The sequence below is a fragment of the Copadichromis virginalis genome, linkage group LG3, assembly GCF_057382275.1.
Source record: "Copadichromis virginalis isolate Kocher_CV1m ecotype Utaka linkage group LG3, C_Virginalis_male_GT1.1, whole genome shotgun sequence".
In the NCBI taxonomy this organism is placed as follows: Eukaryota; Metazoa; Chordata; class Actinopteri; order Cichliformes; family Cichlidae; genus Copadichromis; species Copadichromis virginalis.
Window position 1 is genome coordinate 25,841,196 of NC_140620.1, and position 288,358 is coordinate 26,129,553.

The following is a 288,358-nucleotide window of genomic DNA, read 5'->3' on the forward strand; positions in this document are numbered from 1 at the left end:
CCCTGCACCGTCATTCCTGGTTTGTGTTGTTAGTTTACCCAGTTTAGGTTTCGGTTTCATGTTCACACCCCGTTGCTGTTTGTACCCACTGCTGTAAATAAACACTCACCTGCACCAGAGCTGCCGCCTTTTGGGTCCTTACTACAAATCCACACGGCTTGCCCCGCAAACCGTGACAGAACGAACCAGCCACCATGGACCCAGCGGCAGTCAATCCGTCCGAGGAGCTCCAGGATGACATCGGCTACAATGTGGAGATCCTCCTCGGGCTGTGGCTGGAGAATCCTCCGTACGAGCTTCGCCGCGCCGTGGAAGGTCGGCTACAACGTCTCTTTTCCGGCCTGCCATGGCTACTGAATTCACTTCCTCCGACCATACAGGCTTTTCTCCGGCACACACCTCACCTTCTCTCAGCCACTCCTGCCTCGCTGCCCGACTCGCCGGATGTGATCTTGCCCGGCCCGTCGGAGCCGTCTGCGGGGAGGAAACGCCGATCGCGCCGCAAGCGCGCCACCCCACAGCCGGACGTTCGGGCTTCTAAATCGCCGGCTGTGGTGAGTGAGGACTCTTTTTCATTTTCAGACTGCATGACTGTTCATTCAGGGGCTGCGTTTTGTGTGGCGGATGTCAACGCGAGCTGCTTATCGCCTGTGCAGCCACTCTCAGCTCGGTTAGCTCCCCCGCAGCCACTCTCAGCTCAGTTAGCTCCCCCGCAGCCAGTGCTCCTCTCAGCTCAGTCTCCAGTGTCCCCTTCAGCTCAGTCTCCAGTGTCCCCTTCAGCTCAGTCTCCAGTGTCCCCTTCAGCTCAGTCTCCAGTGCCGCCTGTAGCGCCTGTAGCGCAGGCCCCAGTAGCTCCAGTGCCACCTGTAGCGCAGGCCCCAGTAGCTCCAGTGCCACCTGTAGCGCAGGCCCCAGTAGCTCCAGTGCCCCCGCTACCCGTAGCTCTGGCTCCAGCAGTACCGGTTCCACTCATTCACTCCATGCAGGGAGAATATTTAAGGTCCAGTCAGGGAGTTTCTCGCGCTTTAGCTGCTTCAGGCACCGTTCTGCACTCCAGGGCTTCCCCAGAGGCTAGGTCTCAGTCCCCAGCTGATTCTGGACCCCTGAAGATTAAGCAGCCCTCAGAGAACAACTCCGTGTCAGTGCTGTCTGAGCAGGGCCAGTGCTCAGCACAGCACCCATTGCCTTCATGTCTGCCAGAGGACTCCATGCCTGCTGGCTTTGTGATGGCTTCTGCTGGAGGGTCCAAGGGGCCCGTCCAGCCTTCGTCTCGTGTCTCCGCTGGAGGGTCCGAGGGACCGCTCCGGCCTTCGTCCCGTGTCTCTGCTGGAGGGTCCGAGGGACCGCTCCGGCCTTTGTTTCCTGTGTCCGCTGGAGGGTCCGAGGGACCGCTCCGGCCTTTGTTTCCTGTTTCCGCTGGAGGGTCCGAGGGACCGCTCCGGCCGTTGTCTCCAGTCTCCGCTGGGGGGCCCGAGGAGCCCGTTCAGCCACCTGTCTCAGCTGGAGGGCCCGAGGAGCCCGTCCAGCCACCTGCTGCAGCAGCATCATCATCCTCGCCGGCTGCAGCAGCATCATCATCCTCGCCGGCTGCAGCAGCATCATCATCCTCGCCGGCTGCAGCATCATCATCAGCCTCGTCTGGTCCAGCCTCAGAGCCTTCAGCCTCGCCTGGTCCAGCCTCAGAGCCTTCATCCTCGCCTGGTCCAGCCTCATCTGAGTCTTCATCCTCGCCTGGTCCAGCCTCATCCGAGTCTGCAGCCTCGCCTGGTCCGGATCACCATCGCCTGAGTGGCCGCCGTTGCCTTCCGCACGGCCGGCCCCCGGACCGCCATCGCCTGAGTGGCCGCCGTTGCCTTCCGCACGGTCGGCCCCCCGAACTGTGTCCACGTCGCCGCCGTTGCCGTCCGCACGGTCGGCCCCCCGAACTGTTTGGACTCCTGTGCTGTCGGCCCCCTTAACTGTTTTGGACTCCTGTGCTGTCGGCCCCCTGAACTCTTCTGTTTTTTCCTGTGTTCTGGTGTGCTTCGTTTCTTTTGGTTTTGGGCTCGTTTTTTGTTTTTGTCTTTTGGCCTTCTGGTGCTCCGGTTTTGTTTTGCTTCGTGCCCTCCTTCCTGGGCCCCCGCCGCCCGCCCTGGTCGGGTTGTTTTCTGTTTTTTCTGGCTGTTTTGTTTCTTTTTGGGCTGTCTGGAGCCAGCCTTTGAGGGGGGGGGGGGGTACTGTCATGATCCTGGGTCCTTTTGACCCAGCGTTTTGTGTTTTCTCTTCGCGATTTTGGTTCTGTTCTTCCTCTGGTTAGTGTTTACTCTGTTCTGCCCGTGTGTTCCTGTATCTAGTCCGCGTTTCTTAGTTTGTGTCCTTTCATGTGTAAGTTCCTGTTTTATTGTGAAGGTCTGTGTCTTATGTGAGTGTTTTCAGTTTGCCTCCCTAGTCTCGTCATGTTAATTACTCCCAGCTGTGTTCCCACCTGTATGTAATCCCCCTGTGTTCTCTGAGTGTATTTAAGTTGTGTCTTCTGTCATAGTAGTTGCTGGTTCGTCTGTGTTGTTTCCCCTCGGTCTCCCTGTATGTATTTCCCCGGACCTCCCTGCACCGTCATTCCTGGTTTGTGTTGTTAGTTTACCCAGTTTAGGTTTCGGTTTCATGTTCACACCCCGTTGCTGTTTGTACCCACTGCTGTAAATAAACACTCACCTGCACCAGAGCTGCCGCCTTTTGGGTCCTTACTACAAATCCACACGGCTTGCCCCGCAAACCGTGACAAGAAGTTAATGAAACTGAGTAGCATTTATGTTGTGGTTTTCTACAATTAGTGGACACTGCTGTGTGGTTACTTACAAGCAACATTCACACAGATCCACACATACATACAGCACTTTCAGACAATCACTCTTGAAGAGATTTTCCTTGAATTTTCATGACATTTTCCGTGAAATACTCCATGAACCGCGATCATGTCACACGTTCAAATATGAGAGCAGCAGCAGATACTTGGCCAGGCAAAACTTCAGCAAGCTGTCGGGTCTGTTGAGTCTAAATATATAGTAAGTAAGTAAGTAAAACTTTATTTATATAGCACCTTTCAAGATAAAAATCACAAAGTGCTTCACAGAAGCTAAAACCTAAAAATAAAAATCAACTAAAAGCAAGTTTAAAAAGATGGGTTTTTAGCTGTTTTTTAAAAGCGACCACTGAGTCCACAGATCTCAGGCTCAAAGGGAGAGAGTTCCACAATCTGGGGGCCACAGTTCCAAAAGCTTTGTCGCCTTTTGTTTTCAGCCTCGTGTGCTGGACAGCAAGCAAGCCCTGGTCACATGACCTCAGGGACCTGCTGGGAATGTATGGATGCAAAAGTTCACTTATATATGTTGGTGCTTGTCCATGCAGGGCCCTGAAAGTCAAGGTCAAAACCTTAAACTGGATCCTGAATTTAACGGGGAGCCAGTGCAGCTGAATCAGCAGGGGTGTGACATGGGAAAACTTGGAGGACTTGGTCAGAAGCTTTGCAGCAGCATTCTGAACAACTTGCAGACGATCCAAAGAGGCTTTACATAAACAAGTAAACAAAGAATTACAGTAGTCCAGACGAGATGAAACAAATGCATGAATGACAATTTCTAATTCGGAGCGCGATACAATGGGACTCAGCTTAGCAATGTTTCTCAAATGATAAAAACAGGAGCGAACCAAAGATTTTACATGGGCATCCAAAGTCAGAGCTGAGTCAATACTAACACCAAGGCTCCTGATAGACGGTTTTGCAAATGTAGCAAGTGGACCCAAGTTTTCCATAACACTAGGTACAAAAGTTTTAGGAGCACAAACAAGAACTTCAGTCTTCTCCTCATTTAGTTGAAGAAAGTTTCCAGCCATCCAACATCTAATGGAGTCTATGCACTTGTGCAAAATCTGTAGCTTGGAAACATCATGGGGCTTAAAGGAGATATATACCTGAATATCATCTGCATAGCAGTGATACGAAATGTCCTTAAAAGTGCTCAATAAGTGTTGAAGAGGAAGTAAATACAGTAAGAACAATAAAGGCCCCAAAACTGAACCTTGTGGCACACCATAGGCAAGAAAAGTAGAAGAGGAACTGTACTTAGAGGTAGCCACAGAAAAGGATCGTTCATGCAAATAGGATTCAAACCAGTCCAAAGCAGCCCCTGATATACCCACCCAGTCTCTCAGCCTATCTAGCAGAATATGATGGTCCACAGTATCAAAGGCGGAGGTCAGGTCCAACATCAACAGAACGGAGCATTCTCCTGCATCACATCTCATTAAAATGTCGTTGGAGACTCTAAGAAGTGTAGTTTCAGTAGAGTGAGCTCTACGAAAGCCAGATTGGAATTTATCCAGAATGCTGTATTCATCTAGAACAGCTATAAGCTGCTTAGCCACAACCTTTTCTAAAATCTTAGAAATGAACGGTAATTTTGAAATCAGTCTGTAGCTACTGAGAAGAGAAGCATCAAGCTTAGGTTTTTTTAACAGTGGGTGAATAACAGCATTCTTACAATAAACAGGGACCTGACCAGAAACCAGTGAGGTATTAATAATTGTGAGCACACAGGGACCAATAGACTGAAAGACATTTTTAAACAAAGATCCAGGTAAAATATCAAGAGAGCAGGAGGATGCTTTCATTGAATTAACCAACTTGACCAGCTCAGGTAAGGACACAGGTAAAAATCTTTCTAAAATTACAGGCCTAGCTTGAGTTGGAGCAGACAAGAGAGACACAGAAGGAGAGATACTGTTCCTCACGTTACTGACTTTTTCAACGAAGAAAGAAAGACATTTTTCACAATCTTCATTTGATGAAATTGGGACAGCAGGTGGAGCAGGAGCAACAATATCACTAATGGTGTCGAATAGTACCTTAGGGTTACCTCTGCTCTTAGACACTAAGTCTGAGAAATAGGCCGTCCTCGCATCTCGAACTGAAGTGTTAAAAGAGACTAAAAGGTCCTTTAGATAAAGGAGATGGACATGCAAACGCGTTTTCCTCCATAAACGCTCAACCTTACGGCAGCAACGCTTTAAGAAGCGAATGCTGTCATTTAACCAGGGAGACGACTTTGAAACCGGAGCTAGTCTGACTTTGACAGGACAAACATTGTCTAAAATACAAAGACAATGATTATTAAAAAGGTTTGTTAAAAAATGAACATCATTATAAGGAGATAAAACTAAATTAAAAGCATCGGAAAATTTAACAGCACTAGAGGAGGTTAAGATGCGAGAGCTAACCACGTGTCGAATAGGAGAGAAGGACAAATGAAAAGACAGATTAAAAAGAATACAATGATGATCCGAAATAAAAATGTCCTCAGTACAAATAAAATCAATGTTTAAACCTAAAGTAAAAACAAGGTCCAGTGTGTGTCCTTTGGAAACCTCTGGCAAAGAGGTCAGAGTCATCATCAACGTGTATATTAAAATCCCCGACTATAACCAGTCTGGACAGCTTCAAAGTCGAGGATAAAAAGTCACTGAACTCCTTTAAAAACATAGTGTTTAGGCCAGGTGGACGATACACTACAGCGCAGTAAAATGGATCTTTATTTCCAATTCTAACCAGCTGTAGTTCAAAGGATGAAAAATGTCCGACCAACACTGCGCGACAGTAAAACCGGCTTCCAAACACCGCAGCGACACCTCCTCCTCGACCCGACGTCCGAGGCTGGCTGATGAATGAGTACCCACTCGGACAGAGTTCAATGAAGGATGAAAAGTCACCATTGCGCTGCCAGGTTTCGGTTAGAAACAAGAAGTCCAGTTTCTTGGAAAGAATAAAATCGTTCAGCAGGAACGTTTTATTAGTCATTGATCGAGCGTTGAAAAGCGCCACTCTCAGCGAAGTAGAAGACATATTATTAACAGAAGCGGCCCGATTTAGGGGACGAAGAAACAGAGAGTTTGATCCGCGACGTTCATAAATTCCACTCACCGCGGGGATGGAAGGCCAAACAACAGGAGAGTCTGGATGAACACTCCTGAGGTAGCGCCGTCTCATAGATCCAGGCACAGTTAGTCCCCGCTTCCAGAACAGTCTGAGTTTTACCTGGACACCTGCTCTTTTTCCTCTCCTTCTCCGTGACTTGCGCGGACACAGAAAGGCGCCACTGATGACACCTAACGAAGATCCAGACACCGGTGTCGGCAGCGGAGGATGGAAAATACCGCAGGAGGATAAGATATCGGATGGATAATAGCGTCAGGCGATCATAGACAAGGGCAGCCAACACATTAGTGACAAAAAGCGAAAGCAAAAAGGCCGAAAAAAACAGCACAGAGAAACCACGGCCGGCAGCGGCAAAGCCAAACACAGGCGCCATCATACCGGAAGTGAGACACTAATGTGACTTCTCACATAGCCTTCTCACCTCCACAGGGCCATGCAGAGACGTTTAAAGGGGCAGGTGCTCAAAGTTAAAAAGGAGCACATTGAACCAGGCTGAATAACAACAATACATTTACCAAGATTCTAATATGGGATTGCATCATACTATATCAAGAAAGTTATGCCAGGGAGTCAAGTTGTTCTGATTTGAGGCTTTCTACATTATCAAAAGTTGTACACAGTGAAGAAGTAAAAATATTAACAAGATGATCAACTTTTGTGTGAGTTGGTTTCAGGTAGTTGCGCTGCAATGTGTTGGCACGAGGCATTAAGGAAGATAAGAGTGGATGTAATATATCCTTAACTTTCTTAACTTAACTTTCAGAAAGACATCTACTGTGATGAGATCTATTTAACACTGATCTCACAAAGGAAGGTTTTCAGGAAATACTGTTAAATGTTTCATTTGTATGCCATCAATCAGATCAAGTTCTTGAGTGTAATTAAAGTGGTTGATGGGTTCTTTTACCCACCAGTTTATTTGATATCTGATAACAGCAATCAAATTGTAAAATTACTTGTCTTCATGTATACGTGTATTTGATATTCATATATCAAATGTCATCATCAGTAAACTGTAAACCTCAACTACAGAAAACATTTATATAGTAACTCCATTAGATTTAGATTTACAAGGGATGGTACGGGATCTCAATCAGGTCCAGGTTCCTGTTCTGCAAACATTTTAAATGTATATATATATACATTATATATATATAAAAACACCCAGCACGCCCCTGCGGGCGGTTTATCCTTCAAGCTCGGGTCCTCTACCAGAGGCCTGGGAGCTTGAGGGTCCTGCGCAGTATCTTAGCTGTTCCCAGGACTGCGCTCTTCTGGACAGAGATCTCCGATGTTGTTCCCGGGATCTGCTGGAGCCACTCGCCTTGCTTGGGAGTCACTGCACCTAGTGCTCCGATTACCACGGGGACCACCGTTACCTTCACCCTCCACATCCTCTCGAGCTCTTCTCTGAGCCCTTGGTATTTCTCCAGCTTCTCGTGTTCCTTCTTCCTGATATTGCTGTCATTTGGAACCGCTACATCGATCACTACGGCCGTCTTCTTCTGTTTGTCTACCACCACTATGTCCGGTTGGTTAGCCACCACCATTTTGTCCGTCTGTATCTGGAAGTCCCACAGGATAGCTCGGTCATTCTCCACCACCCTTGGGGGCATCTCCCATTTTGACCTCGGGACTTCCAGGTTATACTCGGCACAGATGTTCCTGTACACTATGCCGGCCACTTGGTTATGGCGTTCCATGTATGCCTTGCCTGCTAGCATCTTGCACCCTGCTGTTATGTGCTGGATTGTCTCTGGGGCATCTTTACACAGCCTACACCTGGGGTCTTGCCTGGTGTGATAGACCCCAGCCTCTATGGATCTTGTGCTCAGAGCTTGTTCTTGTGCTGCCATGATTAGTGCCTCTGTGCTGTCTTTCAGTCCAGCTTTGTCCAGCCACTGGTAGGATTTCTGGATATCAGCCACCTCCTCTATCTGCCGGTGGTACATACCGTGCAGGGGCCTGTCCTTCCATGATGGTTTCTCGTCTCCCTCCTCTTTCTTGGGTTTCTGCTGCCTGAGGTATTCACTGAGCACTCGGTCAGTTGGGGCCATCTTCCCAATGTATTCTTGGATGTTCCTTGTCTCATCCTGGACTGTGGTGCTGACACTCACCAGTCCCCGGCCCCCTTCCTTCCGCTTAGCGTACAGCCTCAGGGTGCTGGACTTGGGGTGAAACCCTCCATGCATGGTAAGGAGCTTTCTTGTCTTTATGTCAGTGGCTTCTATCTCCTCCTTTGGCCAGCCTATTACCCCAGCAGGGTACCTGATCACGGGTAGGGCGTACGTGTTGATGGCCCGGATCTTGTTCTTACCAGGCGAGAAATTTGGGTGTAGTGATGGATGCAGACCTAAACTTAGAAAAACACATTAAGACAATAACAAAGTCAGCTTACTATCACCTCAAGAATATATCAAGGATAAAAGATCTGATGTCTCAACAGGACCTGGAAAAACTAGTCCATGCATTCATCTTTAGTAGGCTTGATTACTGTAACAGCATCTTTACAGGTCTACCTAAAAAATCAGTCAGACAACTACAGCTCATTCAGAACTCTGCTGCTCGAGTCCTCACTAAGACCAAAAAAGTGGACCACATCAGTCCAGCTCTGAGGTCCTTACACTGGCTGCCTGTCCGTCAGAGGATAGACTTTAAAGTTCTGATGCTGGCCTATAAAGCTCTGAATGGTTTAGGACCAAAATACATCAATGACCTCCTGACCCATTATGAACCATCCAGATCCCTCAGGTCATCTGGATCCGGTCTTTTATCAGTTCCCAGAGTCAGAACCAGACACGGAGAAGCTGCATTCAGCTTTTATGCTCCTTATATCTGGAACAAACTCCCAGAAAGCCTCAGATCAGCTGAAACACTCAGTTTATTTAAATCCAGGTTGAAGACTCACCTGTTCTCAGCTGCATTTGAATAAAGCACCAAATCCACACTTTAAGCTTAAATTTCAAAACTTACATTTAACTACTGATTTTATCTACTGTTCTGATTTTATCTGTTTTGATTTTATATACTGTTTTGTTTGTTTGTTTGTTTGTTTGTTTGTTTGTTTGTTTGTTTGTTTGTTAATTAGTTAGTTAGTTTATTTGCTTGTTTTAATCAATTTTAAATCATGCTTTTTATTTGTTCTTGTTTCTAATGTCTCTGTAAAGCACTTTGAATCACCTTGTTGTTGAATTGTGCTATACAAATAAACTTGCCTTGCCTTGCCTTGCCTTACCATTCAGCTGACTCCTCAGGACTTGCCTGACCCTCTGCAGGTACTTGGTGGTTGCAGCTTTTGTAGCGGCCTCTTCATGGTTCCCATTCGCCTGCGGGATCCCCAAGTACTTGTAACTGTCCTCTATGTCTGCAATGTTGCCTTCTGGTAGTTCAATCCCCTCAGTTCTGACTACCTTCCCTCTCTTTGTTACCATCCGACTACACTTCTCCAGTCCGAACGACATTCCAATGTCATTGCTGTATAGCCTGGTAGTGTGGATCAGTGAATCGATGTCTCGTTCACTCTTGGCATACAGCTTGATGTCATCCATGTACAGGAGGTGGCTGACAACTGCTCCGTTCCGTAGTCGGTATCCGTAGCCAGTCTTGTTAATGATCTCACTGAGGGGGTTCAGGCCTATGCAGAACAGCAGTGGGGACAGAGCATCTCCTTGGTAGATCCCGCACTTGATGGTGACTTGTGCTATGGGCTTGGAGTTGGCCTCTAGTGTTGTACGCCACATCCCCATTGAGTTCCTGATGAAGGCTCTTAGTGTCCCATTGATCTTGTACAATTCTAGGCATTCCAGTATCCAGCTGTGGGGCATTGAGTCATAGGCCTTCTTGTAATCAATCCAGGCAGTGCACAGGTTGGTCAGTCTGGTCTTGCAGTCTCGGCTGATTGTTCTGTCTACCAGTAGCTGGTGTTTTGCGCCTCTGGTATTCTTGCCAATTCCTTTCTGTGTCCCGCTCATGTATTGACCCATGTGCCTGTTCATCTTAGCCGATATGATGCCTGACAGGAGCTTCCATGTAGTACTGAGGCAGGTTATTGGTCGGTAGTTGGAGGGGACCGGTCCCTTCTTGGGGTCCTTGGGGATCAGGACCGTCCGGCCTTCAGTTAGCCATTCCGGGTGTCTCTCGTTAACTAGCAGCTGGTTCATTTGTGCTGCCAGACGCTCGTGGAGTGCAGTCAGGTTCTTCAGCCAGTAGGCGTGAACCATGTCGGGCCCTGGTGCTGTCCAACTCTTCATACTGGAGACCCTTTCTTGGATATCTGCCACTGTGATGGTTACTGGACCCTGTTCAGGGAGGTCGCTGTGGTCTGCCCTCAGATCCTCTAGCCACTGAGCATTGCCGTTATGGGTTGCATCCTTCTCCCATATGCTCTTCCAGTATTGCTCCGTCTCCAGCCTTGGTGGTGCTGTTCTCTTATTGTTCCCTTGCCACTGAGAGTACACCTTTGCTGGTTCTGTGGAGAACAGCTGGTTTATTCTCCTGACTCTCTGGTGTACCTCCTCAAGCGGCTGGCCAAGGCTATGAGTCTTTGCTTGGCAGTTTCCAAGGCCTCAGGTATGGACAGCTTGCTGTATTTCTTAGGCACCTTATTTGTCGCACCTTTCTGCAACTCCGTTAGTTGGCTAACCTCCCTCCGTGCTACTTTGATCTTGCCCTCTAGCCTCCTTCTCCATGGAGGGTACTGCCCCTTGTCGCTGTTCAACTTGTAGCCAAGCATCTCACTGATCACTGCTGCCGTATTGTAGATCAGCTTGTTAGTGTCGGTAATCGTGGTTGTAGGTATTGCCCGTAGTGCTGCATTAACATCATCTAGCAGACCTTCTGAGGGTACTTCACGTAATCTTGGTAACCGGCTACGGGGGATCCAGGTTTCAAGCTTGGCCATGATCCTATTTTTCAGGTCAGTTCCTCTCGCACTCAACGATCCTTCTCCTATCGCACTTGGGGCTATGTACCCAATCTCGGGTGGGGGTGATGATATCTCCCCCCTGACCTGGCGTCCTGACTCCTCCTTGCCGTAGCATTTGTGTTGTACCTCGTCAATCTCTAGCTGTGAGAGCAGTCCCTTCTTTCGAATGTTGGAACACTGAACTACTAGTTGTTTCGCCGTCATTGTGGATGTTGGGTATCGAAGAATCCATAGGTCCCTCATCCTATTCATGTAGCCCCTTCCCATCTGTGCCGAGTATAACCTGGAAGTCCCGAGGTCAAAATGGGAGATGCCCCCAAGGGTGGTGGAGAATGACCGAGCTAAGATCCTGTGGGACTTCCAGATACAGACGGACAAAATGGTGGTGGCTAACCAACCGGACATAGTGGTGGTAGACAAACAGAAGAAGACGGCCGTAGTGATCGATGTAGCGGTTCCGAATGACAGCAATATCAGGAAGAAGGAACACGAGAATCTGGAGAAATACCAAGGGCTCAGAGAAGAGCTCGAGAGGATGTGGAGGGTGAAGGTAACGGTGGTCCCCGTGGTAATCGGAGCACTAGGTGCGGTGACTCCCAAGCTAGGCGAGTGGCTCCAGCAGATCCCGGGAACAACATCGGAGATCTCTGTCCAGAAGAGCGCAGTCCTGGGAACAGCTAAGATACTGCGCAGGACCCTCAAGCTCCCAGGCCTCTGGTAGAGGACCCGAGCTTGAAGGATAAACCGCCCGCAGGGGCGTGCTGGGTGTTTTTATATATATATATATATATATATATAACAACAACAAAAAACACCCAGCACGCCCCTGCGGGCGGTTTATCCTTCCTTGGGGATATATATATATATATATATATATATATATATATATATATATATATATATATATTGGCTGACTGCTAATCAGCCAATAATGTGGATTTATGCATTTATGCATGTAGACATGGCCATGATTTTCTCAGAAACTGCTGGTTTGATGGGATTTTCCTACAGTAACATCTCTAGGCTTTCCAGAGTCTGGTGTGAATAAGTGAAGATTTTGAATCACTGAATAGTTTGTGCTGAGTTTATGATCAATTGTCCCTATGGTGGAAAAATTGGGCCCAGGTGTTTCCAGTCATTAATAATCCTAGCACACCTGCTGGGTACTTGGAACACAAAATAAACAATCATAAATAACCTGCCAGTCTGGCAGCAAGTAGAGTTCATCACATTGTTCAATGTGGGATCATGCAAAGTCCATCATTTGTTTGATTGACGCCCATCATATCACCACATTCAGTAATACACTTACATATAGACTTACACACTGCAGGCTGAATAGCAGTGAAGAGCAGCGTGTGAATTTGGATCAAAAGGAAAAGCAAATTAAAACGAGAGACATAAATGGTACAGTGGAGACTATCATTATTATCATTATTATTGTTATTAGTGTTGGTATGTTAATTTTCACTGGTCACTAACAGAGGTTGGTCACACCTCTACATTTCATGTAAACTTTACTTCAGTTCACATCTCACACAGGTCACCATACAAAGTAAAGACAGTCTTTTTTATGTATTTATCTGAGATATTGCTTACTCTGGTAAATAGCTTAATGAGTCATCTTTGCAGTTCATAACATTTTTGGCATTGTTGAATTGTTAAAATGTAATGATATTTTAAATATATTTAAAATGTATTTGCTAGTTCATTTAGTAGTTATTTTTTCAGTAATTTCACTACAACACTTTAGCCCACCAAAGAAAAAGAAAATTTTAGTAAATATAATGAAATAATTTTACTTATTTATTGTTTTATTTATTTTAAGACTTGACATGTCAAAACATAATCAATTAACACATTAAATTAGTTGTTATCTGATAACAGCAATCAAATTGTAAAATGACTATTCTTCATGCATCATATCTATTTGCTATTCATATATCAAATTTCATAGAAATTGGTGCTGCAAATGTAAACATGGGGGGGGGGGGGGGGGGGGATTTTAATTAACTGTTAACTAACTAGCTTTTTTCCCATCTCATTTCTCCACACAAGCCCCAAACGCCACATTAAGAAGCATGTCAGATAACTCGTCTTCCTCTGCCTTTGACTGCTTTACCTCAAGCATTGGGATTTCGATGATCATTTCTTTTTTCATCACCAAGATATTTGTTGTTCTTTGTCTCTCCATCTTCATCCTCTACGTGGCTTACCAACGATGGCAGCGGCAGTCCTTCTTGGCAGCAACAAGTCACTCTGACATTTTTACCTATCATGTGACTGTCTTTGAACTGATATATGTATTGGCGATCAGTACTTACTTACTTGGGAGATACATTAATAGCTCAGTGTTGCTTCTAATGGGCTCATATTCAGCTTCTTTTGTCTACCCTGCAGAGATATTATTTAACACTGTGACATGTGTGGAGCACTACCTGGCTGTTGTTCACCCCATCACCTATATGGGGCTGAGACAGTCGGGTGGGGTCAGGATCAGAAACATCTGCATTGGGTGTGTGTGGTTGATGTGCTTTGGTTGGCTTGGAGTAACAGCTCTGTATCAGCCTGATGTTCCCTATGTTCCATATGTCTGTATGATGGTGTCCTCATTAATCATCATCTCTTTTTGTAGCCTCTCTGTTCTCTGTGTTCTGATTCGTCCAGGTCCAGGAGAAATGGGAGCAAAAAGATCGAAGATTGATCATTCAAAACAGAAAGCTTTCTACACCATCACAGCAATAATGATAGTGCTGTTGGTGTGTTTTCTAGGAATGCTTGTTACAGTTGGTCTGAATAACTCAAATCTGTTACGTAACACAGACAGATGTGTCCTGTTCTTATCTGGAACCTGGTTTACTCTGCCCATCAGTCTGATCTTACCTGTATTGTTTCTCCACAGAGCAGCAAAAGTGTCCTGCACCAGTTTTACCAAAAAGTAAAAATAAAGCAATTAAACAAAAAAGAAAATAATAATAAAAAGATTAATAATGTATGTACGTGTGTTATATTGAGCAACAAGTCTGTATTCCAAAATATTTCCGTAGGGACTTAAATAAAGTAGGGACAAAAGTATGGAAAATCAAATTAAATAAAAGCAGGTATAGACAAAATGATTTGGGAAACAGCAGGTACTGAAGTCGGTGGAAAAGATACATGAAAAAGTACTAGTGACAAATCTGGTGCAACTCAGCTCTATTGATTTACTTTCATTTAAAGTATCCCATCATATGTCCACACATGAGATCATAAATATGTTTTTTAAACTACTGATCTTTTTACATTGCATAAATATTGTAGTAAACATTTTTTCAACATAAAAATGTCGGTTTGTCCCAGAAACTTTACCAGCAGCACACATCGTTATGTGCCTCAACTTTCAGTCTTTTACGCATGCTAATCTGCCATTTTTTCTTCTTTGTTTATGTTTAGGGATTAGAGAGCTGATCTAGTTTATCATATTAAAATTTGGAAAGCGTCATCAGTAGTGGATCTTGGATTCATTGGTTGTTTCGGCCATTTATCGCTAGACACCCTCTTCCAAGGAGGTCCTGCCAGGGTTGATCAGGCCCCAAAGTGTGTCACTGGTTTATGTTTATTTGTTATTTATCCTCTTCTTTCTGCTGTTTAGTTTTCTACAGTTTTTTTTTCTATCTATTCACTGCAACTGAGAAATAATACGTACCTCGTTAACATTTATGGAGCCTCACTTCTTCAAAGACATAGAAAAGGTGATGGAGAGTAAGACAAAAGGGACAAGATAGGAGAGAGCAGAGAGGAGAGCCAGAAGGGGGGTGCCCAATCTGGCTTCACACACCTCCCCCCCCGGATTGGGCTGTATGAGTTTTAAATTGTATCATTTTTGCTTTTTGGGGGGATGTATCAGCATGTGTCTGATTTGATACACAGGCTTTTAGGTAAAAATAATAAAAAATCACTGATGATCTGGGATAATGGTAAATGGTAAATGGCCTGTATTTATATAGCGCTTTACTAGTCCCTAAGGACCCCAAGGACTTTACATATCCAGTCATCCACCCATTCACACACACACACATTCACACACTGGTGATGGCAAGCTACATTGTAGCCACAGCCACCCTGGGGCGCACTGACAGAGGCGAGGCTGCCGGACACTGGCGCCACCGGGCCCTCTGACCACCACCAGTAGGCAACGGGTGAAGTGTCTTGCCCAAGGACACAACGACGGGATGTCTCAAAAAGTTTGCTCCATTCACTGGATGAAAAAAAACAAAGAAAAAGTTCTTGAATTTACTTATTTAAAATTTGAATTTTTTATTTAAAAGGGACAGTGCAGTTTAACAGTGCAAGACATGAAACTGATACAACGCACATAAGTTTATAGCTACTGCTAATTTTCAACAATTATCCCTTGTTGGGCTTACAAGCTAAATAGGTACATTTTACAATAAAACATACATTTTCATGAAACCAAATTACATCATAAAAACAATTAATAGACAATAATTTAAAATAGTGTACAATCCCTTCCTTTAAGACACTACCCCAACTTCTGTTGGGTTTATTGACCATATTCTGACCATAAGGCGCACCAGATTATAATGCACACTGTCAATGAACAGGTAAAACGCACTGGATTATAAGGCGCATTAAGCAAAGCAAAACAGTCAGAAAAGTCAAACTTTTCTCAACTGTGTTTAAATGAAATAAAATTAAATACAGATAAGAGGCAAACCCTGGTTATAGTGGGAATCGGTTGAAAAAATAGTGCAAGATACAGCACTGATATAAACATCTATGATTGTTGGGAGCAGTTCTGATTGTACAGTCTGACAGCTGCAGGGAGGAAGGACCTGCGGAAACGCTCCTTCATGCATCTAGGATGCAGCAGTCGGTCACTGAAGGAACTCTGCAGTTCAGCAACATTTACATGCATGGGGTGGGAGACTCTGTCCATCAGAGATGTTATTTTAGCCAGTGTCCTTCTGTCTCCCACCACCTGCACTGGGTCCAGGGTGCATCCCAGAACAGAGCTGGCCTCATAGCTGGACTGGCCATCGGGCATACCGGGCATTTGCCCGGTGGGCCGATAGTCATTTTTCGTTTTTATGGGCCGATGGGTTTTGGTTTTTTCTTTGGTTTTTTCCTGTAACGGTATAAACACTGGAAGGTGGTGGATTGGCCAGATGCTGGGAGATGTGTAAAGATAACTCAATTGTTTGGTGGTGGCTATTGCAGAGCTTCCACAGATTCAGTAACATTAGCAAGTGGTGGAGGCCAGCAGATGCAACACGCTGGCAGGTGGATGACGTAAAGGCAGGAGGAGCAGAGACCTGAGGTGGTGAACTGAACTTCAGGTAAGAAGTTATGACCTGCAGTCTATCTGGGTCAGATATAAACCAAGTTTAGGTGTATTTTATTTTCGTTATGCTGACTTTTTACAGTCAGTTACAATAACTCATACTGCGTACTAGCTAGCATGACGGAGTTTATATACTGCTGGGCGGGTGCTATGATATTATTGATGTTGAACTTGTTTTATCTTATTTTATTTATAAGGTTAGTTAAAATTAAAAGCGTAATCGAAAAGAAAATATTGCGCGTTTGGTATTGAGGTGAAAACGAATACAGTTTGTCCCGGACTTCAGCTACAATGAAAAAGACACAAAGCTGGAGTTATTCTGTGTCTTTGCTGCACAGCTGCCTCTTCTTCTCTCATTCGCTCCCCCCCTCTCCTGTTTCTACTTCAATTATGAAACTGATCAATGATCAGCTGATCGGCTTTTCTCTCTTGTTTGTTTATCGCCCACTAAACAACAGCAGCACATTTAAGCTTGATCAGCTGTTGTTAGAATTTATTTAATATTAATTTCTAGTATCAGCTGATGTTTGCTGGAGCCACAGCTGTAAAAGCTGCTGGTCATGATATCGTTTGGTTATCTGGTGAGAGGGAAACATGAAGATGAAACCAGGAGACGTCCTTACTGAATCATCAGAGCTGAACAGGTGATGGAGAAACAGGTTTACCTTTTAGGTGACATGAATGAGATGAAGGGAATTTATGAACTGTTTCTGAGAGACAAATAACACCAGGATCCTTTTCTAAGTAGCTGACAGCTGGTAACTGTGCAGGGGCGGGTCTAGCAAAGTTTTGCCAGGGGGGCAGGTAGGGCATTAACAGGGAAAGGGGGCACAAAGAAATACTTTCTTATTCTCATTTAAAATGTCTTGCTTTTAACAAATAATTATCTGAATCTTACAACAAACGTTTTCATCTGATGTAAAATGTATAGAAATCCATTATTGTACATAGTCATTTTTTTAGGGTCCCATCATAATTTCTTCAGAAGTAGTTAAGTACTGTATATGATGCCAGTATTTTCCCACATTTTCTAGATTCTGTACCAGTACTGTGTGTAAAATGCCATCAAAAGGTCAATTAAGTTTTATTCTTTCTCACCTGTCTTTCTGTCTCCTTTCACTTTTTAAAGGTCGCCATGTTAGAAAAATATTTTGCCCTGCCATGCTGTTTATTGATGTGGCAAATGAATGGTTTATGAAAATATATCTAAATCTGTCATCAGTAATCAGTAATGATCATGTCTCACCTCTAGTCTTCTCTGTCTTAATTTCAGGTTTTCACCATGTGTTGTAGATAGTTCAGGAGGTTAACTTGACCAAGCAGTCTACTTTCGGGCACTGTTTAGAATATCAGAATAGGGAGGATGATGTAGGTTTAAGTTTATTAGACTGATACATACTGTATATACCAACAAGACAGTGCACATCACTGTGACAACAGCGTTTGTTTTCATTCAAAGGATTTATGGTTTTTCCTATAATACCTGGTGGCCCGGTCTCTAGTCAAAATGCCCGGGCCAATTTTTTGTCCCACTTCAGCCCTGGCTGGCCTTCCTAATGAGTTACTTGCCTATAGATTAAATGGTAAATGGCCTGCATTTGTATAGCGCTTTTCTGGTCCATAGGACCCCAAAGCACTTTACACTACATTCAGTCATTAACCCATTCACACACACACTGGCGATAGCCACATTGTAGCCACAGCTGCCCTGGGGCGCACTGACAGAGGCGAGGCTGCCGGACACAGGCGCCACCGGGCCCTCTGACCACCACCAGTAGGCAAACATGGGGTTAGTATCTTGCCCAAGGATATTTGGCATGCAGCCAGGATGCAGTCAGGATGCAGCCTGGGATCGAACCACCGACCTTCTGAGTGGCTGACCTGCTCTACCACCTGAGCTACAGCCACCCCTCAATACTCATAGCATCACTTATCAAACAGAGAGCTAATCCAGACTTCCTCTATTTGGGTGCTGGTTCCACAGATGGACAGCGCAAAAGTGATAACTTTCCAACTCTCCAACAACTAGTTTATTTTGCGTAGTTTCGTTCTTCATCATGTCTGTCTTGCTGAACTATGCAACTATGCAAGGACTTCACAGAAAAAAATCATGACCAGAGTTTATAATTAGTGTTCCCTTTGCTGGGAAGACTGAGTCCAGGTACTTTGAGGTTTTTACAGTCAGTGACCAAACCTGCTGGGCACCTGAAACACAAAACACACAATCAAAAGCAGCCTGCCAGGACAGCTGCCAAACGAAGTAATCACATTTTAGCTCGTGAGATCATGTAAAGACCATCATTAGTTTGACTGATTCCCATCACTTAACCACAGTAATACACTTGCAAATAGACTTATACACTCCTGGCTGGATACCAGTGAAGAGCAGTGTGTGACTGTGGTCATGCAAGTTATAGACTATTTAGTATTGAAATATTTTGAGATATTGGTTGCTTTGTTATATATCTTAATGAGTCATTTTTGCAGTTTGTACAGTGTTTTGTAATGCTGCATCATTTCAAGATTAGATATTTATGACATATTCAAACATTATTTGAAAAAAAAAATTATTTGGCAACACATAGCATTTGATTGGGTGGTTATTTTTTTACTCTGATTTTATGTCTTATGTTTGATTTTAAAACAAATCTGTTAATGAAAAATGTCAAAATGAAAAGGAAAACTACAACATATGAGGTTGTGCTGAAAAGAATTAATATAAAATGAATTAGAATTAAGAAATACAGAGTTAAAATCAAAAGTAGTAAAAAGGGGGTTATGATCAAAACAGGCTGTATATAGTAAAGTAAGTAAAGTTTATTTATATTGAGCTTTTCACAGACATAACAATCACAAAGCACTGAACAACAATTACATGACCGTGTTTTCTGTTCTTCCCTGTTTATTTCCTACATGTTTCCTTTCCTGTTTCATTATCTTCAGCCGCGTACTCACCTGTTTCCAATTTCGTCATAATTCAGTCTGTGTATTTAAGTTCCTCAGTTTTACCAGTTCACTGTTGTGTCATTGTCGCTGTTAGGTTGTCATATGTTCAGTTCCATCAGTCAGCCAGTCAGCCATTTCCTGCTTCAGTTCTGTTCGCTCATTTCGTTCTGCTATAAACACCAGCCTTCACCGATCTGTGAGTCCAGCGTTTAGGTCCTCCTTCCCTCACCCACACTTCAACCCCTGACAAATGCACAGGGATATGTATAAAATGTACAGAGCTATGTATAAAATTTGCAAGGCTATGTACAAAATGTACAGTGAACAAACAAGCTGATGAGTAAGAAAACCAAAAGGATGTTAAACTGTGTTATGGAGTCAGACAGCTGCTGGTAGGAATGACTTGCTGTAGCGCTCCTTCCTAAAATGTGGGTGTAAAAGTCTACTGCTGAATGAGCTGCTCAGGGCTCGTACAGTCTCATGCAGAGTGGGAGGTGTTGTTCATGATGGATGTTAGCTTAGACAAGATCCTCTCCTCCCCAACTTGCCCGATGGACTTCAGCGGACAGTCCAGGAAAGAGCTGGCCCTCTTGACCAGTTTGTTGAGTTTCTCAAGAGTCCCTCTCTGCCATTCCACCACTCCAGCAGACCACAGCATAATAAATAGAAGATGCCACCACAGTGTCGTAAAACATCCTTAGGAGTGTCTGGTGAACACCCAGTTATTTGTACTCCTCCACCGTTTCAATGTTTAAACCATGGATGTTCACTGGTGTGGCTTCTTGCTGAAGTTAATCACCAGCTCCTTCGTCTTGCTGGCATTAATGCGAAGATGGTTCTGTTCACACCAGCTGACAAAGTCATCGATGACCCCTCTGTATTCCAGTTCATTTCCCTCTGAGACCCGACCCACAATGGTGGTGTGGTGTGAGAACTTCTGGAGATGGCAAGTGACTGTGTCATAACTGAAGTCTGCAGTGTACAGGGTGAAGAGGAAAAGGGTGAGTACTGTTCCTTCTGGGGCCTCGTGCTACAGACTACCACCTCAGACACACAGTTCTGCAGCCTCACATACTGGGGTCTCCTGGTGAGGTAGTCAGTAATCCACAAGGACATCTGATAGTCCACTCGTGCTCCCTGCATCTTCTCCCGTAGCAGCGAGGGTTGTATTGTGTTGAAGGCACTGGAGAAATAAAAAAACATGACTCTCACAGTGCACCTGGCGCTCTCCAGATGAGAGAAGGCCCGATGCAGCAGGTAGATGACAGCGTGATCCACCCCAATGTTCGGCTGGTAGGAAAACTGCAGCGGGTCTAGGTCTCTCCTGACTAGTGGGTGAAGGTGGTGAAGTATGATTCTCTCCATAGTCTTCATCAGGTGTGAAGTCGGGGCAATAGGTCTGAAGTGGTTCTGCTCCTTGGGGTGCATTGTCTTTGGGACTGGGACGACGCAGGAGTTCTTCCGCAGAATGGGGACTCTCTCCAGGCTGAGACTGAGGTTAAAGATGTATGTGATAACCTCACAGAGTTGATCTGCTCAGTCCCTCAAAATTCTGGAGCTGATTCCATCCGGACCCGTGGCCTTCCTGATTTTCATCTTCCTCAGCTGACTTCACACCTGGTCAGTTGTGATGGAGAGGCTGCTGTGTAGGGTGTGGGTGGGTGGCTCCTGATGACTGCCATGGGGGTAGGAGGCAGTAGAGTCGTTGAAGGAAAAAGGGGGCAGGTGTGGTGAATCTAATGTCCCCGTTGCTATGGGGGGTTGCAGAGAGGTGTGAAGAGCTCTGGTGGATGGGGCTTCTGAATCGAACCTGTTAAGAAACTGGCTCAGTCTATTAGGCCAAACCTGGTCGCCAGACTCTGGACCCCCTCTGCTCGTTGTGCTTCGCCAGGTGATTGTGTTCAGTCCTCTCCACACATCTCTGGTGTTGCTCTGCTGGAGCTGCTCCTCCAGCGTCCTCCTGTAGTTGTCCTGACTTCATGCCTTTCCCCTCCTTATCTCTCTCCTTAGCTCATTCTTGACTCTAGTCATTTCCTCTCTGTTTCCAGATCTGAAAGCCCTCCTTTTCTTCTCCAGCAGGGTCCTCAGATCTGGAGTCAGCGATAGCTTGTTGTTGGAGTAACACCGTACTCTCCTTGTCAGTACAGTACATTCACATCTTCTATTTTTAAAGTTTACGACAGCAGATCACTTCTCAACATCGGTAATAAGTTTGCACATGTAACCTTGGACACTGTTAAACCCGACCCATCCTTGCTGACTGAGATACTACGCAGTGCGGACAGCAACAATGGACAGGATGCACACCTGAGGCGAAGAACAAAGAAGCGCCAGGGTAAACATGCTCGTGTTTGGAACAGACTGAGGCAGCAGGCGCACTGCAGGCCAGAAGCATTTCTACTCTCTCCAGCAACTGCTCGCCACATCTGGAATACCTGAGCATTACGTTCCGCCTTTTATTTACCTTCCCTGCGAGTTCACCACGGTAATCGCCAAGGTAGTCTACATCCCACCCCTAAACTACATGATGTTGCTGAATAGCAACGGGGACATTAGGACTCTGGCTCAGCCCTCATTGTAGCAGGAGATTTGAATAAAGCAAAAAAAGTCATGGCAAACTTTATCAACATGTCACATGTCCGACGAGCTGAACGAGTTCTACGCCCACTTTGAGGTTAGCCAGGCAGCTAATGCTAACAACCGCCTGACAACTGAGGATGGTGACATCATCAGAGAGCACGACATCTGGGCAGCGCTGAGTGAGCACAAGGAAAGCAGCAGGACCAGACGGCATCACCGGCCATCTGCTGCGTTGCTGTACTGACCAGCTAGCAGGTGTGTTCATGAACTTTCAACGAGTCCCTGGCTAAGTCTGTGGTCCCCACAAAAGATCCACCATCATCCCTGTGCCCAAGAACAACAAGCCCTCATGCCTGAATGACTACCGGCCAGTTGCACTGACTTTGGTGCTAATGAAGGTGTCCGAGAGGCTGTTGAAAAACATCATCTCCTCCTCCATCCCAAACACCAAAGATCCACTCCAGTTCACCTACTTACCCAACAGATCCACTGAGGATCTCTTGTCCATGTGGCTAAGAGTGCCCAGCACTCTTAGCCACATGGACAAGAAACAGAGTAACTATGTGAGACAGCTGTTTGCTTATTACAGTTCAGCGTTTAACACATTAGTGCCTAGTAGACTGTTCACAAAGCTGAGGGATCTAGGACTCAACAGCTGTATGTGTGCACGGGTATTGGACTGAACAGACTGTGTGGCCACCCATGGCTCCAATACCATTGTGAAGTTTGCTGACGACACAGTGGTGTTGGACGCCATCTCCAACAATGATGAGGTGGCCTACTTGGATGAAGTGAAGAATCTGACATTGTGCTGCCAGGATAACCACCTCCAGCTGAACATCGGCAAGACAAAGGAGCTGGTGGTGGACTTCAGCAGGAGTAAGCACAGGCACTACAAGCCCATTATCATAAATGGAACTCCAGTGGAGAGGGTGCAGTCCTTCAAGTACATGACGCTGGCTTGGCTTAGTTAACCCTTAGCTTTTGTTTTGTGGCGCTAGTTTGCATTAGTTAACCCTTAGCTTTTGCTCCTGACTTTTTTTTCTTCATGTATTAATTGGTTGCCCATTGGTCTGTTGAACAGCCCTGTCAGTTTTCTGTTTAAAGCATGCAATAAAAACTTTTATTTTACTCAGTTTTCTTGTGGGGGCTTGTGCATGTTACTCCCCTCCTGTCGCCTAGCAGATGGGGTCGTAACACAATCACAACCAGGGAAATTTTGTTGTTGCTGCTAGCTCGGTTGCTATATTAGGTGCTGATTTTCTTTGTGCCCATGGACTCCTAGTCGATGTTGCTAACTTCTTCAAAACTTTTTTCAATACCCTGTTTTACTCGGGCCACCGAGGTCCTGGTATGGGCTAATGTAGTGACTTCCGGTGATGCTTTTCAGCGTTTGCTTTTGGAGTTCCCATCACTGTCTGTCCCTTCTCTAATAGGTCAGTAAAGCATGAGTTTGAACATTATGTGCCTGCGGTCAGGCCCAAAGTGTTCATGCGGGTGCGCCTCCTCGACCCTGCAAAACTCTCCATCGCTTGGGAGGAGTGTGCCGCCATGGAGCGCCTTGGCGTTGTAAGGCACTCGAATAGTGCCTGGCCTTCTCCACTACACACAATGCTCAAATTGGATGGCATGTTTAAATGTCACTGAGAATGATCGTTACCCTATTCCTCACATCAACCTATCTTGCCAGGACCTCAATTTTTTCTAGAATTGACTTGGTGCACTTGGTGCTTCAAGTTAGCTGAAAGAGCATGTACATGTCTTAAATCTAAACTGAGGAGGAGTTTCCTGCAGCTGTTCCTAGATGAACTTATTGAGTCTGCCAGGGCCTATGTGAGTTGCTTAGGCATTGGCTACCAACTAATTATTCATTTACCCATTCTAGGTCAGGATTGGTTCTTCAGGTATAACAAATTTAACTTTGTTTAAAGTATTGTCATCTATACCTGGTAGATGGGATAAAAGGAGAGAATGGCTTGGGAGACATTTCCACTTACAGGAGAAACATTTGGTACACCAACTTGTACAGTAGAAATAAACTCATCTCCACTACAGATAGCAGAGTTTTACATACAAAAACAAATATGAATCAAATAGTCATGTACCTGTGACAAATCTTGTCCCTTCTTTCTGTGCAGCAACCAGAGGTGCAGGGGTTAATGGTTGTTTGCTGTTCTGAGTCCATGCTGATTCCATGCTTCCTGGAATGACTGAAGATGATGTTGAATGTGATGCAAAAAGCATCTGTGCAATGCAAACAAATGAATTTCTTCACCAGGGTTGAGCAGTCCTTGAATCTCCAGCTGGGTGAAGATTGTGTAGAAAGGTTCAAGGACGTTTTTATACACATCCCTCCACATGCGCTCAATGCTGATTTCCATCTATTTGCCAAAGGTGATTTGCTGCTGGTACACTCTACTGAAGACTACTTGCAGTCTTAATAGATAACCGTTGTATCTTGACCCCTTCTGGATTGGCTCGTCTCATTTTTCAATTTCAAATATTTCAAATAACATGTAAGTCAGAAAACACTGTAACACTATTAGTGATGTCTATAAAAAGATGTATGGATCTTGTACTTAGAGCTTTTTCCTGTGCTGCCATGATTAGTGCGCATCTGTGCTCTTTCAGTTCAGCTTTGTCCAGCCACTTGTAGGATTTCTGGGCACTTCCTCTAACTGCCAGTGGTGCTCCCATGATGGCTCCTCCTCGTGCTCCTCTTCTTTCTTGGATTTCTGCTGCCTGTGGTACTCCCTAAGCACACAGTCAGTTGTGGGTATCTTCCTGATGTACCAATGGATATTCGTTGTCTCACTCTAGACCATGGTTCTGACACTTACTATTCTCTGGCCTGCTTCCTTCCGCTTAGTGTACAGCCTCAAGGTGCTGGACTTGGGGTCCTCCATGCATAGTTCAGAAGCGACTGACATCAAGACAAATTGGTAAATGGTAAATAGCCTGTATTTATATAGCACTTTACTAGTCCCTAAGGATCCCAAAGCGCTTTACACAGTCAGTCATCCACCCATTAACACACACATTCACACACTGGTGATGGCAAGCTACATTGTAGCCACAGCCACCCTGGGGCGCACTGACAGACAAGGACGCTCCTGTCTCCTACTTTGGTCAGTTTATTATCTGATTACCAGCAGAGCGTAGGTGTTGATTGCCCGGATCTTGTTCTTCCCATTCAGCTGACTCCTCAGGACTTGCCTTACTCTCTGCAAGTGGGTGCAGCTTTGCTAGTGCCCTTTTTGTGGTTCTTATTTGCCTGTGGGATTCCCAGGTCCTTGTAACTGTCGTCTCTGTCTGCAATGTTGCCTTCTGGCAGTGTGATCTATTCCCTTAGTCAGTCTTGACAATGATGTCACTGAGGGTGATCAGGCCTATGCAGAGCAGCAGTGGGGACAGAGCATCTCCTTGGTAGTGTTAAGGTTCACAATTGAGGAGGGAGAGTACAAACCACCCTTGGTCCAGAAGCTCTTGGTCAAACAATGATTTTAATGAATACACACGTGTGGGAAGAACACTCTGTACGCCGACAGCAAGTGATCTCCGACTTACTAAAGCACAAACAATTATTTTATAACATCAGGGTTTGTTTACTGACGCCCCTTCATGCGTCACAGGTACATTTTATACATAGATCAGATCAACACCACAATGACTTTTCACCCAGAAGATCATCTTCTATTTTCATGGCTGGTACTTTCCGTTCTTATCTTAAAGTGAATTGTTCCTCTTTCTTGTCGAGACATAACTAATCTCTCCTCTAAATAAATCTAACTAATGTGTGTGTATGTGTTGACCTCACATGCTCTTTGTGTCACCTCTTCACCTCCAACCTGCTGTGTCTCATCCTCAAATGCTCTTTCTCAATTCACCTGTTGCACTTCTGACCTTTCACTAGACCAGAGGCTCACTGAGACTATGTGTATGTCTTCTACTAAATAAATGTTTTAACCAAGAACCTCTACTAAAACCTTAATATAAAATGACCTGATATAAGTGTTTTGTAAGCATGTATTGCAATTCCTTCTATGTTATAGTTTTCCCTCAGCATGTATCACCTGAACAGTCACGTCAGTGAAGCTTAAGACCTTTAAAGAACCTGAACATCAACTCAAATAAGCACAGATATGCAATATGTATAAAATAGTTATAACTGCACCTGGAATACAAAATTAATATAATAACTTGTATGCATAAACATCTTAAGGCCATCTTAAAGCTATCTGTTACATTGTTAAAGCAATGATCATACTGCAGATTATATTATGCTGGTCAAATACTTTTCTATTCATCCCCACAGTAGGTAACTTGATGGTGACTTTTGCTACAGGCTTGAAGTTGGCCTCTAGTTTTGTTCACCACAACATTAGAGTGCAGTCAGCTCCTACAGCCAGTAGGCATGAATCATATTAGGGCCTGGTGCTGAAAACTCTTCATACTAGAGACCTTTTCCTGGATGCCACTGTGATGGTTACTGGATCTTGTTCAGGGATGTCTGCTCTTAGACCCACTAGTCACGGTGCTGTTCTCATATTGTTCCCTGGCCAAGGCTGTGAATCTTAGCTTGGCAGTTTCCAAGGCCTCAGGTATGGACAGGATACCTCTTGGGCACCTTTTTCATCAAACCTTCTTGCAACTCCACTAGTTGGTTAACTTTCCTCCGTGCTACCTTGACCATGGGCTCGAGTCTCTGTTTTTGTAGCTAAGATTCTCAACATCTAGTAGACCTTCACAGGATACTTCACATAATCTCAGTAAGTGGCTGTGGAGAGACCAGATTTCAAGCCTTCAGTATGATCCTATCTTTCAGTCCGTTCCTGTTTCTTTCAGGTCAGTTCCTCTTGCACTCAACACTCCTTCTTCTTCCATAATACAATCTTGGGTAAGGGTGATGATGATATCTCCAGCCTGACCTGCTTTGTTGTACCTCGTCAATCTCTAGGCATACGAGCATTTCCTTCTTAAAAATGCTGGAACACTAAGCTACTAGTTCCAAGATTCCATTCCACATCCTATTTGTGTAACCTCTTCTGCTGTGGTTATTTGTGTAGTAGCATACAACAGTGGCCTGCTCTCATCTCTTGTTCCAGTAGCCCACTTCTCATCATGGTTCCCTGGTTCCTCAAAACCTGATGTGGACCATGTTAACCCAGGCGACATGTTTGACACCATTCTTTTATTTGCTTTCAAAGCTCTCCATGGCCTAGCCCCATCTTATCTCTCTGAGCTGCTACAGCCTTATACACCCACCCGCTTTCTCAGGTCAGCTGATCAGCTGCTCCTGAATGTACCCAGGACTGGGCGTAAACTTAGAGGAGGCCACTTCTTTACCTGCTTTTAAGTCACTCTTGAAAACCCACCTCTTTACCCTGGCCTTTGACACCATGTGAGATGTTGGTTTTTATTTTTATTTTAGTTGTTCTTATTTGATTCGATGATGTTTTATAATGTTTTTGTTTTTGTTTAGGGCTGTTTTAATTTTATGCATTATGTGTTTTATTTATTTATTTTTGCTGTTTTCTGTTATTCTATTGTTTTTAACTTATTTTTCTGTACAGCACTTTGTTCCTGTGCTGGGTATTTTCTCTACACCAACTAATACTAGTAAGAAACAAGTCGCCTTCACACTTAGTCAAATGAAGCTGAATTCACTCTTACTTGTAAATGCCTGTTTTTCTTCACTGTATTTTCCTTTTTTAGAAATCAAAGAGCAGTTTTGAGAATATCATAAGTCCTTTTTTGTAATAAATCTAATTATACTTTAGGTGCGATGTCTGAGATTAAACTGAGATTAAACAGAATTCATTTAAACAAGTTGACAGCAATCCATAACACACAGAAAGTTTACATGTTGGGAAACCACATTAAACTTATTTTGTAAGTATTTTTAATCAATGTGTATTAATAAAAATGTAATGCTTGTAATGTAATGTTTAGAGGGGAAAACACAGTTCATCAACAGATAATTAAGTGACTGTTATACTAAAAGATGTTCATCCACAGCAAATTAAGAATATTTGACCCAAATGTGATTAAGACAATTCTAACATTTGTCACATATTCCAGTAGCTCTGATGGAAACTGCTCGGACACAAACAAGTGGCATCAGTCTGCAAGACACAAAGCTGGCCAGAGCAAGTCTTGCAGATGCGAAGACCACAACAGAGCAGGCCACTGGGGAGATGAAGGCTGCCGCTGAGGGGTGGCCATCACCCACGCCCCAATAATGGGGCAGGCTGCCACATTCAGGTGGTAGAACCTAGTAAAGGCCGAATTGGATGACCACGTTGCCTCTGCACAAATGGCAAAGAGAGGCGCCCCTCAACAAGACACATAAAGTGGCCACCCTGCGGATCAAGTGGGCCTGCACTCCAGAGTGGAGGGGAACCTCTGCCGTCAGCCGGAGCCTTGCAGGGCAGGGGTGGAACAGTAATCCTCTTGCCTGGGACAGGAGGTTCAAACCAGAAGCTCCTAGGATATCCTGTCCAGAAGTTGAAGGATTGCTGAAAACCAAGACATGTGGGCCCAGAGAGTGCCCGCCAGGATCAGCATCAACTCCTTGGTCTGAACCCAGTGGAGGCTCAGTGTGAATGGATGCTTATGTATACTGTGGGAGTCCAAGAGTGAAACTCAAGACGTGAAAACAGGCCAGCCTCACTTTAGAGGCCAGCAAGCGTTAGCTCACAGAGCTACTTATTAGCCACCACCAGGTCTTGCTGGCCCTGTAAACCTGCATGAGCATGGGCCATACACCAGATGGGAACCGAGCACTTCAGGCTGGAGAACTCTATGTATTATACATAAGCTGTGGGTAGTGACCGGGCTGGCGGGAATGTCTTTAAAAAGTATCAAGATGTCATGACCAAGGGGGGTCAAAATATTACTCACAGACCCATTAATGGGTGAGAAGTCAGACTGACTGCTTCTGGGGAAAGGATGTCCAAAAGACTGAGAAGTATTTCTTCCACTTGTTGAATATTTTCCCAGTTGAGGCCAGACATATCTTCACTGTCTTTAATGTTGACAGAGATACAAACTATATATTTTTTTAACTAAAAATAGAAACCAAAGAAACATTTCACAAAGACTGAATAGAACAATCTGAGTATATCAGAGAATATAGACACAAAACCTTCATTTTGCGAATGTTGTTTTCTGTATTTGGATTTTACCTCTGAACTTAATTTCTCTTTTTGATTTGATTTTAAAATCCATCTTGTATTGTGTTGACTTTTTATGACTTTGGTGTGAAAAAACTTTTTTTCTTTTATTATCAGGAGCCCATACCAGCTGTCCCTGAATATGGAGTTTATCTGTGTATTACCAGGGGGGACAGTCTTATTTATCATCTACAAAAAATCTATTTAACAATTCCTCTGACTTTGAACTGAGGGAACACTTAAATGATAACTGATGCCAAATGATTTCTAGATTTTAAGACTCATTCTGCATCACTCTCCTCTATCATTTATAATGTGCCACGTTTTTCTACTGAGCCTTCTGCAGATGTGCTCATACAATCAATGCAATTGACTTATCTTGAAAACAACTATCTTCAACTGTCTACTGGCAGCAGTCAGACAGTGTCTCTTTTATGCTGAGCAGCAGGCAGCAGAACAGTGTGATGTGTGGCTCCCTCAAGTGGTCAGCTCTGGTTTGAGGCCCAGGTTTGTTAGGCCTGGAGTTTGACACCCCTGCTTTAGCAGTTTGCGCTGTTCTTCTTAAATGCTGTGTCATGTACCAGGGTTTGAATTGATTCAAACTCTGAATTCTGTTTTACATTATTTACAAAAATTGTTACCAACTGATTTCAGTTAAAGTAAGGACACTATGGAAAATGAATAAAAGCAGGTATAGACAAAAAGATTTGGAAACAGCAGGTACTGAAATCGGTGGAAAAGAACAATGAAAAAGCTGGTGCTACTTAGCTCTGTGGATTTCTTCTGATCCCATTTCATATCCACACATAAAATGCAAGATATATTTTTTACACTATTGATCTTTTTACATTACATAAATTCTAATTATTGTAACTGTATCATTAAATAAAAACATATCCTGTGATGTGTCAGAAACATGTCACTTTGATAGATTGAATAAGTCAGCTCTCTAACTCTGTGATACATGAACTGTGAAATAATTGCAATACACTGAAGTGGTCATTGAACTTTTTTTTTTTGCTTGTTTTCTCTTTTTTTTTCTTTCAACAGGTGATCCAGGTGATCCTTTAGTGTCTTCACTCCCTGTCCCTCTTCCCTCTCTTTTTTCTTTCTCCCTTTCCTATCCCCCAGTCATGTCTGTCCTGTATGTAATAACTTAAAATAAATAAATAATAATAACAAAGGTCAATCAAATGGACCAACAACGGCCAGCCACAGCCACCCTGGGGCGCACTGACAGAGGCGAGGCTGCCAGACAAACTCCCAGCTCTTGAGCCACGATCGCCCCGATGGGAGTAGAATGGGAGGGAGAGCCTTCAGTTTTCAGGCCAATCTTCTGTGAAACCAGCTTCTAGTTTGGATTCGGGAGACAGACTCTCTACTTTTAAGATTAGTCTTAAAACTTTCCTATTTGCTAAAGCAAATAGGGCTGGACCAGGTGACCCTGAATCCTCCCTTAGTTGTGCTGCAATAGATGTAGGCTGCTGGGGGATTCCCATGATGCATTGAGTTTTTCCTTTCCAGTCCCCTTTCTCACTCACTATGTGTTTATACACCTCTCTGCATTTCACCATTAGTTATTATTAATTTCTGGCTCTCTTCCACATCATGTCTTTGTCCCCACACCCCAGCTGGTTCTAGCAGATGGCCGCCCCTCCCTGAACCTGGTTCTGCTGGAAGTTTCTTCCCATCAAACAGAAAGTTTTCATATGGTCATATGATTGCTGAGGTTTTCTTTGTGCAATCTATCTTCAAAAAACCGTGTGGCAATCTGTGTGTTCTGTGGCAAACAGATTCCTGTAAGCAGCATGGATTGCAAAAGCTCCTTCCTCATAATAAAATACTGTTTACTTCTTCAAGAACTTAATAAGTGTAATTTGATCAAAAGTAACTGAATATAAAACGAAACACAACAATGGGAAGGACTGAAGAAATGCTGCCATGGTTAGATTTTTTTATCTGGAAGAATCAAAGTACAGACATCAAGACATTTAACAAATGAAAGCATCTGTGTATCACCACTTCTCATTTTGTAATTTCCTGACCTTTTTTTTTTTTATCTTTCAGTTTCACCTCTGATCTCTGATCTTTACCTCACTCACTGTAGTTCTTCTCACACAGTACTGTACATTGCATATTTTATACAGTAGACAAGGTTAAACAAGCCTGTTTTGATTGGGAGAAGATTTATTTTTAATAATGTTATATTAATAATCCACAACATCACTGCTGAATAAAGCTTAACCTTTATCATTTTTGTTATGTTACAGTTACAGATTTTTAAATAAATCACAACTCTGTAGTTTAGGACACATTTGCCTAACAAGTGAATGGTTGATTACAATGAGGAGACACAAATCCCTTTGGGTGTGTGTCAGGAAGTCAATCTAGTGAGAACTGGAAGCACTTTGACTCAATAAGCTGCCATCATCCATTCACAGGCACTTACAAATTCATAAAGGGCTTGTTGCATTTTCATATATGTTTGCATATTTGATGTAATAAATGCACCTATTTTCCACAGATACACATATAAAATGAGGAAGAAGATACAAAGCATTATGAAAGCTATGCAACAGTTGGACAAGTAAAAGAGAAAATAAACATGTCTACTTTCATTTACAGTTCATAACCCAAACAGCAGCTCATTTAAAACTTCACTGAATCTAGCATTTAAACATTTGTGAGTATCCTGATTTTACTCAGCACAATGACGTCTTCAGTGGGATTATTGCTTTTGCTTCTCACTTATGCAGCCTCAGCAGGTATGTATGTTTACTAGCCAACAATTATGACAGCTGCAACACTTCAAATATCTGAATGATGTAGGTTAATTCTAGTGTATTGCATTTCCAATATATTTAATTCATATTCATCGATTATAGATCTTTAAAATATGTGCCAAATGTGCACATGCAATATTTATTGAATAGAAAGCCTTTGACACAAATCCCTTTTTCAAAGTTAAAGTTAGTGTTTAAATGGATGTAGGTCTGTAACCGCAAATATAGTGGATATTTAATCAAAACATTTAGGGCTGTGGATCAACACTTTCATATTTCTCAAAATATTCCAACAGCTCCAGCTGTCAGCACTCCAGCAACAACAAGAAATACAAGTAAGGAAATGTCAATGATGAAAATCTATCTTTTCATTTTTATTGTATTTTGTGTTGTTAGACAAAAGAAAGCAATTAAATGTAACATCCACTTTTTTTTAAATGAATAGACTTAAAATAACATTCTGATAACATCCATCCATGTTTTGCCACTTATCTGTACCAAAGTCACAGGGGCAGCAGTCCAATCAGGGTTCATCAGGGATAGCCTGTAGTCCACCTGCAGAGAGCTCTGATGTAAAACAATATGTGGTCCAGCTGGTCTGTGATAAACTTATGCTGTTGTTGGTCTGTCAGCCAGCCATGGAGAAGAACGAAGTTCTAACATGCAAAGAACTGAAGTGAAACTAAGTTTTTAAAAACAACGAAGTGTTCAGCCAATGTCTTTCATTCTCATGCTGAACTTTTTGATCTTTGATTTTTTTTCATTGTTCTCCTGTTGCTGTGGATTCTGGTTCCCTATTCCCATCCTATCAGCAGACATATATTTGGGATTTTGGAGTGCACAGGAACCCATCTGCGGTGGATGAAAAGCTCTCTCTGCTTGCTGTTCTAACAAGAACATGCAGGCAGAGACATATCTCACGCTCCCTCGCCACAGCCTTCAGGTCTTTCAGGGGAGCATCAAGGCTTTCCCAAGCTGGCCAAGAGAAGTAATTTCTCCAGTTATCCCACACCTAGGCACCCAGAAGACATACTTGTCAGATGCCTGAATTACCTTAAATGGCTGGTATTTGATGCTTTTGCTTCTATTCTGAGCACATCACAAATTACTGAGCTCCACAGCCTTTAAAGCTTAATTATAGATAGATCCAATCCAGAAACCCTTAATCTTTTCATGGCTAAAAATTCTGCCCATCCATTCTTTCCATTCAGAGGTTATGATCAGAATTCAGTAAACATAATGTGATTTGATATGCTTGGGGTTTATGGCACTAGCTGAAACAAAATGGCAAAAATTTGTAAAAATGCAATCAGGAAATGCTAAGGCAGTGCTTCAAAACCAACATAAAATATAAGAAAATAACATCAAACTGAATTTACCCTTACTTTAATATTTAATGTTTTCATTTTCTGCAATAAATAATACAATTTTAAAAAGCAGCAAATACATCTAACCAAATTGTTATTTCGGATTAGTAGAAGTTCAACAACAGAGAAGATTGTAAAAAGTGTTTGAGTATTAACATTTGTCACAATTTCCCAACAGCCCCAGTGGACACTGATTGGACACCAACAAGTAAGAAACGAGTCAGAGTCAAATGAAAATGAATTTACTCTTACTTGTAAATGTTCAATTTTAATTTATGAACTTACAGTTGTTGTAATTTTATTTTTAGAAAATCAAAGAAGAGCTTTGAGAAGATAAAAAAAATATTTCGTTTTGTGTGATAAATAATTATGCTTTAAGTGTAGTGCCAGCTGAGATTAAAAAGAATTCATTTCTAAAGATAGCAATCCAAAACCCACAGAAAGTTTAAGTAAATATGTCATGAAACCACATTAAAACTTATTTCATGAGTAATTTTATTTAACGTACTCCTGCTTTAATGTTTAGAGGGGAGAAAATGATAAATGAAATGAAAATGAAAAATAATAATTGCATCTAGTCCAGCCAAATCAGATAATTAGGTGAATGTTACACTAAATGTTGTTCAACAACAGCAAATGAAGAATATTTGACCCAAATGTGATTAAGACCATCCTAACCTTTGTCACAATATTCCAACAGCTCTGATGGAAACTACTCGGACACAAACAAGTGCACGTGAGAAAAAATGTCAAATGTGTCAAATTAATTTACTTGAAAATGATTTTGTTCTTTATCTTTAGACAAAAATCAATTAACAGTTTTTAAAGTTTGGGATTTCTTTACTTTTAAAAAATGACTATTATATAATGTTGTATATATTGTATAATGTTGTCTTGAAATGAAATATCCATTTCACAAAAGGGCACATAGACCTGCATTATACAAAGTTTGCTGTGAAACTCGGTTTAAAATATGCTCAGTATACATTGAATTGAACATTTAAACAGAAACTGACCGGAAAGTTTGTGTTTAATTTGATCTGACACAATGAAATATAATGTTTGACATTGTACTTCTGTTACAAAAAAACAAAAACAGAAATAATATACAAATTTATTTGTAATAAGATTACTAAAGTCAGCATTTTGGGCATTTTTTTTTTTTTTATCTGAGTGCATTAATTTCATTAAGTAACCTAAGTAAGACCTAAGTAAAAAGTTGGGGGGGTTTTTTTGTTTGTTTTTTGAACCCGTTCTTGTGTATATTTTAGGTCCTCAACCTGGCATACAGCTTAATGGTGGCATCATCGCTGCCATTGCAATTGGCATTTCTGCTGTTATTGCAACAGTCGTAATAGCCTTTTATGTAATAGCCCGGAAGTGTGGTAAGTTTATTTTTTGCATTTGGGAGTTTGTTTGTTTTTTATTATAGCTCATCTTGTGTACATATCAACTACGTTGTTATTTATGGAAGCCCATTTCGGCCACTAAAAAAAGACAGGATCCATAACTCGAAATTTCAAGTTATTTTCTCAAAATTTCGACTTACTTTTCTCAAAATTTCAGGTTAATAAGTCGAAACTTCAAGTTATGGATCCTTTTTTTTTTTCTTTTTTTTAGTGGCAGGAACGGGCTTCCATACTTATTAAACAAACCAAAAAGAAAAAAAAGAAAAGGGAAAAGAGGGAATATACATCAAAGAGACACTTAAGTTTTTTATGATTATTATAAGCAGGTAAATTATTTTTTTTAAATTGTCAACTTGTGCTACTTTTATTGCAGTGTGTTCAAAAGAAAATGTATCATTATCTCTGAGTTTGTTTTAAACTAATATTCATCTTTTGGCTTAATTTGATGTTTTTACTCTTTCTGCTATATCTTTCATGTTTACTGTGCTATAAATGATTGTGTTTAAGCTTTCTATTTATCCAAAATAACAAGTGCATATGCTCGCACAGTCACTCGTAAATTCTGTTTGAGGTCACTAACACTGACTGTGTTTGTGTGTGTTTTTATAGGTGCAACAGACAGCGAAATCACAACATTTTGCGACATACTTTGCTCTTGTTTGCGCTGTTGTCTGGCGTGCTTTGAGTTTGTGGTTGTCATAATGGAAGATACTGAGTAAAAGAGTTTGCTCTTTGCTCTTTTAGATATTGAAGATTTTTCCATCATACTGTTTTTATTGAATCTTTCTTTTACATCTGTTGTGCTACACGTGTTTATTCTTGCATGTTCTAATCCAACATCATTTCTATTTCTGTCAAAGAAAAGACCTCAAAAGTTGAAGAACTGCCATTTCTTCTTATGTTTCACCTACAGATGTTTAAGAAGTTAATGAAACTAAGTGGCATTTATGTTGTGGTTTTCTACAATTAGTGGACACTGCTGTGTGGTTACTACAAGCAACATTCACACAGATCCACACATGCATACAGCACTTTTGAACAATCACTCTTGAAGAGAGTTTCCTTGAATTTTCATGACATTTTCCGTGAAATACTCCATGAACCGCAATCATGTCACACATTCAAATATGAGAGCAGCAGCAGATACTTGGCCAAGCAAAACCTCAGCAAGCTTTCGGGTCTGTTGAGTCTAAATATATCCTTGTCACCCTCATGTGTTTCTATTTCTGTCCTTATTTTTTTCCATGTCTTGTATTGAAATATTCCTCCACTGTAATCAGTTATTATATTTTTGATGTTGCATTTTACATTAATGCTGCATTTTGATTGCAAAACTACATTCATATTCAAAACAACTTTACTTTTGGCTCCCTTTGTTGGCTAGAGCTGAACAACTAAACAGCAGGTGGTGCAGTTGTACATTTTATATTTATTATTATTATTATTATTCATTTATATTCACTGTTGACTGTAACTATGATCAAACTGTTAATGCTATCTTATTTTAATAAACAACACTGTAACATGCAAAACTGGGGTGGCACTTGGGATGGCAATGGATCATTTTAGGGTGGCACTTGCCACCCCATGCCACCCTTCTAGATCCGCCCCTGGTTTAGTTTCTGTTTTCCTTCCTAACCACTCTCATCTAATCAAACTCCTGTATCCTTCAAAAGATATTTTGGTAAGAGTATACTCTTTTTGTATCTGCATTAACAGCAGACATTTTTTTTGGGGGGGGGGGGGGGGGACCTCTTGTGCTCCTCACATCTCCGCACACCAGGTCCTGTCTTCATTCATCCACTTTTTCCTTCCTCAGCTAAAAATACACACTTGTAAAACTAGATAAATACAAATAAACCTACAATAAAACACCAAAGAAGCTTTAGGTGAGTTACATATATCTCACTCATTATTTTCATACGCATTAATAATCACGAGTTTAGAAAAGCAAAAAGAATTTGTGGTTTTTGTGGATCCCGTGGATTCCTGTTCACCTTCTAACTCTTATTTGCATTAGTTAGTTAGTTAATTATTAGTTGGAGGAGCAAAATTGTTATGAAATTCTCAATTTTCAAGTCAGTTCTTTGAAGAGGGCAAAGCTTTGTGTTGCAATCAAAACTGACAAAAAGTGTGACTTACAAAAGAGCTTCCCACATGCGTTTTTCGAAGATGCTTCAACTCTCATCCAAGAAGTTCATTAGTGAGCCCTGAAAGTGCTTTTACACAATAACCTGCATTCATCCATTCATACACACACTCACAGACTAATGAAGGACTTCCTGTACTGCACTTTCATTTATGTTTGCACATATAATTTGATAAATGGATTTATTTTCCATCCATCCATCCATCCATTCACTTCCGCTTATCCTTTTCAGGGTCGCGGGGGGCGCTGGAGCCTATCCCAGCAGTCATAGGGCGAGAGGTGGGGTACACCCTGGACAGGTCGCCAGTCTGTTGCAGGGCCAACAGACAGGGACAGACAACCATTCGCACTCACATTCACTCGCACATTCACACCTAGTGGCAATTTGGATTATCCAATTAACCTATCCCCACAAGTTGCATGTCTTTGGACGGTGGGAGGAAGCCGGAGTACCCGGAGAGAACCCACGCAAACACGGGGAGAACATGCAAACTCCACACAGAAAGACCCCGGCCTGATGGTGGAATTGAACTCAGGACCTTCTTGCTGTGCGGCAACAGTGCTAACCACCGTGCCACCGTGCTGCCTAGGATTTATTTTCCATTCTGCTATTAAAAAAATTAGGAAAAAGAGGTTTCTAAAAAAAAAAATCCACACCATTGAATTCTGTTTCCACAGACACACTATAAAGGAGGAAGAAAGTATGGAGCATTGTGAAAGAGAGACACTAGTTTTCACAACCAAAGGAGAACATAGGCACACACAGCACTAAATCTAGTCATTAACCATTTGTCAGCTCCCTGATTTCACTCAGCACAATGAAGACTTCAGTGGTTTTACTCATTTTCTTTCTTACTTACGCAGCCTCACCAGGTATGTTCACTGGGAAACTGTTTTAATAACAGCAACGTTTAAAATAAGTCAGTCAATCAGAGATGTTACAAAGGGGTCAAATTCATATTCGGCCAATAAAGATCTTTTAAAAGATGTGCCACACACACATCTCAAGTGGATGTAGGATGGAACAGCAAATAGTAAATATTTAATCAAAGTATTTACAATTGTAAGTCGGTACCTTTATATTTCTCTCAATATTCCAACAGCTCCAGCTGTCAGTGTGCGAACGCCGATAAGAAACACTGATAAGAAAGGACAAAGATGTGTATTTTCATTTGTTAGACTTTTTTATTGTTAAACAAAAGCAAGTTAGTGAATTTAACATTTTTTAATAATTAACTAATGATTAATCCCATTCTTTTTTACTTGGCTATAAACTGTACCAACAGTAGGGTTCGCCATTTCATTAAGACAGGAGTAAAAAAACATGTCAAGTCAAATGAAGCTGATATTACTGTTGAGTTAATTATCTGTTCTCACTTGTTGTATATTTTAAGACAATCAAAGGACAGTTTTGAGAATAAAACTAATCGTTCTTTTGTGTATTAAAATATGAAAAATAATTCATTTACATGAGTTGTAAATGTTTGATACAGAGATCCAAAACACACAGAAACTTTAAGTAAATATTTGGAAAAACACATTTAACTCAGTGTAATCTAACCTCCATAGTTGTCATTGTTCTTGGCACATCTCGTTTAGATCACGACAGTTCTCTACTCTGTGGTCTGCCTCTTAAATTATTTGTATTACGTGTTAATTACTTTGTTATTTGCAGTGTTGGGTAAGTTACTTTAAAATAGTAACTTAGTTACATTACTAGTTACTTCTCTCAAAAGTAACTCCATTACTTCAAGTTACTCGTTACTTTCAAAGTACCTAGTTACTAGGGAAAGTAACTTTGGTTTTACTCAGAATTCTCTTGTTAATGTGTTGCTTCCATAACTTTGCCAGTCTTCTAGCTTGCTTACTTGCCACAAGTGCACTGTGCCACCTACCAATAGAAAGGAAAAGATAATGTGCATATTTCCACAAGAGAAATCCCACACCTGGACCGTCATTGACTACTGCCATGATTCTAGCCTACGTCACAGCGTCATGTGCGCCTTTTACATCCAACACAAAAACTGCAGTCGTGGTGCTTTCGATTGTACTCAGAACTCAGAAATTCTGCCTTCTGAATAGGAAGATGTAGGTAACACGAAACTGCAGATGAGCTGCATACAGAGCTGGACTGGGACAAAAAAATCGTCTCGGGCATTTTGACTAGAGACCAGCCCACCATTATAGGAAAAATCATAAAGCCTTTGAATGAAAATAAACACAGTGATGTACACTGTTTTGATGGTATATATGCATCAATCTATCAATCGTTCGTTGTAAGATTCAGATAATTATTTTTTAAAAGCGAGACATTTTAAATGAGAATAAGAAAGAAAAGTATTTCCTTGTGCCCCCCTCTCCCTGTTAATGCCCTACCTGCCCCCCTGGCAAAACTTTGCTAGACCCGCCCCTGCCCAGTTACCAGCTGTCAGCTATGTAAAAAAGGATCCTGGTGTTATTTGTCTCTCAGAAACAGTTCATAACTTCCCTTCAACTAATTCATGTCACCTAAAAGGTAAACCTGTTTCTCCATCACCTGTTCAGCTCTGATTCAGTAAGGACATCTCCTGATTTCATCCTCATGTTTCCCTCTCACCAGATAACCAAACCATATCATGACCAGCAGGTTTACAGCTGTGGCTCCAGCAAACATCAGCTGATACTAGAAATTAATATTAAATAAATTCTAACAACAGCTGATCAAGCTTTAACGTGCTGCTGTTGTTTAGGTTTCCTCTTTCGGCACAAAGTGGGCGATAAACAAACAAGAGAGCCGATCAGCTGATCATTGATCAGTTTTCATGATTGAAGTAGAAATGGGAGAGGGAGGGTGAGAGGATGAGAGAAGAAGAGGCAGCTGTGCAGCAAAGACACAGAATAACTCCAGCTTTGTGCCTTTTCCATTGTAGCTGAATTACGGGACAAACTGTTCCTTTTCACCTCAATAAGAAACGCGTAATATTTTCTCTGAATACCAGGCGGGACGGTTGGCAACTCTAATAACTTATAAACAAAATAAAGTTCAACATCAGTAACATCATAGCACCCACCCAGCTGTATAGAAACTCCGTCAAGCTAGCACGCAGTATGGAAAAAGTCAGAATAACGAAAATAAACTCCACCTAAACTTGGTTCATATCTGACCCAGAGAGACTGCAGGTCATAACTTCTTACCTGAAGTTCAGTTCACACTTGGACCGGTGGCCGCCTCGGGTCTCTTTTCCTCCCTTTCCCTCATCCACCTGCTGGCCTCCACCACTTGCTAATGTTACTGAATCTGTGGAACCTCCGCGATAGCCACCACACGAAGTAACGAGTAACGACCCTATCTAAATCCCAGTAACGACTAACGCGTTCCTGATTTTGGCATAATAACTAGTTACCGTGCTCGTTACCACAATAATAACGTAGTTACTGTAACGCGTTACTTAATAACGCGTTAGTCCCAACACTGGTTATTTGTATAATTAAAGGAAAAAAACAGAAGGAAAAATGGAATGGTCAAAAAAAATTACAGTATTATATGTACCATGATTTCAAATGCACAATATAATACATTTTCACTTTTTATAAGTGTTGCTAATTTGACAAAGTGCATCAAAATAGCTACTAAATTATTTTATGATTGTTTTAAGAAGGTAAATTATGATAGGTATTTGTCAAATCTGCTAACCTGTAACACACTGAATTTGTTACTTTTATTCATCTCCAGGTGTAGCTGCATCATCTCTCAGCTTTTTCTTGACTAATATTTACATTTTGGGTACATTTCATGTTTTTAGTCTTTCAGACTAATCTTATCTTTAATCATGCTTGTAAAAGATGATTTTTAAGCTCTTTAACATTTTATACAATGTTACTACATACCTATAAATTATCCATGCATGACTTTTTACACAGTGCGTGTGGGTGTGCGTGTGTGCGCATGTGCACGTGCGTGCACGTTTTAGGGGGTGGGGGGATAAAAGTCCAGCTGACTCTTTTTCCTACCTGGTGATAACACTGTCATAAAACCATGTCAATAATTAATGTGGCCTTTTGTGTGTTTTCCTTACACACACACACAAACACACACACACATCTGGTGTTACTAGACAGAAAGTGTGTGTGCGTATTGGTGAGAGGGAGCAGAGCTGTTCAGACTTCGCCCTACCTGCAGGAAACTGTCGCTCAGTCACTACATTGCCAACACTGCAACCAGCCGAGGAGCTTCGCACCAGCCCCTGAGTACAAACTGGGGAAACTGTGAGGAAGGTTCACAGCTGGTGTGGGTGGGAGGCACACAACAGCCTAATAGTCTTCACTAATCCCAGCTCTGTTCAATACAACATTTCCTTACAAGAGCAACAAGACAGGAGTGACTGTGGTGAGTGTGCTGGTTTACCTGAGGCTGAGAATGGTTTTTGTATTGCTTTCTGTGTTTTGGCCAGTGTTCACTTTGACAGACACACACCCACTGAGTCTTTCCAGTTTCCAAGGATCACCACACTGGGAGTAATTCTGCTGGGACAGTTACTGCCTCTCCTGTGGGATTAACCCTCTTCTGTTTAAAGGTCAATCTTTGTCTTGTCTGGTTAGTTTCACCCTGCAATCTTAAACTTTTTACTTATATCACATTAATAGTAATGGGTGGAATATTCAGTTCCAATTTGCTGTTAGCCAATGCATTTTCTTGCTGATGCTCCATCCAGGGACATGACACTGGCATTGTGATGCTAACCACTGGTTTTGGCCCATCTCACCAATCTGGCCAGATATTTTGAGTTCTCTGCTCGATGGTAATGACAGAACAGCCGGGGTGTTTCTTTGGTACTGTTCTCCTTCTGACCACGGTTAACTCTTTTAGTTTTATCACTCTCTTCTGCATTACATCAGTTTTAAAGCAACCTTTTTTAACCTTTATCTAATCCCATATTTCAAATGAATAGATTCACTTGTGACCACTTTGTCCTATATTTTGACTACTAATCAATCCATCACAATGATAGTTTGACGTCTGAGTATTGGAATGCAAGATGGCCTGAATGAGTCAAGCTACAGGAGAGAAAAGTGAAAAACCCCAACACTGCTGCTTCAAGCTGCTGACGCTCCACACACTGAATGTGAGTTTGAGCAAAAACACGCCTCAAAGGAAGTATCAGCCACCTTTAAACCGAGCTTTAAAGAACCCGTGTGAGTCATTCTTACAGGAGCGAGATCAGAGAGCTTCAGAGGTTCTCTGCAGTCTGCACTCGGAGAAAACTCAAACTATTCTGTCTGGATCATCAGCAGCCAGTGTGTGTCATTTGCAGAGACTCAGAAAAACACACCAACCACAGTTTCAGACCCATTGATGAAGCTGCACAACAACACAAGAAGGAACTTCAGGAAATTTCGGAGATATTAAAGAAGAAGTTGAAGGTTTGTGAAGAAGTCCAAGTGAAGTTTGATCAAACAGCAGAACACATTAAGGTCCAGGCCCGACACACAGAGAGGCAGATTAAGGAGCAGTTTACGGTGCTTCACCAGTTTCTAGCAGAGGAAGAGGAGCCCAGGCTGGCTGAACTGAGGGAGGAAGAGGAGCAGAAGAGTGGGATGATGATGGAGAAGATGGAGGCTCTGAGCAGAGAGATAGCAACTCTTTCAGACACAGTCAGAGCCACAGAGGAGGAGCTGAGAGCTGAAGACGTCTCATTTCTGCACAACTACAAGAATGCATTGGAAAGAGTACAATACTGCCCCCTGCTGGATGATCCACAGCTGCCCTCAGGAGCTCTGATAGACCAGGCCAAACACCTGGGCAATCTGACCTTCAACATCTGGAACAATATGAAGGACATGCACTGAAAAAAAAGTTCTTTCAATTTACTTGATTTTATTGTGTACATCGGTCCCACATAATATGAATAAGTATGACTGACTTAATTTTCCACTTTCCCTCAAGTAATTAATGCTTGTCACATCAAAGTATTTTATTTACATCGGATTACTTTAAAAAAATCATGTTTGATGTACTAATATTAATCTATTATCATAATATCAATGTATTGCATAATGTCAATATATTTTAATATTTAACACCAACTTATTTTTATTTGCCAGTGGTACGCAATGATATTATGTAATGTAAACACATTGCAATTATGTTCTTGCAAGACAAATTATGGCTTTAAATCCTACTTAATTTTTTCAATTGAAATATTAACTGATCATTATTGACAAAAAAGGCAAAGACTGAGTGCTACTGAACAATACACCTTTATTAAACTGTAACAGCAGTGAAAGCAGCAATTCTGCCATGAACAAGTCCAAAATCGCATCCATATAAACTTGTTAACACATTTTTAAAGATAGCCCGCAGAACTAACTAAAAGAAAAAGTTAGTTTGAGAATATATTTGCAAATGTTTCACAAAAAACTGACCTTAGCAGCAAATAAAAGAAAGTGCTTATAGATGATCCTGTCATCTCTTACATATAACATTTGTATTAATTACACAATTGAAAATGTAAACTAAATTAAGACTACCTGAAAAAAAGCAACACGCTTTTATGAATAAACAGATTTACACAAATATAACTTGTGTGTTATTTGACAACAGTTTCAGCTTCTGTACAAGTATTTACCTGTACAAGATTTCAACTAAGTTGAGCCTTAAATGACATTGTTACATAACTAATACCAAACACCTACATGAATTTTAATATTCATTTTAAACATGTAAGCAGGACATTAAGGTTGATTTAGAACATATTGCTAAAAATCGTCAGTAAAAATTTCTTACAACACGATACCAAAAGGAAAAATCATCCTGCATTGCAGTCACATGAGGGGAAAGCAATAAAAACATAAGCAGTATAACGTTACTGAACACAAAATGAAAAACTGCAAAGAATTGCAGAAGTGCAGTCTTTGACTTCTCAATGAAACAGATGGTTTTTTTAAAGCAAGAACTTTAGAGAGTTTAGCTCCATCCAGTTCCATGAAAACCTTCTGGAAAACATCAAAGTTGTAGCGAAGGTCCGCAGGGTAGGCAAGGTTTAATGTATACATGAGTCCAAATAGCATTATCACAGCAAATGCTACATTATCCAAATTCTTCGCCACCCTGATGCCTGCAAGGACAACTCTTGTTCATCTGCTGAAGCTTGCTCTTTAAGAAGATAAATTCAAACAGTGGTGTCTTCAACAGTCTCACTGATGGCACGTTCTTCCATGCCCTGTAAAAAAGAAGCCATGTTAGTCATTTCATGCCAAGTAAGTAATATGACACACTGTGGAAAGTCCGAAAAAAAAGAAAAAAAAAAGACAAGTACATACCACATACTCCTGGATAAGCATGCCAGGGTCTTCACCCATGTAGATACACACTCAGCATCAACATCTTCACACTGAAATGAAATGTATGTAATTAGCATCTTCATTCAGCCCTTGTCCTTCATTTAAGTTTTACTAGTGTACTTTACATGAATGTTTTTAAAGTAAAGGCACACAAATTAATAATAGGTTTACTGGCAATTAATAATAAGTTGACAAAGTGAAGGTTAAAAAAAACAAGCAGATGTAAAAATACAAAATGAGAGAATTTATCATAGGAAAACATTTGAAATCTTCCACAATTGTAAAGTTTCATCCAAAGAGGATCATGTTAAGTGAATGTTGAGGCTTTATCACTTACATTATCCATTTATGCCACAATTCTTTTCAGTATTAGTCCAAGCTCTCCTCTTCTGTTGACCAACTTCACCAGGTTGTCCAAGTGGAGAGCCAGCTGAGCCAGGAACTTTGTCTGAGGGGGGATGGTGGCAATTCTCTTAAACTCAGCGTTGATCTGAAAAAAATGAGCACAGAGGAATGAGCTTCAAAGGTTTAATACCTGGAAGAAGGCCGCAATCACTCATGCTGAAGAAATGGGCTGTCAAATAACAACTGTGCCTTAACCATTTTAGGCTAATACCACAAGAACACCGTGTATGAGGCAAACCTTACCTCATGGAAATCAATTAGAGCAGGCCATCTTGCCATGAAAGCCTCCACCATTGGTGCATCACGAACAACTTCATGTCTTCTGTATGAAAAAGTCTTTTCCATCTTGAGTTTCACCAACTCTGTTACTCTTTTTTTATGTCCATGTGGTGGGCTTTGACATGTCAATAGCTTTAAGAGTCCCTTTGTCTGCTACTTCTGAAACTGAGGTGAGGTTAAGAAACTCATTCCCAAGCAAGGAATCCATAAACTGAAGTCTGAAACTGCCCTGAAGACAACACTGTCTCTTGACTTCAACGATGAGATCCTCAGTTGATTCAGGCGCTCCATTAGAGAGTGAGCCTTCGACAGGTTCCGTCAGCCAAAACAGTCTTTAGGACCATAGGACTCCCCATAGGACTCTGTAGGAAAAAAAGAATTACATATCAGACATTCAGAAAGAATCCTTTCAGTTTAGTTTTCATAAAGCTATCCATACCCAATACTCAAAGTTATAAAGATCAGACATAAAAAAAGAAGAATTTATTTAATGAAATACATGCTACTGAAGCTATTACACTTATATGAACACCTTTTATTTCTATATGCCTTTTTAAAGTCACAATGTGGACTGATCCAATCTCATAGTCAACCAATGGATAAGTATCAAGGAGTTCACAGAGTGTATATTCTTGTGGATACTGGGCTGAGCTCAAAAGCTCTGTGGTGCTCTCTGTACCAGCCACCAAGCTCTCTGACAATGTAGAATATGCTGTGGTACAATGCAGATATGGTTTTTCAGTATTCTGGCAATCCACCTGCTGCCCTTTGGGCCAGTACCATTCCATTTCTATACGTTATGCCCTTTAATGTCACACACTGTGCAAGGTTGACCTCTAGAATGTCAGGGAATATGTACCTAATAATAATAAGCTATCTCCTCTTTAAGCAAATCCACTAGAAAGGCCGATACAGCTGAGACCTCTACTTCAGACTTGCCAAGAGATGGGGAGTTTAGATGGTAAGCTATCATCATCTGATGTTTTGACTTCTGTAATCATAAAGGTAAAAATTCCACCATCACAAAAAACATTAATTTTAATTGAAAAAAGATATTCCAGTCCAGAAGAGCATCAATGGTTTCTTTAAAGTACCAATCTTTCTCTCATTTATACATAATGTTTTGAGAAGCAGCTCACATATGTTCTACACAAAGTAGAAAAAAAGTGGGGGAAAGGGTCCTAATTTTTGTTAGGACAATGTTGGAAAATTCACAATACATCACTTAATAAGACATACTCTGTTGAACAAACTTATCTCCTTGTAGATATCTGCTGTATTATTTGGGCTTAACCAATAGAATAGTCAAGTAAGTGACACTTCACCTAAAACAATGACTAAATGGAAAAATGATTTGGCATTTATGGGCACAGGTTCTTAAACCCACGTCTAAGGTGGCAGGATCCTTATTATAACTTGAGTGTGTGTCCTCAGCAAGAATTAAGGTATGGCACTGTGCTCCCAGCTTCTTAAACTCTGACGGTTACAGCCAGACTAATTACCCACTGTAGCCATAACTAGCACGAGTAACACAAACACTATTGCGCTCTCTCAGTGACGTTTTAACTTGCTAAGCCATCAAAAACGTCAGTGCTCTCTGTCACATGCATAAATTCCATATCTGACCGACAACAGCTGCTTTCTCCCGACTATGTGCAATTTGTTAATATTTTTCAGCTTTAGCCACAAAGCTAATACCAACTTTAGCTAGCACTGTAAAAACAACATGTAGATGCATTACAGACTACTATTTATATAGCATGCACTACAACAATTCTGTGAAAACGTACCCAACTAAAACAAATGTATTTAAATTACTTACCTTCTCAGTATGCCTGACTCAGTGCCAAAGGTTGCATGTGGCTGAACAGTCTTCCAGAATCTTGCGCTCTCCTTAAATTATGTTGTTGTCTTATTGGATAAGACTCTAGGTCTTATTATCCAATCATATTTAGTTGTTGTCTTTGAATATATTGCATCATTTCCGGTTGTGGTCAAACATGATTACAATGGTTTTAGTATTCTAATTTAGTAACTTTAAATCAATGCAAGAAAAATGAGTAGTCTCAGTATTGTTTATAATCAAGTAAATAGTACTTTATTTAATCATGTAAATAAGAGAAACATGAAAGGCTTGTGTAGCATTAACTAAATTCATTTGTGCAAATTCAAAAGCCTCCCAATTCCCATTTTTTCAGTGTGGTCTCCTACACTCCTCTCATTCTGGATCCCAAACACTGCTCATCCAAACCTCATCATGTCTGAAAATCTGACCAGTGTGATAGGAGGAGAAAGACAACAGCTTCCTGATAATCCAGAGAGGTTTAATGATTCCTGCTCTGTCGTGGGCTCTGAGGGCTTTAACTCAGGGAATCACAGCTGGGATGTCGAGGTTGGAGACAGTATACGGTGGGGACTGGGTGTGTTTGCAGAGTCTGTGCAGAGGAAGGGAATCATACTGTCTGGATTATCGAGAATAAGGTTCTATGAAAGTAAATACTATGCACGCTCACCATCAGCTCCTCTCACTGCTCCAGAGGATCAGAGTGAACAGAGGACAGCTGTCGTTCTCTGATCCTGATACTAACACACACATACACACCTTCACACACACTTTCACTCACAATATGTTTCCATATATTAACACTTAACAATAAAGCCAATGTGCTGTTGTTGAAAGTACAGTGTTAGTGGAGCAGATGACTTGAGGATGATTATATTTCTAATGTTGTTTCCTGTCAGTGAATTGAAGCTGTGAAGCTGAAGCAATGATTCATGTTTAACTCCATATATGAAATGTTTCTGATATTTGATTAAAGACTTTCTTCATGACAGAAATTAGATTTCAGTACATTAATAAAACTAAATAAGATCAGAGTTGAAAGGTTGAATTATTATGTATGTGCTTCATTGTCAGTATCTTTGGGGGGATTCAAAGTTATGAGATAAACTAGTGTAGAGGCATGTAGAGAAAAATATCCGAGCTTTATTTTGTTTCAAATCGGAGGAACGGCTAAGACGGCTTCACATGGAAACGTCAGCAGGAAGTTTATAATGACGGAGCTTGTTTCATCAGCTCATTTTTCCTTCATTTACAACAGAAGAAGAACTAAAATTGTGTGTGGATTCAGAGCGCTCGCTGTCAGAACAAATAAAGGAGGGGAACGGCTTTAAAGCAGCAAAGCGCTGTTTTTAGAACCGTATTTGTTATATGCATCTTATGTCCCACAGAAGTCAAGATTTGAAGATGAAATTGTTTTATAGCTGTAAATTCAGTGTGCACAGTGAAAAGCAGAGGGGAAAAACTATGATTACAAGAAAACACATATGCAGGAAGTAGCCACTTCATTAGGTACACGTGTTAAACCCGCAATAGAGCAAATATCTATTCAGATAATCACATGACAGCAACTCGGTGCATTTGGGGATGTAAAGATTGATCAAGATGACCTGCTGAAGTTCAAACTGAGTATCAGAATGGAGACAAAAGGTGATGTAAGTGACTTTGAACATGTCATGGTTGTTGGTGCCATGCAAACCAAAATCTTTAAGGAATAAAGTGGCTGGTGAGTGTATGTAGACATATATTTAGTATAGAACATTTTAATTACACACATTTTATTCTTACATATAAACAAATGCTCAGATTCTCTCACTGCTGTTTATATAGGTTTGCTGCTGTTTTTATTAAAAACTGGAGACTAAATTTGAGATAATTAAAGAATGGTCAGTCGAGGGGATTCACTTTAATGTGATCCTGTTCGGTTAGTTTCACACTGCACATTAAAAGGTGTTAAAATAGTATCCATTAATGTAACATTTGTTTTGTATAATTTTAAGTGAACCTGTTGGGGGGTTTTTTTGGTTTTGTTTTGTTTTTTTTTATTTACCATTGCTGGTGGAACAACACTTTCTTCAAGTGAATCACTTTTCAAGAAGAACTTAGACATCAGTGTAACATTTTGGAAAAACTGAATCTTTTGAGCTTTAAATGAATTTATTAACTGATGGGCTGGCTGTGATGTATATGCCACGGCCACCACTAGAGGGCACCATGAGTGTCTCATTTAGACAAACTGTGCGGTCACCACAGGCAGGTACATACCGGAATTTTGAAAGCACACCTCAAACAAACCAACACTGTGATCATTTTAGTCTGGTGTATTATATTTTTTATTTTTCTCTTTTATATCTGAAAGTATTTTATATATTTTATGGTTTAATGTAACTCTCTGACGGACTGTGGCTTTATATTAGCTGTATGTGTGCTAAATTTTGGAAGTTACATCTTACATGTTTACATGGATGTGTTAATGCTGCGTTGTTCAACCTGCTTCCCTCAGGGAAGTGCTACAGGTGCATCAGCACAAAGACTGACAAACTCAGGAACAGTTTCTTCCCAAAAGCCATAACCACCCTGAACTCACACAAGCACCAATAACACGGTTCCACCCCCATTCCAAAGACTTCCCTCTATATACCACCACCACTGTGAAATAACCCAAACTGTAAATACACAACATTATTTATCCATCACATATTTATTTCCTCTTTTTTTTTCTAGATTTGTATATCTGTACACAAACACACACACATAGAGGTGCGAGCCCCTTCTTCTCCAACATGCTCTGTATCTCATCGTACATCTGCATAGTGACAATAAATGCCTTCTATTCTAATGTGCACTGTCGCTTCAGAAATTAAAAAGAAAAGATGTGTGAGACATCACCGTTTTTTTCACACGAAAAGTTTTCATATTGCTGTCCTTAATCTGCGTTTATCTGCTAAAAGCTCATTTAACACAAGCTTTCAGCTTTCAAATCATTTTTCCCTCCTGTTTTGATGAAATCTGATATTTCCCAGTAGTGTTTGAACGCGCCATTGGACCCCCTAAAGCGCTGTCCTTGGTGCTGAAACGCAAACACCCCAAACTCTCCTCCTCCTCTTCTCTATTCTCATCCAGATGTAGTTTCGTATCCTGCCAGCGCACTGAGGTCGCGCGAGCATCGTGACATCATTATTATTCGTCTCCAACAAGCAGCACGAGCCCGCGCGGGTGTCTCGTGCTCAGGGGGGCGTCGCGGGGATCGCTCGTAGGTGGCGAGGGCCGACGTGCTGACGTCACTCAAATAACGTGAGGCTCCCCTCCCCGCCGAAGATCGTTTTCGTATGAAAGATGGAGGCTCCGAGGACAGAAATCAAAACAATGAACGCGAAATTAACTTGTGCAGGGATTCCAGAAACTTCATCAAATATCTGCAAAAGCTCTTTTTGATCACAGCAACATTTTCTGAGTTCTTACAACTGCTTCTTTTTGGTTTTCCCCTGAGTTCAGTAAGTCTCCATGGTGTTTTGTTTTGTTTTGTTTTGTTGCTCAGATATTAGTGTTGTTTGTCAGGAGAGATAATTAAAACTTCAGAGCAAATATTACTTCTGTGGTTTTGTTTCCTGTCTGATATTTGAGTTCTGGTCACTGTTTGATGGTATTTCTTCTTTCTTGTATTGCTAGGTCTTTATGTCTTCCCCATGTGTTCTGTGTTTCTTTGTTTCTGGCTGCAGTCAAACACTCATTTCTTCTTAGAAAGGTTCCTAACCCATTAAACTGTCCCCAAAGCACCTCTGTGGCAGTATATTCTCTAAATACTCAGGAGACAAACTCCCTTTGTTACCTCCTTTGGTAGAGGACACACTGGACCTTAAATCGTCAGTGCTAATGCTCAAATATAGTAGAGAGGCTGCATTAATTACCCACCATGCCCACAGCCAAGTCAGGTTAATTTATAAGAAATTGATAGGGCTGTCAGACAGTGTAAACATTTGGGTGAACTGGCCCTTTAAATAATCCAGAGGAGAAAAAACAAAACAAAACAGAGTAAAACACCTCAGATCATCTTAAAATCTGCTGCCTGTGGGGCTCAGAAAAAATGTTTATTAGTTGCTGAATAAGATAGATAGATAGATAGATAGATAGATAGATAGATAGATAGATAGATAGATAGATAGATAGATAGATAGATAGATAGATAGATAGATAGATAGATAGATAGATAGATAGATAGATAGATAGATAGATAGATAGAGAGATAGATAGATAGATAGATAGATAGATAGATAGATAGAAGGGATAGGGAAATAATTTCTTTAAGGATTAATAAAATATTCCGATTTTGACGATTTTAATTATTCCTGATGTTCTTGTGGGAGATCTTGAGAAGCATCCCCATATCTTCTTGGAGGTTTGGTGTGCCCAGAAAAAGCTCTAAAAGTTGAAGGTTTCACATAAATACCACAAAATTTAAGTGACTAGAGAGGTCACAATATTTAAGATCCACACAATATTAATAATAACCACTACTGTGAATGCTAAAAAAAACCCCCCAAAACAAAACAAAAAACTGTTAAAATAAAAAAACATCAAGTCAGTTGATGTGTAAGAAATAATTTCTTATTCAAACTGTGACTGTGAGTGACAGCTCACCTGTCTTAGGTGTAGAGAAACAGATATACTGACTTACAGTGATCCTCTCTGAATAATGCAGTAGTAACTGTAGCTGCAGCTGCTGCGCCACAGTGTGAACTTATGTAAATGTCTCACTTTGGAGAGGCACCTCTGGGTCCTGTGAAGCTGCGGGGATTTAATGAACATAAAACTCCAGCTTCCGTTAGTCTGCTTCACTGCTAAACCTCTTCATGATGTCACACTGACACATCTGTGCACATCTGCCAAATCAAACACATGAGCTGTATGCTGGGCTCTGGCTGAACTTTATGTTGAGACTAAACAAGCTTGTTTTCCCATTGAAGTCCAGCTTTTAGTTTTGGTCTCATCAAGCATGTGATTGAATAGAGAAAGTTTTCCATGAGCCATAAACTGAGAGCTGGACATCCTGGTTTATAAGCACATCACATCACTGGTGGACAAAAGGGCAAAAGAATAAGATCATAAATATGAAATGAGTTTTTAGTGCCAGCATGAAGAGGCTGGTGTGATCCATTTTCTCATTAGAGGATCTTTGCCCTTCCTCTTCCTCCTCTCCTCCTCTCTCTCTCTCTCTGACTGAAAATAGATCCAGCTGGGTTTGGTTTGGCGATCAGCGGCTCGCGTTTCCACCACATTTTCCTCCACAATAAGCGGACAGTACCGACTTTAAAGCGAACCGGAGGATTTACCGCCGTCTCTTCGGGCTCCACCTCGCTCCCGTCCCAGGCTCCGTGCTGTCCGTGCAGCTTTCACATAAATATTTCACACACCGTTTCTCTGTGGTTGCTGCCTCCGCCGCTGAAGTGATGTCTGTCGCGGGGTTGAAGAAGCAGTTCCATAAAGCCACCCAGGTAAGAAGAAGCGAGAGACCCGCTTCCTGTTTCCCTTTCCCTTCCTGTTTCCCTTCATTTCTCTGCGGAAAAAAACAAACAAACCTGTGGACGCACATAAATCCACTCATATCAACAAAAACACTTTTAGTCTTTAATGAAATCACGTTTATTCCGTTAAAAGCAGCGAGTTAGTATTAAAAATCTACATTTTACCTCATTCAGATGTTTTTAAATTTGTTTTTGTGTAAAGAACTGTCTGATTATTTTCCTCAGACAAAAACGAGATTTGTGTGTAAACTATTCAGATTTCTCGCGATGTTTTGTGTGAATTAAAAGCGGGGTATGCCCCCCTCAAACACACACACACACACTGAGAGGTTTGCATGTAATGTTATGTAACACTGTGTGAGCTGAAAGTGTGTGTGTGCAGCTGATTGGCTGTTGATCCACGCAACAGGGAATTCCCTCCTTCCTCCTTCACATCCCTCCATCTTCTTCTTCTTCCGCCATCTCTCCATCCTCTTCATCTTCCTTCATCCTTTTTAAAAAATCTACATACCTCTAAAATACAAACTTCCTTCATCATCCTCTTCCTTCTCCTTCATCCTTCCATTCTTCCTCCACACTTTCTTCGCCTCTTCGTGTTATTGTTATTCATCCCTCCTCTATAACGCTGCTTCATCTTTCTCCTTCTTGTCCTCCTTCTATCATCTTTTCCATCTTTCACCCATCCCTCCTTTTCTCTCTGTGCCTCTTGCATCACCTCCTTCTCCTGATCTCTCCTCTGTTTACTTCCATCCTCTGCTTCTTTCTTATCCATCCCTCCATCCACATTCTGTTTTCCTTCCTATCCCTCCATCTTTTTCTTCTTGCTCCAATCCCTCTATCACTCCATCTTTCCCATCCTGTCTCCTTCTCCACACGCTTCTTTTTCTTTTTATCCATCCATTACCAACCCAACATCTTTTAGCTTTAGACACCTGAACATCCCCTCTGCTTCTTTTTCTTCTTTCTCTTTTTACTTTTAAATCTGTTTTTCAGTCCTCCCTTCATCTTTTCCTCCACTCTTCCTCATCCTCCTGTTCTTTGAGACGTTCCTCCACCTCTTCTCACTTCTCCCCCTCCTTGTGCTATTTTTCTGTCTTTTAACATCCCCTCATCCACCCTCTGATCATCATTTTAATCCATGTTTCCTTTATTCTTTCTTCCTCCTACACTCATCCTCTGCTCCTAGATTTCTTCGCCATCGATCCTTCTGTTTAATCTTTTTTTCTTTTTTTCTGATCATCATGCCTCCATTTTTCATTTTCCACTTCACATCCACCTCCTACCGCCCTCCATCATCTGTCCATCATTACAGCATAATCATAACTCGGGCTCAGATTTCAGTTTCATTAATGATTAGGATTTATTTTTAACACTTGCTGACATGTTTTTGTTTGGAGGCTTTTGGGGGAACCGCTTTAACCTTTCAGCCTGTTTTCTGGTGGTTGAATCTGAATGTGAGATGAATACAAAGAGTGAAGCACAAACAGACAGACAGACAGAACCTGTATGACCCGGCGTCTGTCCGTCCGGCCTCCTCCCCACAGGGTTCCTCGCTCATCATGTCGGCTGTGGAGTGATGTCGGTCGTGCTGGCAGCTCTGTGAGGCTGCAGATGGAAAAGTGGCAGGACTTTGAGCTGAATGGTCATGTGTGTGAAAAATAGTAAGGGACAGGAGGAGGGGGGGACTCGGGTTCCTTATATTGAAGTTTGTTAGGGCTGCAATTATTCATCAAGTAATTTGATTAAATAAATTCTTGACCCAAATTCTTTGCTTCAGTGCTTAGTTTAACGCATGGCTCTGTTGCACCCTGATGTAATAAACTATGTAAACTAGAGTGTTTCACCTACATTTGAGACTAAAAACAGACCTGCAATAGATATGTATTTAGGAGTAGCGTATGATTAAAAAGTTGAACAACATCAAGGCCACAGTGCCCCAAATTTCAGGCCGAGTGAAGGAAAACATCCAAAACATCAGCGGTGTTCCTGCACTCACCTTTTACATTTTCAGTCCTTCGTTAAATCACCTGATCAACAAACTCCAACATGAAGAAAAGCAAACTTTTTACTCCTCCATCCACCACCGTTTGTTTTATGCTGAGAAAAATCAGCAGTAAGCCTCCAGAAGTTGTATTAAAATATACAAAACTGTTAACTTAGTCACACTGGTTTAATTAGACAGCTTCCTGAAGGCTGACAGCAGCTGTCCTGTTTTACATGGAAGCGAACAGAGCTGAGTCTAAGAAGGGCATAGGGTGTATTGCAAAGCTTTCGTAACATTTTTCAGATTGAAAGTGAAACAATATCAAATTGGACACTGTCTGTTGGACACTGAATTATTATTAATTATTAACATCTACACCATTTTTTCAGCAGCACAAAAAAGTTGCCTCCCATTAAAAGGGAGTTTTACCTTCCCACTTTCGCCAAAGTGCTTGCTAATATGATTGTTGTTGTTTTTTCTGTATGTATTATTGTAGGGTCTACCTTACAATATAAGTCGCCTTAAGGTGACTGTTGTTGTGATTTGCCGCTAAATAAAACTGAAATAAAATTCAATTAATGTCAGAAAACCTTAAAAATAGACAGTAAAGGTAAATATTTATGCCTTAGTTCAGATTGTTTATTTATCTTATTATATTTGATTTGACCTTTGACTGTACTTGAGATTTTTTTTATATATTTTTCCATTTAAGAAAATGTTTTCTTTAAAAAAAAAAAAATTTAATATGGTGCGTTTATACAGTCAAAGGGTTTAGTTATTTTGTTTTTTGAGATGTTGGTTGCAGTTAAACGTTTAAAAATTGCAATTTCTAAAATGGAAACCAATAAGCAGTTCATTTTGAAAGACTAGTTTTTTCTCTCTTGAATATTTACTATTGCTCATTAATAAGACAAAAAATAGTTTTCATCTGATTACTTGATTAATTGGTGGAATAATCAATAGATTACTCGATTGCTAAAATAAACGATAGCTGCAGCCCTAGAGCCCAAGCAACAAGCCTCCACTTGAGGCTGTGTCTATGTTTAGAGCCTGGTTACAAAAACCGTGTTAGCCCCTGTGGATGGTTTCACTTTCATAATAACTGTGCTTCCATAGCTCCTACATTTGGAAACTGAAGAACAGGGCGGGGCTCTTAATTGACAGCTAGCTCACCTGAACTAATTAAATCGTGGAAGTGGACCTCTCCACTACATCTGTGGTGCCATTTTAATGGAATTACATAACAAATTTCCTCCACTGTGTGGTTCACACCATCAGTTCTAGTATTTTATTAATCTGTAGTTATTATTAGTGTTCATTTATTGGTGGGGCTTGCTCATAAGCTCACCAAGCTTGCTGATAACTACACCATGCTTTAAGGTTGGGGCCCAATCTTCTTCCCTTCACCTCCAACTAGTCACCGCTGTTCCTCCCTGCACCTGGTTCAGCTGGAGGGTTCTTCCTGTTAAAAGGGAGTTTTTCTTCCCTACTGTCACCACATCATTTGGTCAAAGGGGCCGATGTGATTGTTTGGGTTTTTCTCTGTTTTCTCGGTATTATTGTAGAATCCTTGCAATAAAGTGTTTGACCCTGTGAAAGTAAAGCAAATTATAAGGTTGTGTTGCGGGATAAAGATCTTGGGGAGCAAAGATGGTCAGATTGATTTGCCATTAGCTCTCAAGTAACTGTGGGGGTTTGTTTCAGCTTGTTATTATGAATGCATTCATTTCCTGTTCTCAGAATTGTTAGATTAATTATTTTAGTTCAAGATTCCAGATTCAATGTGCCTTGATACCATTCATGTCAACACCTGTCCATTTAAACAATCCCTGCAGACCTGGGCTCGTACTGTTTCCTCTTTGACATTAATGAATCTGTGTAGAGTGTCTTCATTGATCCAGAGTTAGAGAAAACAGAAGGAAGTGTGGTTTGTTTTTTAATCTGGTTTGACTTTAAATTACAGTTTAATTAACAAGTACACTTAACCCTTCTCCACAGCCCTCCTCAGGGACAGTGGTTGGTTATTGATTATTGGCGATCTCGCAGCAGGATGACGGCAGGAGCAGGTCAACAAACCCGAGTATCCAGTTGTACCTTCAGTTGTACGGGTCGATTGAGGCTCAGGAGGTGAAGCTGGAAGGTCGGAGTTATAATAACCCAGCTCCTCTAGTCAAAGTGTCATCGGGAAACAAGCTGAACAACAAATTGCTTAGCGTGTGCTTGTCACTGGAGCGCTTCCCCTTTTCATTGAATGCTTGTGGTTTGTATCTTTCAGAGGCCAGTCTTTAACCTCCACTGACAGTGTTGCACACTACAAAAATGGACTTTGTGAAAAATGTTGCAGAATTTCTATGCATAGTACCAATTAGTATTTTTTTTTATATGTGACTGGGGAAAGACCACAGTTGCACAGTGCATTTCTAGTCTTACTCAAAGTGGTCAAACAACTTCTAACTTGTCTATAAATTAAAAGGACTTCCTCTCTTACTGCTGCTTTTACTGCTCTTACTAATGCAGCTGATGCCCCTGCTGCTCCTATACTTATTAAAACAGCTCTTATTCCGATTATTTTGCAAGAAATATTAACAGCTAAGTGTCTGCAGAGAGTCACTGTAAGACACTTTTACTGCTGTAGCTGGTAGTGGTGCTATAAACACTTGGATAGTCACGCGCTGTTAAGGTTCATAAATTGGAGACATCACAGACGATTACCAGAGAGGAAAGAAGAGGAAATAAAATTGTGACACACAAATTACTCTTATCTTTGCTCTTCTTTGGTAAATTAATGTGTCTGTGCTTGTCTGGGCCTCCCACTGTTCTTAAAGAGAGTCGAAATCAATGAAAATGTTATTAATATGACATTTTCATGCAGTAATCTGACCCCGAGGGCTTCACTAATGTCATTAAAAAGTGTAAAAAATAAAATAGGAGGAAGAGAGAGAGGAACAAAAACAGCCGATCGATGTTGTCCATGTTTGCTTTCCGTCTCGTCTGTCATCGGGACAAATTCCTACACATTCGTTGCGTTTGCGGGTGCTGATAAAGAGAGAAGATGATGTTTATTGATCCCTGAGGGGGAAACTGGGTCACTGCAGCAGAGCAGAGCAAAAAGCAAAAATAAAAAGTACAGCAACAGAGACGGAGGGCGTCCTGCATGTTCAGACAGCTCCAGAGGACAGCGTTAACTCTGAAACTGGTGCACCAAAGGCAGTCTCTGTTTCTTTGTAGCACAGTCTATCCAAAAGAGACGACCAGCTGGCTTGGCTGGTTCTGGATTGGTACTCGTGTCATACTCATTTATCGAAGGCTGTTTTTCACCTTTCAGATATCTAAGCAGGCTGTAAAGATGTGTGCAAAGTAAAAAGTGATCTTCTTATACATGATTCTCTGATCATCCACCATATATCCCTCATCATATATGAGGGTATAAATACACTGTATGGACAAAACCTTTCTACCCATTACACTTACAGTAGCTCTTATGGCATCCCATCAAGCTTTCCACAATATTTTGGAGTGTGCCCACTTATCCAGAAGAGCATTTGTAAGGTCAGACACTGATGTTGGATACGAGCGCCTGGATCTCAATCTCCCAAAGCATTCATTGTTCGTTCTAGTTCATCCAAAACTGAAAGGGCTGGTTCTGGCATAGTTCTTTTCTACTCTACTTGAGCATTCAACATACTTTATTCTTCAATTCACATACACATTCATACAAGCACTTTTTTCTATGTCAAAGTGCTTACTATCTAACATTCACAGTCCAATGAACACAGCAGAAGTGAGTCTGGGTTCAGTATCTTGCCCAAGGATGCTCTGGCCAGCAGAATGGTGCAGCCAGCAAACCATCAACCTTCCAATTACTAAATGAGCTGCTCTACCTCCTGAGCCACAGCCCCCCCGAGGTGTTCAATGGGGTTAAGGTCAGGACTCTGTGAGGGCCATTTAAGTTCTTCCACGTCAAACTCATCCAACCATGCTTTTATGGACCTTGCTGTGTCACTTGGTCACAGTCACTCTGAAACAGAAAAGGGGTTTTCCCCAAACTGTTCCCACAAAGTTGGAAGCTTAGAATTGGCCATCTTATCTTGGTACGCTAAAGAATTAAGATTTCCTTTGACTGGAACTAAACCTTAAGGCACGTTCTCCTGGCATTCGCCAAACACATTCATCAGACTCGTCAGATGATTGCTCTATAAAGAAACATGACTCCTCATTTCCACTGCTGCAGAGAACAGCAGTGGCATGCTTTCCACAACTCCATCCGGGGCTTGGCATTGTATGTGGCGATGTCAGGCTTCCAGCCATAGAAACCAGCACAGTGAAGCTCCCAGAGCACAGCTTCTGTGCTGATTTTAATGCCAAAGAAAGTTTGGAAGTCCAGAGTCACTGACTCAGCAGAGTGTTGTTGACTTTTATACATAATGCTCCTCAGCACTCAGCAACTGTGCTCTATAACTTTACATGACCTGCCACTTTGTGAATGAGCTGCTGTGGCTCCTAAACACTTCTGTTTTGCAGTTCAGTTGTCCCTCGTTTATCACTGGAGTTACGTTCTATAACCCGCGATGGGTAAAATCCGCGAAGTAGCCAACTTTATTTTTTACAATTATTATAGATGTTTCAAGGCTGTAAAACCCCTCACTACACACTTTATACACTTTTCTCCGACAGGCACGAACATTTTCACACTTTTCACTCTTGTTTAAACACTCTCAAAGTTCAAACCTTCGTAGAAAAATAAGTCCAGAGATAGAATGAACCCAAAGGCACCGGCGGTTGTCTTTGATGGTGCAAAATGTTTCATCGACATTGTTGTGTCTTTTTGAGAAAACTTACAAACATACAGTACAGCACTTCAAAGTCACACTGATAGTGATCAAAGATTTTGTAATTTAGCTTGTCAAATTTGTAAATTTGACAAGCTAAATGCATTCTGTCCTGTACAGGAGACAAGGCACGAGATGGATTAACAGTGGTCTACAACCAATTAGGATGCAGAACACAGTGGGCTATAAACACACACACACACACACACACACACACACACACACACACACACACACACACACACACAAGAACTTCCAAAAATGCGAAACAGCAAGGCTGCGAAATGTGAATTGTATTATAGCGAAGGACCACTGTAACACCATTTAGAGTTGAGTGTGGTATATCTAAGGGAAGAAATTTCACAGACTGACTGGTTGCAACTGTGGCATCCTGTTACAGTACCAGAGTTGAATTCGGTGAGCGCTTAAGAACAACCTGTTCTTTCATAAATGTTGAAAGGCATCTGGCATTTGTGGCAGTGGGACTGGAAAATACCTAAATTCAAGATTAAGAGACTGTGTAAGCTAGTACTTTAATATTAGTGTAGTGTACAGATGTTACAACTCAGAGATAGTAACTGCTAAATAAGAACAATGCTGATGAAACTCTGGATGGAGAACAATTCTATGAACCTAAAACATTTTAAAGGAGGCAAACAATTAAAAATGGAAGCAGAGGATTAAAGGGAAACTTAAAAGATAAATCTGGTGTTGCTACATAGAAAAAGAGCAGAAGCATCAGTATGTGTTGAGTTTAGCCCCCAGTAATTTCAGATTGGACTCTCTGTTCTATTCAACATGGAAATCTTTTAAAATGACTTGTAAATATACAGTTTTATTTCTGGAATAAAGCTGAGTATTATCCTTGTTCGGGACTATTTCAGTGGCAGATTATTGACATTTGGTGCCGTAGTGACTATTTTCAGAAGCAGGCTGAGTCAAAATAAACTAAAATCATGAATGAACTTGTCATGTTGTGTTGCTGTGTATGGTGGATCACAAGCTAAGTGTATGAATGAGGTATTGTCTCAGTTATAAATCTAGGTTCTACAGGTGTTTCTTTAAAAACACCTTTGACTTGTCACATATGAATTTCCCATTTGATTGGAGGTGGTGACGGATCTTTGAGGTGAGATGTCGACGGCTAGCAGGCAGGTAGCGAGGCCTGAAATAGATCTGTGAATCACCAGTAGGCGTTATTGGAAAGTGAGGGGGCAGCAGGCAGCACGAGACGTCAGAGACCCGTAACTCTGGAAACCAGAAAAGAGGGACTGTCTGTCTGCCTGTATCTATGAGTTTCTCTCTGTGTGTAAACTGAAATATAAACCCGATTTGTCATCTCTCTGGTGCTGATTAACCATCGACACTCTGACTGCTGTGATGTCGTTCACGGCCATGGTTTATTCATGGCTGTACCAGGCAGAGTGCAAACACACAAGCACAAAGCAGAGAGAACCGAGTCTGAGCGACAGGGTAGATGCTGAGCTGCAGAGGTGAGAGATAATAACCCGTGATTACATGCAGCAGCGCGGCAATACAGTGTGCTGCTTTACTAAGTAATAGCAGGTTGGAAAAATCTAATTCAATAGGAGAAATAACACATTGAGGAAAGTCTGAACTCAGAAAATTAAAAGACATAGCACATTATTATGAAATTAGGACTTATGTGTTTGTTTATTTTCAGCTTCTGTCTCATTTCAGGAATGTCAAGTTAATGTGTAAGAAAAATAAAGGACAAAATTCATCCACTGGCCACTAGAGGCACACCCAGAAATATTAGTTATTCGCCATAGACACAGATATCTAAAAAAAAAAAAATACTAATAAAATGCCAGAATTTAACTCACTGAAACTGATTAGCATAATTAACTGCAGGGGTTGATATAGTGGTGAAAATCCTTCGAAAAAAAACCACGTCCTCCATTCATTTGTTATTAACCATGATCTAGTTCACAGCCATGGTTTATGTCAGACAGAGAGCAAAACTAGCTTAAGAGAGTAAAACTGTATGAGGTTGTAAACACATTTATTTCTGCTCTAACAGGAGTCAACTGGTATTGACTCACTTTTGGAGCCATTGTCAAGAAGCTGTTAGAAGAAACTGCAGGTTTTGGTACTCCAGCGTTGGTGTTGTGGATCTTGTTGCCTCACAACAAGTAGGTCAAGGGTTCAAATCCAGGATGGAGTTTTTAGGTTCTCCCTGTGCCTGCATGGATTCTTGTCTGATACTCCAGCTTCCAACCACAGTCCATGCACGTGAGGCTAGCTTGTGATTTTAAATCTGTGTATAGCAGATTACAATGGATGGGATAGGCTCCAGGCAAAAATTAGATTAAAAGGTTAACATATAAATTTTAGCTATAATTGAGGTGAGATTGTAGAGCAAAATGAATTAGGCAGAGCTCAACAGATGAGTCATATGTTGCGACAGCTTTAACAACAATCTGTTCACCTCATTTGACCAGGCTCATCTTATCTGTGACAGAAACCTTGCAAGCAGAAAATTTTTCAAATGGAGAGCATAAAAAAAAACCTTCGTGTTTTCCACTTCTTGCTCATGGGGTGTGTGAGCCAATCACACGCGAGAATTGGGAACATTAAAACTTGATTTGAACTTTTTGCCTGCTGAGACGTGAATCTGGGACACATCCCAGCATGTGTGTGTGTGTGTGTGCTTTAACAGATGGGAAAAGAACAATCAGAGCTGAGCTAAGCAAGCAGTGGCAGTGTGAAGCCAACTGCCAAGTCGCAGTGCCACCAACCAAGATGGCCGCCAAGCAGGAAATGGGACACCTCGGTCTAAACGGTTGAATAAAACATGAGAGAGGGAGAGAAGACAGAGATCGATATCCAACTGTACAAACGTCAAAGAAAGAGGAAGAACAATAAACAAAAGATCAAAGAGGAAGTAGATCATAAACAGGCCTTTCATTTAATAATTTCATACGTTTTAAATCTTCATCCCTGATTTTTAACTTATCCTTCACTGAATTTGCCTTCATTCATTTAGTATTCCCAATTGTTTGAAATGTGGCATTTTAAAGTAATATTTTGTTGTTTTATTTAACAGGTGTCTCCAGTTATTTCTACTTTTCAGATTTTGATGGTTATAGCCATTATAAGCCACTCAGTGATGCACAAATTCCCATTTTAGTTGTAATTTTGCATGTTTTAGATACAAGCATACTTAATTGTTATTCAAATTTACCCATTACAGTACACATAAGATTGAGATTTCATTGCATTAGCTCCAATTGTAGAAAAATTTTGCACTTATCTTCATTTGTTTATCTTTGCTAGTTACAATGATTCGCAAAACAAGTGGCCTCCTGATAGCCAAACTACAATCTTATCAAAGGGAGAGCCCAGCCACTCTTCAGAGGAAACTCATTTCTGCCTCTTGCATCTGCACTCTCACCCTTTCAGTGATTAGCCAGAGCTCGTGACCATAAGTGATGGAACATAGATCAACCTGTGAATCGACAGCTTTATTTCCCTTTAATCTTGCCGAGATGTCATTTCTGGAAGACTTTTTAATGGGAAGGGACACGGGGATTGATAGTTGATGATTAATGAAAATTACAACAGGTAAACCTTCGATATGAAACATGACCACAGAATGTTATAGGCTTTGTTGACTTTAATTTGGCAGGAATTTATATAAATGAAAATACGAAGGTAATCAAAGGTAATGAAAGGCTCCCTCACTCTTTTGTGGCAGTAGACTCATTTGCAATGAATCCACCTGCTTCTTCAAAGGTAATCTTTTCATCTCCCCTTTTTGTTTTCTGCCATGTTTCTTTGGTTTAGCCACTGTTTCTTTCCTTGAGCTCTTCAGTTGAAACATGTTCCGCATAGGCTTGATAATAAACTACTATCATATTACATCCTTATTAGCAGCAGTATTGCTACATACAGGTAATTCAGAATGCAGTCGTCCTTACGCATACATGGAAATTTGACCTTCAGTTTGACCTTCAGTTCAGTACTACCTTTAAATCCATTTAGTATTTCATAATAGATTCTCTGCCTCATCTTCACTGATCTCACCTGGACCCACAACACCAATGTCCTGGTAAAGAAGGTCCAGCAGCAGCGCTTCCTTCATGTCCTGAGGAAGAATAACCTGGACTGGAAGCTGCTGCTGGCCTTCTACCACTCCATAGTGGAGAGCATGCTCTCCTACTGCCTTGTGTTTGGTACGCAGGGGCCACAGCTGAGAAAAGGAAGGCTGTGCAGAGGGTAATAAACACCAAAGAATCACTGGCTGCCCTATACCAACCCTGGAGGCCATCACCAGATCCTCCTGTCTCAGGAAAACCAGCACCATCACAGGTGACCCCTGCCCTCTGCCCACTGCATATTTGACTCACTGCCCTCCGGACAGTGCCTCAGGTCAGTCAGGTCCCACACCTCCAGACTCACAAACAGCTTCTTCCTCTGGGCCATTTGGACTGTAAACAAACACTATCCCCCCACACCCCACTCCTGCCCACCCACAGTCACTCAGACCACTACCACACAGACTCTATACTTGGACCAAGTCCTTTGCACTACATTTAGGCACTTTGTAACTTGTCCTTTTAATGTGTGTCTTCCTCTTATTTTGTATATATTCCTCTTTTTTGTTATTCATTCCTGTTGTCTAACTATTTATGTGAAGTTATTCTTTTATATGCTATTGTATTCTAAAGCTCTGTGGTTTGGTCCCTCAGTACATTTCTGACTTCTTCAGTTTCTATAACCTGATTAGATTTTGCAGGTCATCAGGTGCAGGTCTGTGAACTGTTTTATTAGAGTTGGATCTAAGTGTGTTCAAAGTGCTTTCAATTACTGTGGTCCTGTTCTTGGGAACAAGCTGCCCACTGACAGACTCAGAACATTTTTTATTCTCACAGTTGCACACTTAATAACAGTGTGTGTGCACATGTGCTTTTCATTGATTTGTGGATTTTTTTTTTTTTTTTTTTACTGTTATAAGCTATGTGGGGGTAGAGCAGGTCCCCTACTTATCGGAAGGTTAGTGGTTTGATTCCTGGCTCCTCCAGTCTGCATGTCAAGTATCCTTGGAAATACTAACGCCAAGTTGCTCTCCGAGTATGAATGTGTGTATGAGTATGAATGTGTGTATGAGTATGAATGTGTGTATGAGTATGAATGTGTGTATGTAGTTAGGAAGCACTAACTAGAAAGAAAGTGCTTGTGTGATAAGGTGAATGTGGCATGTTGTATAGACCTCTTTGAGTACTCCAAGAGAGTAGAAAAGCACTATACAAGAATCAGTCAATTTACTTGTTGTAGACCCACATCAGTTGTTTTTATCTTTCATGTTCAGCACACTGAGTTTACATGAAATTAAATGGGCTACATAAATAAAATTCTGTTTTCTGATCATTTTAAGTGGCTAACATTAACATGTGATCATGGGTCAGGTTAATGTCGATGATAGCTGTGTAAAATGAAAATGTTGAATGTGTTCAGCTGCTAGTGAGGTGAGGGGCTGTGCACCTGCCAGTTGTGCATCAGCTGAATGAGGTGAATACGGCACTCCTAGTATCAATACTGCTGAGTATCCAACTAAGTGTTACGGTTTAGAGTCATTATGTCTATATGCTGCCCTCAGTGTTGTTTTCCAAATTTTCATATCAAAAGATATCAGGTGTAGTAAATGTTATCAGTCCTGCCCATCTGTAACAGTAATAGACAGTGTTAAATGAACAAGATAACACAGTTTAATGTGCCTACAAAGTGTCAAGTTTGTCTGTCTGGTTGTACCAGAGAAAGTATCTCAGCAGTTGGAAACAGTGGCTGCCTTCCTTAGCAACCGTATTTGATCAGCACCAGAAGCAAAGCATTTCCTCAAAGAGCCTAAAAATAGTCATCTTTCATAGTTTGCTCTACCTAAGGAAGTATTGAAATATTTCTTGTGTGTGTGCCTGCGTGTACCTTGCAGTTATGTTACTATATTATTATTGTTAGTAGTAGTAATACTAAAGATTGAGTAAGTTCTGCGTTTTCCTTGTTCTACATAAATCTAAATGCAATATTTGAGAGATTTGAACTGTTAATGTGGCAAAGTAAGTCTTTTGTGAGATTGTTATGAATGAAACACTCAATGAGCTAATTCAGAAATAATGGTCCTGAGATTATGTTTGCAGGCTATTACACTTATATTCACTATATTCTGAACCCACAGCCCTGCTCTGCATCAAGAGTAAAGGAAATGAATGGGTGCTTCAAGTTTCTTTGAGGATTTTCGGTTTCCTTAAAGGCTGAGGCTCAGAATGATCTCTGATCGTCCCGGTTATGTTGATAAAAGTTCACAATGAGGTATTTATTTTCTGTGGAAACATAGTGAATTCATCTTGTATTTCACTGCGTGGTAGTTCTCTTTCCACATTTTTCTTTCAGCTTGCAGTCTCTGTTTGTGTTGACCCTAGACTTGTATTTGACGATGAATGATAGAAGAAGAGAAAGACACAGGAAGCACCCTGAAGATAATTAGAGAGAAAGAGGTGAAGAGGATTGATGGAGCAGATTGAAGAAGCTGCTATTAAGTGGGAGCAGATGGGAGCACAGTTTGTCTCTCTTAAATTCAAATTATGGTGACAGGACACTCAAAAAAATGAGGAAATAGAAAATAATGTGTCAATAATCAGATTTAATAAGACATAAAGATGTGAATTTGAACAAAGATTGAGGATAAAAAGGATGTTAATCAGTCTGTCTCTGCTTCTCTGTTGCTTCCTGATCAAACATGCTTCTCTCTCCCTTCGAGGGACGTGTTGTCCTGGCAACCACACACGTGTGAAGTGAAGGCAGGCTTGATGCAAATACACATACACACACAGGCCAGGCTGAGCTCTGGTTGGCTCGCTCAATAATTGATTGTCCCTGAGGGCTTCACACGTGAGCAGAGGACCCGCGTGTCTCCGTGTCCTTTCCTTTTGTTTTCAAGTCACTTCATCAATTTGACCTTTGACCTCCTCACTGCGTGCTGATGATGTGGCTGCAGCCATCAGCCACTGTAAGGGAATTCAGCCTAAAATCAATGAAAGCTGGACGAAGACAGAAGCTCTGCTGCCCGAGGCAAAGCTCCAGCTGGGGGCAGAATGAATCCCATTGGCTGAGATGAACCTTAGGCTGTGTGGGTGTAATCAATATGCTGTATATTACAGTGTGGAAAACAGACGAGTGCTGTCATTTTGACCTCCATGATTTTAAATTGCTCATTTGTATTTAATTTTTTAAAATTACTCATCAGATTTGACAAAAAAAAACAATTTAAGATCCAGATTAAGAGTCTTACAGATTAAACATCTGTTTAACAAATGATGACAAACTTCTAAACTGAAACGTGAAAATCTTCCAGAATCCACAAAAAATCAGCACGTCCTTGTTTTTGTATCCGTTTTTGTATCTAATCGTGAGGTTTTCTTTGTTTATTATTTTTATTGTTACCAGCTGACAGCAATCACACCACTTTTTCTCACCAACACATTTACTTGATCTGATGCCTGCAATTTAACCATCAGGTCAAGTATAGGTTAAATGAATTAAAAATAACAGTTCATTTGAAATACCATCACTCTGATTTATCTATTTCATAGTTGTTGTTTTTTTCCACCTAGCATACATTTTAAGAATAGCATTGACCATTTAATTACAGATTGGGAAAGTAAGACATATTTTTAAAAAGCACAAATAGGACAAAAACTAACACATCTGAATAATCTAATTACTAGAAGTAGAACTAACATGTTGCTTTAGCTACACTAAAATAAGGAAATAAAAGAGCAGGCTGAACAGGTCACAGTCCACATTTTAAATATGCACCTCACAGTTATCTACAACAGCTTAAGGAACGCACTTTTAACTCTTTCTTCAGAAACTGGTGAGATCATTGCTGGCCTGCTATCCGGTTGTTCAGTCTGACGTCACTAGCCGTGTCTGGGTCTAAACTCCGCTGCAGGTCCATATATCAAACGATCACTATGGCATTACTGAGAGTTGAAAAACTATCTAAAGTCTTTCATCTTTAATAAAATGATCAGCGTTCTGCTCTACCAGGTGTAACAATTGAGTTTCCAGGCATCCATGAAAACAGAATTTATGACATTTAACGGAGTTAGAAGTTAGCAGGGAGTTAGCTCGCTAGCTTCTATCTAAATGCAATATAGCATGTCCTGACTGCGGGGTTTTGGAAACAAATTAAAACGTACAGCTCTGCTATCACTTCCAGCATAAATGAAGACAGAAAACTAAACAGCAGTGACGTTTGTAGGGTTACTTTAGTTTGGCTAGCTGGTATATAATGATGTGCTACGTGATTGCTAGCGACACAGCTATGTTAGCATAATATAAACAAGCTAACTTTTTTTCCACTCGATAAAAGTTAACGTGAGTGTTCTCGGTGGTCAGGAACAAATGTAATCGCATGGCAGGATGCTGTAAAAGGACCAAACTTCAGCCAGGAGAACAACTGAGATAATCCATCCATAATACAAGGTTAGTCATTCATATACTGCTGCATGGGCTGGGCTGCAGTTACATCCTAAGGTTTTAAAAACTGAGCTTAAATAAATGATTAGTGGTAATAAAAGCCGAGGGAGGTCAATAGTGATCACTGACTGTTTTAGGAGCTTTTTGAGATCAAATAGAAGAAAATACATAACATTAAACATGTTAACAACACAAAAGCCATATTAAACGCAGACTACTTTAGACCCGGAAGTAGGATTCGTCACGTCATCACTGAACAACCGGATAGAGATTGAAAATGTGACGTCACTCAGGGGTAAAACCGCAAAGAATTCTGGGAACTCGTGGCAAGAGGTACTAGCGCACGCAGGTTTTCAATTGAAATCAGTCACACAGCGATAAAAAGAAACACAAAAAATGGCAAGAAGCTGTTGTATTATTAACTGCAATAGCCGGTCGCATGACAGCCATGGAAAGCCGACGGGTAAAGAGATCGGTTGTTATCGGATTACGTCGTTGAAGAGAAATTGTTCGAGCCATGTTTCCGAAGCAACAAAGAGGCAACGGGTGGCCTGGATTGCAGCCATTCAAAGACAAAATATAACGTCCCAGAACCCTCCAGCTCACAGGTTAGTCTGCTCCAAGCATTTCCACAGAGGTCAGTCTGCTGTTGTAGTTAATGCGTCATTTTTCATAACATAATTGGTGATATAGGTTACAAGCAAGTCTGGCGCTGAACAGAAATTGTCGCGCTATGCTCCTTTATTTATTGTGCATAAATAGTAAATTGTCCTGACACAATATTGCGTTTCGCTTCTGTTATTACCATGGTACATTGACAAAAACATATACTTTTATTCACAGGGTAAAACAGTTTTTTTGTATCACTAATTGTCCAGTGCGATTACAGCATACAATATTATTGTCACTGCTACATTTCTGTAATGCGTACCAGAAATTATTTCCACTACTAATTAATTACCGTTGAGCTCAAAGGTCCTATTAATAAACGGTTAAAGAATGTGTATTTATGACGACAATTTGTGAGGTAAACTTATGATACGTACAATAGTCTTTCGTTCTACACGGTGCATTTCAAGGTCCTGCACCCATCTGTCGGTAAACTGTACCTGGGCTTGTTGCAGTGACCTGAAGTTACTAAACTTCACGAGTGTGTGCACTCACTCCAAGAAACGTATGATTATAAATATGAGCGTGGTGAAAGTTGGGCAGCACGCTAACGTATTTTGTCCCTCTGTGTGCTCGTAAGGGTCTGACCCTTTCACTCCTTTGATTTTTTTCCTCGTATCTTTTCTTTGACTTTTCATCAAGTCTGTCTTTGTACGGACCGGCATTGTTCTCCTTCGTTTTGTACATACCTTTTTTGGGGGAAAAGAAAAAGCAAGAATTTATTGGAACCGAAGAATGAACGTTTTGCGGTGCTGCAAATGCTTGCATTTGATGCGGTACTTGGATTGTTTTGCCACGAGTTCACCGCATGCAATGCGCGAAAGTCACGTGGTCTGTCAATCTCTATATATGTATCAATATAAATGCTGTATATGTAGTATATTTATTAATTTAAACATATGTAGCCAGTTGGCTAAGGTAGATAGCCGATAACAGTTGCAGAGTAACTTAAAATGGACCAACTTGGTTTGGGGCATCTTATTTTGAAAATCTAATCACTTTACAGAATCTTAAAACATCCAAAGATGAACTGGAGGGTTTTATTTTGAAAAAGTATCACTATAAAGTCCATTATCTACAATAGGAGTGGGCAATCTGGCCTTGAAATTATATCACAATATTTCTAGGAAACACTGATATTGATGTGGAAGAAAACAATGAACAATGCTCGCAGCTGCGACTGAGATGAATTTATTAGTGCAAATAAAATGGACAGTTTCCATTCTCCTCTTTTAGTGAGCCACTGCTATTAACGACAAGGGATGGGTATCCGGTGCCATGATGGCAACCAGACCGGAAAGCAGCGCACATTTCGGTGCTTTATTTCTGTGCTTTTTTTTTTTCCTGAGATGTCATACACTTTGGATTCCAGCCAATCATTTTACCTTTGCAAGCGTAGTAGGCGGGCCCAGGTACGTACGTTCTTTTAGAGCAGAGCTACAGATTAAAAATGCCCAAGGTGAAGCGGTCAAAGTCTGGCTGTACTTCACAGCAAAAGATGCAAACTCAGCAGCCTGCAACAAGTGCTTTAAGGTGATACTGTGCAAAGGAGGTAACTCCTCGAATCTGATGAAACACCTGGCGACGCATAGCGTTTTTTTTAAAAGCCGAGAAATGCGCCGTATTTGATAGCTTGCTGTGAGACCTCACACTGAGCACATCTACTCCGGGTGTGGTGCCTGTTATCGGACCAGGAGTTTGCAACATCCCCCAAGAACCCGAAGAGTAGAGTCCTGGCCCCTAGCCCTGCCAGTGTAGCAGAAATGATGACGGATGATGATGGCAGCAGCAGCCGTTCTTCTCTGCGTGAGTAGCTTAATGTTGTTCGTGTGTAATTTACGTTGAGTAGGCTAACCACGTTATTACATTAATGCATGTAAGGTGAACTAGCAAACACAGTCGTAGTTACATGCGGCTGTCTTCTTGTTTGATGGCAGATACTCCCATCACCCTGGCCAAAAAGGCTAAAAAGACCAAAGAAAAAGTGGAAAACAGTTAAACATGAGAAGTTTTTGGACAAAGTTAGTGTTTTTTTTTTCACAAAATTGTGAATCAATTGAAACAAGGCGCCGGCTGCAGCGCCATTACAGTGCAATAGTAGTGACACAGCATAAGTCTAACCTAAGCATAAAAGTCACCTCACTGGTGCTTTTCTCTGGAAATGTTAAAGTATAAAATTACTGAGTAATATTTTAACAATAGCTGAAGTAACTTAACCTTTGAACTGATGAGGTGCTGCACAAAAGTGGTACAGTGTTGTTTTATGTATTTCCAGCTGCTTATAGTTCCATTATGTATCAATTCAATTCAATTTTATTTATACACGCCAAATCGCAACAACGATCATCTCAAGGCACTTTATATTGTAATGTAGACTGTACAACACACAGAGAAAAACCCAAGCAAGCACTTTGGCGACAGTGGGAAGGAAAAACTCCCTTTTAACAGGAAAAAACCTTCGGCAGAACCAGACTCAGGGAGGGGCGGCAGATCATAGTTTCCATCCACCCTTTGTGCTCCAGCGATGCTTATTTGAGCCATTTGTTTTTGTTTGGGTGACACATTACCAGCTGCTAGCATCACCTCCTCACGTGCCCTAGTCACCTCATCATTGTTGGAGGTTAGCTATGTGCTGTATGATATGCAGACTCCTCTTCATCAGGACCATGAAAAGGGGTGGATTTGTGAATTAACTTTTTAAAGTAATGGCCACCGATATTATGTTTTTATAAACAATCAAATGCCCCTTTGCAACCAGAGAAGTTGCTTCCTGCTGACTGTTAGGAAGAATGCAGGTTTGATGCTAAAGTCGTGTCCACCTTTTTTATACAGTCTTTTTTTGTGCCCAGTGGGTTACAGGGGAATACTGGCATTGTGGTATGGCCACCACATTGTACAAGTAGCAATTACTTAGCTATGATGAAGCAAAAAACTTGTGTTTCTATTTTAAGCACTGAGGTGAAGTCTGGTAATTAGGGCCAGGATTAGCCTAATAACTGAGAGTAGGAGGACCATTAGAGCCTGCTCAATTGCTCATTTAAACATAATACAAATGGAGTGTGAATGTATTTTCTTAAAAACTGTCATTTAATGTAAAATATAATGTAAAAATCATTGATTTGTTATAAATTATAGCCTTAAACTGTCCGTTTAATCTAATGTGCAAACACTACCAGTCTCACCAAGCATGACTGAAGATGGTTCAGTCCCATAATCCAGTGTTAAATTTCCACTGAGTAGCATCAGTTACATGACTGACTAAGTGGATGGGTGGATTTTGTTCAAGCTGCCGTGTTTACTCAAATTAAAAGCCTTTAAATTCATGTCATAGATATTTATTTTTTGTGCTGCATTTTGAAATGTTTACCAACTTTTGTTCAAGGTCAGCCTTCTGCCACCAAACTAATTAAAAAAAAAACAAAAAACAAGAAGTTAGGTGTGCATGTTGATTTTTTTTATTTTTTTATTTTTCTCCCGGTGCTCTGACCCAAGGTTCCCTCTTTCAAAATAAACGCCCTACTTGCCAGCCCCGCTGACATGATGACACACTAGCAATTCTGACAGGGACGGCGCGCTCGGCTCTAAATATATCAGAGTGATCGAAGCGTGCATCTGTGCTTCTGTGTGTGCGTTTGTGTGCAGCTGCAAAAACAACTGGTCGCAGTGATTGCAGACTATTCATCCTCTCAAGCAGGAAAATCGATGCTCAGCAGAAGAGTTACAACCTTGCCAGTTTATTTTTTTCCCACTTATATAAGGCTGCTTCAGCTTTTAACCTCTTCAGAGAGCAGCACTAACATTAACAATCATTTAGAGGGGTTGGAAATTTTCCTGAGTAACACATTTCAGGAAACTGCTGCTAAAAAGTTCAGTCCCCGGTAATCAATAACCACAGTCCTGTGATTGTGGTTATTGCACAATACTCCACTGCTCTGCTCGTTACAGTCCAGTGTGATAAATAATAAATACATGAGGCCAGTTGTCCTTTTGGAAGCTGTGACACAGTTGCTGATTTTCCAGAACGGATTTATCAGATCTTTCTGCTTTAGTGCTTGAAAACTGCACTTGTGCTTACAGCAAAAGGTCCAGGTTCACGTTTCTGCAAAGTCTTTCTGCTATAAAAATGAGAGAAAGGGCAGAGATGGGAAGGGAAGCCTTCAGAGTCCTTGTAACAAACCATTTGCACCCCCCTGTTGTACAGGCACGACATCATTCCTGGCATCATTATATTTTATATAAAACTGGAATAATTCACTGACTTCACTGCGGTTTTTCACGCATTGCAAACCCTCTGCTGGGCCTAACCCTTCAGGCCACATGTTTGACACCTTAAAAAAGGTAAAAATTCTGACGTGTTTCTGTAGATTAATCATTTTGAACTGAGTGCACTCGATCTCTGTGGGTCTCGCAGTTGCTTCTAGCTGTGTCCAGCTGACAGGTTAGTTGGCTTTGAAGAGGTACAGATGTACAGGTGAAGTTAGCTCTCTGTCTTCATTCTTGTCTTTGCCGGCTTGTGTGTTTTACTTCTGTGGTTTTTGCTTTTGGCCTACAAATGCTCATTTTTGTAGCATACCCCACCCGTCTCTCTCCTGCTGTATAAAGCTGGTTTGCTGAGGGGGACAGGTCCACTTATCAAAGAAAATGCTGCACTTCACTAAACCTTTTGCCCAGGTGCTTCGCCGCCATATTGCTGTGACAGTTCGACACGTTTCTTTATCACTGTGTTTGAGTTTTAGCACTGTGACATAGATAACACTGCCATCATCAGAAAAAGGTTAAAGTTACTGCCAACTGTCATTATCATCCATCATCTTATAAAAAGTTTGATTGGTCAAACTCAAAATTGGACAAAGACCATTTTATATACATCAAAGGTTTGAAGACACCGTTTTGCAGTTAAGTGCAGTGGATGAACCGATTATATCCGATCGCACATTCTTTTTCCTTTGGATGCTTCTTGTTCATCCCTATTGTTTGCTGTCACATTACAAAGTCATACTCCGCGTCCTCCTGAGCGCTCATGCATACTAATGTCTCACCATCAATCTCTGCTTTACTTCCCTCTCTTTCTTTTGAAAGCTTTCTCTCTCTCATATTTCCAACTCCCAAAAACCCAGTTCAGAGTAATGCTCTGTTGCAGTATGGGTCCTTTTGCTTGGCTTTGTTATTGCCCCATCAATCCTGAGCAGCTCTCTGAAGAGCAACAACAGGGCAGCCCTGCAGGGCTCGAGCACAAAAAGCCCTCTCATATTCTGAATAAAGTCGAGTCAGAGCCGTGTACTGGACGGCTGGCTGGTCAAATGCAGGCTGAGCCGTGCAGATATTTCCTGAAATATAATTTCTGGTAAACACAAAACGTCAGAGGGGAAATACATGGAAATGGATAGAATGGCAGAGAATCAACAACAGTGATATATACATACATATAAATATATTAGGGGTGCAACAATACTCGTATCGATATTGAACTGTTCGATACAGTGCTTTCGGTTCGGTACGCATATGTATCAAACAATGCAAAATTTTTAATTTATTATATCAACTTTTCTTCTGACGGTGCTGTCTGTCTTGAGAGCTCAGTGGATCTGCGTTCGACTACTCCGCACTGTCGAGCGCAGATCCACTGAGCACAGCACAAGCTAGCAAGACAGAAGCTAAGCTCGTTGCAACATGGCAAATTGAACCTCCCCCACCCTCATTCAGATCTGGCCTTTGGAATATATGTATATGTATGTATATATCACCACTCCACTCCAGCGTCTCCTTTCATGCCATTTTCAACTTAAATATAAATTAGTGCATATAGAAATAACAGCCTTCTTTTCGCTATAGCGTTCCTGACTTCAGTGTATTTCCCAAAAAATTAAATAATTTCTTTAATTCCAAGGATTTAAAATTTTGAATAAACCAGCCATTTTATACACGTTTCATTTTTTTAATCAGACGATAAACTGAAAGCAGTTTCACGGTCAGGTGAGGCTCGCTCCTTTGTTGTTTAATGACAAATGAAGCAGACATAACATCCAAAGTTGGTTCACTGTTGAATTTTTGTGTTTAACAGCTTTTCACTGTAATTTTAATGTCATTTTTAAATATGAGGCCCAAAGAGGCATCAGTGGAAGAGAAGCAGGACGTCATCGGGCTGAAAAAACATCTTATTAAATTCAACAAAAAACAACTCAAGTGCATGATGACGAAATTGTTTCCATGGTTTTATCTGTTCCAACATTATGGAGGGCATTTTGTCTTAGTCATCCTTTTAATTTAAAAGGGATGGGGCTTGGAACTACTGCCGAGCTCCTCGCCATATCTGTAAGGCTGAGTCCAGGCACGCCTCAGAGGAAGCTCGTTTCTGCTGCTGGTTTCCACACTCTCATTCTTTCTGTCACTGCCCACAGTTTGTTGACACAGGTGAGGGTCAGAAAGTAGATCGACCTGTAAATGGACAGCTTCCCTTTCACACTCAACCATCTCTTTGCCACAGGATCAATACAGAATCCGCAGCACTGCCACTGTTACATCAATCCATCTGTCAATCTCCGTTTCCACTCTGTCCTCATAATTTAGGAGTAATTATTTTGGAAAATATGACAGCTTTTGAACAATTACATAACGTTTAGGATTTGCCGTGTGGTGCAAGCTGCTTCGCAAGCCATCCCTTTCCCTTACTCCCGACTGATCTGTTGCCACTGATGAAGGCTTTCTCAATCGGAGGTCCCCAGAAATTTGCACAGAATTTGGTTGGTGGCTTATTGAAAGTTTCATGGAAGGTTTTACTGTGTGCGTCTACCTGTCTGACCTAAATATTTGTACAACAGTGGCATTAAAGTAGCTGTAGATTTGGAAGAAAATATAAAATTGTGTAAAAGAAGTACTTTAGGATCATGAAATACTTTGCTTTGAAACACCACAGATGACCAAAACCTGCTGTATTTATTTAGCCCAGGGCTGTGTTGCTCATTGGAAGACATCTGTTAGTGTGATTGGTGTGAAAGGATTTAGTATTCATTGTACAGCCTGTGAATCGTGACTCGTGCATGCTGACAGGATGAAGAAGCCGCTGTCTGGTGTTAGTATAAATGAATGTGGTATTGGGTTCAGTAGGTCTAAGATACTTGTCTTTCCTTGAAGTTTATCTCTGGTTGTTCTTTCAAATTCGATTTCTTTTAATAAGTCTGGCGGATCTTTGATGTCTCTTTGTCCGCCTGAATGTCTCAGTTCTCGCTGTTTCATCTGGTTTCTCACCTTTTTTCTTTCGCACTTTCCACCACAACTGAGGCTGTGGGTGTAATGTGACATCATTTTTATGAGCTCTATAGTAGCTATGAATGATCCCTTGTTTTAATATTTCTATATGACTAAAGTCATAACGTTAGAGTGAATGTAGGGGAAATATATTTTTAACCGCATTCATTTTATGTGCTCTTCAGCTGTCAAGCAGCCTTTGTAATCACTGGAAAAGTCTAAAATAAAAACACTGAATAAAATGCTTGTTTGCAGTTGTTTCATATGTTTACAACCAGATTGCAGAACAATTCTTCTTTCCTAGTGGTTCATGTCCGCTTAATAGAGGGTCCACTGTTTTGCATGCCTTCCTCCACTTCTTCCTATCCAGAGCATCTTACAGTGTCACAGTCATATCATCTTTGATTTGGTCCATCCAGCACTTTTTGTGGTCTTCCTCATGGCCTTTTGCCACCTGGGTCTAATCGTCGGGCTGTGTCCGAGACAGAGTTCTCATCACAACGGCCAACATGGCTGTACCATCAGACACGCGACTCTTGTATCTTGTCAGTGATCTGCACCACTCTTCATCATTTCCTGAGAAATCGGTCGAGAGGTAACAGAGTGATGATCGAAGATGTCAAGCTGAGGTGGCCCCGAGACCCAGGCGCCACCTCAACATCTTCATCTCCATGGTGTGGACTTTATCCAAACATTTTATTTTATGCACTTTATGAAACAGTTTTCTGGAATCCATTTTTTGTGCTTTATATACCCACCATCCACCCCAACCTCCTCCTAGAAGTTGATATCTGCATTTCATTATTTAACAGTTAATAAAAGGTTGCTTCTACTGTAAATATAATCAAGTCCCGACTGCAGGCTTTATATAAAAAAATGAATACAGCCACCATCACATCAAACGTTGGCTAACACGTCAGAGCTTCGGCATTTGTATTTTGGCTGGTCGATTGTGTTTGTTTTTGGAGCCAGTAGTGACCATACATGTATGCAGTGCTGCATTATCAGCTGCATTTATAAAGTGCACACGAGCAACACACACAGGAAAAAAGCAAATAAACAAAACGAGGACAGATTAATGGTGCCACTTTTATAGCCTACTCGACAAATTCAAACATAAACAACCTATCTGGAACCACAGTATGCATAATAACCATAAACACTCGGTACACTCAGAATAATTTATTTTGGAAATTAAAGGTGAGATCATTCTTTTAAAATAAAATGCCTCATGAGCTGATGATGACCTTTTTGTAGTCCCAAAGAGACCTATTGTAGCCTATAAGGAGTAGCTGATGACCCAAGAGCACAGACCCATGGTCTCTAAAATCAGTGTCCTTATTTGTAACACCTCTACTATTAGCTAAAAAATTTACATGGGCTTGATTGTTACTACGATAGCTTTTTAAAAAAAACAATAACAAAAAAACAAATGTATAAATCATATTTGGTTTATAGTGATATGTAAGTAGAACTCAGCTTAGGGGTCACCGACCCCCGGAGCTCATCCATAATGCCGATGCCACACCTGCTACCTGGGCTCATAATTCAGACGCCCTCTACAGAAAAGGACAGAGCAGGCTGTACCTGCTGCGGAGACTCAGGTCTTTTGGAGTGAAAGGCCCACTCCTGAAACCTTCTATGACTCTGTGGTGGCCTCAGCCATTGTTTACAGTGTGGTCTACTGGGGTGGCAGCATCTCTGCTGGGGACAGGAAGAAACTAAACAGGCTGATCCGGAGGGCCAGCATTGTTCTAGGATGCCATTTGGACCCAGTGGAGGTGGTGAGTGAGAGGAGAATGGTGGCTAAGCTGTCGTCCCTGTTGGACAACATCTCCCACCCCATGCAGGAGACTCTGACAGCACTGAGCAGCTATTTCAGTGGCTGTGGCACCCATGATGTGGGACGGAGAGATTTCGCAGGTCTTTCCTCCCCACTGCTGTCAGACTCCACAACAAAGACTTCAACTGACCAAACACACACAAATCCACACATGTGTAGCAGCAATAACACTAAGCAATAACACTAAGTGCAATACTCTTTTCTGACATTGTTGTATTATACTCAGTTGTATATAGCATTTGTATTTTATTTTATTCTATTCTATTGTGTACAATTTTGTACAGTATCTTATTCTTATCCTATTCCAGTGTTTTTTCTCATTTTTGCTATGTAACTTTGCACTGTCCGCTTTCTGCTGTGACAAAACAAATTTCTCATGTGTGAGACTAATATTGGTTATCTTATCTTATCTTACTTGATGCTCTGCAGCAGATTAATAAAACAGGCTGTAACTCAAACCAAGGCATATTATTACTCTGATAACGCCATTCAAAATGGTTCACAAAGCACCAACAGCACAAACACAGAGGTCCACGTACATTAGAGTAAATGAAGCCACCCAACAGCACTTGGACACGTCAACTAGAGCAGCAGAGTCCCTAATGTTAATTTTAAGCAGGAGCTCACATCACTTAGACTCACTTCACAAATTACAGCTATATTTGGTTTTAAAAACTCAAAACCTAAAAGCAAAACACAATCCTCCTGGAACTGCAGCTTTTAATACTTGAGCGTTGGCTTCACCTTTCAGCCCTGACTGCTGCTGCTCTCTTTATGGCTGCAAATATCTCACAATAGCGGCCCTACTGATTAAAAAAAAAAAAAGGGCTTCCAAACTCTTAAATGAAGTGTTGCATTTAGAATCAGAATCAGAAAGGGTTTTATTGCCAAATGTTGAGCAGGTTTACAACATTAGGAAATTGCTGCGGTGCTTCAGTGCAAACATACTGTCATAAAAATATAAAAATAAGAATAAGAATTAAAAGTGCTAAGTGGATAGATATATACATGATATATACATGAGTGCAGGTGGTGATCAGTGCCAAACATGGAATGATGCAGTGAACACAGCGTAGGGTCATGTGTTAGTGGTGGGAACAGTCATACGGTTATTGTTCATGTGTCCGACAGCAGAGGGGAAGAAACTGTTCTTATGGCGAGAGGTTCTGGTGCGAATGGACCGGAGCCTCCTGCCTGAGGGGAGCAGGTCAAACAGACTGTGTCCAGGGTGAGAAGGGTCAGCTGAGATCCGAGCTGCACGCCGCAGTGTCCTGGAGGTGTACAGGTCCTGCAGAGATGGGAGTCTGCAGCCAATCACCTTCTCAGCAGAGCGCACAACACGCTGCAGTCTCTGTTTGTCCCTTATATGAAGAGCTTGCAGTAACTTAACAGGGCAAACAGCATGTTTTCTTCTGTGTTAATAAATTAGGTTGTGTTTGACATCATCAAATCTTTATTAATGAAAGGATTGAGTTTATGAGGTGATTTGTGGCCCTGCTGCATTTCCTTGCTCTTCTCCTTTTCCCTCTACCACTGCTGTTAATAATGCATGAGTGTTGGTTGGTGAGGTGCTTGTGTTGTCTGTGAGCTGCTGCAGTGCAGCTGGTCAAGGGCTTTCTGCTGGAATCTGAATGTCGCCTCTTGAGAATTAAATATGTGTCTGCAGAGCAGTGCAACCTGCAAGAATTATAATGCAACACGTGAGGCAATGATCCTCTGCTCCTGCTTTGTTTTTCTTTGCCCCTTCATGTCCTCCAGTCTTCAATTTTTTCATCTCCCTATTCTTTCTATCTCTTCTAATTCACCATGAGGCCCCTGATCCGATCTTTTCCTGTCCTGTCTAGATTACAATCTCTTTAGAATCATTTAGAGAGGTTCTGAGGAAGAGTTTAGATTCAGATAACAGGAATAAACAGTCCTCCAAAGACCTTGCAGGGTGTGTGATCTCCGTCTTTCCGAGGGTTTTCCTGCCCTTGAGTTGAATTTTTTTTAGGGGGTATTCATCCAAAACACACACTTCTTCAAAGCTTTGTGGTTTTCAAAGCGGAGTGATTCATGCTTCTGGTGTTTTTTCCAACATCCTTTTCATGCATTCTATGTGTGTCTCATTCTGCCTTCCTGTTTGGGGTCTGTAGAGAGGGTGGGGTCAGTAGTACAGAATAATAAAAAATAAAAATCAGCCATAATGTTCATTTTCTTGAAGTCGAAGGCCTATCAGAAGAGATAAAATACAGCTATAAAGGAAATATGATTCTTAAAAAGTGTTATTCCTCTGAGAGGAACCAAATAAATTAATAAGCTTCATATCCTGAGAACTGCAGTGTCTTAGTTAATATTATCAGGTTAAAGAACTTATTTAAAATCAGTTTAAAACACCTGGATGAAAAATATGATCTTTCCTGCAAAATATAAATATTAATTTCACCCCATGAATACTGTTTTTCACACATAAAGCTACTTTTGGCTCATTCACTAGGGGTAGCCACCAGGGGTTGCCTTTCATGACACAACTATAGTGGGATTTTCGTCTCCTCCTGGACACGTGTAAGAAGCTAAATTGATCCAAAAAAAGTGCTAAAGTCAATATTTTTAATGAACAGGAGCTCAGAGGCCAAAAATAAAAGTTTTTGAAGAGCAAACCCATAGATAATTATGACACTGTGTTTTAGCTTCTTTCAGCACTTTTCTTTAGTTTTACAGCCAAAATATTTGTTGAAATTTACTGTAAATGTTATTATTTATTGATTAAGATGATAAATTATGGTCATTTACTTCCACTCAGACTCACTTGTCAGTTTTCAAATCCTCGTTCAAAGCATAAAGCCAAAATACTCCATTTATTAATGAACGGCTGGCAGTGGATGTCTTTTTATTGTATTCCTGATGCTCAGGGACGTGTTAAATTTGTGTGCAGTGATTGGTGGTTTGCTGGACTATTTCTTCTTGGTTTGTCCCAAATGTAACATATTCATCAAGAAGGACAATGTTGTTCTGCTCCCAAGAAGCCAAAAATGTAATTTTTCAAAGGCTTAACGTTTGGTTTAAAGAGACAACTGGCTCTGGTGGGTTTACTTTAGCATCAAAGTTTTAGTTTAGGCTGGCAATATATGTAATTAAGCTAAAGAAATAAAGAAACATAATGTTTACATTGTAACGTGTTACATCTGCAGCTCTCCAAACTGCACAAAAGGAACTGCCTGCGATTTCCACCTGCTCAGCAGAAACTTACAGACTTTTTTGGATTTAAAAAAAACTATTAAATACAGCACATAACCCATAACTGACAATGGCTTTTACTGTCCTAGAATTAATATTTTTCATTGGATAACTGAGAAATCCCATGCTGATGAAACTGTTATATAGATTTCTTACACAGAAGGGTAAATCACATCTTTTCTTGGTTTGTTTTCCGAGATTGTGTAATTTCTCTTTATTTCTCTAGCCTTCTTACTTCTCTGACCTCTTCCCTTCTCACTCATTGCCCCTCTGTCTCTGTAGATGTACTTTTATCCCCTCACACTGATTTTCAGCCCTGCGTGTCATAAAATATCAAAAAGCTATCACTCCCCTCTCTCAGTCTTTCATCCTGATTTACTGCAGGTCTAGTAACTACACCTCCCTCTCCCTCAGTGTGGTAATTGAAAGCCTGCTGCGCCTCACATTTTCTCTCTGAGGAGTAAATTGCGAGGAGACGACTCATAATTCCTCAGCTAAATAAAGCTGCAAGGAGCGGTTGGTGTTTAGGTTTCTCATTGTGAAGCTGATGGCGAAAGCTTGCGTAATTTTCCTGAACATTCACCAGCTTTCTACATCAGATGATATAACCATGGCTGCTGCTGGTAAAATAAATGGACCGTGTGTAGGAACCTGGCTCCGAGACAAAAGGCTCTCGGCACTTTGTGTAATAAAATCACCTCTGCCTGGCAGCAGTGCACAGAACAGGAGATTATACCGTAACACCTAATGAATCATATAAAAGCAGCACTGGACATTGTTTTAAGTGAAACTGTAGCTGACTAATGATCATGTTTGTCCAAACTGGATTCAACATGACACCAGGAGGTAATTAAAGTGACACCTGAGCTGTTTCACCATCGTGAATATTGAATATGAGGGATTTCCAAAGTTTTTTTAAGTTTCCTTAAAAATTCCCCAAAATATACAAACTTTCCAATCTCAGACCTACAAATAAGTTAACATAACTCTTTATTGTCATTGCACAGTCATACTTAGCACAATAGTACAACCAAATTGGAAAACTGTCCCACGTTGACACTAAACGCACACACACATAAAATCGGTTCGAGGTCAGTAAGCACAACCAGAATTCATACATAAGGTGCACCGGATTATAAGGCACATTGTCGATTTTTGAGAAAATTAAAGGAGTTTAAGTGCGCCTTATAGCCCGAAAAATACGGTAATGGTTAATGTAGATTTATTAGCTATTTTTGGCTTTGTTTCAGATTCCTGTCTGTCCTAGAAACTAGGGCTGAACGATTATGGAAAATAATCTAATTGCGATTTTTTTGCCCCAATATTGCGATTGCGATACGATATGCGATTATTTTTTAAGGTATTTGTCTTCTGTATTATTAAACAAAGACAAGCAATACATCATATAGTATGGCCAATACTATATTACATTAATTTTAAACTGTTCTTTCCTGGAAGACAGACCTCTGTTATGATGACATGAGGTGATGCATGAATTGATGACTGACATTTTTATTTAACTTCTTCAATCACAACAGTATATTTGAACATACACAATAGTTTATTTTTAGCTTACAAACATCTGAGCATAAAGTGCTGACAAGGAACCCTGGTGTAAACATTAAAATGAAAGTCAGTACAATGTGCAGATTGCAGAAATATACATAAACAAAATCAGTGGCTTTACCACACTCAGTTTTTCAACATCTGTGAACTACTAGACAGTCATTCAATTAAAAAATAATATTAAATAAATAAAACTAATAAATAAAAAATACACACATCTTACTGATCTCTGCAGTCAGTAACATTACACATAAAGTGCAAACATAATAGCAATTGTATAAACACACACACAAACACGCCTTTAAAGTTTAAAGGCGTGAAATTGGACGGTCTAGCCTTCTGATTAGCTAATCAGAAGGCTAGTTCTGATTAGCGTCACCGCTGTCTCGGTGGAGTTTAATAAACTCGGCCGTCTGCTTCTTGCTATCTAAAATATAACCAGACACTGGTGTAAATTCTCGACTGTCTCATACTTCTGTTTAATAAGTTTTCTGTTTGACGTTTAGTCAGCTGTGTGAAAACCAAGGAGGAACCCACCCGGGGGATTAATAAAGTTTTATTTTATCTAATCTAATAACTTTAATCTCAGCCAAACCGATTTACTCACGAACAAACAAAACACTGAAAAAAGCCCAACAATATCATTTTTAGGTTGTCTAAGTGACTTATATATTACGTTTAACCCGAGCAGCGAAACTCCGCGGTGATCTGAAAATGATGTGCCGGGAGTTGTGCCGTTCTCGGCCGCATCAGTAACCCTCGAGCTCCCGGCTAGCTGTCGAGCTGGTGGGTAGCAGACGCCTCTGAAAACGTCGAAGCACTTTTGCAAATATGGGATATCTTGATAAACCGAGCAGATATTTGATGTTTACACAACTACTTTCTCGCCTGAAAATATGTTAAAAGTTTATTTTGTGACCCAGAAAGATTAGTATGAGTAATTTTAAAACTTAGTAGCGGCCGCCATTGCTGGAAACTGGAGTTTGGCTGGGCCGCGCTATGAATTCTGGGATATGGTAGTAATTTGGACAGCCTTCGGCGCGTCGCTGTGACGTAATCGGTCTACAAATGCGGCCTCAGGAGGATGCAGCCCATGAATTGTATAATATAATCGCAGTATAATCGCAGCCTTTGCGGTTAGAAAATTGCACTTGATCATGTCGCGATATTATCGCAAATGCGATATATCGTTCAGCCCTACTAGAAACCAATGATTCATCTGAAACTGGATAGGTTTGAATTGATATTTCTGCGTGCTGAAGGGGTCTTTCTCATCAGATGTCCTTTCATAAGCCTCCTGAAACTGCAGTGGCTCCACACTCATTTGAATCTGTACATTTGTGTCGCAGCATCAGCTTCCTGCCAGATTCACACTTAAATTGTAAACGTACTGAATGAAAGGGCCAACTGCAGCTGATGAATCAAACAAAGATGAACCTCGTATGCAGATGGCTGAGGATGGCGTGCTTACTCTGAAGCATTATTACTTCATTTAAATGAAACGCCCTACAGTGAAATACTCCTGACCCCCCCGATGAAAAAAACATTAACTTGTGAGTGCAGAGCTCCTTCACAGTGGCAGTAAATGAAGCAGCTTTAATGGTTTAAAGTGGTGCTTTGTCCTTGTGTACTTGAATGTATCACACTAATAATTATGGTAAATTATTTTTCCATAATAATTATGGACTACAAGTAGGGCTGGGTGATATGGCCTAAAATTCATATCGCGATATAATTTGAAGCACGTGCGGTAACGATATATATCACAATATATTCTTTTCTTCTGTATAACGTATTTTCCACACTATAAGGCACACTTAAAATCCTTTAATTTTCTCAAAAATCGAGATTGTGCCTTATGTATGAATTCTGGTTGTGCTTACTGACCTCGAACCGATTTTTGGCGTGCAGAAATCTGTTAAAAAATATGTTTTAGTACAACTTTGGTAAGCCGCACTGCGTGATGGATTGTCAGAGCATTACGGCTGCCGTAGTGAGGAGCTTTGTGGAGTAATCTGGGTCCAAAACTCCGTCCACTCTAGGTCCCACAGTCAAACGAACACTGAGAGTTAAAAACGGTCTAAATTCTTTCATCTTTAATAAAATCATCAGCGTTGCTGCTTTAGCAGGTGTAACAATTAAGTTTTACATCCATGCATCCATGAAAACAGAAGTTATTAAATTTAACGGAGTTAGAAGTTAACAGGAAGTTAGCTTGCTAGTTTCCACCTAAACATGACATACCATGTTCTGACTGAGAGATTTTTGAAACTAATTAAAACATACAGCTCTGCTACCACTTCCAACATAAATGAAGACAGAAAACTAAACAGCAGTGGCGTTTGCAGGGTTACTGAAGTTGGACTACCTGGTATATAATGATGATGATGCTAGCGACACAGATATGTTAGCATAACATTAGCACAGTGAAGCTGGAGGATGAACGCCAACTTTTTTTCCACTCGATAAAAGTTAACGTGAGGGATTCTGGTGGTCAGGGACAAATGCAATCGCATAGCAGGATACTATACACGGGCCAAACTTCAGTCAGGAGAACAACTGAGATTATTCATCCACAATACGAGGTTAGTTATTAATATACTGCAACAACATGGGAATAGAACAGCTGCGAGAGAATTCAACATTAATGAATCAATGTTACGGAAGTGGAGGAAGCACAGTTTTTGGCTTTCCCCATATTTCAAAAGTGCATCTCTTTGCTATGACTGTTGCCCGCCATAATTTGCAGATGATAATTGTTGTAGCCGCTGCGATGCTTTCGACCAATACAGGCGCAGCTTGATGACATCATCAACATGCGCTATCGCGATAGAGCGGTATAGTCAAAATCTCTATCGTTGGCCAAATTTATATAGTTTCTGTCGTATATCGTTTATATAAAATTTAAAAAAACATCAAGATGGCGCTGGAGTGACGGCAGCCTTTCCAAGTAGCTCTGCAACACCGCACCTTTTTTGTTAACTTTAACTTTTTAGACTAGGCTTTTCAAACTTTTTTTTCACCTTCCTCTACTTATACCTCTTAGATATAGCAATACAAGATGGATAATGCACTTTTTAAAACTTCTGGAACCAGTTCCTTCATCTATTCGAGAGCGGAGCTGCTGGCACTAAAAACAAAGGGACAGACCGACATGCGACACAACATCCCGGCCGAGCTAAAGAGGAGCTACAGAGGCTGCAAAGCTGGAGCGAGGAGAGCGGATCACCGGAGGCGATTCACTGTCAATCCCGACAGTGATCATGGGCAACGTGAACTCGTTACAGAATAAGATTGATGAACTGTGCGCTCTGAACAACCACAGACTATACCGTGAGTGCAGCTTGTTTATCTTCACGGAGACGTGGCTAACCGAGCTAACGCCGCAGGCTAACGTAGACCTATGCGGTTTCACATCCGTGAGAGCCGATAGGGACACGCAGGCCAGCGGAAAAAGCAGAGGTGGGGGACTCATTGTCTACGTTAACAACAGATACTGTAACCCTGGACACGTCTCCGTTAAAGTTTCGGTATGCCGTCCGGACCTGGAGCTGCTAGCTGTTAGCTTGCGGCCATATTATCTACCTCGGGAGTTCAGTCATGTGATCTGTGTGTGTGTTTACATCCCTCCGAGGGCCGACGCAACAGCTGCCTGTGAGAAAATACACACAGTCACAGCAAGACTTCAGACACAAAACCCCGAGGCTTTCATTATTATATCTGGAGACTTTAACCATGCCACACTGGACTCTACTCTGGCTGCTTTTCACCAGTTTGTGAATTGTCCCACAAGGAGCAACAGGACAATTGACCTACTGTATGCTAATGTGAGAGATGCATACAGAGCCACCCCCCTCCCCCCACTAGGGAAGTCAGACCACAACCTGGTTTACCTACAGCCACAATACACACCCCTCGTCCAAAGGCAGCTGGTCACAACGCGCTCCATCCGGAGATGGACCCCAGAAAAGGAGGATGCTCTGAGGGACTGTTATGACACCACAGACTGGGATGTGCTCCTGAGCCCACATGGTGAGGACATAGAGGGGGCGACACACTGTCTTACAGACTACCTCAACTTTTGTGTGGACACGGTCGCCCCTGCTAAGACGGTACGGTGTTATCCTAATAACAAACCGTGGGTAACACAGGAAGTCAAAGCTGTCCTCAACATGAAGAAGAAGGCTTTCAGGAGCAAAGTGAAGGAGGAGATGAAGGCAGCACAGCGGGAGGTGAAACGCTGCCTGAGGGAAGCAAAGGACACCTACAGGAGGAAGGTGGAGCAGAAGTTGGAGAGGAACAATATGAGGGAGGTCTGGAATGGTGTGAAAACCATCACAGGCCACAACACCAAGAAAAGCACAGTGGGGGGGACTGTGGAGAAGGCAAACGAACTTAACAACTTCTTCAACAGGTTTGACCAGCCCACAACCCCCCCACCCTCACCCTCACCTTCACTACAGAGTCCAATCCCCACTCTCCTACCTCCCTCGCTTCCCCCCCTTCCTGACACCATGACACCCCCCTCCTCCAATCCCTCTCTCAGCAGCAAGACATCTCCCCCCCTCCCCTCTTCCCAAACATCTCCCAGTGTCACAGTGGATCAGGTCAGGAGACAACTGAGGAAGCTTCGCCCCAGAAAGGCAGCAGGCCCAGACAAGGTGTGTCCTAGGATGCTAAAGGCGTGTGCTGCTGAACTTGGGGAGCCGCTACAACGAGTCTTCAACCTTAGTCTGCGACTGGGGAGAGTGCCCGCACTATGGAAGACATCCTGCATCGTCCCGGTCCCCAAAAAGAACCGGCCCAATGAGCTGAATGACTTCCGACCGGTGGCACTGACATCACATCTTATGAAGACTCTAGAGCGGCTCTTCCTCAACCTCCTCCGACCACAGGTACAACATGCCCAGGACCCACTACAGTTTGCATACAAGGCGGGTGTCGGAGTGGAGGATGCCATCCTGTACCTCCTACACAGAGCCCACTCACACCTGGATGGGGGAAAAGGCACGGTCAGGATCCTGTTTCTTGACTTTTCCAGTGCCTTTAATACCATCCGGCCCTGTATGCTTCAAGAAAAACTGAACAGGATGGAGGTGGACCCCTGCCTGGTGGCTTGGATCTCCGACTACCTCACCGACAGACCACAGTACGTCAGGCTGAAGGACATCACGTCTGACACAGTGGTCAGCAGCACAGGAGCACCACAGGGAACTGTGCTGTCCCCTCTTCTCTTCACCCTGTACACCTCTGACTTCTGCTACAACTCTGAATTATGCCACATTCAGAAGTTTGCAGACGACACAGCCATCATGGGGTGTATCTGGGATGATCAGGAAGAGGAGTACAGAAGTCTGGTGAGGAACTTTGTCGCATGGAGTCACACAAACCACCTGCAACTCAACACCTCAAAGACTAAGGAACTGGTTGTGGACTTCGGGAGGTCTAGAGTAGGTCCACTGCCGGTTCAGATAGAGGGGGAGGAGGTGGAGGTGGTCAACAAGTACAAGTACCTCGGGCTGTGGGTGGACAATAAACTGGACTGGTCATGCAACACAGAGCACCTGTATAAAAAAGCCCAAAGCCGACTGTACTTCCTCAGGAGGCTGAGGTCTTTTAACATCTGCAGGAAGCTCCTGAGGATGTTTTACCAGTCGGTGGTTGCTGGAGTACTTTTCTATGCTGTGGTGTGCTGGGGGAGCAGCACAGCAAAGAAGGACTCATCCAGGCTGGAGAAACTGATCAGGAGGGCTAGCTCTGTGGTCGGCATGAAGCTGGACACTCTGGTGACAGTGGCAGAGAAAAGGACATTAAAGAAACTGATGGACATTATGGACAATGCCAGGCATCCTCTGCACACGGCCATTAACAACCAGAAGAGTCTGTTCAGTGACAGGTTGCTTCTCCCAAAGACAAGAACTAACAGACTTAAAAACTCCTTTGTCCCACACGCCATCAGACTGTTTAACTCCTCTCTGGAGGGGAGAGGGAGGGGAGACAGGAGGACAAAGGAGGGGGGAACAACTAAGCTGTAGTGCCTCTTCACCTCACTGTGCAATACCTTTTGTGCAATACTTTTGTAAATAGTCAACGGTGCAATAGACTCAATACTTGAAATGTGCAATTCACTTGTATTTTTATTTTTATTCCTATTTATCCCCTTCGTATATTTTATTTATATTGTCTCTGTATTTATATATATATATTATATATATGTGTGTGTGTATATATATGTGTGTGTGTATATATATGTGTGTGTGTGTGTGTATATATATATATATATATATATATATATATATATATATATATATATATATATATATATATATATATATATATTTATTTATTAGGGGTGCAACGATATTCGTATCGATATTGAACCGTTCGATACAGTGCTTTTGGTTCGGTACGCATATGTATCGAACAATAAAATTTTTTTCAATTTTTTTTTTTTTTTTTTTTTGTGTCCCGTTTGGATCTATAGCCATCAGAATTGTTGTCTTGAGGCCAAGAAAGATGCCAAGAGGATTTATTTTAAGTGGATCATCATATTGGTCCATTTGATTGACCTTTATTATAATTATGAATTTATTTTATTTTCAGTTGCAAACGGGACAGACATGACTGTGGGATAGGACAGGGGGAAAGAATGAAAGAAAACCAAAGGGGAGAAAAAAAAAAGAACAATACAAAATTTGTATTTTATTTTATCAACTTTCCTTCTGACGATGCTGTCTGTGTTGAGCGCTCAGTGAATCTGCATTTGACTACTCCGCCTAGGCTCGAGAGTGCAGCCTAGGCGGAGTAGTCGAACGCAGATTCACTGAGCACTCAACACAGACAGCATGGTCAGAAGGAAGAGCGCAGGGCAAGCTAGTGAGACAGAAGTGGACCTCCCCACCCTCATTCAGATCTGGCGTTTGGAATTATTTTGGTTTTCATGTGACGTATGACCCTGAAGGTAAGCGAGTCATGGACTAAAGTAAAACAGTATGTTGGATGTGCCATGCAATGCTCAATTACATGGGTGGGAGCTAGTGTGTTAGCGCAGTTAGCTCGTTAACGTGTTGGCCGTCTAGCCCCTCTGTATAGGGTAGCTCGTTAACGGAGATTTGCCGTGTTGTGGCGTTAAGGTTATTTCAACGAGATTAACCTGAAAGCACTAGTGGGAACACAACGAATATGACTGCACATTTACGCCGACATCATCCTAGTGCAAAGACAAAAACAACAAGCATGCATGCTACAAACTTTAGCCGAGTCATTTAGACAGCTGTTAGCACAGGATTCTCCTTATGGAGACCTGATATGTTTAATATGCTGCTGAGAATATAGCCCAGAAGAAGCGGATAGTATAGCTTTTATTTTGGAAAGAGACATTTCTCTGTAATAAACTCTCTTTTCCAAAGATGAGTGATTCCTCAATCAGATACAGGGCTCGCAATATCGCTAGCCCGACGTCCCGGGGCTATCTCTGCCCTGCCTGTCGGGCTATTGTAGGAAGGAAAAATATATGTCAATGCTTTTGCATTCTTTCAGAAATGTAGCTGGGTAATTATGTCATTGGCATCGGTGAGCCACTGTGAATATGTGACATATTGAAATCGTGTTTGAATTTGCGCTTGTTTTTTTGCTTTCACTTTGCAATCGCGCGAACTGTGTATAGAGAGCGACAGCACTGATCTGTGAGTGATGATAATTTGTGCACCAATTCCTCTGACATCGTCTTATTAATTGTTAGCTTACTATGCAAACATGACAAGTGAAATCTCCTGCAGCTTAAACATGTGAGGTTGATCGCGCAGAGAATCGCTGAGCTTATGTGAGTGCGGCAGGATATATATTTCACTACGATGACCTGGATGACTGAGAACCTTCACAGACAGATATATATTTTAGTTCTGCTGAGCCAAATAAGACAGGTCAGGGTGAAGAAGTGACAGCCAAAGAAAAGCTTACCACAAAACGGAGAAGTTATGACAAATCAGACTATAAGGCAAAAAGAAAGTGCAGCTTTATGGTTTCATGGACAAAAGAATTTCTGTGGCTGCAATATGACGAGCTAAATAACCAGGGCTGCACATAAGTGGTCCGCAGGTGCGCATTCGCTGTCAAAATAAAAAACACGCACAAGGGTTAGGGTTAAATTTAAAAACTGTACTTTTGTGTTAAAATATATATTTATAATTTTAATAAATGACAAATTAAAAAGGCATGAACATTTTTTTTTGTATCGAAAAAATATCGAACCGTGACACCAAAGTATCGAACCGAACCGAACCGTGAATTTTGTGTATCGTTGCACCCCTAATATATATATATATATATATATATATATATATATATGCCACATGCATGGAGGGTTTCACCCCAAGTCCAGCACCCTGAGGCTGTACGCTAAGCGGAAGGAAGGGGGCCGGGGACTGGTGAGTGTCAGCACCACAGTCCAGGTTGAGACAACGAACATCCAAGAATACATTGGGAAGATGGCCCCAACTGACCGAGTGCTCAGTGAATACCTCAGGCAGCAGAAACCCAAGAAAGAGGAGGGAGACGAGGAACCATCATGGAAGCACAGGCCCCTGCACGGTATGTACCACCGGCAGATAGAGGAGGTGGCTGATATCCAGAAATCCTACCAGTGGCTGGACAAAGCTGGACTGAAAGACAGCACAGAGGCACTAATCGTGGCAGCACAAGAACAAGCTCTGAGTACAAGATCCATAGAGGCTGGGGTCTATCACACCAGGCAAGACCCCAGGTGCAGGCTGTGTAAAGATGCCCCAGAGAATCCAGCACATAACAGCAGGGTGCAAGATGCTAGCAGGCAAGGCATACATGGAACGCCATAACCAAGTGGCCGGCATAGTGTACAGGAACATCTGTGCCGAGTATAACCTGGAAGTCCCGAGGTCAAAATGGGAGATGCCCCCAAGGGTGGTGGAGAATGACCGAGCTAAGATCCTGTGGGACTTCCAGATACAGACGGACAAAATGGTGGTGGCTAACCAACCGGACATAGTGGTGGTAGACAAACAGAAGAAGACGGCCGTAGTGATCGATGTAGCGGTTCCGAATGACAGCAATATCAGGAAGAAGGAACACGAGAAGCTGGAGAAATACCAAGGGCTCAGAGAAGAGCTCGAGAGGATGTGGAGGGTGAAGGTAACGGTGGTCCCCGTGGTAATCGGAGCACTAGGTGCGGTGACTCCCAAGCTAGGCGAGTGGCTCCAGCAGATCCCGGGAATAACATCGGAGATCTCTGTCCAGAAGAGCGCAGTCCTGGGAACAGCTAAGATACTGCGCAGGACCCTCAAGCTCCCAGGCCTCTGGTAGAGGACCCGAGCTTGAAGAATAAACCGCCCGCAGGGGCGTGCTGGGTGTTTTTATATATATATATATATATATATATAATATTCTGTAACTCTGTAACTTCTGTCGGTGCTGTGCTTTTTTGGAAATCGAATTTCCCACAGGAACCCACCCGAGGGATTAATAAAGTTCTATCTAATCTAATCTAATCTAATCTAATCTAATATCGTCCACCCCTAACTACAAGTTCAGCTGTTCTTTCCTAAATGCAGTAAAATGAAAACTAGTGATACAGCGTGCTGGGTTGAGGGTCATTAAAAATGCTTAATTATCTTTTATTACCAAATAAAAAATTTCAAAGGCCAGAATCACCAGAAATTTCAAAATATTGATGGAGATATAAATGTTTGTTTTTCTATAAATCAACCTTATTACATTTTGGCATAACAGCCTGCCATCAATCCAGCCTTTTATCCATCTACAGTTCAAGATGGCGTTTGAGTGTTTTGGCAGCCGTTCAGACTGATAGATGAGCTGACTCCGGCTGCCAACCTTTACTCTCCCTGATTGCCCAATTCCCTTCCAAACAAGATTTATGTCAGCTGGAGGAAAAGCTATCTTCTCTCTCTGCTGGCAAGGTGCCACAACCTTTGACCTTTGACCTCTTCGCTGTCGTTCCTGTTATGGCAGTCTTGTAATTAGGTTTATTTTTTTGTGGCATCAGTTGGAGTGAGTCAGCAAAAAAAAGAGAGGGGTGAGGGGGAAATCAAGGACAGAGAGAGGATGGAAAGGAGAGAAAATGATAACGAGCAACTGTGGAGGTGGAGAGATGTAGAACAGATGGGGTTTGTTAATGCCTCAGTGGTCTAAAAGGTGGTTAGCTTTTACTGTCTGTGTTTCTGTTTGTGTGTGGGAGGTTGTGGGTGTGAAATGACTTTCTCTAGAAGCACCCACTGGGTCCATTTTTGAGTTTTTATGTGTTTAAAGCCAAAAAAGTAACTTTTTCTGTGATTTGTCGAGTAAAAAAAATCCAAATCCACTAATCCTCCAAGGGTAAATAAGGGATAGACACAACTACCAGGATGGCACCTTTTCTAACTTTTTTGGAGTCTAAATTTTGAAGCCTTAACATTAGCAAATGGTTGCTGCCACTTTGACTTTCTTGAAGTCAAAAGTGGACATATTCACATGAGAAGGTAGAGTCCTAAGTTGTCAGCTACTGCTAGCAAACATGGTTAGCAAGCTGTATCCGTACAGTAATTAGAATATCACTCACCAAAACTACAGCTGGAGGATTTGTTGGATGGTATTTTAGTACAAGTACAAATAATATCATGGAAAATAGTCATAAAGGCACCAACAACATAAACAAGAGGTCCTTTAAAAAAGAAAAATCACCTAGTGGGGAAAGTGTATCCATAAGGACTAAACCATTATTTACTTGGAAGGAGCTTGGAAGGAAAAGGACTCTCCGCCATTGTTCTTAGAACTGGAGAAGATTCTCGGATGAGAGGTTCAGTCCAGTTGCTTTTCTTTCCAAGCTCCTTAGATTACCAAGACCTGGATGACTGAAAACCTCCCCAACCTTGCACCATTAACATGTTTATTTTTTATTTGAAGTTGGCCTTGAACCTCTATGGCAGCAGTGTCCAACTCCAGGCCTCAAGTGTCAGTGTCAGCGGCAGTTTATGACACTTTCTGCAATGGCTTCATTTTTCAGCTCTGAAGCCTTGGAGGCTAAGCAGTAACCTCCTGGGCTGAAAACTGAGAAGCAGTTTCAGTTCAGCAGTTTAGCTCCTGCTTCTTTAAGACAACTTTCCTATGATGCCTGCTCCTTGTAAAGTTCATTGGAGGAAGCAAGCTACCCTAGTGGTGACCCCTTGTAAATAAGGGAGCGGCATTATTAAACCTTGTTAAACGAAACCTAGCTCAGTAGATTTGTCTACCAATTAGACGATCAGTGGTTCAATCCCCAGTCTCTTTAGGTAAAGCCCCCAGAATTCCCCTGTATGCATTCATCAGAGTGCAAGTCTGTATGTGTGAAATACAGAAAGTGCGTAAATGTTAAAATAAAGAGGGTGTAGCCTGTAATTAAAAGCATTATAAGTACTCAGAAAGCAATACATGAGTAACAGTGCAGTCAGTTTACCATAAACACTCATGTTTATGCAACAGGAAATAAGAAAAAGCAGTATCGGTCCTCTTGAAGGCATGTGTTTTTGTTTTTCAAAATCTGACGCCTAAAGCATAGAGCTGCTCATGTGTTCATGATCGTCGGTAGTGCGTATGCTTTTTGTGACCTGACAAAGACTGAATGGCACAGAAATATTGTTCGTGTTAATCAGATTGTATTTCTGCTGTAATCTGTCATGTTTACACTGTGCTCGAGGTTAAATGTGTTGTCATCACTTTATCAGGGTTTTGTTTAGTATCTGTTATCTCCGTGAAGGCAGCTTTGACTCAAAAACAGACTAATGTCATGTTTTTAAAATTAGATGTGACAGCCTGGAATCGGTGAAGGAGTGATAATTTGATTAGCGCCTGTTGCTCCGGTGTTCCCGGTAGAGTAAATCAGCTCATCAGTTATATGTAATTGTGGTGTTAAGCAAATCTCTCTTCTATCTGTGCTGTGATTCACTCTTTGCATTATCAAGTACAAAAATAAACTGTATCTAAACAAAATCATGCTGTTATTGAGATGTACACGGTGCTGTTTTCCACAGTTGGTTGAGGTATTTTACAGTAAAACACTGTGTGTTTGTGAAAGTCGCCACTCCTCAACAACTGCAGCTGCACACTGTTATTACCATGCTGTAATGAAGGAGTGTAGGAAGGTGCTTTAAATGTGTGCTGTCAAATCAACGAAACACTCCCCCAAAAAATTATTTTTCTAGTGCCAGTAGCACTTGTAGGTGTAGGTTGTTTTCTGTGTTTAAAAACAGCCTAATCGTCTGGTGATGAAGTTTAATTGGTGTGTTTACTGCTGTGGAAATTATAGTGAGATGCCTTGTAAATTGCAGAGGCATCCACACACAAAGGTATAATTCTTTTATAATAGATTGTGACAAAAGCCATATTTGTTTATGTTTTTTTCCTTTTATATGCTTGGCCTTTCTGGGTTAAACAAAAATGTAGTGATTTGGTTTTCGCTTCATACAAGTCTAACAAAGGGTCGGTCAGATCTGTGTTCAGTATACCAAAGGGGTCGGTAACAGCAGCGGTCCCCAACCCCTGTGCCATGGACCGGAGTCGTTTGGTACCGGGCTGCGAGAGTTGAGGCTTGGGTGTGAAATCTTTTGGTTTTCAGGGTTTTTATCAATTTTTGCATTATTTTTTTAATTGTTTTTATCGTTAACTTGGTTTCCCTGGATCTTTTCAATCAATCAATCAAAGCTTTATTCGTCACATGCAGGTTGCCCTGCAGTGAAATGGGAATCCCCCCGACCTTACACATATAGCACAAACATTACATGTGTGTTATGAATAAATCTTCTTTTTTTTTGGTACTGGTACTGGTTTTATTTTGTTGTATTTATCCACGACACCTTAAAGGCCGGTCCCTGAAAATATTGTCGGACATAAACCGGTCCTTGGCACAAAAAAAGGTTGGGCTGCTGGGTAACAGGAAAAGCTAGCATTGCGTGCATGGATGGCGAAAGCTAACAGTGTCAACAGGTTGGAGATCTAAGAACCCTAATCCCTAGAATCATGTGATCTTGGACTTTTGAAGGATGTTCACTGAAGTTAGGCCCTGAGCTGGCAACACTGTTGCCTCACAGCAAGATGGTTCGAGGCTGTAAGCTAGCTGGGGTGTTTGCATGTTTCCCCTGTGCCTGTGTGGGTTCCCTCCTCCAGTTTCCTCGCACAGTCCATACACCTGAATGTTGGGTTATCTAGTGATTCTTTATTGGCTAAAGGTTAGGTAGAATGGTGACCTGTCCACCTAGTAGCAACTGAGATTGACCTAGAGCTCCTGCGACACTGGAGTGGATAAGCTGTGGTGAATTGATGGAAGTTTCTCAGAGTGTTGAAGACTTTGAGTTTTCACATTTTGCAAAGCCAACCAATGGGACAGCCAGTCATCGAGCTGTAGGTTTAAAGCGCTGAAGTTTAGCCTCATGTTACCTTATTAGCCTCTTCCTCAGGCTGAGGGATACAGCTTATTAAATTAACACTGGTGTCAGATCAGTAACCAGTATCAGCAGATGCCTAAAGCCCTGTATTGAAATAGGAAAAAGGTTAAAAACATTATGGAGGTACAGTGAGACCTCGAGAGCTCCAGAAATGTGAATTTTCCCTCAAACCAAACTTACATCTTTTGCTAACATGGTGTGAAACTCTGTGAAGAAAACCTGACTTTGCACCTTTCTAGATGATGTACAGCTTGCAGTGTTTCCACTCTAAAAGATGGAAAAATAAACATCAGCGAGGTGTAAACGTGGGTCGTCACATACAGCATGGAAGGACAGTAAGAGGGAAATATTACAAGAAAGCAACACTGCTGAGAGAGAAGCAGTTACGTAACAGCGTGTCAGCGCGCCGCTCCGCAGCCGCCTTGCAGACGACAGGAGGGCTGCCAATGTGTGTGTTTGGTTCTCAGAAATATGAAAGGATGCAGTCAGCTCCCTGTCTCCATGGTAACTGCATCTTCCTCCTCATCTGTCTGTACTGCTCACTTTCTTTCCCCGCTATTGTTTTTCATTATTTTTACATTTTCATCATTTCTATTTTTTCATTATTATGTCGCCTCGCTCTCTCTGCCTGTCTGAGAGACCCACTCAGCCTTGTGTCATAACAAGCACACACAGGTGCTCAGGTGCACAAGCCGTTACATAAACAAGCACATATTTATCTTTATGCTTGCATGGCTTGTTGCTTTGATGAAGATGTGTGACATCTGCTGTACCAGACACATATTTAGCTGCTCATTCCACGAATTGCATGTTTTCATAATTTGCCTCCATGTGTGCAGAAATGGAGAAACAAGTCTTACCAGAAAAGTCCACTTTAATTTTTACCTTTGGTATGACTACATATGTTACTGTTGCTGCTAAAGTGGAGTTACTTTTGACTACTGCATATCCAGTTCATTGGCTCCTATCCAAGTGATCATTTTTAGAGGTTATGAAATTCAATCAGTCAATCAAATGTTTATTTCGAACATATAAGCAACAGGTCTTAGTAACCATAAAACCAAACCAAAAACAAAAAATAAATAAACATAAATCACTGAAAGCATATTTACACGAACAAAAAAACAAATGTTGATGATTTCCTGTTGGAAAAGGAGTCAGAAGAACCAAATGTTTATTCATTCTTGCCTCCCGATCTTCACTGTGGGTTGCAGTGGGTAGGGATATCTGGGTTCTGTCACATCTATGTGTTGGTGTTTGGGCTCTAATTTGGGTGGTTGATGGGTGTAGGAGTTTCCTCACTGAGTGAACCACTATACTGCCTGTTTGTATTTGTTGTTGGGTTTTTGTTTTTTTTCTTCTCTGGCCTTGCTCGAGTGTTTTGTTTCTGGATGTCTTTTGCCTTTTTAGGTAGAAGAGATGGTAGTCGGGGTTGCTCGTGCCATAATGCTAAACAACATTCACACAGGATTCATGTTAGCTGAATTTGGTAGCTAGAGCAATGGGGTATGTTGCTTAGTTTTCTTAATTAGTCTTATTTGTATTACATAAACAATGAAATTACATTATTCTGTTTTGTAAAAAAAAAAACAAAAATCCAAATTGCAGACTGTTAATGTTTACAATATGTATATTTAATTAGTTTTTACTTTATTTGATGGAACTTTATTTTTTGTCATTCTAACATCATACTTTAAACATGCAGCACATTTGAATCGGTTGAATCGTGTATGAAACTTAAGAGAAATGTTTGGCAACTGTTTCGGATGATCATTTCACGGTTTCTTATAGTACTGCAATAGTGGCAACAGCAGTTCAGATATTCATTTTCACCCGTCACGCATGAGCATACATAAGTGCAGCTGTCTGCTGTTGTTGCCATATGTTGTTTTTATGCATTTGTTTACTGGTATCTACTGCATAGATAAGTGGAAAGGTGCACATGGGTTCACTAAGCTGTGGGTGTCTGATATGAGTCACGATTGTGGAAAATCCCTCTCTCCTCCTTCCCTGCAACCTGAGGCGATTAGCAAGCAAGCAGTGTCACTCTGCAGCAAGTCCCTCTCCTACAGTGACAAGCAGAGCAGAACAAAGATCTATATATAAGCAAGGCAATATCTATAACTCACTGAGCGTCAGTGTGATTGCAGTCAGATGGAGGTCACAGCATTTGTGATGAGTCTGCTGTATTTGCTGTGCAGACTTCATTCGCTCCACTATGTCTTTGTTATTACAGACAGGGCTGTAGTTGTGTAACGTTAAGTCCTGCTTTTTTTGTTCAGTCTGAACTCTACAAGAGGAGATTTTTAGAGGAAATAATCACATTTTGGTTAAGTGAAGAAAAACTGGTACTGCTTGTTTTGAAAGAGATGAATTACTTGAGGTTACTTTGTGTCGTTTGTTGGTGGTCTGTGGACTCTTTGTGGTTAATTATGCTTGTCTTTAGGATCATTTCAGTAATTAAGTGTGTCTTTGTGTTTGTTTTGTCTCTTAAGTGTTTAATTTCCTTACTTCACAGGGGTGTCTGATATATGGATATTTCCCTTTCCTTGTTACTCATTTCTTTTTTCTTCTGTGTCTCTTCAGGGTTGTTCTGCTTGTGGTGGGGATTATTTTGGTAATTTCAGTCGTCTTTGTGGCCATTTACTGGTGGCTTTTGATCCTTTTTGATTGTTTTGAGTGGTTTGCGTTGTCTTTGAATGGTTGGTTTCTGGTTGTTTGTATCTCTTGTCTCTGATTATTTTGCTTGTCTTTAGGGCCGTTCTGGTAACTTTGTGTTTCTATGAGGCTGTTTCCCCCCCCCCCCTATTTTTTTTAAGTTTGTGTCTCTTTGTGGCTGTTTTCCTTCTCGTTTGGTTTATTTCTGTAATTTTGTGTCTTTGTGGTCACTTTGTGGCTGCTTTGGGTCTCTGTAAGCTTTTGTCTTTTTGTGGCCTGTTGTTCTTTTTTGTCTCTTTATGATTGTTTCCTCATCATTTTGGTGTCATTTAGATTACTAAGGGTGTTTTTCTCGCTCATTTTTTGGGTCTCTTTGTAGTTAATTTTTGGGTGTTTGTGGGTCTTTTGTGTATCTTTAAGGTCATTCTGTGGGTGTTTATTGTTATGTTAGATTGGAGCTATTTGGTAATTTGGGGTCTCTTTGGTGAGTTTGTGGTGATTTGGGTTCTTTGTTATTATTTTACACTGTTTAACTGAGCTCTGGTTCTCATTTTGAAGATCACATACTGAAGTGACTTCATAGAGAAGCCAGGAGGCTTTTTGGTGTTCAAACTCCCAGAACTGTGATGGTGGGATTGTAAATGAATCCATTATCATCCATCACATTCGTGAAGAGTACCACTCATAATTGAGCAATCTTTTTTTTTCTTTTTTTTTTTTTTGCCTGTCCCATTTGGTTCTTTAGTCGTCAGAATTGTTGTCTGAAGACCAACAAGGATACCCAGTGGATTTACTTTGCCAAATGGATCATCGTGGCATTGCCGTATTGGTCCATTTGATCGATCTTAGTTTTTATTATTTATTATATTTTATTTTCAGATGTTACAGACGGGACAGACATGAGTGAGGGATAGGAAAGGGAGAAAGAAAGAGGAAGGAAAAGAAAAACAGAAGGGGAGAGGGACAGTGAGAAAGGGTGGGAGAAAAAAAATCTCCTGGATCACCTGTTGAGAGAGAAGAAGAATAGAAAACAAGCAAAAAAAAACCCAAAGCAACATACTAAACACAACACCATCGCATTAATCTAGCTAAGTGTAAACAGCAGTAAATACTAAATATTCAATGTTGTTGTGCAGCACGCAGGACAGACAGCGCACAATGTGCTTTGAAGTAGCAGCCAAGAAAGGTGTAATTTAAGTCTACAAACAGTGAACACCCGTGTGCACACCTGTGTGGATCAGCGCGCTTGTATTCAAATGGTTTCCACATGTAATGGTCTGCAAGAGGATGTAGCGAGCCATAGCCCCGTCCCCCAGGGCATAATTGAGCAATCTTCTGTTGTCCTAACCCGTATTTTAACATTTTAAATGTCCACATTTTGATAATATCCACACCAAGACTGCAGTAACAAAAGAAAAAAATCAAGCAAAAAAGTGATTTATTCTCAGAACAAGTGATTACAAGTTTTAACCTTTTATTATTTTATTGAATAATGTAATATAGTCAGCTGAATATTCCCAGCTGGAGTTCCTTTGGTATCTGACAGGGCTCTTACAAAGAAATGAATTCAGCTGCAATAATAGCGAGAAAGCTGCAGGTTTCAAAACAATTGTAAAAACATCTGAATTGCTTTCTTGTGGTGCGCTGCAGCTGACTTACAGGAAATATCCATGTCTGTCTAAAAAGAAGACCGCGGGAAAGAAAAATCACATTATTATGTTTTCTTGATACATTCATCAGTTAATAAGCCTTAATAAAATACATTTTAGCGCTGGAGGTTCAGTGTTACGGTTCATTGAGACATCTAATGAGGGTGAACATAATACCAGGTGAACGCAGATTCAGATTGTCTGCTGTCTATGAACTCAGTGGTGCCACTGGCTTGAACGTGTTTCTGAGAAAAATATTGAAGCATTGCAGTGAAAGCAGAAAGCCGGCTCATCAGTCGAGAGATGCTTGGCCATCTGAAAGAGGTTTTATTTAGAATGAAGAGACTGTCTGAGAATTTAAACTGCTCAATTTCTGCCTGCACAGGCCAAGGACACAGATGAAAATAAACTGTTATTGACTCACTCTGAAACACTGTATTCTAATGGTATTAAAGTAGAAGACAAAAAAATCGAGGAATCAAAGGTTGAGTGAAAGCTGTTGTCACTGCACCGACTTTCCTTCTCGTCTCTTTTTTCCTGCATAAATTATTTTGTACAACACTTTTTTTTCTGCCTTTGCTCTTATCACACAGCCAGACTTTCTAACTTTCTTCATTACCACTTTAAACGCAATTTGGTGTTTCTTCCTCTGAGGGTGGGTTTGAGTAATCAAAGCTACTCAAATATGAAAGTATTAACCATATTTCTTCCCCTTTCTGTCTCTTTCCTCTGATTTCTTATTACAGAAAGTCAGCGAGAAGGTTGGAGGGGCGGAAGGAACCAAGCTAGATGATGACTTTAAAGAAATGGAGAAGGTAATTACCTGTTTGTCTGTGATCTGATACCAGATTTAATCTTAGCTTAGTGTTAAGCGTAGAAGCAGAGAGAAACTGGATCTCTCTTACCTCTGCTGGTAGAGGTTAGCTAATTTAAAAGTTATACTTGTTATAATCACTAAAACAACCTGGAAGCTTCAATGACAATTTTCTGAGAGAAGGTTTGGTGCCAGAATACTTCTTGGATCTAATCCACAAAGTAAGTGGGCACAGCAGAGATAGACTAGCATACTTTTGTTTGTTTTGTTTTTTGTTTTTTTTAATTAAACAAGACATACGTAAAGGTAAAGTTTGGTGCTCTAACTACAGCCTAACTGGCTGCTATGTGTTGCTTCACTTTGACCACATATGACTAACTTGTAAACCTGTATTACACCAGCAGATTTTTTAATGTATATCTAAATATATCTAGAAAATATTGCAAAGCTGTATTCATTGTAGTATTTAGAGTAACTTTATTACTTGATTAATAACTGATGAGCTGTTGGCCTTCATCGTGGTCATTAACAGAAACAGAGCGTTCACCTTCAAAGTAAAAGTGCACTTTTTAAAATGCATTAAGCTTCCAATTTGAAGGTGAACATTCTAAGTTTCTAGTTTGTAGGGTTGGCGAATACACATTTTTCCCCTAGTAATATTTGGTAGAGGGGATGGCAGACCTATCTATAGGCCTATGTCACTGAGGGTGAAGTTGCACCTTTCCAGGTTATGGCTATATAAGGTACCACCCAAGTTTTCTATTGCCAGAGATAATCACTCTGTATGAGTGTTGGTCCCATGTTGTTGTTTTGATTTATTTTTTCTGCTTTATGAAATATCCTTCCAAACATGTTATATGTTTCATAATTACTTTAATGAAGGCCACAAGCCTAAATACACAGGAAGAAAAATAGTTATACTGCATACTGAAAACGTTGCTGGAGCTGCTCTATGCAGTTTGGAAGTAGTTGAAGTTGTTCCTGGACTTTCTACTCTGTTTATACGAGTGAGTATCAGTTGACATGCTGATAATCTGGTGTTTCCCCTGCAGAAGGTGGACGTCACCAGCAGAGCAGTGTTGGACATCATGACCAAAACTACAGAGTACCTTCAGCCTAACCCAGGTATTAAATATACAAAGGTTGCAGAATGCTAAAAAAAATTGCAAAACTATTATATTGTAATTCAAATTGTGACTCCTGATGTTACTGATGTTATTTCTGCTTTTTAAAGCATCAAGAGCCAAGCTGAGTATGATCAACACCATGTCAAAGATCCGTGGGCAGGAAAAAGGACCTGGTTATCCGCAGGCTGAGACCGTCCTAGGAGACGCCATGTTGAAGTTTGGACGGGAGTTAGGAGAGGAGTCCAGCTTTGGTAAATGTATACCTGTTAAATGACGTAAGATGTATCAGAAAGTTAACCATTTTTAATTATTTTTTCCAATTCAAGATTAGATAATAGAGGAAAATAGGTCATAAGCAGGTAGCAACCTTGGCGGCTCAGAAAAATTGGCTTTTTGCTAATTTCTCACTTTACTTCCAGGCTTGGCCCTCATGGATGCTGGTGAGGCGATGAAGGAACTCGGGGAGGTGAAAGATGCTCTGGACATGGAGGTTAAACAGAACTTTATTGATCCACTGCAGAATCTTCATGATAAAGACCTCAAAGAGATACAGGTCGGTAAACAAGTAACATTAGATATGTGGGAAATTGAATTTATAATGGTGACATGTTGTTGAATTCTTCTTCAACATGAATCTTAAATTGTTTATATCACATGTTCCTTTCTCATCTATTCCAGCATCATTTGAAGAAGATGGAAGGCCGACGTCTGGACTTCGACTACAAGAAGAAGCGTCAGGGGAAAGTCCAGGATGACGAAATCAAACAGGCACTGGAGAAGTTTGATGAGAGCAAAGAGATCGCAGAGCAGAGCATGTTTAACCTACTGGAGAGCGACGTAAGGATAATGTAATATACGTATTCCAATTCCACCATAACTTATTATTATCAGAGTTGAAGGTAAATATGTTCCTTAGCTCTACAGAGAAAAGCGTTAAATAATCTCAGATCATTAATACCAAAACAGAGTTTTGAAGACCAATCAGAAGAAGAAAATCTAATCATATTGTGCCCTCAGCAAATTAAAAGAAGATTTTATATTACAGCCACAAAAACATGTTCAATGTTTGTTTGTTTTTTAAAAAAAAGGGGGGAACATATGAAATCAAATATTAAGGTCTATTCTTGTTACTGACATGTTCCAAGTAAAAAATTTTATGCTATATACAAACATGGAAAAGACAAGCAATCTTGTGCCTTGCTGTGCCAAACCAGTGCCAGCCCAGCGTGGGTATGGAGGATGGGTTTGGAAGAATAAAAACAACAAAAAACACGTTTATGTGTGTGTTGCAGATAGAGCAGGTGAGCCAGCTCTCAGCACTGGTCCAAGCTCAGTTTGAATACCACAGTCGTGCCTCTGAAATCCTCCAACAGCTCTCCAGGAAGATGGAGGACAGGTATCGATCCAGCCTCCTACTCAGGATAGAAATAAAGCTATAAAAATAGACTGTGTGGTTAGATAGAACTTAACTGTGTGGCTTCCTTCCAGGATAAAAGAAGTGTCCAGTAAACCGAGGAAGGAGTACACTCCAAAACCCAGAATGACACTGGAGCTGCTGCCACCCAGCGAAAGCCACAATGGAGGGATACACTCTGCCAAATCCCCAGGAAGATCACCAGGTAGAGAGAGGATGTCAATCTTCGATGTGCAGTTAGATGACTACCAGTATCCAGCTCAGTGGTATCTGTCAAATAATGTCCAGTAGAGATGAGGTATCTGCAGTAGTGTCTTGGTAAGTCAGGATCTGGGATGCCTCATGTAGTCTGAGCAAAAAGACGAGCACATCTACCAGATAGAAGAAGCCGTGGGAGTTCAGATGAGATTTAGAAGAACGGTTTGGCCTACTAACTGCAGGGTTGGCAGTTCAATTCCTAGCCCTTCCTGCCCATGTTGCCAAGTGCAAGGCACTGAACCTTAACATACGATGCATCCTGTAAAAGCGGTAGATACTACAGACTCTACATAAAAGCCTTGAGGAGTGAAATCAGTCCAGCAGTGCATTAACCCTATTTTAAGCAATCAGCAGGGAATAACTCCACCGGTTAAAATAAGTCTGGTTGTATTTAAGCGTATAAGAAAATTGCCCCAGTTCTCAATTGCTTGATGTTTTTAATCTTAGTCGCTATTTCAAAGTCATCTTTAAGAGAGTTTTGTGTTTATTTTTTAATATATATTCCTGATCTGGGTCAAAATTGTCAAAAATTATTTCTGAAAGGCCTATAAACAGACTTATTGGCCACATACCCACTGGTTTGTGAAGTCCTGTTGTGAAGCCTTGTAAATTCATAACTGTGAGGCAAATCGGACTGATTGGCATTGCAAACTTGTGATTGATAAGTCGTTATCTATCTGTCTATCTGTATGTCTAATTTTCAGTCAGACTCCATGTTCAACACCTCAATTGGAAAAACACAGGAACGACATCAGAAATGCTTATCTCAAGGTTTCACAATGAGTCTTCACCATCAAAAAAAGGCCATCACAGTGGCTCATTGCTCTATCTGCCTGCCAGCCCCCCCCCCCCCCCCCCCCCCCCCCCAAAAAAAAAGATTAATTAATTAAAGCATGTCAGAAAGGAGACACAAACCAAGCCTCGGGGGTCGCAAGCTAGTGTACTCCCAGTGCTCGGCATCTGGTGCAAAGATGAGTTCCAAATTAGCATGCGCATCCATCCACTGTGGCATCCCCTTGGGAAATTATTTAGCAGCTGAAAGTTTCTTTCTACCTTCCAGAGTAGTATTAGAGTCTGTTAAACTTGTTTCATATTCGAGACAATTTACTTGTATGGACTTGCATGATTTTATTTTAAGTTTAATTATGAAATATACAAAGTTATTTAAAAGATTCCTGACTTTCTCTGGATTTTAGTTGTGCAGGATTTCAAAGTTAGTTAAAATGGTTTTCAGTTAACAGGTGAGCCTTGTCAAACCATTATGTTGATATCCAGCAAATTAGCCCCGTTCAATGCACAGCAAGAAATTCTTAAGTAAAACAAAATAGGCCCCGTATGTAACAGTGTCATTAAGCTAAACCAAAACAAACCAGATAACCAAAAATGCCGCATAGAGAGTGAAACTGACTCACTATGTTTTGCTTCTGTCCATTCACAGCCCCTATGGACCAGCCATGTTGTCGAGCGCTCTACGACTTTGAACCAGAGAATGAAGGTGAGCTGGGCTTCAAAGAGGGGGATGTCATCACCCTGACCAATCAGATCGATGACAACTGGTACGAGGGTATGATCAACGGCCAGTCGGGCTTCTTCCCCATCAATTATGTGGATATTCTGGTGCCGCTCCCTCATTAGGTCCTGTTACCAACCTTCCGCTTCCCCTCGACCAATCCAGACACCCAGAAAACAGCCTGTATTTGCATAAACAACAAACCACGCCCTCCTTCTACTTCTTCTTCTTCTTCTTCTGTGCTTCTGTGCGATTCTGCTTTCACAAAATGGACTGAAACGAGAGAGAAGCCCGAGATGGGATACATAAGATGCGGCAGTAGAACAGCGATTAGAGTAGAAGAAGAAAGGGAGAGGAGGATTATAGCGTGAGAGCTGCATAAGCAAGGGACTGAAAGAGATGAAAAGACAAAGAGATGATGTTCTTTTATAGCGCAGTGCTTGGCCGGGCAGCACAGAATACTGTGAGGTTATGGAGACTTGCGAATAAGGCACGGTGTATATGTACGTGCATGTATGTGTCTGTATGTGCGTTTTGACCTGTTCTTACTGTATTTATGATCAAGCCAGCACAAATTCCTGCTTGTCGGTTTAGCTGCCTGACAGCTTTTTTGTGAGACTGTCTTCTTTCTTCTTTTCTTGCTGTATTTCTCTAAAAGTAACTGTTCTTTCTACCTTAACTTGCCTTCTTGTGCTCTTTTTCATACCTAAATTTTTCAGAAACTGTCACAGTTTTACCAGCTGTCTATCTTTGTTACTTTCTCTTGTCTTGTTATTTTCTTTCATTGGGTAGCACTACCTTTTAGAAAGGCTCCATAGTCCAGATTGTAGACCATCAAAATAACAACCCAGAGCCACAGATCCATAGAGTTTACGATTTAGGTATATTTCAACCTCTTTCTAGCTCTTTTTGTAACACCCTCTGCCTTTGCTGACACTGCATAGCATTTCAATTCAGTGGCTGAATGCATGATCCAGCCAAAAAAAGATTGACTGTGTTGAAGTAAGCTTGGTCTTGCTAGAATGGAAAAGAGAACATTTATCCACTTGTTTTTAAACCCATTTATCTTGTAAAATGGAACTTTTAGGTGGGTTTTGAGGCTTGAGGATCAAGAAACTCATTCAACACATCACTAAGCAGAAGTTCAAGTGATGAAAAGGAGAAGTTTGGGTTACTCTTTTTACCAAGCAGCACTGATTTGCCATCACAGCCACAGATGAATGTTATTGAACAGAGCCTTGTTTGTTTTTGTTTTTTATTTGATACACATTTGAACATTCCAGTATGCATAGTGAGAAAGAAGTTTGTTTGTTTTTTCCTTTCTATATACTGTGGTTTCCTTGTACTCTGTGGAGTAGGAGCTTGCTGATTTGTCTAAATATGTGGCTTTTGCATGCATGACTGTGTGTGGCTAGATGGCTTAAAAAACAGCAATTTTAGATTTCTTCAGATTTTCAATAACTCATGCTCAGAAACATAATTAAGTTTGGGAGGTGATACTCCCTTGCCAAAAGGCACGTCAGTAGGACATGTAGTAGCTGATGAACAGTTACAACTAGTGCTCCCAGCGTTAATCTCATTAAAATGACATTAATGCCATTTTAACGAGATTAACGCTGGGAGCACTAGTTACAACAATTAATATCTACCCAACAATCTGTCTGAGAAGTATCAGTAAAGTCTACTGTGAATGACCATGGCAGACCCGATGACATGAACGTGCTTTGCATCCTTTATTTACACACAAACACATAGAGATTTAGCTCTCCTGCTGCCAGCTCAACAATATCACAACAACTAACCATCACAGGACCCGTCAGCGGGGCATGATTGCAGATGCTGTGCAGGTGCATCTGCCTTCCTTGCATGGCACCGCAGGCCCCACCCCGCCACATACCCCCATCGCCCGACTGAGGCCGGGCAGACATCCGGCCGAACCTACTCCACCACCACGAGTGGGAGAGGGGATCAGCCCGGATCGTCGGTGCCCCTGGCCCCTGGCCAAGGGGTGTCAGTTCAGGTGGCCGCCCACGAACCCAGCGGCGCCGGCGAAGCTGGTCCGGAGGTCAGCCGCGTGGCAGGTGGACGCGGCGCGGCTGGCACGGTCGTGAGCCCCAGCTAACAGGCGGCTGGGCAGATGTTCGGTGTACACCGGCCACTGGTTGGGGTGAGGCCGGTCTGGCGTGCACGTCCAATTGAGCATGCTCCCCTGGCACAGGGACCTCCATCTCCTCGCGCGGCCCCTCCGTCACCACCCCCGCTTCCGGCTGGCGGGGACCCTCGCATGCCTCCTCCACCACCAGCGATGGTGTAGCAAGTTCCTCCCACGCTGACCTCCAGCTCGGGCTGGGCAGGTGGGTGAGCTAGTGGTGGGCTCAGCAGTTGCTCCTTGTCCCTCCTCCGGAGAGCAGGAATGGGAGCTGGCCCCTGCCGGGCACAAGCTACTCCCACCCGAGGAGTGGGGAAGGGTGCGGTGACAGGCTGCGGACCGGCCACCCCAGAGGTGTCGGGGAGCACCTGTGGGGGTGGCGGCGGTGTCGGGCAGCTCTTTCTGCTGCCGGCGACACACCGCCGCCTGCTCCCTCTGCATGGCTGCCAGCTCAGCCACCATTTGCACCATCTCCTCTCTCTGCTTGCCCAGTCCTGAGTCTGCCGAGCCTCCCGTCCTGGGTTTCGGCACCACTGTGAATGACCACAGCAGACCAGGTAACATGAACATGCTTTGCACCCTTTATTTACACACAAACACACAGAGCTGCAGCTCTCCCGCTGCCAGCTCAAAATTACCACAGCAACCAACCATCGCATGATCCAGCGCTATGCTTAAGTCGGCGGGTGTATCCGCCTTCCGTGCACGGCACCGCAGGCAACGCCACATCTACGCTTTAATCTTTAGAGTGCTGTTAGGGGCCCGACTATTTTACATGATCATAGTTCCCACTAAACAAAGTATCTGAAATTCCGTGGTGAATATTTCAGAATCTTTCCAACTTTATTGTTATTTGGCAGTGAAAAACTTCTAGTATTTTGGTCTCAAACACTAAAACTCTCTAACACTAGTTGCTAAGCTTTATGTTGAAACAGTAAAGCAAGATCAAAACATTTTGCTGTCATGAAACCTGTTGTAATGCTAATACTAAATTCCAGATTCACATTGTTTATGTCAAAATCCCGATAGCTTACCAGGGAGAATATACTATATTTTTGCCTGGTCATGATACCAGTTGCCTGTTATAGCTGTGTTTAATGGCAACTAACTGGGCCGACAAAGGTCAGTGCAGCTCAGATGTGCCATATTCACAATGGAAGTCATTCGCTAAACCATCTGCATTGAATAATATCTATAATGTAAAGTTGCACACAATGGAATTGATTCATAGCAATGTGGCAACCAGAGGCCATAAGAAGTCCGTGACATTCAGTGACTTCAAGCGACTATGGCCAAAGTAACCACTGGCAAAGGGAAAAGGATGGGATCCAAGATAAACTTTTCTCATCTTCCAGGTGAGCAACTGAAGTATATAACAATGAAGAGTGAAGTCTATTGAGTTTGGAAAGAAAAGCTTCTGGACTTTCATCTAAGAAGCTTCTTCAACTCTAAGAACTGAAGGAGCTTCTTGGATGAGAGGTGAAACATCATCAACAAACTTAAAGAAGTCCAGACGCTTTTCTTTACAAGCTCCTTAGACTGCAGTGACCTGGATGACTGAGAGCCAACAGACAATGAATAGTGAAGAATATCTGTATTGTCATATGACCTGATAGTGAATAACAATAGAAGGTAACCTAGGCAACCAGTGGCTGGAACACTCACCAGCAACCAGCTGTCAGCTTCAAAGTAATGCGTGATGACCAAAATTGCTGTTTGATGACCAAACTTTTTTTTAGGTTGCACTCAAGTTTTAGAATTTTGTCTGCCTTCTTGTTCATAGAATGATACATTTTGTTATATCAGAATGTTGTTAATGCCCTTAAACATCTCACTAAATTCAAGATTTACTCATTTATTTATTTTAACCCTACGATCGTGACATCTTTTTTGCTTCTGAACCTGTTGTCATAATCTCAGGCATAATTATACCATTCTTTAGCCAAATGCTTCAGATATCTCATTCTAGTTTTCTCTTAAACAGTTGCTGGAATAGTTAAATGTTAGTAAGAACTCTGTGTTGGTGGTAGCTCCCTGCTGCAAACGCGATGTGTAGCATCTAGCAGGATGGCTACAATGCCAAAATGCTTCTCATTATTCTCAGTTTCTGGACAGATCTGCAGTATTGTTAAAAGCAGTGTAAAGGAGTCTACTTTGACAACGACCATATGAAAAAGGTTGATATTATTTACTGTTAAAGGTTCTCTGATAAAGCAACTTTTAAAGATCTGGACTCACAATTAGAGAGATGACTCAGTTTAAATAACTGAAACATTCCAGTAATATTAAGAGCTCTCTTCGAAATAGAGGACAGAACTACAAACCTATAATTACATGTGTTACTTGTTGAAATAGGCATCTAAGTATAGTTCTGGATTTATGTCAAATCAACTGATAAAGGAAAACGACAACACCTTGGTCATCTCTGCTTTGAATTCTAGTTGTAATTTACCAGTCACACATTTTTTAAAATGGACTGTTTGATACTTATTGTACAGAGTTTAAGAATAATTTAAAAAAAAAAATCTTAGGGTTCTAGGGTTTTCTATCTGAGCATTATTTATGAACCAGCAGGAATCTGTGTTAGCATGGCTGATGCTAATGTGCCAGAAGTGGCTAACCAGCTAGCCTTTAGCTTAACATTCCTGTACTCTTGCTTTGTTGATGCAGTGTTGAGCAGAATACGTTAGAGTATTTAGTGCCTGATTACTGAATACCTCATCTTAAATGTAACATATAGGCTATTGAAAACAACAGAGAAATATAACATATTCCGAATTTTTCTAGAATACTCCGCCAGAAGAGCGGCTTTCATGTTAAACAGGTTATACTACAATCTTTTTTCCTATTACTTACAGACCATTAACATATATGATCATTTTATACTACTAAAATCAACATACTAAGATCTATTAGCAGGTTAATGGTTTACATGTATAACGTGGACCATATTAAAATATATAAAATCTTTACGGTTTCTACCAAACTTTAGGCAAAATGACGGGTTTGATTGTCTGCTTGTTAAGTAATCAGGTATTAAACCCTGTTTCCAGGTATCAAAGCTCAAGACATTGAACTTAGGACCACAGTTTTTCATACTAAGCAATCCAAAACATGCAGTAACACACTGATTATTATTCATGTGTAGTGGATGGTGTCATCTCTGACTTCTAGGCTGATGTTTTATCTGTGTCCAGTGTTTTCTGTCTTCCATATGAAGTTTATATCTGCCAGCAGCGCATCCTCTTACATTTTTATTGAGAACAATTTAAGCCACATCCTACATCCTCATCCCTGTGCTGATGTGTTGATATTAGCCTACCTATTGCTCTGTAGCCAGCTACAAAGGAGTAGATCATTATGTCAACTAACCCAACTTCAGTGACCCTCTATATGTTACTGCTAGTTTCCATAGCAGTCTTCATTTGCATCTAGAAGTGCTGTATGTTTATAGTTTTTCAGAAAGACATCAGTAAGAACATGGTATACAGTCTTTAAATGACAACTATCTCAGTGACTAAAGTCAGCTTACTGCTAACTCTGCCAAACCCCATAGATCACTGTTTTAATGGGTGCCTGGATAATAAATTATAACACCTGGAAAACACCACACTGATAATTTTATCGGAATCTGGACCTTAAAAAAACAAAAACAAAAATGAATAGTGTTCAGAAAGGACATTTGGACCTGGAGATGGCTGATGAGGTTAGGCTTAAAAAGCAGATATAAAAAATCATGACCATTATAATTATATTTACAATCTTATTGCCTTCTCTTGCTAAAGTCTAATGATTAATCAGTGCATAACACATACCAGAGAAAGTCTATGCCACCTAAAATGGCACAGATACTTAAGAAGTGTGACAGAGGCAAGACAGAAAACAACAAAAACAAAATGCTTTAGTTGAGATATTTGTCAAGATAAAATATTTGATAGAAGTTTGATTGAAGGACGGGAAAACCTAAAGCTACTATACAATCCTTTTGAATAGTAATAATAATAATAAAAAAGGAAAAGTACTGGTTCAGACTAAACAGTATCTTCTATAAACTGTCAATAATACTGAATATAAAGGCAATAAGTTCTGATGGAACAATAAAATTTAAGGTTTCATCAAAGGAAGAGGTATCTACCCATCTGTCTGTCTATCTATCTATCTGTGAAAGAGCTAAGACATCTCTTCCATTGCCAAAGCACATGCGTGAAAACAACAATACAATCATCAAATAAAACTTTATAATAATCTCTTTCCAGTCTTCAATTTTTTTTCTGCCATATACCTGCTTTTGCATAAATGTTACAGGTTTTTGTAAAAGACGGAGGTTTGGTTGGTGCAAACATATGTTCAGTGTTTTCTTTTTACTTTATTCTGTCGGTAAGTTCTGTGTCTGAAAACCTGATTTTTCTGAGTCTGCCTGTCGAATGTGTGTGAGCTGCATGCAACTGGACCGCTTCACGTCTGCTTTTTGAGATGGATTTTTTAAAAGTCAAAACATTCAAAAAGGGAAAAAGAGAAGGGGGAGATGTTCGTCCTGCTGGCTTTTGTCTTGCAGTGCAGTGAACCTAGGTTAACTCTGCTACTCTTCTGTTTTTTGTTGTTCAGTTATTGTACTCTTTGACCTGTTGAAAATTCATATGGCACTCTTCTTCAACTTACAAAGTGCTTTAAGACTTTTTGTATTTCTTTGAATGATGTTTTTATTTTTGCTTTTTTTGTTTCACTTCCACTGCGATTTGCCCTCTATGGCGACATGTATTCTAACCTCAATGAGGGACTTGTACAGTGTTACCCTCCATTTCCCCTGTTCACCTTGGTAAGAGTCAGACCTAGGCCACATTACCTACCTAAAGTCAGTTTCACCTCTCCAGTTGAGAGATCAGTCATGACACTCCAAACAAAAGCTGCAGGTCTCCAGTCTTTCCTCAGAGGTACAGCTGTTCTGAAAGGAGAAACACCGTCATTGTCTGGGGCTAAACTTGAGAAGCACCAGCTGGCAGATTCTAATATACTTTACATTTGGACTTCTGCTAAAAAAAAGTCATTTTACATTAATTATGTATTAATAAGCAGGTTAATAACTTAAAAGAAAGCATTTGCGAAATTGTATAAGTATTATTGGTGTCTTGTGATAACTGGTTGGAGAAATTACAGGCTTAATTATTTTCTTGCTAACAGTAGCTTTAGAAGATTTAGGGGCTTCTCATAGCTGATGGTTTCCACCAGTGTACAGCAACAATGAACTAAAAAAATATGTTGTATAATTTAACAGTAAGATACAATAGTTAATATCACCTCCCACTTCATTATGGACATCTGTTTAACCTCTTGTTACCCATATATAAAATCAACCAATCACATGACAGCAAATCAGTGCCTTTATGCACTATGACTATGAATACTTAGATAATGCTGAGGGAAGAAACAATATTCACATGGCTTTGAATGTGGCATTGTTGCCACACAGGGATCTCCAGGGTTTTTAAAAATGGTCCAAAAAAAGACAAAATATCCAGTCAGTGGCAGTTCCCTGAGTGAAAATGTCTCGTTAAGGTCAAAGGTTGGAGCTGATAGGAACGCAACAGTAACAGTAACACTGTGCCATTCCTTTCAGCTAAGAGCGGGAGACCGAGATAGCAATTCACATAAGCTCACCAAAATTGGACAATAGAAGAGGGGAAAAACATTTCCTGATCTGATCAGTCTCAATATCCGCTGTGATATTTAGACAATAGGATCAGAATTTGACATAAACAAAGCATCTTGCCTTGTATTAACAGTTTAGGCTGGTGATAGAGTGATATAGTGTGGGATATTTTTTTGGCAAAGTTTGAGCTCTTTCTACTAGGTGAGCATCATTTAATGTGACTGCTTACCTGAGTATTGATGCTGACTGTCTTCTGATGGGTGATCAGAGTTCATTGTATTCAAATGGTTCCCCACAGTTACCAGATCTCAATTTAATAGAGCATCTTGGGTGGAAGACGAGAGTCACATCATGGGGGCGTAACTGACAAATCTGCAGCAACTGTGCAATGCTTTCTTTTTATATGCACCCAAATAAATGAGGAATGTTCACAGAACCTCGTTGAATCTATGCCATGAAGAATTAATGCAGCTCTCAAGGCAAAGGTGGGTCCAACCCAGTACGGTAGTAGCAAAGTGTACTTAATAAAGTGACCAGTGAGCAAATATACTCTCTGTGCTTCAGAATTAGTGTTGGAGTGATGTGAAACCCTTGAAGCTACAGCCAGTTATCTCGGAGAAATAAAGAATTGATTGTCTTGCTTGGCTCAAAGACGGCAGCATACACCAATAAACTGGGCTTGATTGATCTATACTTGATTGATCAACAGATTAGGATTTGAGGTGTAGAGTGTCCACTTGCAAAAAAAATAAAATAATGTAAGCTACTTTCCTTTGTGCACCAAGGATGACAGTATATTTAAATAAAAATTGGTGTTTTATTTTTAACTCAAGCTGTTTTTTGCTTTTTTGAGGCTCCACCTGTGAGGTTTAACTCAAGCAGAAGGATTTCTCCCAAGGGAGCGGGTCTGCCTCTGAGAGCTGACCTGCTTCAAAGAAACATTTGCAAAACTAAATCTAATCTCTGCACCATGATTTTTGGGGTGTAATAATGTGGCCGGGGTCTGAACTGTGGCTGTGTTACATAATCATACTTTATGCCTTGTGGCTGTATGAAATGGCCCTATGACTTTGGAACCTGCTGTCCTCTGGTGAGCTACTTGTGTGTATGTTAATATATACACACCTTGTTGGTATTTATTTATTTATATATGTATTGTATGTATTGATTTGGTTATTTATTAATTTATTTATTCCTGTGTCCTATTTAATGGTTAGGCACCTGTGACATATTTGACGGTCGTCAATACATTGGTGTATGGTGTAGAGTATGGGAGGGGTAGTGATTGGGGGGAGGATGAAGGGGTATTTTGGGGGGGTTGGGGGTGGGGTTGGTCAATGGAAAAAATCTAGCTGTGATACTAACTCTAACTGTTGCTCTCCTTGTATTGGACAATGATATAATCTAAGACCACTGTATGTATAACTGCTTGTCGTGAAGATGAACTACAATGTAATGACAATAAAGATTAACACTATGATGACACGGCGCAAACAAGGCTCCAATCTGTTCTTCACAATGAGTCGATAAACGGAGGGATCAGACAAAGAGCTACAGCACCACTGACTGCACAAAAGTGGAACTGCATCAACAACCAGCAATGATTGCTAGTTTTAAAATCCTTCCTGTAATTTCATATTGGAAATGTTTCGGTTTGAGTCTATAGCACATAATTTGCAGGTCAAAGAAAAAAATGAATTCATGAGCAAACAGTTTTAATCTGCATTTTAATCACATTTTCTCAAAATTACTGTTAATATATTATGTTGTAAGTTAAAAATGATAACCACAATGATACATTAAGCTACAACAACGATAATAATAATAATAATAATAACAATAATAACAATAAATATAAATAAGTGAAGGCTATAGTGTGTAGTGAAAATGTCATGAAGTCATAGTGAAAGTGAATTATCTCACATGCCAGACATTTTTTGCTAGTGATAAGCAATTCTTCATTATCGTTTATATTAATGTGGAAATAAATGAGATATGATTTTTCTTTTAGAGTTAAGTTACTGCACGTGGTCGACTTTTTATATCTGTGTAATGATTCCAAATGACAGTATAGTGGCGCTGTAGAGTATTGTTTCCCTACTGCTGCCGTTTCCCTCCATTTACAAATCAATATCTGATATGTTCAAGATCACCTCAGAAACTCGAAATTTATATACTCAAGCTGAAAAAACTCAAACTGTCTATATCACAGGAAAATTGGTGAATTTATATAGCATCTAGTAAGGTTTAAGGAATCCAGCAGTCTTGAATCAGTTTTATTATCACTGTTTAAAAATACTGTCCGCAATTAAATGTTTTGGCCTATTTGTATTAATTTTTAGTCATTTTCTGTGCGAAGGCTAAATATCTGATTTATAACTCAGGCATTCAATGCACCATACGGCTTGACCCACTTTTCCACATGCGCCACTGGAGCGTTCCGAGCATGCGTCAAGCTAAAGCGAGTACACTAGAACCTAAAGGAGGTTTCGTGTGTTCCCGCTAAAATGAGATGAAACGTAGAACTCTCACACGCGCTGGATAATCTCAAGACGAAATAAGTGCATATACGTGGATGAATTATAGAGTGCATGGCCTGAAGGTAAAGTGTGCGAACCTCTGGGCGGAATAAGCCATGTTTCTACTTCCGCTATACCACGTAACCACAACTTTATTTTGAAAGCCGTTCCCGGAAATGACGAGTATCTATTGTGGCTAGCTTCACTCCGGTTCCGCGTGTTGATGCTGAACAGAGGACGAGAGAGAAAACAAGCTTTCCATAACGTAAAGAACCAAAGCCAGGAAAAACCGGAGGAAAATGGACATGAAGAAGAGGGTCTCCTTAGAGTTGAGGCACCGGTCGCCCTCGGAGGTGAGTCTCTCGGGTTGTGTGCTTCTTTATTGGAATTGATCTGCTGTAGACCGGCAGGAGGAGGGGTGGCGAGCACATGGCAGCGTGTCTGCAGCTTGAGGGGGAAAAAGTGATTAAAAAACAGCATATCTTAAAAAAGCAAGTTTAGATCTAAGCTAACACAAAGTCTGCGAAATTCTTGAATTAGCTGCTTCCCTTCAACTAAGTAGCTGTTATCGCCGCTCGCAAACAGCGCAGTCACGCAGTTGTTTACCACGTTGTTTTCATTTTATGCCCACGCATTTCTCGTTTTATTCATATTACTGATGCTCTTGAAAGTTATTAAAATTTAAATGAAAATCCCCACGCATGAAAATTAACTTAAAACCGCCTGCTTATCGGGAAATAAAAATATAATCGACGTCTTTCGGGCCTGGCTAATTCTAGAATTTCATTTATTTCGAAGTCGATAGATGGCATTTTAATTCTAAAACCCCCCATTGCGTATTAACATTTTATTTACTTGTTAATATTTTGTTAAAAATATTTTTCTGCAACTCACCGAGTCACTTTTTAAAAATAACTGTTTACGAAAACGCGTTTCCAGAGATTAGTCGGATCCAGCGAGCATAAACGCGCTAAGGGCGCGTAGCCAGCGGCGTGCTAGCGCTACTTTTATAAAGTGGCTGAGTCGTTGTGGCCCGAATTTACGACACTCGTTTACTCATATCATTTCTCATAGAACCACCGTAATGGGAGACATTTTCCGCCGCAGTACCTTATCATTTTGGGTCGATAAGTGAGGGCTCCGCAGAGCGGAGGGGCTGGTAATAACACGCAGCTAGCAACAGAGCTAACTAGCAGCGTCACGTGTTGCTACGAGTTTACAAACAGAGCCTCGGTTGGGCCCCGTTCCAACATGAAACCGCACAGGCGTCCTCTGTAGGATCCTAGTTTGTTTTTCTTTTGAAAACAACTGAAAATGACGAGATTTACAACAAATAAACTGATATACACCTAAAGTGTTTTGGTGGTTTTTGAAAATAACATATTGTATGTAATGCTGTTGTATTTCAAACATTACAAAAGGTTTAAATACTGAGGGCAATGTATGTACAGGTAATCTCTGAGCTCAATGCTCAGGTATTAGGCAGTGTCTCTCTCTCTTTCTTACTTTTTTCTCTCCTTTTGGCTGTCCCCAATCTCCCTACTGTGGCCATTTCAGAAGTTTTTGAACCAATAAAAATCATGGAAAGCTACTCTTGGAGTTGGTGTAATGTTTAATTGGGCTAATGTGGTTGGAGTGATAGGTTCAAGAGTGAAAGGGAATGTTTACTAGATTGTCGTGAGAACTGCTGCAATGTATGGTTTAAAGATGGTGGCACGGTCAAAAAGACAGTAGGCAGAGCTGAAGATGTTACGGTTTCTGTTTTGAGTGAGCAGGTTAGGACAAAATTAGAAATGAGAACACAAGAGGGACAGTTCGGTTTGGAAGACAAAGTTGGAAAGCCAGTTGGAGGCTGAGATGGTTTGGTCATGTGAGGAGGAGCAATGGTGGATATACTGGACAAAGGGTGATAAACATGGAGCTGGCAGGCAGGAGGAAAGGAGGAAGACCACAGAGGAGGATGCAAAGTATAGGGTGATCAGTTATCAAGTTATTCCGGATTTCCAGCTGAAGCAAAATTCAGGTATGAGGTGGACACTTTAAGGTTTTGCTGTGGTGCCCACTAAAGGCAGCACTCAGAGAAAGGAAAACATTTTTTGAAGTTTTGTCCACATTATTCAAATGAGTGAAAATTATTAACTGATTATGCTTTTTGTACATTTTAAATCTGGCTGAAAATAAATGTCACTACTACGACCGGAATACTAGCACATTAATTAATTAAGCCATTGCATATTTTTAATACAGACCACTATTTAATAGTAAAAAGCTGCCGTATGTTATTGCCCTCTGGTGGTGACTAAAAATACTGCATCTTATAGACCGGAACTTCATCCATCTTTTATGGTGTCTGTGGGTATGCAGTGTTTTTCTAACTCTGTTTTAGGTGCATATAGACTGAAAAACTGATTGAATGAATCATCAGTTTGAGGTGAAGGGACGTCTTTTTTTTTTTTTTTGCTTGTTTTCCACATGACCCCAAGTACTGCAAGCCAGTAAATGGGTAACTTGTGTCAGCTTAACATTCTGCAAAAGTCCTCCTGTTTATACGTAGGGGATGATTGGGTTTTATTACAAGGGAGGCGCTGTGATCATACAATGAAACACTGACATGTTTCAACGAAAACGCCGTGGAAACTCCCGTGTTCTCGCGCTGCTTCTGTGGGTAACCACGCTTTCTATTTGAAGTCACCTTACCCGTTAGGCAGTGCTCAGTACAAGGAAAATGAATTAGTCACATTGACCTCGCTATTTAATCAAACCATCAAGTGAGTCATTTGAGGTTGCAGATTTGTTTCATGTCACCAGCTGACAACGAGATTACAGCGGCAGCTCGACTGATTTTGCAGATTCTTCATCCACATGTAAACGCAGAAGTGGAGTTTCTGAAGAACTTAAACTTGGGAGAGTTTCGGTGATCTAAAAAGTTGTTTACATGTGAACGAAGGATCAAAACACACAGGGGAAAAAAACAAAACATAAACTAGGGCTGGGCAATATGGCCTAAAATCCATATCAAGATATAATTTAAAGCAGCGGTCTCCAACCCCCGGGCCTCGGACCGGTCCGTGAGTCGTTTGGTACCGGGCCGCAAGAGTTGAGGCTCGGTGTGAAATGTATGGTTTTCAGGGTTTTTATCGGTTTTCAGCGTTATTTTGTTATTGTTTTTATCGTTAACTCTGTATTCCTGGGTCTTTTCACGTGTGTTATGAATAAATTTTCTTTTTTTTCGGTAACGGTGCTAGTTTTATTTTGTTGTATTTATCCGCGACACCTTAAAGGCCGGTCCGTGAAAATATTGTCGGGCATAAACCGCTCCAGTTGGAGACAGCTGATTTAAAGCATGTGCGGTAACGATATATATCGCAATACGTTCTTTTCTTCAGTATAACGTATTTTACACACTATAAGGCACGCTTAAAATCCTTTCATTTTCTCAAAAATCAACAGTGTGGATTGTGTATGAATTCTGGTTGTGCTCACTGACCTCGAACTGATTTTATGTGGTACATGGCACTCAGAAATCTGTCAAAAATGTTTTAGTACGACTTTGGTAAGCTACGAAGCTGCACCGCTTGATGGATTGTTGGAGCATTACGGCTGCTGTAGTGAGGAGCCTCGCGGAGTAATCTGGGTCCTAAACTCCATCTGGTTCAGGTCCCAAAATCAAACGATCACTGCAGCATCACTGAGAGTTGAAAAACTCTAAATTCTTTCATCTGTAATAAAATGATCAGCGTTCTGCTCTACCAGGTGTAACAATTAAGTTTAACATCCAGGCATCCAGAAGTTAGCTCGCTAGTTTTCCACCTAAACACGATATAGCATGTTCTGACTGAGAGATTTCTAAACAAATTAAAAAGTACAGCTCTGTTATCACTTCCAACATAAATGAAGACAGAAAACTAAACAGCAGTCACTTTTGTAGGGTTACTGAAGTTGGGCTAGCTGGTATATAATGATGTGCTACGTGATCACTAGCAAAACAGCCACGTTAGTTTAAGATTAGCACAGTAAAGCTGAAGGATGAACGCCAACTTCTTTTCCACTCGATAAAAGTTAACATGAGGGTTTCTAGTGGTTGGGGACAAATGCAGTCGCATGGCAGGATGCTGTAAACAGACCAAACTTCAGTCAGGAGAACAACTGAGATTATTCATCAACAATACGAGGTTAGTCATTAATATACTGCAACAACATGAGAATAGAGCAGCTGTGATGGAATGCAGCATTAATGAATAGATGGTAGGGAAGTGGAGGAAGCACAGTTTTTGCCCATATTCCAAAAGTGCTTCGTCTCTTTGATTTTACTGTCGCCCGCCATAATTTGCAGATGATGTTGTTTGCAGCCACTGCCATGCTTTCGACCAAAACAGGCGCAGTTTGATGACACCATCAACATGCACGGTAGAGCGGAATAGTCAAAATCTCTAACACTGGCCAAATTTATATAGTTTCTACCGTATACCGTTTATACCGCCCACCCCTAACATAAACCCTATGAATACCTGCGTATGTGTGGAAGCACAACTGCAGATTATTATAAGGAAGTTTTTATTTTTGCATAAACAAAGTAAGCAGAGAGGAAAAGCTCAACTAGATTAAACATACAAGAGCACACAGTGTATTCAAAAAAACGTTGATGTTTTATTATTTTTTTATTACAACATGCTGTTACTGTATCAACCATCACGCAAAAATCGAAAATGATATGTTGAAATCTGGAGGCTAAACATGAAACATTCAGGGTTAAAAGTGGCGAAGAGTCACAGAGTCAAACTGTAACCAGTTTAATGTGTCACTCTTCTCACATGCTGCTTAAAATAGAAATAGTGTTTACAGTTATCCACTCTTTCACCCGGTTGGCGACTTTGAGCCATGCTGGATTAACGGCGCGCTGTCCCTTCTCTCCCCTCAGGTCCAGGAGCTGGTCCTGGATAACTGTCGCTCGAGCGAAGGAAAGATCGAGGGAATCACAGAAGAGTTCTCGAATCTGGAACTGCTCAGCCTCATCAACGTCGGCCTGACCAGCGTCGCAGACATCCCAAAGCTGGCCAAACTCAAAAAGGTGAGAGGGCCTGCAGAGCGTCAGGAAACCAGATGTTCATGTAAATGTTTGAAGAAGGTGCAGATGTTCAGCTTTGCAGAGCTTTCAGTTCCTTTTCCAGCATGTTTTCTCTTTGTAGTTTCTGAAAGGTGATTCAAATTTGATTGTTTGGTTTGTTATTGGTGAATTTCTCAGTTACGTAGCCTGTGGACAGCTGCCTCTGGTATACTTTGCTTGCTTTTTGGTGCAGCAGAGGGTTGAGAAGCTTTGTGTTTGGCTTCAACTGTCACACAGTTTGATGGCTTTTTGTGTCTTTCTTTTTGTCCTGTCAGCGCTCTAAAAGTAAAAGACACTAATGATGTGATAATATAAAGCTGCAATATCACCAGGTTTTTAAAAAATATATATATATATATTTCTGTTTGATTTTTTTGATTCACAGCTTTTCTTTGTGTCTCTGCAGTTGGAGCTCAGTGACAACAGGATATCAGGTGGTCTGGAGGTCCTGGCAGAGCGGCTGGTGAACCTAACGCACCTTAACCTCAGTGGGAACAAGTTCAAAGACATCAGCACCCTGGAGCCGCTGGTGGGTGGAGTCTACATCGTTATTTAAAAAAGAAGTGACAGATCACTGCTGTGTGCTTTTGTATGTGAATAGGTTGTAACCATCAGTAAATCATATAACAGCATGAAACACAAACACATTTATATATGTATATATAAACAAACAGTTTCTATAGTAACAGCCAACATGGACGACAGTCAGCAGCTCTGTTATCCTTATACTGACATGTAGGTATACAATATATGTGCTGGTCTCAGGTGTCCATAATGCAGTTTCAGCTTGTAGTGACATAATAGTGCACGAGCTGTTGGTCGTCAGTATTATGTCCAAAGCAAACTTGCACACAGTGTGCTGTAGCCAAACGAGGGCAGCACTTTGTACTTCTTCATTAGTTCTTTGAAAATGTTTTCAGAAAACTGATCGGATGTCCGTCTTTGTCCCTCCAGAAAAAGCTGCCCCAGCTGAAGAGTCTCGACCTGTTTAACTGCGAGGTGACAAACCTGGCCGACTACAGGGAGTCCATCTTCAAGCTGCTCCCCCAGCTCACCTACCTGGACGGCTACGACATCGACGACTGCGAGGCCTCCGACTCCGAGGGCGAGGGAGACGGCGTCGACGATGAGGACGAAGAAGGTGAAGGTTTGATTTCTAGAAAACTGAGAGAAAATTAAAGCGACAGTAATATTAAGATAGTTTTTTTTTATTTTGCAGAGGGCGAGTCAGAGGACTTTGAGGAAGAGGAAGAGGAGGATGAAGAAGACGTAGTGGCTGAGGAGGACGACGAAGACGACGACAGCGGTGATGAGGTGAGTTTGGAGTTAAATCAGTAACATTTACATAGAAATGCTGAAGAACGATGAAAGGAGGGGAAATGAGATGCGAAGTGTCTTCTGTTTATCTGTGACGTATTTGCTCGTCTGTCCTCCACATGCTGTCTAAAACCACTTTCATCACAGCATCACAGTCAAATGCCCTCTGTCCTGTGAATTTGGTGCATTAAGACTACAATAAGATGGAGTCAGTCTGCAATTTAATGAGGTTAAGTTGGCGTTTACATGTTACAGTTCGTGATGAATCTCTGAAAAGTCCAGGCAGAACCTCAGAAATGTAACCAGAATGCAACCAGTTAAGTGCCATACTGCACAGAGACGTGTTGCAGACAGGTTGCATTCAGGGACACAAGAGTTGCTCAGTATTTGCAGCATGTTGGGAATCTGTCTGCATATATAAATAATTAATTCTAAACTCCTCGACAAAGTGACTGCAGGCACGCTGGGATTGGTTGGAGGCAGGTTGGCTCCCACCAGGAGACCCGTGCAGTTAAACACCCATATGGATAATTTATAATACAACAGCTCTGTTTGTTTATAGGTACACACATGTGCTTTCATGTAGTCCTCCAAAACCCGACAGGTGTCTGTAGGTTAAACACAGATTGCTTGGAAAGGAACAGGGAAGCTTGTGGTGCGCTTGATGAGTCGGGAGAGGGTCTCCTTAATTCTTGTTCACGAAAATTAAAAATCGTCATGTTTGATAACAAGAAAGGAAACTGGCTACACTTAAAAACAATACGGTGAGAAAACACGTACACAAAGTCTGACGAAAAGCTGTATGCCAAGCACAGTTTGCTATAACAACCCCACACACTATAGGTGGTTCCAGTAAAAGCAACGAAAGGCAGGATTTGTTTGGTTCTTAGCAAAGTAAAACCATTCAGGCGTCACTAGTAAAACATCATCATGCTTTTTCTCATGTTCATGAGTAGAGGCTGGTCAGTGTTCTGCGCGTGGCTGAGTCGGTCAAAAATACACAGCTTTTGCAGCACAGTTTAAATGTTCACAGTTTACGTTCAGTAAACAGTAGTAAAACTCTGATTGTAGCTTGTGGTACATTAGTCTGCTCTGACTTTCCGAGCGGGGTAATCCCGAGTTGAGGGAGCGTTCCACAACACATTTCCAACTGGGATCTCGGACTTTCCGACTGATTCGGAAGAGGCACTGTGAGTTTGCATCAGCAGTCTTTGTCCCTGCAGGATGGAGAGGTGAACGGAGATGTGGACAGCGAGGAAGAAGACGATGATGAAGATGAGGAGGAGGATGGTGAGTAAACCTGTATTTTTCCTCACTATTACTTCTCTTTGTTTTGAGGAACACTCGAACACTCATTTATATCTGATGGTGCCTGTTGAGTTGGTTCAGTCAGGTGTAGCCAAGTAGTAACTAATCAGCCAAATAAAAGACTCCCATTGTTCTTCCTGCAGATGAGGACTCGTCTCCAGCCAAAGGAGAAAAGAGGAAGAGGGACCCCGAGGACGAGGATGATGATGACGATGATGAATGAGGGCCTGCAGAGACCCCTCCCTGACCCCCGCAAACCCTGCTGACCTCTTATCCACTCAGTCTAAATGTCTCATCCCTGCTGCCAATTCTTCCCCCTCTGCCTCCTCCCACTTTCACTCTGGGCCACGTCCCATTTCTGACTCTGGTCTCCTCGCTTGTCGCCTGCCAAATTGACATCCGTTATTGTCTAAAACGCCTCATTAATTATTATTATTATTATTTTTTTTTTTTTTTTTTTTTTTTTAAATACTTTCATTTCCACAAGTTGAGCCAAATTTTTTTTCCCATTGTCATCAACAACTTACAGCCTCCATTTAGTCCTCTGTTTTTGCCGCAGTGTTATTCTTTTGGTTTAATGGCAGCACGTTTATTTTTTGTGAACTCAGGAAAGAAGAAAACACTTTAACAGAAAAGTATCTGTTTTCTCGTCCCACCATCAACTGTATAAAAGAGTTTGTTTAGCTATTAAAATAAGAAGCTGCAGAGAGATTCTCACATTTTTAGAAGCTGGAACCAGAGGATGTTTCGCCTTCTTTGGAAACCTGCAAATCTTCCATCAGAATATACAGCTAGACAGTTTTTTATTTGTTTATTTGTTTGTTTCATCACAGTTTACATTTAAAATGGGGGGGGAAACAACCTAAACTTGTGCTAACAGGAAAGAAACCATCTGAACTCTAAATTCCAACTCTTGTTTGTGGGCAGTAAATGCATCACCAGTCTGGAAAAGCTCAAAAAAACAAAACGTTGCAGACTTTACGTCAGTTTTCCTCTTCCTCCTGAGAATAAATGTCTCTCCTTAACTTTTTTTTCCATTGTATGTGGGCGTGGTTTCTTTTATTTTTTTACAAGACAATAAAAACATGAGGAGTTAATAAATGAATTAATGAAATCTGAACCCAACTCCATTTCCTTATTCTTCCCCTGATGTCATCGGTCTGTGATGTAGCTCGTCGCTCTGATGACATCATTGTGTTAAAGCCAATCTTAAAAAAACAAAAAAAGCTACCCACCCTCCTCCCTCTTCCTGTTGCCAAGGCCAAACCTGCTCAGGGCAAACCGTGTTGTCTTTTTTTGCCAACAGAGCTTTTTAAAAGAAATATTTTTTCAGAGGAATTTGTTTTTGTTTAATTTTTGTATGGTTGTCTGGGGAAACGCTCTGCCTCTTTCCTCCCCCCTCTCCCTCTTTCTGCCTCCTTTAGTTTCTGTCTCCTCAGTAGAGAGCTCCAGATGTTCCTTCAAGCTTACACTGACTAGTCGAGGTTGTTTTCTTTTTGATTTGGTTTTTTTGTGTTTTACTTTCTGTAAGTTAAATGAAAGCAAACAAAAAATACATACAAAAAGGACTTTGTAAATAAAATCTTAACATTTTGCTCCTGGCTCTCTTGTGTCCTCGTCTCCCCCCGTCTCGTTTAGTCTTTTAAAGCCAGCGCTGCTCACAGTCAGTAGCGGTTTTTGACATGGGTGACATGGGCAGTTGCCCAGGGCGGCATCACGGGCATCGGCAAAAAAAGTTGCTCGTTCTCATGCTGCCCCGACATCATGAGCGCATATTGGGAATGGCATAGACACCGCTCTATTTTCTATCGGCCACTTACTGGAAGGGCACCCTCTGTATGCGAGGTGCACCTGCTGCTTGGGGCACAGGGAGGAGAGGGCGGGGCAGCGGGTTATTCACTGGCTGGTTGGAGCAGCATCTAATAACCAACCCGCACTAATATATACAGATCACTCAATTATACATATCAAGGATTAACAGAGGTTAGGTGCTTGTTGGGAATCTCAGTCTCACTGAACGTGCTCCTGTGACTAGCCAGCATGTCATGGAGTGGGTGGGAGGTATTATCCATAATTGTCCTTATCTTGGACAACATCTGCCTCTCAGACACCACCCTAACGGAGTCCAGCTCCATCCCCACAACATTACTGGCCTTGTGGGTCAGTTTAGTCTGTTGGCATCTGTGACCCTCAACCTGCTGCCAGCATGCAACAGTATAGAGGATAGCACTGACCTGATACAACAAGATAACATTAATTAGTACGGATAGTGAAAACTTCTGTTTATGTTTGTTAGCCACTTGGCTATGATAGTAAACAGTAGACACTGATGTAGCTGACTGAATTTTTTGGCCAATTTTTTAGCACAATTGCAGTTGTGCGGACATATACACAGTGGACCAAATGGTTCTGTGACAAGAACCCCACAGGCTGAAATGCAGAGCAAAACCATAACAGAGCCGCCCCATGTTCTTCTATAGATCAGATTCATGACTCCATCAGATCTGTTTTCACTGATTGTTCAGTCCAGTTCTGATTTTTGTCCCTCAGCCTTTTCTCATCTTTGACGTTCTGTGTCAGGTCTGTGCTGGATTTTAAAACATTTATTTCCGCAAGCTGATGTGACGTCACAGATCAATCAACTTTAAATATGAAACACGATTAAGTCAGAAAACTGCAGTTCCTCTAATGGCCACTGGAGTGAGTCACTCATCACAAACTTTAAAGCAGAAACAAGAACATTTACAGCCTGGTGCGAAACACATTTTTGGTCTTCATAGCTAAATTTCCGGCACACGGGAGCTGTGTGTGTGCTGATCTGGAACATAATATTACATAATGTAATTACCTGACTAATGATATGGCTCTATGTGTGTTGCAGACCACCCAAAACAAATAGTGCTTCAGTTTTGTTGAGGGAAACACTCATATTTTATTGGTCTTACATTCATTTTAATGAGTATTCAATGAAACCACAGGACTGAGGCTTCAAAGAGTCCAGAAACCCTGGGTGACTACATCAAACATTTTCATGCAGTCCAGTTCCAAACTTCATTCAACATTTTTTGCACACTCACACTGTGTTTTTCATGAGTTTTGCGATTTATGCATTTTAGCTCTTTTGGCCTACCAAAACAGCAAGGTCATGTATCTTACCCTTGAAATTAGTTTGCAAACTGCTAACAAGAAGATCTGTGTCCTTCTGCCCCTTCCATTGTTTCCAACCTGCTTGCACCAGTAAAAGTCACTAGAGCAGGTGGTGTGTGTCTGCTGCCTGACATCACTGCACCTTGCATGTGGTCATAATTACACTTAGCTCCATAAGTATTTGGACAGCTTTAATTCAAGAGTTTTAAGAAATTAGCATTTTTGCATCCCATCATCCCAGACGCAGGGTTTCTTATATTCGATGGTGACCATTGTGTTTCAGGTAGTTTGTGAAGTATGAAGGAAAATAGTCTCTGCTCCCAAATAAACCATTTTCAGGAATTTTAGGAAAACAAGAGTTGTGGCTTCAACTACAAAGTCCAGTCTGTGGAGGATAACTCCGCTGTCTGTGGGTCGCGCTGTCTCTGTAAGCCCCTCCTACACAGCAGGGTCTGAATCAGAAGGTCGCTCTCATGTTCTTTCTGGTGTTTTTGATATCCTGCTCCAGCTGAGCAATTTTCATCTGCAGAACGTAAAAACACAAAAATATAAAAAAGTATCTGACAAGAAATTCTGATAGCGTACTGTTTGTGAACTCACGTCTTTCTGATGGAGCGCCTCCTTCATGCCTCTGATCTCATCCTGCTGCTTGTAAAATGCCTGGAGTAGCTGAAACAGAAAAAACTAGGACTGAGTTTGTGTGCAAGAGAAGGAGACACTCTTCTGAAGTGTTTTATTATTTATCCAACCTCACACTCGGTCATTGGTGGCGGTCTCTCAGCAGGCTCGCAGCAGTGCGGGGTGCAGCAGTATGTCCACAGTGGGACCTGGGTCTCGTCTGGCTGCCACCCCGACAAATATTATATAATTCCCCAACAGCTTGTGTTAGAACAAATGACCAGACATCCTCCAGCTTCTGTCTCTTGAGGGGCACCAGGCAGGGATGCCCACTCTCCCCTTCACTATTTGCAATTTTTATTGAACCACTAGCAGCAGCAATTAGACAGAATTCAGTAATTAAGGGCATAAAATGCAAGAACGTGGAACATAAAATCAGCCTTTATGCGGATGATGTGTTACTCTTTCTCAAAAATTCACAAACCAATATCTCTGGGGTGATTGAATTGATAAACTCTTTTGCAAGAATATCAGATTACTCAATTAACTGGTCAAAATCTACAGTCCTACCGATTAATTGCTCCTTCCATAATTCCTCTTCTACACCACTGCAATCGGGAAATATAAAATATTTAGGTATTAATGTTTCTCCCAAGCTTGCAGATCTAACTAAATTAAACCATATCCCACTTTTAAAGAAGGTAGAAGATGATCTGGCTAGATGGAAATGTCTACCCATATCACTCATGGGAAGGGTTGCCGCTATAAAAATGATGGTCTTACCAAAAATAAATTATTTATTCTCAATGATCCCAACTAAACCGCCACAAGATTGGTTCAGATCTCTAGATTCATGTATGTCCAAATTCCTTTGGAAAAATAAACCCCCACGTATAAGCTTAAAAACACTACAAAAGACCAAGGATAAAGGAGGAATAGAACTGCCTAACTTTCAGCACTACTTCTTAGCCAACAGGCTTCAGTTTATCTCAGGATGGCTAAAACACACCCTCTTAGATGAACCTTGGCTAGATGTAGAACAAGCACTCTGCAATAATCTAGAGATCTCAGACCCAGGGGCGGAGCGTGGGGGTGGCTTACTGGGCTTAAGCCCGGGTTGTTTTGTCAGAAGCCCGGGGTATTTTGGAGTGCAATTTTTTCATAGTTAGATGCCTGGCTGACAACTGTATAAAACAAAAAGTACACACAATATTCGAAGCACATAGTGCACACTGTGGGAATTTACGACTGTGCGTGAATCCCCCCCTGATATTGGTATGATCCAAGCTCAGGCACTAAGCGACTGAGCGAGGGGGCGGGGCAGCTGCTGCCCGTCAGTGCGCTGTTGGAGAGACGGAGCCAGCCATACTAAGGAGAGCTTAAGTTTGACCAGGTACCAAAGCAAATCATTCGTACCGTACAAATAATGTAAATATGACGGTGCATCACGAAAGATTGATATCAAACTGATCACTTGACCAATATTACGTTACTTGCTCTTCAAGTGAATCAACAAATGGCGAAATGAAAAGCCGAACAAATGCTATTTTTTTTAGAGATTCTTAGCTTACGTGTGTTTATTTCATATTTTCAGTTCTTACCCTCCCCGACTAAATCGGTTTCAGTTATGTACTGAAATATAAGAATGGACATTAGAGGGTTCTTTCAAAGAAAAACTCAGGTAAATGTTATTTTATATATTATGCTTTGTATGTTGTTCAGTATATTTGTATGCAAAACAAGAGGAATTTCAGTACACAGCAGGATATTCACATTTGTAACCAGATATTTACACTTTAGGGAGAAAACATAAAACATTTTTACTGCACAACATCAATTTAGAGTAAACTTTTGTTTTAGATAAATATTGAAATATCTTTTGAATTAGTTAAATGTCACAATAAAGAGAGACAGAGCTTTCTGTTTTTTATCACTTTCATCAAATTTAGGAGTACATATACACTAAGTTTATTGTTAATTAATAAAAAAAACTCCAGACGATTCCATTCTGAGCTGAAGAAGCTTCTGATAGGTTAGTAGAGTCCATGTGAGTAAACAGGTGGCACAGCTGTGGATGCATATAAGGCAAAACACAGAGCCTGTTTCTGTGACATGGGAAAATCAAGAGATGTCAACCAAAACACCAGGAAAAGAACTATGGAGCTCCATAAGTGTGGCTCAATTTTGAATACAATTTGGTGCCATTTGCAATTAAGAAATACAGACGATTTCTCTCTTTACTCATAAAGTTAACAAATATGTTTTTTATATTTATCAATCTAAAAAAAATAAACATTTGGTCTGATTTGATGTTACAATTAAAAAGTGTTTGTGTTTTTATCTGAAGAGTTTGTAAATATCTGTATATTTGATGATTGTCAGCACAAAGAGAGAGAGAGGAACAGAGAGGGAGAGAGAGGAACAGAGAGGGAGATGGAGAATGAGGACAGAACAGAGATGAACAAGAGCAGGTGAGACACACATGTTAGTCAAATGGTTGTTTACCAAAAGTATCACCGTATCATAGGTACTCATGTATCTCATACCTAGTGTTTCTTTTTAGGTTTGTTATTTTTCAAATTCTATATTTATTAAGTTATGCAGGCTTGTTTGCACAACAAGGCTAAATAATTATATAAACTTTTCTCAATCTAAATATTGTACTTTGGTAAAATTAAAAAATAAATGTAGTGCAGGTCTATGATGATTTTTAGTGCTACTATCATCTAGTTCTGATTCTGGTTCTGTCTTGGTTAAGTCCCAAGTAGTCCTGATTTTGAACTGTTGTAGTCCTGTTTTAATTCTGGATCAGTTCTTGGTCTGGTTGAATTGGGGTTTAGTCCTCGTGTCTTGATACAGCCCTGATTTTGTTCTGCCTTGCTGCTTAATTAAAAAACTAGTTTAAGGTGTTCTGCACATGTGATATATATTTTTCCCTATATGAAGTCATTCTTTTTTGAACAAAACTCAAAACAGAGCCAATTAATCTTTCAGTCATTTCTACCCCCCCCCCCCCCCCCCCCCCCAGGGAAAAAAAAATCCCACATGCATACTATCCTTTTGGGCTAAGCCCCGGGTGTTTCAAATGTCTGGCTCCGCCTCTGCTCAGACCTACCATTTATCAGCTCAAACATCCAACGACATGAATGCTTTAAAAGCATCAACATCAGCTCTTCTCTGACAGCATGGTGGGAGTTTCTAAAATTGACGGCGTCTTCATTAATCCCATGCAAACGTACACCTATCTGGAACAACCCTGACATATTACAAAACAATAATATGATAAACTTTTCAGATTGGAGTGATAAAGGAATCAAATATTTAGAACATATACTAGAAGGAACAGAATTTATTTCATTTGACGGACTAGTTACACAATATGGGATCAACAAGAAAAGATTTTTAGAATATCAACAAATTAAATCCATAGTAAAAAAGAAATTTAAACCGGGTCAAGTTGAACTACAAACACCACCAAGTGTGGTTCAATTTCTTACTCTTAAACCCCCCAAATTACTATCCAAAATATACAGAATGCTTTCTAAAACAGATGAATCAATATCACTTCCTATTGCAAAATGGGAAGCGGATTTATCAGTTAACTTAGACCTAAACTTCTGGTCTCAGATTTGCTTAAAAACCTTTCATCTAATTAGAAATCCCAGTCTTCAATTAATTCAATACAAAATATTACATAGAGTACACTATACAGGTCATCGGATGTTCAAGATGGGCTTTACGTCTACCAACAACTGCTCACACTGCCAAACCAATTCACCGGACAATTATATCCACGCTCTTTGGTTCTGTCCACCAGTTCAGAAGTTTTGGCGCGAGATATGTGAAGACTTATTGAAGTGTCTGAAATGTAACATTCCAACTTCCCCCTTAGTGTGTTTGTTGGGCAGCTTAGATAATGTCACTTCAGAAAAGAATATCGCCCATATGGTTTTCACTGCCCTATGCATAGCCAAGAAAACAGTCCTCATGAACTGGAAAAATAAAAATAATCTTAATTCTAACCAATATAGAAATTATCTAATACATTACATTAGTCTTGATACAGCCTCTGCCACCACATCAGATCAATTGCTCTGGGCTCCTTTGATCAGCTCCATCACCTAGTGGGGGTGGGGGGTCATAGTTTGGTCCCGCCTTCACTGTTGTGATTGGTGTGGGGGTAGGGACAGGCTTAGGGCGTCGGGGGGTTCCCCGGAGGCATCTTCCTTGGGGGGCTCAACCCGGGGTAGCGGTCATGTCCGGTTAGGGGCTCTGTTGGCTCTCCGGTGACTGTTTCCTCGCGGCTGCGTGCAGCGGGGCTAGGGGAGGGTCTGTGCTGACGGACGTGGGTTACTGACCTGGTAGCCTGGCTGGCCCTGGGTGGGTCCGGGATGGGCGTGAGGTTCTGGGGGCGCTCCGTCTCTGGGCTGGGACCCGGACTGGGCCTCGGGGGCTTGGGTCCTGGTTGGTGTGTTGCCGGGGTTGTGGGCGGGTGGGTGCATGGGGGCCCAGCCCTGGAGCAGGGTGCCGCCGGTGCGTCGAGCCACCTGGGGGGCTCTTCAACTGGTGGGGGAGATTGTCACATCTTGCAGGAGCTTTCCTCTCCTCAGGAGCTCCCTCTGCAGGAGGAGGAGATACAGGAGAGGTGGAGGAAGATCTCAGCCTGGGTGTTTATTGTCTTATGTAGTCTGGAAGATGAGTGGATGGTGGGGTGGGTGCAGTTTTCTCTGTGGTGGGGTTGGGTGGACTGTCCCGGGCTCTGTGGGGCCGGGCGGCGCTGCTGCACTGGGCCCGGTCTGGATGGGCCTGGGCCCCCTTTCCCTGGCGGGTCGCGGAGTATGGGGGTGCCTACTGGGGTCAGCGGGGGAGCTGGCCCCAGGGAGGGGTCACTTGCCCCTCCCTTCCTTCCCTCCCCATCTCCAGCTGCCCCCCTCTTCCCGCTCCACCACAACCACCCACACATGCAGGGCCTTGGAGTAGGGGTATGTCACCAGGGTGCAGAGGAGGCTACCCCCCCTCTGTCCCCTTCTGGCTGCCTCTGCCTCAATTTTATCCCACAACTTAGACATTCACATTACTCACACTCTCATTACACATACATATAGGATCTTGGGGGTGGGCACGATACACGGAGTCCAAAGTACCATCAGGGTGTACACCCCACCCCTGGCATCGTTGCCCACCTCTCAATTTTAAATACACGTAGACATTGAGGGCTAGCAGGAGGGACCATGCGCTTACCTGCTGCTCTCTGGCAGGTAGCTCCATGCCCTCCTGGGTTTTAAATGCACCTTAGAACACACATGCATCAACATTACAATGAGCGGGTGGAGGGAGGTTTGGAGTCTTCTCTCACCCCCGTTCTCTGCGACCTGCTGGAGCAGGGGGGCTAGGAGGAGGAGTTGGCCGTCCGACTGCGGTCTGGAGTGTGGAGCCTTCCTGCTGCTGCGGAGTCGGGGCGGTCTGCCTCCCCCCACCGCAGGGAAAAGGGAAACACCACCTGGGTCTGGGTGCAGTTCCCCCCTCCAGGGGCGAGGGCACCTAGACCCGGTTTGTAGAGTACGCTTGGGGAGTGTGATCGTGTGTACAACGTCTCTTTATGTCTGTCTCCACGTTGGTTGAGTGTGGAGTAAGTGCATATGAGAGCATGAGGGTGGGAATGGATGTTTGTATCTGTGTGTGCCTGTATGTCTGTGTCTATATGTCAGGTTGGGTGTCAGGCGCCACCTCTCTGGGGACATCTCAGGCCCTCCAAGGTATGGAGGCCTATGTCCCCCCACCACCACTTCCCCTGCCAGTGGCGGACCCCCTCAGACATCGGTGCGTTGGTGGTTCTTTGTGTCCGGGGATGGGCGTCCAGGTACACACCGGCTCACTCCTTGGCGGCCGCTTATCGGGGCCTGGAGCCTGGGGCTCGCTCGGGCCACTTCGGAGGTGGGGTGCCCCCGGCCTCTCGGCCTGGGGCTCGGTCACTCAGGCGCAGCTGGCTGCCGGCGGAGCTCACGGGCGCGTCACTGCAACTCCCCCTGGCTTCTGCTCCGCGGCTGCTGAGTGAGCCCTCATCTGGGACTCTCCTCAGCTCTTTCCGGGACAGTGGCGCAGCTGCCCCTCTGTTGGTCTTCCTTGGTCTCTTGTGTTCTGGGGGCCTCTGGATGTCTGGAGTTTTGATCTCCTCCACACCTGCTTCACGCCCTGGAGGACGGGGCTGTGGCCCCCCCACACCCTCTAGCAGATTATTACATGAAGGAACCTTTTAAAAAAACAAAAAACAAGCGCGTCCATGCTCACAGGTGTACACACGGGTGATCACACCCACAAACTACACCCTTTTTGGCTCCTACCTCAAAGCACACTGTGTTCTGTTGATCTTATGTGCTGCACAATAATGTTTAACATTTAGTATTTACTGTCATATTCCCATATATCATTGTGATGTTGTTTATTCTATTACTCTTGTTCTCTTCTGCTTGCTTTCTTTTTTCTTTCTCAGCAGGTGATCCAGGTGATTGATATATGCATTTTTTTTCTCTGCCCGTTCTGTTGGTTTTTGTCTTTTGCCCTTCTCCCCCGTCCCTCTTCTCAGCTGTTTCTCTTTCCCTCTTTCTTTCTCCCCTTCTTTCCCCCAGTCAAGTCTGTCCCGTATTCAGTAAGTGAAAATAAAATAAACAATAAAAGGTGAATCAAATGGACCATTACGGCAAGGCTGGGATGGTCAGTTTGGTAAAGTAAATCCGTTGGGCATCTTTCTTTGCCTTTAGACAACAATTCTGATGGCAAAAGAGCCAAACGGGACAGGCAAAAAAAAAAAAAAAAAAAAAGAGTTTTATGAAATTAGCATTTTTGCATCCCATCATCCCAGACGCAGGGTTTCTTATATTCGATGGTGACCATTGTGTTTCAGGTAGTTTGTGAAGTATGAAGGAAAATAGTCTCTGCTCCCAAATAAACCATTTTCAGGAATTTTAGGAAAACAAGAGTTGTGGCTTCAACTACAAAGTCCAGTCTGTGGAGGATAACTCCGCTGTCTGTGGGTCACGCTGTCTCTGTAAGCCCCTCCTACACAGCAGGGTCTGAATCAGAAGGTCGCTCTCATGTTCTTTCTGGTGTTTTTGATATCCTGCTCCAGCTGAGCAATTTTCATCTGCAGAACGTAAAAGCACAAAAATATAAAAAAGTATCTGACAAGAAATTCTGATAACGTACTGTTTGTGAACTCACGTCTTTCTGATGGAGCTCCTCCTTCATGCCTCTGATCTCATCCTGCTGCTTGTAAAATGCCTGGAGTAGCTGAAACAGAAAAAACTAGGACTGAGTTTGTGTGCAAGAGAAGGAGACACTCTTCTGAAGTGTTTTATTATTTATCCAACCTCACACTCGGTCATTGGTGGCGGTCTCTCAGCAGGCTCGCAGCAGTGCGGGGTGCAGCAGTATGTCCACAGTGGGACCTGGGTCTCGTCTGGCTGCCACCCCGACAGATCGCTCAGATCTTTGGGATATTTGGCATCCTGATAGGACAGCTGCTCCTCCAGAAAAACCTCAACAGAGAACAGCAACAAAAGTATCAGAGAACTACTCTCCAAAAAAGGCTCAGGTCTCAGGTCAGTTTCGAAGGATGTGACGGTTACTGTAGCAAAACATATTTCCTAGTTTGTCTAAAGGAAACAGAAGTTTCTAAAAAGAGTACGGTGGCATGAAAAAGCATTTCCCCTCTTTCCCAGTTTCCTGTTTTTTGTAGGTTTGTCACATTTAAATGTTTCAGATCAAATCAAATCACTTTTATTGTCACATCACATGTGCAGGCACACTGGCACAGCACATGCGAGTGAAATTCTTGTGTGCGAGCCCCACAAGCAACAGAGATGTGCAAACACAACAACACAAACGAGCAAAATACAAGAATGGCCAACCTGAAACTAATAAATATATGTACAATATATAATAGTGTATGCATTTCTGGATGTGTATACTAAATATTTTCCTGTGTGTGTGTGTGTGTGTGGTGTGTGTGTGTATGCACATTTTTACAAATTAAATAGTTAAAAAAATAAATAAATAAATAATAATAATAATAATAATAATAATAATAATAATAATAAAATATATAAAATATACAGAGTTGAATATGTGCAAAACAAGTGGCATTTATATACAGTGTGGAGTGCATCATCAAACAAATTTAAATATTAGGCAAACATAACACAAGTAAACACAAAATGCCGTTTCTATATGAAGGTGTTTATTATTAAAGGGAAAAAATCCAAACCTACATGGCCCTGTGTGAAAAGGTGATTGCCCCCTAAACCTAATAACCTGTTGGGCCATACTTAGCAGCAACAACACCAATCAAGTATTTACAATAACTGGTGATCTTTACAGATATTTTTACAGCCTTTTACTGTTACAAATTTAAGTGTGAAAAAACATACTAAAAAACAGGAAACAAGATAGGGACCAAGCACTTTTTCACACAACTGTGTACCACTTTAAAATCAAGAAAAGGCACCCCAGATTGGTATATTTTACCCTGCAATGTCAGGTAAAATAACCAGATCACACTTTACCTCCTCTATAAAGTCTTGGCTTATCTCTGTCACTGCAGCCGGGCTGCTCTGAAACCTGAGGGAGCTAAGCTGCCTCACCAGCCCCTTCTCAGCTGGGGTTTCTGGGTAAGGGTTGGGTACTCGAGGGTCTGGCTTCAGGGACATCAGCACTGGGCCTGGTGAGGAAATGTAAGAGATCAGTGATAAACTGAATGATCTATAGAGAGTAAATATCTTTAGTGTACCTGATGGCCCAGCTAGGTTACAGACCTCTGTTGACCCCCAACAGCCACTCCTGAGCGGTCATGGCTGCCTGGTTTCCAGCTGTCATTGGGTACAGATCCTCTTGAAAAATTCCTGACTGGAAGGAACAAGAAAAAAACTGGACCAATACTTCTTGTACTCTGATTATACTCAAGATAAGTACATCATCCCAACCTCTTTGCGTGGTATGATCATGGACAGTGGTTCCACCAGGTCTTTGATGGCAATCAGGCGATAAAACCGGAAAATCTCACAGGCGGTCACATCTAGGCCACGCTTTGGCATCACCCCTGGAGTGAGTCAGACGTCAAAACACATTTTAGTCCTGTGTCATAAAGTATTGTGGATATTCTAAAAGTGACACTAAACTCTTTGCCTTTTTCTATTATTACAACATGAAAGTCTAGACTTTAAAAAACGACAACATCAATATTTAAAGGTTGGTGAGAGGGTGGTGGAGCAAGGCATGGGTTTTTCAGGCAGAAGACTGGTCCTGTATAGAATGCCTTAACAGTCTTGCAACCAGACATAAGACAGTTTCAGAAATGTAGGATGACCAACAGGCATGAAAAGACGACGATTGACCAACATTTGTTGAGTTGTTGGGGCAGAAGCTTGGTTCTTGGTGTCTTCCATCTGTTAACATGACCGCAGGATGTAGCATTGAAACAGTGAAGGAAATTATCCATCAAAGTCGACATTTAAGTCAAGTTTGTTAGATCAGCATCAAAGTGCCTGTGAATGAACTTAGACAAGCTTTCTTAAAATTGTGTCGGTACCTTGAAATGAGTATAGGTATAGATGATGAGTTGGATACAAAGTTTTAGGTTTGTTAAAAACTGCAACCAAATCACTGTTACATTCACTTCAAGAGGATCACAATGCTCTATGATTTTTTTCATATCCAATCAAAGAACCAATATCCTTGAATATCTGATAGTTATAATAACAACATGGAACCAATTTAATGTTTGTGAGAGAGTAAAAGAGACAAGCATGTTTGATCTGCTTTGATGATTTACCCAAGTTTGACTCAAACAGCATTTTGGGTAAAAATCCAAAGGGTCATGTCACCATGTGATTAGATGTCTGGTCAGAAGAAGTCATGGAAACTCAAAACTCTCTTATTTACCTACATTTTGATACCAGGCTCACCTGATTCCCAATTGTCATAGTATGAAGCCAGAATTTGCATGACTTCATGATAAGTTGGAAAAGGAGGAATATCTATCGATTCGCTGATTTTCTTCCACTTATCTGAGTGGGGTCGCTGGCCCCATCTTGTTCTGGTTCTACCTGATGAGCAGGTCTTACTCCGGGGTCTCCACCCAGTTGGGCATGCCCAGAGTTCAACATGGAGGAGCAGCTGTTCTACTCTTTATGTTTGAGCTCCTCATCTTAGCTCTTAGGGAGAGTCGACCTACTCTTTTATTTTGTGACATTTTATGACTTTCCTCTGTAGGACGGCATTTTATGACTTTCCTCTTTTGGTCATTACCCAGATTTCATGACTGTAGGTGAGAGCTGGAACAAAGCTGGACTGGCAGCTGTATAAATTATGTCATTTACTAGCTAACACACTTGTGTGTGTGTGTTGGTCTCACCAAGTCCTTTTTGTGGCAGCAGGGACCTGTACTCAGTCAGGTAGCTGATGTAAGGTTTTTCAGCACTTAGCTCATAGTACCGGATGTTTCCATCACCCTACAAGCATAAATACAACATATACAGTGGTGCTAAACCTCCTTGATGATGGTTACTCAAATTTAACGGCACATTTTGCCACAAGCAGTTTATGTTTTTTGACCTTTCCAGCCAGATACAACATGTGTGTGTCTGGGTCATAAAACGGGAAGAGTACTCCAGCTGACCCATCCAGATCTTCTTCATATAAGGGTTCAGATAAGTCATCCTGCATGAAAACACATATGGGAATGAATGTAGAGCAAATTGTAAAGGGAAAAAAAAATCAAGTTAAAATATGCAAAAGTTGCTCAATTGAGATATACAGTTATATAATTAATTCTCCAGTGAGATTCTCTTAAATCATTTCACAAGAAAGCAGTTTTTATTATCAGCTGTTTAATTTTATATGTTTATTATATATTTATTTGTTTTTGTCTATGTGCCTCATTTTCAGCAATCTCTTTTTTAATCATGTCTTACGACCCAAGTATTCTTACTCCTAGAAAATGCTGGTAATTGGATTCAGGTTTAAGAACAAGCACAGCTTAGATTAAGTTTCAGATTACAGTTGAAAGGAAAAAAACTATCTTACAGGGTCCCACAGGACGATCTGCCGGTGGTTCCAAGATGAGCTGCCAGTGGACAGAAGCAACTTCAACCCCCCGATGTATAAAACTTTGTTGGCCTTGTGTGAGCTACTGCTTGATACCTGCAGAAGTATCAGTTACCTTCCTGGCAATTTTCTGTCAGGACTCGCATTCAGATACAATAATCATACCTGTAAAATCTTTCCTGTCCGAGGGTCCAGGACTCGAACGTGTCTGTCTTTGCATGTGACTGCCAGCCTGCTGCCATCACTGTTGAAGCTGACTGAAAGCAGCAGTGCCTCAGATGGGTAGCGGTGGTGGATGGGCATCAGCACCACCCGAACTGGATACCTGATAACTGCACCAGCCTGGGATACATCCCAGAGAAGGACCTGGAGCAGTAAGTGAGACAAATTCACATCTGTTTTGCAGCCTAAATGCACTGGAATTACTGATTGTAGAGTGTAGCTCTTTAACATTTGGTTCTCTTGTGTTGATACTTTCTTTACTGGTTCAATCTTGTAAGGTGTCTATTATAGAAAAGTTTTATGCCAACCATTGGCTTTTTCTCTAAGATTTCTGTGCATTATGTTCATAAGATATATTGAAGGAAGTTGAATACAACACAAAAGCAAAGACGGTTTCTTTTAACAAAAATACGGTACTCATTTAAGCCAGAATGTTATATGATTGGCACTGACCTTGTAGTCATAGGCAGCACTTAGCAGAAGGTTCTCAGCAGTTGGATGCCACTCAATTAGCCCCACTCTTCTGGAGTGGCCAATCAGGGTTTTCCTGGCCTTGGTGAGGTTCTGTTGGACTCCACAGACTGGGATATCCCAGATCTTCACCTGAATACATGCACAGGACCAAAGTGTATGTGCTGTACACTAAACGTTATATAATTCCCAATAATTTAACCCCATCCTTATCCTAAATCGAATTCCAAAGTTAATCCTAGTTAGTCGTTAACTAACTGCCATACAGTGCAGTCCTCTGAGCATGAGGCGATGCAGTAATCATCGAATGGATTCCACTTGACGTCCAGGACTCTGCCGCTGTGGCCACAAACCCTCGGATGCTGAGGATCTACTCTGCCTGTCTGAGAGAGAGAACATGAAACAATTTTAAAAATTTAGGTTTCCCCATTTTTTTTATCCTTTATTATGTTAATTCAGAGGAAATTAAATTAAAAAGGCCTATGTACATGATGGATGGGCAGGACTAAAAAGGACCCGCCTCCCGCGCACTCAGTCACCACAGCGATGAAGCAGGGATTGGCTGAGCAGTAGTGGTTGTCGTGGACACTACGCGTGATTGGCACCCCGTCGTAGCTGTGCTCCTTGGTGGCAGACTTTCCAAAAATGTGACGAAACTTTGAGCAGCGAAAGGATGATCGCCATGACATCTGGTGGACAAGAGTACAGTAGCATCAAGCTTAGAGGAGTTTAAGTTTTGGTGCAGATTTATATCAAGAAATCAGAAAATGGGGGGAAATCTAATGGGGTATGTTAGATTAATGTTAATCATTGAAGGATTAATCCTTGACTAGATTAAAGTTAGGGGAAGTTAGGATAATGTTTAAGGTTAGGATAAATACAGGCTAATTTTGGGTCAAGCGAATACTTAAGATGAACCTAAGCGAAGGTCCCCGTGTCTCTGGTTGGCTCACACTGGCTACAGGTTTTGTTGTTGTTGTTCTTTTTTGTTTTTGTTTTCTTTGTCTCTCCTCCTCCTCTCTGCCTGGGTGGAGCTCGTTACGGGCTCTCGCTATTGGCCCACGCACCTGTGTGATTGTCTCCACCTGCTGCTGATCTGGCTGATTTCCCCAGCTGCTATTTAAGGCAGTGGCACAGAGCAGCTCACCACTGGAATGTTGAACCGCCTGAGTTTGTGCTCTCGCCATTTTCAAAAGAATCCACTGTGTGTATTTTGTTGTGGAACTAACGTTGAATTCTGTTGAAGAACGTTCAACTAACATTGAAGAGGAAGCGTGTGTGTGTGGATCCCCCCCCCCCCCTTCTCTCCCTGGAGCCCTGGACCCCCCCTCCCAACTCACTGTACATATATAGCACTGAGGTGATCCCTGTTGTAAATAAATAATCTCCTTTTGTTCTCATAGAAAGAACTGACTGCGCGTGAGTCCGTCCAGTAGCCATGACACTAAGTTGTGGTTCAAGTTAGGTTTAATTTAATGTTCGTATTAATCTTGGCTTTAACCAAAGCTTTGATTTAAGATTAGGATAAAGATGTACCCTAATAAATTAAGGTTAAAATCAGATTGAAAGGAAGGAATTGTTTGGATACAAAAAACTTAGAGTGAGATTAGTTTTAGGCCATGTGAAGATCAGAGTAAGTGTAAATTACTGTGCTGCTCTTTTTCTTGACTTGTCAAAGGCTTTTGATACAGTTAAGCATGCTATTTTATTAAATAGACTAAACAATATTGGTCTATCTGTAAATGCTCTAAGCTGGTTTTCAAATTACTTGTCAGCAAGAAAACAGTGTGTCCATGCTGCTGGGTCTTCTTCCTCTTTTCTCTCAGTATCCAAAGGAGTTCCGCAGGGCTCCATATTAGGGCCATTGCTATTTTCTCTTTACATAAACAACCTTTGTGATAATTTGTCAAATGCAGCCTTCCATCTTTATGCAGATGATACAATTATTTATTGTTCATCCCCTTAAGTAGCACAAACCCTGCAATTTCTGCAGTCTGCCTTTGATCATGTTCAGTCCCATTTAACTCAACTTAAGTTGGTGTTAAATCCAGAGAAATCCAAGTTCATGTTATTATCAAATGGCAAAAAGTTGTTAGCTACGTCTCCTAAGATTAAAACAATTCAAGGAACTGAAATTGAAATGGTCACATCTTACAAGTATCTAGGGATCATTATAGATCAGAATTTGTCATTTAAGACTCACATTCAAAGGCTTGTGTCGAAGTTAAAACTAGGTTACTTTTTTAGAAATCAATCCTGTTTCTCCCTCCAAGTGAGAAAACACTTGATTCATGCAACTTTTTTACCTTTATTGGATTATGGTGACCTGCTTTTTATGAATGCACCTGCCCACTACCTAAAGAGGTTGGATACTGTGTACCATTGTGCTTTACGTTTTGTTACTGGCTGTGGAAATCGTGTACATCATTGTTCTTTGCATATTCGCAGACTCTCCCATTGGTTGATCTTTATCTATAAATCTCTCCTTGGGCTGGTTCCATCTTATTTATATGTTTATATGTGTAAAAACCACAACCAATACAGCCTTCGTTCTCACAATATCATACAATTGATTGTCCCAAAACTCAGAACAGAATTGGGGAAAAATGCTTTTAAATACGCTGTCCCTGCTTCCTGGAATAATCTGCAGAAGGAACTGAAATTATCAGAATTGGTTTGGAAGAGTTTAAGTCTGTCTTAAAGGAACGAGAGAATAACTCTTTTACTCAGTGTGATTGTTTTTAATGTCACTCTTAATTTGATATGTTATTGTATATTTTTCACATGTTGGTATGGGATATTGTATTTGTTTTAAATGTTATATACTTATGTGGTATGTGTATTTTGACTTTTGTTGCCATGATGCCAGGTCTCTCTTGGAAATGATATTTTTAATCTCAATGAGATGTTTTACCTGGATAAATAAAGGACTAATAAATAAGAAGATAAGCTAACTGAGTGTAAGATAATAACCTCACAATATGAAGCCTTTCAGGTAAAAAACATTGAGCAGCCTATTGTTCATTTTCAGACAGTTGTAATGTCTTCTGAAGCAATGGAGAAACGACTGCATGTGTTTGTTTTGGAAAGAGCTTCAGAACCTCAGCAGCTGCATTATTGGCTCTAATCAATAATGCAATTTGCTGTTATTAATGGCTTTCATAATCTTATCAATAATAAATCAGTTTCTTCAATAAATGATCCTAATCATTTACTCACACACACACACACACACACACACACACACACACACACACACACACACACACACACACACACACACACACACACACACACAGTGATATATCCATCCTCCAAGACAGCTTATTCGTCTCTATTAAATATTTATTGGCTACACACACACACACTTCCTGTTGTTACAAACTCCCCTAACCTGACCTTTGACCTTTACTGTGGCTGAGACAGATCACCTTACTGTCGAGTGAGGAGAAGGAAAGAAATAGTAAAGGAAAAAGAAGATGATAATCAAAGGGGAATTTAAAAAAAATAAAATTTACAATAAATGAAATCAAAGCACAGTTTAAGTGTTTTGTTTTTTTTATTTCAATTCGACTAAGTGTACCTGTAATAAACATTGTACATTATCAGTGGCAGAATGTGATTTAAATACTTTAAATCTACTTGTACTAATTTGAACTCTACTTTTTTTACGTGCCATACTTGTTGGTGCCAGATACAGTGGGGCAAAAAAGTACTTAGTCAGCCACCGATTGTGCAAGTTCCCCCACCTAAAATGATGACAGAGGTCAGTAATTTGCACCAGAGGTACACTTCAACTGTGAGAGACAGAATGTGAAAAAAAAATCCATGAATCCACATGGTAGGATTTGTAAAGAATTTATTCTTAAATCTGGGTGGAAAATAAGTATTTGGTCACCTCAAACAAGGAAAATCTCTGGCTCTCACAGACCTGTAACGTCTTCTGTAAGAAGCTTTTCTGTCCCCCACTCGTTACCTGTATGAATGGCACCTGTTTGAACTCATCATCTGTATAAAAGACACCTGTCCACAGACTCCAAACTCTGCCATGGCCAAGACCAAAGAGCTTTCGAAGGACACCAGGAAAAGTATTGTAGACCTGCACCAGACTGGGAAGAGTGAATCTACAATAGGCAAGCAGCTTGGTGTGAAAAAATCAACTGTGGGAGCAATCATCAGAAAATGGAAGACATACAAGACCACTGATAATCTCCCTCGATCTGGGGCTCCACGCAAGATCTCATCCCGTGGGGTCAAAATGATCATGAGAACGGTGAGCAAAGATCCCAGAACCACACAGGGGGACCTGGTGAATGACCTGCAGAGAGCTGGGACCAAAGTAACAAAGGTCACCATCAGTAACACACTACAACGGCAGGGAATCAAATCCCGCAGTGCCAGACGTGTTCCGCTGCTGAAGCCAGTGCATGTCCAGGCCCGTCTGAAGTTTGCCAGAGAGCACATGGATGATACAGCAGAGGATTGGGAGAATGTCATGTGGTCAGATGAAACCAAAGTAGAACTTTTTGGTATAAACTCAACTCGTCGTGTTTGGAGGAAGAAGAATACTGAGTTGCATCCCAAGAACACCATACCTACTGTGAAGCATGGGGGTGGAAACATCATGCTATGGGGCTGTTTTTCTGCCAAGGGGACAGGACGACTGATCCGTGTTAAGGACAGAATGAATGGGGCCATGTATCGTGAGATTTTGAGCCAAAACCTCCTTCCATCAGTGAGAACTTTGAAGATGAAACGAGGCTGGGTCTTCCAACATGACAATGATCCAAAACACACCGCCCGGGCAACAAAGGAGTGGCTCCGTAAGAAGCATTTGAAAGTCCTGGAGTGGCCTAGCCAGTCTCCAGACCTCAACCCCATAGAAAATCTGTGGCGGGAGTTGAAAGTCCGTGTTGCTCGGCGACAGCCCCAAAACATCACTGCTCTCGAGAAGATCTGCATGGAGGAATGGGCCAAAATACCAGCTACTGTGTGTGCAAACCTGGTAAAGACCTATAGTAAACGTTTGACCTCTGTTATTGCCAACAAAGGTTATGTTACAAAGTATTGAGTTGTATTTTTGTTATTGACCAAATACTTATTTTCCACCCTGATTTACGAATAAATTCTTTACAAATCCTACCATGTGGATTCATGGATTTTTTTTTTTTCACTTTCTGTCTCTCACAGTTGAAGTGTACCTCTGGTGCAAATTACTGACCTCTGTCATCATTTTAAGTGGGGGAACTTGCACAATCGGTGGCTGACTAAATACTTTTTTGCCCCACTGTAGGCTGATCTGGGATTTTACCACACAACCATCTTCAGTGTTTACAGAGAATGGTCTGACAAAGAGAAAATATCCACTGGATGGCTGTTCGCTGAGTGAAAATACCTTGTTGATGTCAAAGGTCAGTTGAGGTTAGACTGTTTTGAGCTGATAGGAAGGCAGCAGTAACTAAAACAACCTCTTGCTACAACCAAGGTATGCAGAAGAGCATCTCTGAATGCACAACACTTTGAACCATGAGGCAGATGGGCTAAAGCGATAGAAGACCACACCAGGTGTCACTCCTGTCAGCTAGAAACAGGAATCTGATTGTCATACGATCACTGATTTTCATACATATATTAAAAAAGAATATATAACAATGATGAAATCACAGTGGTTTCTTAGTTAGAACTTTTATAGCCTTGTATAAAATTGTAAAATTATGAGGTTGTGTAGTTTTTATTGGTTTGAGCGAACAACACTTCAGAAGAATGATGACTCTTTGGTATGCCCAACTCTCAGGCTGGAAACCACTCAACTGGCACCTCATGTTGGAGCAAGGCTAAATACAACAGCTACTGAAAATGAAAAGCCCAAAACAAAGCAAAACAAAAGTCCCAAAGTAACAGTCCTACAGGGGACTGGGACCCTGGATCCTGGATGAAAGTCAAGATTTTATGTCTTTTAATAATTCCAATAAAAGTTTTGCATAAATGGTATGCAAAAATGTGGCTTAATTTAAATTAAGAGTAAATTAAATCTAGTAAGAGTAAGATAAATCTAAAATTGGTTTATTCTTATCACAGGAGAGAGAGAGCTTGGGTTTAATCAAGGCCATGAAGGCTGGGATGAGGTTCAATTAATCCTAAAATGAAGACAGGTCAAAATTAGGTTCAGCTTAACATTAGGAAAGATTATGTTTAGGTTTGATTAAGCGTATGGATTGTTCAGATAAGGTTAGGTAAAGTTTAGGTTCATCCTGAGGTTAGGAAAGATTAGATTCAGTTTCAGTTAAGGTTTTCGAAAATGTTCATTTAAGGTTAGACTAAAAATAAGATTAAGGTAAAACAAATAATGCTTGATAGCCTTTCACGAATGATCTTTTAAGAAAGGCATACAATCTTCCCTGAAAAATATCATTTGAATGAATGAATATGGTCTTACCTTGAATTCAGTTACTTAGGAATCACTGGGATCTCTTTCTGCTAAAAACATAAACTGTTATTATTAATAACACTGCTACCAGTTTTGTGACTTCCACTTCTTCTGCAATACCTTTTATTAGAGGTACTATAACTGTGATACAAATAAGTTTTTTTAAACCTGCTCCCTCCGTGTCTACAGCTGAGCTGATCTGCATCCACCTCTCTGTGTGTTTCCGTGTGTGGATTCACTCCTGATCCATGACGTCTAGCCTCTGCTCCCGTATTAGCCAAGCTGTTTATGCACGGCTGCACACACACAAACACACCTCTACAATCCGATACGACCAGCATAGTTGCACGCACTCACATTCTAATGCAGCTCCAAGAGCTAAGACAATAACATATTTCAAATCTACTGGAGAGTTGGGACAGTGTAAAAAATATATTTTACCTTAGAACTTGGTGAGCCTAACAAATACCATTCGAATTTCTTATGACTATAGTTATGATTAAGACACTCCTGTTCTAATTTGTAGTCATTTGCATTATGTTAAATGCTGGGGTAGATCACCCCTACATCCAACATCCATCCATCCATAGTCTCCTTCCACTTATCCAAGTCCAGGTCTTGGGTACAGCTGTCTCAGCAGACATCAAGACCCTGTCCCTGGTGACGACCTCTAACTCTTCTGGAGGGACTACAAAGCCAGCTGAAAAATATAACCTCTGCAGTAGAACATGTCCCAAATACCTCCTCTTGGAGGCATCCAGGAGGGATCGTGGTCATTTTGATGTGGAAGAGTGGTGGCTCTACTCCAAGCCCCTTCTCGGCGACCTTCTTCTCCTGTCTCCAAGGCTGAGTGTAAACATCTCCTGTTTCACCACATCCCATAGGTGCTCTATTGGATGAAGAAGACATTAAATATGGAGGTAATTTGAGTACAGGGAACTCATTTTCATGTTCATGAAATCAGTTTGAGATTATTTGAGCTTTGTGATGTGTGTGGGAGCAACCATCAGAAGATGGATACACTTCATAAAGACATGGACATGGTCAGCAACAATAACTTCAAATATCCTTTCAGCAAAAAAAGCAGATCAAATCAGCCATTAATTTTAGCAATGGTGTATTTTTCTAGCTTGGTGCTCAAAAGGTATTGTATTTAGTTATTTTATTAATGCTGGATTAACAAACATTCAGTCATTGTGCTATAAACACATAGCAACTTAATATAAACATGAATTTCCCAAAATTTAATAACCATCTGGCTTTCCCACACCTTTATCCATTAGTTTAACATCAGGTTCTCTTTCTGCAACAGGCTGACTCAAGTCAACATCTGTCTCTTCAGTTACCACATTTGCTTCTCCTACAATGACACCTGGTTTCATCTATCACTTCAATAGTTCATATCATATTAATATGAACTATTATACTGATAAAAGTTTTTCTTTTTGTACAGCAGCCACAGACCAATTTTATTAATTCTGAAAAAGAGAATAATCTCCTAAAGAGTCTCCACAGGGAGGCAGCAATAGGTTATAGACTAGAGCGTTCCATCTGTTTTTCAGTTTCATAAAAACTCTGTGAAATCTCTGAAATGTAATTTAGAACTACATAAGTAATTAAATCTAAAAGAACTACTTATTTACATTAGGTAACTTCATTTTAACTATGACAAAAACTAGTTGTAACAACTACATAAGATTATTTTAGCATAAAAATAAAAACAAACAAACAAAAACATTGTTTCAAGTTAATGAACGCTAACTACAAAACAAGATATTGACGAGGGCAGAGATGCTTTATACATCTGGCCCTGCCTCTACAGTGAACTCTCAAGGACACTATTGGCCCTCACCCAGGGAAGTATTTAAAGTGTGCTGATGCCGTTTAAAAGCTGTATTCCTTCTATTCTTTTGTGTTTTTACAGAGAAGAGATGACACAAAGACGACTTGAAAGTGATGGTAATGGTGACCTCATGATGTAGCTTCCAACATTCAGATTATCTTAAAATCCTTTATGTGTGTGTGTGTGTATATAATATATATATATATATATATATATATATATATATATATATATATATATATATATATATATATATATATATAATTTATAAAACCTTAAACAACATGCCCACATTAAATTATCTCATATCTCAATGAATTATATGTATAAATTTGCATCTAAATATGTTGTTAGTCACTTATTTACTTATTTTCTTAATGATATCATGAACCATTAATAGTTCCTGAGTAATTACATGGTATAAAAATGTTGTCATTAATCACATTGTATGTGATTTTATTAAGCACTACTGAACGATTTTTATCTCTGCTTATAAATCTTTCCATTCTGCAACAGCAAAGCTTTGAGAGCCTGATAACATTATTACATCAGCACTTACCCTGTTGACCAGAACATCTATAACCTAAATTAGCAAACCTTCTATTTAAGTAGAGATTTATAGAAAGAGGCCTGGCTAAGAAGTTATGTCTTTGATCGATGAAAAGGATAATTTTAATTTCTTTATGATAGAACAAAGGAATGTAGAAATGACAAAAAATATTAAAGGCTTTGTTGTTTGCTTGTCCATATTCTTGTATTTTTGGATAGCTATTAATCAGTAAATAATTAAGCAGTCATTTCAAGTATTAAAAAGAAAACACCAGCTTAAATTAGAGCTTCACAAAAATCAGGAAGAGCTGTCGTTCATTGGGGGGAAACATAAAGGAGACTAATGATATCCAGTGGAGGTGTGGCAATGCTCATTTTTGTCTGTTGATTTTAAAGTAGAGCTAAATGTGGCTGTGTGTTTGTATAGGTGTTTGTTTATTTCCATGTTTCAACTTTTTTGATTTACTGGGTATGAGTATTTGTAGGTGAAAGACTGTTGTGTGTGGGAAGGGCACAGAGTGGAGGCCAGACAGGTGAGCCCATTTACATCCACTTATCAAGGGCCTGAATTTGGGGATACTAAAGGTTTATTTGAAATGTTATTTTTCCAGGGAGGAATGATTGTGCAGCATACATCTTTAAAAAGCAAGTATTGTTGGGGGGGCTTTTCCATCCATAGGAGGTCAAAAGTACAAAGCATCTGGATGGTGCACATCAGATGCTTTTGATAGACATCAGTATTCAACATGATTTCTTGAGGTAGAGAAATTAATTAATCTATTTGATAATTAGAGGTGGGTTGCATGAATAAGAATCTGAAAGGGAGCATGACAAAGAGCATTGATATTTAAAGCATGCAAAGTGAAGGCTGATTCTCAAAGCAGATGGGCGAGAAGATGATTGGACTAGAGCAGGGGTCGGCAACCTGCGGCTCTTTAGTCCTTATAGTGCGGCTCGGCGTGGTTTGGGAAAATAAATTAGAAGTATTTAGCTGAAGTGTATTTTATTTATGTTAGTTCTTTTTTAACGTGTAGTTCTAAATTGTTAGATTATTGTGATATTGAAATATAAAAATATACATCTCTTTATTGACCACTTTTCACACATGGTTGCTGTACGCATACAGCCGGCTGTAGCTTTGCAGCTCACAGCTCGACACACACCAACACAACAGCACAGATAGCACAGACGTTAAGCCGGTGAGGCGTGATTGCAGGTGCCGCTCAGGTGCGTCCGCATCCCCTGCAGCGGTGCTGCAGACCACGCCCCGCCACACACATTTATCAGGTAAAATACATATTTAGGCAGAATTTTGCAAATATCTATTTTTCTTTTTTAGCAGCATAGTTTTAGTTCAGCTGGGTGTCTTTCCTTTTGTTATATTTCTTTAAGAGTTCAAAATGTGTTAATTACATAAATAAAATGTAATTTTCTCTGTAGCACTTCATGGATTTCATAAGCAACACACCTTAGTTGCTCTGTGGATTCTTTTAAAAAGCAGTTAAAAACTTTTCTGTTCAAACAAGCCTTTTGTTGATCTACGTATTTTATATTCTTTACATTCTTTACATTTGATCTTTTACATTGTGTATAATGTCTATTGATTGTATTGTTTATTTTAATATTTGTGTACAGCGCTTTGTGACTGCCTGTCTGTGAAAAGCGCTTAATAAATAAACTTTACTTACTTTAGTTGTTCATACAAAGCATAAAGGTAAAAAAAACAATATATACAGCGTTATCTGCATTTTAAATGTCAAAAAGTATTTGCGGCTCCCAGTGTTTTCTTTTGCGTGGAAACCGGGTCCAAGTGGCTCTTTGGGTGTTAAAGGTTGCTGACCCCTGGACTAGAGTAATGATGTCAGTACTGAGTTTGACAGCATGGGAAAGTGATAGTGGTGTAAAGCACTCCCTTATCAAACACACATTAACCCCTTTTATGCCCCTGAGCATTTTGACTGTCATTGCCTTACTTTTTGAAACATAATGAATGCAAGACCTAAAAACGGTGTACGGTCATGGTGACTTCACAAGTTAGACCCACCTTAAAGCAACTTCTGCTTTATTTTCTTTCTAGATGAGGATAATCTCATACTTGCAAGTGAGACTAAGCGGTAAATGAGGTGTCTGGAAAGTCAATCACTGCTGAGCAATCAATATTCACAAATTACTAAATTCCACTTTTAAATCAACCCCGGTGAACTTTGATTTCTCCCGTCACCACCAACTGGTCGGAGCACATAGCTGCCCCTCCCCGATCCTGGTTCTACTGGTGGTTTGACCTTAAGATGACAGTTGTTATGATTGGCAATATAGAAATAGATACAAACTGAACTAAAAATTGTTAAATTTAATAAAATTCAGTTGTACTTAATTTGTATTAATTCTCAGTTCATTTCATTGACAGTTGGACAGCAATTAAAACTAAAGTTTGTCTGTTTAAGTAGAACTAGCTGAGCTGGTTTGGTGATATGGTTGTTTGTCGTCTGGTATTCATTCTCAGAATATCAAACTCACCTGGATTCTTGTATGACTGCAAACTTTAACTATCGGGAAAAATCTCTGAAAAAGTGAAAATGTAGCAGACACCACACCTATGGCTTTAAGCCTGATGCCCTCCAGATAAACACCTGCTGATGAAAGCCAAGCACAAAAGGCTTCAATCAATTTTTTTTATCAATGCATCTTTTTCTCTTGGTGGACTAATAATACAGTAGTACTGTGTGAAAGCATTGAGCTACCTGTAGTTTCTTTATGTTTAGCTAGGAAAAAGGGAAATATGTGCATTGAATTGTGTGCAAACGTACATGGAAATAGACGATATACTGCAAAAAGAGTTTGCACAACTCTAATGCTCTTGAACATCAACACAGCCTGCAATATAAATGTCTCCAAGTAGTGTTCAGGAATATCTCTTCAAGCTTCTTGAAAGACATTCAAATCTCTTTTTTTGCCTTTTGTCCTGTTCTTTGTCATCACACTGCATTGGTAGTGTGTTAGGAATAATTGGGCCACATTTGGTAACAATTGCGTGGGAACGTTCTTATCCTGTGCAAGGAGTAAAACTAAAAATAGGCCACGACATAAAAATACTGTCAGATTTATGAAATTTTTGTTTTCACCCTCGTGCGTATGTCAATAAATCAGAATTGTTTGGAACCAACAGCCTTGTTGAATCTGTATACTGCCCCACAGCAATTTCTCTGTATACCGACACGTTTATTTCCAGGTGAAGCAAAGAAAGGGGTGAAATGAGAGACAAGATAAGACAAGAGATCATGGAATATGTTTCAATTGACAAATGCTTCATGGTCACAGCTGCAGTGATGCAGATGTCGCACCGGTCTGTTGTGGTGAAGACAGAGCTCAGTGTAAAAGTAAAGCTGTTGATTTACTGGTCGATACGTCCCCTGTGCTTTCCCTAAGTGATAGTATTTTGTTTTCCTTTATATGCCTTTTTAAAATATATAATTACAGGATCTGACCTACTTACTACTGTCACCAAGTGCTTGCTCATAGGGGGTTGTCTGCTTGTTGTTGTTTTTTCTCCACTCTGTTTTATAGGCTCTTTACCTTTCAATATAAAGCGTGTAAAGTATAAAGTGCCTTAAAAGGTTATTTTTGGCAATATGGAAATAAAATGAAATAAAATTTTTAAAAATTGAATTCAATTGATTTGTATTAACTCTCAACTCATCACACTGACAGTTTGTTAATAACTAAAACTAAAGTTTTTCTGTTTAAGTAGAACTAGCTGAGCTGGTTTGGTGATATGGTTGTTTGTCGTCTAGTATTCATTCTTAGAGTATCAAACTCATCTGGATTCATGTCTGACTGCATACTTTAACTATCGGGAAAAATCTCTGAAAAAGTGAAAATGAAGCAGACACCACACCTATGGCTTTAAAGCTTTTGCCCTCCAGATAAACACCTGCTGATGAAAGCCAAGCACAAAAGGCTTCAATTCAGTTTTTTTTAAATCAATGTATCTTTTTTTCCTCTTGGTGGACTAATAATACAGTAGTACTATGTGAAAGCATTGAGCTACCTGTAGTTTCTTTATGTTTAGCTAGGAAAAAGGGAAATATGTGCATTGAATTGTGTGCAAACGCAGCCTGCAATTTTTCTTATAATGTCTAGTTTTCAAAGCAGTTTTTTGTATGCTGGCTGCCTTTTGTCTTGTTCTTTAGGAATAATTGGGCCTCATTTGCTAACATTTGCATGGAAATGTTCCTACCCTGTGCAAAATAAAAAACAACACCTCCAGGTGAAGCAAAGAAAGTGGAAAATGTCTCTCTTTGAAAAAAACTTGCCCAACAAACTGTAGAAAACATTCCTTCTGAAACAGATTGTTGGACCACATTTTTGAAAGAAGGATGTCTTTTCAAAAACCTGTTTCACCAGAATTTTTTTCTCATTAAGTAGGTCAGAGTCTGTATCTTTGGGTCTTTAAAAGGCAGGAGGCTACAGAATTCTCTACTCTGTTTTCAGAGCCGAGCTGTTGCTTTCCAAACCTGCAACTGCTGTGATTCCTCCAATAACTGAGACGATGGCGAACAGTGAGTATAAAATATATATTTATATGTTTGAATTATCAATATATATAAATGACAGTACATTTAGAACAGATACAGTTTGTCTGAAATTACATAAAAGGTGGACATAAAGTCCAGATTTTACATTTTTGGTTAAAATGTTCATCAGTACAGAGGAGAGATCTTGGGGGTTCTGTCATGGTCTGAGGCTGCATTTTAGCCACTGATGTTAGCATTTTTGGAATTATGAAAAACAAACAAATGGCAGCCTGGCTGCCTCAGGAATTTAAACACGAGTCTCTAAAATTAAGTACTACTACTATTTTTAATAATAATAACAATATTAACTACAGTTATTGTTGTTATTGCCAAAACACTATAAACCATAAAATGCTCAGAATTACAATAAAAAGCATATAAAGAAAACAAAATATTATCACTTAGAGAAAGCACAGCCACCCTTTGGAGGACTTATTTCAGCCGCTACGCAAAGCTGGTGACCACTGGTCAGATCGACCAGTAAATCAACAGCTTTACTTTTACACTGAGCTCTCTCTTCACCACAACAGACCAGCACATGGTCACATGGTCACATCTGCATCACTGCAGCTGTGACCATGAAACATTTGTCAATTGAAACATATTCCATGATCTCTTATCTTATCTCAACAAGGCTGTTGGTTCCAAACAATTCTGATTTATTGATATACACACGAGGGTGAAAACAAAAATTTCATAAATCTGACAGTATTTTTATGTCGTGGCCTATTTTTAGTTTAGAAATTGGGGTGGGGCAGTGTACATATGTAACAAAGCTATTGGTTCCAAGCAATTTAAATTTACTGACATATGCACTGTGCTGAGAACAAAATATATGGGTACGCATGTTTCATAAATCTGATAGTATTTTTGTGTGCTGGGATTTTTTATATTTATTTTCATTTTTTGCACAGGGTAAGAATGTTAGCAAATGAGGCCCAATTATTCATAATGCACTACCAATGCAGTGTGATGACAAAGAACAGGACAAAAGGCAGCCAGCATACAAAAATGAGCTTGTCTTTCAAGAAGCTTGAAGAGATATTCCTGAACACTATTTGGAGACATTATAAAAAAGATTGCAGGCTGTGTTGATGTTCAAGAGCATTAGAGTTGTGCAAACTCTTTTTGCAGTATATCGTCTATTTCCATGTACGTTTGCACACAATTCAATGCACATATTTCCCTTTTTCCTAGCTAAACATAAAAAAACTACAGGTAGCTCAATGCTTTCACATAGTACTACTGTATTATTAGTCCACCAAGAGAAAAAGATGCATTGATAAAAAAAAAATTGATTGAAGCCTTTTGTGCTTGGTTTTCATCAGCAGGTGTTTATCTGGAGGGCATCAGGCTTAAAGCCATAGGTGTGGTGTCTGCTACATTTTCACTTTTTCAGAGATTTTTCCTGACAGTTAAAGTTTGCAGTCAGACAAGAATCCAGATGAGTTTGATATTCTGTGAATGAATACCAGACAACAAACAACCATATCACCAAACCAGCCGTACACCAACTACTTAAGGTCAAACCACCAGTAGCACCAGGATCAGGGAGGGGCAGCTATGTGCTCCGACCAGTTGGTGGTGACGGGAGAAATGAAAGTTCACCGGGGTTGATTTAAAAGTGGAATTTAGTAATTAGTGAATATTGATTGCTAATCATTGATTCTCTAAAAAAAAAAAAAACATCTTGTTCTCACAGATGTTTGAAAATAGTTGAAAATTATTAACTCTTTTATAAACTTTCATTTTTTCACAGTTTTCAAAAGCCCTTAATATGTGAAAGGGGCACTAACAGGAAGTAAATAACAACTTAAAAAGAGGTCATTGCAGAGGAATTTATGATCAAAACTGAGATATTTGAGATAATTTGAATATTTTTGAATCCTAGAAGAGTTAAAAACAGTAAGATAGGAAACCTGTGACTCAAATGTCATCACTACCATTTCTGAATTATAACTTCCTGTAAAATTTCAAGCTTGCCAGTTAACAAAGGCTTTTCATGTCATACTTATAGTTGCTTTTGTGGCTCTCTAAGATAATTACATTTGTACTCATGTTGTGTTTTTTGTTGCAGGAATTAACAAGGTGAATTTTCACTGCGTGACTAACAACACTGCTCATCGCACCATTGAAATTACAAGAAAGCAGCTGATTGTTAGGCGTGGCCAGCCCTTCCTGCTGACCCTGGAAATGGTGCAGCCTTTCAGTGTCAGAGACACACTCCTGCTCACTATGGAGACAGGTAGCCACTTGAACTGGTTTTAAAAGCCAATTTTTCTGCCACGCTGTTTGTCATCACATCACATGCTTCAAAACATTAAAATAGTCCACTGATAAATAACTATTTACAATATAATGTTTAAAAGTTCTTAATATGGTAAAGTGTCCATACAGGAGTTAAATAACATTATATTTGAACTCAACAATTAACATAACACATTTGTAACTCTACAAAATCACCTGTTGATGTCCTCCAGCTTATTGGCAGTCTATTATGGTTAGGCTCTGGTTAACAACCATTGCCTAATCATAGTCCTCAGTGACCTGGTGGAAGTAAAGAGGTTAAGTAGAGTTTTTTGAAGAAAACAACAAAATAAAACTGATTGATCCCTGAAATGTAACAAGTGCTCTTCCCCACTTCTTCCTTACTTCAGGTTCTGCTCCATCAGAAAGACATGGAACACGTTCTCAGTTTGGTAACCCGTCTGCCAAATATACCAGTGATGCCAAGGCAATATGGAAGTATGAGATTGACAGGAGTGCTGTCCTGGAGAGGGGCATTGTAGCTTTCTCTGTGACCCCACCAACTGACGCTCCTGTGGGGAAATACTCCCTGTCTGCAATGACACATGGTGAAACAAGAAATCTGGGAACTTTGGTGGTGCTCTTCAACCCCTGGTGCTCTGGTAAGAAGCAAAGTTTTAGTCCTGATAAGTAAAACAAAAGAAAAAGAAAAAAGACAGACAATCTGTAACTAATAGAAGTTATTATCTATAGATAGAGGTTTTTGTTGTGTTTTTGATATATGAACTTACCATAAAAGCTGAGTCATTCTGCTAATAAATTTGCTAAGGATGCTTGCATTATATTTGCATGTGTCTGCAGATGACTGGGTGTATCTTCCCGATGACAGAGAAAGACAAGAATATGTGATGAATGAAGAGGGAACCGTCTACACAGGAACATCACACTACATAGGTTCACAGCCCTGGATCTTTGGACAGGTCAGCACCAGAGTGCTGCCATGCTTATGCTGCCATATTTGGCCAGTATTCTGAAGGTTACGCAAAATTGAATGTTAGTTACAACAAAGTGATTTATATGAGAAACAGGAAGATTAGCTAGTCAATTATCTGTCAGTTTTGTACTTTCCCTAAACCTGTAACAATTAGTAATATGAGTGAAGCAAGAAAGCTGAAAATATATTTGGAAATTAGCTGAAGCACATAGTCATGTGAAAACTTCAAAGGACTGTATACAGCATAATGAAAAACTTAAGTAAATCCAATGATTTGACAGCTTCTAGAACCTACTTTAACAGCAATACACAGAGTTTTGTTTTCTGCATGGCTTTATGACTTTCTTAACCCACTGTACTGACAGTTGATATGAGGTTTTTGTGCTAATATGTTCTGTTTGGTTTTTCTCCAAAGATCGTTCTGGCCAAACATTTGCACTTTGGTATCATCTGTCTTCTTCTTCCAGAAGTCTTGTGATTTGTTGAGCTGCACTGCGATGTTGTTTTGAGAGAAAAGAGGCTTTCTCCTGGCAGCTCAGACTTGTTCACTCTTTTTCTAATTGTACTGTAGAGAACATCAAGATGTAACATGCTAACTGAGGCCTGTAGAATACCTCTGGGATTTTTCCAGGTATCCTGAGTATTGGATGGTCTGATCTTAGGGTGAATTTTCAGCAACATAAAGTTATAAGAATATAACCAGATAATTATTTAGAGAAACCAAAATCATTAAAACCAGAAGAAAGTAAATGGTAAATGGCCTGTATTTATATAGCGCTTTTCTAGTCCCTAAGGACCCCAAAGCGCTTTACATATCCAGTCATCCACCCATTCACACACACATTCACACACTGGTGATGGCAAGCTACATTGTAGCCACAGCCACCCTGGGGCGCACTGACAGAGGCGAGGCTGCCGGACACTGGCGCCACCGGGCCCTCTGACCACCACCAGTAGGCTACGGGTGAAGTGTCTTGCCCAAGGACACAACGACCGAGACTGTCCAAGCCGGGGCTCAAACCGGCAACCTTCCGATTACAAGGCGAACTCCCAACTCTTGAGCCACAATCGCCACAATCAGTAGAATAATTGAATTTGATTGTTTTGTGTTTTTTCACTTTTTAAAATCATTTTAGGCTCTTTATCTTCCTATTTAAAGGGCTTTGAGACAGTTTTTGTTATGATTTGACGCTAGATTTTTTAAGACTTGATTTGAATTTGAATATGACATAAATACACTAAAAAACCTGGTCTGCGCTTCCACAGGCCCCCGCTGGTTTAGAGACTTATTCCTCATGAAGAAAGCAAGACAATGACAGAACCGGGTTTTACATGCTAGCAAGGGAGGCTGTTGGAACCAGGCTCTTGGAGCTAAACGCTCCTCACCTGTCTCCTAGCCAGCATCAAATAAACAGCCTTCCTTGCTGCCTTTCATTGAAAACAGTTACAGTACACACAAGCACCACCCATTGTAAAAGCCCCCTATGGTTCTAAAAGATAAGGCACTATGTGTGTGCACGTGTAAGCACGTGTGTGTATGTGTGTGTATGCATGTGAGTGTGTGTGTTTGTGTTTGGGGGTGCGTTTGTGTGACCTCCTGCTTATCAAAAGGGTAATAAAAGCAGGAAGCTTACTAACCAAGAAAACAAAACCCTCACATAGATGTCCCTATAATAAAACACTACAGCCTCACCCACCATTTAACAGGCTGGAGAGGTGGTCAGAGACAAAGGAATGTCTTTGATCATACAGTTTGAACTAAGACTTACAAATTTAAATAACACAATGACAACATTTAATAATTTGACTCTAACATGATGTTGTGACTTTTCTGCTGATTACAGGTGACTTCTTTTATCAGACTAACAATATTGATGTTTCCATGATGCAGTCACTGGAAGGCAATTGTCAATAATTTTCGATGTAAAAGTTAAAATTATTGATGTTGGTCCAAAATAGTAATTATACAGCAATACGCACCAGTAGCATATTCTGTTAGAAATCCACATTACTTTTATTTTTCTACAAGAGAATTAAGAACGTTAAAGTGTGCTGTTTAATTTGAAGAATATTTGATACACCGTGTCATGACAAAAGTGGCCTTTGAGCTTTTGACTGGTCACAAATTCATGACAAAGATCCCTAAGCTTACAGCCAGATTAATAATACATTCTTTCCTGCAATTGGTATTGTAGCTCTAACTTGTGCTTCTTACCCAGTTCGAGGAGGAAATGGTTGACATTTGTCTCAAGATATTGGATGCCAACCTCAAACACAGAAAAGACCCAGCTGGTGACACCTCTGCTCGTTGTAACCCCGTCTATGTTAGCCGTGTGATCAGTGCCATGGTAGGACCTAAATTCACGTGCATTACAATTTACATTTAACACTTCATTTAAAAACTTACAAGTTAAGTTTTTAATGCTACCTGTTGTAACAATAATAATAATAATAATAATATAAACCAAATTTACTCTTGTGCAACCAATGGATGAGCAAGAATGGAGCATTTGTCTGATTTGCAGCTCAATTCCAATGATGATGAAGGTGTACTAGTGGGACGCTGGGATGGAAACTATAATGATGGATGCAGCCCCACCTGCTGGACTAGTAGTGTTAGCATCCTTCAGCGCTGGTTTCAAAACCGCTGCTATCCTGTCAAGTACGGACAGTGCTGGGTGTTCGCTGCTGTAATGTGTACAGGTACTGTGGTTACTGTGTTGTTTTTGTGTGGCAGAGTATTGCCATGAACTTTAAGCAAGACCGAGACGTCATTTGACTTGATCATTTTGTTGTCTGTGATTTCAGTGATGCGATTCTTTGGTATTCCATGCCGTGTCGTCACCAACTTTCAATCTGCTCATGACTCAAACAATAGCCTCACTATTGATGAATATTATGATGACTATGGAGTCCGTAGCAAGGAGGCCTCTGAAAGTGTCTGGTAAGACATTCAGACAGTCAGTCAGATGTGCAAGTAAAATGAAAACTTTATTATTGTTTTCTTGCTGTTTGAGTTTTGAGGCCTGACTTGAAAAGGAACACGAACGTCTGTTAAAGTTACATATTGATAATACTAATGACATATTTTCACACAGACAGAGCTATTATATTATGCAATTTAAAAACCTCAGAGATATAAACTGGAAAGCTCACCTTTCTTGTGCAGGAACTTCCATGTGTGGGTGGAAGGATGGATGAAACGACCAGACCTCATGAAAGGTGGTATCTATGATGGCTGGCAGGTCTTGGATCCCACTCCACAGGAAAAAAGTGAAGGTAAAAACTATTTAGTTTTTATTTAGAAATGAATGCACTGAGACAGATGCACAAATGAATGATTCCAATGAGAAGTACAAACAATTATTTTGTTGGTTCTTTAAAAAAGTTTTTGTTAAATTTGTAAAAGTCCAGCTTTGCTTTTGCTGCTCCAGGTGTATTCTGCTGTGGTCCAGCCCCAGTCAACGCTATCCTACGTGGTGACACAGACGTCAAGTATGATGTACCATTTGTCTACGCTGAGGTCAACGCTGACATTGTCAAATGGATGGTCTGTACCAGTGTTATAAAATAACCAGCTGTATACTATACAGTCTGTCTATACAATCTGTATTTCTACCTTTTATCTGAAGAATTAACTCTTTCAGCTCTTTTAAACTCAGTTTTAACCTTAATCCTAACCTTAAAAGATCTGGTACCTACCATTTTTATCAAGTTTCCCTATTATATGTTATTGTTATTGACACGTCTTCCACAGAGGAAGCAGAATCAGGGGATGATGGAAATGACCTGTTCATCACCGGGAGTAAGGTCACTGAGGCAGTTAAACAACAACCTGGTGGCAGGGTCCCTGGGGTGGATGAGGTTCACCCTGAGTTCCCGAAGGTTCTGGATGTTGTAGGGCTGTTTTGGTCAACACGCCTCAACCATAGAGATCAGAGTACTTCTGGATTAACAGACTGGTGTGGTGGTTCCCATCATCAAGAAGGGGAGCAGAGGGTGTGCTACAACTGTAGAAGGATCACACTCCTCAGCCTCTGCTAGAAAGTCTATGCCAAGGTGCTGGAAAGGAGTGTCTGTCCGTTTGTTGAATCTCGGATACAGAAGGAAAAATATGTTTTTCATTCAATTCAATTCAATTTATACAGCAAGTTTAGTTACAGCACTTTCAGAAAGACATCTACTGTGATGAAGTCTACTCCCCACTGCTGTGTAATCAATTATTGTAAATTTAAACAGTGTTCAGGAAACACTGTTAAATGTTCAGTTTTTATGCCATATGTTAAAACAAGATCTAGAGTGTGATTAAAGTGGTGGGTGGGTTCTTTTACATTTTGAGAGAAACCAATTGAGTCTAATAACAGATTAAATGCCATGTTGAGGCTGTCATTTTTAGCATCTACATGGATGTTAAAATCACCCACAATAATTATTTTATCTGAGCTGAGAACTAAATTAGATAAAAACTCTGAGAAATCAGAGAGAAACTCTGTGTAAGGCCCAGGTGGACGATAGATGATAACAAGTAAGACTGGTTTCTGAGTTTTACAGCTGGGGTGGACAATGTTAAGCATCAGGCTTTCAAATGAATTAAAAGTCTGTCTTGGTTTTTCGTTGATTAATAGGCTGGTGTGAAAAATTGCTGCCACACCGCCCCCTCGGCCTGTTCTTTGAGATATCCGGAAGTTAGAATGACTCGGGGTGTTGATTCATTTATTCAATTCATTTATTCAGTTCAATTATTAAGTCATGTACTAACAGAGACTTGGAGGAGAGAGACCTAATATTTAATAATCCACATTTCACAGTTTTACTCTTTGGTTCAGATGTGGATACTGTATTGTTCTTTCTTTGTAATTGTTTATGTTTAAGTTGTTTGTTGCTGGTTTTTAGTTTGTTTTTTGTCTGTTTGGGAGCTGACACAGTCTCTATGGAGATGGAGGAGAGAAGCTGCAGAGAGGCGTGTAAGACTGCAACTCTGCTTCCTGGTCCCAACTCTGGATAGTCATATTTTGAAGGGTTTAATAAATTTGTCCATATTTCTAGAAATGAGAGCTGCTCCATCCAAAGTGGGATGGATGCCGTCTCTCCTAACAAGACCAGGTTTCCTCTGGAAGGTTTGCCAATTATCTATGAAGCCCACATCGTTTCTGAGACACCACTCAGACAGCCAGCAATTTAAGGAGAACATGCGGCTAAATATGTCACTCCTGGTCTGATTGGGGAGGGGACCAGAGAAAACTACAATATTGGTTCAATATTGGTTTTAGTGACCTCTGATTGGCGTAACCGGGTGTCATTACTGCCGACGTGAATTATAATTTTACTGAATTTACGTTTACTCTTAGCCAGCAGTTTTAAATTTCCTCCAATGTCTCCTGCTCTGGCACCTGGAAGAAAAATGACTATGGTTGCCGGTGTCTCTAGCTTCATGCCTCAGAACAGAATCACCAATTACCAGAGTTTGACCACCTGTGGGTGTGTCGCTGAATCGGGAAAAGCAGGTAGACACATGAACAGCTTGGTGGTGTTCAGTGATCCTGGCCTCCAGACCTGCAAATTGGCTACATTTGTTACAAGTATCATTACTGCCAAGCAGTAACTAAACATCTGACACAATGAGCAGGAAAGTGCAGGAGGAACAGGTGAAGAGGCCATGCTGCTAGCGACTCGGCTACAAGCTAAGCAAGTGAAACCCTAAAGACACAGCGAGTGAATACTTGGACTCTAAATTGCTTCGAATGAAGCATGTGAAGATTGCACTATGAAATAAGATTTCTTTGATTAAATTGCTACGCAGATAAACTACACAAAAACACCACTGTGTGTTTGAACACAACACAATACTCTACTGCAGAGAGCGCGAACACCAAGTGACAGCGCCACCCAAAGCATCTCACAAGGTTCATCCCTGTCACGGAACACTAGAGCAGCTCTTTACCCTGTCTCGTTCCCATTGGGTGTTGGACAGCCAGTGTTGCCCTTTGTCACCAATTCTGTTCATAATTTTTATGCACAGAATTTCTAGGCTTAGCGAAGTGGCAGAAGGCTTCCACTTGGGCAGACTCAAAATTTAATCTCTGTTTTTTGAGAATGATGTGGTTCTGTTGGCTTCATCAGGTGGTTGCCTCCAGCTCACACTGGAGTGGTTCGCAGCCAAGTGTTAAGCAGCGGGTTAGGTTGCTGCCCCCTGCGAAAATGGATGGATGTTGTTGTTAATTGACAAGATGTAAGACCATTAAGGAGCCCAATGTTCACTCTATATTTCTCTTGGCTACCCCTTCAAACTCATTCAACATCCCAAATGCAAACAGAGATCACACTTACATCGTCTACAATTTAATGGCGATAACTTCAACACAAAAGTTATTCTGACTGACAAACATAAGTGCAGATTTACCAGTGGCTTTAGCTTATTAAATTATGCAGTCCTGCACAAAGTATTGACAATTTTCTGTTTTGATGTTACTTTTCTCAGATCAGTACTAACGGTTCAAAGAAGAAAATGTACACTGACTCCATGTCAGTGGGTCAGAGCATCTCTACCAAGGCTGTTGACTCCTGGAAAAGGGTTGATATCACTGACAGCTACAAGCACAGGGAAGGTAAAACAAACATACAATGCTCATTTGCATTGCTCGTGTCAACTGGACATCAATAGCTTTATTATTTGGATAACTGTTTGGTAACATTCTAGTAGAACTGCTAAAGGCAGTTTCAGTTCAAATGATCCCAGACAACACAAACAAGTTTCTTATGTTTCCTAGCTCAGTTTGCTTACGATCTTGAGTTTATCAGTATTTCTAGTTTAGGTTTTCTTGGTTTTTATTTGATCCTGTTCATGTTTTTGTCTTGTTTCTATGGCATATATATGCCATTTTGTCTTGTGTCTCTCTGTCCTTCCCTGTTTCCCCAGTTAGGTCAGTCTCTTCTTCTGTGGCATGTCTCTGTGTGGCACTCTGTCTCTTGTCCCTGGCTCTCTGCCCCTCTCTCTCCTCCCTCTGTTCCCTGGGTTTCATCTGTCTGCATCTCAGAGTGTGTGTTTCTCCTACTTCCTGTTTCAGTTTGTCACTCTCTTATCATGTGTGTTCAATGTTCAGCTGTGCTTTACCTGTCTCATTGGTGGATTGTGTTCAGTCGTGTTCACCATGTGTCTTCTCTCTGTCCCAAATCCCTCCATCCCCCCGTCGGTGATCTCCCTCATTCTTCAGCTGTGTGTTCTGCCTGCTTGTCTAGTTTCCAGTAACTCCCAGTTCAGTTTTGTACATTCTATAGTTAATCAGTAAAGCTGCTTTTTGAGTTTAGTTTTGCCTCCAAGAGTCTGCATTTTGGGTCCCCCAATCATGCCCGCTTCACACAGCACATGCCATATTTCCCTACAGGCAGCGCAGAGGAGAGAGCCATCTTCAAACGTGCAGTCAGAATGAACTCAAAAGAAGGTCAAGGTGACATAGAAGAGGCACCCCAGTATGTTGAGATGAAAATCAAAGAGGTGAAACTCAAAATACAAGACTGGGAAAACTTTGTATCATTACAACATGATATAAATACAAGAATGTGTTTGATTTGGTCAAAATTCATAATGCACGACAAGTAAAAAAAACAAACAGTTGAAACAGTGTGAAATGGGATGGGGCCTTTAAGGAAATTATCTAAGAATTATCTAAGAATAGCAACTAGAAGCCTGGAAAGCTGCAGACTCATCACCATCCTGAATGAGGCCAATGACGGTGATATCATCTGCAAATTTTAGGAGTTTAACAGCCGAGTTCTTGGAGGCGCAGTCATTGATGTACAGCAGGAGCAATAGTGGTGAGAGGACCGAGTTTCAGAGGTGCTCTCCCCCAGCCTCACTTGCTGCTTCCTGTCTGTCAGGAAGCTGGTGATCCACTGACAGGTAGCTGGTGACATGCTGAGCTGGGAGAGTTTGGAGGAGAGAAATTCAAGCACAATGGTATTAAAAGCTGAACTAAAGTAAACAAACAGGACCCTGGCATAAGTTCCTGGGCGGTCGAGATGTTGCAGGATGTTTGAGGCAAGGAGGGTGAAACTCCGTCTGGTACAGGGGCTTTCATGGACTTGGGGGTCAATGTCTGAAACAGTGTCGCGCATTGCAGGTACCAGTGGCAATAAAATCAAAACACTGCATCAAACGCTAGTATTTCCAGCACCGGTAATCATTAATTCTGCGGTTTTAATCCCTACTTGCATTTTATTTGCCCCAAAAACAGTTCTGTACAAAGACAGACTTGACGAAAAGGCAACAAAAAGTATGAGGAGAAAAAAAAATCAAAGGATTGAAACGGCCTGTGTGCCACTCGTACCCACAATCCTTTGCGGTTTTACCCCTGAATGACGTCACATTTTCAATCTCTATAGAGATTGGAAATGTGACGTCATTCTGGGGTAAAACCGCAAAGGATTGTGGGAAGTCGTGGGAAGAGGTACTAGCGCACGCAGGTTTTCAATTGAAATCGGTTACACAGCGATAAAAAGAAGCAAAAAATAGCAAGAAGCTGTTGTATTATTATCTGCAATAGCCGGTCGCATGTCAGCCACGGGAAGCCGACAGGTAAAGAGATCAGTTGATATCGGATTACGTCATTGAAGAGAAATTGTTCAAGCCATGTTTCCGAAGTAACAAAGAGCCGACGGATGGCCATCAGCCCATCTGCCAGGTCTTTGTTTGCTTCCACAGGGGGTGGGGAGTGTCTGTAGTCGGTGATTTCCTGCAGGCCCCTCTACACTGACGCAGGGTTGTTGGCTGAGAGCCATTCTTTCAGCTTCTGGGAGTAGATCCTTTTGGCTGCTTTGATCTCCCTGGTCAGTGTGTTCCTGGCCTGCTTGTACAGGGCCCTGTCACCACTTCTGTAGGAGTCCTTCTTGGCCTTACGAAGATGTTGGAGTTTAGGAGTGAACCATGGTTTATTGTTGTATGTGCAAAAGGTCTTAGTTGGCACACACACACACACACACACACACACACACACACACACACACACACACACACACACACACACACACACACACACACACACACATCTTCACAAAAACTGATGTATGATGTCACAGTGTCCGTCAGCTCATCCAGATGCTGAGATGCAGCTTCGAAAACAGTCCAATCAGTGCAGTCAAAACAGTCCTACAGTTCCTGCTTTGCTGCGTTAGTCCACTTCTTCACAGTTTTTAATACAGGCTTGGCATGTTTGAGTTGTTGCCTTTAAACTGCAATAAGATGGACCAGGCAGTGATCAGAATATCCCAAGGCTGCCTGGGGGACAGAGCGAAATCTGCCGGGCTTACAACTTCATCGGGTGGACCGTGAAGCGGAGCTCTCAGGGAAAACAAAGGGTGGTGGAGTCTGCTTCTACATCAACGAAGGTTGGTGTACTGATGTCGCAGTGTTACAGAAATACTGCTGCTCAAACCTGGAAACTTTTTTCATCAACTGCAAACCATTTTATTCACTGCAGGAGTTTTGTTCCTTCATGCTGGTTGGAGTTTGCATCCCTCCTCAGGCCAATGCAAACAACGCACTGGCTGACCAGATTACCACCCTTGAAAGAAAATTCCTGGATTCCTTCACAATTGTCCTTGGGGATTCTAACAGAGCAAATCTAAACCATGAACTTTCTAAATATAGACAGCATATAGACTGCCCCACCAGGTACAACATTATATTGGAGCACTGTTACACTACTTTAAGACAGTATCTGGGATTCGCTGGGAAGAGAGCGGAGAGTGTACATTCACGAGGTGAATGGAGGGGAGTGTTGTGCGGAATCCCGGCTGATGTTACACCCCTGAAAACAGGGGGAAAGAATCACGAGAGTGATTATGACTTGCGTCTCTCGTGCAGTCGTTTATTGCAGTGAGGAGAACGCGCGAAAGCCCCCTAGTGGAGAATAGAGACACTACAAATCGATCCAAGAAAAGGCTTACTAGCCGATCAGTGATGTATAGATTGCAGTTCTCTTAAGTAACATGAAAGCCATTAATATAACATGAAAAAATAACCTCTTAACCATTTTCTTACCATATTTACATTATTTGTCCTTATATGAACTGATATGAATTAGTATTAACTGAACAGTTTTATATGCAGTAGTCCTTCAACCTGTCACACTGATGTACAGGGTGGGCCATTTATATGGATACACCGTGGGAATGGTTGGTGATATTAAAGTCCTGTTTGTGGCACATTAGTATATGTGAGGGGACAAACTCCTCAAGATGGGTGGTGACCATGGTGGCCAATTAGATGTCGGCCATCTTGGATACAACTTTTGTTTTTTTTTCAATAGGAAGAGGGTCATGTGACACATCAAACTTATTGGTAATGTCACAAGAAAAACACTGGTGTGCTTGGTTTCAACATAACTTTCAATGTAACTTCAACACCAGGAGACCAAGGCGATAAATGGCCAGGACATTAAACTGAGGCTCAAGCTGAGCAGTAAGGATCACACCAATAAGGTGTTGTCTGTCCGTGTCAACGCTCAGGCCATGAGGTACAACGGCAATCCAGCGGACAACATCCTGAACAAAGTGCAGCACGTGACACTTCTGTCTGGACAAGGTCTGCAGTTCTTATCTTACAATTTTGGTCAGCATTGTAATTTATTTGAAAAGAAAAAAAAGAAATGATATAGATTTCTATGATTTGAGGCTGCTACTTCAAACTCCACCCCAAGTCTCAGAAATGAAAGAAATTAGAAAGAAACAAGAAATTAAAGTTTCCTGATGATACCATGAATCTCTGGATCAGTTCTCACATTCCTGCCTCTCACTGTATGTCCTACAGATGTGGCCATACCTATCCAGATCCCCTTTGCAGATTACAGTAAATATATGGTGAACTACGACAGCATAAAGGTTTCAGCAGTGGCCAGTGACAGTGATGAATACTACCAGACTGAGACCAACATCACCCTAGAGCAACCAGTCATCTCCATGAAGGTCATTAAAATCCAAATTTTGTGTGTAATATAAGGAAGTGCGTGATTTTATAACACAGGAAGTGAAAGCAGATTCAAACTAATGTCATTACTTGGTAACAAAGTATGTGTTCATGGTATACGGTAGACTGGCTGTGTGGCATGGCCTTACAACGATAACTGCTGATTGGTTATTTGACAGTCAAAAAAGCGTCACCTGAACTCAGTTGATGAACAGGTTCTATGAGATTCTGAAAATTCTGGACTTTGTTCTATAATTTGCTGCACATTAATGCTGTACTATATCTGTGCTTCTTTTAGGTTTTGTATCCAGTCCATGTGAACCATGAAATGACATTGGAGGTGGAATTTAAAAACCCGCTCAATGAGAGGCTGAGGAACTGCTCCCTGACAGTCATTGGATGTGGCCTTTTTAAATCAGACTATATACAAAGGTCAGTACTGAGACTTAACATACAATCTAACTCATTACAATCACAGGGTATAAGGAACAATGTGATTGTCTGGAGTTAATGATAATATTTCCCATCTTCAACCAGATGCTTTTTGTGAAACAGTAATTTGCTTTTTATGTGAGAGTTACAAAAACAAATATTGATTCTAGTCAGATTTCATTTCATCATCTCAGCGGTTCAATAATACTGGTTAAAAAAAACTCTTTATTTTCCTTGTACTCTGCCAGTTCACTCATTTTCATTTGGTTTAATATTGATGTTAATGCAGTAACCTCATTATGTAAAATATCTTTAAAACAACACTTTTAAACCATAAACTATTGATGCTTGTGTAAAGATGAAACAAATTCATGGAAATTTTCTTGTAACTTTAACTTATTTAATTCAAGCCATCGTTTGTCTGCCACGTGTCTGATATGTTGCCACAGAAAAAGAATTAAAAATCTTCAAAAAGGAAATAACGAGAGAAATAATCCATTAACTACTCATTTTTGTATACGTAGCCTTTTGTTTTGATTAAAGTTGTGTTTTTTCAAAGAATTGAAGTGGCCACAAAAGACTTTCAGATTTTGATTCATGCTGCATATTTTAGTGCTCCAAACAAATCTAAATTTTCTTTTTTTTCTCCAGTCTTCAAAAGAAAAGAAACATTTCTAACTTACAGTGCTATGTTGTTGGTAGTGCCACCAAGTGTTGTTCACCAATAAATAGTTCCAGCTCACAATTCCATTTTGCATAAAGATAAAAATAAAAAGAAACAGTATGCTAATCCTAATTACTGCTTACAGACTGCTTTTGTAAAGAGTTTAGCTAAAGCTAGGCAACCGTTTTCCTTTATTCCCCCCCCAAGCTAAGTTGGCTTAACTAGCCTAGGTTCTCATCCAAACAGGGCTTGAAGTAAAATAAAAAATAATAATGTTTTTCTATTTACAGTGACCTGGGTGAGGTAGAGCCAAAGGCCACACTGAAGCTCAAGATTACCACGACTCCCTACAGAGCTGGACTGAAGACCGTGGTTGCTGACTTCGACTGCAGCAGCTTCAGAGACATAAAGAGCTCCTGCATCGTTGACGTTAAACCATGAAGCTCTGGTTTCATTTACAGCTCCCTCTGTGTTTCTGTTTCTTTATTTAGTTTAAACTGGGATAGATTAATCTACTACACCTTGTTATAACTATCATCCACAGTAACGTTACTATCCATAGTCAAGGTTTTGTTTGTTTTTTTTCCCACTGGCTGAGATATAATCAAGTAGATTTTTTATTTCAAAGATGCAAACTGCCCAACATTTTCGGGGATATGCTTTGGGACTAACAGTTACCATAATTAATAATTAATGAGTAATGTAATCATTTTAATAAAAGAAGAGGGAGAAAACCGATTTCCTGATATTGCTTTGTAGCTTTTCTCTGTTTGTGCATTAATTATTATTGGGTTTAAATGATTGTGGGAAAATTATGAAGCTGTATTTTGTAACATGTTATAAACATTTATCTCATCTCTGTAACAAATTTGAATATAACGGTGATGAACCGAAACAACATTTTAGGCTGGAAATTTCACTCCAGATTATACAACTAAAAGCTTGAGAGGGAAATGATCCACATTAGCAGAATAAAAAAATATTATGGAAATATTCTGGTGAGCAACAATTTGATCCCAGTGCTGTTTATGGACAGTCCAGTGCTAATAACAAATTATTGTCCTTTGAATGCAAATATCATATCTGTAGTTACCATTTAAAAAAAAAAAAAAAAAAAAAAAAGCATATTTAAATTCAAAGACCTCTGTGTGTAATCAAATACTCAAAAACAATGTAATGGGATATATTAAAGGTAACAACAAATAAAAACAGTGTTTCTCTTTATTGTCTTATATACATTCCTAATTCCCAGGATACATTCATGGCCTGTTCTGGGAACATCACTTTTTCCATAGTTTAATTAAAAATTAACAAACTGTGATGACGTTTCACTCAAACGCAAGTTTTTTTTTCTTTAAGGCTAGTACAACAATTTATCTGTTGGTAACCAATTAAAATAAAATATATTTTTGTCTTTGTCATGGTTTGCAGAGTGGCAGGCAGGAGGTAGGACCCAAAAGCAGGATTCATAAACGGGGAGTAAACCAGGGGCGGAGCGTGGGGGTGGCTTACTGGGCTTAAGCCCGGGTTGTTTTGTCAGAAGCCCGGGGTCTTTTGGAGTGTAATTTTTTTCATAGTTAGATGCCTGGCTGACAACTGTATAAAACAAAAAGTACACACAATATTCGAAGCACATAGTGCACACTGTGGGAATTTGCGACTGTGCGTGAATCCCCCCTGATATTGGTATGATCCGAGCTCAGGCACTAAGCGACTGAGCGAGGGGGCGGGGCAGCTGCTGCCTGTGAGTGCGCTGTTGGGGAAACGGAGCCAGCCATACTAAGGAGAGCTTAAGTTTGAGCAGGTACCAAAAAAAATCATTCGTACTGTACAAATAATGTAAATATGACGGTGCATCACGAAAGATTGATATCAAACTGATCACTTGACCCATATTACGTTACTTGCTCTTCAAGTGAATCAACAAATGGCGAAATGAAAAACCGAACAAATGCTATTTTTTTTTAGAGTCTTAGCTTACGTGTGTTTATTTCATATTTTCAGTTCTTACCCTCCCCGACTAAATCGGTTTCAGTTATGTACTGAAATATAAGAATGGACATTAGAATCAGAATCAGAATCAGAAAGGGGTTTATTGCCAAATGTTGAGCAGGTTTACAACATCAGGAAATTGCTGCGGTGCTTCAGTGCAAACAGTGTCATAAGTTGGGCTTAAATAGACATGAAAAAATAAAAGTAAGAATAAGAATTAAAAGTGCTACGTAGAAAGATATATACATGAGATATACATGAGAATAAGAATTAAGAGTGCTACGTAGAAAGATATATACATGAGTGCAGGTGGTGATCAGTGCCAAAAATGGAATGATGCAGTGAACACAGCGTAGGGTCATGTGTTAGTGGTGGGAACAGTCATACGGTTATTGTTCATGTGTCCGACAGCAGAGGGGAAGAAACTGTTCTTATGGCGAGAGGTTCTGGTGCGAATGGACCGGAGCCTCCTGCCTAAGGGGAGCAGGTCAAACAGACTGTGTCCAGGGTGAGAAGGGTCAGCTGAGATCCGAGCTACACGCCGCAATGTCCTGGAGGTGTACAGGTCCTGCAGAGATGGGAGTCTGCAGCCAATCACCTTCTCAGCAGAGCGCACAACACGCTGCAGTCTCAGTTTGTCCCTGATAGTGGCTCCAGCGTACCACACGGTGATGGAGGAGGTGAGGATGGACTCGATGATTGCAGTGTAGAACTGCATCATCGTCCGTGTTGGCAGGTTGAATTTCTTCAGCTGCCTCAGGAAGTACATCCTCTGCTGGGCTTTCTTGATGATGGAGGTGATGGTGGGCTCCCACTTCAGGTCCTGGGTGATGGTGGTACCCAGGAAGCGGAATGAGTCCACAGAGGTGATGGGGGTGTCAGTCAGGATGATGGGGGGGAGTGGGGCTGTGTGCTTCCTGAAGTCCACAATAATCTCCACTGTCTTCTGGGCATTCAGCACCAGGTTGTTGTGGCTGCACCAGGACACCAGACATTCAACCTCCCTCCTGTAGGCAGACTCATCCCCGTCCGAGATGAGCCCAATAACGGTGGTGTCATCTGCAAACTTGATTAGCTTGACAGACTGGTGGGTGGAGGTGCAGCAGTTGGTGTACAGGGAGAAGAGCAGAGGAGAAAGAACACAGCCCTGAGGGGAGCCGGTGCTGATGGTCCGGGAGTCCGAGACATTCTTTCCCAGCCTCACATGCTGCTTCCTGTCCGTCAGGAAGTCAGTGATCCACCGGCAGATGGGATCAGGCACATTCATCTGGGAAAGCTTGCCTCGGAGATGGTCTGGAAGGATGGTGTTGAAGGCTGAGCTGAAATCCACAAACAGGATCCTGGCGTAGGTTCCTGGGGAGTCCAGATGCTGCAGGATGAAGTGTAGGGCCATGTTGATGGCGTCGTCTACAGACCTGTTGGCTCTATATGCAAACTGCAGGGGGTCCAGGAGGGGGGCCGTGAGGGTCTTGAGATGGGAGAGAACTAGGCGCTCAAATGACTTCATGACCACAGATGTCAGAGGGTTAGAGGGTTCTTTCAAAGAAAAAACTCAGGTAAATGTTATTTTATATATTATGCTTTGTATGCTGTTCAGTATATAGAGGGGGAGGAGGTGGACAACAAGTACAAGTACCTCGGGCTGTGGGTGGACAATAAACTGGACTGGTCATGCAACACAGAGCACCTGTATAAAAAAGCCCAAAGCCGACTGTACTTCCTCAGGAAGCTGAGGTCTTTTAACATCTGCAGGAAGCTCCTGAGGATGTTTTACCAGTCAGTGGTTGCTGGAGTACTTTTCTATGCTGTGGTGTGCTGGGGGAGCAGCACAGCAAAGAAGGACTCATCCAGGCTGGGGAAACTGATCAGGAAGGCTAGCTCTGTGGTCGGCATGAAGCTGGACACTCTGGTGACAGTGGCAGAGAAAAGGACACTAAAAAGAAAACAAAACAAAACTGCTGGACATTATGAACAATGCTGGGCATCTTCTGCACACGGCCATTAACAAACAGAAGAGTCTGTTCAGTGACAGGTTGGTTCTCCCCAAGACAAGAACCATCCATCCATACATGCGTTTGCACCTTTCGTCCACACGTAAACGGCGTTTTTGGTCACTGAAAACGGAGATTTTTAAAAACTCCGGGCAGGGTGGATATTTTCTAAAACTCCGTTTTTGCATTTACGTGTGGACGAGAAAAACAGAGAAAACGCAGCGTCAAAGATTTGCGCCTTTTTTTGACGTCACAGTGTGCGCCACGTTGTTGTTTCGGTGAAATGAATTTTTACAATACTGTTAATTCTACTCTCTGCAGTGTTTAAATGCTTACATATACACACAGTTGCTGTCCCTCCACACATACGACTCGGTTCTGCTTCTATGCCCCAGCTTTGTTTACTTTTTCCCACCGAGGCTTCTAGACTTCTGATTGGCCAACATTTCTACACGGTTAGGAATATAGCGCCACCTGTTGCTTTGGCATGTTCCTAGCAGCGTTTTCCTTCATTTCTGCCTTTACGTGTGGACGGGATTATTTTTTAGAAAGAAAATTTTCCGTTTTCAAAAATACCCGTGTACGGTATTTTCTCGCATAAAAGAAAAATCAGCAATGTTCAACATGCGGACACCACGGCGCCAGCTGCTCAGGCCCAAGGCTGGAGCCGAACAACAACTCCCTGATAACGACTGTGTGATGACTATTCTTCCCATCCCATGCAAGGCCACCTGGGTAGGCTGGCAGACTGTTTACTTAGCCTGATAGAGCGAAGGACACTGTCTCAGCTGAACTCTGGACACGCACACACATACACTTACACTGATAAGCACGCACTCATCCCCCTCCCTTTCCAAACGCCTTCGATGCTTGTTTCCTGTGGAAGACGGCGGGTCTGTGTGCGGCGCTGGAATGGTTGCGCTGTGCAGGACGACTGCTGTGTTTCCTTCGGATTACTCCTCACCCCCTACCCAACCCCTGTGGCTTGTCACGTGCTCCAATGTTGTGATGTGGACATTTATGTGCTCTCTGTGCAGAGGAGTTTTTGTTTCCTGTTCTCATGCTGTCCTCCCATAGGTGCCCAGCGTGAGGAGAGGTCTCTTTTCTTCCTCTTGTACTTTTCCCATTGTTGTGTACTTTCAGTGTTTTTTCTGTAACGCTGCCGATCTCCGACTGTATTCCCATGTGTGTGTGTGTGTGTACGTCGGGGGGGGGGGCCTCCTATTCCTCTGCGGGGCAACCTGCATATGGCCAATAAAACATTCATTCACATTAAAAATTGAATTGCTAGTATCTCATAAAACTCTCCTTATTGTTTAGCTAACAACCTGTGGCGTTGCCTGAATGAAAGTGTCAGGTAGACAGACACAAAATGTGACAGCAGACGCAAATATTGAGGTCCAACGGTACATGATGGAGCCAAATATTGGAAGGCTGGAGGACCCCCTTAAATATTGGGAGAGACAAAAATATGTCTACCCTCACTTATACAAGTTAGCACTGACATACCTGTGTACCCTGCCTCATCTGTGCCCTGTGAGCGAGTGTTTTCAAAAGCAGGGGAAATATTGTCCAAAAAAGAAATCGCCTACGACCTGCCACAGTGGAGAAACTGTTGTTTTTAAATAAAAACCAATTCTTATACAGTCACATAAAGTAAACACAGAAGTGTATGTGTATGGAGGAAATTATCTGTTGTTATACTTGCTTCTGCTTCTGATACAGCTCACACTACCCTGTATCCCTGAGCTGTGCAATCATCATCTACAAACTTCACTTGGTTCTTTTCAGGAACACAGTCTGCAGGTTTCCCAGCATAAACCTGCATGTTCCAATCATAACTGTTCCAAATTATATGATAGTCGTGATTTACCGGGTGTGAGTGTTTGCTGCTGAGAGTGTGGGAGAAGGGCACAGAGTGGAGGTGGTGCACCTCAACCATATGCTTTTGATAGCCATTAAATCTGAACATTATTTATTGAGATGGAGAAATTTATTTATTTATTTGACCCATCATGGCAGAACAGAATCCGAGTGGTGACAGGATTTAGGACAGGAGATGGGGAGGAGGTGGTCCATCACTGTTACTCAAATTTGTATAAGAGATGAGCTATATATTTAGAACTTGTCATAAAATACAGCTTCATAATTTTCCCACAATCATTTAAACCCAATAATAATTAATGCACAAACAGAGAAAAGCTACAAAGCAATATCAGGAAATCGGTTTTCTCCCTCTTCTTTTATTAAAATGATTACATTACTCATTAATTATTAATTATGGTAACTGTTAGTCCCAAAGCATATCCCCGAAAATGTTGGGCAGTTTGCATCTTTGAAATAAAAAATCTACTTGATTATATCTCAGCCAGTGGGAAAAAAAACAAACAAAACCTTGACTATGGATAGTAACGTTACTGTGGATGATAGTTATAACAAGGTGTAGTAGATTAATCTATCCCAGTTTAAACTAAATAAAGAAACAGAAACACAGAGGGAGCTGTAAATGAAACCAGAGCTTCATGGTTTAACGTCAACGATGCAGGAGCTCTTTATGTCTCTGAAGCTGCTGCAGTCGAAGTCAGCAACCACGGTCTTCAGTCCAGCTCTGTAGGGAGTCGTGGTAATCTTGAGCTTCAGTGTGGCCTTTGGCTCTACCTCACCCAGGTCACTGTAAATAGAAAAACATTATTATTTTTTATTTTACTTCAAGCCCTGTTTGGATGAGAACCTAGGCTAGTTAAGCCAACTTAGCTTGGGGGGGGAATAAAGGAAAACGGTTGCCTAGCTTTAGCTAAACTCTTTACAAAAGCAGTCTGTAAGCAGTAATTAGGATTAGCATACTGTTTCTTTTTATTTTTATCTTTATGCAAAATGGAATTGTGAGCTGGAACTATTTATTGGTGAACAACACTTGGTGGCACTACCAACAACATAGCACTGTAAGTTAGAAATGTTTCTTTTCTTTTGAAGACTGGAGAAAAAAAAGAAAATTTAGATTTGTTTGGAGCACTAAAATATGCAGCATGAATCAAAATCTGAAAGTCTTTTGTGGCCACTTCAATTCTTTGAAAAAACACAACTTTAATCAAAACAAAAGGCTACGTATACAAAAATGAGTAGTTAATGGATTATTTCTCTCGTTATTTCCTTTTTGAAGATTTTTAATTCATTTTCTGTGGCAACATATCAGACACGTGGCAGACAAACGATGGCTTGAATTAAATAAGTTAAAGTTACAAGAAAATTTCCATGAATTTGTTTCATCTTTACACAAGCATCAATAGTTTATGGTTTAAAAGTGTTGTTTTAAAGATATTTTACATAATGAGGTTACTGCATTAACATCAATATTAAACCAAATGAAAATGAGTGAACTGGCAGAGTACAAGGAAAATAAAGAGTTTTTTTTAACCAGTATTATTGAACCGCTGAGATGATGAAATGAAATCTGACTAGAATCAATATTTGTTTTTGTAACTCTCACATAAAAAGCAAATTACTGTTTCACAAAAAGCATCTGGTTGAAGATGGGAAATATTATCATTAACTCCAGACAATCACATTGTTCCTTATACCCTGTGATTGTAATGAGTTAGATTGTATGTTAAGTCTCAGTACTGACCTTTGTATATAGTCTGATTTAAAAAGGCCACATCCAATGACTGTCAGGGAGCAGTTCCTCAGCCTCTCATTGAGCGGGTTTTTAAATTCCACCTCCAATGTCATTTCATGGTTCACATGGACTGGATACAAAACCTAAAAGAAGCACAGATATAGTACAGCATTAATGTGCAGCAAATTATAGAACAAAGTCCAGAATTTTCAGAATCTCATAGAACCTGTTCATCAACTGAGTTCAGGTGACGCTTTTTTGACTGTCAAATAACCAATCAGCAGTTATCGTTGTAAGGCCATGCCACACAGCCAGTCTACCGTATACCATGAACACATACTTTGTTACCAAGTAATGACATTAGTTTGAATCTGCTTTCACTTCCTGTGTTATAAAATCACGCACTTCCTTATATTACACACAAAATTTGGATTTTAATGACCTTCATGGAGATGACTGGTTGCTCTAGGGTGATGTTGGTCTCAGTCTGGTAGTATTCATCACTGTCACTGGCCACTGCTGAAACCTTTATGCTGTCGTAGTTCACCATATATTTACTGTAATCTGCAAAGGGGATCTGGATAGGTATGGCCACATCTGTAGGACATACAGTGAGAGGCAGGAATGTGAGAACTGATCCAGAGATTCATGGTATCATCAGGAAACTTTAATTTCTTGTTTCTTTCTAATTTCTTTCATTTCTGAGACTTGGGGTGGAGTTTGAAGTAGCAGCCTCAAATCATAGAAATCTATATCATTTCTTTTTTTTCTTTTCAAATAAATTACAATGCTGACCAAAATTGTAAGATAAGAACTGCAGACCTTGTCCAGACAGAAGTGTCACGTGCTGCACTTTGTTCAGGATGTTGTCCGCTGGATTGCCGTTGTACCTCATGGCCTGAGCGTTGACACGGACAGACAACACCTTATTGGTGTGATCCTTACTGCTCAGCTTGAGCCTCAGTTTAATGTCCTGGCCATTTATCGCCTTGGTCTCCTGGTGTTGAAGTTACATTGAAAGTTATGTTGAAACCAAGCACACCAGTGTTTTTCTTGTGACATTACCAATAAGTTTGATGTGTCACATGACCCTCTTCCTATTGAAAAAAAACAAAAGTTGTATCCAAGATGGCCGACATCTAATTGGCCACCATGGTCACCACCCATCTTGAGGAGTTTGTCCCCTCACATATACTAATGTGCCACAAACAGGACTTTAATATCACCAACCATTCCCACGGTGTATCCATATAAATGGCCCACCCTGTACATCAGTGTGACAGGTTGAAGGACTACTGCATATAAAACTGTTCAGTTAATACTAATTCATATCAGTTCATATAAGGACAAATAATGTAAATATGGTAAGAAAATGGTTAAGAGGTTATTTTTTCATGTTATATTAATGGCTTTCATGTTACTTAAGAGAACTGCAATCTATACATCACTGATCGGCTAGTAAGCCTTTTCTTGGATCGATTTGTAGTGTCTCTATTCTCCACTAGGGGGCTTTCGCGCGTTCTCCTCACTGCAATAAACGACTGCACGAGAGACGCAAGTCATAATCACTCTCGTGATTCTTTCCCCCTGTTTTCAGGGGTGTAACATCAGCCGGGATTCCGCACAACACTCCCCTCCATTCACCTCGTGAATGTACACTCTCCGCTCTCTTCCCAGCGAATCCCAGATACTGTCTTAAAGTAGTGTAACAGTGCTCCAATATAATGTTGTACCTGGTGGGGCAGTCTATATGCTGTCTATATTTAGAAAGTTCATGGTTTAGATTTGCTCTGTTAGAATCCCCAAGGACAATTGTGAAGGAATCCAGGAATTTTCTTTCAAGGGTGGTAATCTGGTCAGCCAGTGCGTTGTTTGCATTGGCCTGAGGAGGGATGCAAACTCCAACCAGCATGAAGGAACAAAACTCCTGCAGTGAATAAAATGGTTTGCAGTTGATGAAAAAAGTTTCCAGGTTTGAGCAGCAGTATTTCTGTAACACTGCGACATCAGTACACCAACCTTCGTTGATGTAGAAGCAGACTCCACCACCCTTTGTTTTCCCTGAGAGCTCCGCTTCACGGTCCACCCGATGAAGTTGTAAGCCCGGCAGATTTCGCTCTGTCCCCCAGGCAGCCTTGGGATATTCTGATCACTGCCTGGTCCATCTTATTGCAGTTTAAAGGCAACAACTCAAACATGCCAAGCCTGTATTAAAAACTGTGAAGAAGTGGACTAACGCAGCAAAGCAGGAACTGTAGGACTGTTTTGACTGCACTGATTGGACTGTTTTCGAAGCTGCATCTCAGCATCTGGATGAGCTGACGGACACTGTCTGACACTGAAAGGCTGCACCATTTCCAGGGTCAGCAGGAAGGGCTGGCCACGCCTAACAATCAGCTGCTTTCTTGTAATTTCAATGGTGCGATGAGCAGTGTTGTTAGTCACGCAGTGAAAATTCACCTTGTTAATTCCTGCAACAAAAAACACAACATGAGTACAAATGTAATTATCTTAGAGAGCCACAAAAGCAACTATAAGTATGACATGAAAAGCCTTTGTTAACTGGCAAGCTTGAAATTTTACAGGAAGTTATAATTCAGAAATGGTAGTGATGACATTTGAGTCACAGGTTTCTTATCTTACTGTTTTTAACTCTTCTAGGATTCAAAAATATTCAAATTATCTCAAAAATATCTCAGTTTTGATCATAAATTCCTCTGCAATGACCTCTTTTTAAGTTGTTATTTACTTCCTGTTAGTGCCCCTTTCACATATTGTGGGCTTTTGAAAACTGTGAAAAAATATAAAATAGTTAATAATTTTCAACTATTTTCAAACATCTGTGAGAACAAGATGATTTTTTTTTTTTAGAGAATCAACAATTAGCAATCAATATTCACAAATTACTAAATTCCACTTTTAAATCAACCCCGGTGAACTTTCATTTCTCCCGTCACCACCAACTGGTCGGAGCACATAGCTGCCCCTCCCCGATCCTGGTTCTACTGGTGGTTTGACCTTAAGATGACAGTTGTTATGATTTGGCAATATAGAAATAAATACAAACAGAACTGAATTAAATTTAATAAAATTCAGTTGAACTGAATTTTATTAAATTTTAATTCATTTCATTGACAGTTGGACAGTAATTAAAATTGAAGTTTATCTGTTTAAGTAGAAGTAGCTGAGCTGGTTTGGTGATATGGTTGTTTGTCATCTGGTATTCATTCTTAGAGTATCAAACTCATCTGGATTCATTTCTGACTATATATTTTAACTATCAGGAAAAATCTCTGAAAAAGTGAAAATGTACCACACACCACGCCTATGGCTTTAAGCCTGATGCCCTCCAGATAAACACCTGCTGATGAAAGCCAATTGATGGGGCGATCGTGGCTCAAGAGTTGGGCGTTCGTCTTGTAATCGGAAGGTTGTCGGTTCGAGCCCCGGCTCCGACAGTCTCGGTCGTTGTGTCCTTGGGCAAGACACTTCACTCATTGCCTACTGGTGGTGGTCAGAGTAGGCACCACCAGAGGGCCCGGTGGCACCAGTGTCCGGCAGCCTTGCCTCTGATAGTGCTGTGGCTACACTGTAGCTTGCCATCACCAGTGTGTGAATGATTGTGTATAGTGTAAAGCGCTTTGGGGTCCTTAGGACCAAGTAAAGCGCTATACAAATACAGACCATTTTACAAGCACAAAAGGCTTTAATCATTTTTTATTTTTTATCAATTTATATATTTTTTTCTCTTGGTGGACTAATAATACAGTAGTACTGTGTAAAAGCATTGAGCTACCTGTAGTTTCTTTATGTTTAGCTAGGAAAAAGGGAAATATGTGCATTGAATTGTGTGAAAACGTACAAATCGATGAAATAGATGATATAAGGCATCAAAAGGGAAGCAGGGATTTGAGCACCTTCCCCTGCCTGTACCCATCAACAGTAACATTTACATTTTACTAAATAAAAGGATCTGGCTTGCATCAGTCACATGATGACCATAAACCAATGCTCACCCTTGATGGCAGAGGGCGCTGGTTACGAGCCGGGAACGAGCTCGCAAAGAGTATGCACATTTTTTGTGTACACGTTGTTAAGTTTTCTTGTGGCAACTGACGAATTGAAACAAATGAGCACACTGTGTGTGCAACAGTGCAACAAAACATTAGCCGTACTTTTATTAACTGCACAAGTAGTGGTGGTCATTAGCCGCTAGCTAACTGGATGAGGGTGTCATGGCTCTGTAGCTCTGTCCATCAAAGTGACACCAAAATGTCACTGTATGCACACGTGTGTATGTGTGCATGTTTTATGTGTATAGATTTTTTTTGCTACATTGTTACCCTACCATGACCACCCATTTGTTTTTCCCTAGTAATATTCCAGTTTCAGTTCATTTCCCACAGTTTTTTAAATCTGTTGCCTTATGGTTCCAAGCACTGTCACCAATCTTTGCATTTTATTATTATCTCATAACACTTGTTTAATCAGCTACCATTTCTCCTGTGCACTTTTTAATGTCTACAGTCTCAGATCAGCACAGCCCTGCCCTCCAGCACTATCAGCAGCAGGAGCAGCAGCAACATTGTACCCATCAGGTAACACATATGCTACGTTTGCTTTGCATTGTCCCCACCTAATGACAGCGATATAGCATAATGTAATTCCATATTAGATTCTTGATGAATGTGGGTCTTTCATATTCAGCCTGGTTCTCTGTGCCACTTTTTAACTTTGAACACCCGCCCCTTTAAACGTCTGTGCACAGCACTGGTGTGTTAGGAAAAATTGGGCCTCATTTACTAACATTTGTGTGGGAACGTTCTTACCCTGTGCAAAAAATAAAAATATGCCACCATATAAAAATACTGTCAGATTTATGAAATGTGTACAAACCTATTTTGCTCTCAGCACCGTGCGTAGGTCAGTAAATTTGAATTGTTTGGAACCAACAGCCTTGTTGAATCTGTATACTGCCCCACAGCAATTTCTCTCTATAGCAACACGTTTATTTCCAGGTGAAGCAAAGAAAGGGGTGAAATGAGAGACAAGATAAGACAAGAGATCATGGAATATGTTTCAGTTGACAAATGCTTCATGGTCACAGCTGCAGTGATGCAGATGTCGCACCGGTCTGTTGTGGTGAAGACAGAGCTCAGTGTAAAGCTGTTGATTTACTGGTCGATACGTCCCCTGTGCTTTCCCTAAGTGATAGCATTTTGTTTCCCTTTATATCCCTTTTTTTTGTAATTACAGGATCTGACCTACTTACTACTTTCTGTTAAAAGGGAGTTCTTCTTCCTACTGTCAACTAGTGCTTGCTCATAGGGGGTTGTCTGCTTATTGGGGTGTTTTTCCTCTCAGTGTTTTTTTAGGCTTTTTACCTTTCAATATAAAGTGTGCAAAGAATAAAGTGCCTTGAGATGAGTATCAATGTGATTTGGCAATATGGAAATAAAATTTAATAAAATTCAATTCAATTGATTTGTATAAACTCATCACACTGACAGTTTGATAATAACTGAAAATAAAGTTTATTTGTTTAAGTCGAACTAGTTGGTGTACGGCTGGTTTGGTGATATGGTTGTTTGTCGTCTGGTATTCATTCACAGAATATCAAACTCATCTGGATTCATGTCTGACTGCAAACTTTAACTGTCGGGAAAACTCTCTGAAAAAGTGAAAATGATGATGAAAGCCAAGCACAAAAGGCTTCAATTTAATTTTTCTTATCAATGTATCTTTTTTCTCTTGGTGGACTAATAACAGTAGTACTGTGTGAAAGCATTGAGCTACCTGTGATTTCTTTATGTTTAGCTAGGAAGAAGGGAAATATGTGCATTGAAGTGTACGGTAATGTGATTGGAATAATTGGGCCTTATTTACAAGCATTTGTGTGGAAATATTTTTACCCTGTGCAAATAAATAAAATATATAAATCAAACTGAATGTAATGAAATAGAACTGAAAAATATCTGAAAAAAGTGCAAAGTTACTCGACACCACACATTGATGTCCTGAAGATAAACAGGTGTTAATAAACATATCAGCAATGGATTTATTATCTGTTGCTGGACTATTATTACAGTACAGTGTGAAAGTCTCTACCCACCTCTTGTTTTGTTTTTTTAATATTTTACTGGGAAAATGGTAAATAAATGTAGCAATTTATTAAATTGTGTACAAGCACATGGAAATATAGGATATAAGGCAAAAACAGAGTTTGTACAACTCTAAGTTGTAGCTGGTGTGACCAACTTTATTCTTCAAAACTGCCTGCTCTCTTCAGTCATTCAAACATCTTTTTTGAATGTCGGCTGCCTTCTATTCTGTTCCTTGTCAACACACTACATTGGTAGTGTGTTAGGGATCATCGTCATTCTAAAAAAGGAACTTTTCCAGAAATTTACAGACAGATATTGCATGGTGGATCAAAATCTGATTGAGCATAACTCATAATTCCAATCAATTTTAGCAAGATCTCCAACATCACTGGCTAAAGTGCAGCCCTGAATCAGATCAGAGCGTTCACCATGTTTTACAGATGGCTGTAGAGACTCACTGTTGTACAGCTCTCATGAGGTCCTTTATATATATTGTCAAAAATTTGAACCAGAATTTTCAAATTTTTAATTTCTTTTAATTTTTTTTTTTTTTGTAATTTCAGACAAATGATTCTTGTTCAACCTTTTTCTAGTTGTCAGGTCATTTATATATATTTATAATTAAAAAAATAAAATGTATGGGGCGATCGTGGCTCAAAAGTTGGGCGTTCGCCTTGTAATCGGAAGGTTGCCGGTTCGAGCCCCGGCTTGGACAGTCTCGGTCGTTGTGTCCTTGGGCAAGACACTTCACCCGTTGCCTACTGGTGGTGGTCAGAGGGCCCGGTGGCGCCAGTGTCCGGCAGCCTCGCCTCTGTCAGTGCGCCCCAGGGTGGCTGTGGCTACAATGTAGCTTGCCATCACCAGTGTGTGAATGGGTGGATGACTGGATATGTAAAGCGCTTTGGGGTCCTTAGGGACTAGTAAAGTGCTATATAAATACAGGCCATTTACCATTTATACTCACTGTTTGCCATCATGCCAGTTACTGGAGGGATCACAACGATCGCAGGTTTGGAAAGCAACAGCTCAGCTCTGAAAACAGAGTAGCAAACACTATAGGTTCCTGCCTTTTAAAGAGCCTGGCATACTTAAAGAGATACAATTCCTGCTGAAACAGGTTTTTGGGACATTTCTTTGAAAGGCAGATCATTTAAAACTGCCAACCAAGTGAGACTGATTAGAATTAGATAACATTTTTTAGATACCAGCTCAGAAAAGGGAAAGGGACTGCTTTAGTCTCCAACAGTTGGCATTATGTAGCTGATTATATCACATGAATTCTTTTTGCTGCAGATGCCATCAAACTCATAGATGAGTAAAGAGCACAACTAGCATTCACTGTGCAAATGAGCCAGTCGGACAGGTCCAGAGACCAGTAACCCTCTGGCAACCACCAATCACTATGAAATTGTGCAAGCTGCAAGCAAGTCTTCAGCTGCCATTTTCCATATGAAATACAGGCAACCATTTCAATCTGCCGGAAACCAAAACCACCAAACCAAACAGGGTTAAAAACAGCAAACAAATTTTTAACTTGAGCTTTTCTAGCATCACCGATCACCCAAAGCACTTTAGACTACAAACCACAATTATTATTATTAAATAATTATTTGATCCCCTGTTGGGATCCATACAGTACATTTATTTTGTGTTTTTTAAATCCAGATTCAGAAGAGTTTTACGTGTTTTAAAATGTTACAAAAACTATAACTAAAATTATTATTTTTATTTATTATTATTATTATTATTATTATTATTATTAGCCTAATACTGTGAGTTTTGCTGACACTCATATGATTAATGATCCTTTTATTCTCAGTCGCTGTAATTGCCCAAGAAATGTGGGGATATTACACCGGTTTTAATGACTCTGCACCAACTGCCCATTTGTTTAAGAACTGATTTTAGGATTATACTTTTAAAGCCTTTCATGGCCCCAAAATAGAATAGAATAGAATATTGGAACTGGTGTCTCTGTACCAAGCAGTACACAGCTGACTCTAAAAGCAATCTAGTGTTAACAGTTGGCAGTTGTTTTAATTACAGTTTTCATTGTTAACAACAAATAACCTCAATGAAAAATCTTAAACCAGAAAAACTGTAATGCCAAAATTCCCATAACAAAACCCCACTTTCATGATTGCTATTGATGTGGCAAAGGTAAATTAGCTCTCAATTTACCATTTTGTCACAATGGTTATAACACAGCTGATAATATTTAAATGCACAACAAGCTGCTGCTTTGCTTAAATATGATCTATTATTGGAGCTGGGTCGTCTTAACTCTGCATCAGGTGATACTTTTTGTTTTGCAAACCTTTTTGTTCTTTATCTCATTGGGTGTGTCTCTGAAATGTTTCTGCATAAGTGCACACCTGTGCATTTTCAGATAACACATAGTTATGTGTGTAACACTATCCGATTTTTCGTAAAGATTAGATTTCAGTTATGTCAGAAAACACATGCTATTTTATGTTATCTTCTAGGTTGTTTAATTTCATAGCAGCTTGTATAAAGTTTTAGCAGGTGAGGGTACAGTGAGGTGAGAACAGCGAGACATCCTTTGAATGCCACTAAAACTGGAATTTTAATTCATTGTTATCAGAGATTCTTTAATAGGACATTTCAAATTTAGAAGTATTTAAAGTGATGTCCAGTTTAATTAAAGGGAAAATAAATCAAATAGGAAAATGATTAATGAAATACTTAAAATATGGTCTTTATCCTTTAAGGTCGGGTCCTCTAACAGTGGAGTACCTTTGCTGTTCCTAGGACTGCGCTCCTCTGGACAGAGATCTTGGATCTTGGTCCTGGCATCTGCTGGAGCCACTCGCCCAGCTTACTCTGATTACCATGGCGACCACTGTTACCTTTACCTTTACATAAAATTATATGACATGTGACATATACCGTAAATTGTTGTGTTGTTCTGTGAATAGTCAGTGAAGCATTTGCGTTGACATGACTGGAATTTCATGTAATAAATTTGTTAAACTCAAATATCACATTTTTAGAATCCTAGAGACAATGATCAAAGAGAAAACTAAAACAAATAACCACCTACAATAATAAGTAAAAGACAAAAAAGTAAAAGACAAAAGATTAAAATAAGGGAAAAAAAGAGAAGCAACTGAAACTGAAACAAACTGCATGCACACAATAATCAAATAGTTTTGATCAAATAGATCAAAACAGGCGCTGCAGGCCTGGCAAAAACTACTTGTATAAAACATAGAGAATATAAATACATATAAAAATGAAAATCTGTGAATGTAATCATAATTAGGAAAAAGCAATTATATTTTTCTTGACAGTTGGTTTTATTGATCTAACACCAAAGAAAAGATCCACACGGTGCTTTGTGTGACACCTGCTGGCCAATTTGGTTTATCGCCAGATCTTGAAGATGATGTTCTGTGAAAAAGTGACACATACGAGTCCTGCACAAGTCAAAACAATACTTATCATACCATTCTGTCAATAACTGTGATCAACACATGTTTTGGAGAAATCCGCATATAAACAAGTCAAGTAAATAATGAGACTGTTAAAGACAGCAAGCTGTCTTTAAAGAGGATGAATCAGTGGTGCAGATTTAAAACATTGTACAAGTTTGAACAAGAGCAGGAAGAATCAGGTGAATAAATGGGCCAATAATGAAGTTAGCTGGAAAAACAATGATCACTTTTCACAGAATAATTTTTAAATAGCAGTGACACCTTGTGGTGAAAAACCTAATCACCATCTCATGACTGGTTACCCTTCTCGCTACAGCAGCCAATTTAACTAGTCATTGTGAGGCTTACCATGCAGTGGGCATTTCCTTCTGTGCGTTTATGAAGCAGCTGAGAGTATTAATACGTTTATTAGCTGTCGCAACCTTTGTTGCTATCAGTTTATTGCAAGACCTGTGCATTTTTGTTGAGGGGAGTTGTTTCTAACTGTATCTTTGCATTCCCCGTGGTGCATAGCATCCATATGCTAGTCCAGGCAGTGAATGTTCTTGTGTTACCTTGATAAATCTGTCTGAATTTATCACTAATTGTTCATATTTACTAGTTCTGTTTGCATTGCTATTGTCATTCTTCATTGGGCAAGATACTGAATCTCAAGTTTCCCGAAATCAGTTCTAGAGATTAATGAAAATATTTGCATTGTTTATTGTAATCAGCTCTATCTATCCTTGGTCTGCACAGTATTAGTCCCTCTAGGGGCAAAGTTCAGAGAGAAAACTGAGCCTGATGTTTCAAATGTCACAATCACAAGGTCAGATATTGAGTTAAAATTCTGATGTTGAATGATGTTGTAGATAAAAGCCCATCATAGTAAGAGGAGTAGATGTAGTAACTGGAGAGCCAGATCATAGTAAGCAAGGCAGATGTTCAAATGGGAGAGCCGGTTTTTGACGATGTAGCAGCATGGAGGCATCTGCAGTGGGGGTGAAGGGAGAGAGGTGAATAATCCCATAGCAAGTGAAAATGGTGACTGAAGAAGAAACACGATGAAGTGCATCATGGGAATTCATCCATCTATCCATCCATTCTCTTCTTCTTATGTTAAATAGGGTCAATGGTTGCACTGGAGCCTATCCCAGCTACCATAGGGCGAGAGGTGGGGAACACCCAGGTCAGGTCACCAATCTGACATAGAGCTAATAGAAGGTGTTAAAAGTAGAGAAACAGATGTGTTAGGAGTAGAATTTGAAGCGTGGGGGTCAGTTGTAATGTGGTTGAACCAGAAGGTGGAGTGGGAGTTGTTAAATTGCTAGGGGCAGAAGTGGTTGATATGGATGAGGGGCAGAAGCAGTTTTTGATATCTGGGTAAAACTGTGAGACAGTCTTGTGTAGAGGACACTGTGTTCCAGGAAACATGTTAAACTCAGAGTCTGCTGTCCTCAGTTTGTTGTGCAGTTCTGACAGAGTCTTGGTCTGTAGATATTTGTGTTTAGATTCATCTGGAACATTTTCGCCCCAGTGTGCGCTAGCGATCCACATGTCCATGTTGGAGCTGTAGCAGCAGAATGCCGACCAGAGCATGGAGGGAATGTTAATCTTGTTGTTGAGGATGTTGTTAGAGCTGGGTTGTGCTCCAGTTACCACAAAAACTTCAGTGACACCACTGCTATTTTTGCAGTATTTGTCCATAACACATTTGATGCACCTCTCCATTTTGTTCCAGCTTCCCTGGTTGAAAGTTCTTGCTTGTGGAACAATGTTGGTCAGGGTGAAAGTAGCCATTTTGTCATCTTTAGTGAATGCATGAGAGCTTGGAAATATGTGACCTTTGTCATATGTTCCATTGGATTTGAAATCAGTGTCTACAGCCTGGTGATTGTAGATCTTCTCTTTGTCTTTTCTCCTCATGTTATTGCTGTCATTTTCATTCTCAAGCTGCAAAGAGGCTTACAGTTAGTTATGAATATACAGGGTGGGCCATTTATATGGATACACCGTAATAAAATGGGAATGGTTGGTGATATTAAAGTCCTGTTTGTGGCACATTAGTATATGTGAGGGGGCAAACTCCTCAAGATGGGTGGTGACCATGGTGGACATTTAGAAGTCGGCCATCTTGGATACAACTTTTGTTTTTTCAATAGGAAGAGGGCCATGTGACACATCAAACTTATTGGTAACGTCACAAGAAAAACAACGGTGTGCTTGGTTTCAACGTAACTTTATTATTTCATGAGTTATTTACAAGTTTCTCTTTGTTCACAGCCATTGACATGTCCGTGAGGAGCGGATCGAAATTGTGTTGATATCTGGTGAACGCAGTAACCGGGTCATTGCAGCAGATTTCAAGGCAAGACACCCTGCAAGACCACCCATCTCCCATGCTACAGTTAGCAAACTGCTTGCTAAGTTTCGTGAAACTGGTTCAGTGTTGGATTTGCCAAAATGTGGACGCAAGAAAACTGTCACTAATGAAGAAACATCAGTGGCTGTCCTAGCGTCATTCAGCAAGAGCCCACAGCGTAGCACTCGCCGCATGTCACTGGAGAGTGGCATTAGTCGAACATCCCTTCGGCGGATATTAGCTACTCACAAATGGCACCCTTTCAAACTCCAGCTACTGCAGCATCTCAACGAGGATGACCCAGATTGGCGCACATAATTTGCAGAATGGGCAAAACAAAAATTGGAACAGGACCCTCAGTTCACGCAGAAGATTTTGTTCAGTGATGAGGCAAACTTTTATGTGAACGGTGAAGTTAACAAACAAAACCACGGCTATTAGTCTGACACTAACCCATATTGGATGGATCCCTCCAAGACTGTTGGACCAACAAAAGTGATGGTTTGGTGTGGTATATGGGATACAATGATAGTGGGTCCATTCTTCATCAATGGAAACCTCAAGGCCACTGGATATTTGAAATTGCTACATGATGTGCACTGAAGCTGGCACGTTCCCTGAGTTTTTCCAGCAAGATGGTGCACCACCACATTATGGGTGCCAGGTCCGAGCATTCCTAGATGAACAGTTTCCTGGAAAGTGGATTGGTCATTGTGGGCCAGTTGAATGGCCCCCAAGGTCTCCCGATCTGACCCCCTTAGACTTTTATCTTTGGGTTCATCTACAGGCAATTGTCTATGGTGTGAAGATACGAGATGTGCAGCACCTGAAACTACGGATACTGGATGGCTATCAGTGTGTGAAGAGTGGGAGAAGAGGGTTGCATTGACAATCCAACACAATGGGCAGCACATTGAACACATTTTATAAGTGGTCAGAAACTTGTAAATAACTCATGAAAGAATAAAGTTACGTTGAAACCAAGCACACCATTGTTTTTCTTGTGACATTTCCTATTGAAAAAACAGAAGTTGTATCCAAGATGGCCGACTTCTAAATGGCCACCATGGTCACCACCCATCTTGAGGAGTTTGCCCCCTCACATATACTAATGTGCCACAAACAGGACTTTAATATCACCAACCATTCCCATGTTATTATGGTGTATCCATATAAATGGCCCACCCTGTACAGTAGCACATTGTAAGATATAAATAAAAGTTTGATTTACAGTCTGTGAGACCTACCTGTGGCTCTATCTGCCAATGACTGCGGGGTCGCTTTATTTCTACGTCTCCAATGTACTTGTATGCAGAAAATACTGGAATCTTGTTCTTGATGTCATAGAGAGTTAAAAACCTTCTCTTGTTCTTATAAGTCTGGCATATAGGCTTGTACTGGTTCTGGTTCAGGATATTTCCACTTTCCAAGACACCAGGGACCTGAGGGGGAGTTTCCTCAAGAAGAAATTGTTTACAGATTGATACTGATGTGACCACTTCAGCTAAAGTGGGATCTATTGGAAGGACTAGGAAGAGCAGGGCAGGGATGGACAGGAAACAGGTTTGTATTGATGACATCCTCAACTGAGATGTGTCCTGTGGTCAGATGAAAAAACAAAAAAACTCATCAGCAATACACCTTAAAATTTTTGGACAAGACTGAACAACCTGTGTAGAGGAGTAATGCTAGCCTACACATAATGACAACAGGAGGTCTCGATTCTACAACAGATATGTACCAGGGTTGCATAAGTGGAAACGATAACATCAAGCTGCAGTGATCTTGCATTTAATGAGCCATTGTGATTCTACTTCTCTGCATTTGCAGACTGTGTACTTACAGGCCTTCCTTTCTTGGAAGGCCTGTAAGTACAAAGTAGGTCTTTCTCAGAGAGTGTGCTTTGGCTTAAAAAGAAGTTGAAGGGTGGTGTAAGCAAGTGAAATAAACAGTTATGATGACGGATATTAAGTCATTCATTGCTGGCAGAAAACATTCTAAAGTATACTGCTTACTTGCATAGAATAAGGTACTGTTTTAATATGTGGTTACAGGTGGCTTATAGAGCACCAGTAGACACACCTGTGGTAACAATTTCAACATCTTTTGTCACCTTATCACTTTCACAAGAGTTTCAGAAAACTTACTCTCACCTCTGATACTGTGACATCAAGGTCAATGAGATTCAAACTCGTCCGAGATTTTTAATAGATACACCTGTGGTATCAGTTTGAAGGTCCTACGTCATTTCATTCCTAAACTGGCGAAGTGACTTGGTGATTTTTTTTTTTTTTTGCACAACACTGGTCACTATATTCTTCATTTCCGGTTAATACTTGTACAGCTGCTGTTATTGTGTATATATTTATTTATATTTAGATTTCTTCATACATTCTTATATAGTTCTATATTGTGTATTTTGTTGTACAGTTATTTTATTTTCAACTTTAATTTATATATTTTATCTTATTCTTCCCAGTTAAATTTACCCTTCATTCTAATTTGTGTTGTACAGTTATTTCATTTTTAACCTTAATTTATATTTTATTCCTTCCTAGTTAAATTTACCCTTTTTAATTTTTCATATTTATTTCCTATCTTATTCATAGCCTTTTCCTTTTTTGTTTTCTTTAGGTCACGAGCAGTTGTCCAAGCATTTCACTACATATCGTACTGTGTATGACTGTGTACGTGACAAATAAAATAAAATTTAAATTTGTATTTATTCTAAATATAACATAGAAACATATCAAATGTTTAAAGAGGGAAAGAAAATCACAATTAAAAAAATATTAACTCATTTTGAATTTGATGGCAGCAGCATGTTTCAAAAAACTTTTATTTACTTCCCTGTCAATTCTGCGAACTGAGGACAACAATTATTGGAATTTGGGGAGAGTAATGTTATCTCACTGTCTTGTCTGATGTTGGATTTTAGCTGCTCAGCAGTCCAAGGTCTTCTTTGCCGCATTTTTCATTTTATGATACTCCAAATCTTTTCAGTTCCCAGAAGGTCTGGACTGCAGGCAGGCCAATTCAGCACCCAGACTCTTCTACTGTGAAGCCATGCTGTTGTAATAGATGTATTGTGCCTTTTTGCTGAAATATGCAAGACCTTCCCTAAAAAAGACATCTGAATGGGAGTGGATATTTATCTGACCTGTATATATCTTTCACCATTGTTGATGCCTTTCCAGATGTGCAAGCTGCCAATTCCATAGGCACTAATACATCACTGGATACCAATTGGTATCCATCAGAGCTGTAGGCTTTGGAACTGTCTGATAGCAAGGCGAATGGTCTCTCTGCTCTTTAGAGGTTACAGGGTCAGTGTTTTTCAAATTATATATAGAGTTTCAATTCATTGTCCCCACAGAACAGTTTTCCACTTTGCTTCAGACCCTTTTAGATGAGAAGATGGTGGCTTTTTTTTTTTAAAATCATATATGGTTTATATTTGAATGAAGGAGACTTGCATTTATGGATGGCACACTGACCTGTGTTACCAGAAAATGATTTGTGAAAATGTTATTTCTATGCCACATTCATGCCTGTTCTTTAATGCGGTGCCGCCTGAGGGCACGATGCTCACAGGCATCCAGTACTGATTTTCAGCCTTCTCCCTTCTGCAGAGAGATTTCTTCAGATTCTCTGAATCTTTTGATATTTTGCACTATACATGATTAGGGATGGGTATTGATAAGATTTTAACGATTCCGATTCCATTTTCGATTCTGTTTAACGATTCGATTCTTTATCGATTCTCTTATCGATTCTTTTTTTTTTTTTTTAAAAAGGAGAACACTAAGGTCGATTAGCTCAGAGCTTTGTTTTATATCTTCTCTTTGAACAAGATAGAAATTTAGGAGTAACATGGCCTTACAAACCCAACAGTGAGATCTTGAGAGATCCAGCCTACGGCTCTTCAATGGGGTGTCACAGGGTCCCCAGGAAAAAAAATTGTAAATGTAAAATAATAAAATAAATATTCTTGTGAGACATATCACATATTGACGGGGTCGGGTTATGTTAAAAAGTATAAATTGTTATACTTTGTTCATTGGTTCAAAGGTACCCCACACTTCTTTTTTTGTTTGCTTGTTTGTTCTGGTGTATTTTTCATTTGAACTGTTACTCTGCCAGAGTACTCATATTTACAAGATGGCATTGAACGCCCCATTGGTGTATCAGGAAAACTATTTTGTACGTATGTTCCTTGAAGGGGATTGAAGTCGTTCTTTTTTCCACCGCAGCGAAGGGCTAGGAGTAGGAGAGGAGCTGCTGTATGTTTTTGTTATCGAATCGATCTGATTGTGAAATAAAGCATATGCAGTGAGAAAGCAACTCCAGGAGTCATCCCTGCCTTAAAGCTGCAACATTCTTCTGTAGCAATAACAAAGTATAACATAAATTGTTCTGTGGCAATTACACAAGAATATCCAGTAATGTCCCTGCCTACAATTAAACACATTCACTTACCAAAAATCGGGGGCATCTGCTGTGGCAAATGGGTGCAAGCCTTTGACCACAAACTTAGACACTGCTCTGTGACATTCGTCTATCCTGGCCTGAAAGGAGACGCTACCGGTAGACTGCAGCGAGAACTACCAGCGAGCGCCAGCCAGACTCTGTCTGTCTCTCTCATCATGGTCACCTACATGTACAGTAATGGCAGGTCTTGTAATAAGGCAGATTGCGCTAACATAATATGCACTGTTAGTTGATTATTTACCTGCCGCATTAACGGGAGAGGACGTGCAAACGTTAGCGCTGCTGCTGGGTTGAGAGTCACGAGTCCGGAGCGGAATTAAAAACGCGTGTCATCGCGTGTTTTGTGAGCAAATGCTTTTGCATATTCGTAGTGTTTCCTCCCTTAAATGAAATATCTACTTTGCAAGTTGCCCTGTTGTCATCGGTTCTCATAAAGTATAATCAAACTTTTGAGCGTTTGAGCCGCTTAGGCGCCGTGTTTCCTGCCAGGTAAATGACGCTCCGCAACGTGGTGACGTCATTCGGGGCGACTGGAATCGATAAGGGAATCGTTTGCAAAAATGGAAAACGATTCCAAGGAATTGAATCAGTGGGAACCGGTTCTCAACAAGAACCGGTTTTCGATACCCATCCCTATACATGATGAGGTATTTAAAGTCTTGGCAATGTTCAGATGAGGAAAACTGTCCGCACTTTGTAGAGTTACTTTTTTGTAGATTGGTGAACTACTCTGAAGCACTGCCTCTCTAAGCTTATGTTTTTATACCCGAACATGTTACTGACTTGCTGCCAGTTAATCTTATTATTTGCAAAACGCTTCTGCTACGGTTTCATTTTCCACTTACTTTTCCAGGATTTATTTTTGCTCCTGTCCCAACATTTTTACAAAGTGTTTCTGCCATCACTTTCAAAATGGGCTAGTTTCTTTTTCATGAAAGTTGAATGTCTGTGTTTAAAAGCACTATATAAATAGTATATATAAATAGTCTACGATTCAAATGTTGACAAGCATAGCAACTGTAACTAATGGAGACGCTCAATGCTCAGTTACTTTCTTAGTATTTAGGTGGAAGTCACATAGCGAGCATACAACCTACAAACACCACCTCAAGTCAGTTCATGTTTCTTCATAAATATTAAATATTCATCTGTCATCCGAATGTGTTGTTTTCAAAACACTAATAATCTGTTCCTGTTCAACATATTCTAATTAGGTAAATTCTTTGTTCAGACCAACTTCATCAGTGTTCAATTTAATACATTTTCATTTGAATGATAATTTGAAGTATATATGCATTTTAACATTACATGTATATGATTTACCTTAAGTTAAATTTTTATATATTTAATAGTTAAATATTTATACCCATAAAATACTTTGTTCTGATTTTGCATTTCTCATTCATTCTTCGGCGACCATGACAATGAGCTAAAATGCCGTCACAAAAGTTTGTAAATGCTTTGAAATATAATTCTCTAGCATTGGTGAATGATTTCATTCTTTGTCCACATAAATATAAAAAGCTGCGAAAATTCAAGAGGATTAAAGATTACATTTTAAATGTAATACACACACAATATTAAAAAAGGACAAATACACTGAATAATCAGCAAGAAGACTTAACTTACCACTCTCAAGATTATCACTGAAACTCCTGTCACGTGAAAATGGCTGTGGAAACTGGGAACGCTTCCTCGGTTGTGTAAATACGAATAATATGGAGTAGTTCAGCAGTTTTATTATGAGAAGAGTATGCACTGTCAGCAATTTGTCATCAATGTTATTCTGAAGACGTTGATGTCAAACTTGTGTCAAAGTCTAAATGTCTAAATACAATGTTTGTTATCACAGAATGAAAACTGGCCTTGCAGCATGTTGACATGGTATAACTTTTATTATATTTTTTAGTTGTAAAAGTAACACAATTATTTATTTATTTATTTATTTTCTACAGTACTCTAATATTATGCATTGCATTATACATATTATGTGTGGGAGGTGATGGGGAAGTACACAACATAAAGAGCACACACGGGTAACTCCCTTAACTCTGTGAGGTCTAGGTCATCAGTCATCATCACCTCAACCTGAGCCCCAACACGAAACACAATCCTGTGATTTGAATTTCAAAGACTTGGGAGAGCAGTTTTTATAAAGCAAACGTTCCATATTTTGACTTTAAAAGGTTAGTTTAATGGTGACCCCTCTACTGTTAGGGTCAGGGTTTCATTAGAATCCACTATTTTATTTAGGAAACAATAGAAAAGCTTTTACCAGAACAAATATAATGAGATTCACTATTTGAAAAGTTTGTTTATTTAGCATGGGTCAGAATAAACCCAACATTGACACCAGATGGGTTGCTGTAGACCTGATGGATTTCAGAGCAACACAAATGAGTATAAAGTTAATGGAAACTTGAGCTTGAAAAAAAAAATACTTTCAGTGGCTTTTTCTTGCTGACAGGTCTCTGACCAAACGGCTTCCTGTTCGTGTCTGAGTGGGAGGAAACATGTCAGCAAATAATGCATCGTACATGCAGAGCCTGTTGTTATGTGTCTTCATTGTTGCTGTCAGTTCATCCCTGTGAGTCATCTTGAAATACCACCAACATGTGATGTGAACTTTTGTCTTTAGCACTGCTGGTGCAGGTGTTCATGGCTGTGAGCTGATGTGATTTAGTGAGCGGAGAATGAGTTTAGAACTGGTGCGATTGGTCCTTCCTCCCCATTTAGTTCATCGGTCCATTCCAATCACAATAAAGCACCATTGCATGGCATTTTAGATGTGGCTCCTGAATGGCAGCCATGGAGGGTGTGAGCAGCTGATTGGTCAGTTTGGAGTTGCCTCGTCGTCCTCCAGAGCTTCGGAGATCATTACGCAAAGATTGGCGAATGAGGGACGGTCCTCTGTCCTCTGCAGAGAGAGAGAAAAGACAAAAGATATTTGAATACAGGACTTTTACATGTTTATATCATGTAAGAGGATGGGTTCTCGTATCACGAGACATTTCCAATTATCCATATGAAAAAGCATTTTTAAATGAGTCAATGTTCAGCTTTTGTGCATGTACCAAAAAACTCAATTAAAAAGCATTTGGGAGTTTTTCTTGTTCTAGTCATTCATGTTTGCGTTGTTGTGTATTTTAATAACAATGATTGACACATAATCCCAGGGCAACGAGGCGCTCTCACTTCTCCATTAGTAAACCACTGTTAGAATCAGCTGAGCTAAAGAGGTCAATAGAGGTTAAAAAGCAAAACAAAACAAATTATCGCATTATGATTTTTGTGTTTCATGCAATGTGTTCCAAGGTAAAGTGTTATTGTAATCTAGAACTGCAACTATTCACAGAGTAAGATGATTATAAAAAATTCTAAGCACTAAATCTTTGTTTTGATGCTTCGTTTAGGGCAAGGCTTGGTAGCACGCCATTGTCACCATGGAAACGTGAGTGTTTCACCCACATTCGTGACTAAAAACAGACCTGCAATACGAACGTATTTCAGAGCAATGTGTGAATAAAAAGTTTGCCAACATTAAGCCCACACAGCCTCCAGCTTTAAACATTAACACTCATAACACAACAGCAGCGATGATGACACTGCCACAGTTTAACGTGGAGCCGGAGTCTGTTTACACACCGGAAGTGCAAAAAGGCGGAGCCGTTACTCCATCCACCGCCGTTTGTTTTACGAAGAGAAAAATCTGCAGTAAGCTTTCAGATGTTGTATAAAAATATGCAGAAGAACCTTTAACATGGTCTGATATCATGTTTAAATTATACAGCTTGCTGAAGGCTGATGACAGCCATCCTATTTTACATGGAAGTGAACAGCGGTGAGTCTAAAGGGGGGCATACGGTGTACTAGACCATATTAATTTGAATACTTTTGTAACATTTTTCAGATTGAGTAAGTAAAATAATATAAAATCCTATCAATATAAAAATAACAGCTAAAAAATACATTTAAAAAATAAAAAATTATAAGAAACGAGCCTCATATGAAGAATTTACTTCCCATTTTTTACTCACCTCATACCAACACATCTGCATGGTGTCATAGATGGCAGGCTTGGCCATTTTGGGCCTGTACAGGCGATGACCCTGTGTAACTAATGTCACCACCTCATGGTTGGGGCTTTGCTCAAATGGCATCCGACCCTCTGTGAAGACCTCCCACATCAACACACCTGGAGACCCAAACACAGAGAGGCGATTTTTTTTTATGAGCGCTGAGAAAATTTCTGTCTGTTAAACTAAGTGGAAAAATGTTCCAGCTCACCGTATGACCAGACGTCCGACTTGCTGCTATATTTGCAAAAGTTAAAGACTTCAGGAGGTGACCACTTCACAGGAAACTTGGCGCCCGATGAGCTGGTGTACTGATCATCTAACACGTATCTGCATTTAAACCATTTAGTGATATCAGACGCTTTTATTTTCTATCTGCTGACTTGATGCGAGTCATTTATAACTGGAGGGAAACTTGTACCTGGTCATGCCAAAGTCAGACACTTTCACCACTAGAGAGTCGTTTACCAGACAGTTTCTGGCTGCCTTTAGAAAACGAAGAACAACAGAAGAGGATGGAATCAAAACATATGACTAAAAGTACTTAGCAGCTCAATTTACTTAGTGATGGATTTAACAGTTTCCCAACGATAAGCCAAGCTTGAAGTTACCAAGTCTCTGTGGATGAAGCCGTTGGCTTCCAGGTGTGCCATGCCCTCGCAGACATCCAAACAGATACTCAGCAAGCACCCCTGGTTAAAGCTGCCCCGCCGCTGCCTGAGGTAGTTCAACAGGCAGCCCTGCTCCATGAACTCCGTGACAATGTAGATTGGCCGCTGCTGGCTGCACACCCCATACAACTGTACCAGTTTGGGGTGGGACAGTTTCCTGGAGAGGGGAGTTGGTTTTGTTAAATGGAAATGACATTTTCCAAGCAGCAGTTTCAAATATTTATTGGTCAAAGAGGCTCAAATGTGAAGAGTCGGTTACAGATTTCAGTTCCTCCTTTGTCATATTTGATTGCTTCATCATTTCTCTACTTGTTCTGAGACAACCTTCTACTTGACGGAGAATAGATAAGGAAAGCTCCTTTTGGCTGCTCCCTTTTTCGCAAGCGGTCACCACACTAGGTAGCTCCACATGTTTGATGTGGCAGATTTTCACACAGTGAAAGGATGTGTCGTCTCCCAGGACAAAGCTGGAATCTTTCACTTATGAGGTGAATTTGTAAACCACTATAAACTATGGAGGCACATAGATAAGGTGTAGGTGAAATATTGCTGTAGGACTTTTTAAACTCCACCAGGTGGTAGAACAGGTGAAGGACGACTTCATCTGTGCTGTTTTTGAATAGACCTGCAAAAATCCCTCTTTCTCACACCATTTCCTCATCCAGTATGACTTTGGCCTTTTCCTTACTTACATCATAACCTTGGCCTCCTCAATGAAGTCTTCCTCATACATGGCTCCCTCCTTTAACGCCTTGATGGCCACTTTGTGTTGAGCTCTCCACTTGCCGAGCCTCACTACTCCAAACTGACCGCAGCCCAGCTCCTTCATGAAGGTTAGTTCATTGGGGTCAATCTCCCACTTTTCTGAAAGGAAAAAATGTCAAACATTACAAGAGCACACGATAACTCCTACCAAGACATTGTTCGTGATATTTGTCGTTCTTGAGTAAACTCTAGTCTGTACTCAAGCTAGCATCAATCAAGCAATGGTTAATTTTTAATGTTAGTTCAATAAAGAGCAAAAAGGGTAAAAAAGAAAGAGCATTATTTGTTTAAAGATACACAGTTCATCGTAAAGACTCACCATAGCTGAAGCCAGCAGTGGATGGAGCTGATTTGTCTTGTTTTCCAACAGGATATCTCAACCTGGCTACAAGACCTAAGAGAGACATGTAGAGAGATATAAATGTAAACTTTACCAGAGAGCCCTTCATGATAGGCTAAGAGGGGAGCCCAGAAAAGGAAGCTTTCCGTCACATTTATCCACATTCAACATTTTTGAGTCATTATCTAGGTCGGTATAGGTGAGGCTTAAATGATACTTCAAAGCTTTGCCTTTATTCTCAGCTGTCAGAGTTGAACAGTTATCATGATGGCAGCAGTCGACACAAATAAGCACAAATTCATAAGTTCACAAATTGTTCTTTTCAGAAAACTGTGCAAACGAGCTCGAACTTTCTACCGTTTCTCAGATGCACGATTGCATCACTCTATGAACTGAACTTCTTTTGACCTGTGACTAGAAAAAGCAAGCGCGATGGCAGACCTGCCTTGGGGCGACAACAGCAGTTGCCTCAAGGCACTTTATGTTGTAAGGTGAAGACCCTGCAATATCCTACTACTATACATACTACTTTCAGTAGTGAGATAAAACTGCTCAAATTAAGTCTAAGTACTGTGTAATATTAATTTTCTTTAAAACTGAAAATGGTAAGTACAAAGAACCTAAAGAACTTCTTTTTAAACTGTACACAATTTAACCCCTGTTACAGATTTGCAGTTGGGATACAGTACCCTTGACTGGATAAGTGGAAGATGATGAATGGATGGATGGACACAACTTTCAATAAGTTGCAAGAATAATTCTCAATTCCAGCCAAATCTAATGTTGTCAGAAAACAATTTCTTTCTACATTAATACCTTTATACATCATATCATATTATAGTATTTATTGCAAAGTGTTGGGCAAATTACTTTGAAAAAGTAATTAGTTATAGTTAGGAAACCTCTTCCCGCTCCACCACAACCACCCACACATGCAGGGCCTTGGAGTAGGGGTATGTCACCAGGGTGCAGAGGAGGCTACCACCCCCCCCTCTGTCCCCTTCTGGCTGCCTCTGCCTCAATTTTATCTCACAACTTAGACATTCACATTAGTCACACTCTCATTACACATACATATAGGATCTCGGGGGTGGGCACAATACATGGATTCCAAAAGACCATCAGGGTGTAGACCTCACCCCTGGCGTCGTTGCCCACCTCTCAATTTTAAATACACGTAGACATTGAGGGCTAGCAGGAGGGACCATGCGCTTACCTGCTGCTCTCTGGCAGGTAGCTCCATGCCCTCCTGGGTTTTAAATGCACCTTAGAACACACATGCATCAACACTACAATGAGTGGGTGGAGGGAGGTTTGGAGTCTTCTCTCACCCCCGTTCTCTGCGACCTGCTGGAGCAGGGGGGCTAGGACTAGGAGGAGGAGTTGGCCGTCCGACTGCGGTCTGGAGTGTGGGGCCTCCCTGCTGCTGCGGAGTCGGGGCGGTCTGCCTCCCCCCACCGCAGGGAAAAGGGTAACACCACCTGGGTCTGGGTGCAGTTCCCCCCTCCAGGGGCAAGGGTACCTAGACCCGGTTCGTAGAGTACACTTGGGGAGTGTGATCGTGTGTACAGCGTCTCTTTATGTCTGTCTCCACGTTGGTTGAGTGTGGAGTAAGTGCATATGAGAGCATGAGGGTGGGAATGGATGTTTGTATCTGTGTGTGCCTGTATGTCTGTGTCTATATGTCAGGTTGGGTATCAGACGCCACCTCTCTGGGGACACCTCAGGCCCTCCAAGGTTTGGAGACCTATCTCTCCCTACCACCACTTCCCTGCCAGTGGCGGACTCCCTCAGACATCGGTGCGTTGGTGGTTCTTTGTGTCCGGGGATGGGCGTCCAGGTACACACCGGCTCACTCCTTGGCGGCCGCTTATCGGGGCCTGGAGCCTGGGGCTCGCTCGGGCCACTTCGGAGGTGGGGTGCCCCCGGCCTCTCGGCCTGGGGCTTGGTCACTCAGGCACGGCTGGCTGCCGGCGGAGCTCACGGGCGCGTCACTGCAACTCCCCCTGGCTTCTGCTCCGCGGCTGCTGAGTGAGCCCTCATCTGGGACTCTCCTCAGCTCTTTCTGGGACAGTGGCGCGGCTGCCCCTCTGTTGGTCTTCCATGATCTCTTGTGTTCTGGGGGCCTCTGGATGTCTGGAGTTTTGATCTCCTCCATACCTGCTTCATGCCCTGGAGGACGGGGCTGTGGCCCCCCCACACCCTCTAGCAGATCATTACATGAAGGAACCTTTTAAAAAAACAAGCGCGTCCATGCTCACAGGTGTACACACGGGTGATCACACCCACAAACTACACCCTTTTTGGCTCCTACCTCAAAGCACACTGTGTTCTGTTGATCTTATGTGCTGCACAATAATGTTTAATATTTAGTATTTACTGTCATATTCCCATATATCATTGTGATGCTGTTTATTCTATTACTCTTGTTCTCTTCTGCTTGTTTTCTTTTTTCTTTCTCAGCAGGTGATCCAGGTGATCGATATATGCATTTTTTTCTTTTTTTTTTCTGCCCGTTCTGTTGGTTTTTGTCTTTTGCCCTTCTCCCCCGTCCCTCTTCTCAGCTGTTTCTCTTTCCCTCTTTCTTTCTCCCCTTCTTTCCCCCAGTCAAGTCTGTCCCGTATTCAGCAAGTGAAAATAAAATAAACAATAAAAGGTGAATCAAATGGACCATTATGGCAAGGCTGGGATGGTCAGTTTGGTAAAGTAAATCTGTTGGGCATCTTTCTTTGCCTTTAGACAATAATTCTGATGGCAAAAGAGCCAAACGAGACAGGCAAAAAAAAAAAAAAAGGAGAAAAAAAAGTTATAGTTAGTAGTTACTTCTTCAAAATGTAACTGAGTCCCAATTTTATAAAAGTAACTGATTACTAAGAAAAGTAACTATTGTGATACTTAAAAAAAAAAAGTTTAACCAGGTCCAGGGTACAATTGGCCGTTTTCGACTACGTTTTACTTCTACATTTTACCTTTAAAAAATATTTACCTTTCCTTCTTTAGTATCATTCTTTTCAGCACAACCTCACATGTCTGAATTTATAATTATTTTTTCATTTTGACATATTGTATTAACACAATTGATCTGAAATCAGACTAAAGGCTTAAAATCTGAGTAGAAAAAAGTGATATTTTACACTGTAAAAAACACAAACATGTTTACTGAATGATTTTTATAACTTGAAATGCAAATATAAACTGTAAATTTTAAAAACGAAGGTTTTGCAAACAACAAAGGTTATATGCAGCTATTTACCTAAAAATGCAACCAAAGCTTTTTTTAAATTAAAAAAAGCTTTGGTTTAACACTTCAGTATTTACAAAACAATCATGTGTTCTGCATCAAATAAGATGGCACTCAAATTATTTGTGCAAGTCCAAAACATCATTTCTATCCACTGTAAGATAAAGAAGAACATCACAAGTCTTTCTCAGCAGGTGATCCAGGTGATTGATATATGCATTTTTTTTCCTCTGCCCGTTCTGTTGGTTTTTGTCTTTTGCCCTTCTCCCCCGTCCCTCTTCTCAGCTGTTTCTCTTTCCCTCTTTCTTTCTCCCCTTCTTTCCCCCAGTCAAGTCTGTCCCGTATTCAGTAAGTGAAAATAAAATAAACAATAAAAGGTGAATCAAATGGACCATTACGGCAAGGCTGGGATGGTCAGTTTGGTAAAGTAAATCCGTTGGGCATCTTTCTTTGCCTTTAGACAACAATTCTGATGGCAAAAGAGCCAAACGGGACAGGCCAAAAAAAAAAAAAAAAAAAAAAAAAAAAAAAAAAACATCACAAGTCTGATACCTGTAGGCCTGACAGCAGGAGGTGTATCACTCCTCCTGTTTTCCACCTGGAGACAGCATTTACACTGCAATCTGTCTTTGGTGGCTGTTTTGGCAGCAACTGTGATATTCAGCAGTTGCACTATTGTTCTGACACACAAAACAAAACTATCGATTACACTACACAACACAACAAACTAACTTTAGACTCCAAACACGCTAAAAGTCACATATCTCTCACGTCTCAAAACTCTTTCTCTCTTTCTCTCACTCTCGTCGCTGTCACTCTTTACAAAGTTTTAGAGTTTCTTCCTGCAGTAAACATAACGATAGTATTCAGGAAAAACATTGTAAGTTCACTAAATTAGCTTGAAAAGCATTGACTACATGAAAATAGCCATTTGGACAAGGCTCATCTAAGCCATCAGCAGATGTTGCACTGAAAAAGTGCAAAGTATAATCAGCTGATTTACAGCGATTACAACAGAGAAAACCCCAACAATGTTTTCCCTGCTGAGGTTTTGTTCTCCTGAGTTTGACACGAAGACCCTCAATCACATTGTCCATGAACTCACTGGTGCAAAGAGTGGGCAGCGAGTACCTGTCAAAGAAAAAAATGTCAACCTGCTGCTGACCAAACAGGAAGAAGACGCCCTCTGGAACACTTCAAAGAGACCCTGAACCAGTGCATTCTCTCTCCCCTACTCTTCCTTCTCAACATCAACTTTGTTTTGCGGACTGCCATGGCCATGGATGGCTTTGGGATACCTTGGCATCCACCAACACGTCTGAAGGACCTCGGCTTCATGGATGACATCGCTGATGGCTGACATCCAGAAGAACATGAAAACCATGACATCAAACTTGGAGCAAGAGCCAAAGTGGGCTTGTGGATCAGTGGGAACAAGACCAAGGCCATGAGGATTGGTTACATGACAACACAGGACCCCTTTATGTAGCACTGCAACCGCTGGAGGAGGTGAATCAATTCACCTACCTGGGCAGCATCCTTGCAAGCAACAGAGATGCTGACCATGAATGATGTTGTGTGTCGGAGAGCAACCATCGGACTGCAACACGTCCCCTCCATGGCATTGTGACTTAGCGGACAGTGCACTTTGGAGGTCACATTCTATGTCAATTCCCGCAAAGACTGCCCAAGATTGCCATCACGTGGAACCCTCCCCATGGAAGACGCAAACCAGGCCACGCCCATACAAAAAGGTGGAGGACTTTCATTGATGATTTACGTGCCTTAGACATTGCATGGGATGAGGCCAGCCGCAGCTGATCGAGTACGCTGGCGGGGATTTTCCACCCAATGCGGACAGGGCGACCAAAGTAAGTCTCCTGAGTTTTGAAAAGCAGGGATCAAAATAAATAATCAGCTGATATGCATAAAATATCATTTATATTTTTACCAGAACAGTACTTCGTCCCATCTCTGTAACACAGGGTTAGCGTTAGGGGGTGGGTCTGGGGCACGTCACTGTCACCATTGATGTTTTAGGCCTCAGAGGGTCAGAAAAGCACCGTAATGCATTTAGCTTAAGTCACTGTTTAATAGTCTACACAAATTGTGTGTTGGTTACCTGCTGCATTATGTTTGTGGTATTCGATCAGGTCTGGGATGGAGCTGAAGAGATGTTTCTCAGCCAGGTAGAAGTGTTTTGGTAGGGTTTGTGTCTCCTTGATGTGGTAATGTTTAATAGCTGCACCTCCATCCCTACAAATACAACATAACCACAGTGTAAATCAAGTTGTACCAGCTTTTATTACATAAAACTTATAACTACCACACATGTGCAGAATTACCCTGAAGACTTGGTGTAGAGCGAAACAGTGTAGGTTCCTGGGGTGCTGGAGTTTCTAATAATGAAGGCTCCTTCTTTATCCTGGAGGGCATGGCACAGAGACAAAGGCTGAAAACTAAATAAGATTTTTGTTTAACCTCTCAACATACACTAGGGCACCAACAGACTAGATTTTGGGCTAGGGTTGTTTCAGCCACAAAATAAAGTTTTGACCTTGCAGTTTTTCCTCTTTCAGGATTTTCCATTTGAGCCTTCCAAACAGGCAAAAACTAACTAACCCCAGATGGCTCGGCTACATAGGGCTTGTTAAAAGATAAAAAAAAAACACTCCATTCAACCTTAGTTTGATATAATTCATTTTAGCTCAGCCCCTTATAAGCCAACCTTCTACTGATTTGTATATAGAAGAGCTGAGCAGGTGGGTTTCTGTTCAGCTGTTCACAGTAGGTTTTATGTATTTCTTGTCTGCATGTTTCATGCTGTCAAGCCTGTGTTGTCATTTCTACATCTCTGTTTCCCCTTTTGAAGAGTCAAGTGTCTTCACGTTCTATGCGTTTTGTTTTACTTCCCCTGTGGTGTCTCTGGCTGTGTCCCAATCCAGCGACCGCACGCTCCGTAGTGCGCATTTGGAGACCGATTACGCCACAGCGACACGATGACGGCTGTCCCAATTCGAAGTGTTCTCCAATTTGAGGGGTGAGTCCGGTGTAGACTTTGTGGTCCCATATATCCCACAATTCATAGCGCGGTGGTGGGTGCGGATATTTTCTTTGGAAAAAAACGGCAGATGGCTGAAATGGGGTTAGTTTTGCGAGATCTCGCAAAAGTTTTGCGAGATCCCGAGTTAGTTTTGCGAGATCTCGCAAAAGTCCGTCTTAATTTTTTTTTCTCCCATGTCCCCTGCGGGGCTCCGTATGAATGTTTAATAAAGAAGAACATTAAAACATTACTGTTGGCCACATGTCGGCAAAGTTATGTGACATTAGTGATGTTTGTACTTGCAGCGTTAACTTGGTTTTAAAGCCTTTACGTTTTATATTCAGTCAGTCATATACCCACAAACACAACAAACTGAAAGTCAGTGATGCTGCTCGGTTTGCAGTCCTGAATATCACGGCACAAGCAGGATTCACTGCACGGTTAATGTTAGCTATGTTATATTGCTGCCTCTGTTCGGTGGTGTGTTCATATACCTCTTGTCATAGTTATCATTGCTGTCATAGTTGATTCATAGTTCCTCAGCCTCTTCACAATTTGTCAGAGTTATTTAGTTTTCCCAGTTTAGGTTTAGTTTAGTTTCGCCCAAGTTTAATCTCGGCTTGTTTTTCTGTTTATTGTGTATCAGCCCCAATAAAGGCTCGCTTTTTGTTTAACTTCAGTTCAGTTCTCCCGTGTCTGCTTTTGGGTCCGTTCATTAAACACACCAGCTGCTCAGCTGTGAAAGTGTGCCTGTAATTACCATATTAGAGATATCCCTTCTTTCTGACATCATAGAAAGCAAAGAGCAAACATGCCTGAAACTTTGCAGACTAAACTTTGTAGTTTCACCAGTAAAACAGTTACCAGAACATGTCACTGACAAACCATCTATGATTAGGCCTTATATTTGATTAACATCCACCTCTTTTACAATAAAATGCTAACCTGTGTGGAACTCTTAAATGTAAATACTTTGAAAAGAAAAACTGAAAGGCCAAAATGCATGAGACTAGACTGAAATCTAACATTTTCTAGTTTGTGGACACCATATAGCTAAGTAGAACCCATTTTAACATTAAACAGTTTGCCTGGCGGCTATTAAGAGGTTGACGGATTCCACAAGTTTAAAATTCAAGACTTTTCTAATCCACACAACAGTAATTTCTGTTATCTCAGTCACCTTAGTCAAAGAATCCAGAAAACTGGAAGGGCTGAAAATATCTAAATTTGTGTTTTCTTAAGAACAGATTTCGTTCAGCAACATGCTATCACTAATATCACCGTCTCTAAATCATAGAAGTACGTATAAACAGGGAGGGAATAAAGACAAAGAACCAAAGGAAGGAAAGAGAGCCTAACCTCCTTCCTCAGCAGCTCCTCAGCTTTATTCCTGTTGACATTTTTATTGTACCAGCTGGAACAAACAAAGAAAACACAACATGAGACTCTAGTGCTCTGCCTGCTTTGTGAAGCACTATCAGCTGGCTGAATCCAAACATCAAGAGTGAAATAAGCGTTTACTGGAAGATAGCATGACTCACAGTGAACTTTACGATTCAACTGCAAATACATTTACTTCAAGAGTACAACATCAGCCTCCAAATGATCGAAATATCTCTTCTACAGTTTTTGATCAACTTACAGTGGCAAAACCTAGATTTGCTATTTCACCAATGACATTGTGATGGTGTCTCAGGAAAGCTGAAAGTCAACCATGAGAGTTTCAATTTTGGTTTAGTTTCACTTCATTTATAGTGTTTTTAGCATTTTTCGTTAATAAATGTTCAAGATTCGTTTAATTTTAATTAACCCTGGGACCTACCATAGACCTAACTTACCATAGAACCAAGTTCGCCAGAGCTTATCTTTACATTTTTACATGCTGTAGTAGGGCTGTTCAATTAATCGAATTTTAATCACGATTACGATCTGGGCTTTCAACGATCATTAAAAATGACTGAGCCGATTATTAGCCCCTCCCTCATTTATCCGCGACACCTTAAAGGCCGGTCCGTGAAAATATTGTCGGGCATAAACCGGTCCGTGGTGCAAAAAAGGTTGGAGACCGCTGATTAAGAGGACCCGAGGGAAGCTCGGAAAGCTAAGCAGAAGTTATTTGGAGAGGAGAGTGACTGCCGTTGGTTGAAAAGAGAGGTAAAAAAAAAAAAAAACTTCAGTGGTGTTGCACACTATTTTATATTATTTTTTAAAGTCATTGTTAACCCTTTAAAGCCGTCAGAGCAGCACGCTCCGTTTTGTGTAACTATTTTTAAATCCCTGTAGAACCTGGACCATGTAAGCTAGCGCAATAATTTGTTTTGCATATGAAACCAGAGGAGTTGTACTTACATCTCATACCATCAGCTTGTCCTCGGTCACGGTTTCCTTCCACATAAAGCTTTGCAAAAATTGCATAAAAAGTGCTTGCAGGAACAAAAACATAATATTCCAGAAACACGCTTCGCTGATCCGATCAGCTGTTCGTAACACTTCCCACAGTGAAACAGGCGTCAGCGCGAACTATCACATGTCCATTTCCTGGCCGAAACCGGAAGTGACGTCATTTTCGCGGAAATGTAGTTTTTTTTACTTGTAGGCCTTAAAGGCCTATACTGGTCATGTTTGACTTTTCTGAATAGTTTCTGGGATGCTTAGAACTCGAATTGCACTGCTGGAAATAGTTTATTTTGATGCACCTGCTGTTTTCTTTGAAAATTTGCATCATAGGATTGTTTTTTTTGTTTTTCCTGCAGTATATAAAAATTGGTGTATCTCCAAAATAAAACTATGAACACACTCAAAATAAGTTTCCTGTTGTTGTAAACTATTTTTTGCAACTTTTTTGTATTTAAAGTTTTGAGGGATAAACCTCTTAAATTTCTCCAAGTAGAAATATATGTAAAAAAACAAACAAAAACGATTTTCAATTTTTTTTTTGTAGTTTATTGCACTTTTTTGCAATTAATGTAGTTACTATGGACTTAATTCATACATATTATTAAAATATGGGCTATAACAGTTGTATAGCAACTTGAAATGCTCCCATAAATGGCACTACAACATGTAAAAAAATAATATAAGCTCTGGCGGACTTGGTTCTATAGTAGGTCTTAAAGGGTTAAATAAATATCGTCAAATAATCGAGATCTCAATTTCAGTGAAAATAATCGTGATTATCATTTTTGCCATAATCGAGCAGCCCTATGCTGTAGTGCCATTTTTGGGAGCATTTCAAGTTGCTATACATCAATACAACCATTGTAGCCAAAATTTTAATAATGTGTATGCATTAAGTGCATAGTAATTACATAAATTGCAAAAAATTGCAAAAAACTGCAAAACAATTGAAAATTGTTTTTGTTTTTCTGTTTTTTATACATATATTTCTAGTTAGAGAAATTTAAGAGGTTTATCCCTCAAAACTGTAAATACAAAAAAGTTGCACAAAATTGTTTCAAACAACAGGAAATTTATTTTGAGTGTCTTTATAATTTTATTTTTGAGATACACCAATTTGTATATACTGCAGGAAAAACGAAAATAAATATTATGATGCAAATTTGCAAAAAAAACCCCAAAAAACCCAGCATGTGCATCAAAATAAACTATTTCCAGCAGTGCAATATGAGTTCTAAGCATCCCAGAAACGACACAGAAAAGCATAAAGTCTAACATGAATTTGAAAAACACCAGTATAGGCTTATAAGGCCCTGAAGGTAAAAAATTTAAAAACTGTTACGCAAAACGGAGCGTGCTGCTCCGTTCGGCTTTAAAGGGTTAATTTTGTAGATCAAATTGTAAGATTTAAGAAGTTGTCTATAGGACAATAATACAACACAATGCAAGTGTGTGACCTCTACTCATACAGATGCTGGTTTTATCATAAAGGTCTAACTATTAAATATATAACTATCACAGCTTTGATCAGAAATCTACACTTTAACTTTGGAAACCTGTATAACCTGTAAGATGTAATTAAGTAAACACAGTTAACTTAAGCAAATAACCACATATCAAACTCAATTCAAATGTGGCGTTGCCCAAGACTACTTTTCCCAACATGTGTTTAACTGCTTGGTGGTTGGCCATGCTTTCAGTCCATAGAAAGTGTGCTTGTGTAGACTCAGTAAATGCCAAATTTCAAAAACCCTGTATTAACAAGGTCCAGACATTAGGATTCAGCCAGCCATTAAACTCAAACTGTAACTGGGAAATGATTAACACACTCACACATATTGGACCAAGTTTCCGGATTTTTTCTCAGTTACATAGTTACTTGGAATGTATCCTTCCTCACTGTGAAAAAACACAAACAAACTACCACATCACCACAACACACAAAGACATGAGAAACTAGGTGGTAAAACACAGAAATACAGCGTGAACTCACTTATACTTGTTGCGTGCCCTGTACCAGTTGACGTCACACTTATCCACGATGACATACTCTTCCCCTTTCACCAGACTCAGATCATGAGGCTCCATGCCGGGGAAGTCATACATAGCCACGACCACCACCTCTTCCTCAGCCTCCTCATCGTCTTCCTCATCATCTTCGGGGGTCGGGGGGGCAGGAGGAGGAGTCCGACGCTGAGGAGGAGTAGGAGTGACTACAGGCTTGCAGCTCCTGGCTTATACTGATATATTGGTAGTACGTGTGTGTACGTGTGTGCGTGTGCACGTGTGTGTGTACGTGTGGTTACCCTCTCTTTTTTACACTTCGCTCCAGGAATCGGGGGTAGAGGTTTTCTGGAAACTAAAAAAAAAAAAAAAAAAGGAACAGAAACAGAATCAGAATCAGAATGGGTTTATTGCCAGATGTTGAGGTTTACAACATTAGGAAATTGCTGCGGTGCTTCAGTGCAGACAATAAGAATTAAAGTGCTATGTAGAAAGAAAGATATGTGCATGCGATATACATGAGATATATACATGAGAATAAGAATTATGAGTGCTACGTAGAAAGATATATACATGAGTGCAGGTGGTGATCAGTGCCAAACATGAAATGATGCAGTGACACAGCGTAGGGTCATGTGTTAGTGGCGGGGACAGTCATGTGGTTATTGTTCATGTGTCCAACAGCAGAGGGGAAGAAACTGTTCTTGTGGCGAGAGGTTCTGGTGCGAATGGACCGGAGCCTCCTGCCTGAGGGGAGCAGGTCAAACAGACTGTGTCCAGGGTGAGAAGGGTCAGCTGAGATCCGGGCTGCACGCCGCAGTGTCCTGGAGGTGTACAGGTCCTGCAGAGATGGGAGTCTGCAGCCAATCACCTTCTCAGCAGAGCGCACAACACGCTGCAGTCTCTGTTTGTCCCTGATAGTGGCTCCAGCGTACCACACGGTGATGGAGGAGGTGAGGATGGACTCGATGATTGCAGTGTAGAATTGCATCATCGTCCGTGTTGGCAGGTTGAATTTCTTCAGCTGCCTCAGGAAGTACATCCTCTGCTGGGCTTTCTTAATGACGGAGGTGATGGTGGGCTCCCACTTCAGGTCCTGGGTGATGGTGGTACCCAGGAAGCGGAATGAGTCCACAGAGGTGATGGGGGTGTGTTAAGTCTAATTGTTGAATGTTGCCATTGTGTTTCTTAAATTTGTACAGTCTTAGTTTAAGCAGTAGGATCAAAGCCATTCCTTTGATCCTGACCACCTCTCCAGCCACTCTGTGCTGGGGGAGGTTTTATTGTAGATGCATCCTATCTGAAAGATCTGTTTCTTTTGATGTAAGCTTCCTGGGTTTATGACCCTTTGGTCAGCAGGAGGTCTCACACACACACACACACACACACACACACACACACACACACACACACACACTGTATACATTTACATACAGTAACCAAAGGGGGGTTGCAAGGGGAGGTGCTTTGTAAACTATTGTTTGAAGTTTGTCAATAAAAGGCAGCGAGAGGAGGCCACCATTGGGGTTCTTTGTCGTGCTGGACACAGACGAGGCCTCCCTTGTGCAAGTAATGGATCGATCGACTGTCTTGTTTTCTTCGTGATGAATAAGTCTCTAGAATTAGCGGGGTTTGTTGAAACACAGACCCAACAGGGTGTCAGTCAGGATGATGGGGGGGAGTGGGGCTGTGTGCTTCCTGAAGTCCACAATAATCTCCACTGTCTTCTGGGCATTCAGCACCAGGTTGTTGTGGCTGCACCAAGACACCAGACGTTCAACCTCCCTCCTGTAGGCAGACTCGTCCCCGTCCGAGATGAGCCCAATGACGGTGGTGTCATCTGCGAACTTGATTAGCTTGACAGACTGGTGGGTGGAGGTGCAGCAGTTGGTGTACAGGGAGAAGAGCAGAGGAGAAAGAACACAGCCCTGAGAGGAGCCGGTGCTGATGGTCCGGGAGTCCGAGACATTCTTTCCCAGCCTCACGTGCTGCTTCCTGTCCGTCAGGAAGTCAGTGATCCACCGGCAGATGGGATCAGGCACATTCATCTGGGAAAGCTTGCCTCGGAGATGGTCTGGAAGGATGGTGTTGAAGGCAGAGCTGAAGTCCACAAACAGGATCCTGGCGTAGGTTCCTGGGGAGTCCAGATGCTGCAGGATGAAGTGTAGGGCCATGTTGATGGCGTCGTCTACAGACCTGTTGGCTCTATATGCAAACTGCAGGGGGTCCAGGAGGGGGGCCGTGAGGGTCTTGAGATGGGAGAGAACTAGGCGCTCAAATGACTTCATGACCACAGATGTCAGAGCCACGGGTCTGTAGTCATTTAGTCCAGCGAGTCAAGCATGAAGTTTTTACATTTTCGCATTCAGTTTCATCTTCACCATCATCTCTGCTTTCAGTTCACACTGACCTCTTGACCCTTCTGCTTCTGGTCACCAGTGATGTGGCTGATCAACAGCTGTTGATCAGCCACATCACTGCGGCGTAGTGCACTAGTCAACGCCTCAGCTTTTAAGCTATAAATGCAATTTCCTGTTTTTGTCTTCTCACTTGGTGAATCAAGGGTTTCAAAATGTAATAAAATAACCATGACAACGGAGCAACTCAGTTTTATCTGAAAACCTTTACTGTGAAAGGTTCACCGACTTTTACAAATGTATTCTACTTACTGTGCGAACGAGTTTGAGGTACTCTACCAAAGTGTATTAATGTAGTTATCGCTACATTTCACTGATGACTGGAGTCACTTTGCAAACTCAAAGGTTTACATTTAAAGAAATAGTTGGTTTATTGAAGCACTGTAGCTTCAACTGTGTGTGTGACTATACAAAACTATTAGGCTTTATCTGGGGCACTTAAATGCTATTCAAGTACAACTCAGCTGCCGGTGGCCTCTTACCGCTCCACGAGGGAGTATTTTAACATACTGACTCACAGTGTGGTAAGCTGGTTGCCCAGCAGCTGTCGAAGAGTGTAAAAAGGCTACAAATGGTCATTAGCACAGGCCACAAAATTATTGGCTGTCATCCTTCTCTCTCCTAGATATTGTTACCTCGCCAGAGGCCAAAACATTGCCTGAGACTGCGGCCACTCTGGCCACCAGGGACCTGTAACATCTGTCCTCATGTCACTGGCTCAGACACTGAGAACTAGGACTAATAGACCATGAACGGTTTCTTCTATAAGGCCATTACCACTCTCTTACAAAAAGCAGGTGTGCTGCATTCAAACACTGTTGGAATTACATTCTCACTATATGTTTTTATGTTTATTTTTTTATATATTGCCAAAATTATTGTAGTCTCCTAGGCACATAGGCATGCAGGCTGCTGTTACAAACATTTGTGAAATAATGGGTCGCTCTCAGGGGTCCAGTAATAACATTTTCTCGCTACTAAATATTCCACAGTCAGCTGTTAGTGGTATTATCACAAAGTGGAAGCGATCGGAGACGACAGAACACAGAGGTCGCCAACTTTCTGCAGAGTCAGTCACTGCTGACCTCCAAACTTTGGGGGTGTCCAAATTCATGGGCTGCATCCTCCTGAGGCCGCATTTGTAGACCGATTACGTCACAGCGACACAATGAAGGCTGTCCAAATTTGTAGACTCCTCCGAATGCAGCCAACAAATGCGTCCTCCTTTTCCCCAAATTTGAAGGATGGGTCAGGTGTATCCTTTGTGGCCCACCATATCCCAGAATTCAGAGCATGGCCCAGCCAATTCCAGTTTTAAGTTTTAATAAAACTGCCACTATTAAGTTTTAATATTACTCTTATTACTCTTTCTACTCTTATGACTTTTAGCAAATTTTCAGGTGAGAATGTAGCTGTGTAAACTTCAAATATCTGCTTGGCTAATTAAGATATCATATAATTGCAAAAGTCCTCCGACGTTTTCAGAGACGTCTGTTATTCACCAGCTCGAGAGCTCGCCGGGAGCTCGAGGGTCACTAGAGCCGCAGAGAACGGCACACATCATTTTCAGATCACCACGGTCTTTCGCTACTCAGGTTAAACGCAATATATAAGTCACTTAGACAACCTAGTTTGGTTTTTTTCAGTGTTTTATTTGTTCAGGACTAAATCGGTTTGGCTGAGATAAAAGTTATTAGATTAGATTAGATAGCTGAATGTGAAAACAGAAACAGGAAACTGATGAAACAGAAGTGTGAGGCGGTCGAGAATTTACGCCAGTGTCCTGTTATATTTTAGATAGCAAGGAGCAGACGGCTGAGTTTATTAAACTCCACCAAGACAGCGGTGACGCTAATCTGAAGGCTAGACCGTCCCATTTCACAGACGTTTACTTCATGCTCCTACCTGTGTGGGAACAGTTTGTTTGTGGCACCCTCCTGTTCAAATATGACTGTGCACCAGTGCACAAAGCAAGCTCCATAAAGACATGGATGAGTTATGTGTGGATGATGTGGAAGCTCTTATAGCTGCAAAGGGTGGGCTGACATCATATTGAACCCTTTGGATCAATAATGTTACTCAAGGCAGATGAGCAATTACGTTTGGCAATAGCGTATTTATTTATTTTTATGTCACATGACAATAATGATTTGCGCATTCAATGTGGACTCGGACACTTTATAGCACAGCTACCTCGTTCACATTATGTGCACGTGGCTTTGTGGTGTAGCTGATATCATGATCTAAAAATGTAACATGCAACTGTTACTCTGGGACATGAAAGCTCATTGTATCATAAATACAATGTCAAAAAAAGGCTTTCTGTTTTATTCTATTCCAGCATACAATGCACAGAATGAATTTTTAATACACAAATTATTCAGCAAATATGAAAACTGGTATTTACACACATTTTGTGGATTCTATGTGAAGCTCGGGGGCCAAAACTGTGAGCCAAAAAGACACTATAAAGGTCTGTAGCATTTAATGTTAACACACTGAGGTAGAATTTTGGAGTTAGTTAGTTTCCAGTATTATGCAACTGATGTGATGTGGTTGGTGCTAGCTCACACTGAGCTGACATAAAATGAGTGCAGCGCAAGGACATCAGCTTAGCAAACAGCTAAGATGTGTGGCTAATGTAAGCTAAACCTTGCTTCAGATCTGGGTCAAAGTGTCACCCCACAGGTTTATGAGACTGGTTTGTTCTTTATGAAATCGTGACTGTTAAACACGGATAAAAGGCATCATTTTCATTGGAGGGGGGCTGGTTGAAGCAGTGTGTGCTTTGCAGCTTCTTTGTAGACATTCTGGACAGCCCGCCTTCGTTACAAGCTCCATTTGAAGGATAATTATTTTTCCACAGGTTGTTATTAACCATAAAGTTAATAACAAAGTCAAGAGACAGGAAGTCTAGATGGAGCACAGAAAGCAAACATGAGCATCAGGCACTTACTGTCTTCTAACGGGTTGTACTGCTCGCACCCCAGTGCTTGTTTTTCTGCCTGGCGGCAGCAGAGCCACAACCCATCCTGCCAGAACTGAGGGTGAAACTTCACCAAGACCTCTGCGTTGTCTTTGATCTCTGGATACACACACACAAACACACAAAAGTTCAACAAAACCAGGTCTTTCCTGCTGCTTCTCTTTGAATTTTTATGTCTAGATTATCTGAGACTGGTTTTCCTTGATAAGCTGTATATAAAGTTAGGTTGATAAACTGCATCCGCCATCACTAAAGCTGCAGCTGAAGTACAGAACTTTAGCTTTAATTTAGAGATGAACAAAAGCACTTTGTGAAATGTTTAAACTGCAGCTACAGTTGTAGTGACAGCTTGAAGTGAGGAACTCATGACTGTCACAAAAGGATGGGTTTCCTCTTTTGTCATCCCTTGCCAGACGTTTAATGCAGCTGTTTTCAGTTGTTCGTTTGTGGGCCTTCCTGCCTCAGTCAGTGCAGAATATTCCACTCCTTTACCTTAAAAACATTTGGTTTTCTTTAACTGGAGGTTTTGGGTTGTTGTCTATCTGTGCTTCCAAGCGGCATGAAGTCAACTTTGCAGCAGTTGACTGAATCCCTTCATCTAGCTCCTTCCCCACATCGTTACTAAATGCAAGTGACCTATTGCCACTGTAAGCCACATGTTTTCAGGTGCTGTTGTATACTCCAGATCATAAATCATTCCAAGCCCTGTTCTTACTTTTTTCCCCCCCATATTTCTGGTACGAGTTCATTTTAATGTCACCTGCTCAAAAAAAGCAATTCTGTCCAGGTTTGGCTGGTCCAGATTTTTTTTTACTACTTTAATTTGGCATTTCCGTTCTTAAGGATGATTCATGGTTCATAAATCTTGCATTCAGTATTTTCTCTTACCAAGTTTTCTCTGGAAAATAAAATATCTACCACTTGGAGGGTGCTCTTTATTAGGTTGAATGTTCTTAAGAGTTTGTCTTTATCATGCTAAGGATCCTGTGATCCTCTACCAGTGTAGTCTCGTGTGACCGTCTGGGTGTTTTTATGTTATCTTTTTTTTTTTTTAATTCTCAATATGCACCAGATTGATGTTGATGTGGTCATTTCTAAGGTTACCGATCTCTGATTAATTTATTTTGGCAGCTTTAGGATTGTCTGTTTCATTTGGACTGTGGCTTTCAAATGTAAAAACATCTTTTTGAATCAACTCCAGACCTTTACCTTTTCCATAATTTCAGTATAAATAATGAAAGAAAAGTAACACCAGTCCATGACACAATTTTTTATCGACTGTCCACTTGCTTCCAGTCCATGCGAAAGTGAGGCTACATTTAAAAACGTGTAATTATTAAAGATTTCATCCAACTTGTTCATGAAGATGCTCAAATTAAAGAAAGTTTGAGCGATTTCAATTTCAAACTGAATAAAGCAAAATGAAAGACCCACTTTACGACCCATTGACCCACCCACTGAACTGAATTTGGTGGTGAAAAATGTTTCTTATGTTAATTTAAGAGCTGTTAAAACAGACTGGCCAATTGTGACCGGAGCTCTAAAGTAAGGGTGGGGGTGAACACAACAGGAGGGTTGTCTGTGAAGGTTCTCAGTCATCCAGGTCATCGTAGTCAAAGGAGCTTGCATTGCAAAGAAAAGCGTCTGGACTTCTTTAAGTTGCTTGAAGACGTTTCACCTCTCATCCGAGAAGCTTCTTCAGTTCTAAGGTCAAATGGTGCAGAGTCCCAGATATAAACCTAGTGGGAGTATCCCACCACAGAGGGACAAAAGGACCCCCTGATGATCCTCTAATCATCAGGGGGTCCAGGACTATAATCCAGGACCCCCTGGACTATAATCCAGGACCCCCTGGACTGGATTATAGATGGCAGAGAGTTGGTGTCTGCCATCTATAATCCAGTTTTGAGATCCCTTCCCAGACGCCTTAACGCCCACTCACATCCTGGGTCATCTGACCTCAGGAATTCGCATGATAAGGTGGGGCCAGGTTTCACAATGAACTCACCCGAAACTCTGGCTGATTGGGACCCACGCCCAGTTTCACACCTTGGCTCAGGCGATTAGAGGATCATCAGGGTTGTCATTCACAGTTGAAGCTGAAATATGTAGAGTATCCCCGTGTTTTTGATCTATACTGCAACCAGCCACCTAACCTATAATGATACTGTTTGTATTTATACTCATTGATATCTATTTCCTATGAAAGACTTTGAGAGGCACCCATTTATAGTCCTAATGACTGATACTTGCATTGTTTAAATAAAGAGAATTAAATTATTTAGAATAAAAAGATCAACAAAATAAAAAGACCATTGTGACCTCTAGAAGAACATCAGTAATGATACACAGTTCAAACTATAAGACAGAAAAGTGAACTAACCATTGCACTTCTGAGGTTTGAGAAATCAGGTCAAATTACTAAGCAGTACACAGCGCTTCTGTTGAGTAAAATAAATGCTAAATTTCTCATGACAGGAACAACAAGAACAATGGAAACAGTGCAGGGGTGCTGGAAGGTATTTGCATGTGTGAAAACCAGTTTGTGCTTTGTGGTTCAAAGTGTGAAAAAACATCTCTGCAGTACTTCAGATGTCTAAACTCCCAGTGTGAGCTTTCATACCCTACCCCTGTATATATGTGCATTTGCTAGTTTTTCACAGAACAAAACAGGGACTGACCTTCTTTGAGGCTCTGGACCCATCGACTTCTGCTTTCATGACTTGGAGCAAATACATAGAGGGTGTTGGTATCGTACACCACCTGGACACAAACACACAGATCTGTCTGCTAACACAGTTTTATGTAGATTTCAAAGCTGCATAGGCATAGTTTAATCTTACAACAAAACAAGAAGCAGTCTGAAAGCCTAAACATACTTAGGAGGTTCATAATGCAACAAGAATAATACACTTTAGACTCAACTTGAAAAAAAGGCAGATGTGAAATGTAAAAGTGTGGTTACAGGTTAAATTTGGCATAATAATTGGATGTAAACTATAATGTGATATTTAAAATCCCCATAAACCAGATATACCAGTGTCATTTCCTAAATGTTCCTGATACAAACAGAGTAAAATTTAAGCATTTAAGCAAGTTTGAGCTTATTCTGCCTTCAAGAACAGGTCAGAGGTCCAAAACGATGTAATATTTTAATTTGTATAAGGGGCTTAGCAAGAAAGTGACTGGACTTCTTTAAGTTTCTTGAAGACGTTTCACCTCTCATCTGAGAAGCTTCTTCAGTTCTCAAACCAAATGGTGGAAAGGCCGAGTTGTCCCATAAAAGGGACGTTGACCCACTATTGATCAACTCAAGAATGGTACTGCATTTGTGTCTACAGGGAGTGCAGAATTATTAGGCAAGTTGTATTTTTGAGGAATAATTTTATTATTGAACAACAACCATGTTCTCAATGAACCCAAAAAACTCATTAATATCAAAGCTGAATGTTTTTGGAAGTAGTTTTTAGTTTGTTTTTAGTTTTAGCTATTTTAGGGGGATATCTGTGCGTGCAGGTGACTATTACTGTGCATAATTATTAGGCAACTTAACAAAAAACAAATATATACCCATTTCAATTATTTATTTTTACCAGCGAAACCAATATAACATCTCCACATTCACAAATATACATTTCTGACATTCAAAAACAAAACAAAAACAAATCAGCGACCAATATAGCCACCTTTCTTTGCAAGGACACTCAAAAGCCTGCCATCCATGGATTCTGTCAGTGTTTTGATCTGTTCACCATCAACATTGCGTGCAGCAGCAACCACAGCCTCCCAGACACTGTTCAGAGAGGTGTACTGTTTTCCCACCTTGTAAATCTCACATTTGATGATGGACCACAGGTTCTCAATGGGGTTCAGATCAGGTGAACAAGGTGGCCATGTCATTAGTTTTTCTTCTTTTATACCCTTTCTTGCCAGCCACGCTGTGGAGTACTTGGACGCGTGTGATGGAGCATTGTCCTGCATGGAAATCATGTTTTTCTTGAAGGATGCAGACTTCTTCCTGTACCACTGCTTGAAGAAGGTGTCTTCCAGAAACTGGCAGTAGGACTGGGAGTTGAGCTTGACTCCATCCTCAACCCGAAAAGGCCCCACAAGCTCATCTTTGATGATACCAGCCCAAACCAGTACTCCACCTCCACCTTGCTGGCGTCTGAGTCGGACTGGAGCTCTCTGCCTTTACCAATCCAGCCACGGGCCCATCCATCTGGCCCATCAAGACTCACTTTCATTTCATCAGTCCATAAAACCTTAGAAAAACCAGTCTTGAGATATTTCTTGGCCCAGTCTTGACGTTTCAGCTTGTGTGTCTTGTTCAGTGATGGTCGTCTTTCAGCCTTTCTTACCTTGGCCATGTCTCTGAGTATTGCACACCTTGTGCTTTTGGGCACTCCAGTGATGTTGCAGCTCTGAGATATGGCCAAACTGGTGGCAAGTGGCATCTTGGCAGCTGCACGCTTGACTTTTCTCAGTTCATGGGCAGTTATTTTGCGCCTTGGTTTTTCCACACGCTTCTTGCGACCCTGTTGACTATTTTGAATGAAACGCTTGATTGTTTGATGATCACGCTTCAGAAGCTTTGCAATTTTGAGACTGCTGCATCCCTCTGCAAGATATCTCACTATTTTTGACTTTTCTGAGCCTGTCCAGTCCTTCTTTTGACCCATTTTGCCAAAGGAAAGGACGTTGCCTAATAATTATGCACACCTGATATAGGGTGTTGATGTCATTAGACCACACCCCTTCTCATTACAGAGATGCACATCACCTAATATGCTTAATTGGTAGTAGGCTTTCGAGCCTATACAGCTTGGAGTAAGACAACATGCATGAAGAGGATGATGTGGACAAAATACTCATTTGCCTAATAATTCTGCACTCCCTGTATTTGCATTACTACTCATTAACTCGACAGTATGCATATAAAGAAAGAGGTCTCTCTGGTTGCAGGTGAGAGTGTGGTAGTGTGTTTGTACCTGAAAGGGGTATTTGTTCTGGCAGGGGATGACCCCTCCTCCATTCTTGACAATCTCCACACATCTGATGCGACTCACTTCGATGGAGCCCCTCTTGAACTTCTTCTGTTGATGCAAACATCATGTCATTTTTTAATGTTTGCTGTCTTTGTAATATTATCCAACTTGCAGTCTTAGACACTTTGACATTTTGTGCTGACATAGCATATTTGCACATTAGCAGTATTCAAATGATTGTTGAACTAATTTGACATGTAACTCATTTCCTTCAGCAGAATTTTTGATTTAAACTGGGATAAGAGCCCTGTATGCAGCTGTGTGGGCATTCCTGGAAAAACTGAAAGTGAACACTCAGCTTAAAACAGGGTGTTGCTACCTGAACCAACGAGATGTTTAAACAGACATTTTCAGTTTCACAGTTGAAGGGCCTAAATCATATTAAAACAATGTAGATTGATGACACTTTCACACCTGTGCAGTACAAATGAACCAGAACCATTAGCTTAACTTAATATAAAAAGAGATAAATGACTATTCTGGCTCAGTGTAACATTACAGAGCTACTGCTGACTCAAATGACTTTAATGTTTTTTGATGAAACACCCACATGTAGCTGCTATTTACTTAAACAAAAGGTTAAAAATCACCATTACAAAGGTTAAAAGTCAGGAGAAAAAAAAGGTACCACAAAAGCAAAACTACAATATGTACCAAAAAGAGAAGAAAAGTCATTTTTTAAAAGGCAATATTTTGATCCAAAGTATCATGCATGAAAAACTGGTATAAAATGACCAAATGCCAAAAAAACTTGGTATAAGAAAAGATGCTTTTCTTCCCTGGAAGTTAGACTTCTGCATCATCTCTGCTGTTGTTGAATTCTCTGAAAGCTTTCACTTCAGCATTCTTTGAAAACCGCGTCTCTCTCTCTAATAATGTCTCTAAAATAACTGCTGAACAGGAGCCCAGCTTGCTGTTTCCAGTTTTCATCTTCAAGTAAGCTGACTGGATACTAAACATGTTTCACTGGCAAGTTCAAACATCTAATTCCCAGACTATGCTATAGGATTATAGTATAGAACCAGGTAAGCATGAACTCTGAACCAGTGCTTCTCCTTATTGTCTGTTATTTGTGTCTTGTTCCTATAAAACATGGCCAAAGTTTCAAAATGAAGTCACTACATGTATGTGAGCCAAAACTCACGTTGTTGACTGTTGCGAGCTCTCCTTTTCTGTCCTTTTTTCCCCCCAATTTTGGTTTTGGATCTGTATGATGTCATAGAGAGGGGATATCCCTAATATGGTCATTAAAACCCACAATCGTTTATTTCTATGAGAGGCAGCCAGTCAGAAGAAGCTCTGTTAAAGTAAGGGTGGCCTTAACTGAAGGGGGTTAAATCAGGTTGTAGGAGAGACTGTAAAAAAATAAATAAGAGTTGTTTTTGTATTTTAATCATGCAAAATTACTCCAATAAAGTTCAAGAATAAAGTTACAGAGCTGGACATGAGCAGAATAAGTCGGCTTTAAGAAAAAGCAAAAATGATCAGATTGTCAGTGCTTGTCTTCCTCATGATCCATCACAATTCACAGGTTGTTATAATGTCTGAGAACTAAAATCCCTAAAATCCACTGAGATGTCAGGGAGACTTACAGTCACATCATGTACAAATCAATGTTGTTTCACTAAAGTCTAACCAGTACTGTAGGAGTGGAAGATGAACGCTTCACCATCACATAATCTCATCAGTACTAAAGGAGCTAAAAATAAAAATACAACATCCATCCATCCATCTTCATCCGCTTTATCCGGGGCCGGGTCGCGGGGGCAGCAGCCTAAGCAAAGAGGCCCAGACCTCACTCTCCCCAGCCACCTCCTCCAGCTTATCCGGGGGAATACCAAGGCGTTCCCAGGCCAGCCGAGAGATATAATCTCTCCAGCATGTCCTGGGTCTGCCCCGGGGCCTCCTCCCGGTGGGACATGCCTGGAACACCTCACCCAGGAGGCGCCCAGGGGGCATCCTTGTCAGATGCCCGAACCACCTCAGTTGGCTCCTTTCGATGTGGAGCAGCAGCTGCTCTACTCTGAGCCCCTCCCGGATGGCCGAACTTCTCACCCTATCTCTAAGGGAGAGGCCAGCCACCCTTCGGAGGAAGCTCATTTCCGCCGCTTGTATCCGCGATCTCGTTCTTTCGGTCACTACTCACAGCTCGTGGCCATAGGTGAGGGTAGGGACGTAGATCGACCGGTAAATTGAGAGCTTCGCTTTTACACTCAGCTCCCTCTTCACCACGACGGACCGGTGCAGCGTCCGCATTACTGCAGCTGCAGCCCCAATCCGTCTGTCGATCTCCGGCTCCCTTCTCCCATCACTCGCGAACAAGACCCCGAGATACTTGAACTCCTCCACTTGGGGCAGGAACTCATCCCCGACCCGGAGTGGGCACTCCACCCTTTTCCGGCTGAGAACCATGGCCTCAGATTTGGAGGTGCTGATCCTCATTCCCGCTGCTTCACACTCGGCTGCGAACCGTTCCAGTGCGAGCTGGAGGCCCTCACCCGATGAAGCCAACAGAACCACATCATCTGCAAAAATCAGAGATGAGATTCTGAGGCCACCAAAGCGAAAGCCCTCCGCCACTTGGCTGCGCCTAGAAATCCTGTCCATAAAAATTATGAACAGAACCGGAGACAAAGGGCAGCCCTGGCGGAGCCCATCACCCACCGGGAACGAGTCCGACTTATTGCCGGCAATGCGAACCAAGCTCTTGCAACGGTTGTATAGGGATCGAATGGCCCGTAGCAATGGGCCAGACACCCCATATTCCCGCAACACCTCCCACAGGACACCCCGAGGGACACGGTCGAATGCCTTCTCCAAGTCCACAAAACACATGTAGACTGGTTGGGCAAACTCCCATGCACCCTCAAGTATCCTGGAGAGGATAAAGAGCTGGTCCAGTGTTCCGCGACCAGGACAAAAACTGCATTGTTCCTCCTGTATAAAATGTAAAAATACAACAAATGAACAGAAACTGAAAGCGACCTCAGCTCTTCCATCGTAATATGTCAGCCGGCTCTTGGTGAGGACGAACAGCCTCTCCTTGTAGTTCAGCGGCGACGTCCTCTTCTTCTGCTGCGAACGCTTGATTAGCAGCTCCTCCATCAGCAGGTCCGCACTCATCCTGGCCCTGCCGACGGCCTCAGCCCATTGGTGGAAGACGTCAGACCGCAAAGGTATGGAACTGATCTAAGAGAGATGACCAAATTCTCAGATATAACTCATTCCTCCTTCCAGATAAACACACCTTTAGATTTGTTGTTCCAAAAAAGTTAATACATTTCCTGAGATGAAACAAATTAGAACCAGGTCTGTATCATCAATATGGCCACAAACAGGAAGTCCTCCTTTGTCTGTGACCACATTGTTCTTCTACCACAGTAGAACTTTATCTTTAATAAATGCTGTCTCCTACATTTCTGGTGGTACGGAGCTTTTTGGGAAGCTGGACACAGCGAGCAGCTCTGAGGGGTTTTATTGCACTTTCTGTGGAAGCCTTATTTAGCAGGAATTTATTTTTGGTCATTACATCCACCCGTACTCTGAGGAAGTGCAGCCATCTATACCGAGCTTTCATTATGACTTATTTCTGTCTGTCTGATTCTGCTTTTTTTTGTCTTTAGAGCCACAAGGCTCATAAGCAGCGTCTCTGTTTACATGCGACGCACACTGATTTCCTTTATTTCACCGGCAACGCTCAGTTATCTTTATAATAACACAGTTTAGTTTCACTTGTGTCAACTCATTACACCTCAGCCTTTGTTGTTTATTTTCTTCTAGAAAGATGTGATTCATCCAGGATAAGATTTAAGAAGGGCTCACAGATCTCTTTTTACTTTTAAGAGTGAATAACATGATTTCAGTTTGGTTTCTTCTTTTTCTAAGTTGAAGCTGCTCCGTGTAACACCATAAAAACACCACATATGTCGCTTTAACAAAGTAATGAACTCTAATGACCTTTGCACTCAGTGGCTTCACAAGCTATTCATTCACTGTCAGCTCATTATGCAGTGATCACATAGCTCTCTTGCTGATTATCAGTTCATTTGCTGTGATTGATTCAATGTCCCAAGTTCAATCAGCACAAACTACTGAGTGTGATTAATAAAAACATGTGGGCATGTAATTCATCGACTAGAAATGACCATAGTCACTAGCATTTATGGGTAGGTGAGTAGCATATTAAGCTTACAAACCACATCCGATAGTCAGTACATCTTTTGTGGTGGTTAATCATCCAGTAAAACACTGAGTCAATCAATAATGTCAAAGTAAAAGAGGTGTTTTGTCTCGAGCTGATGCAGGATGTGCTCTTATCTGTGTCCGCCAAAGCTCTTCTCTGAGTTTGAACTTATCAGGTGATTTACAAATTTGGTTGGTAAGTAATAAGTAATTCCGTGCAAATCTATCAGACGCAAGGCAAATGGTTAGCTGCACTACACAGAAGCCTTTTGTTTCTGCTGTGTGAAACAAGTAATGTGAGCGTTCAACATCAGGAGGCAGATGGGGTTGGGCGTGACCAAGCAGCAACATCTGAGGTTAAAAATACATGCCAATGCTCAAGTGCCAACACATTTCCCACAGGGGCCACCTTAAACTGTCACCAAAAGTGCATAAATACCCACGGACTCCTAATTTTACGATTCTCAAATTCAGTTTGAATTTTTCTGAGGCCTGTTTGTGAGGCTGCATTAGCCAAGCGTCCCATTGAGTGCGTTCACAACATTGGCTCCTTATTGAATTAGCAGACAAATAATATGCTTCAGGATTTCAGAGTCTGTCACTTAGCATGAACCAGCAGGTATGTGTCTGTGTGATGCATCTGAGCAAGCATTCATAGAGCCCTTCAAACTGCCAGAGTCCAAAAACCAGCTGGTGACTTCCTGGTGGCATTCGATGTGCGTCAGACACGTGTTACTGCTGCTCGAACCAAAAACGAGTCAAAAAAACAAAGCTGGGTTGAGGCAGAGCAGAAGAGGCAACTTATTTTGGTCTCATGTGACTGTTTAATGCATCAAAATGCATAACGCTAATCTAAAACCTTAAACACATGCAGAATAACACTGCGAATAACATCTGATAAGATTACTTGATATAACGCCATCAATACAACAGTGTTACAGTAGTGTCGTCTGGATCTCCGTGCCAACTTATCAAAATATAAACATACAAAATCCTGGCAGGTTGCCTTCATGCATGTGTCTGCAGAGACATGTCAACGGTTTCCTTTATATAACTGTATGTATAGGATAAACATGTTAACAGTTTTCATGCCCGAAGGGTGACAAAGGCAACACCTGTCTTACTGGCATTGCACAATGAAGCACATTTGTTACTGGTGCACTGTGGCTCCTTAGTCAAAGGTCAAGTTGTTCCCCGTCTTCACCTTCTACCTTCTTTATTTTCATTTCAGCAAGCGGTAAAGCATCCTTTGACTATGAATAGTCCCCACAGAATACATATAATCAGTACATTCGCCCATAAAGCATAAACCCTTTACTGCTTGGGTACAGTTTGGATGTGAAACAAGGCCGAGATTCTTCACAGTAGTGTCCGTTAAGTTTTTCCAACCGCACTTAAATGCAGCAGAGGGAAGGTAGCGCACGCCGGTGATTTGAAGCGTATCGCGGGTTGTACACCTGTTCTCAGGTGATACTACACGGTCCTACTACATATACCATACTATATGTATACTATATTTTTTTTAATCTATACTGTCCGATTAAATACTAATATGGATATTTTACAAAGCAGCAGCTGAAAGCAGGTCCACTGGTGTTGTTTATACGCTGCAGCATCACCCCCACAAAATGAAAGTTTCAACGTTATTGAGCGTTTTTGCATCGTATCCTCTGTTTTAAACTCACAGCGTTTTTAAACTCACAGAGTTTAGCAGCGGTACTTCTAAACTCGCAGGTCCGCGGTTTCGTTTGCGGACAGCAGAACACAAAAGGCAAAAAGTTTACAGGAACTTCGCTGGGTGTCTGTGGAAAAAAGGATCCCTTACCTCCGCGCCTCATTTCCCAGTTTCTCCTCACTTGGTTGGAGTCCGTGGGCCTCCCATGTCGTTGCGAATCTCGGGAGCGGGATTCAGGAAATGAAGAGAAACGCACCGGCTCACGGGCACGCGCACTTCCTCGTATTGCGCTGCTGCACGGTGATCGCTGAGTGAGCTACGACTGATTTAGACCTCTGGGGTGGCTGCGTCACCAGTGGGTGACCGTCCCCGTCTCCAGCTTTCACGCATGTACGTGCTGTTACCTCGTGTTTAATGCAGAAGAAGCAAATGAGATGCCGGGATTTTCTTCCATCACGGGTCCCATTCCTGTTGGGTTACTCAGGGTTTGTTTTCTCACTTCCATCTGTGATGAGCCCTGTTACACCTGAACGTATCTTTCTCACACACACACACACACACACACACACACACACACACACACACACTCTATAAATCAAAAACTAGCAGCATATAGTCATAATAAAACACAAACTGACATGATGAGTCAGCATACAACAAGTACTCTCATTTAGAAAATTCCTTACTCAGTGATCGTTTCCACTGGAGCAGCTGCTACATGCACACACTCATGTTGCAGTTTGAGAGCACGTGTTTAACATGTAAGTGGTAACAATGGTTCATTGCTATGCAGCCGTCTGAGCTTCATCGTTCAGGCCTAGCACTGCTCAGATCTCACGTCCTGGTGCTGTCCTCACCCTGCTCTCTTCTTTCCTTCCTCTTTTGACAGGCACATTTTTGCTTTGCTTGCTAAACACAATTAAAATGCAGCACTACCGGATAACCTCTCCATAAGAGGAACATAGTTGAGGTGTGTGGGGTTGCAGACATTTTGCACATATTGACAAGGAACAAGGTGCGGAAGTATAAGTGATACATTTCCCAGCATGCTCCTCTGCTACCAAAACATTTCTGATAAAGTGACTGTTTTAGTCAGTGGAGTGTGAGTGGAGAGTTTGCACTGACAATTCATCTCATAAGGAAAATGTATATGGCATATCATGATTTAATCATTTAAATCATGTTTTAATCAAAATTCTAGTGTTATAGTAACGTTACTATAACACTAGAATTTTGAGTGTCAGGTGAAATGTAAAGAAAATGCACCTTGAAAAATGATTTTCACTGGACCCTTCCTACCTTCAAAGTCATTTAGTGTTAGCTTGGCTGTCCTATCAGACATTACACGTTTTAAAATTTGTGTGCAACTTTCCATAAAAGCAGTGGGCAGAGAGGAGTTTTCAGATTAACGAGCACCATCAACTATTAAATATTTCCTAGTGTGTTGTCAGACTTATTTGACCGGTCAAATGTTCTCACACATTGCTGACCTCTTTCTCTTTGATGGGCACAAACTTACAGGGGGTTTATTCTTCTGTGTTAAACCTTCCACAAACCCTATACCTAAACACACACCCCTTTTGAAATGCTGTGACAAAACCTGCAGCTTAACCTGCGATGCATCTCCATGGAAATTTCACGCTGCACTCGGCAACTAGCCTGCTCAGCACCATCAATCAGTACCGTCTATGGTGACACATCGCCAGCCATAGCTTTAATATAAGGACGCACAGCTGTCAGATAAGCAGAGCAGTGAATAAAGAGAAAAAGTCTCATAATTGTACTTGTTTCTATTGTCACTGGCACCACATGAAACACTAGGACACAACCACAATGCAATTAAACCCATGCTCAGTCACGAATGCTAGCAATGGCATCAGCCTCTTATGTAGTTTACATCGCAAGCCAACGGCTGCTCCTTGGCTGATTGGTTTGTGCTTCTTGAGAAACATGATAACTCTGTAAGAGGAGCTCCACCCACCTGCTTATCAAACCTTCTGTTTGTAAAGGGCAGCCAATCATGAAGATATTATCTTAAGGAAAGAGGAACTGAAACAGATGTTTGATGCAGATGTGGGTGAATTTGACAGGCTGCACCAAGGTCGAGTATACGATAAATAACAATGATTTTGAACTACCCCAGTAAAGTCCAAAATAAAAACACAAAAATAGATATGCGTAGGTGTGTGTGTGTATATAGAGGAAATTGAATCAAATTAAACTTTTTTTATACGCACATATGAACGGTTTACCCTGCCATGATGAACTGACTAGAGTGGATAGATATCTTATATTAAACTATAACATTTGGCTTGATATACACTAGGTAAATTAGCCAAACTTCACAAGGGATTTATACTTATGTGTTGCATCCAACACGGTGATAAGGACACACACACACGCATAAATCATCTTCCCAGGGCCTATCGCAGAGTTTTTAAGCCTGTGTTTAAGATTAATGCATAATTTTTAAGGCTCAGGTTCTCATAAGTACTTTAAGCTTTAATCGAGTTCGCTCATGAACAGCTGGCAGGAGTGCAGGATTGAGCCTTGAGTTTTTTCAGACTAATGACCTGTCTTACTTTATTTCATTGTTGACGTAAACTTTCTAACACATTTCACGCTTTTACTTTTTTCATGCTGCTGGTTTCATTTCTTTTATTAGACTGTGGAGGCACAACACTTCCTGTGGGTATACTCTTCATGGCAGGCACTTTGAGCCATTGTTATCTTTACTAAAAAAAAGTAGAAGCAGCAGCAAATGACTGAGAACAGAGAAAGGATTGCTATGGATCACAGGTCTTTTCAGTGTTGTTGTGCCACTCAACACCTGATGATTGATAATCAAACATCAGACGCATAATGTTCTTTTTTGTTTCTTGTTTAGATTTGAATCTCTGTCAACATATTGTACCAGAGATCGGAGTCATATTTGGGAAAACTGTTAAAAGTGAAAAGTGTTGCTCATAATCAGCAAAACAAAGTTAGGTTTTCCAAAAGACCTTCAGTTTCAGCAAATGCCCCAGAAATGTCCTCTAGGTCAATTTAAAATAGGAATATAAGTCACCTACAGTGTCTCAAAGGCAGAGCTTGGAGGAGTTTGGGATGGACAGATGGATAAACAAAATCTGGATTATTTTACTAGATATTCTTGTGTATTTTTAATTTTTTGTTCTTTTTAAAATATGGTCTTTCTTCAAACTGAACATTTTTGACAAGGAGGAAGACCACACATGACAAATGTCTTGTGGTGGAGAGGAAACGTCTCCATGGCACGGCTACGTCTGCAGCCTGTCTGCAGCTCGGACACCAAGCATTTCACTACATGTTGTAGTCTGTATGATTGTGTATGTGACAAATAAAGGTTGTTTGTTTAAAAGGAAAAGAGAAATCTGCACAGTGCCATGTAAGCTCAGGTGATTAAAAGGATAACCCTTACATGTTTTGCTGTTATCAGTTAGAGTGGGCTGTGACTTCCTTTCAAACTGTGGGAGAGGTGTCACACCACACGACTGATAGCTGAGTGGAAAATATTTAATGCTGCTTGTGCTGCTGTGTTGGAGGGTTGGTTTTGGAAAGTCTTTGGATCCTGTAAAGAGTGACAACAGCTCTCTGTGAATATATTTTCTAAAACTCACTTTTGAAAAGACATTTTCAAAAGTTAGACCACCTTTGAAGGTGGAAGCATTTATAAGGGCAAATATTTTGGAAAATTGCCAAGTTGACTTTCTCCGCTTTTGCTCATTTTCTGTTATTACACATACTGCGGATGCTCATATTAAACAAATGCTGCCAAATGATGCCAAATGCTGTAAAATGCCATTAAACATAGTTTCTTTTCTGCTTTTTGCTCTGTCTGAGATCAGAGGGAGGTGATTTCCCTAATATGGTCATCTCAGGAAACCAGCGTTTGCTGTGACCACAAGAGTCTCATAAAGAGCTAAAATGGCACATGTCCAACACAGGATGCACTGAAGGTGATGTTATTGTAAGCAGTGTTGGTCAAGTAATCAGTAACTAATTACTGTGAATTTCCCATTACGTGGTAGCGCACTCGGTGCTTGCTTGGAAGTTTAGGGAGTTTTCACTGTAAAAAGAAGTTTTCTTCCCACGCACAACGGACACTAATGTTTTTGTCACTTTTTATGGACTCAAACTCAAAGTAAGGTCAGTGCTTCCACGCTTTAAACGCTGCACGCTCATACTCTCTCCCGCACTCGATATATTATCCATTGTTGATCTGCACACAGCTGTTGTCACGAACGTCGCACTCGCTTACGTCACTGTCATGAGACATTCTCGCAAAAAAATTCGCGGTTTTAGTAATGCAGCGTTCCTACAGGAAAGTAACGGTAATCTAATTACTGTTTTTGCAATAGTAATCCCTTACTTTACTCGTTACTTGAAAAAAGTAATCGGATTACAGTAAGCCCATCTCTGATTGTAAGATATATATACTGAAGACTCTACAGTCCAAGTACACTGATAGGAAAGGTTACCGGGAGAAAGCTTCTTATTAAAAAGTTTGGCTGTAATGCACAGCAGTGTGTTGGAGAAAACCAAACACAGCATATCAAATGATGGTGGAAGAATGACTATTTGGGCTTTGTTTTACAGGGATGGACAGGTTGCAGGCATGATGTCGACCATGAATTTCTCTTTATACCCAAAATATTCCAAAGATGAACACGAGGCCATTTGTCCAGTTGTTAAATCTTGGATAAAGCTGGACAGTGATCGCTACCACAGATTTGCTGAAAAAGAAAATAACAAAGGAGATCGTTGCATAAGAAACCTTTTGAACTTAAGCGCTCACGCACACAGGTGTACACGTGAGTGCTTACAGACACAAACTATATCTTCCTTGGCTGCTACATTAAAGCATATTGTACACTGTCGGACCTGTGTGCTGCTCAATAACATTCAATATTTAGTATTTACTTTTACTTACACGTATCTAGGTTGTTGTCTCTATATTGTGTTGTTCTCTCGTTTGTTTTCTCCTTTTTTTTCTCAGTGTCTTCTTTTACTGCCCCCTTCCCCTCTGTTTTCTTTCTTTCTTCTTAGGTGAGGGTAGAGACGTAGATCGAGCAGTAAATTGAGAGTTTTGCTTTGACACTCTACTCCTTTTATCATGACCCATACAGTCCTGCTGCAGCTATCCTCAGTTGTGAATAAGATTAAGGAGTGACCACAATATGTAGGTGTTGGTCAGCTGTGTGTGTACCTCATCGTTCTGAGTTTGCTGAACTAATTTTAGCAGCTCTGCTATATCTTTGATCTATCTCACTCAGCCAATCACACGGAGGCTAGAAACAGGAATTATGAAGAAGATACGGGATGTGGCCCTAACCTTTATAGACCAGGTAAAAGAAAAGGTGAAAGTACTCTAACAAGGCATCTGACCTTTCTGAGGAGGAAATTACAGTTTTGGACGATATTACCCCGGTGCTAAAACTATTCAGTCTGAAACAAAACTCTTACAGTTAACTACTTTACACTGGATCAACCTGTACCCCATGAAATATTTTTATATGCTTTTATTTTACACTAAAGGAATGACTGGATGGGACACTTTCAAGTCACAGAAAGAATTTATGACTTTATGATCCTCTAATCACATACAGTGACCTTGTACTCTGAGCTCCCTAGACAGCATTTGGATAGCTCACAATTACGCTACCTCTGGTACAGTTCATTTACAGGACAGGTGAATCTTCTGTGGACCAGATGTGGCCAACAATTATGAAAAAAGGGTGGAGCTGTGGCTGAGCTGAAGCCTGAATGAGGTCAATCAGGGGCAAATAGAAAACCTGTGTGAGTAACACATGGTCAAACATTTCTGTTAAAACATTCCTTTAAAAAAACCTTTGCTAAAGAAATAACAAAAATGAATAACAAAAATAAAAAGAGCAGCTGGAGTCAAAGGACCAGATTTTGAACTGGCTCTGACGGTCATAGCAGCTAAGCGGAGGATAAAATATGAGCCCTGTTTTTGCATTATGAGCCTCAGTGTGTGTGTGTGTGTGTGTGTGTGTGTGTGTGTGTGTGTGTGTGTGTGTGTGTGCGCACACTCTTCCTGGAGATATTCACATAGACGGATGCTTTGTGGTTTCATTCACGTCATTCTTTCACTTCCTTTCTGTATCTTTGTCTTCATCTTTCTCCCACTCTCTTTCGCCCGCTCTCTCTCTGTAAACACTGTAAATATAAATGCTCTGCATTCAGACATTTAAATCTTGATTCATGTGTCTAAAAGCTGACTCAAAAAATAGTCAACAGCAGCAAGGCAACTATCCTCCTCTTCTTTTTTGTGCCCATATCTGCTTTCTTTTGCCTTCTCTTCTTCACCTACTCTACTTCCTCCACCCACCTGCCTGCCTGTGTCTCCGTCTTTCTTTCTACCTCAATCTGTCTCTGCACCCTTGTCGCTCAATTATTCGATGGTTTCCCACCTGTGGCGTCCTATCAGCTCCCCACCGATGGTTGCAGAAAGAGATTGAACCGAGCTGACCTAAAAAGAACTGAAGAAGAATAAGTGGCGCTGATGAGGAGATAGAAGAAGAGTCAAAGCAGGAGAAGGAGGGAGACAAAAAAGCAGAGGTGGAAGACAAAAGAAACAGACAGTCATGATTCACTCAAGTAAGTAATTTACGAACATACGTACAAACCTTGCTTATTTCTTCTTTTGACATTGGAGCAGGTTGCAGCAAACTAACAAAAAAGCCAACATTTGCACTGATAAGAATGAGTTACTCAGCGTTAAAGGAGAAAATGTGAGTAAAATGTGCGGCGTTAGTATGCAGCGTGAAATGAGCCCGAGACCATTAAAACGTCATCTAACAAACGGCCGGGCTTAATACCACCATAGGTTCCCGTCACTTTGTACCTGAAGTAACTTCAAGGTTATGAACGTCTTCTGAAAGTTTTTGATGTTTCTTGATCTCTGAAGCTGTGGCAGTCAGGCAGTTAAAGGGGACACCAAAATGGCAGTTTGGCTTGAAATGTCACTTCATCACATGACAAAACACAACAAAGACTCAACTTTGGCTCTTTATAATCTTTCAATGCCATGTTCAGGGGTGTCCGCTCCAAAGTTTTCTTCTTAGGCTGCACTAGACTAGCTTTACACGAGTTTTACTTTAATTCTTGCTAATGGCACAACGCCACAGTTATGTAGCTCACGTTCGTACCGTCTGAAGTGACTCACTTGAATGTTCCTTCTTTAAAAAATTAGAATCTCAAAAAAGTCCGAGCTGGGATGATTTTCAGGTCTTGTTCTCATTTGTTGCTTAGTTGTCTTAGTTTTCTGACTGTTTCTGGTTTCCCTCTTCTTCAGCCTACCTGACAGTTTTTTTGTAGTCCTTAACAGTAAAGCTTGAGTTTTAACCACATGAAGTAATTTCCCTCCATAATTTAAATTAATTTAACTTAGTTTAGCTTTTACCTGCACTTTTACCTGAGAGCCACTGATTTGACCCCCCCAAAAAACCAAACAAACACAACAACATGAAAACAGTGTGGCTTAGTTTACGTGTTTAAAAATAAAAGAAGAGAAAATCTGTATGCACATCCAAAAAAGTGTATTTTTTAGCTTGAAGCATCTGCTGTTAAACCGTTAAACCATGTTTTTGGCTTGAAACTTTTTCCACATTTATTATGCATAAACCCTTGAGCTAAGGACAATGTGAAAATGTCGACCGAAAGGCACCTGTATGCAAACTAACACCTCTGGTTTGCTGAGCAGAAAGGAGTGTTTTGCTTGCTAATGTAAAGTTTCAGTTCTGTTTCTCACATGGCACAAAGGTGCAGTTACCCAGACAGGAAGGTACACTCATACTGGCCTTTAAATCTGAGCAGAACCCAAGTAGAGCTAGTTCAGGTTTCTCCTGTTAGTCTCATGTTGACAAAAGTAATGCTAATTTGCTGTCAATTAACGTTTACCATGCTCACCATCTTAATAAATTGTGTTAGCATATTTATTTGCTAATATTTGCTTTATGCACTGTTTTGCAGCTGAGACTGATTAGACTTTCACTTCAGAACAAGTTTGCAATTCCAGTTTAGCAGAGGAGAGGCCAAGCGGAGAGCTAGCAGCTACAGCTGCCTGTGTCCGCATGCTAAGCAACCAACAGCATCTCTGTTAAAGAATAATTTTGGGCTTTACCAGTAAAACTCCAAGATGAGTTACAAAAACGAAAAGCTGTTATGAAAAGAGGGACTTACTTCGTAGCAGGCCATGAACGTGTTTCTTTTCAGCATTCTAAAATAGAAGTCTGCAACCAGCCTTATGACGCCAACTTCAGTGTTGGCTTCATTTTTCACCCCAAAGGAAATATTACAGTTAATATCCTCAGGCTAACCACAGAAAACAGGAATCAGAAGCCCAAAAAGTGTCAACTAAAATCCACAGCTTTCACTTCAGGTACTCTACATACACTCTGAAACCTTTAACTGTTACTTTTAAAGGACAATTATTACTTTTATTTAGGGCTGAACGATATATCGCATTTGCGATAATATCGCGACATGATCAAGTGCAATTTTCTAACCGCAAAGGCTGCGATTATACTCTGGACATGTCCAAATTCATGGGCTGCATCCTCCTGAGGCCGCATTTGTAGACCGATTACGTCACAGCGACGCGCCGAAGGCTGTCCAAATTACTACCATATCCCAGAATTCATAGCGCGGCCCAGCCAAACTCCAGTTTCCAACAATGGCGGCCGCTACTAAGTTTTAAAATTACTCATACTAATCTTTCTGGGTCACAAAATAAACTTTTAAAATATTTTCAGGCGAGAAAGTAGTTGTGTAAACATCAAATATCTGCTCGGTTTATCAAGATATCCCATATTTGCAAAAGTGCTTCGACGTTTTCAGAGGCGTCTGCTACCCACCAGCTCGATAGCTAGCCGGGAGCTCGAGGGTTACTGATGCGGCCGAGAACGGCACAAGTCCCGGCACATCATTTTCAGATCACCGCGGAGTTTCGCTGCTCGGGTTAAACGTAATATATAAGTCACTTAGACAACCTAAAAATGTTATTGTTGGGCTTTTTTCAGTGTTTTGTTTGTTCGTGAGTAAATCGGTTTGGCTGAGATTAAAGTTATTAGATTAGATAAAATAAAACTTTATTAATCCCCCGGGTGGGTTCCTCCTTGGTTTTCACACAGCTGACTAAACGTCAAACAGAAAACTTATTAAACAGAAGTATGAGACAGTCGAGAATTTACACCAGTGTCTGGTTATATTTTAGATAGCAAGAAGCAGACGGCCGAGTTTATTAAACTCCACCGAGACAGCGGTGACGCTAATCAGAACTAGACCGTCCAATTTCACGCCTTTAAACTTTAAAGGCGTGTTTGTGTGTGTGTTTATACAATTGCTATTATGTTTGCACTTTATGTGTAATGTTACTGACTGCAGAGATCAGTAAGATGTGTGTATTTTTTATTTATTAGTTTTATTTATTTAATATTATTTTTTAATTGAATGACTGTCTAGTAGTTCACAGATGTTGAAAAACTGAGTGTGGTAAAGCCACTGATTTTGTTTATGTATATTTCTGCAATCTGCACATTGTACTGACTTTCATTTTAATGTTTACACCAGGGTTCCTTGTCAGCACTTTATGCTCAGATGTTTGTAAGCTAAAAATAAACTATTGTGTATGTTCAAATATACTGTTGTGATTGAAGAAGTTAAATAAAAATGTCAGTCATCAATTCATGCATCACCTCATGTCATCATAACAGAGGTCTGTCTTCCAGGAAAGAACAGTTTAAAATTAATGTAATATAGTATTGGCCATACTATATGATGTATTGCTTGTCTTTGTTTAATAATACAGAAGACAAAGACCTTAAAAAATAATCGCATATCGCATCGCAATCGCAATATTGGGGCAAAAAATCGCAATTAGATTATTTTCCATAATCGTTCAGCCCTACTTTTATTTAGAATCTAAGTGCTTATTTTACCACTTGGTAAAGCAGTAAAGAAAGAAAAAGAATGCAGTACCTGAGTGTATGACCCATGCCAGCCCATTTAAAAATATAATCCTGGCAATGCACAATGCATTTAGCATCAGTTATACAAATCTTAGAAATCTGAGAATTCACGGATATGGCTTCTGTGTTTTTTTCTGCCGATTACACCCCTCTTAGACCCCCTGGCAATAACAGATACCTCAATAAAACTGTGTGTTCCCTGACCAGCTACGGGAAGTTGCTGCAAGTCTCTAGGTGAAACTGGCTGCAAAGAGGTTTACTACACCAAGGTCATCCATACACAGTGTTGGGGAGTAACGGAATACATGTACCGCCGTTACGTATTTAAAATACAAAATATGAGTAACTGTATTCCGTTACAGTTACCGTTTAAAAAGGTGGTATTCAGAATACAGTTACTTTGTTGAAATAAATGGATTACACTGCGGTACTTTCCTGTTTCATTTTGTCGCGGGTCAGGACTGTTTGGTTTTGTTTGACAGCTACGTTCTGTTGTTCCAGGCGGCAGCGTTACGGTTGCCATGGTTACAGGGTGACGCTCTCTCTCTCTCTCTGCGACTGTGTGCTTCCTGGGTGAGAGAGCGCCTTTTCGTTGCTGTTGTTGTGCTAAGCTAATAGGCAGAATGCTACAAGCATAGCTCTAAAGAATGTAGCATCATGGGCAGTGTAGTTCGTGCTGCAGGGAGAATGGACTGCCATACACGTTATGGGTCTGTGGGCGCGAGGAGGGAGAAAAAGGGGAGTGGAAAGGTACGAGCAGTCATCGAGAAAAAACGGGAGCTGGAAGCATGTAAATATAATAATAACCACTGCAGCCAAGAAGAGTGCCTGACGAGCCCAGTTGTAAGTAAGCTATTAAGACTCGACTGTACGCCGTGTTCGTGTTTTCCTCCGAAACAATAAGTTCCGTTGGAGCAGCCTTTCAACGCCTCTCTCTGTCTCTCGCAAGAAAAATTGACCCACACAACAAAGTAAAGCTATTTTTCGGCTACGAGCTGACAGGGACCCCGCCGTATTAGTCAGAGGTCCCTTTACTACAGTTCGGAGTCGCGGACCTTCAGTAATAGTAATAAATCACACAGCAATAGTACATTCACGTTGTTGTAAAAAGCATGATAATATATTAAGTAATCCAAAGTATTCAGAATACGTTACTGTCATTGAGTAACGTAACAGAATACGTTACAGAATACATTTTGGGGCATGTATTCTGTATTCTGTAATGGAATACATTTTAAAAGTAACCTTCCCAACACTGTCCATACATGTATTGTGGTTGCTAGCAGGTTGCTGTGGTCATCCTTAGTTTGCAAGTAAGATGCCAGTTTGTCTGGAAACACTCTTCAACAAATTACCAAGCAGTAGTGAAACTCAACACAATCTGAGACAAACTGGACATTGTTTGCCTTCATAGAAACACTTGAAATGTGTTGATTGCAATGATAACTCATAACAGAGTTTCATATTGTAACACTTTGTAAACCTTTTAGAGTTTTGCTTTTACTGATTTGCAAGAGGTTGGCAGGTGTTTGCAGACAAGTTGCCTTTTTTGTGCAGTCAATGGATGACTTTAGCAATCTGCTCAGAGGTGGGACCAAGTCATTGTTTTGCAAGTCTCAAGTAAGTCTCAAGTCTTTATCCTCAAGTCTCAAGTCAAGTCTCAAGTAATGTCAGGCAAGTCAGAGTCGAGTCTCAAGTCACTGGTGTAAAAGTCCGAGTCAAGTCACAAGTCTGAAACTTTGAATTTCAAGTCCTTTCGAGTCTTTAAAAAAAAAAAACAACGAAAAAAAAAATGTTGCAGTTATGCTAAATGTAAATATTAGACCATGTAATTTTAAAATCTGTGTTTTTCTCAACACATGACAAAATAGTGAACTTAGAAAATATACACAAATTGTGAAATTGCACCTCTTTAAAATGCAGCTCAATTAAACTTAGCTCCAAGAATAATTTTCACCGACAGTTCTGAGATAAGCTGCATGTCATTCTTGGATGCGGTTGTAGGACCGGCTTTAAAATCGCATGACAAAAATATCATACACATTAAAAAAACTGTATCACCAACGTAGCCTGGAAAACATTTGCTAGTTAGATGAAGTCAGCTATCTCATCTTAGCATATTTATATGCATATTTATAATCATACGGTTCTTGGAGTGAGTGCATACACTCATGAAGTTTAGTAACTTCAGGTCACTGCAACAAGCCCAGGTACAGTTTACCGACGGATGGGTACAGGACCTTGAAATGCACCGTGTAGAAAGTAAAGACCATCGTACCTATCATAAGTTTACCAGTGTCACAAATCGTCGTCATAAATACACATTCGTTAACCGTTTATTAATAGGACCTTTGAGCTCAACGGTAATTAATTAGTAGTGGAAATAATTTCTGGTAGCATCACAGAAATGTAGCAGTGACAACAATATTGTATGCTGTAATCGTACTGGACAATTAGTGATACAAAAAACCTGTTTTATCCTGTGAATAAAAGTATATGTTTTTGTCAATGTACCATAATAACAGAAGCGAAACGCAATATTGTGTCAGGACAATTCACTATTTATGCACAATAAATAAAGGAGCATAGCGCGACAATTTCTGTTCAGCGCCAGACTTGCTTGTAACCTATATCACCAATTATGTTATGAAAATGACGTATTAACTACTAAAAAACACAAAGGTCACTTTGTGTAAATGCTTGGAGCAGACTAACCTGTGAGCTGGAGGTAGGGTTGCCAACCGTCCCTTAAAATACGGAATCGTCCCGTATTTAGAAACAAAAGTACACGTCCCGTATTGAGCTAATAAGGGACGCACTTTGTCCCGTAATACAGTGAGAATCAAAAGTAGTCTATAACTTTTAATGGAATTAACGCTTTGTTTGAAAACATAATTCCCAGCCCCTCTCCTGCTTTGTGACCAATGAGCTGACAGCACACTTATGACAATTCGAGTATGACAAGTCAGATTACCGCTCATCTCATTGGTTGAGGAAAGGTCGCTTACGGAGAAAATACCGGAAGACAACCGATGACCACAACAACAAGCATGGCCAACAGGGAAACAAACGCCGACACTGCGGTGCAAGTCTCGGACGGCACACTGTGCCTCCATAAAATGAAGGTTATAACAGAAAATCTGTCGCTCGCTCTCTCTGTCTTTCACTCACACAGACACACCACTACCATCAACTTTGCTAAATTGCTAATGAAAAACATTGATCAGGCAGCTGTGATTAAGCAGCAGTGTAAATCCAACTATTTTCACGGTTGTTGTGGTCGTGATAATTTTGTGATGCCACATGGAAAAGGCTCGGATGAGCTTTCCAAAGTTCTACAAGTTGTGCCTCCATCGCTTGTGTCCAGATCACACGCTGCACTGCCGTGCTGCTCCGTCTTTTTCACCGACGTTTACGTGTTTGCGCGTGAGCAGCTGCGGTGACACCCTCACGAGCGATTGATGATCGGGAGCTGGTCGTGAGGTGTTAATCGCTTCTCGTTACCCCACGTATACTACACGATGAAGAAGGCCAAAATCGGGCCGATCACCAAATCGGTCGCACGACTCAAAAATCGGCTCAAAATGGGCCAAAAATCGCACAGTGTGAGCCCAGCATTAGAGCAGCAATGTTTGTTCGCTCAGAGAAAGAAAAAAAAGGCTGCAAAAGTACAGGGAGGAATGGGAAAAGGAAAACACCTGGCTGGAAAAGTGCACGATAACACCTATAAAGCGCACTGCACTGTGTGCCGGCGCACTTTTTCCATAGGCATGCTTCTATTGGTGGGCACATGAAGAACACGAGGGGCATGAAAGCTCGGGGAACCCTTAACCAATTTTTTGTCCGCCAGGCCACGGCAGAAGCAGATATGGTATGTAAACACTGGTTTGTTTTTTTTAAACCCTCTGGTTAAGGTTAATATGGGCATGTGCGGTGAATATCAGGGCTATGTGGCCAGAAGTGTGATAATATAATTTATTTTGTGTAATAAACAACTGCAAGGATAGATGATTACAACAAATAGATCACTAATACATAAAAGTAATACATAGATTAATAATGATGATGAGTTAAGATGCGTAATCATGGGAACAAGTGGGTTTACAAACAGGAGCAGCTGATTAGCTTTAGAAAAGCTGAAATAATACCTCAACTGAAGCCAATTGTACTAAATGCACTATATGTGCACTGTTACAAGAATGATTTTGTTCTATTGTTTTCTATTAATTTATATAATTTTAAGTTAAGTAGGACAGAGTTCTTTTAAAGAAAGATTTACTTATATTCTCAAAAGTTAAGCATGACAGGCTTCTGTTTAAGAAAGAGACCTGTTTTGCTGTGTTAATGTTGTCATTTTGAGCTAAAAATAAATGGCTAAATGATCATTTGTTTCCCATATGGTCATATCACAAAGAATATGCATCTGCTTAAATCAAGTTCAAGTCAAATGGTTAAAAAATAATTTCACACACAAAAAAAGAGCTACCACACTGGGAAGGGTGAAGACAACTGGGTTGCCCGGCCCTGGCCACGAGGTGTCCCTTATTTATTTTTCAGGGAGTTGGCAACCCTAGCTGGAGGGTTCTGGGACGTTATATTTGACCTTTGAATGGCTGCAATCCAGGCCACCCGTCGCCTCTTTGTTACTTCGGAAACATGGCTTGAACAATTTCTCTTCAACGATGTAATCCGATAACAACCGATCTCTTTACCCGTCGGCTTCCCATGGCTGTCATGCGACCGGCTATTGCAGTTAATAATACAACGGCTTCTTGTGTTTCTTTTTATCGCTGTATAACTGATTTTAATTGAAAGCCTGCGTGCGCTAGTACCGCTTGCCACGAGTTCCCAGAATCCTTTGCGGTTCTACCCGTGAATGACGTCACATTTTCAATCTCTATATAATATGCATGTTAAATTTTGTATTTGGGGTAAAATATCAAGTCTTTTCAAGTAAACCGGTTCAAGTCCAATTCAAGTCCCAAGTCATTGGTGTAAAAGTCCAAGTCAAGTCACAAGTCTTAGAACATTTTTTCAAGTCAAGTCTAAAGTCATAAAATTAATGACTCGAGTCTGACTCGAGTCCAAGTCATGTGACTCGAGTCCACACCTCTGAATCTGCTAGCGGCCAAAGCAAACACAAGGACGCATCTGATGACTGCTTTCATCTAATGAAAGCTAATAACCTCAACGGATGACTTACTAACCAGGTTGACACAGAGGCTATAGTCAAAGAGTCAGTTTGCTTTAGGGAACTTCCTAACTAAGCGACTTGAAACAGAAGTATCTGCATGATGGCCATATTAAGAGCTGTTTCATCTCTTTAAATACTCAGGAAAGGTGAATAGCTTAGAGGAAACACTGAAACATTTCTTATGAAAAGAAAAGAGATGATTTCATCCCATGAGTCATAATGATAAACAATTAGAAAACATTCGGTTAATATAGAATAGAATAGAATAGAATAGAATTCAACTTTATTGTCATTGCACATGCACAGGTACAGGGCAACGAAATGCAGTTTGCATCCATCCAGAAGTGCTTTAGTGATATAGATATATTACAATATATATTAGCAATAATATAGATATGTGAGTATATTACAGAAATGGGTCTATTATGGTATGTTATAATGTACACGGTATGAAGTATGTTGTGAATATTCTATAACTATAAGTATGTACAGGCTGTAGTGAGTACAAGCTATGTACAGGATATGAACAGGATATAAATATGAAAAACTATACAGAATATGAAATAAATAACTTTACAGAATCTGGGATATACAGCTATACAGAAATGGGAACTATGCAAGTTGTAAACAGTTGTAGGATTAAAGATTATCGAATGTACAGAATGATTATTTACACAGAGCTATACAGTAGTGCAGTTAAGATAAGTGAGGGTGTAGATAGTTTCTACAGAGGCTATATAAAGTGCTAGTGGTTGTGAGTGGTGTTCAGTCCATGTTATTATTGTGTTTGAGGGTACAGTTGTCCATTGTGGGTGTGTGTATGTTCAGTCCATGAGTTTAACGTGGGTCAGATGTCAGGAGGCAGAGTTCAGGAGTCTGACAGCTGTATCTACTATGATGCAGTAAGCAAAAATATAAAATGAATGCAGGTCCTGTGGTACCAGCAGGTGGATTCTCTGTAACCTGAAACAGAAGGTTTTCAGCTGAACGTCCAGTTAGTGGAGCAGAGAACTGTTTGGATCCGTTAATTGTTCACAGCCACAGTCATTTGGATGACCTCTGAGCTGAGTCCACAGTTTAACAGCTGCTGTATTGCCTGAATGGGTAGAGGTTACACTGGATCACCTCTCCAGTAGGAAGTGAAAATATGACAGGATAGGCAAACACTTCCTTTCACCTTACAGCCCATTTATTCCTGTTTATCTATCATTACAATGTTGGTAAGGAAGTGACATGATTTCACCGATAAATAGTCCGAGATAAGCATTTTATGATCCTGAAGAAATATGTCAGCTACATAAATGATCACACTGTTGAGGAGTTGCGTTTAAAAGCTGTCTGTTTCTCTGATCACTGAGCTTCTCTTTTCCTAACTCCTGATTCTCCTTCACACCTTTCCTCGACCTTGTTACATTTTCCATTGGCTGATCAGATATAGAAGAGGTCATTTTTTTGGGCTATTTGACTGCAGCCTTCGTCTAAAGCTGTCCCACATCCTACTTTTTCTTTACAGGTAAACTTTTAAATAAATATTCACCAGCTGGGACCACATCCTAAATTAGATTTGACTGCCAGTCCAATGAGATTTAGACTGGCGGTGGCTGCTGGGCTGGGCAGATCCTTCATCCACTCCCAGTAGCCTGATCATCCTTTAAAACATAACAACCTACAAAAAAGTAAACAGGATTTAGGATTTAAAACTGTACTTTGTAATTATGACATTGTGCACCAGTGGGAGGAAAAATTTAAAGTAAAAAAAAGTTTCAGAATAGATACATATAAACACAAATCAGTTAATAAAATGTAACTTTTATTTATCCAAAAGTTGAGGTTTTTAGGGCCCCAGCTGATAGAAACCTCGGAGACTGGTTGTTATTAGGGTGTTGGTTCACCAAAAACCAACAGAAGAGTTCATAATTCCCATGGCTTAACTTCTACAACAGGGAGGGCACATGCAAAGCATGATGGGACATGCCATAGATGCATTTGGCAGTTACAGTTAAAATCATGTGACACTTTGAGCATTTTGCCTTTGAGTGTTTTTTTTTGTTCTCTCAAACTCATAAAGTTGCACAGGAAGGAATGCAGCCATCACACACAGACACACCTGTCTGCTGGCCCACATAAACACACACACACATGCAGGCATGCGCACACAGGCTCACAGGAAACTGCACTTCCTGACAAAGACCTCCTACACAAAACCACAGAGAGAAAATTAACATGTATTTGAACTTAATATCAAGAGATGACCAAAGCTACAGAGGAAGCTGCGTCTGGAGGCAAAAGTCTAATCTGTTCTGTTTGAAATAAAAATTCTAATTATTTAATTAACCTTTAGTTTTATTTGATTTTAGTACAGATAGCGAGAGAGAGAGAGAGAGAGAGAGAGAGATGGGAACGTCGACCCTCTGTGGTTAACTCTAAAGACTATGTGAAATACCCTATGAAAGTCTAGTAGAAGATGTGAATGCCTCATTATGGACACTCTCTACTGTGACCGTCACTGCTTGGCTATACGACAAACAGTCACAAGGAGCAGTACCCACCTTAAAGGACACTAGAAGCAAAAATATCAAGCCAGTTTTTGTACCTGCAGAAGTCTGATGACGAAAGGGGCGCCTAAGAAGTACAGCAACCTGTCCGTGCCTGAGGCTTTGGAAACCTCCAAGCAAAGAATTCACCTAATTGTAAAGGTAGAGGCAGGCCAATAAATCAGCAGTTCTCCACTGAACCATCCGAGGTGTACTCTCAGTGGCAGGGGAAGAATATGAGAACAACCTTCCTGAACAGGATCTAGTAACCATCACCGTGGCAGGCACCCAGGAAAGAGAGTTGGACAGCACCAGGCCCTGACATGATTCAGACCCACTGGCTGAAGAAACTGACTGCACATCAGGAGCATCTGGCAGCACGAATGAACCAGCGGTCGAGAGATGAAACACTCACCTGGAATGGAAAACCAAAGGTCCGAAAGTCCTGATCCCGAAGGAGCCCCATCGAAGTTTCTTATTGTATTAGTATATTTATAAAAATTGACCATTGTGGTTGCTTTGAACTCTGGATTTGCAATACTGGATTCCACTAGAGCAGGAGTGTCCAACTCCAGGCATCAAGTGTCAGTGTCCTGCAGGTTTTAGATATCACCCTGGGTAAACACACCTGAATCAAGTGATTAGGTCTCTGGAGAACCTTAAGACACGTTGAAGAGGTAATCTAACCATTTAAATCAGCTGTGTTGGATCAAGCACACATCTAAAACTTGCAGGACACCGGCCGTTGAGGCATGGAGTTTGACACCACTGCACTACAGTAACTTTGCATCATTAAAAATTCTAAATTATCCTTATTTATCTTAAACTGGGCCTTGGTGACTCCTCTCAGGTCACCCTGTGTGTGAAACAAGCTTTTTAGCTCCTTCCCCTTCAATAAAGCTTTATTCTGATTGGTTGCCTCTTGCAACCACCACAGCCATATTAGGGATATTTACTCTGTGTGACATCATACAGAGCGCAGAGTGGACCGCCAGAAACTGAGTAGCAGTATATATTTGTAACAGTATATTTAGTATATGACCACAAATTAAAAATAAATAAAATAAAGAAGCATTTCAGTGTTGTACTTAATTCAGGTTGAGGTGGAAGGAGAGTCATCCATTCATCAATCAATGTTTCTGGTTCTTTTAAACTGCAGAGAGTAATAGAAACCATTGAGACCATACATTGATGCATCAACTTGTGTTATAATCTGAACTCTATGTGCACCCCTATGTGTGGACACCACACATAGGGGTGCAAAATCCAGGGGTCCAGCATTCGGCCCTTTAATGTGTTCCCCTCATGTGCGCTTGTTCACTTACTGCAAATTTTGGTGAAAGATGACTCATCTGACCACACTGTTCTTTTTCCACTAACTCTGGCTCTGTGGTTTTTAGCAACACTCTCACTAATGCACTCTTCTTTGTAAAGAGAGCCCTGCCATAACATCTTCTCTCTCTCTCTCTTCTTTGATTGTCTGACCGTGCGAACTGACAGTGTGATCACATCCTGCACTTACTCTTACAATCACCTTCATGCAACGTATTGCACTGAGAGCATCACGGCCATCAAATGAAAGCCATTGGCCACAATTTCCGTCGCTGCTTTTACGGATGTCTGCATGCAGACGACACGCTAAGATGAGCAGTGTTTTTGACTAAAGCTTCTGCTAGCAATAAAACCTTTTCAAAGTCATTCAACTCTCAAGTTTAAGCAACAAAAATAAAGTTGATGTAATTATCATGTCTACACCATATCTGTGACAGACAGTCTGAAGTGCTCCAATATCACTTAGACTGATAAGTATGTCATAGACCTCTCCTCATCAACACAGAGATCAGTGTATTTTATGTAACTGGGCCTCAAACGTCATCCAAACACCCCTAAAAGCCTGTCAGCGTTGGCGACTCAGTCTTTAAACCGCATGAAATATGAGATATCTCTAAATCTCGTTGTGCGTGTCTTAGTCGTGAGTGAACAGAAATGGAAAATTACATTGAAAGTCAATCAGCAAATGTGAATGTAAACCTGTGTTGTCATTTTATTTTTAAGTGGACTCAGGCAATAGCTCTCTAGACTTTCTGAAGGTCTCTCAGAGATTTTCTTTGGCTGCTTTTCCCATTCTTTTTCCACCCTACTATTTTTAGAGGAATATGGTTTTGTTTTGACTTAGGATTCCTAAGTCAAGTCAACTGTTGTTGTCTCATACATAAAAGTGAATCCAACTTGACTCTGGATGTGAGAGGTAAAAGTACTCTAGTAGTCAAAGCCGGGAAGAATAAATGTGTTGTAGCAGATAAGAGTGATATAATTATGGAAATTATTCTGATCTTAAGAGGCTAATCAAAGGCCTAGTCAGTGAACCTAGCTTAATGTAGCCCAAGACCATAGATTTTTATTTTGAGGAATAACTAATACGTCAAGCTAAGTTGGAGAGATAGAGTTGAGATGATTTGAGGCATAGTGGATATATTAGAGAAAGGATGGTGAAGATGGAGCTAGTAGGTAGGAGGAAAAGAGGAAGACCACAGAGGAGCTACAAGGATATACAGTGACGAATAAGGACATGCAGAGGGTTGTGTGACATTGGACGATGCTGGGGATTTGCATTCTCTAAAGAGAGCAGTCAAAAGAAGAAGATGAACTAATCCGTTAGATTCATTAGTTTAGAAAGCTTCGTGGCAGATCAAAGCTACTGGAACTGTTTGATAGCAGGTGGCCATATTAACCTGCAGTGGTGAAAAAATGTTATGTCTTTGATTAATCTAGATTAAAAGAGGAAGAGGTATATTTGAACATAAAAGTGTGCCAAGAATAGAGCCCTGGGAAACTTTTTTCACTAATTCAACTCTGTTCTTGTTTGTTCCTTTCTTCAGATCACTCTATCCGGTCGATCATCTGCTGCTGCTGTGCTGTTCAGACCAGGTGGGCATTTAAAGAGTCCAAAACAAACATAAAAAAAACCAAGGAGCTCGTTCATTTTATAGATACTGATCAAAACATTAAGTTATAACTGATTTTAAAAAAAAATGATGGGAAGAACAGGAGGTGGGAGTGCAGCTGGCACCAAAAACAGAATAACAAGGCAGGGGAAGTAGAATTAAACCCAAGCACATGAGACTCAAGACTTTCAAAATAAAACAGTGCTAGCACAGACTGACACACAGACCAAGGCATGTGAAATAAAGGCTGCCTCAAACCTGAATTTTTAAAATGGTCACCAGGAGGCGACTCTGCTGGTTTTATTGCAGGGTCCTTGCCTTAAAATATAAAGCACCACATGGCAACTATTGTTTTGATTTTATGCTATATAAATGAAACCGAAGTGAACTGAATCAGTTTGGGTAAAAACAAAAAAACATATGTGGCATATAGACTCACTGATTGATTGGTTGATTCCAGGGAGTTCAGCACTCGTGTGGAGCTGGAGAGCAGAACCTCCCTTTGTTTCCCAAACCGGCGGTATTCAGGACAACCCACCCGGGTAGGTCAAATGGGTTTGCTTCTGTGTGTTTCAATGTTTCATTCATTTCTATGAATTAATCTTTACTTTTTGTCTCAGTTACAGGTCGAGAGGTCAAGGAGAAAGCTCCCCCTCCCCCCTCCTGAGGGTGAGGACGGTGAAGGTGAGGGCCTCTTGAGTGTCGTGGCCATGTACGACTTCACCGCCAAGGAAGACACTGACCTCACACTCAAACAGGTATACACACACATGCAAACAAATAGAAACACAAAAATAAACTGCAGAGATTTGTTAATCTTTTGTGTTGTGACCACAGGGGGAGGAGTACATCATACTGCACAAGCAAGACCAGCTGTGGTGGCGGGCGCAGGACAAGCATGGGTACTTTCAATTTAAATTTCAGTGTTTGTGTTTGTTACAGGAAGAGTATTTTGAGCAATATTACTGCTCATATAAGATATCATAGAGCAATTATTGGTGGGATTGTGCTTGATCAGTAAAACAAATAAATATTGCTTTGTTATAGGAATGTGAAGTTTTCTGGACACAAAAATATGTTTGTTTATTTTTAATAACATATAGTATAGATAAAAATATTTCATAGTGTATGAAATACACCCTACAAATTTTCATTTTGAAATGTAAATAAATTTTTCAATCTAGAACTATTTTTTTTATTTAATTCTTAAACATCTTAAAGATTCTAGATTATCAGTGTTTTTTCTTCCTACTCTGTTTCTATCAGAAATAAAGGCTTCATCCCCAGTAACTATGTGACAGAGAAAAACAAAATCGAGGCAAACCCGTAAGTTTTACCATATTTTTGACTTTTGCCTTCTTTTTTTCTTTTTGCTTTTGTTTTTAGTCATTTTAGAATCACAAAAACAATCCTTTAAATTCTCGTTGTCCATCCTGTAGGTGGTATTGCAAGAACATCACTAGGACAGAAGCAGAGCAGCTGCTAAGACAAGAGGTATTTATGCACCTATTTAAATGTGCTCTAAGCCAAGCAAAAACAATGGTTTAGCAGTAAAGCGTTCATGTATGCTGACATGGCCCGAATCAATGAATATGAGGTACATCAACCATGCACTGAAGTTTTTACCCCTCTCTAGTCAGTGTTTTTGAGCAGTGTTTAAAAATACTACTACTTAGATAATTGTTGTTTCCTGGAAAAAAAATTTTTGTTTGTTTGTTTTGTTTTTAGCTTATCAAATGTGAAAAGCTGTATCTGACTGATTATTTTAGACCAGACTCAAAGTGGATGCTTTTATGCACACACTCAGTATTATATTAGCGAAGTTTTGAAATGTAATCTTTAGAGTGTTGGAGATAACCATGACCATATTTGGTCAAGAGGGCGGAGCATCAGATTATCAGCTAATGATGGCAAGTTTGGTTAGTAAACTGTCTTCGAAGATACGTACATGTGATAACCTGTGCAAGACAAGTACCAGCTTGATAAAACAAAACTAAAACTTTGCTCTTTAAAACTGTGGCAAAAATATCCTGAGCTGTCTGTACCGCAGTAATTACTGGATAATTCAATGTTAAATAGTTTAACATTACAAATGTTGTTTTTTCACAGCACAAAAAGTGAACTAAAAGAAGAATCCAAATTGAGACACATTATGTTATTTAAAAAAATGATTAACGATTACTCAAATAAATAATGTTTATTTCTTGTTTTCTTCCAGGACAAAGAGGGGGGATTTGTGGTCCGGGAGTCTAGTCGAAAGGGAGTCTACACCGTCTCTGTTTACACCAAAACAATAAGGTGATTCATGTAACCTGAAGGGTTAAATCTTAGCCTGTCTGACAAAGACAAAAAATACACTGAATTAAAATCACAAACAAAGCACATCTTAACCTACAAACTGATCAATTCTTCTGTTTCTTTGTCTTTAGTTCCAGCGGAGATGTCAGGCATTACCAGATTAAAATAACTGACAATGAGCAATACTACTTAGCTGAAAAACACATTTTCAGCTCCATACCTGAGGTCATACACTACCATGAACACAATGCAGCAGGTAATTAAGCACATGGTATTTGTAAAAACAACACTGTCAGTTTTCCATTCATTACTGCAGTTGATATGTTTGTTTGCATGTTTTGTGCAGGTCTAGTGGCCAGGTTGCGATATCCAGTCGGACCAATGGGAAGGTGTGTCCCTGCCACGGCAGGATTCAGCTCAGGTATGTGTATATAAACACTTACAGATCCTCTCTAGTATTAGTCAAAAATACCTGCTAAATTTAGAGATGGAGAAACACGTCAGCTATAGTTCTTACTGAGCCATTGAAACGGTTTTCTGTTATACTCATTTCCTAACTCACACATTTTTTATTCTGGGACTGGGCTAGAGTAGCTTTGCATGATTTGCAGTTAAGATACTTATATTTATATCTATGTTTCTATCTATATTGGCTCTTTAGTCATGTAGAAGATCAAATGTCTAAAGATACTGAAGCGCCAACAGAATTTCAACAATTTTGGGGGCTTTAACACATTTTGCCCTTGTAACCTTTAGTGCTTGGCCTGTAGCCTTCATCGCCCTGATGAAAGCTAAGGTTAAAGTGGAATGATCAGTCAATGAATAAAGTTGTTCTTCTTACTAAAAGAATATGATGAACTTTGACAGCTTGCTGAAATTGGATCTTCAACCTCTGTAAAGTAATATATTTCCACATAACAGTGGAAATATAAAACAGCTGTAATTAGCAGCTTAAACACAAACTTCTTTCTATCAAATTACTTCACTGGCTAGCAGTCAAGTTTTAAAATGTGGACAGAATTAGGTCATTCAGAAACTGGTTGTATAAATGTATGCAAATGCATCCTTAACAAGGACAGGAATGAGAAGCAAGCAGATATGACCAGAGCTACATCTAATATATAGCAAAGTAAATGAGTGAACACAAAAATGAAAATATCTTTCATTTTGAAAATAGCTGAAAGTATCTTTCATTTTTGTAGCCTGATTTGAAAAAAAGATACAGATTAGAATATAATGTCTGTTTGTAGATGATGTGTTATTTTATATCAGAATTTGTTCCTCTTTCATTTCCCACGCATGCGACTAATAAAGGTTATCTCATCTTAACATTTCCTGTGGCATATTGCAATTATATTATTATCATAGACTAAATGTGGGTGTGTTCTTTATTTTTGAATTATTTTTGAATAAGTGTAATCATTATAAGGAATAGGAAAGTGAATCCAAAGTTAGAAAAATTAAAAAGCATCTAAGTATTTAACTAAATAATATAACTAAAGTTTTTTTTTGTTTTTTGTTTTTAAGAATTAGCAGTTTTCATGAAAAGCACATGAAATTCCCAACTTGTATTTATTCTGTTTCTTATATACTGGTTGGTTTTTAGGTCTCATAGAGCAAGAGGTTTTGAGATGACCTCACTCTTGTCTTTACTCACTTTATCTTGTTCTTGTGTTTTTTCTTCTAGAAAAGTGGGAGATCAATCCCAGTGAGCTGACCTTCATGAAGGAGCTGGGTAGTGGTCAGTTTGGCGTGGTGAGGTTTGGCAAGTGGAGGGGACAGCAAAGAGTGGCCATCAAGGCCATCAGGGAGGGAGCCATGTATGAAGAGGACTTTATCGAGGAGGCCAAAGTCATGATGTAAGGATGTCGGGATAATCCGGATGTGGGAAAAGGAAGAGCAATTAAAGAGCTCCTTAAAAACATTTTGTGACTGATCTCTCTTTTAGGAGGTTGTGCCACCCGAAGCTTGTACAGCTGTATGGCGTTTGTTTGCAGCAGCGCCCCCTGCTGATCGTAGCTGAGTTCATGGAGAATGGCTGCCTGCTGAACTTCCTGCGGCAAAGGAGCAGAACTCTACCGGAGTCGTGGCTTTTGTCTATGTGCCAGGATGTGTGTGAAGGGATGGATTACCTGGAGGGACATAGTTTCATCCACAGAGACCTGGTGAGCCAACACAGTAATTCTATATAACATGAGTAACAGTCTATGAAATCATGGTATATTTTTTGTAAGATTTGAACCTGTACAGAGTTTGTACAGACTCCTGTATAATGCATCTTTGACATCTTCAGATTCAAGGTCTTCATTGTCAATATAACAATATACACAGTATTCAGTGTACCAAAATATCCCAAGATCCCATGGTGCATTTATAAGAGTATAATATTTAAGAATATAAATATATATATATCTTCAAGAGAGATTAACTAGAAATTATAAATAAATAATAACTACATTTAGGTAAAATAAAATATAAAATACTAAAATATGTGATTTGGTCGGCTAACCGAATTTCCCAGAGGAACCCACCCGAGGGATTAATAAAGTTCTATCTTATCTTATCTTAAAACAGAAGAAGGACAAGATTCAAAAAATAAATTTCAAAACTTGTGCTGCTCAACCCAAAGATTAAAATAACTAAAATGCTCAAACATACAGTGGCTTGCAAAAGTATTCGGCCCCCTTGAACTTTTCCACATTTTGTCACATTACAGCCACAAACATGAATCAATTTTATTGGAATTCCACTTGAAAGACCAACACAAAGTGGTGTACACATGAGATCTGTTCTAGCTGAATATTTGGTTTATAATGTTTCTTTTCCATATCCAGGCAGCCAGGAATTGTCTGGTTAGTGAGCACAATGTGGTGAAAGTCAGCGACTTTGGAATGACCAGGTATGTTCTTTTTTTATTTTAACCACATTTGTTATGCAGACTACCTATAGAATCTAAAGCATGGTGAATAACTACTCCTGCCACCTGTTCTCTGGTTATATTTAAATTCTTCAACTATGTTTGCCAGATACGTTCTAGACAATCAGTACACCAGTTCAATTGGTGCCAAGTTCCCAGTGAAGTGGTCTCCTCCTGAAGTTCTCCACTACAGTAAATACAGCAGCAAGTCTGACATCTGGTCCTATGGTGAGGAAACACAGGCCAAATATACCAAGTGTATAGCTCCTGAGTAGTTGTAGCTTAAAATAGATTGCAGCTTCTCTTTGTCTTCCCAATCTCTCTGTGTGTGTGTGTGTGTGTGTGTTTATATGTGTGTGTGTGTGTGTGTGTGTGTGTGTGTGTAATATGTGTCTAGTATTACATATATGTGGCTATTTTTCTCCAGGTGTGGTAATGTGGGAAATATTCTCTGAGGGTCGGACTCCATTTGAAAACCGATCAAATGTGGACGTAGTTACTGACATCACCAGGGGGATCCGGCTGTACCGACCACAACGTGCTTCACAACCACTGTACGCCATCATGTACCGCTGCTGGCATGAGGTATTAAACATTTTGTATTTTAATATTTTGACTGTACCATGTTTCTGCACCTTCTATAAAGAAATGCATGACATCTTTCTCCTCTTCTTCTTTTCATCTGCTATTACGTCTCCTTTTCTTCTTCGGTGGTGGTGCAGAAGCCTGATGGTCGGCCATCTTTCTCTGAACTGCTGGAGGAAATCAGAAAACTGGCAGAAAATCAAGACTAGCACACACATATTACTATATCGCTGGACTCCAAACTGTTTGTTTATTGTTGTCATGAATGTAAATATATTTTATTCTGTCTTTGTAAATAAATATTTTTATAAGGCCTTGCTTTAATGCTCTTGTTATATATTTTACTTAATGCACATCAGCTGTGGATACATACGAACAATGAAGTGATCAATGCTGTTCCTTGTTTGCTTTGAATTTGAAGGAACTTACTGTGCACATGAAACACACATGAAAGTGATAGTAGCACAAATATATTAATAGTATGAGTATGCAGTTGTGTACATTAGGATTGAGTGACCAAATGAATAAGAGAATGCATCATTCATTGAAAATTTGAAACGGAGCAACAACAACAACAACAAATTGGTGTCATAAAAATGTTAGCACATGTTTACATGTTTTCTATCTCCCTAGACCAGTGGACTAATCTTCACAAAGCATGGCATAATTATTTCAGAGGACACTGTGTCAACTTCCACAGGCCTATGGCTTTTATAAATATTTTATACAAATCCCACAATCATGTTTATATTTGTAGATTTGACAGTTCGTTCATCATCATAGACGAGTGGACTAATCTTCTTGAAACTCCGTATAAGCATTACATAAATGTATCAAGAGCTTCATCACTAATATCTCTAAATACACTACAGGTTAGAAATCATAGAAAAAAGACAGAACTTGCCCAAGAATTCATGTGTTTTTAAGGTTTCTACAGTTTACAAGGACTTTAGTGACGCTTATCATAACATGAAGCAATACATACCCCAAATAAAGTTTAATGGTGAATTCGGCTTACTTAAATCCTTAAAATGTGAAATAAATACATGCTTAAAGAGACATTAAGCTAATTTACATGGTGGTGGGGAAACTTCAGCACTGACAAGCGACAGGTGGCGTTACCATGGTGACAAACACACGGACACGGAGTCAAGTTGTCTTCTCTTGTGACCGCAACACGTTACGCACATCAGAGAAACGGTGTTTACTGTGAGTGCAGGAGCTCAGTGCGCATATCAAAGCGATCAAAGGAGATCCGTATAAGGTCAGCTTGTGGTTTGAGTGTGTGTCTAATATAACTGTCGCTGTTTGTTGTCTGTGTCATGCGCTCGTCGTACTTCTGTTTTGTTTTTTAATGTGTCTATTTAATCACGATTTATTCACGATGTTCAGTGATAATGAGGCATTTTTATGCATCCAGAATATTAATAATCTAACGGCGCAATTAAGTCAGCAAAACCCATTCCATATTTTACATTAAATTTATATTATTTCACAGGTTTAATATCATATCTAAACTTGTATGAACGAAATGATAAAAAAAATATATACAGCAAATAAAACATCAAATAAAACATGTTAATAACTGGTGAGACATTTAGCCCTAGTGAAAATATATTACGTTAATACATGAGTGATAATAATAATAAATCATGTACTTGTGCATGAAAGTACAAGAGTGGACTTTTTCCGACGTGAGGTACTCTCACTTGGATAGGTTATATAGATAATTTGCTTAATTGAAAGAACTTAAAAATTATGAAGTCGTCCATTAAGTTCAAAAGTGTGCAGGTTTAATGAAGACATTCACGACTCTGACTGTGATAATATTTTACTACTGTCTGTAGGCTACTCTGTCATTATTTGACAGGTACTTTTTTATATAACAAAACGGCAGCTGATTTTTTTTTCTCATGTTAAAGTAATGTAATTATTTTGTTCTGAGTAATATTTTAGGATAAATTTTATATTTTCTTTTTTTGTTTCTTTCATATTTTAATGGCCTTTCTGTAGTTTGATATGGCTTTGTTTTCTACAGGCATTGCTTGTTTGGGTAGTAATTGTAAGCAAATGGGGGCGATCGTGGCTCAAGAGTTGGTAGTTTGCCTTGTACTCGGAAGGTTGCCGGTTCGAGCCTCGCCTCCAACAGTCTCGGTCGTTGTGTGTTAAGCAAGACACTTCACCCGTTACCTGGTAGTGGTCAGAGGGCCCGGTGGCGCCAGTGTCCGGCAGGCTCGCCTCTGTCAGTGCGCCCCAGGGTGGCTGTGGCTACAATGTAGCTGCCATCACCAATGTGTGAATTACTGAATGTAGTGTAAAGTGCTTTGGGGTCCTTATGGACTAAGTAAAGTGCTATACAAATGCAGGCCATTTAAATATGAATTTGAAAACATTAATGGTGTTTTAAAATACATTTTCAATTACACTGATGAACACCAAACAGGAATCGGTTTTAAAATCCAACTTATTCCTCTTTCCCTCTGGAACAAGAATTCGATGGAACGTTATGAATCTCTGGGTCCAGTCGGAGAGGGCAGTTACGGCACCGTGCTTAAGTGCCGTCATCGTGATACTGGTCGCATTGTCGCCATCAAGAAATTCATGGACTCTGATGATGACAAGACTGTGAAGAAGATCGCCCACAGGGAGATCAAGCTACTCAGGGTACCTGTCAATTAATCCATCAGCCTACCACTCATTCAGTCATTAAGTAAAACCTGAATGAAGACATTTACAATAACAAGAGACAAACAACGCTAAAATAACTGTATCAGTTTCTTACCTTAAGTTTAAAAGTCACTATGAGATGATGTGTGAGAGGAACTCAACAGATTATTGTAATCTAAAGGGAAAATTTGAATCTATCCACTAAATATTAGTGTTGACTTGACCATGAATAGTTCAATAACTTTACAGTAATCTGACATCGGACTTACAGGTTATATAAATTAGTATACAACACCTATGGTGGATAAGAGGGTTGTTGTATACTTTAAGCAAGTCACAGTGAAAGGAAATGAATCAGTCCTTATTTCTAAAAGTTTTTTTGTCAACAAGTGTATCTCAAAACATTTGAATATCATGAAAAAGTCAAGGTCCTTGATTTGCTGGGCCTGTGCAGCTTCAGTGACCCAAAAGCACTGATACCATCAATGATAGACTCAGTACTGTATGCATTCACAGAGTAACCACCCTTATCTTTATAAACTTCAAGCAACTGCGACACGAAAACCTGGTGAACCTCCTAGAAGTGTGGAAGCGCCGCCGCCGCTGGTATCTGGTATTTGAGTTTGTGGAACGGACACTTCTGGATGATCTGGAGCAAAACCCAAGCGGACTGGAGATAAACACATGCCGACAGTACCTGTACCAGATCCTAAGGGCTGCTGCCTTCTGCCATCAGCAAAATGTGAGGACGTATGATTAATTATTCATAAGTTAGCTGTATAGTAAGAGAACACCCACACTAACTTCTGATGCCAAGCCAGCCATTTTGTTCTATAAGCAGTCCTGAAACATGAGAAAAAACAATCACAAAAAAGCTTGAAGGGTTACTCCTAGCAGGCTTTCAATGAGCAATATACCACATGATGCTGGTTCGTTCTTTTCATTTCCAGATCATCCACCGTGACATCAAACCAGAGAACATCCTCATCTCTCAGGACAGTGTGGTTAAGCTGTGTGATTTTGGCTTTGCCCGCACTGTTGCATCGATCAGTGAGGGCAGCGTCCTCACTGACTATGTGGCCACTCGATGGTACAGAGCCCCCGAACTGCTGGTGGGAGACATTAAGTATGGCAAGTAAGTATCTGTGTACTAACCTTGCTGAAATTACCTGTGCTATAGGGTGTTTGTTGATTAGAAATTTTAACATATTTGTGTGTTTGTGTGTGTAGACCTGTAGATGTGTGGGCTTTGGGGTGTGTATTATTAGAGATGTTAACAGGTCAGCCTCTGTTTCCTGGAGACTCGGACCTTGATCAAATATATCAGATCATCCGGTGCTTTGGTAAGCTCTTCACACAGCGTTAGCACATTGTCTTTCCTCTTCCCCATGCTAACTGCACTCTCTTTTCTCTGCTATAGGTAACCTTAAAACTCATCACCAGGAGCTGTTCTACAGAAATCCTGTATTTTCTGGAGTTACACTGCCCGAAAGTTCTGACAGACTCACTCTCCAGCAGCGTTTCCCTACAATCACACCTATTAGCCTGGATCTGGCCCAGGTACAGTTTATTTTAATCTCAGTATATAAAAAATACTTTCTTTTTTAAAATTTTGTTCATGTGGTCTTTTCAGTAGCTGTAGCATATTGTGGATGTATCAGTTAATGGAATGTGACAACTAAAAGGCTGTGTGTGGGTTTACAGGAAAAGAAAAATATTTAGATTTAGAAAAACTTGGAGACATGTGAATGCCAGCATCTGTGGCCTTCACATGCATCTTTATTTCTTGCTTGATAACTGTTGGAGTTCTGAAAGTATTTATGTATTTTTGTGTCAGTTTCAGGGTTGAACATGTCAGTAATATGTTTGGTTTCTTTTTTTTCTCTTCTTCTCAGAAGTGTCTACACGTAGATCCAGAAAGACGGGCTCAGTGTTCAGAGCTGTTAGAGCATCCACTCTTTACACAAGACTCCTTCCACATCAGGTACCACTTTGTTTTAGATACTCTTGATGCTGGTACACCTTGAAATACATGTGAGCAAGAACAGCACCGATAGCGTGATTTGAAAATTAACATTTGGGCTGGTGAGTAGCCACTAAATTAGAATTACTATCCTGCCTTTCTCTGTGCATTTAGATTTTTGGACGAGCTAAATTCAAAGATCCAAAAAGACCACAGAGAAAACTCTACATTTCCCAAAATAACCAAAAACCCAAGAAAGGATGAAAGGGATGAGAAAAACTGTAATGGCAAGGACAAGAAACAACCTGAGGACACGGATGACAAAGTCAACAAGGAAAAGATGGAGAAAGTAAAGGGGAAACAGCCTTTGAAGTTGTCTAAAACCCCTCGTCAGTCAGAACCTTTAATCTCCACTAAACAATCCAAAGGAGGCAGCAAGGTTATCCACAATGCAGCTCAATCTCCTATGGCTTTGAAAAGTAAAGCAGGCAAAGCTGCTGGTGTAGATTTGAAGAAAGAATCAGAGATTCCAAAGATAACCAGAACCCTTACTTTTGACTCATCAGAGACCATCAAGACTGTAGCAAACCTGGATGTCGCAAACAGCACAGTAGCAAAACCAAAACATGAGCGAGCGCTATCCTCAGATATAAGGGAAGACCCTATGAGAATTATAAAAGACATGCACGGCTCTGACAATACAGTGTCAGGTAGGACTGAAAAAAATACCCCAGAGAGCTCAAGACTGTATCAGTTTGAATCAAGCCAGGATTTTGAACAAAAAATGCATAAAACAATCAAAAAAGGTTCCCAGTTGTTGAAACAATCAACTACTGACCATCTAAATTTCTGCTCGTCTCCAAAACCTTCTGTGGAATCAGCCACTCATTGGTCCAAAACAGACTTGCCAATAAAATCCCCTAAACTGGGAATCAATCATCACATTGAGGTCCATACCACACTGTGTATCACCAAACAGTGTGAGACCAATAGTCATACTGACCAAACAGCTGATTCAGAAGAAAGAAAGACATCCAGAAGTACTGAAGTACTATCATTAAACCTCAAGCCATCTGTGTCTACCTCAAAAATGAACAACTCATCTTCAAAGCTGCTTCCACAGCACATTAACTGTAGAGAAGATAAAGAAACCAAGCTGGGCATGCACGTATCTCATTCTTCTGATGGAGACTACAAGGTACATCCTGAATCTTCTGAACCTTGCTGCCTACATCAGCAGAGCACCAAACCTAAGACCTCCACAGAAGTCACAACAATTTCAAATGAAAACACAATAATAGGGGCTGGTCTTAGGACAACACTGAATGTCTTGAATAAAGAGAACCAAGAAGATATAGTTCTCACTGTGCCCATTAGTGCAACAGCCAACTCATCAGTAACTCAAACCTCAAATGTGTCTTCAGGTAATGACAAACAGAACAACAGCAGTGACTTTGAATCTGACATAAAAGGCTGGAAAGTTCCTCACTCCAAATATTTGGTTGGAGAATCTAAAACAAAGTCTGGATCTTTCAGAGACCACATGAGATCCACAAGAAAGATGAATGACAACCCAGAAAGAAAAGACAAAGCCAGTATATCCAGTGTCCCAGATGTGACTTCAGTCACATCTACAGAAACTCTACACCACAAAGCTTTGACCAGAAGCTCTGTCCTTCACAACGAGGATAATGCAGACTTTGCTGAGCTTGATCTGAGTGTCTCTTGTTCTTCTCCACCCCCTCATCCACCATCCTCCACTCCTGCCCTCATCCCTTCATCCTCCACAACTCTTGTCAACTCCTTAGTCATCAAAACCCATGGCCCAGCCATCAGTGATCATTATATCCTAGGGGCAAGTTCCCATCCAAGAACCCCCACCCTGAGGTATCATAACCAAATACTACTGTGTTTTGTAAAATACTGATATGGTTATGTGTCAGTGTCTTCGTTATTAGACTGAGCTTCCCCTAAATTGGTCAGGCCTGTCAGGTGTTTTGAGTCCTGCTTATCTTGCATGTTTTGGTACAAGGTTTTTATCTTTGTTTTTACAGGACTTTAGATAAGTTAAGACATCACGGTGGCATTTATACCCAAAAATCCCAACAGTTTCCATCAAGTCATGTTAAAGAATTACTTACCTTCCAGGTAACAGCTTTCTTTACAGCATAATCAGAAGATTAAAAAAATATTTGAAAATAACGTCTTTGTCCTTTCAGGAGCCAGAGAGGAGTCTAATCTGTGAACACTCCTTTGTATCTGACCGTCTCCAGAATAGCAGCGATGTTTCCAAAAATAATTCACACATACATTTCCCAGATTTAGGTATGTAGAGAAGGTATTCACACATGGTAACAGTTTTTGGCGCGCTAATGGTGATGATGGCAGCTCAATTTGACCCAGTAGTCCAGTTTCCAAGCTATATGATAAGTGTGAGCAATAGCCCCCTTTTGGACTAACTGGGGTTTAAAAAGACCAGTTACATTTGAGATTTGACATGAAAAACACATAAAGAGAGTAGTTTGCTTTGTTTCAACCTGATGTTTTACCACTTTGTAAGTCTGTGGTACATCTATGGGATATGCTAACTTGCACTCTCCACCTCCTTTGTAAAGTTTCAGTGGACACCAAACAATATGTGTAGGGGTAAAAAGAGCAAGATTTTCAATAATCACTTATTTTTCAACCAGTTCCAGAGATTATCGACCTCAACTGGATACTTAGCTAACAACTTTGGGGATCTCTATGTAGGGATGCCCAGCACTCTCACCTAATCACTTGCGCACTCATCTGCACATTCCATTTTGTTGGTATATATTTTATTGTGGTATATGTTATTCTGGCCATTATTGTCAAATGAGTCAGAATCAAATGAGTCATGTCCTGTGTTCTCAGGAAAGCAAAAAGGAGCTGCCACAAACCAGCGAAAAGTCAAACAACCATCCCATCTACCATCAGAACCACAGCAGCGTGGACACAACAGCACTGAAACACACTAAAACAAACATGAAATTTACTTTTATTTATGGACACAAATGTTTATCCTTTTGTCCATTATAAAGGTTTATTTATCTGGATTTTGCTTCTGTAACCAGATTTAGATTGAGTGATTTGTCAAATAACCAAAAACTGTTAAAAACACAGGATCAAAACAGTGAACTTTGAACATTTTTTCAAAGAGATAGACAATGTAAATCATTGTGACTTGTTTTTCTGTTTAATTACGATAAACCTTTTAAAGTGGCAAATAAATAGTTTGTAAATACATTTTCAATCACCGCTTAAACGAATTCATTACATTAGTGTTGTTGTTTTATTTTTTATGAGATCAAAGTAAAAGAGCCTTTAAGGATAAAATAAGGGATGGGTTGTGATTTGCTAACTAAACCTAAGCTAAGAACAGTATCATACAGTCACTGAAACATCCCCAAAACAATCCTGTTATAACAGCCAGGTACAACAACTACTGTCCTAGCTGCTCGATGTGGTAGAGTTTAAAATACACTAATAAAAGAAAAACATTCACAAATCTGTAACAGAAAATCAGGTTCAAAACATGGTCATGGTATGATTTTAAGATTCATCACTTGAGTCCTCAGAAGAGAATGAACCTGCTTTCCAGGTTGCTGATGACTTGGCACTGCGTGATGCCATCTGTGAACGTCCTATTTGTCTTTGTCTATTGGCCAGTAAGTAGTAAAGGATTCTGAGGGCAGCGTTGGATTGGCTGTTAGGGATTGGTATCACAGCAGCTGGCTGTATCCTGACTGGTACTCCAGCATCTTTGGTCTGTGGTTTCTTAAGTGGCGGCTTGACAGATGGCTTTTTAGTTGTAGTGGCTACCTGCTGCTGTAATACAAAGATAAGAGATTAAGTTTGCCTGTAACAAAATGGTTAAACTAGGCTACAGCTAATCTGTCAAGGTGCTACTTCTTAATATATCTAATACATCACCTTCCTGGTGATGGGGGAGGTTGTGGTTATCTCAGTGGGAGTGTCAGGTGTATAATCAAAGAAAATCCTGCAGGTTGCATCCACAGCTGAACCGTCGATCTCTGGAACCGCAAAACCCGTCAGATAGGAGATGGACCGATCTAACAGAGGGGAGGCTTATTTGTCAATTTCTTAACTTTGACGTTAACAGAAACATCTTTTTTGATTTGTTTTTCTATGATAATGTAGCACAACTTTGAAAGTATTACATTTTAACTGGAAGTACATTTATTGCACTTTGCATGTTTCCAAGAGTCTCTTAAGTCGTCACAGGTGGAGAAATACTGAATACATGGTAAATGCATTTTTCTTCTTCCTGGGAAAGCACTATTTACACTTTCTTTTGTGAAAAAATTCTTTGTCTGCTTTTATCCAAAACATAGGATTCAGGATTTGAGTAACATAATTACTATGAGTTGAAATTCAGAGGGTTAAGTTTTAAATTACAGCTCCACAAACTCATTCAGCCTGCAAATGCAGACATATTTACAATTTAAGGCCAGATTCAGTAGTCAGTGGTGAACCTCTATCTTATCTACACCAAGGTCAACAGCTCTGTTTTGTATCAAGGTGTGTGTGCTGCTATTCGATCTGTCAGTGTGCTGCATATTTCATGATGACAGGACTGAGGTGTTTTCTTTTGTCTTTGGTTTGTTGCAAAGCCGCCATGAAGATAGCATACTAAAAATAGATCCATTTACCAAATTTGTATTTATAGTATATGTTGTTTAATCATAATCATTTGCATCCTATGGCTTAAGTTCTTCAGATTAAAATTAGTTTACTTGTACTCACCATTAATTAAGTCCACACTCTGAACTTTGAGGAGGAAGAGCAGGAAAATGAAGGGTGAACTCCAAGACATGACCACCGATGCAAGGAACAGAAAAGAAGGTAGACAGAAAGAAGACAGAGAGCAGAGTGACTTAGGAGAGCAAGGTGTTGAATAAAAGAGGCTGAAAGGAGGGAGGAGAAAGAAAGGGAAGACATGTACAATGTCTAGACTGTAAATATTAGTCAGAGCAGGACTGACAGATTTGTGGTTCTGTTTTGCAACAGAGTAAAAGCCACTAATCCTTGCTGCTTTTTTAAACTTTATTCATTTAAGGTTTATGGAGCAATGTCAATATGTGTTCTCCATTACTGGGAACTTTTTCCCAGATTTTGTCATCTTTTCTAGACTTTTCTAAACTGGTCATATAAAAACTGTTTTCATATTATTTATATATAGTAAAACTCCTCCTCAAATCGCTTTTATATCCAAACTGTAAGGCCTGGATATAAAAGATTTTTAAGTTAAATGTTGCCATAACTTTAGCCTGACTGTTATTTAGGGATTGAAGAACCTGCACAGTCACCCAGACTACCTTCATCATTCAGAGATTACAAAATTAAGGCAAAGCTTGGTGAAATACTGTAAAGATATTGTGCTAAAATTAGCATGATGATACCTGCTGGCCTACTGTATTGCATTTGTTTGAATGCGTTACACCTTATATTTTAGAGCTACATCAGATGATAAGAAACAAGCATTCAATATTCAAAACTAATTCTGCGAGAAGGATTTAGTATATTTCAAAACCAAGAAAAATATTTATTTAGGTGCTTTTTTTTTTATATAAACATTTTGCACATTTTGGGTTTTGTTTTTTTTTTTTGTTGTTGTTGTTTGTTTTGTTTCTTAGACAGAATAAACCTGCGACCTAAGCTACAATTAGGAAACTACCAAGCTCCTAGTGCAAGGAGCTTTCACTCAAACCAGAGATGACTTCCTTTCAGTCCTACTGCGCAGAAGTTTGCTGTAGTTCCGTTGTGGGCACACCAGGGGGCAGTCAAGAGCTATATAAAAAAACTAATGGTTTAAGTTTTTTTTTCAATTTATCCTTTAGTTATACAAGTAGTCCGACTGGAACTCAATGCCTCATTCACACCTGTTTCTGATAAACATTAAAATTACAACATTAAAAACAATGAAATACCAATAAAATAACAAAAATGCAAATTTTCTGTTTACACAGTCACATCAAAAATAGGAACAAGTTCCCAGTGATGATTTCATAAGGTAATTCATACATCTTAAGAAATGTCATTACCTATTTAAACTTGCTTCCACACAAAAAGAGATACATTTTCCTTAAAAACTTTGCTTAGTTTTTACAATTGTACCACAAAAGTATCACACAAATTACAACTGTAAAATTCAGTTTTGGGGATAACCCCTTCCTGTTCCAACATGGCTGAATACCAGTGCACAAAACAAGTTCCATGAAGACATGAATGAACAAATTTGATGTGGAAGAACCTGACAGGCCTGCACAGAACATCTTTGGGAAGAATTAGAGTAGAGACTGCGGTGCGAGCCAGGCGTTCTCATCCAACATCAGTGTCTGACCTCACAAATGTGCTTCTAGAACAATGGTCAAAAATTCCCATAAACACCTTTAAACCTTGTGGGAAGCCTTCATAAAAGAGTTGAAGCTGTTATAGCTGTAAAGCGTGGGCTGACATCATATTACACCGTATGAATCCAGAACGGGATGTGACTCGAGTTCATATGTGTGAAGGCAGTTGAGCAAATACTTTGGGCGAGATATAGAGTAAGAAAGAAAAATTAATCTTGACTTTTCTGATCTAACACGAGAAACCCACAAATACATTTGGTTTTAAAGAAAAACTCTGTTAGCAGGGAACACTTTGTTACTTTTACTTGTACATCAGCACAGATAGCTTCACAATACTTTTTGTCACCTTGGGACTTCAAACAAAACTACGGAGCCCCGCAAGGGACAGGGGAGAAAAAAAACATTACAATGAACTTTTCGCAAAACTTTTGCGAGATCCCAAGTTTGTTTTGCGAGATCTCGCAAAAATCCGTCTTAATTTTATTTTTCTCCCATGTCCCTTGCGGGGCTCCGTATAAAACATCTCCACACACCATAAAGAAGGATAATGTTTGTCTATGCCCCTGTCTTATTTACATTCACAAATCTATCAGACTCCTTCGAGAACAAAATCCCCATCATTTGCTCTAATTTGCTTCTCTTTATAATCTCAGCTGTTGGTTTGATGTTTTGCTAAAGGGCTCATTAAACGGTTTATGGAAACAGTTAATCATCCACTTACCACACAGAGGTTTTCCTACAGCAACACAAAGCTGTTCTCTACCTATATGTCATTACTGCCGTTACTCATGTTAAATGAGATTTCCCAACTTCACACAACACCATAAACATAGCAGTGGTTTCTATGGGAGCTAGTGTCTGTTTACCGGCACACACCTACTGTAGCCCTTTGATGTTTCTGGGTTTGTGTACACGTGCTCTACCCTCATGATCCTCTCCCATTATCTCATCACGTGCAAACAAAAGGCAGATTGTTTTTTGAGTCGCGCTTTTTTCATGGCAGAGATCCAATAAAGTGTTGGAAACATTCCTCAGGGCTGTTTGGTCCACATTATAATGATAGCATTGCACAGATGCCGGAGATTAGTCGGCTGCACCTCCAGGATTTGAATCTCTCATTCCACCACATGCCACCAGAGCTCTATTGAATTGAGATCTGCTGACTGTAGAGAACAGTGAACTCACTGTCATGTTCAAGAAACCAATTTAAGATGATTTAAACTTTGTGACATGGCGTGACTGGAAGCAGTCATCAGAAGATGTCTGGATATTTTCTCTGTTTTTGGACAATTCTCTGTAAGATACGGAGCCCCGCAAGGGACATGGGAGAAAAATAAAATTAAGACGGACTTTTGAGAGATCTCGCAAAACAAACTCGGGATCTCGCAAAAGTTTTAGCCGCATTCTTCGGAGGCCGCCAGCTCGAAGCCGACCGGGAGGTCGAGGCACGATGTGCCGGGAGAGCGGTGTTCCATGGCTGTAGTAGGTCTCGACCTCCCGTTAGCTTCGAGATGGTGGGTGTCAGATCTCCAACAACATCAGAGCACTTTTGCAAATATGTGATGTCTTGCAAACCGAGCAGATATTTGACGTTTACACAACTACATTCACGCCTCAAAATATCTTAAAAGTTTATTTTGTGACCCAGAAAGAGTAATATTACAAGTAGCTGCCGCCATTGTTGGGATTCAACTTTTGCAAGATCCCGAGTTGGTTTTCTTGATCTCGCAAAAGTTCATCGTAATTTTTTTTCTCCCATGTCCCTTGCGGGGATTCGTAGTAAGACTTGTAAATACTTGCGTGGGGAAATCCCAGATCAGCAGTTCCTAAAATAATCAGACCAGTCCGTCTGGCATAAACAACTACACCACTTTCAATGTCACTTAAATCCTATTTCTTTCCATTCTGATGCTCAGTTTGAAGAATCTTGAACTGAGCAGCTGTATGACTGCACCTAATAAAATGGCTCGTGTCCCTGCCTGTTGCTTAGTTCCCCCAGCACCACCATCAATGGGTTTTGACTGAAATGTTTTTGCTACAGCTGACTGGTTTATCACTTGTTTCAGCCTTTCATGAGTCCATCAGAATGAATTATAAGAACTTTGAAGGTACAGTAGGAGGAATTGGTTCAAAGCTCATGTATGATTTTTTTTACAGGCAAACATTTACAGCTAAATGTTGCTGCTGACACTGTATGTCCTAAAACGATCATGAAAATTTAAAAATGAGCAAAACAGACACGTAATATAAATTCAACGTTTATAAATCTGAAATTCTTGTATTTGTGATGCTGAACTTTAAAGTGCAAAAATTATGATACAGCTGATGAGGCATTGTTAGTAAGGGGTGATCAAACAATCAGTTTTTATAACAATCTTTATAAAAAATTTACAAAAAGAAAAAAAGAAAGGAAAAAAAATCAATATTATAGATCTGTATTTATAAACTGAATAACCTGAATAAATGACGTGAAAACTAGACCTGAACTTGAGAAGAACAAATAACACAAAAACATCCACGACCAACAGTCAGGAGTTTAGGTGAACTTCTTGATGAAGCGCAGTTTCAGGTAAGTTATGATGAGGAAGCAGATCATCATGATAAACAAGGCCAAGTGGTTCTGCCACATTCCCCAGAGGGAGTATTCGACGCCCTGCTCCTCCAGAATCTTCTCCCCAGAGTAACAGCTGGAAACAGAGCACAAAAGTTCCTCAAAAACAAAATAAATGCTGAGATATGTGAGATATGCTGAGATACCAAAAGCTGCAGTTGCTCTGATATCACTAGAGGTGAGTCATTCCCCAGAGACTCCCAACTTTACAGAAGAAATTTGCTCATGGTACACCAGAACTGCAGTTCCTCTAATGACCACTTGAGACTGGCTTTATAAACGAGTCAGTCCCCACAGACTGATGTAAAAATGTCCAACTTCATTGCAGAAATAAACATGTTTACAGCCTGATACAAAAGCTGTTTTTGCCTAGTATCTATTTAAACAACATCTCTAAGGGACTTGAATTGTGTTAAGGCTTAATTTTAGATGAATCTGTTGTGTTAATAACTTTAATCCCTTTTTAATCCCATTCTCTAAATTTATATTTTGAATTTTGATTGCAGCACAAATTTGTTTTTTAAACATTTTGCATTATTTTGGTAGTTATGGGCTTTGTGCTCACAGATGAGCCTGTTTCTATCTCATTTAGGAATCCCCAGTGAACCTCATCACTTCATGTTAACTTGCATGTGTCTCAGTGCTGCTTACTATTGTTGGTTGAGAGTGGTATTCATTTTCTCACAGAATGTCAGCCCGGTGAACTCATTAGCCTGCAGAGCCTGGAGAGATTCACAGACAAATCAACAAACATCACTCAACAAGAGTTTCATCTGAAGAAAAAGTTCTTTTAAACCCAGAGTACCAACCCTGCTCACAGTATGCATGTGTAAAATGTAAAAACTACTGAAGAACTGCTTTTTTTAAAACAAAATGTTCTTCCAGGTAAGGTGATGCTAGCATTATTGCACAGGAGTGAAAATCTACAGCAAGTTAAAAGGTTTTCTAAATCTTTGCAAATGCCTTCATATACTAGCATGGTTTTTTTCTAAAAGCTGATCTTACCTTATAACTGATAATCAGCACATCAATCAATCAAACTTTATCTATATAGCGCCCTTTCAGCTGGAGACACAAATCCTCTTTGGGGTTGTTTTAGGAAAGGTAGAGCCAAATGCAATACAAACTAAAAGCAATGATGCATTTTGAAAGTAATATACAAAATGTCAAAGAGAAAAAAAATAGCTTGTAAGCACCACAGGAGAAGAACCAACAGGGAAAAAAATAAATAAGCAGTAAAACTTTATGTAAATAAAGACGGCCAGATAAAAGATCCTAAAAAGAGAGAAACATTATAAAATAGAATAAAAAGTATGATTAGTTAATAAAACAATGTTGCAATGTTGTGTATCATGGTGTAGCCCAACTGAGCTCAAATATGGTGTAAGTAACTAAAGTAAGTTTAACAGTTTAGTCGGTTACAGGCCTAACTTAAGGGAAGGGAAGATTTCTAAGTGATTATAAAATTGCTGCAGATATAATAAAACTGTTAAAAATAGATGTAATTGCCAGTGTTTGTACTTACACTGAAGCCATATCTGGGTATACTTAAGTACTTTAACCACGCGAGCCAGCTGGCGATGGAGGGGATGTTCACTACCAGTCCTGCAAAGATCTGGAGAAAAGGAAACATAGCAGATGAGGCGAGTGGCGAGGCTTTGTGTGGTAACTTCAGGTTTAGCCTTGAGTTTTCATTTCTTTCTGCCTGTATGCATAGAAGATCCCACATCTACAGAGGTTTTTCGCTTCCCTGATGAGTACCAATTTCAAAACCATGGTATTGATCTCTCAGCCTTTTACAGATCAAACAGAGCACATAGGCCTTGAACTTGTTGACCTTTCATAAAATTTGTTGAAATATTGATTTGTGTTTTTATAGCTGTTCTTTTCTTGCTCCCAGACTTTTACCTTTGCCAGAAATAAAACTAAGTCAGTCTTACATGTCACAGGAATACATTCCTTTATGAAATTCTGTCTAACTTCAATAACATTAGCATTACCTGTCTGACCATCATGAAGATTAAAGGTGTTAGTTATAACTTCTCTCAAGCTGATATTTAACTTCTCACTGTCAGTTTTTTCTAAGCAAGTTCCTCATAAATTGATGTAAATTCATATTTTTATAATCAAATAACTGAACATTATGAGATTTGCTTTAATTCAGTTTGCTGTAAACGTGTGTCAGAATCTCAGCCTGATGTTAAGGTGGAACCAGAAAAGGGAAAATATACCCTGGTGCATGCTTGCAAGCACAGTCCCATCATGGTTTTGTGAGTGTTTGCAGGATTTTGATGGAGATTACCATTACCTGTGTTATAAACACAGTTTGCATTCTGCACTTTTTGATGGACTTATTGACTAAGCCATTATTATTTAATACGTGATTCATTTATTATGTCTTCAACTGATTAGTAAAGCCTTGAGCTGACCACTTTTATGCTTTCCTCTTTACTTTTGGAGTCTTATGGAGTTGTGTGTATTCATTTTGTATTTGATTTTATGTTACATTTGTAATTTTGTAATAGTGTGCCTTCTTTGCCCGCTCTTCCTTGCCTGCTGTAAAAAGAGTTGGGGTTTTTTGTTTTGTTTTTTTATTTAAAGGGACTTTCGGGTCAAATAAAGCTTAAATAAAAAATAAACAAGTATGTTGCTAGTCAGCCTGTGAAGCCGAAGGACACTTGTGACTCACATGAAACAATAAACAAACCTATCGGGTCATGAATCAAGTCAAAAGTAGGGTCACTTTTCCATAACCTTCTGTACAATCAGACAGAGTCGTCGCCCCCTGCTGTCCATTAGAAAAAAATGCAGGTCTAGGAGACCTTCACATTGGCTTATCTTTTCAGAGCCAGAAGCTGCAGCCATCTTCATATGTGGAGGCTCTGGGTGTGTATGCACTAATGTTTGGACAGGTGTATGCTGATGTGTGTGCATCACCATCATGAAGAGGCAGGAGATCGTCATAAAGATGTTAGCGATGGCCACCACTGTCTGGTCAGCTGAGATGGCGAAAGCCATGGAGGCGGCGGTGTAGGAACACAGAGCGACGGTGAGCATGAAGAAGAAGGCAGCCCCAGCTGTCGGCTTCAGACCTGTACATACACAGACGAAATCACAAATCAGAGTGCCAGGGTTATAAATAGTAACAAAGATGCACAAACGGCACATGATACAAATCCTAACAAACCTCTGATGTGTAAAACAACCTTGTCTTTATATGTTTTTTTGCCTTGATTTCTGTGATATAAAAATCTCAGAGTCTAACAGTTTTTCCTTCACATATGCAAAGGATAAACAGATCAAGATCAACATTCATAACACAGACCATTAGAAACACTGACACATCGGTTTACCAATCACATCTGCTCTACTCTGCATACAATTAAAGAATAAACACCAGGATAGCACAGCTTGTCTTCCACCTACCAACCATGAAGTATGCCACACAGGTGAAGACGATAGCGGGAATGGTCCTCAGCGTGATGATGTCAGACAGGATCTTACACAGGAAGTAGACCGATACCCTGTAGTAACCGCTGATATACTCATGACTGCAGAGAGAGAGGAAGACATACAGGAAACGTTGTGTTAAAAACGGCATCTGTGAAAACATAATGATAAATAGAGGTGAGTGCCATTGCTGCAGACCTTTAGCTAATAAAGTTGTCAGAAGCATTTAATCTGAATTAGCAAGAAAGAAAATCAGCATAAAAATGTAAAATGTCAAAAAAACAAAATGATTGGAAATGCATAAACTTTCCATTTTTAAAATGCTTCTTAATAATCCTACTGATCCTTATTAATTGAAAAAAAAACATTAAATATAATGTGTTTTTAATAAGTAGATGATAGTTGTCATTATGATATAAAAGGGCACTGCAAGAATGTGTGTATTACGATTTCTCTTTTTTTTTGGCTAAACCTAAAATATTACATTTTGTGAAAGAAGAAGGCAATGAGAGGAGAACATATTGATCTGACTAAAAAAGAAAGTAAAGATGTGCATTTCCTGCAAAGAATACCGACTCGGGTCCCTGGATGATAAGCAAGTCCCAACAATTTCACTTCATGAACACATCTTTAAAGAAAGCAAAGATGCAAACTCCTCAACATGAATGAATGAGTGAATTTTACCCTCATATAATGAAAACCTTTCACCCCAAAGTGAATTAAAAAAGTTCCTTGAGTGTGAGACCCACATGAAGATTTTCCTCTCTACGATGAAGAGTTCAGCAGCCGACAGGGAGGCGAAACACTGATTCATGATGACGAAGAACAGCGCACCAGTCCTGGACACACAACCACACCATCAATAATCTCACATCCCAGGTTCATCTTTATCATTTGTCTTTCAAATGTGACAAAGACAAAAGTACTACAGTAAATACCTGTTCTGAATCCCACTCGAATCATTCTGGACATTGAAGAAAAGGGCTCCGACAACCAGAGCGAGGAAGGTTGCCACTGCTACCTAAACAGATTTTTTTTTAAAAAGAGACTTATAACCACTTATCACAGTTATCAATGCAAGTTCATTATTCCTTGAGTTTGAGGCAGGGAGGTAGTGTGTTTCCCAAACCCCTTAAAATGATCTGATGATGCAGTTTCAGTTATTGACACCAGGTGCTGCTCCTGCTAAACTCCCACTGACTGATGACACGTGCACACAGGAAGAGATGAGCGGTGATGCAGTGACCACAGAAAAGCCCAGAGTAAATTCAACAGCAGGCAAAATAACAGTGAAGAGAAAAAAAGAAAACTTTCAGATAAATATGTAGTCATGTAAAAGACTAAGTGCCCCCTTACTGCTTCCGTAGGACTAAGAGGACAAACATCACCCACAAGCTGCTAATCAAATGCACTTGATTAGAAGTCTTGTTAGATATGTTGTCTGTTCTGGAGACGTCAGATATGCATTAACACAATGCCACAGTATTCACAACAGTGTCAGTCCCAGACTGTGCAGTGATGTGGTAGAGGGGTGATGAATTGATGTCTCTGCATTATTCTAGGTGATTTGACACTATAAAAGTAAAAGTGAATTGAAAAAGACAACTGAGGGCTGCTTTTTCTTTTCACAGCCACAGGACTGACAGCCATACCAAAGTACTGTAGTGTCAAATGTGTGGCCATCTATCCTATAGCTAAATCTTGCCTTGCCCTGGAAGCGTCTAATGTTTGGACTTTTTGAATTGTTTATTTTATACTCAAGTATAAAGACTTTCTCTTGTAGTGATAATATGTATTTTACCATTTGTTCTTAATATCATGGTTATCTGGGATTGATCTTGAGTTTTTTATATCTAATTTCAGGTTTCAGTTACCAGCCTTCCCCTGTGTTCCCCGTGTTTTGTCATATTTCCATCTGTTGGTTTTACTTAATTTTTTTGTCATAGTCGTTCGTCTCACATGCCTTGTGCTCAGTTTTTCATCCTGTCTTGTTTGTCTTGTTCAGTTGTGTTCCCTGGCATCCCTCAGTTAATGTTTGTATTTGTTCATGTTGTACTGGTTGTCCTCCCTTGTGTTACTTTGTGTTACCTTATAAGTAAATAAATACCTGCAAAATCCAATGAACTGAATAAATTCCCTCTTAGACAGTAAAGATACACATTCTCCAAACTGGACAGTTCTTGTTTTAAATAAGTGAATAAATAAAGTGAACTTTACACAGACTTACCTGGGCGATGGAGGTCTGTGGGTTGAGTATGAGGTTGCGAAATGTCCTCTTGAGAACCCATCTGAACTGCGTGAAGAAGCCAGTGGTGTAGGTGATGGTTCTGAAGGGAGTAGTAGTGACCACCTTCTTTCCCTGGACGATCCTCTCTGAGACAGACAGAAGGTGGCAACGGTTTGAATTAATTTACATTTAAACAAATGCTCATGTCTGTATGAACTAATGTGTTTTGTTCACATTTAAAGTCATTAACATGTCCTGTGAAGACAGGACAGCAAAGTTTCAAAGTAAAACCAAAATAAAGACAACATCAATTTGAGACAATGTAGTCATTCGTTATCTCTTTGTGGTTCATTTACATTGGGATTCAATTATTTGGAGAATTTTTGACCAATTTGTACTCACTATACCTCTTTTTTGTAGCCATCTAGCTTTGTTTATCGTCACCCAACATATTTTTGTAACAGTTTCAGATACAAACATTAAAAATCAATAAATACTGAAGCCTTCTTTTGGTACCCACCCAGCTCTGCTTTGGTCTCTTTGAAGTGTTGACAGTTTCTGTACTCCTCCACCAGTTTCTCCCCAATCCCTCTTCGGGACTTCGACATCGATTCTGAATCCAGCTCTTGATCTGGATCTGGACAAAGAGAGATCTTGTCAGGTCTACAAAAAATAGGGTTTTATATTATTACTTCTAATCATATAATCACTGGCATATGTCACAGAATCAGGATAAATCGCTTTACAATTACAATTAGAACTAAATATTTTAACCCAAACAAATTCAAACTAATGTCAAATCAAGTCTAAATAATGTCATGTGTCCTACAGTGCCTGAATGCAGCATGTGTTACAGGTTCACTTGAGGGAATTTTGATTTTGCACATCTTTCTGCAGCACTTTCACACCTGGTTGACCAGTGAATCTAAAAATGTATGTAGGACAGAAGAGGGCACCTTCATCCTGCTAGCAGCTTGTCCATAATTTGAGTTCATAACCTTTTAAAATCAATGTACTTTTAGTTATAGTAAACATTTCTGTAAGTATTTTGAGTCATTAGTAATACCTTTTTGGAGAACAAAAAAGGGAATAAAGTCAACCACTTTCACCAAACCACTGTATGCTGGACAGCTGGTTAAAACGTATGTTTTGGTTTCCACATGAAAGAAGTGTAAATTTCTCAGTGCTCAAAAAGTTTCAGGAATATTTGTCTTCTATGGATGTTGTTGTTTCTCTTCTGTAACCTAATCATCATGACTATGATGCAGCTGATATCGTGAGTTAAACGCAGTCTGCTGAACAAAAGTTATTGTTCAGACTTTAATGATTTTATGTTTGAACCAACTAAAGTTTCACAGGATGAATTCTCAAAAAACTAACAGCGGAAAGCCCTACGAATATTATAGAGGGCAAAGTTATAGCTCCCACTGTGAGCTGATAGTGGCCGAGTTGGACACTGGACACAGTGATACAGAAATGTGTCCATTTGGTGTTTTAACATAAAATGATGGTGCAGCAACTGGGTATCAGCGTTAGTGTAGAACAGCTGTTTACTGATACTGGATGGTGTTTGATGAGATGAAAAGGGAAGACTTGACACAACTTCTAAAAGCTTCTTTCTCTGAATTTTTTCCCCCCAATTTGTCCACACTCAACTGCAAAAACTGCATGTGATGGTTGTTATTATTGTGTGAATGCCTGTTTCTTTTTATTCTTTATACTTTATTCTAGTTGCTCCGTGGTTCTTCGCCATGAAACTACTTCCACAGTTTTTGTGCAATTTTCATTGTTCAAATTTTAAACTATTCTGCTGTTTCTGCTAATGCCGGCTTCGGTGCTCATAACGTCTATACTTTTTGAGATATTAAGGTTTTTATGCCATTTTAGGCCCATTTTGCTGAATGGGACCACATTATTAGTGTGGTCACTGATTTTGCTTGCCGGGGTAGCTGTGTTTTAGCTCAGTGAGATGAGCAGCCGTTCTCAGAGCAGCAGGCCCGGGTTCAAATCCTGCTTATGGCAACATTTTTTTCGATTAATGGTTAAACATTTTTAATTTTTTTCAACACAAATTTCAACTTCTTCACCACTTTTCAGCAGAATTTTGAGTTGTTTCAGCCCTTTTCAGCCACGTTTCCGGTTTCTTTGGCTGTTTTCAGCAGAAATTCTGCTGATTCGCAGCTTTTCAGCAGAAAAAGCTTTTTCACCTCTTTTCATCACAAATTACAGCCTCTTCTGCTCATTTAAGCAGATTATTCAGTTTCTCCATATCGTCTCAGTATACTGAGAACTGGTTTGGCTCAGCAAGATGATTAACTGCCTTGCGACAAGGCGGCCTGGGTTCAAGCCCAGCTTGTAGCAACATTTCCTTTCAGGTGATAGTTTAACTTTTTCACATCTTTTCAGTACAAATTTCAGCTTCTTCACCCCTTTTTAGCACAATTTTTGTCTTTCACCTCTTTTCAGCACAAATTCCAGATTTTTTAGCTGTTTTCAGCACAATTTTTAGCTTCTTCAGCTCTTTTCAGAAGATTGTTCTCCTTCTTCTGCTGTTTTCCGATTCCACTACAAGGCATTCACACAGCATTTTTGCAGGAAATGCAAATGTTTCTAGTTATTATTATTATTATTATTATTATTAAGAGATTTTCCAAACAAGGTCAGGTTATAACCACGATGGCTTACACCTCAGAGGATCTTTTTTCCCCACTGCTGTCTTTTTGTCCAGAACAAACTTACACACCTTCTGTTTTCCCACTGTTGAGGGCGACGGCGGTCGAGTCTCCGTTGATGACATCCAGGAAGAAGTCAGCAGGGTTGTTGTGGGGCTCACAGATGTATCCTAGGAAACAGTTTTAAAACATAGTCACAAACATTGCCTTTCTGTCGTGTTGCATCTTGTTGGGTTAAAGTTAATCAGGCGTGCTTACCAATGTCAGAGAAGTACTCCAGTGCACTCCGTGCTGGGCCGTGATAAACCTGACATGTTTTACAACAGAGAGAAGAAGAATTAACATGTAAGTCACAGTTTCCTCCACAGGTAGCTTGAAGTTAGCTCAGTGAAAATGTTTAAGTCTTTCAATAAGCAGTATTTAAAGGGGACCTGATGACCGTTGACTAGCAGGGTGAGGCTGTCGAAGAGGCGGTAGATGGTGTATCGAGGCTGGTGGATGGAGAGGATTATGGTACGACCATTGTTTGCCATCCTGGAATAACAGTAAAAAACTGTTATTTAGGTTAAACTTATTCAATGGATTTTTTTTTTCATTTATTATAGTTATTCATTTAGTGATACTACTATTACTACTACATATGATGCAGAGGGCTGCAGCTTGTGGCTTTCACCCTACATTGACAATTTGCTAACTGAAGTTACCTTTGGCCTGCCTTTCTTTCCATGTTAGGTCAGCCTTTGGTCCTCTCACTCATGTTTTTGGTTAGGGTTACCCTAACCTTTCACTGTACTTTTGGTTTTATCTAGAGCATTTTCAGTTTTGGTACTGTTGTTTTTTACACTTAGGATGGCAACCTGGCAACCTAATTGAAAACCTAATGCAATTAAGCTCATTCAACAAGTTAAGGTTTGAAGATTTTTAACATTTTTAAGCATTTCAGGCAAAATCTTCAAATTTTCAGTTTTCATTTTTGCTAGGAAATGCTTTTTCTAGTTGCTTCTGCTCTGCTCCTAGAATAAACAGTAATCAGCGCTAGCTAACAGTCTCCAGAAAAACACAGACTCCATGTTTCACCCAGCGAATGTTGTCTAATTGAACCAGAATTCAGCTATGTAATGATTACATCAGTCCTTCTTGCTTCTTACTTAATCCCTAATAAAACATTTTACATTGGAAAATACAGTTATAGATAACATCGCCCAGTTCATCCAAACTCCTGATGCAGATCTGGAAAAATGGCCATTTTTAAAAATCAGTATCCTGCAAAATCATCACTATTTACAGTAGTGATGTTTGTGAGCTAGCTTGCCCAGTTACTTCATAGATTTAAGGACATAACTTCAGACTCAGTGTTAACGTTCAAGGTGTGGCCGCATGATATAGATGGGCATCTTCATGGCATCAGCACTAAAAATATGTGCGTTTTCACCTCTTGAGCAGCAGCAGCACAGAGTTGGCCGTGCTGGCGTCGAGGCCTGTGGTGGGTTCATCCAGGAAGAGGACAGGCGGGTTAATAATCAGCTCCATCCCAATGTTTGTCCTCTTCCTCTCGCCACCAGAAATCCCACGAATCAGCTGAGTGCCCACCTGCACAAACACACTACAATCAGACTTTTTCAATCTGTCTTCCAGTTCTTCTCATGCGTCTTTGTTTTGTTTTTTTTCTCATTTCTTTGCGCTATTTAATCTTTTGGATACTTTCATCCTTCTTATATTTTAGAGTCATTTTTTATGTATTCTATTATTCTTTTGTACCACTTCTTGACTAAATGTTTTATTTTTTTTATTGAAGTTTCTTTCTTCTCACCTTGGAGTCGGCCACTCGGCCCAGTCCAAGCTCCTTGATCAGTCTGTCAACTTTCTGCTTCTTCTCTTCATGGCTGATGCTTGATGGGAGACGCAGGGCTGCAGAGAAGGTGAAGTTTTCTCTGACCGTCAGAGTCCCCATCACCACATCATCCTGCAGACAGGAAGCTACTGTTTAGAAAAAAAATCTAACACATTAAAAGTGACCAAACATTTACTGCTGCCAGATGCATTTTTGCTTCAAGGACATCTTTTTAACTCAGTTTAATTTCCACAGATGTGACTTATGACCTCAGTATTTCTAAAACAATTAACTTTATGCAACTCAAACAGACTTGGCCTAAGAAGCCAGTTTTATTGTTGCAGGAAATCTCTTCCTGCCCTGTCCAGGAACTCTGCTAAATCCTGTCGAACTTCCTGCCTGCTTCACCCACCTGAACCACATAGCCAGACAGACACTTAAAGTTTGGGGGCTGAGGGGCTCCGTCAATCAGGACCTCTCCTGACAGACCTGCAGGGTCCTTTCTAGCTGCCAGAACATCAAGAAACCTAAAACAAAAAGGCAACATTCAATCACAAATTGAGTCCCAGTCAGGAGGCTTTATGCAGACATCAGCTCACACCATCTATAAGGATGGTTGCTTTCCTGTTACACACCATCTGAATTAGCAAAGGCAAGAATAGGCAGTCTTTGCTAATCAGCTGGCACAAATATAGACGGGAAGTTTGAACAGAAAAATAGCAAAACATTCTTGTTTTATTTCCTGTAATGTCTTTTCCATGTGGCAGGAAAATTGTTTATATATTCAAACTGTACTGGATAGAAGAAGACCTTATCTTTCTGTGTACAGCAAAGACACAAACATTTAGGTTTCCAGCAGTTAATGTGTACAATACTTCCTCTACACTGATGCATCGACCACCAGTTGTTCATCTCTTAACAAACAAAGACGTTTTCTTCAGATTTTTGCTAAACATGAATGGAAAACATTCAATCCTGATTTCTCCCTGCACAAACACATTTGCAGCACTCACGATGACTTCCCGCTTCCTGTCGCTCCCATAATGGCGTTGAGACCTGGCTTCATGATCCCACTGAGGGAGAGAGCGACAAAAATATTATCAGCGGTGAATCTGTAATGTTTTAATAATTCATTTCATAAACAGCAGCCGGGAAACGTTTGGACACATTCAAGGGTTTCAGCTTCTTAAATTTTAAAATTTCCAGTTTTTTTCTTTATTCTGTTTATTTTTCGCTATTTTTTAAATTTGAACTCTTGGTTGAATGAAGTCACTGTGGTAACTGTGAAATTAATCAGCAATAAAAATAATAAGCTTCATTTGCATGAAGCATACAGCTCTTGAAAATTTGCATTCCTAAAGTTTAATGGATCACTAATAAAGATTTAATGTTGATCTTATTTTTTACTGTGTAGGAATAATAAAATCTTCTTCTGAATTGGGGCAACCAAAAACTCCTGAAAGCAAAAACTCTGTGCTCCTCAGTGATATCAGGGTCATTATAGTCATCCCAGGCAGTATGCCACAGCTAAATCCCAGGGAAATAAGAGGAAAAAGAACACAGCAAACAGTAAAAACAAAACAATAAAAAAAGAACCCAATCGCCCAATAAAATATTTACTTTCCGTAGACCTCCATCCCACTCACTCACCCTCTCTTCTCTCTACCAACCTTCATCTTCGCAGTGCTGCTTAGCCTAGGATTACAGTAATGACCCCAATATCACTTTAAGGCTCAGAGTCGCTGTTTTCGGAAAGCACTGGAATTCCTTCAATGAAACAAACAGTTCAAAAGGTTTGCAAAACACCTGTCTGACCCCAGTGACAGGTTAGGCTCTAAAAAGTAACTTCCAGGGTTACTTTTCCGTGGAAGTTTTCACAGGGTTTTTTTTTCTGAAATGATGAAGCAGTTTGAGTTCTGCTTTTCTCTAGAGTGACTTTTGTGATACTACAGAAGTCATGCTGCTGTATTTCTGAGGAACTGAAATGGCTTTTTCCAGCAAAGTTACAACTTTAGTGGCCGTTTGGTTGAGGATGTTTCGTAACACTGTGATTCTTATTCTGCATTTTCCCTGACATGTACAGGGATGAAGACTTCCTCTTTTTTTTTTTAAACTGCCACTAAGCAAATCTCAAGCTGTAACTATGACACAGCAGTTTTATATGTATCTGTCTTATAGTCGCCTTTCTCTCCTTCATGCCTTTCAGGCTAATGCAGGTTTATTTTTTTGCTCTTGCTGGTATCGCTATAGTATAGTGAAGGGGATTGAAATTTACCACATGCATCTGAAACCCAAAACCACATGGGCACACTGTCAAGTGTCTGCCAGGGCATTAGTCAGCAATTTACTGTTTTGGAAAAGTAAAATTCATTTTTAGTCACTCAGTCATTTAAGTGAGTCTGAGAAACACAGGGAGGTGACTTCCTCCTGCTCAGAATCTGTCCTGTCATTCATTCAGCAGAAAACATGACTCTGCAGCGTTGTTTAGATTCCTGCAAATGAGAAACTTGCCACTCTTAATTCCAATTTTTTGATCAAATCCAATTTTTTTGTCTGCTTGTTCACACTAGAAATAAAATGTGACAGCAAACACGCTATAGTGTGAGCCCTCAAAGTGGCCCGCGCCCCAGGTCGGATTTGAAAATATTGGATTTGTGCTGTTCACACTGTCATACCATGATCGGATATGGGTCGCATAGGATCAAAAAAATAAATCCGATTTGATACGCTTTCGCCTGCAGTGTGAACGTAGCATTAGTAACTCAAAACACATAAGAACATTAAAACAAAAACAAAAAATGTAATGCAATGTAAAGGGAAAAATTAAATACAGTATATTTGTCCTTCACATGTAATCTGCATTCTTGTGTCTATTTGTTTAACTTACAAAAAGTCTCACTGCTTTTTAGCATTAGTATCCTGTCCCATGCAAACATACTTTCTGCCTCACTCACGGCCCAATGGGTGTCTTTTCAAAATCGTGAAGGACCTCGCTCACAGCATCTCATGCTACACCAGAGTAATTTGATCAATTTTTATTGATCAAAAAAAAATTCTTGCTTTTTTTTCTTTCACTATCTACTTTGCAAATGACTTATTTTTTTACACACTAGGTGTAGGGTAAAAAAAACATTCTAGTAATGAAAAGAAAACTGAGGGCGTACTGTTGAAACTCCACTTCTTTATCACATACTGACGTATGTCTGAGATTAAATGGACAGATAGAGTAAGTTCACTGCTCTACCGAGCTGCTCTAATGGATACAGTGAATGGATGGATTAGCTTGAAGAAGAAGGTGACTTGTTAGCTAATCAATCCAATGACACGTCGCCTACTGGTGATGGCCAGAGGGGCCGATGGCGTGATATGGCAGCCTTGCTTCTGTCAGTCTGCCCCAGGGCAGCTGTGGCTACAACTGTAGCTGCCTCACCAGTGTGTGAATGTGAGAGCGGATGAATAGTGGAATTGTAAAAGCGCTTTGAGGGTCTCGAAAAGCGCTTTATAAATGTTATAAATATTATTATCTCTCATCCAAGTGACTCCACTACAAAAGGTGGATGAAATCCTGCTTTGTTAACTTTACCTTCTTTCTATATCTTCCTCTCGTCCTTTGTTTATTAGGTTTTCCTTTCCACATCTTATCACAATTCAGAATCCCTTGCGTGTATTCTCCACGTGACAATGGCGTTGCTGATAATTTAGCTTCCATTACACCCAGACAGGTCAGTTTCTGGCCTGATTATAAATGCACAATCATAAATGATGGTAAAGTCAGTTTTAATGCGCTCCAGTATGAGCTGTCACAGCAGGATACAGCCCTTATTCTCATGCAAACAGGTTAAACGAAAGCACAGACCTTCAACTTTGTCAATGATTACACATGTCCAATAAAATCCCACAGGTACAAGTCATTAAAATCTGCACACACGCACACAAACACACCTGCTACACTTTGACCCATTAAAGCTTTCATAACTTACACATTGATCTTTTTTATAACAGAGTATAATCCATGGCTTGATACGTGTTGGTGTAGTAGATTTAACTCTACCATTACCCTACATTTACCCTGACCCTACAAAGATAAAAAACCAACTATTTGTAAAAAAAAAAAAAATGTGAATAGCAATTATGGTCTTTCCAGGTTGCACTTTTCACAGTTTCACTATAAGCAAATCGCAATTTGCAAACAAGGTGACATCTTTGTCGATCGTCAACATGAGACTGTGGCATGGTTAGCGACCGAAGCTAACAAACATTTCAATGTTGAATAACTTTTGGCGGCCAGGATTTTCACAGTGTCTAGTTATGACTAAAAAATGGTTTCAAAATGAAAGTTGAACAGACACTGAGAAAATATCAGCAACGTTGATTCAACTTTCATTTATTTTTGGAGTTCTTCTACATTAATGTTTGTTAGAATACAAATCATGATGTGGTTTTCTGTCAGAACCCTGCACCTATTTGTGATAGATTTCACCTAGTGACTGACAGGAACCACTCACCAATTGGTCAGAGAATAAACATTTTTTTCTAGTGACCAAAGGTTACCAGGGGAATAGGCAACTGGTCTCTAGGTTTTGTGAATAGGGCCTTACACCGCTGAAGTTCAGTTGTTCTCAAAAACTCAAAGACTCAGACCTCAGAAGATTAATGAAACTATTATTTGACTATTATAATTATTATTATTACATTATTTGGCATTTATTAGCTTTAACTCCAACATCATCTGCACGGCTCATCTGGCATTGTTTTAAGGACCTGAAGAAGCTTAACTGTCAACAACCTGGAGAACTTTCTTACTAATCATTGCTTCAGTGCTAAAGTAACTGTCAGTTTAAATTTATTAATCCTGGCTGTTATAAAGTGTTAATACTTAGCATCTTTGATTCAGTAACCTTTACACCCTCAACGTTCTTGCCAAGTAAAGTTTCAAACAAACTGAGGCAGTACAGCATCCTGTACCCGTGCCTGTTTGTTGGTTTAAGCCCAGAGTCATTGTCTTCTCACAGGCTTTTGTATGTACAGTATGTGTATGTGTTTCACAGAGGCAAACTTAGGAACCTGAGTCTCCCGACAAAGCAAACTTCCTTCCTTTGCCTCCCAACATGTGGGAGTGTTTGAACCAAGCAAACCTTGATCGTGTCACGTTTGCATCCCAGGTGGGCTCCTGGCAGCACGTAGACAAATAAACACACAGTAGCTGCACATGCAGACTGTGCATTACCAGTTTACCACAGTATGGGCTCATGCTTACAGTCACCTGAGGGCTAAAGCATGCCTTGCATTGTAGCATCACAGGAATTTCTTGTAAGACAAAGTAAATCCAAGCCAGCTTATTGCAGTTTGGTTGGTAAACTTTAAGAGGCAAAGTGCATCACTACAGAAACAGTGAGGTGACAAGATATGACTTAAAAGGCTGTTAGTCAAGTTGTAAATCCACAGTTTTTCCTTGAAGCTGTTTCATTATCACAAGTCCTGACAAAACCTGAGCATTTCCACCCTCTACACATATATACCACGTGACTGCGTAGTATATCCTTGGGTAAAGGGCGTGCTCATTTTGCCGATTTTTATTCATGCTGTATGTTAGTCTGCTGATTGTTAGAGCGTGTGATGTAAGACAAGGTTACATGTGCTCTAACAATAATGCATTACCCAAGCTGATCTTATCTCATCTTTAAATTACCTGACTGCATGTTTCTTTTAGTAGAGACGTGGTCCAACATGGGCCTGCAAAATCGTCTAACTGAACCCAATGGATTGGTTTGCAAAGTGTGAAAACTGCAGTGAACTTAGAAATTAATTAAAGTACATTGTTAATTTTTTTTATGATGGCTGAATAACTACACAGGATTGGAAAGTTACGAAATTTGTTGTCTCACAATTTTGAAAAAAGGAAGGTAAGCGGCATCTTTCACTTGGGCTTCTTTGTTCAGCTTTAAAAAAAAAAAAAACATTGCCTGCACCGAAACTAAAATTCTGCGAACATTAATGATGTGTCCTCATCACCTGCACAGTGTCTTTTATGAACATCCACTGGACGTCCCTCTGAATCTTTCTAAAAAAAGAAGTCTGTATTCTAGGAATTTTTGTTTGTTTGCCTTTACCGTGATGAAACAATAGCCTTTCACTGATGTTGTAACATCATAGCCCACTGAGCATCACACAAGGACAATTCATAACCAAGTTATACCATTAACCAGAATTTGGGAAAAACACACCTGTGAGTGTTCAAAGGTCCTCAGTAAACAAGATGAATATTTTTTTAAGATGAATGTGTGAACAACGTCCCTTTTATTAAAACATTCCTCAGCCACACAACTTTCAAAATTAAGCTTAAAGTTCTGAAAACCAATAGATAATTAGCCATTTGTGGGATATACATGGAAAAATCAAAATCCCAGACTTCATTTGCCTTTGTTACATTTAGGGATGGGTATCGTTTAGGTTTTATCTGATACCAGTGCCAAACCGGTACTTTTGCAACCGTGCCGGTGCTCGAACCGGTGCTTAAACAATGGATAACACAAACTTTGTCCAAAAACCTCTCATGTTTAGCTGTTTTCCAATTTTTCTTTGGTCATTTTAGCCTTCTTGGCCAGGGTGAAGGGAGTATCTGCCATCAAACAAGAAGACAGCCGCATGTAATGTATCCACGATGGTGTTTGCTAGTTCACCTTACATGCATTAATGTAATAACGTGGTTAGCCTACTCAACGTAAATTACACACGAACAACATTAAGCTACTCACGCAGAGAAGAACGGCTGCTGCTGCCATCATCATCCTCATCATTTCTGCTACACTGGCAGGGCTAGGGGCCAGGACTCTGCTCTTCGGGTTCTTGGGGGATGTTGCTAACTCCGGGTCCGATAACAGGCACCACACCCGCAGTAGGTAAGGTGCATTTCTCGGCTTTAAAAATACCCCGCTATGTGTCGCCGGGTGTTTCATCAGATTCGAGGAATTACCTTCTTTGCACAGTATCAGCTTAAAGCACTTGTTGCAGGCTGCTGAGTTTGCATATTTTGCTGTGAAGTACAGCCAAACTTTTGACCGCTTAATCTAATGTTGTACTTTTAGGCTGCATGAAGATGAGATATTGCAGCTAAGCTTTGCCCTCATTTTTTAGAAGTGTGTTTAAAATGACAAGTAGCCTGTTGTTTGTTAGCTTAAAAATAAAACGTCTGTTGTCCTCGAAGTTTAAATGCACCAGTCTACTCACTTGAGGTCGATGAGGATGTCTTTGGTCGTGGCCTTCTTTCGGCAAAAACATCCACCTCCCTGTTTCACCTTGTAGTGAATATTGTGGAAACTGACTGTTGCTCCGTGCAACTGTTGTCTTGAACGGGACCCTTTAGGGGCTCCGTTTATCCCCATTTCGATCGTATCTTCGTTGTCTGACATCCTTCAGTTGTCTCCACCTGTATGCCCAACACTGAAGAACATTTTTGCTGTAAATACCATTTCTTAATAAAAATCTAATCTTTTACATCTCTTGAGGCAACGGTTTTGTTTTTACATAACAAATATCACCATATCTTGTCATTTTTTAAAACCAAATTTGAAGCAATTTGGTTTGTTACAAATCCTTATTTTTTGGATTTCCATATAAAATGCCTATTCTACATCAACATTAACAATAGTAGATTTTAAAAAATCATATTACAATCCTGTTGCTGCACTTTTGTGTGACTTTATGATATTACGTTCATTGCTGCTAAAGTTGAACTTGAAATGAAAGCTGCAGACAGGTCATTTACTCTCGTCTCCTCAGTGCTGCTGTCTCAGAATGTATTCTGTTAAATTTTGGGAATCTACAACAAAGCAAAGCCATATGAACAATGTCTATGCTTTAATGTCTATGTAGTTAAAATCAAGTATGTATTTCAACTATTACTATATGTTAGAGCTAAAACAAAGACCAGATGTTTAGATAACTGAAGAAATTTAAAACACATGCAGCAACACAGTTCACTTACTCTTAAACCCAGCACCAAGTTCGGATATTTCTTTAAGTGAGTCAGACCCACTGAAAAAGAAAAAACACTGTATACGGCTTTTAATTGTGTTTGCCCAAATCTCTTTCCTAAACACTGTTTGACTTTTAAGCCAACATCAATAAGTCCCGAGAACAACTATCTACAATTATCTAGAACTGTAAATGAATGAAGCGGGTGGTTTCCTGTCATTTTCCCAATTAATGTTTGGAATATTTCTGGAATCTGGAATGTCAACTTTTCTAAAACCATTTACATTTTTACATTATTGTTACTGGATTCGGTTTTTTAAGAATCATTACCCAAGCTTACAAGTTCACAAGATGTGTAAACTGAAGCTTGGTTTGTTGAAAATACCGTAAAGGTCAAAAGTTCATATGTAAATTGCTTGTGGCATCCGGCCTCTGCAGTAGACGCTTCCTGCAGTGCTGATTATCGGGCATCTCTAGTCTAATCTGATATACTCAGAAGCAACACCGTTTAATCTTAATGTCTGCTTCATACCACGTTAATAAAAACATGTTCTAGACTCTTCCATCTCAGCGAGAGCTGATTTTAGATTTTAAAAATAGAGAAAAAGATACACGTGGCAACCAAAACTCAAAACAAAGACACTATCTCTCACCTGCTTTAGTCGGAAAGCGCCAATGAAAACAGCTACGGACAGATATCAGACAGCAGGCTTACCAGGAAACTGCAGTGACTCAGACTGCAGAGCTAAACGCGTGCTTAGCAGAGCTAGAGAGGTTGGTTTAGTACATGTGCTCAGCCCGGTTTTATGTCTGAAAGGCGTGATAAGAGAAGTAGGGAGGAGGGCACTACTCTCTCTCTCTGTGTCCTACAATGGTGAGGTCCTGTTATTGCTTTATTGTGACATATGAGTTCCTGGGTAAGCAGCACTGCTGTTAAAATTTGCACTTGAGATTTTTGTTTACATCATTTTTCACTTGACAAGGGCAGGGCTTTGAACTTTATTGGTGACCCTGAGGGGTGGGTGTGTGTTTGTTTCAAAGGTCATTTACCTGCACTTTCATTATAAAACTTGTGACTTGAAGAGATTTTCTGAAAAAAAGACAATTTAAATAATATAAAATAACTTTATTTAACCCAAATGTAATACATTTGTGTTACAGCAGCCGAAATATCAAACAGAAGCTATAAAAAAATTAAATCATAGCCTAAAGTGTCTCAATGATCTAGAGAATGACATAACAAAGTAGGTCAATAGGGTGAAAATTATATAAAGTAAAGAAATAAAAAATACACCTTAAAAAGCAGCAAACCAAGCAAAATTCCAAATGCCATGCTATGTAAAAAAAAAAAAATATACATAGAAATAAATAAAATGCCTATTGAATGTCTATTGCTGAGTCACTTTAATGTCATTTAAAGTGATTCAGCATCGACGAGTTTAGAATTTGGAAATCACCGTTATGTCACCACAGCTGTGAGCACTTTAGGGTGACAGAAAAAACAGGAAGCGGGAGAAAACCTACCAAAACCTCAGGGGGAATAAGATGTACAGGGTGGGCCATTTATATGGATACACCGTAATAACATAACAAAGAATAAAGTTACGTTGAAACCAAGCACACCATTGTTTTTCTTGTGACATTACCAATAAGTTTGATGTGTCACATGGCCCTCTTCCTATTGAAAAAACAAAAGTTGTATCCAAGATGGCCGACTTCTAAATGGCCACCATGGTCACCACCCATCTTGGGGAGTTTGCCCCCTCACATATACTAATGTGCCACAAACAGGACTTTAATATCACCAACCATTCCCATGTTATTACGGTGTATCCATATAAATGGCCCTCCATTTATGAAAAATAAGTTTCACCCTTTTCAGAAATGTTAATTTAAAAAAAAAAGACAGTTGGAGAATACCACAAACATAAGCCACTTTCCATTCCGGTACTTTCTTTTAGTACCTGGTAAAACTGTCAGGGATCATGCCGACTCTATACAAGTAGATGAAAGTTAAATTATACTGGCTTCCATATTTTGCTTGACATAGTAGACAAAGTCTACTATCTGTAATCTGTTGGGGATTACACATTTTTCCCTCATGACCGATGTTCACCAAATGGCTGATTGTCATGGACTGATCTCTGGGTCTGTGCAACTAAGGATTTTTTCACTTGATCCTGCACTTGTGCCATGATTGTCACGTGTCTGAAATGTCTGGCACGCGGCTAGTGATCACTTGTCCGCAAAACCTGTATAGAAGTCCAAAGGAAAACATCAATGTCTTGGTATCTAAACACTTTCCCAACAAGGATATAAACAGAAACCAGAATTTTATGCATTTATGATCCATTTGATCCCGGCCATTAAAACCACTGTGTGAGAGGTGAAGATCAAGAAATCGTTTATCATTAACAAAGGTAAATGCTACACAGGTTAAATAAATGATCACATGTAAATCTTACGTTTTGCTGACTCGGACTTATACAACATAACATAAGAAAAGTTCCAGTAGTATTAGTTATATTTATGTGGTATGATGAAGTTGATTGCCTATTTTTCTGATGTCAGGTAAATCTTTCCTACATTTTAAATTACCCACCACTAACAGCTTGAGAGAAGCAGGGATTTGTTCGAGTTGGCATGTAAGGCAGGGTTGAGAAAGGTGTGCTAAAATACGCTGCCGTTCTGGCAGCCAGAAATGCACATGTCACAGTAGTGGGTCTGAAACACAGTGTTTGTGTTTGTTGATTAATTTATATTCTTTTATTTAGTGTTATTCATGTTATAGTATTTGTATTTCTTGTTTCTTAGTTATTTTTTGTAGTTTCAAGGATTTAGGTTTTGTTTCTATGTCTCCCCGTATTTCACATCTCGGTCTCTCGGTCTCTCGGTCTCCCGGTCTCGTTGTGTGTGTGATTACTCCCAGATGTGAACACTCCCAGATGTGGGAGTAATCACAGCTGGGAGCCAGCTTTTAAGCCCTTCTTCTTCTTTCACCAGGTTTCACTCTGCGTTTAGGTTGTGTCAGTTTAGTCACCATCTTCCTGTGCTTTTGTTAGTGTTTGATATGCCTATAAATAAAAGGCACGTTTTTAGTTCAAGGTCACTCCCGGTGCTACCAAACATTGATTAAGCAGGGCTGTCGAACTCCAGGCCTCGAGGGCTGGTGTGCTGCAGGTTTTAGATCTCACCCTGGGTCAACACACCTGAATAAAATGACTGGTTCATTACCAGGCCTCTGGAGAACTTCAAGACATGTTGAGGAGGTAATTTGGCCATTTAAATCAGCCGTGTTGGATCAAGGACACATGTAAAACCTGCAGGACCACCGTCCCTCAAGGCCTAGAGTTGGACACCTGTGGATTAGTGTATCTGATAAAGCACAGTAGCTATCTGACATTTTGGCGACGTTACAATCCAAGATATTCAAAGGATGGGCAGAGGGCAAGGGAGAACATATAGTTTTGGCCTCCAGGTCGGTGTGTCCCAGCTCTGATGTTACTTGAAAACTACAGAAAAGCAAAAGCACAGATACTGAGTGAAAGACAGGACACAATAGCACAGGTGAATCAGGTGAATTCGACATTCAAGATTCAAGATTTTCATTTGCTATTTGCGCACAGGACCAACAGTCCATGCACACTGGAAGTCTTGTGCAGAGCTCTCTAGGTCAAGTCACACTTTTTACAAGATAAAGACAAAACAAATAAAAAAGTAAAATGGAAATAAAGTAAAGAATGGAGCAATCATAGTATTTATCCATCCAGCAGGGGGCGCTGGAGCCTATCCCAGCTGTGATAGGGCGAGAGGCGGGGTACACCCTGGACAGGTTGCCAGTCTGTTGCAGGGCTAACACACCGAGACAGACAACCATTCATGCTCACATTCACTCCTGAATTCACACCTATGGGCAATTTAGATCAATCAATTAACCTATCCCCACCAACTGCATGTCATTGCACTGTGGGAGGAAGCCAGAGTACCCAGGGAGAACATACACACTCCACAGAGAAAGACCCCGACCTGATGGTGGAATTGAACTCTGGACGTGTTTGCTGTGAAGCAACAGTGCTAACTGCCGTGCTGCCCCAATCATAGTATTTACTATATATAAAAACACTGTACAGAGAGGGTTGTAATACACTTCCTAGTATTAAAGTAAGGTGAGGTAGTGCTGTTATTTAAAGTGTTCAGTGTTTTTTGTTTTGCCATCAGTCTGACAGTTGTAGGGAAGAAGCTGTTGAAAAACCTTGTTCTGTGTGTGATGATGCTGTCCGCTCTGGTGTGTCTCAGACTGTATGTACAGTTTTTGTGTCTGAGCAGAGAGTGAGCTGGAAGGTGTGAGTCCCTAATAATTCTCTCTGCTCTTTTTGGGCAGCGTTGTGTGTACAAAAAGTCCATGGAAGGAAGTTTTGTTCCTGTGATCCTCTCTGCAGACTTTATGACTCTTTGCAGAGTTTTTCTCTCTGTCTGTGTGGTGTTCCCATATCAGATAGTGATGCCTGCAGTGAGGATGCTCTCTATCAATCCTGTCAGGCCTGGGTGAGAGGGCAGTGGTTCATGCCGCCTTCTTGATATAAAGCCTTTGCTGGGCTTTTTTCACTGTTGCTGTGGTGTTGAGAGTCCAGCTCAGGTGTGATTTAACCTGCAGTCCCAGGAATGTGTGCCTGTTGGCCCTCTCCACCTCTGTCACTTTGACGATGAGAGGCTGCAGGGAGAGGGGTTTCTTCCTGAAGTCCAGTATTAATTCCTTGGTTTTGTCTGTGTTGAGGATGAGGTCGTTTTCCTCACTATAGTCAAAGGAGCTTGCAAAGAAAAGCGTCTGGAACTTCAGGAACTGAAGAAGCTTCTCGGATGAGAGGTGAAACGTCTTCTAGCAACTTAAAGAAGTCCAGACGCTTTTCTTTGCAAGCTCCTTTGACTACAAAGACCTGGATGACTAAGAACCTTCACAGACATATTTTCCACACTATAGACAAGAACATTGTCTACTAGAGTCCTGTGAGAGGCAGCAGCCCTGTGGAGATCGAGTGCTGACGGTGAGCTCAGCAGACACACATCCTCCCATTCTCACCACCTGTGGTCTGTCTGTCAAAAAGTCCAGTATCCAGTTTCAAGTGGGAGTCAGGATGCTAAGGTCTGTCAGCTTCTCGATCAGCTTACCCGGGCGGATGGTGTTGAAAGCAGAGCTGTAAAAAGCGTCCTGACATATGTTCTGCTGCTTTCCTGGTGTTGCAGAGTGTGGTGCAGGGCTATTGCTGTTGCATCATCCACTGATCGATTGGGACGGTATGCAAACTGGAGGGGGTTTGTGGTGTCCAGGACCATGTGATTGATGTGTGTGAAAACCATTTTTTCTGGACACTTCATAGCGACTGGTTTCAGTGCCACTGGTCTGAAGTCATTCAGGGCAGAGGTGTCCGGTCTTTTAGGAACTGGTATAATAGGAGTGTAGTAAGATCCAGGTGAAACCAATAAGGATAATTACAGAGCAGAAGTGAGATTGGATGAAAGACACCTACAATTAAACAGAAAGTTACTGACAAATAGAGCTTAGGTGTACATATGCCCACACAGCAACATTACATGGAGGGAGAAAAGGCGAAAACTCTGAAGCTTTTTTTTTTTTAACATCAAAGTTGCTGTAAAACAACACTGTTTTACAGCAACTTTTAAATTCTTACTTATTTTACTGTTGAGTGGTACTATGGCTATTACTAAATAGAGATGGACCGATCCGATATTACGTATCGGTATCGGTCCGATACTGACCTAAATTACTGGATCGGATATCGGAGAAAAATAAAAAAATGTAATTACTTTCTACACCAGGATCTTTTTCTACGTAGCTGACGCTGGTAACTGTGCAGGGGCGGATCTAGCAAAGTTTAGCCAGGGGGGGCGATAGGGCATTAACAGGGAAAAGGGGGCACAAAGACATACTTTTCTTTCTTATTCTCATTTAAAATGTCTAGCTTTTAATAAATAATTATCTGACACCCAAAGTTTTAATTTGATGTAAAATGAATAGAAGTCAATTACTGTATATAGTAACTATTAAGTCTAATATATATACCCTTGTAAGCTATAGTACTTTTTCCTTTGGGAAGGTACCATCTGTGCAGTCTGCAATTCTGTTGAAGAAAGATGTTGAATCTATTTAATATTTCTTGAAAAATAATTGATTTCTGTGCATTTTTTTTCACACT

The 288,358-nt window shown here is 40.6% G+C and overlaps 11 protein-coding genes, 2 long non-coding RNA genes and 1 pseudogene across 21 annotated transcripts; 5 read left to right on the forward strand and 9 right to left on the reverse strand.

The window, feature by feature from the left end:
- Positions 1-42,907: 42,907 nt before the first annotated feature.
- Positions 42,908-44,759, reverse strand: LOC146713679 (uncharacterized; annotated as a pseudogene). The gene is made up of 4 exons (XR_014919287.1): positions 44,614-44,759; positions 44,303-44,455; positions 43,945-44,015; positions 42,908-43,844 (listed from the first exon to the last, which is right to left on the reverse strand). The product of XR_014919287.1 is annotated as an uncharacterized LOC146713679 (transcript).
- Positions 44,760-51,689: 6,930 nt separating this feature from the next.
- On the forward strand, positions 51,690-113,363 carry LOC146713680 (endophilin-A1-like). Its single transcript, XM_085449773.1, has 9 exons — positions 51,690-51,981; positions 100,364-100,432; positions 101,484-101,556; positions 101,666-101,809; positions 101,978-102,111; positions 102,237-102,395; positions 102,851-102,954; positions 103,047-103,177; positions 104,669-113,363. Exons 1-9 carry the CDS (start codon positions 51,937-51,939, stop codon positions 104,863-104,865), a joined length of 1,056 nt encoding a protein of 351 aa, XP_085305899.1. The 5' UTR covers positions 51,690-51,936; the 3' UTR covers positions 104,866-113,363.
- Positions 113,364-114,244: 881 nt separating this feature from the next.
- LOC146713681 (uncharacterized) lies at positions 114,245-116,310 on the reverse strand. The gene is made up of 2 exons (XR_014918277.1): positions 116,166-116,310; positions 114,245-115,502 (listed from the first exon to the last, which is right to left on the reverse strand). It is a non-coding gene; the product is annotated as an uncharacterized LOC146713681 (long non-coding RNA).
- Positions 114,963-123,215, forward strand: LOC146713682 (acidic leucine-rich nuclear phosphoprotein 32 family member D-like). Its single transcript, XM_085449781.1, has 7 exons — positions 114,963-115,408; positions 119,974-120,123; positions 120,566-120,688; positions 121,114-121,300; positions 121,379-121,473; positions 122,700-122,766; positions 122,928-123,215. Exons 1-7 carry the CDS (start codon positions 115,355-115,357, stop codon positions 123,005-123,007), a joined length of 756 nt encoding a protein of 251 aa, XP_085305907.1. The 5' UTR covers positions 114,963-115,354; the 3' UTR covers positions 123,008-123,215.
- Positions 123,216-125,676: 2,461 nt separating this feature from the next.
- LOC146713683 (uncharacterized) lies at positions 125,677-126,768 on the reverse strand. Its single transcript, XR_014918281.1, has 3 exons — positions 126,681-126,768; positions 126,532-126,600; positions 125,677-126,454 (listed from the first exon to the last, which is right to left on the reverse strand). It is a non-coding gene; the product is annotated as an uncharacterized LOC146713683 (long non-coding RNA).
- A 6,632-nt stretch (positions 126,769-133,400) lies between these two features.
- coro2ab (coronin 2Ab) lies at positions 133,401-145,067 on the reverse strand. Its single transcript, XM_085449799.1, has 14 exons — positions 144,779-145,067; positions 138,831-139,031; positions 138,609-138,725; positions 138,325-138,474; positions 137,815-138,015; positions 137,629-137,745; positions 137,158-137,262; positions 136,958-137,054; positions 135,528-135,643; positions 135,360-135,450; positions 135,111-135,265; positions 133,917-134,084; positions 133,768-133,836; positions 133,401-133,690 (listed from the first exon to the last, which is right to left on the reverse strand). Exons 2-14 carry the CDS (start codon positions 139,029-139,031, stop codon positions 133,625-133,627), a joined length of 1,653 nt encoding a protein of 550 aa, XP_085305925.1. The 5' UTR covers positions 144,779-145,067; the 3' UTR covers positions 133,401-133,624.
- A 6,563-nt stretch (positions 145,068-151,630) lies between these two features.
- LOC146713685 (protein-glutamine gamma-glutamyltransferase 2-like) lies at positions 151,631-167,778 on the forward strand. Its single transcript, XM_085449821.1, has 15 exons — positions 151,631-151,720; positions 153,813-153,980; positions 154,393-154,644; positions 154,844-154,962; positions 157,196-157,324; positions 157,502-157,679; positions 157,785-157,920; positions 158,146-158,255; positions 158,411-158,526; positions 161,455-161,581; positions 162,359-162,468; positions 165,381-165,555; positions 165,781-165,935; positions 166,235-166,368; positions 167,323-167,778. The coding sequence occupies exons 1-15, from the start codon at positions 151,711-151,713 to the stop codon at positions 167,471-167,473; spliced, it is 2,070 nt and encodes a 689-aa protein (XP_085305947.1). The 5' UTR covers positions 151,631-151,710; the 3' UTR covers positions 167,474-167,778.
- Positions 167,779-173,230: 5,452 nt separating this feature from the next.
- On the reverse strand, positions 173,231-176,928 carry LOC146713686 (protein-glutamine gamma-glutamyltransferase E-like). 3 transcript variants are annotated; one of them, XM_085452700.1, is made up of 5 exons: positions 176,651-176,928; positions 175,454-176,558; positions 175,074-175,228; positions 174,641-174,774; positions 173,231-173,686 (listed from the first exon to the last, which is right to left on the reverse strand). In XM_085452700.1, exons 2-5 carry the CDS (start codon positions 175,524-175,526, stop codon positions 173,536-173,538), a joined length of 513 nt encoding a protein of 170 aa, XP_085308826.1. In that variant the 5' UTR covers positions 175,527-176,558; positions 176,651-176,928; the 3' UTR covers positions 173,231-173,535. The 3 variants fall into 3 exon arrangements, with proteins under 3 accessions (XP_085308826.1, XP_085308827.1, XP_085308825.1); XM_085452701.1 differs by having other exon boundaries at positions 175,454-175,628; positions 176,365-176,928; XM_085452699.1 differs by having other exon boundaries at positions 175,454-176,928.
- A 6,763-nt stretch (positions 176,929-183,691) lies between these two features.
- LOC146713687 (endonuclease domain-containing 1 protein-like) lies at positions 183,692-192,714 on the reverse strand. 2 transcript variants are annotated; one of them, XM_085449832.1, is made up of 4 exons: positions 191,267-191,653; positions 191,014-191,188; positions 187,782-188,132; positions 183,692-186,125 (listed from the first exon to the last, which is right to left on the reverse strand). In XM_085449832.1, exons 3-4 carry the CDS (start codon positions 188,112-188,114, stop codon positions 185,400-185,402), a joined length of 1,059 nt encoding a protein of 352 aa, XP_085305958.1. In that variant the 5' UTR covers positions 188,115-188,132; positions 191,014-191,188; positions 191,267-191,653; the 3' UTR covers positions 183,692-185,399. The 2 variants fall into 2 exon arrangements, with proteins under 2 accessions (XP_085305958.1, XP_085305968.1); XM_085449842.1 differs by lacking the exons at positions 191,014-191,188; positions 191,267-191,653 and adding an exon at positions 192,655-192,714.
- Positions 192,715-193,314: 600 nt separating this feature from the next.
- tec (tec protein tyrosine kinase) lies at positions 193,315-224,984 on the reverse strand. 2 transcript variants are annotated; one of them, XM_085449854.1, is made up of 18 exons: positions 224,021-224,984; positions 220,999-221,202; positions 217,957-218,061; positions 215,647-215,728; positions 212,936-213,064; positions 207,865-207,917; positions 207,552-207,751; positions 207,392-207,457; positions 204,521-204,575; positions 202,464-202,543; positions 202,241-202,374; positions 196,857-196,931; positions 196,465-196,636; positions 195,713-195,929; positions 195,523-195,587; positions 195,313-195,431; positions 195,063-195,220; positions 193,315-193,942 (listed from the first exon to the last, which is right to left on the reverse strand). In XM_085449854.1, exons 2-18 carry the CDS (start codon positions 221,134-221,136, stop codon positions 193,859-193,861), a joined length of 1,932 nt encoding a protein of 643 aa, XP_085305980.1. In that variant the 5' UTR covers positions 221,137-221,202; positions 224,021-224,984; the 3' UTR covers positions 193,315-193,858. The 2 variants fall into 2 exon arrangements, with proteins under 2 accessions (XP_085305980.1, XP_085305989.1); XM_085449863.1 differs by lacking the exon at positions 224,021-224,984 and having other exon boundaries at positions 220,999-224,010.
- A 5,007-nt stretch (positions 224,985-229,991) lies between these two features.
- Positions 229,992-250,669, forward strand: txk (TXK tyrosine kinase). 3 transcript variants are annotated; one of them, XM_085449875.1, is made up of 16 exons: positions 229,992-230,512; positions 244,491-244,539; positions 245,017-245,098; positions 245,177-245,314; positions 245,394-245,458; positions 245,823-245,882; positions 245,996-246,050; positions 246,775-246,854; positions 246,986-247,110; positions 247,201-247,275; positions 248,542-248,713; positions 248,803-249,019; positions 249,689-249,753; positions 249,881-249,999; positions 250,199-250,356; positions 250,494-250,669. In XM_085449875.1, exons 1-16 carry the CDS (start codon positions 230,500-230,502, stop codon positions 250,563-250,565), a joined length of 1,545 nt encoding a protein of 514 aa, XP_085306001.1. In that variant the 5' UTR covers positions 229,992-230,499; the 3' UTR covers positions 250,566-250,669. The 3 variants fall into 3 exon arrangements, with proteins under 3 accessions (XP_085306001.1, XP_085306009.1, XP_085306018.1); XM_085449883.1 differs by lacking the exon at positions 229,992-230,512 and adding an exon at positions 234,711-234,726; XM_085449892.1 differs by lacking the exon at positions 229,992-230,512 and adding an exon at positions 237,737-237,754.
- An 831-nt stretch (positions 250,670-251,500) lies between these two features.
- On the forward strand, positions 251,501-258,063 carry LOC146713690 (uncharacterized). 2 transcript variants are annotated; one of them, XM_085449906.1, is made up of 11 exons: positions 251,501-251,620; positions 252,847-253,020; positions 253,571-253,765; positions 253,974-254,158; positions 254,254-254,366; positions 254,444-254,583; positions 254,919-255,007; positions 255,161-256,873; positions 257,041-257,134; positions 257,206-257,311; positions 257,882-258,063. In XM_085449906.1, the coding sequence occupies exons 2-11, from the start codon at positions 252,853-252,855 to the stop codon at positions 257,983-257,985; spliced, it is 2,907 nt and encodes a 968-aa protein (XP_085306032.1). In that variant the 5' UTR covers positions 251,501-251,620; positions 252,847-252,852; the 3' UTR covers positions 257,986-258,063. The 2 variants fall into 2 exon arrangements, with proteins under 2 accessions (XP_085306032.1, XP_085306041.1); XM_085449915.1 differs by having other exon boundaries at positions 254,922-255,007.
- A 76-nt stretch (positions 258,064-258,139) lies between these two features.
- LOC146713691 (uncharacterized) lies at positions 258,140-259,897 on the reverse strand. Its single transcript, XM_085449929.1, has 3 exons — positions 259,775-259,897; positions 258,941-259,080; positions 258,140-258,835 (listed from the first exon to the last, which is right to left on the reverse strand). Exons 1-3 carry the CDS (start codon positions 259,842-259,844, stop codon positions 258,560-258,562), a joined length of 486 nt encoding a protein of 161 aa, XP_085306055.1. The 5' UTR covers positions 259,845-259,897; the 3' UTR covers positions 258,140-258,559.
- Positions 259,898-263,626: 3,729 nt separating this feature from the next.
- LOC146713692 (broad substrate specificity ATP-binding cassette transporter ABCG2-like) lies at positions 263,627-282,942 on the reverse strand. Its single transcript, XM_085449940.1, has 18 exons — positions 282,800-282,942; positions 281,400-281,612; positions 275,186-275,245; positions 274,585-274,699; positions 274,152-274,304; positions 273,774-273,931; positions 272,773-272,875; positions 272,600-272,648; positions 272,413-272,511; positions 270,190-270,306; positions 269,670-269,815; positions 268,381-268,463; positions 268,192-268,281; positions 267,419-267,543; positions 266,930-267,084; positions 265,518-265,607; positions 264,644-264,714; positions 263,627-264,068 (listed from the first exon to the last, which is right to left on the reverse strand). Exons 2-18 carry the CDS (start codon positions 281,579-281,581, stop codon positions 263,918-263,920), a joined length of 1,947 nt encoding a protein of 648 aa, XP_085306066.1. The 5' UTR covers positions 281,582-281,612; positions 282,800-282,942; the 3' UTR covers positions 263,627-263,917.
- Between the last annotated feature and the right edge of the window lie 5,416 nt (positions 282,943-288,358).

Coding starts and splice junctions, on each gene's coding strand:
- LOC146713680 (XM_085449773.1), top strand. CDS start 51,937: ATGTCTGTCGCGGGGTTGAAGAAGCAGTTCCATAAAGCCACCCAG. Junction 51,982..100,363: donor AGTTCCATAAAGCCACCCAG/GTAAGAAGAAGC, acceptor TTCTTATTACAG/AAAGTCAGCGAGAAGGTTGG. Junction 101,810..101,977: donor AGGAGAGGAGTCCAGCTTTG/GTAAATGTATAC, acceptor CTTTACTTCCAG/GCTTGGCCCTCATGGATGCT.
- LOC146713682 (XM_085449781.1), top strand. CDS start 115,355: ATGGACATGAAGAAGAGGGTCTCCTTAGAGTTGAGGCACCGGTCGCCC. Junction 115,409..119,973: donor GGCACCGGTCGCCCTCGGAG/GTGAGTCTCTCG, acceptor CTCTCCCCTCAG/GTCCAGGAGCTGGTCCTGGA. Junction 121,301..121,378: donor CGACGATGAGGACGAAGAAG/GTGAAGGTTTGA, acceptor TTTATTTTGCAG/AGGGCGAGTCAGAGGACTTT.
- coro2ab (XM_085449799.1), bottom strand. CDS start 139,031: ATGTCATGGCGATCATCCTTTCGCTGCTCAAAGTTTCGTCACATTTTT. Junction 137,055..137,157: donor TGTTGTATCTGGCTGGAAAG/GTCAAAAAACAT, acceptor TTATGCTTGTAG/GGTGATGGAAACATCCGGTA. Junction 135,451..135,527: donor TGATCATACCACGCAAAGAG/GTTGGGATGATG, acceptor TGTTCCTTCCAG/TCAGGAATTTTTCAAGAGGA.
- LOC146713685 (XM_085449821.1), top strand. Junction 154,963..157,195: donor AGCCCTGGATCTTTGGACAG/GTCAGCACCAGA, acceptor CTTCTTACCCAG/TTCGAGGAGGAAATGGTTGA. Junction 165,936..166,234: donor AACCAGTCATCTCCATGAAG/GTCATTAAAATC, acceptor TGCTTCTTTTAG/GTTTTGTATCCAGTCCATGT.
- LOC146713686 (XM_085452700.1), bottom strand. CDS start 175,526: ATGAGGTACAACGGCAATCCAGCGGACAACATCCTGAACAAAGTGCAG. Junction 175,229..175,453: donor GACACTTCTGTCTGGACAAG/GTCTGCAGTTCT, acceptor TATGTCCTACAG/ATGTGGCCATACCTATCCAG. Junction 174,775..175,073: donor AACCAGTCATCTCCATGAAG/GTCATTAAAATC, acceptor TGCTTCTTTTAG/GTTTTGTATCCAGTCCATGT.
- LOC146713687 (XM_085449842.1), bottom strand. CDS start 188,114: ATGTCATCAATACAAACCTGTTTCCTGTCCATCCCTGCCCTGCTCTTC. Junction 186,126..187,781: donor ATTGGCAGATAGAGCCACAG/GTAGGTCTCACA, acceptor GCCTCTTTGCAG/CTTGAGAATGAAAATGACAG.
- tec (XM_085449854.1), bottom strand. CDS start 221,136: ATGAGTGCGGACCTGCTGATGGAGGAGCTGCTAATCAAGCGTTCGCAG. Junction 202,375..202,463: donor CTCTACACCAAGTCTTCAGG/GTAATTCTGCAC, acceptor TTGTATTTGTAG/GGATGGAGGTGCAGCTATTA. Junction 193,943..195,062: donor TGCAGATGTGTTGGTATGAG/GTGAGTAAAAAA, acceptor CTCTCTCTGCAG/AGGACAGAGGACCGTCCCTC.
- txk (XM_085449875.1), top strand. Junction 246,051..246,774: donor AGCAGCTGCTAAGACAAGAG/GTATTTATGCAC, acceptor GTTTTCTTCCAG/GACAAAGAGGGGGGATTTGT. Junction 247,111..247,200: donor CCATGAACACAATGCAGCAG/GTAATTAAGCAC, acceptor TGTTTTGTGCAG/GTCTAGTGGCCAGGTTGCGA.
- LOC146713690 (XM_085449906.1), top strand. CDS start 252,853: ATGGAACGTTATGAATCTCTGGGTCCAGTCGGAGAGGGCAGTTACGGC. Junction 253,766..253,973: donor CCTTCTGCCATCAGCAAAAT/GTGAGGACGTAT, acceptor TTTCATTTCCAG/ATCATCCACCGTGACATCAA. Junction 254,367..254,443: donor TCAGATCATCCGGTGCTTTG/GTAAGCTCTTCA, acceptor TCTCTGCTATAG/GTAACCTTAAAACTCATCAC.
- LOC146713691 (XM_085449929.1), bottom strand. CDS start 259,844: ATGTCTTGGAGTTCACCCTTCATTTTCCTGCTCTTCCTCCTCAAAGTT. Junction 259,081..259,774: donor GAGTGTGGACTTAATTAATG/GTGAGTACAAGT, acceptor CCCCTCTGTTAG/ATCGGTCCATCTCCTATCTG. Junction 258,836..258,940: donor CCTCCCCCATCACCAGGAAG/GTGATGTATTAG, acceptor TTTGTATTACAG/CAGCAGGTAGCCACTACAAC.
- LOC146713692 (XM_085449940.1), bottom strand. CDS start 281,581: ATGTCAGACAACGAAGATACGATCGAAATGGGGATAAACGGAGCCCCT. Junction 274,305..274,584: donor TGTCTGGCTATGTGGTTCAG/GTGGGTGAAGCA, acceptor TCCTGTCTGCAG/GATGATGTGGTGATGGGGAC. Junction 270,307..272,412: donor CAACAGTGGGAAAACAGAAG/GTGTGTAAGTTT, acceptor CTCTTTGTCCAG/ATCCAGATCAAGAGCTGGAT.